This window comes from Neoarius graeffei, chromosome 28 (assembly GCF_027579695.1).
Source record: "Neoarius graeffei isolate fNeoGra1 chromosome 28, fNeoGra1.pri, whole genome shotgun sequence".
NCBI classification, from domain to species: Eukaryota; Metazoa; Chordata; class Actinopteri; order Siluriformes; family Ariidae; genus Neoarius; species Neoarius graeffei.
In genome coordinates, this window is record NC_083596.1 from 9,476,959 (window position 1) to 9,759,035 (window position 282,077).

Consider the following 282,077-nt stretch of genomic DNA (forward strand, 5'->3'; position numbering starts at 1 on the left):
GTAAAAGCAAAACAGTAAGCAATAGAAAATAAAATTACATAAAATAAATGGGGAAGAAAAATAATAAGAATTAAACAATAGTAGAAATAAAATAATAAAATGAAATGAAAGTTCAATTTAAAAAAAACAAAAAAAACAGCAGAATAAAATAGAATAAAAGTTAAGTAAAATTTTAAAACATGCAGAGACTGTAAAAATAAAGAGTTTAAAACATGTAGAGATGACAATATTAATAATTTAGCAGAAAGCATCTGAGAACAGCTTGGTCTTTAACCTAGATTTGAAGCTGCCAACAGCAGGAGCATTTTTGATGTCCTCTGGCAGTTGGTTCCATAGCTGTACTGCATAGTAGCTAAAAGCTGCTTCACCACACTTTGTTTTAACAACAGGTTTTAACAGTAAATTTTTCTGTTTTGATCTGGTAGATCTGATTGGGTTAGGCCGCTGCAACATATCAGAGAGGTAATTGGGCCCTGTACCATTTAGAGATTTGTACACCAGCAGCAATGCTTTAAAGTCAATTCTGTAGCTTACTGGAAGCCAGTGAAGGGACCTTAGAATTGGAGTAATGTGCTCTGTTCTTTTTGTTCGTGTGAGAACCCTAGCTGCTGCATTTTGAACCAGCTGAAGTCGTTTGATGGTCTTTTTTGGCAGGCCTGTGAAAAGGCCATTGCAGTAATCAACCCTACTAGAGATGAAGGCATGTATAAGTTTTTCCAGATCATTTTTTGACATAAGTCCTCTTAGTTTGGAAATGTTTTTTAGGTGATGAAATGCTGTTTTAGTGATTGCTTTTCATGTGACTGTCAAAGTTTAGCTCGCTGTCAATGAAAACACCAAGATTTTTAACCATTTCTTTTGTTTTAATCCCCTTTGTGTCAAGAATAGTGGTAATCCTGAGTCTTTCATCTTTTTTTCCAAATAGAATTACTTCTGTTTTATCTGTATCCAGCTGAAGAAAATTTTGTGACATTCAGTTGTTGATTTGATCAATACACTGGTAGAGACATTCAAGGGGGGCATAATCATTAGGTGATAGAGCAAAATAAATTTGGGTGTCATCTGCATAGCAGTGATACAAAATTGAATTGTTCTTGATAATTTGCCCAAGTGGGAGCATATAAAGGTTGAATAGTAATGGTCCAAGAATCGACCCCTGGGGGACACCACAGGTCAAGGACATTGATGTTGAGGAACAATTTCCCATGGTAACAAAGAAGCTTCTATCTTTTAAGTATGATTTTAACCAATTGATAACTTTACCAGTCAACCCAACCCAGAGTTCAAGTCGATATAGCAGTATGTTGTGATCAACAGTATCAAAAGCTGCACTGAGGTCCAGTAATACCAGGACCGATGTTTTGCCTGCATCAGTATTAAGACGTATATCATTTATAACTTTAATCAGCGCTGTTTCAGTGCTATGATTGGCACGAAATCCTGACTGAAAGTTATCAAAACAGCTGTTTGATATCAAGAAGGCAGTTAATTGATTGAAGACAATTTTTTCAAGGATTTTCCCGATGAATGGTAGATTTGATATTGGCCTGTAGTTATTTAATACTGAAGCATCCAGATTATTCTTTTTAAGTAGGGGCTTTACAACGGCTTTTTTCAGGGACACAGGAACAATGCCAGTCTCTAGGGATGTATTTATGATTTGAAGCACATCTGTAATTATAAGATGAAGAACAGACTTAAAAAAGTTGGTGGGCAGAATGTCCAATTCAGATGTTGAGGAACTGAGATTTTGTACAGTTTTTTCAAGAGTCTCATAATCAATTAAACAAAATTCTGACATTGTGTTGAAGTTATCTGTCTGTGTCACTGGTGATTGCAGTTTTTCAATTATTTGCAACTGAGATATATTATGAACAATATTCTGCCGTATTTTATCAATTTTACCTTTGAAGAAGGATGCAAACTCATTGCATTTATTAACTGAGAGAAGTTCAGGTGCTAATTGTGGTGGGGGATTAGTTAGCTTCTCTACTGTTGAAAATAGCACACGGGCATTGTTCGTATTCCTGTTGATGATGTTGAAGAAGAAAGACTGTCTTGCTTTACGAATTTCATAATTATATTTACAAAGCATCTCTTTATGGATTTGATAATGGATGTGAAGTTTAGATTTGCGCCATTTTCTTTCAGTCTTTCTACATTCTCTCTTTAGCAGTTTAACAGCTGGGTATTGCTTCCATGGTGCTTTCTGCTTATCATTGACTCTTTTAATTTTGGATGGAACAATATCATCCATAATTTGGGTCATATTTAAATTAAAAATTTCCAGTAAATCATCTACAGAGTCTGACATTTTGGTTGAGATCCGAGAGAGAGCTTGCTCAAAAAGATCACGTGTTGTCGTTTATGACTCTCCTACCCATAGTCGTTGAGCTGTTCTGAATGTGAGGAGACATAGGTGGGGTTTACATTAGACCGTATCAGTGGATCATCAGATTAACGTTTTTAAAACGATTAGTGTGCACACAGCAACGCCAATACATGGATACGCTCGGCTCCGCAGGCATCCTGCGCTCCAAATCACTCCGCCCTGAACAGCGAGTGCCCTCTGGAGGGTGCGCACTCCGGCCCTGCGCAGCTCACAGAGCACGCGAGTATAGTGCACGAGCAGTGATTTGGGACTGAGCCGCTGTGTGTCTGATCTCAGTGCATGTCGGTCATGCGCGTCACTTACCACTTGCAAGTGGAAGGATGGCAAGCCTAAAGACAATCATAACTACACAATGGGCAGTATTTGCATCAGTATTTGCAGTATTTTCATACTTTTATACTCTTTAATGAAAGGTGATACAAGGCGGAAGTCCGCGCCGTTTTTCAGCAGTTGCGTCACATGACCAACGCCAGCGAATCAGGAAGGTGGATGTCACAGTGACGTTGTCCAATGACGACGCCAGCTAGAGCTCAGCACAGCGTATCCGCGTATTCTCAATGTTTACACAGCACCGGACCAGACACGATCTAGATTGAATACGTGGACCCTGGCGGATTCCCGTTTCCCGGTGTTTCCAGGTGTTTTAATGTAAACGGACAGTGCATCCGCGAAGAAAACGAGACAGATACGGTCTAATGTAAACTTGGCCATAGAAACATCAGAGAAAACACAAAAATGATCAGATAAGGCCAGGTCAACAACAGTAGTAGAAACAGTAAGACCCTTTGTGATGACGAGGTCAAGGGTATGACCACGAGAGTGGGTCGGCCCCTGTACATGTTGTACTAGGTTATAAAGCGGCTAGAGATAATGATGAGATGAGATCTGTGTTTTTGACATTAATTTTGTATCCTGAGTAGAATCCATAGTTCTCTAATAGTCTCATAATTTTTGGAAAACCTTCATTAGGTTGTTTTAGGAAGATTAATATATCATCCGCGAACAACCCTATCTTGTGTTCCTCCTGTAACCCCTTTAATTTCTTCCTCCTGCCTAATCATCTGAGCTAATGGTTCAACAAACAGCGTGAAGAGACTTGGTGAGAGGCAACAACCCTGCCTCGTTCCCCTTTCCAGACTGAATCGATTCGTCAAATTACCATTTATTTTGATCCTTGCCATTGGTTCCTGATATATTGACCTAATACAGTTCACAGAATCCTCATTAAATCTGAATTTTTCCAATACCTTATACAGAAATGCCCAATTCACGCTATCGAAAGCCTTTTCCGCATCTATACTTACCAGAATTACATTTTCTCCCTTCTTTTGTACCTTTTCAATGACATGTAGACTCCTTCTTATGTTATCTTGCGTTTGCCTTTATTTAATAAATCCGGTCTGATCCTCATTGAGCAAATCCTGCATAAATGTCTCTAACCTCTTAGCTATAACGGAGGTGTAGAGTTTATAATCCACATTTAAAATTGATATTGGTCTGTAATTACAACAATATTCTTTATCTTTGCCTTCTTTTGGAATGACGGAAATAATAGCCTCTTTCCATGAGGGAGGGGTCCTGCCTTTCTTGAGACTATAGTTAAATGAGTCACATAATAGTGGGGTTAACTCCCCTTTAAATGTTTTATGAAAGGAGGCACCTAATCCATCAGCTCCTGGTGATTTCCCTGATTTAGCCCGACTAATTGCCTTTTCTATCTCTTCCACTGTTATTTTTGAAGTCAACATCGCATTCTGTTTTGTACCAATTGCTGGCAAATCTAATTGGTCTAAAAATTCCCTTAAGTCCTCCTCACCCACTGAGGTAGGCTGTGTATACAATTTACTGTAATATTCCTCAAATATTTTTTCTATTTCTTCTGGTTCATATAGGATTTTATTAGTTGTAGGGTCTCTTATTTTATGTATATTATTTAATGCTTGCTGTTTCTTTATACGTCTAGCAATACTTTTAGTGGCTTTAGATCCCCCCCCATAGTAAGTTTGTTTCAAAAACCTAGCCTTCCTTTCCACCTCTTCCAACAGGGTATCATCTACTTTTTTCCTAACTTCTTTAACCTGGTTAAGTATTACCGGATCTTTTGTCTGTTTATGCTGGTGTTCCAGTTCTTTTAATTCTTCAATTTGTTTTTGATACGTTTCTAACGTAGCTTTTTTAGCAAAAGCTGTGTACGAAATCAGCTTCCCCCTTATTACAGCTTTTAGGGCATCCCATAAGATTGTTGGGTCTACTTCCCCATTATCATTTTCTTCCCTGTATCTAATTATTTCCCCTTTTAATTCCTCAACTAATCCCTTATTTTTCAGTATACCTTTGTTAAGTCTCCATACTGTATTTTTCCTCTTATTGTTCAGATTAATTTCTAGGTAAATTGCACTGTGATCTGATATATCAGTTACCCCTATCCTGCACTCCTTCACTTTGTATATATCTGTAAGAATTTATTCTTAATTGTAAGGATTTATTCTTAATTGTAAGGATTTATTCTTGACAAGACTGACATGTGCAAATATTTTGTGTTTAATCTTATGTGGAACATTCCATTGCCCTGTGCTATCTTAAGAACAGGCTGTACATCAGAACATTCTGCTCATTATTGATAAGAAATGGCCTTTGATATCTGTCTGAACATTCTATCAGAACATTCTGCTTATTATTGACGTCCCCACTTAGGGCCAAGGTTTCACTCACACATACAGAAGGTTCTGAAATATCAGTTAAGTGACCGTAGCAATATGATCACTACAGCCTCTCTCTCTCTCCAGCATGCATTCTTTTCTCAGTCAACATTGAGCAGAACTGCTGATAAGTGCTCACAGACTGACCCAGTTACAGATATCAACACACACACACCCTCACTAACACACACACACACACACACACACCACACATGCATATAAATTCTGCTGTAGTCTTTGTCTTTTCAGTGAAGCTGTGAATAAAGACGGTGAAACTAATTTCTGGGTTCTTGTCTTGTTTCACGATTTGCCCCAGAGCTCTGGGTGACACGAAGGGACCGATCTGCGAGAGGGTAATCGCTCCGGTTGGGGCAAGAGGAAGAGACTGTGAATCTCTGACCTAACAATATCTCCCTTATTCATTAGAAAATAATCAGTTCTGGAGTGCACTACATGAGGGACTGAGTAGTGGGTATAATCCCGATCAACTGGGTGGAGTTCTCTCCATACGTCTATTATATCCATTTCTGACATTACCGTCTTCATATATCTATTAACTTGTTCTTTGCTTCTCTTCATACTTGTTGTGTCTAACCTGTAGTTTAATACCACGTTGAAGTCCCCACCACATATCAATGTTCCTTCCGATTCCAAATTTATAAGATCAAATATTTTCCAAAAAAATGTTTTCCCACTTTGTGGAACGGCATACACATTGAATAGTGTCACCAGTTGTTTTTCTAATTTACCTTTAATCATAATATATCTTCCCTCTTTATCAGCAACTTCCTTAATCAATTCAAACTTCATCGTGTTAGCAATCAGTATTGCCACACCCCTCTTATGATTTTGTCCAAAGGAACTGGAAAATGAATTCCTGTACTTTTTAAACTTTTCATGCTCCTCTCGCGATAAGTGTTTTGCAAAGCTCAAAACAACATGACAGTTCCATGGAAGTGAGTAGAGGGTTCCTACAAAAAACGAAGTGTCCCTGGCTCTGCAAGTGCACTGACAGTGTGTGTAGAAGAGTAAATATAAAGCCTTGCCTGTAGTTGGTCTTCAGAGGAAGACCTTACCTGTAGTTGGTCTTCAGAGGAAGACCTTACCTGTAGTTGGTCTTCAGAGGAAGACCTTACCTGTAGTTGGTCTTCCTCTGTCCCCAGAAGATGGCGTCTGAAGAAGACCAACTACAGGTAAGGTCACTGGCTTTATATTTACTCTTCTACTACACACACTGTCAGTGCACTTACAGAGTCAGGGACACTTCGTTTTGTTTGTAGGAACCCTCTACTCACTCCCACAGAACTGTCATGTTGTTTTGAGCTTCGCAATGGTTTTAAAACTAGCATTTTGTATTGGCAAAAAGTCATGCCCTGGCCACTGCCGTGCTAGCGCTTTTCGGTTGAAATCACAAAAAACGAATTTTCTCAAAGCACAACCGATTGATGTGATTGTGGTAGCAACTCAACGTATGTATGCCCAATAATGCGAAAATAGACCTAAAAAGCATTTCACTCCGGAGTATTCCTTTAAACTGAACTCCCAAGCAAATAAGGACCTTATTCCCCATAGGTCCTGTCTCCCTGTTGGTGGGAGTAAGGTATGACCTTTTGTGTGCAAAGGCCCCCCCCCCCAGTGATTTGGGGTAAACCTGAAATAGGTCTTCCCATCCTACTAGATAAGTCCAACAATCACTAGTGTTATAATTCTCCTTGTCGATTCTTATGTAAACATGAGAGAAGTCTTGTGCTTCTGGGGGGAGAGGGATGATTTTAAAATTCCCCATTTTAAGTCTGTTTCAGTGGAGCCCTTTCTGGCATACTATTAAAAAAAACCCAGTCTAGTACAGAAATAAAATAAAAATCACATCACAAAAGTTAACTATAAATCAGATAGCCCCCCTGTAAATAACTTCAGTAATATCAAAATAAACTGGTTATCTGACCCGTTTTAGTGTCTCTGTTTACTCACCCAGCCGCTGTAAAAGTTAACTTAAAAACAAGAGACATTTAGTTCTTCTGGGTTCACTGTGGATTTTCCCCCTTATACCCCCTTCTCGGTATACTTTATCTTTCTATCTCATTTTTCAAAAGTTTTTTTCTTTTTCATCTTTTAAACTCTTGTAGCCTTTCCCTCGCCCGACTCCCTGCTTCTCGCCGTTCCTCCTGGGCGGTGGTCGTCCCGTTTATCCCTGTCTTCTCTCCAACGCGTTGCCATGTAGAGGCTCTCAGGATGCGCTCCTCCAGTGGGGGGCCGTTGGTGTGCCTCTCCGGTACCTCCAGCCCTCTGTTCCTCATCTCTCGCGCTGCTTCTTCAGCGTTGTTATAGATCTTGGGTCCATCCAGCCAGTGGATCCTTATCCTACTCATCGGTGTTTGAAAGCGGATCTTTTTGCTTTTCAGAGTCTTTTTAATCTCAGAGTAGGATTTACGCCTCTTCATCACCTCCGTTGGATAATCGTGGTCGAAAAATATCTGTCTCCCCTCGATTTGTATTTTCTCCTTCCAGGCTTTAGACAGAATATTTTCTTTGGTTTTGTATTTCAAAAAGTTGACCACTATGGACCTTGGGGTTGCTCCCAGTGGCGGTTTCTTCCCGGGGCTTCTGTGTGCCCGCTGTATATGCCAGGGATCCCAGCAGTAATTGAAAAAAATAGAGGAATGTAAGAAACTATCAGCAGGGGTCAAGGGGGCTGCAAGCCCCTTGCAAAGCCCCCTGAAGCTGTTGATATTTTAACATTTAAAGATGCTATAGAACACATTTTTTACATAGATTTAACATAGAAAAGCAACAGAATTTAACAATAATGTGTATCTATTTGATGCCATATTTTGTAATCAGTGATATAAGTGGCAAAAAAAATTATTTATAAAAATTAGACGAAAATGTAGCTTTGAAGAATATACTTGCCTAAATATTCCACTGATTTTGTTACAACAATAGTATCCATAGTTCATCTCATTTGTTTTTTTTTTGTTTTGAGTTAATGTCCATACTAGTCTAATATAAGCCACATTCATTTTTCAAAAATCATGAATATGAGCAGAAATCAGTGATTCAGTAATATTATATGTACAGCAAATATTGGAGATATTTGATTTAAACCTTTCTCTTTTTGAAAGGTTTCACTGCAGAGGAATTTAATGCTCTTTTCTGGGGTGCATTCTGTGATCTTTCCTCCAGTTTTCTCTGCTTTTGTTTCTCTGATCTTTCCTTCTGCTTTTTCTGATGTTCCTGCAGTGCTCTGAATTAAGTTCAACGCATTAGAAACAAAAGCACGAATGGAGTTAAAACACATTTTCTAGCAAATGGGCGCAGCCATATTGTTTTCTTGTTCTATCGCGTACAGTCTCGCGGTATTTACATCAATTTAACTTCCAAGTGTTCCGGAATGTCAACGAGAACATCGCTAAACCAAATCAGAACGTATTCTGCTGGTCACTTTACTTAAACAAACATATTTTTAACGGATATACAAGAGATTTAAAAAAAACCCAACACTTTGGCTAGAAAAATAGCGGAATTCCGCTAAATAGCGGACGTCTGGGATCCCCGATATGCAATTCAGTTCCCTCCAATATCCCGAGCTCCCGGCGTAGGAGCCTGTCCACTAGCTCTGGCACAGATTCGTTGTCCTGTCAGCCATGTTATAAATTCTCAGATTGCAGCATCTTCCATGTCCTTCCACTTCGGTCAACTTCTCTTGCAATTTCGTTTGCTGTTTTAATAGGGTAACAATTCACATCCATGTTCCACTCTTCCAGCTCTGAAATCCGTTCCTGTGCCTCAGTAATATCATGAAACCTTTATTTGTCACATGCACACTTCAAGCACAGTGAAATTCATCCTCTGCATTTAACCCATCTGAAGCAGTGAACACACACACACACTCAGAGCAGTGGGCAGCCACACCAGAGCACCCAGGGAGCAGTCAGGGGTCAGGTACCTTGCTCAAGGGGACCTTAGCCCAAGGCTGCCCCACGTTAACCTAACTGCATGTCTTTGGATTGTGGGGGAAGCCGGAGCACCCGGAGGAAACCCACACAGACACGGGGAGAACATGCAAACTCCACACAGAAAGGCCCTCGCCGGCTGCTGGGTTCGAACCCGGAACCTTCTTGCTGTGAAGCAACCGTGCTAACCACTACACCACCGTGCCGCCTACACCGTGCTAACCACTACACCATCTTTTCGCTGCTGTTGTATTTCCGCGATGTTTTCTGCCATTCTGCATGTCGTTTCCTCTGTGAAGCCGGCAAACTCCTTTCTCACCTCTTCTTTAAATTCATCTTTGAATGTTGAGAGGTCCTCTTTCATTTCCCTCGAGGTCTCGTATTTCCTTCGTGATACTCGAGAGGCCCTCTAGTACCGAGCGGAGTTGTTTAGGGTCAGGGTCACCATTTTCATCGTCGGCTAACTCCTCTTCAAACTCGTCTTCTTGGTCTTTAGATGTCATTTTTTCCCCTTGAACTTCTCTGTTTTCATCCCACACTCATTTTGTGTCAATTTAGAAATTGTATTTTCAGTCCATTCATAGTTTTTTGGGGGGATTATTGTTTAATCGACTCAGGAGCTCTGCTCTACGCTGCCATCTTGTTCTGTGCCGCCATGATTGAGACAATATTTGTAGATTTATTTAAATCTTAGCAGCTTACACTTTATTTTTCACATCACAGATGAGGTCCGGCATTAAGCAAATAAAACAATTTTACAGTCATTCAATTCAAAGCAGGAAGATGTGACATTTTACTTTTTCACAAAGCACAAAAATCAAAGGCAGCATAAATAATTACCAAAGCTGAGATTTGCTGACGATTTTACATTAGACAGTGTAGGTCTGCTATCCAATTCCCTCAAGGGTTCTTTGGATTTTAATCTTTCTTAACTTCCTAAACTGCTTCTACTTCTACCAGGTCACTCTGAAAGACACCATCTGGTGTCGGGTTTTACATAAAACCCTACAAAGGAACATACCAAAGAACCCTTAAGGATTTGAGCAGAACATGGTGCGTGAAGAAGAAAAGAATCTCCAAGTTGTGAATTGTGTTGATAGTAACATAAAGCTTGTCTAGTCCTCCAGTCCTTGGCGAGAGAAGTAGTCCTCCAGTTCACTAAGTTTCTGGATTAGCATGATGTTCAGGTCTGCGTCTTTATTTTTGGCTCTACGGGATCGCTTTAATTGAAGAGAACCCAGGCTGGCCTTGGCTTTGCGTTTCCGTGGGAGGGTAAAATCTCGGAAATCTAAAACTCGCTTTCGTTTTTGATTGCCAATGTAAACCAGCGTACCGTTCTTCTCCTTTGGCTCCTCGAAGATCGTCTCCAAGCTTCTGGGAGAATGGGAAAGACCCATTAGATTACAACCATGCAAACAACAGGAAATAAAATTGAATTACAACGAGCAAGAAAGAGCAAGCAGTCCAGACCCGTTTGGCGTTGGAGGTTTGTAATTCTTGTTGGTGTAAATCTCCTCCAGACTAAACTTCTTCTTCTTTAATCTGAAGAATTATTGAGGACAGTTTTCAGATCTCATGCAATAAACTGTAGCAGGGACTCAAAGGAAAAATGCACTCAAACGCCTTGAATATTTAACATTTATTCCACAAAATTGAGTCGTGCATGAGCCGATAGCTGATGAGGTGCGTAGTGCCGAGCCATGTACAACGAGATTGAGTGAATAACTGTTTTATTCTATCCACATTCATTGGATTTTGAGAAACCGTGCATTTTTATTTTTTGCAAATTCGATGAATAAAAACTTTATACAAAACGTTCGACAAAACGATTTCCGCTTAGAATCGAAACAAACCGGTGAAATGACAGAAGCAATTTGTGAAAAATACTACAGTAATAATTCTCGGGGGAAAAAAGATACGTTCTCACCATCAAATACTTTTATTCTATATTTAGTTGCTTTTTTGTAGTTTTTGGGGTTTTGCTTTTGAGTAAAGTTTTTATTTCGTCCTTGGTTGGTTCAGCAACACACTCCGCCATTTTGTTTTTTCTCCTCTCGGTATATGAGCTGATAGCCTAGTAGTAGAGTAGCCACTCAAAGCACACTGTTGGGACTGGGACTGTTTTGGCCTCTAGAGGCTGCTGTTATTTCCATCTTGTCATGTTTGTTTTGGCCTCTAGAGGCCACCACTGTGTTTTTGTGTTTGTCTTCACTGCCTGTTTCCTGCCCTGCCCTGTTCCTTAATTAGTGTGTGTATAAATACCCCTCTGTTTGTTCCCTTGTCATGGAGTCTTTTTCCTATGCTATGCTGTTAGTGCTAGTTCCCTCTGTCCCATGTACCTTGCCTGTGTCTTTGTATTCTTGGTTTTTGCTTCTTTCTTTTGGACTTTGTGGATTTTGTTTTGACCTTTTGATCTTCTGAGCATTTGAGTTTTTGCCTCTTTTTTCTTAGTTGGATATTGGACTTTGACCCTTTGGATATTTTTGTTTTTTGTACATCTTCTGAGCTTTTGGATTATCCTTTTGTTTTTTCCTTTGGACTGTATATAGTGTAAATAAACTGCTTTTGATACTCTACTTTCGCCTCACGCCTCTGCACTTAAGTCATCCCCCTGGTGGCCTAGTGGGGGTTTGCTGGATTATCACGCCAGTGACCCGGGTTCGAATCCCAGCAAAACCCCAACAGAAAGACTCTGTCATGACCGACTCAGCAGAGGCTGCTTCAACTGTCTACCCGGCCAACCTTCAGTTCAATTATGGCAGCTTTGACATGCTTTGGAGCGACCATGGATGCTCATGAATGAATGCTTACAAGCCAACGTGAGGCCCTTGCTTGCCACGAGGTACTGCTTCAGCAAATTGGGAAAACCCTGGCACAGTTGACACCTCTGCCTGCATCTCCTCATCCTGATCCAGTGCCTCCTGCCACACTGTCTCCTTCACCTCGTGAACCCAGTCTTCCTGCACCACAGAGGTATGACGGCAAGCACGGTGAGTGCCGGGAGTTCCTTACCCAGTGCCAACTCACCTTTGAGCTCCAGCCTACTACCTACACTACGGATCGCCGCAAGGTCGCCTTTGTGATAACCTTGTTAGCTGGTAAGGCTTGGGCAACAGCTATCTGGCAGAGACGGGGACCCGAGTGCTCTGATTTTGAACTGTTTACTGAAGAGATGCTGCGGGTCTTCGACCAGGCAGACATCAGTACCGACGCAGCCAGTAAGCTCATGTCCATCCGACAAGGAGGAAGCGTCGCAGACTACGCCATATCGTTCCGGACGCTCGCAGCAGTCAGCGGATGGAATGAGGCTGCCCTGGTTTCAGCCTTTCACCATGGTTTGTCTGACCCCATCAAAGACGGCCTAGCCTCTATTGGATGCCCAAGTGACCTCGAAACTCTGATCTCACATGCTATTCATCTGGACAACAGGATTAGAGAACGCTGCCAAGTCCTGAGTCTCCCCGGCCTCACTGCCTCTACATGGAGCCCGTCTACCTCTTCCAGTGACTGTCCAGAGCCCATGCAAATTGGCCGTACTCGTCTCTCCGTAGCCGAGAGGGAGCGCAGAAGGAGGGACAAGTGCTGCATCTACTGTGGCAAGCCTGGTCACTTCCGAGCATCATGTCCTGAACTCTTGGGAAAAGGACCGCCCCATCTAGCCGAGGGAGGGTTGTGACGGGGCCTACCCTCTCTCCCGGACTCCCTGGCCAAGGAATCTACATCCCGGTCTCCATCTCCTGGGGTGAGTCTGTCCACTCTTGTCAAGCCTTGTTAGACTCAGAGGCGGCTGGAAACTTTATGGATATCCACTTCGCCCAAAGCATCAATGTCCCGACTGCGCCTCTTGAAGTCCCACTGTCTGTGTCTGCCCTCGATGGCCATGCATTAGGTGATGGAAGAGTCACCCAAGTTACTTCTCCAGGCTTCCTCCAGTCTCAAGGTCACAAGGAAGAAATATCCCTGCACCTGATTCCTTCACCAGAGTTCCCAGTGATTCTAGGCCTTCCTTGGCTTACCCACCACAACCCTTGCATAGACTGGGTAACAAGCCAGGTTGTGGAATGGGGCCCTGCGTGCCATGCCTCTTGTCTGCTCTCTAGCTCTCCTGTGTCTCCTGCCAAGCCCCCTGATCTCACCAAGCTATCTCAAGTTCCCACAGAGTACTGGGATTTGAAGGAGGTATTCAGCAAAAGCAGGGCCGCCGTTCTTCCTCCGCACCGGGCCTACGACTGTGCCATCGACTTGCTCCCTGGGACTACCCCTCCTCGTGGCAGACTGTTTTCCCTCTCTCAGCCAGAACGCAAGGCCATGGAGGAATACCTCAAAGACGCCCTGGTCTCTGGGTTCATTCGACCCTCCACCTCACCTGCTGGTGCCGGTTTCTTCTTTGTCAGCAAGAAGGATGGGGGGCTCCGACCATGTATTGACTACAGGGGCCTGAACAAGATCACTGTGCGCAACCGATATCCCCTTCCGCTGATGTCCACAGCATTCGACCTGCTCCAAGGCGCCACCGTCTTCACCAAGTTGGACCTACGGAACGCATACCACCTCATCCGTATCCGACAGGGAGACGAGTGGAAGACTGCCTTTAACACCCCGTCTGGGCACTACGAATACCAGGTGATGCCCTTCGGACTCACCAATGCACCAGCTGTTTTTCAGGCCCTAATCAACGATGTCTTGAGGGACATGATTAACCTGTACGTTTTTGTCTACCTCGACGACATCCTTATCTTTTCCAAGACCATGCAGGAGCACCGCCACCATGTCTGCCAGGTTCTCCAGAGGCTGCTACAGAACAATCTGTTCACCAAGGCCCAGAAATGCGAATTTCATGTTCCCAAGGTCTCCTTTCTGGGTTTTATTGTACGGACAGGCCAACTCCAAATGGACCCAGCCAAGACCCTGGCCGTCCGGGACTGGCCCACTCCCAAGTCTGTCAAAGAGGTTCAGCGGTTCTTAGGATTTGCTAACTTCTACCGCAAGTTTATCAGGAACTTTAGTTCTGTAGCAGCACCCATGTCGGACCTTACCAAAGGGACAGGTGGATAGTATGTATGGTCTCTTCAGGCGGAAAAGGCGTTCAAAGACCTCAAGCACCGCTTCTGCATGGCACCCATTCTGGTCCTCCCGGACACCTCCCAACCATTCATCGTGGAGGTGGACGCCTCGGACAGTGGTGTCGGCGCGGTGCTCTCTCAACGTTCGGAAGGAAAGCTGCACCCCTGCGCTTACTTCTCCCACCGCCTGAGTCCTGCGGAGTCCCGGTACGATGTGGGGGATCGAGAACTGCTAGCGGTCAAACTGGCCCTTGAGGAGTGGAGGCACTGGCTGGAGGGAGCGCAACATCCATTCCTGGTTTGGACGGACCACAAGAACCTGGAGTACCTCCAGCAAGCCAAGAGACTGAACCCACAACAGGCTAGGTGGGCCCTGTTTTTCAGTCGGTTTAACTTCACCCTCTTGTACTGCCCCGGCTCCAAGAACACCAAACCTGACACACTGTCCAGGCTGTTCTCTGCCACTAACAGGGAGAGTGAAGTCGGGCCTATTATCCCTGTGTCCCGGATTGTGGCCCCTGTCCGCTGGGGTATTGAGGAGGCTGTCCGACGAGCCCAACGCCAGGACCCCGGTCCTGGGACGGGGCCACCGGGCCTCTTGTACGTCCCACATCAAGCCCGGGCCAAGGATCTCCAGTGGGGTCACTCTTCCCCTCTCACCGCCCACCCGGGAGCTCGGAGGACCCTGGACTTCCTGAAAAGATGCTTCTGGTGGCCTAACATGGAGAAGGAAGTAAGGTCATTTGTCCTGTCCTGTGAGGTCTGCACCAGAACCAAGAACCCGCGACAGCGTCCCCAGGGTCTCCTGCATCCTCTGACCATTCCTCAGCGTCCCTGGTCCCACGTGGCAGTCGACTTCATCACGGGTCTCCCTGAGTCACAAGGTAACACTGTCATATTGGTCATAGTTGACAGATTCTCCAAGGCCTGCCGCTTTTTACCACTGTGCAGCTCCCCTCTGCTCTTGAAACTGCTAAACTATTATTCACTCATGTCTTCCGAGTCTTTGGTCTCCCACAGGACATCGTCTCAGACCGAGGGCCCCAGTTCTCCTCCCGAGTGTGGCACAGGTTCTGCAAGGTCATCGGAACCACTGCCAGCCTCTCCTCTGGGTTTCACCCACAGTCCAATGGTCAGACGGAGAGGCTCAACCAGGACCTGGAAACCACCCTGCGAGGCCTGGCTATGGATAACCCGACATCGTGGAGCACCTGGCTGCCATGGGCAGAGTACGCCCACAACACCCTGCAGTCATCGGCCACCAAGCTGTCGCCATTCCAGTGCCAATTCGGGTTCCAGCCACCTCTGTTCCCGGACCAGGAGGAGGACGCTGGGGTGCCCTTGGTCAACCAATATGTGAGACGGTGTCGCAAGACCTGGAGCAAGGTCAGGAAGACCCTCATCCAGACCTCCAGAACCAACCAGACTCAGGCCAACCGCCATAGAAGACCTGCCCACGCTTTCCGCCCTGGGCAGCGGGTTTGGCTGTTCACTAAGGACCTTCCGCTGCGGGTGGAGAACCGCAAGCTTGCTCCTCACTACATTGGCCCCTTCAAGGTGTTGCGCAGGGTGAACCCTGTCACCTACTGGCTCCAGTTGCCCCGGACTCTGAGGATCAACCCCACATTCCATGTTTCCCTGTTGCAGCCCGTACTGACGTCCACGTATGCCCCTGCCCCTAGGAACCCCCCACCCCCCGCATCTTCCAGGGTCAGACTGTGTTCACCGTGCATTGTCTGCTTGACTCCCGCCGGGTCTGCGGCGGGCTTCAATATCTAGTAGATTGGGAGGGCTATGGCCCTGAGGAACGCTGTTGGGTCCCCGCCCGGGACATTCTAGATAAAGGACTATGCCAGGACTTCCATTCGGCCCATCTGGATCGCCCTGGGAACGTCAGGAGACGCTCCTGGGGGGGGGGGGGGGGGGTCCTGTTAGGACTGGGACTGTTTTGGCCTCTAGAAGCCGCTGTTATTTCCATCTTGTCATGTTTATTTTGGCCTCTAGAGGCCGCCACTGTGTTTTTGTGTTTGTCTTCATTGCCTGTTTCCTGCCCCGCCCTGTTCCTTAATTAGTGTGTGTATAAATACCCCTCTGTTTGTTCCCTTGTCACGGAGTCTTTTTCCTATGCTATGCTGTTAGTGCTAGTTCCCTCTGTCCCATGTACCTTGCCTGTGTCTTTGTATTCTTGGTTTTTGCTTCTTTCTTTTGGACTTTGTGGATTTTGTTTTGACCTTTTGATCTTCTGTTTGAGTTTTTGCCTCTTTTTTTCTTAGTTGGATTTTGGACTTTGACCCTTTGGATATTTTTGTTTTTTGTACATCATCTGAGCTTTTGGATTATCCTTTTGTTTTTTCCTTTGGACTGTATATAGTGTAAATAAACTGTTTTTGATACTCTACTTTCGCCTCACGCCTTTGCACTTGAATCATCCCCCTGGTGGCCTAGTGGGGGTTTGTGGGATTATCATGCCAGTGACCTGGGTTTGAATCCCAGCAAAACCCCAACACACACAACTGCCAATATCCAGTGAATGTGGATAGAATAATAATCCTTATTAATAATCTATTAATTAACATGTGATCTTCAGTGGTGTCCAAGATTTATCTTGTAATGTTGACTTTTTAAAAAACTTTTCATTGACCTGTGGGTTTATTTTCAATTTGGATTTGGCTAACAGTTTCCTAAATTTCCCACAATTCTATTCAAGTACGTGCTGTGAGATATCTTTAAAAAAAAGGCAAAAAAAAGGCAATGCAGCAACACTTTAGTCCTTTAGTGTGGCCGATGATCTCTGTACACTCTGCTCAAACAGAACTTCCAAAGCTTCAGTTTTCATGTTAATGCCTTATTACTCAACACCGTCATACTCATCATCTCAATGACCACTAACTAGCCAAGCTGTAACTCAACACTGCTGCCCTGCATTCTGGAACTTTGATTGGATTTGGATGGGGAAGTTGTGGCCTAATGGTTAGAGAAGTAGCTTTAGGACCAAAAGGTCACTGGTTCAATTCCCTGGACTAGCAGGAATGGCTGAAGTGTCCTTGAGCAAGGCACTGAATCCCCAGGCTGTTCCGGGTATGCTGTATGTCACTGGGGATAAGAGGGTCTGCTAAAAGCCTCTAATGTAATGTAGATTTCTCATTAATATGTAATTCAATATCACTGGAAAATGGTGAGTGAGAAAAGAAGCTCTTGCCCTGTTGTTTCTAGGACCTAATAACAAAACTGTCTCATTCATGTTTGGGATCATTCAATTGTTTTCTATTAAACACCACTGTAACTATACTAGGAATAACAATGGGCCTCGCTGATCGATCTTTGACTACTTTTTACATTACATGAAATTTAGCAGATGCTCTTATCCAGAGCGATGTACAATGAGTGCAAACGTTAGGGACACGAAGTGCTGAACTTCTAGACAAGAAAGTTCTAGTGACAACTGAACAAGTGACAGAATAATACTTACTGTAATATTCTGTTGAAGTACCAATACTCAAACAGCCAGGGAAACAAGCCAACCATATAAAGTACAACTAAATAGAGAACTCAAAATGGCTAACCCCAGGCTAGACTGTACACAGCCTGGTTGGTCTAGACCGAAACGCAGTGACACAGTGGGCAGGAAAGAATGGGAGAGGTGCAGCTTGAAGAGGTGAGTCTACAGTCTGTGCTTGAAGGTGGTCAGGGAGTCGGCAGTTCTAACCTCAATGGGAATAGAATAGAATGCCTTTATTGTCACTGAACAAATGTGTTTAGTTCATCATACAGTTAGGTCCATATATATTTGGACACTGACACAAATTTTGTTTTTTTACCTGTTTACTGAAACATATTCAAGTTATAGTTATGTAATGGACATGGACATAAAGTCCAGACTTTCAGCTTTCATTTGAGGGTATCCACATTAAAATTGGATGAAGGGTTTAGGAGTTTCAGCTCCTTAACATGTGCCACCCTGTTTTTAAAGGGACCAAAAGTAATTGGACAATTGACTCAAAGGCTATTTCATGGGCAGGTGTGGGCAATTCCTTCGTTATGTCATTCTCAATTAAGCAGATAAAAGGCCTGGAGTTGATTTGAGGTGTGGTGCTTGCATTTGGAAGATTTTGCTGTGAAGAAAACATGCAGTCAAAGGAGCTCTCCATGCAGGTGAAACAAGCCATCCTTAAGCTGCGAAAACAGAAAAAAACCATCTGAGAAATTGCTACAATATTAGGAGTGGCAAAATCTACAGTTTGGTACATCCTGAGAAAGAAAGAAAGAAAGAAAGAAAGAAAGAAAGAAAGAAAGAAAGAAAGAAAGAAAGAAAGAAAGCACTGGTGAACTCATCAATGCAAAAAGACCTGGACGCCCACAGAAGACAACAGTGGTGGATGATCGCAGAATAATTTCCACGGTGAAGAGAAACCCCTTCACAACAGCCAACCAAGTGAACAACACTCTCCAGGAGGTAGGCATATCAATATCCAAATCTACCATAAAGAGAAGACTGCATGAAAGTAAATACAGAGGGTTCACTGCACGGTGCAAGCCTCAAGAATAAAAAGGCTAGATTGGACTTTGCTAAAAAACATCTAAAAAAGCCGGCACAGTTCTGGAAGAACATTCTTTGGACAGATGAAACCAAGATCAACCTCTACCAGAATGATGGAAAGAAAAAAGTATGGCGAAGGCGTGGTACAGCTCATGATCCAAAGCATACCACATCATCTGTAAAACACGGTGGAGGCAGTGTGATGGCTTGGGCATGCATGGCTGCCAGTGGCACTGGGTCACTAGTGTTTATTGATGATGTGACACAGGACAGAAGCAGCCGGATGAATTCTGAGGTATTCAGAGACATACTGTGTGCTCAAATCCAGCCAAACTGATTGGTCAGCGTTTCATAATACAGATGGACAATGACCCAAAACATAAAGCCAAAGCAACCCAGGAGTTTATTAAAGCAAAGAAGTGGAATATTCTTGAATGGCCAAGTCAGTCACCTGATCTCAACCCAATTGAGCATGCATTTCACTTGTTAAAGACTAAACTTCAGACAGAAAGGCCCACAAACAAACAGCAACTGAAAACCGCTGCAGTAAAGGCCTGGCAGAGCATTAAAAAGGAGGAACCACAGCGTCTGGTGTCCATGAGTTCAAGACTTCAGGCAGTCATTGCCAACAAAGGGTTTTCAACCAAGTATTAGAAATAAACATTTTATTTACAATTGTTTAATTTGTCCAGTTACTTTAGAGCCCCTGAAATGAAGGGATTGTGTTTAAAAAATGCTTTACTTCCTCACATTTTTATGCAATCATTTTGTTCAACCCACTGAATTAAAGCTGAAAGTCTGAACTTCAACTGCATCTGAATTGTTTTGTTCAAAATTCATTGTGGTAATGTACAGAACCAAAATTAGAAAAATGTTGTCTCTGTCCAAATATTTATGGACCTAACTGTAGGAGAACAAAGCCGCTGCGTATGAGCACGCCGCTACTCTTGGGCACTTCAGCCCAAGGCCTTCCCATGTTAACCTAACTGCATGTCCTTGGACTGTGGGAGAAACCGGAGCACCCGGAGGAAACCCACACAGATGGGGGAGAACATGCAAACTCCACACAGAAAGGCCCCCATCGGCCACTGGGCTCAAACCCAGAATCTTTTTGCTGTGAGGCGACAGTGCTAACCACTTACACCACCGTGCTGCCTTTCGGAAGGTCATTCCACCAATGAGGAACCAAGACAGACAGCAGTCTTGAGTGGGCTGGGCAGGAGCAGAGAGGAGGACGGGCCAGGCAACCAGTAGTAGCAGAGCATAGGGATCTGGCTGGCATGTAGGGGTAGATCAGACTCTGGAGGTATGCTGGCCATAACCTCTCGAGGGTCTGGTAAGCTAGCACCAATGTCTTAAATTCGATGAAAGCTCCAAACACACAATTTTTGTGTAACTGTTTGCGTAAACTAAAATTTACCAAACTAAAATGTATGCCAGATGTTCAACAATTCTATAAACACTCATTTCTTTCACATTTGCGTGTCTCCGTTGATAAATGGCAATCACTTGTAAATTACCAGTTTAGGGTTAGGTTATGTACGTCACAGCTGATTTGCACTTGGAGACATCCACAAAACTCCACGAAATGCCACATTCACACAGAGGAAAACACATAATGTCCAAACCAAGAATTTAGCAGAGTCCCAAAGGTCAAAATATGGAGAGAAATTACAGAGGTGAATTTGGTGTTGTCAATATAATCGCCAAACACAAAACCACAAATATTTCACTATAAACATATTTAATGTGTTTCAGGGTGGAGTTTTACTTTAAAGACAAACCACATAAAAATGAGTCAGATCCTGGCTCACCTCTTTGGTTTGGGCAGCCCCATTGGGGTGAGGTTCTTGTCTGGTTTGGGTACAGTCTTCCGGATGCGAATTTGAGAAACCCTTTTAGACCTTTGGGACGGTTGCAATGAGGAGCTGGATTCAAAAAGCTCCACCTAGAGGAAATCCATACCATCGATATAAGAAATCTATAACATCACATAACACTTAAATATTGACTCAAATCCTGTTGTTAAAGTGATGAAGACCTGCTTGTCCTCTCTAGAAGATTCCTGGTTGTTCAGTTCAGGGTTCTTAATAATTGTACCAGTAATAGAAAAAATGGATGCAGTTTCAGTGGGAGACACCGCCAACTTTACAACCTTGACACTCGGGCTACAACATGAAGTAATATCGGCGCTCTTCTCTGGGCTGAGAGAAGGAGCCTTTATGAGCCAATGTTGGGATGGAGATGATCCAGATTTCCTGTATAGATAAAAACAACCAATAAACTGATCAAAATGATCTAGCAAAGGCTACTACATCATATTTATTGTACTTCAGCCAAGAATTTAGCCCTTCAATCACAGTTTAACATGCATTAGTCATTTGAGGTGAGTAGAGAAATCAAATCAAGTCAACCCCCCAAGGACTGCAATGAATGATTTAGAGTAATCATGGATTTCTGTGATCAGGGTTCCACTCCAGTGTCAAGTTCCCTGACTTTTACTGACCAAAAAGCTGAATTTCCATGACCTATAATGAACAGAAAAACAGGTCACCTTTATGCTGAGCAGACAAAAAAAAAAAAAAAAGCCTCAATGAGGCTGTAGCTCATACCAGCCACTGCTGTTGTGTGTGGGTTTGAAAGCCGATCACTCCTGTAGGAGGAGTAGCGATTTTTGTGAAATTGCATATGACCCCTGTGTAGCCTGATCCATAGCAGGTGACACCACCTGGTGAACAAATTTTGTTGGAATATGTCTTTAGAGTCTTCTGGGTGAGTTTCAGTGAAAATGTCCCATCAGTTTACAAAGAGTAACCTTTAATGTAACAAGTCGCCCAAAAATTTCAGACGCCCATAAAAGCATAAATATGACTGGTGGCACCACCATCTTAATTTTTATGCACACTCACTTGGGGAACACTGCATGTGAGTTTGATCAAAATCTGATCAATCCTGTAGGAGGAGTAGCGATTTTTGTAAATTGTGGACGGACAATGATGACAGACAAGGACAACGATGACAGACGAGGACAACGGACAACAATGGATGGATGACGCGTGATCACATAAGCTCATCTGGCCTGGACTACAACCGAATGAGGTAACCAGCCACACTATTTTAAACCCATCAGTTTTCGAGCTTTATTTACTAATTCACAGATGACTCTCTATTTGCTCTACAGTTTTCTGATACTTATCCACATTTTTGGCTTGTAAAAACATTATGTGACTATTTTCATAATTCATGTGCAAACTATTATTGGAATAGTTCAAAGAGAGGGGCACGGTGGTGTAGTGGTTAGCACTGTCACCTCACAGCAAGAAGGTCCTGGGTTCGAGCCCAGCAGCTGATGAGGGCCTTTCTGTGTGGAGTTTGCATGTTGTCTACGTGGGTTTCCTCCGGGTGCTCCGGTTTCGTGTGAATAGTTGTCTATGTGTCAGCCCTGTGATGACCTGGCGACTTGTCCAGGGTGTACCTCGCCTTTCGCCTGTAGTCAGCTGTGATAGGCTCCAGCTTGCCTGCAACCCTGTAGAACAGGATAAAGCGGCTAGAGATGATGAGATGAGATAAATATCTTATGTCATGTTACAAAAAAATGAAGAAAAAATCAGTCCTTGTCTCCAATTTATGAGTCTAAATGCAGTTAATGCAAGAGTCCGAGTCCAAGTCTGAGTCATCAGTGCTCAAGTCCAAGTCAAGTCATGAGTCCTTAAAATTAGGGCACAAGTCGGACTTGAGTACTACAAGCCTGCCTCAAGGTAACTAATTGTACTTTTTTAGGGCCAAAAAGGTGCATATGTTCCCAAGCAGTACATAAAGGGTGCAAATAAGTACCTTAGAAGATACTGTACTGCCCCAGCGGTAAGCCATTGTACCCCTAAAGGTATAATAAAGTACTTTGAGTGTATGTAGAAAAAAGGTACAGTGTGAAGACTGTAAATGATCCTCTATGCAATTTATGCAAGTTTAAGTCTAGTAGTACCAGATAAACTTTTCTGTGTAAAGCTAAATTGCACTCAGCCGAGGTATAGAGTTACACTAGAACAGGAAATGTGTTCGTACCTGAGCTCTTTGAAGAGATGTCCATGGAGTATATCAATTCATAAACCCAATACTAAACCTTGTCTTTTACTGAATCACCTTTCAAGGGTTTCAGTTTATTAAAAGTACATCAAGCACTTAGTATAATCTTTGCATATAAAATTAATCTGAAACAATATTTTTAAAAAAATAAAAACTGCTACAGTGAGTAATTCTACCAACAGTAAGCCCATGATAAACTAAGCATCATATCTGAGAGCAACTAAAAGATTGACAGACTGTCAAAACGGTCAGCAAAAAGGCTTATATAATATAATATAATATAATATAATATAATATAATATAATATAATATAATATAATATAATATAATATAATATAATATAGGGCGGCACGGTGGTGTAGTGGTTAGCGCTGTCGCCTCACAGCAAGAAGGTCCGGGTTCGAGCCCCGTGGCCGGCGAGGGCCTTTCTGTGCGGAGTTTGCATGTTCTCCCCGTGTCCGCGTGGGTTTCCTCCGGGTGCTCCGGTTTCCCCCACAGTCCAAAGACATGCAGGTTAGGTTAACTGGTGACTCTAAATTGACCGTAGGTGTGAATGTGAGTGTGAATGGTTGTCTGTGTCTATGTGTCAGCCCTGTGATGACCTGGCGACTTGTCCAGGGTGTACCCCGCCTTTCGCCCGTAGTCAGCTGGGATAGGCTCCAGCTTGCCTGCGACCCTGTAGAACAGGATAAAGCGGCTAGAGATAATGAGATGAGATGAATGATATATATATATATATATATATATATTTTGTATATGATTAGATGAACATTAGCATCAAACTACAATCGCCACTTTTATCTCGTAAATGAAATGCCAGTCAGTGTGTGAGCTATTTCATATCAGAGTAATGGAAAAGTTTTTTCATCCCCTTCTACATCACAATGAGTCCAGAAGGAAGAACTGATCAGGTGTGCCGTCTCTTCTCCAGCTTCATACAAAACTCTGCTGTACCTTTCAACCTGTGCATGATCTCCTCATCCGCCAGTTTTTTCTTTAATTCAATAACAACTCTTGAAAATTTGTAATGATTAATATTTGTAGATTTATTTGAATCATAGCAGCTTACACTTTATTTTTCACATCACAGATGAGGTCCGGCATTAAGCAAATAAAACAATTTTACAGTCATTCAATTCAAAGCAGGAAGAGGTGACATTTTACTTTTTATAAAGCACAAAAATCAAAGGCAGCATAAATAATTACCAAAGCTGAGATTTGCTGATGATTTTACATTAGACAGTGTAGGTCTGCTATCCAATTCCCTCAAGGGTTCTTTGGATTTTAATGTTTCTTAGCTTCCTAAACTGCTTCTACTTCTACCAGGTCACTCTGAAAGACACCATCTGGTGTCGGGTTTTACATAAAACCCTACAAAGGAACATACCAAAGAACCCTTAAGGATTTGAGCAGAACAGGGTGAATGAAGAAGAAAAGAATCTCCAAGTTGTGAATTGTGTTGATAGTAACGTAAAGCTTGTCTAGTCCTCCAGTCCTTGGCGAGAGAAGTAGTCCTCCAGTTCACTAAGTTTCTGGGTTACCATGACGTTCAGGTCTGCATCTTTATTTTTGGCTCTATAGGATTCCATTAATCGAAGATAACCCAGGCTGGCCTTGGCTTTGCGTTTCCATGGGAGGGTAAAATCTGGGAAATCTAAAACTCGCTTTCGTCTTTGATTGCCAATGCAAACCAGCGTACCGTTCTTCTCCTTTGGCTCCTCGAAGATCGTCTCCAAGCTTCTGGGGGAATGGGAAAGACCCATTAGATTACAACCATGCAAACAATAGGAAATAAAATTGGATTACAACGAGCAAGAAAGAGCAAGCAGTCCAGACCCGTTTGGCGTTGGAGGTTTGTAATTCTTGTTGGTGTAAATCTCCTCCAGACTAAACTCCTTCTTCTTTAATCTGAAGAATTATTGAGGACAGTTTTCAGATAACATGCAATAAACTGTAGCAGGGACTCAAAGACAAAATGCACTTGAACGCCTTGAATATTTAACATTTATTCCACAAAATCGAGTCGTGCATGAGCCGATAGCTGATGAGGTGCGTAGTGCCGAGCCATGTACGACGCGATTGAGTGAATAAATGTTTTATTCTATCCACATTCACTGGATTTTGAGAAACCGTGCATTTTTATTTTTTGCAAATTCGATAAATAAAAACTTTATAAAACATCCGACAAAATCATTTCTGCTTAGAATTGAAACAAACCGGCGAAATGACAGGAGCAATTTGTGAAAAATGCTGTAATAATCTCATCTCATTATCTCTAGCCGCTTTATCCTGTTCTACAGGGTCGCAGGCAAGCTGGAGCCTATCCCAGCTGACTACGGGCGAAAGGTGGGGTACACCCTGGACAAGTTGCCAGGTCATCACAGGGCTGACACATAGACACAGACAACCATTCACACTCACAGTCAATTTAGAGTCACCAGTTAACCTAACCTGCATGTCTTTGGACTGTGGGGGAAACCGGAGCATGCGGAGGAAACCCACGCGGACAACATGTAAACTCCGCACAGAAAGGCCCTCGCCGGCCACAGGGCTCGAACCCAGACCTTCTTGCTGTGAGGCGACAGCGCTAACCACTACACCACCGTGTCGCCCCTGCTGTAATAATAATTCTTGACAAAAAAAAAAAGATACGTTCTTACCATCAAATACTTTTATTCCATATTTTGTTGCTTTTTTTGTAGTTTTTGGGGTTTGCCATTTTGTTTTTTTCTCCTCTTGGTATATGAGCTGATTGGCTACTCTACTCCTAGGCTATCAGAGTGCGCAATTGCTCATATCTAGTTAATGTGGATAGAATAATAATCCTTATTATTAATCTATTAATTAACATGTGATCTTCAGTGGTGTCCAAAATTTATTTTGTAATGTTGAGTTTTTCTCTTTTTTTTACTTTTCATTGACATGACTTATTTTCAATTTGGATTTGGCTAACAGTTTCCTAAATTTCCCACAATTCTATTCGACTATGTGCTGCGAGATACCTTTTTTTTAAAAAAAAAAAAAGAAGCAATGCAGCAATGCTTTAGTCCTTTAGTGTGTCCAATGATCTCTGTACACTCTGCTCAAACAGAACTTCCAAAGCTTCAGTTTTCATGTTAATGCCTTATCACTCAACACCGTCATACTCGTCATCTCAGTGACCACTAACTAGCCAAGCTGTAACTCAAGGGCGTAGAATTGGCATGGACGAAAGTGACGTGTCCCCACCAATATCCAGCGATTATTGAATTGTCCCCACCAATAATTTCCCTCAAAAAAAAAAAAGATCTGTCAACGTCTAATTCACCTAGACGTGCAGAAAGGGTTAAATCAGAGAGGGTTGGTTAAATCACGTTCTCTACTGGAGTCTTACTTCGGTTACACATTATAGTTAGTGTGATTGGCTGTGCCTTTCCCGAGCTGTCATGTGAGATTCTGTAGCCACGTTTGGTTGTTAGCAGCGCCAAAACTGGAAGGTAGACCACCAGCGGGATTTACTGTGTAAGACTCAGGTGCAACGTGACATGGGTGTCATAAGCGAGTAAGGATGGCAGCGAAAAAGAAGAAAGTGGACATAAGGACCTACTTCTCAAAGAAACCTGCGAGTTACTTAAAGTCATGTTCGCTAATGAAATGAGTCTAATAACGTGGCAAGGCTTTGTCGCACAGCATAACATTACATACAGCAGGCTAAAATCGTCAGTAACGTCAGCTATGATGAATAACATGGTTTGGAAACCAACTACACAACAAATTGCCAACTGTCAGTTCTGTTAAAGTCTCACAGAGTAGCATGTCTAACTTCGGTTGAAACTCTACGTCAGAGAAAACTGCAGCCTTGTGCAAGGATATTAGGCTAGCCTACAGGGCCTGTTGAAATGACATGTCTATCTGGTGACACACAATAACTTAGTTGTATTAGTAGCCTACTACTGACCTAACGTGTTCTCATCTCATCTCATTATTTGTAGCCGCTTTATCCTGTTCTACAGGGTCGCAGGCAAGCTGGAGCCTATCCCAGCTGACTACGGGCGAAAGGCGGGGTACACCCTGGACAAGTCGCCAGGTCATCACAGGGCTGACACATAGACACCAGTTAACCTAACCTGCATGTCTTTGGACTGTGCGGGAAACCGGAGCACCCGGAGGAAACCCACGCGGACACGGGGAGAACATGCAAACTCCGCACAGAAAGGCCCTCGCCGGCCACGGGGCTCGAACCCAGACCTTCTTGCTGTGAGGCGACAGCGCTAACCACTACACCACCGTGCCGCCCGACCTGACGTGTTCTTTGGGTTAATTTTTTGAGACAGTGATTCATTAGTGTACATTTGACAAAGAATGTACACTAATGAAGAATGCTCTGGAAAGATTTGAACGGCATAAAAATTCTCAATCCCATCACCATGCAGTCACTTTTTGTATGGCATGTATCAATATGTTATTTTATCAGGTGACAATCCTGACAGGTACTAGTGCAGTCAGAGGGGAAGAGTCAGGGCCAACGGTGAGACCCATTAAGCACATAATCATGGTGTTAATGTGGAGATAAACTATGTAATCGATATAAAATGAGTGGCGATCTCATGAAGTCACATATGTATTATCACATAGTCAGCGTTACAGTATGGCTAATTGTATAATGTGGTCTGTCTCTAAGGAAACTGGTACACCTGTAGTGAGCAACAGGGAGAGCAGCAGTGAGAGTGACAACAATGAAGAACAGTGTAGAAGTGGAGATATTCTGGACATTGAAAACCAGCCAAACCAGCTTAATCCCAAATGCATCCCAGTTCAAACATTGTCCAGTAGAGTCCTTCATTTTCAGGATAGGTGGTACAAAGAGTATCCATGGCTCCATTATAGCCCAGCAGTGAAGGGGATTCTCTGTTTTTACTGTATGAAAACATATACTGTACAGAAAAGTACTATGTCAAAAAAGGCAGACCCTGCATTCTCCTCAAAGGGGTTTATTAACTGGAAGAATGCTCTGGAAAGATTTGAACGGCATAAAAATTCTCAATTCCATCACCATGCAGTCACAGCTAGTGCTCAAGAAGCAGCCCCAATAGATTTGCAACTCTCAAGTGCCTGGTCAAAACAATAGGAAACTGCCAGACACTGTTTACAGAGCATTTTGGGCTCAATACAGTTCCTTACCAGGCAGGGTTTGGCACTGCGGGGTCATGGCAAGGAAGATGGTAACCTGTTTCAACATTTAAAATATAAAGCCAAAGATGACGCCTGTCTTTCTGACTGGCTGTCCCGTTGTCATGACTATACCTCTCCACCAGTCTCATCTCATCTCATTATCTCTAGCCGCTTTATCCTTCTACAGGGTCGCAGGCAAGCTGGAGCCTATCCCAGCTGACTACGGGCGAAAGGCAGGGTACACCCTGGACAAGTCGCCAGGTCATCACAGGGCTGACACATAGACAACCATTCACACTCACACCTATGGTCAATTTAGAGTCACCAGTTAACCTAACCTGCATGTCTTTGGGGGAAACCGGAGCACCCGGAGGAAACCCACGCGGACAACATGCAAACTCCACACAGAAAGGCCCTCGCCGGCCGTGGGGCTCAAACCCAGGACCTTCTTGCTGTGAGGCGACAGCGCTAACCACTACACCACCGTGCCGCCCCTCTCCACCAGTGCAAAATGAAATTTTGCAGTTGTTAGGAAACTGCATTGTCAGAAATATTGCACAAACTATCAAGTCCCTATCTGTCCTGCAGTACTCCATCATTATAGATGGTACTCAAGCTATCTCAGGTAGACAGCAAGAGTCCATATGTTTTAGATATGTGGATGAGGACCTGGTTCCACATGAGGTTTTTATTGGCTTTTGTGAGGTCTCAGGAACTACTGGAGTGGAGATAGCTAGAGTAGCTGTGGATGTGCTTTTGAGGCTGAATATTCCGATGGCATGTTTAAGAGGTCAGACCTATGATGGCACTCCGAACATGGCAGGAGCTTATTCAGGTGCTCAGGCAGAAGTGAAAAAACGACAGCCATTGGCATTGTACGTGCACTGCGGGCCTCACTGCCTGAACTTAATTACACAGGCTGCATGTCAGGCTAGCCCTTTAATGTGTGATGTTTTAGAGTGGGTACATGATCTGGGGTCATTAAGCAAACAATCTGGAAAATTCAAAGCTATGTTTTCAGCGATAGCAGCAGAATCAAAGGGACCATCAGCATCACTCAGACCACTCTGCCCAACCAGGTGGACAGTATGGGGAAATGCTATCAAAGCAGTGCTGTCTCAGTATGACAGTGTTTTGACTAGCTTAGAGGAGATGGCAGCAACTGGATCTAGCACAAGTGCAAGGGCAAATGGATTGCATGAGAGGTTTGAAAAGGGCAAAACAGTGCTTGGGCTTTTTTTGGCCTTGGAAGTCATTGAGGAGGTAGAATGTCTGAACAAGTCCCTGCAGAAACGGACTGCAACTATTGCAGGAATGAGAAGCCCAATAGAGTGTGTCCGATCCACTCTGCAGTTGAAAAGAAATGAAGAAAGATTTCATTAGATTTTTGATAAAGCAGTGGAAATGGTGGACTCCCTTGGCATTTAGCCCATTCAGGTTCCTCACCAGAGACGGCCACCAAAACGATACACTGGCGGGGCTAGCCAGCACACTCCCAAGTCACCTGAGGAGCATTACAGAGCAGAGTTTTACAAAGTGCTGAATAGTGTTGATGTTCAGTTTCAGGAGAGGTTCAACCAACCAGATCTAGGTGTCTTGCAGAAGCTGGAAGAAATTCTGCTCACTGGAGAGGTAGAGGGAATTGTTGATCAGTACCCAGAAATTAACAGGGAGAGCCTAAAAGTTCAGCTAGCCATCTCATCTCATCATCTCTAGCCGCTTTATCCTGTTCTACAGGGTTGCAGGCAAGCTGGAGCCTATCCCAGCTGACTACGGGCAAAAGGCGGGGTACACCCTGGACAAGTCGCCAGGTCATCACAGGGCTGACACATAGACACAGACAACCATTCACACCTATGGTCAATTTAGAGTCACCAGTTAACCTAACCTGCATGTCTTTGGACTGTGGGGGAAACCGGAGCACCCAGAGGAAACCCACGTGGACATAGGGAGAACATGCAAACTCCGCACAGAAAGGCCCTCGCCGGCCACGGGGCTCGAACCCGGACCTTCTTGCTGTGAGGCAACAGCGCTAACCACTACACCACCGTGCCGCCCTCAGCTAGCCATGTTCAGATCTAAATATACCTTTACATCTAGTACAGAAGTGGCTACTATCTTGAGGGGAATGCCAGTGGAGGTGAGGAGTCTATTTGATCAAGCTGAAAGCCTTGTCAGGCTGCTTTTAATCATCCCTGTATCATCGGCTGAGGCTGAAAGAAACTTCAGCGCTCTCAGGAGACTAAAAACATGGCTAAGGTCAACAATGACCCAAGTGAGATTAAACGATGCTGCTGTATGCCATGTCACTGACTCCCAAACCAGCATCAGATGCCCCAAAGCTGCATCCATCCTCTCTCCTCTACTCTTCTCCCTGTACACCACCACCTTCATTGGACTCATCTCTGATGAGGAGGAGTCTGTCTACAGGTGGGCGACTGACCATCTGGTGCAGGCAGAACAACTTGGAGCTCAGTGCTCTTAAGACAGTAGAGATGATTGTAGACTTCAGGAGGCGCTCTTTCACACCCTCCTCCATTACCCTGTTTGACTCCCCAGTGACCTCTGTGGAGTATTTCTGCTTCCTGGGCACCACCATTACAAAGGACCCCAAGTGGGACATGAACATCAGCTCTCTTCCCAAGAAAGCACAGAAGAGGATGCACTTCCTACAGCAGTTGAAGTTCAATCTGCCAAAGATAATGATGGTGCACTTTTACACCCCCATCACTGAGTCCATCCTCACCTCCTCCATCACCATCTGGTATGTTGCTGCCACTGCCAGGGACAAGGGCAGACTGCAGTGCATCATCCACTCTGCTGAGAGGACGACTGGCTGCAACCTTCCATCTCTTCAGGACCTGTACGAGTCCAGGACCCTGAGGAGAGCAGAAAGGATTGTGGCCAACCCCCGTCACCCTGGACACAAACTTTTTGAACCACTCCCCTCTGGTAGGAGGGTGCGGTCCATTAGAACCAAAACCTCACGCCATAAGGCCAGCTTTTTCCCCATTGCAGCTGGCCTCATCGATAAGGTCATAGACCCCCACTGACTCTCACCTCACACTTCCAATCTGTAACATTAATGCACTTGGTCTCTGAACTGCGATTTTGCACATTTCATGATCATGCCATACACCTTCATTCTGTGAACATTTATTGCACAATCCGGCACACGCTGTACAACTTGGCTATTTATTTACCCCATTGCACATATTCTCTTCCTCTCACACATTCATAACTTGTCTCCATCTTCATCATGTGACCTATTTTTGCACATTCCGGGACATACTGTACAGCTTGGACTTCAACAACTCATGCACGTACCCCTTAAATATGTCCTTTTCAAATTTGCATATTTCAGATTCTTCTTTTTTTTAATTCTATGTATATAGCTACTTTTGTCTTTGCTAAATTCTTCTATTTTAACTGTTCAAGCACCAATCACCAAAGCAAATTCCTTGGCAATAAACTTGATTCTGAAGTGATGGTCAGGTGTCCACAAATATTTGGCCATATACTGTAGTTTTTAGGATTTTTTTTTTGTGGCCTTCAACAATGAGATCCCGCTGATGCTTTGTAAGCTCTCTGCGAACCCTGGCTTTTCCTGGAGGATGCAACTGAGTAAATGTCTGAACATTATTTGGGGTTAATCAGTCATTTTAACTGATGGCAGGTGTGAACCCAAAAAGACTGAATTCTGTAATTGAATCAAAATGTGCTTCAACAAAGTATTAGTTTAAGGGTGTGCACACTTATGCAACCAGCTTATTGTACGTTTTTTTAATCCCCCCAACAGATTTGTTTGTTTTTCAATTGAATTGTACAGGTTATAGGTCACATTAAAGGTGGAAAAATTTTGAAATTATTTATCATGGTCTCATTTTTTTTAACATCAGAAAAACCTATCATTTTAACAGGGTGTGTACACTATTTCATTATTATGAAAGACAAAGTCATAATTATGAGATTGGATCTCAGTACGAGACTAAAAATCAGAATGAGAATCTCATAAAAATGAGATTCTTATGATGTCATAATGACTTACTATTTCATAATAATGAGACATTTTGACCAAATTCTGACTTAATATCTCATTGAGATACTAAGTCATAACTATGAGAAACTAACTCATGAGATAACATTTCATTATTGAGATAAAGACTTTATGAGATAGGATCTCAGTACGAGACTGAAAATCACAATGAGATGACGCCATAAAAATGAGATCCTAAGTTATTTTTGATAACTCACGTCATAAATAAGATACTAAGTCATGAATTAGGATGCAGATAGACAAAACTATGAGAAATCTTCTCATCTACGGAAACGGGCTTCCATATAATCCACCACAAGCAACATAAACATTAGATTTTCTTTTTAAACCTCGACTCTGGATCATACCCTAAATAACAGATTCCTCAACTCAAACGAAATATACTCTACTAAAGAGCAGCCATATAATTTGTCCTGACAATAATCTCATCTCATCTCATTACCTCTAGCCGCTTTATCCTTCTACAGGGTCGCAGGCAAGCTGGAGCCTATCCCAGCTGACTACGGGCGAAAGGCGGGGTACACCCTGGACAAGTCGCCAGGTCATCACAGGGCTGACACATAGACACAGACAACCATTCACACTCACATTCACACCTACGGTCAATTTAGAGTCACCAGTTAACCTAACCTGCATGTCTTTGGACTGTGGGGGAAACCAGAGCACCCAGAGGAAAGCCACGCAGACACGGGGAGAACATGCAAACACCGCACAGAAAGGCCCTCGCCGGCCCCGGGGCTCGAACCCAGGACCTTCTTGCTGTGAGGCGACAGCGCTAACCACTACACCACCATGCTGCCCCTGACAATAATATCCCATTCAATTTTTCTTGCTGTTTTTGGCACACTAGGGAAACACACCTTCCACATGGACGCTGCCATTTTTCTAGAACCCATGAAGAAGTCTAGGAAGTCTGCACAGAATCTTATCTCATCTCATTATCTCTAGCCGCTTTATCCTGTTCTACAGGGTAGCAGGCAAGCTGGAGCCTATCCCAGCTGATTACGGGCGAAAGGCGGGGTACACCCTGGACAAGTCGCCAGGTCATCACAGGGCTGACACATAGACACAGACAACCATTCACACCTACGGTCAATTTAGAGTCACCAGTTAACCTAACCTGCATGTCTTTGGACTGTGGAGGAAACCGGAGCACCCGGAGGAAACCCACGCGGACACGGGGAGAACATGCAAACTCCGCACAGAAAGGCCCTCGCCGGCCATGGGGCTCGAACCCGGACCTTCTTGCTGTGGGGCGACAGCGCTAACCACTACACCACCGTACCGCCCCGCCCCTGCACAGAATCACTGATCTTTATTTAAAAGTTTCCAGAAAGTGTTCTGCCATTATAACTTGTACATCACTCCCCCTTCATGGCCTGCTCTTAAGAATGAATTGTCCTTGTTACAAAAATGTCTGAAATATATAAACAATCCCCATGCAAATATACTGTACACATTCATAGCAGAAGTTAACCTTTCATAAACCCCTTGTTTTTTTTGTTTTTCCCCTTTTTTGTTTTTCCCCATCTTACATATATATATATATATATATATATATATATATATATATATATATATATATATATATGTATTTGATAAGTTTTCTCTTCAGATTATATTTTCAGAGGAGGTGTGATTTTATGTTGTAATATAAAATAATTGTTTATGTTTTAATTTAATTAAAAAAAAAAAAAACTTGTACATCAGTTCATGTGCCTCTGCGCGCCCCGAACAAACTCGACATAATGTTACAAAGGCACTTGCGCCATCTGCTGTCTGGGAGAATAGCCATTTCTCACATAGCTCCACCTAGTGTTGAATATTAGGTATGTCATTATGTACATTATAGAGACACCTGATCCAACTGCTCAAGGGCTTCCCAGGCAGCTTTACAGAAAATTAAAGATTTTAAACATGAGCTAATGTTATCCCTAATACATTTATTTCTCCCTAATGAGCAAGCCTAAGGCGACAGTGGTGAGGAAAAACTGCCTCAGACGACATGAGGAAGAAACCTCCAGAGGAACCAGACTCAAAATGGAACCCATCCTCATAATGCTTCTATAACTGTGTCCTATATACAGTAGTCACAAAGTGTAAGCAAGAAATTAATTATAGTTTCAACACGGAATCTATTTTGCTGTTGAAGTTGTCAACTGTTCATTGATGGAGACGTGAGTGCAAAACTGTTCATGACAACTGCAGCCCTAAAGTTATCATGGTGATTGTAGTCCTCAGCCATCATCGCAAAACTGTAAGTGTCCAGAGCCATCTTTCACGTGCAATTTTCGACTGTACATATAGAGCCATATGTTTTTTATGAGGACAGGAATCCACTGAAAACAATGTTGAACAAGTATTGCCAAGCAAAAAAAAAAAAAAAACCCTCACCCGGTAGCACTTATGATGAATATGAATATGAAAAAAAAAATAGGTACCTTATGGGTACATGTGGCTACTGCTTATAAATAAATAAAAAATTCTGATACCATGTCCATACAGTAAATATAGCATATATATTTACTCTATGAGGCAGTAGCCACAAAAATTAAGCGTAATCCAAAAATGAACAATTTAAAAATCACAGAAGTAAAATATACTAAGTGTCTGTAATTTATATTATTCTGCTCTTACCCTTTACAGTTTTCGAGACTGCAACCTCCAGACTGAGGCTGACATAGACATGCTGTCGTCATGACTGAAACTCTTATTTCACGGAAATGGCCCGGTGCTGGAGCTCAGTGGAACGCACGTTCTCTCTGTAATAAGCATAAACATGTCTGAAAGCAATTTCTTTAGTCTAGTGAATTGTCTTAGAAGCATTATTTAATACTATCCATTCATTATCAGGGTTCTGCAGGCAAGCTGGAGCCCATCCCCATAATCAGCGAAAGGCGGGGTACATCCTGGACAAGTCACCAGGTCATCACAGGGCTGACACAGAGACTCAAACAACCATTCACACTTACGGTCAATTTAGAGTCACCAGTTAACCTAACCTGCATGTCTTTGGACTGTGGGGGAAACCGGAGCACCCGGAGGAAACCCATGCGGACACGGGGAGAACATGCAAACTCCGCACAGAAAGGCCCTCTGGGCTCGAACCCAGGACCTTGGTGCTGTGAGGTGACAGTGCCACCCACTATTTAATACTAATGAGAACATTTTGTTTTACAAGTGTAGTATTTGCCAAAAAGCTTTAAACCTTAAAACTTTTTATTTGACTTTTCAGAAGGACTAAACAAAAGCTACGATAATCAAAAGGTAAATGTTCTTAAAATAAGAACATTTACCTTTTGATTATCACAGCTTTTGTTTAGTGCTTCTGAAAAGTATAATACTTTTATACTTATAGGTATAAAAGTATAAAAGTTTTATACTTATACAACTTATATACATAAAATACATGTATATATATATATATATATATATATATATATATATATATATATATATATGAATATGAAAGTTTTATACTTATAGTTTTTGTTTATAAGATCTTACTTGATATCGAATCAGTAGCCTTGGGGAACCACAAGGTGAATTTCGTTTATCTTTTTATCTGCTGATTATCTTCTGATACTACAAAGTTATAATGAGGTTTCTCTCATTTCGTTTCCAGTTCTGATTCGTTCCGAAGTTTATCAAGAAGCAGAACAGGTTAATCGAACTTGATCAAAATAAGTGCTGATTGATTACAAACGCTGTATCCTAAATCACTCACTCGTTCACTGCGCCCTACTCACTGGAAAAGAAATTACTATTATTAGAGGATTATACGTCTAGTCTATATTCTAAGTATATTATTTTATAATATTTATAATATTCTTTTGCTATTTTTTGTTTTATTATTATTATTATTATTATTATTATTATTATTATTATTATTATATACAAACTTTTTCACCTGTAATCATGATTGCCACGTGACCAATAGGACCACACTGGAAATAAGCAATTTTTGTTTTCATCTGTTATCCTGGTTTTTAATTGTCATAGTGTTTGTATGATTATTATTTACTGAATAAACAAATCAAGTCAAAAATATATAGTGAGCTCATTGATTAAATAATAATTCTTCTTTGCTGGGCACAGTGCAGGGTGTAATAATGCTCACTGTACATTCGGACAGCACTGCAAAAAGTCGACCTGAAGGAGTGATTTGGGACACAGGGGAACTTTCGCTATTCTTACACCCGTTCTTGTTCTTGTGTACGCTTGTGCGCACGCGCAGTGTGCTATTCTTACCCTCATTCTTACAACACGATGATATCGCGAGATCACGAGTCACCTTTCTGGCGCAGTTGTTACATTCACGTTCTTACAATGACACTGTATATGAGTTAGTAAGGCAAGGCAAGTTTATTTATATAGCACATTTCATACACAATGGCAGTTCAATGTGCTTTACAGAAGTAAAAACAAAAACAGTAAACAATAGAGAAATAAAATTACATAAAATAATTTTATTTTTATTCTAAAACAATTAATTAAAAGAATTAAAAGAAAATAATAAGAAGTAAACAATAGTAGAAATAAAATAATAAAATGAAGTCGAAGTTCAAATAGGAGGAGAAAAAAAAGAAACCAGCAGAATAGAATAAAGAATCTCATCTCATTATCTCTAGCCGCTTTATCCTTCTACAGGGTCGCAGGCAAGCTGGAGCCTATCCCAGCTGACTACGGGCGAAAGGCGGGGTACACCCTGGACAAGTCGCCAGGTCATCGCAGGGCTGACACATAGACACAGACAACCATTCACACTCACATTCACACCTACGGTCAATTTAGAGTCACCAGTTAACCTAACCTGCATGTCTTTGGACTGTGGGGGAAACCGGAGCACCCGGAGGAAACCCACGCGGACACGGGGAGAACATGCAAACTCCACACAGAAAGGCCCTCGCTGGCCGCTGGGCTCGAACCCAGAACCTTCTTGCTGTGAGGCGACAGCGCTAACCACTACACCACCGGGCCGCCCATTATTAGTTTTTGTATTACTTTATTATTATTATTATTATTTATAGTTTGGGTATCTACTGTACTTACTGTAGTATAGTAACCATGGCTGTCTGTAATAAGTCTCTGGGACCACAATGGAAACAAGTGTTCACACTTTTTTGTGTAATCACGGTTTTTATGCCGGCAGCACGGTGATGTAGTGGTTAGCACTGTCGCCTCACAGCAAGAAGGTCCTGGGTTCGAGCCCAGTGGCTGACGAAAGCCTTTCTGTGTGTAGTTTGCATGTTCTCCTCGTGTCTGCATGGGTTTCCTCCGGTTTCCCCTACAATCCAAAGACACGCAGGTTAGGCTAATTGGTGGCTCTGAATTGACCGTAGGTGTGAATGTGAGTGTTGTCTCTGTTTCAGCCCTGCGATGACCTGGTGACTCGTCCAGGGCGTACCCTGCCTCTCGCCCATAGTCAACTGGGATAGATTTTTTCCAGCTTGCCTGCGACCCTGTCAGACAGGATAAAGCAGCTAGAGATAATGGATGGATCACACATCACATCACATTATCTCATCTCATCTCATCTCATTATCTCTAGCCGCTTTATCCTTCTACAGGGTCGCAGGCAAGCTGGAGCCTATCCCAGCTGACTACGGGCGAAAGGCGGGGTACACCCTGGACAAGTCGCCAGGTTGTCACGTAGGCACAGGGCTGACACGTAGACACAGACAACCATTCACACTCACACCTACGGTCAATTTAGAGTCACCAGTTAACCTAACCTGCATGTCTTTGGACTGTGGGGGAAACCGGAGCACCCGGAGGAAACCCACGTGGACACGGGGAGAACATGCAAACTCCACACAGAAAGGCCCTCGCCGGCCCCGGGGCTCAAACCCAGGACCTTCTTGCTGTGAGGCGACAGCGCTAACCACTACACCACCGTGCCGCCAGAATAAAGAATAAAATAGAATAAAGTTAAAATTAAAGTAAATTTAAAACATGCAGAGAAAGTAAAGATTATAAAAAATGTAAAGAAGACAATATTAATTATTTAACAGAAAGCATCTGAAAACAGCTTGGTCTTTAACCTAGATTTAAAACTGCCAACAGCAGGAGCATTTTTAATGTCCTCTGGCAGTTGGTTCCATAGCTGCACTGCATAGTAGCTAAAAGCTGCTTCACCATACTTCGTTTTAACAACTGGTTTTAATAGTAAATTTTTCTGTTTTGATCTGGTAGATCTGATTGGGTTAGGCCGCTGCAACATATCAGAGAGGTAATTGGGCCCTGTACCATTTAGAGATTTGTACACCAGCAGCAATGCTTTAAAGTCAATTCTGTAGCTTACTGGAAGCCAGTGAAGGGACCTTAGAATTGGAGTAATGTGCTCTGTTCTTTTTGTTCGTGTGAGAACCCTAGCCGCTGCATTTTGAACCAGCTGAAGTCGTTTGATGGTCTTTTTTCCACAAAAAATGGAGGTTCTATTTGAGACCAATGCCCATCTATCCTGAAAGTTTCACGAAGACTGGTCCAGCCATGGGTGGCACGGTGGTGTAGTGGTTAGCACTGTTGCCTCATGGCAAGAAGGTCCTGGGCACGAGCTCTCCCCGTGTCTGCGTGGGTTTCCTCCGGGTGCTCCGGTTTCCCCCACAGTCCAAAGACATGCAGGTTAGGTTAACTGGTGACTCTAAATTGACCGTAGGTGTGAATGTGAGTGTGAATGGTTGTCTGTGTCTATGTATCAGCCCTGTGATGACCTGGTGACTTGTCCAGGGTGTACCCCGCCTTTCGCCCGTAGTAGGCTGGGATAGGCTCCAGCTTGCCTGCGACCCTGTAGGACAGGATAAGCAGCTACAGATAATGGATGGATGGTCCAGCCGTTATCTCATCTCATCTCATTATCTCTAGCCGCTTTATCCTTCTACAGGGTTGCAGGCAAGCTGGAGCCTATCCCAGCTGACTACGGGCGAAAGGCGGGGTACACCCTGGACAAGTCGCCAGGTCATCACAGGGCTGATACATAGACACAGACAACCCTTCACACTCACATTCACACCTACGGTCAATTTAGAGTCACCAGTTAACCTAACCTGCATGTCTTTGGACTGTGGGGGAAACCGGAGCACCCGGAGGAAACCCACGCGGACACGGGGAGAACATGCAAACTCCACACAGAAAGGCCCTCGCCGGCCACGGGGCTCAAACCCGGACCTTCTTGCTGTGAGGCGACAGCGCTAACCACTACACCACCGCCAGCCGTTATATCGTAAAAAAAGAAACCCAACCGAAAACAATATCTGGTATAGGTAATAACTCTGCAGATGGGATCCACATTTACACGCAGTTATACATTTTTTTTCTACATGCCATTAATCAGTAATATATAGTAGATTTCCAGAAATAGGGGTACAGGAGGAGTCTATTTCTGTCCCCCAAGGTACAATCTACACTAACGTATCCCCCAGGGCTCATTATTGGACCTCAAGGCAGTGTTGTAATCAAGTCACTAAATTTCGAGTCCGAGTCCAGTCTCGAGTCCCCAATGTTCAAGTCCCAGTCATTAAAGAAAATTTTGAGTCGAGTCTGAGAACTGGACGACCGTCAAAATGTTGGAGGTTCTATTTGAGACCAATGCCCATCTATCCTGAAAGTTTCATGAAGACTGGTCCAGCCATGGGTGGCACGGTGGTGTTGTGGTTAGCACTGTTGCCTCATAGCAAGAAGGTCCTGGGCACGAGCTCTCTCTGTGTCTGCGGGGGTTTCCTCCAGGTGCTCCAGTTTCCCCCACAGTCCAAAGACATGCAGGTTAGGTTAACTGGTGGCTCTAAATTGACCGTAGGTGTGAATGTGAGTGTGCATGGTTGTTTGTCTCCGTGTCAGCCCTGCGATGACCTGGCGACTTGTCCAGGGTGTACCCTGCCTCTCGCCCATAGTCAGTTGGGATAGGCTCCAGCTTGCCTGCAACCCTGTAGAACAGGATAAGCAGCTACAGATAATGGATGGATGGTCCAGCCATTATATCGTAAACAAAGAAACCCAACCGAAAACAATATCTGGTATAGGTAATAACTCTGCAGATGGGATCCACATTTACACGCAGTTATACATTTTTTTTCTACATGCCATTAATCAGTAATATATAGTAGATTTCCAGAAATAGGGGTACAGGTGGAGTCTATTTCTGTCCACCAAGGTACAATCTACACTATTGTATCCCCCAGGGCTCATTATTGGACCTCAAGGCAGTGTTGTAGTCAAGTCACTAAATTTCAAGTCCGAGTCCAGTCTCGAGTCACCAATGTTCAAGTCCGAGTCAAGTCCAAGTCATTAAAGAAAATTTTGAGTCGAGTCCGAGAACAAGACTCCATCCACACCATTTGATGGTGGCTGTTGCTGCCTTTATGTGAAACCGTCTCTGCTACTGTGTTGGACTAACATTATTGCTCGACTACCCCATTTTAGTTAACAGACGACAGATAAAAAGCTTGTTCATCGCTCAACAAGCCCCGCCCACTATCAACAGGGCAAATAACATGAGAGAGGGTTAACACAAGCTAGTTCATCAGTCAGCAAGCAAACCCCGCTATCAACAGAGCAATGAACATAGTGTCATTTCCTTCTCTGGGTGGAGTCTTGCCAAATGATGACTGAAGTTCAAGGTTGTCCCCGTCATCTCCTCGATAGTTCTTCTGCATATGGAACACATAGCAGTGCATTTTTTTACCACTGCACGAGAAGTCTGTATAAGCAAAGTGGACAATCCTAGGGGCTTTTCTCCAGGCATTTTAGCACCATTAACATTAGTTTGTTCCTGAACATGACACATGAATGTGCATTCTCTTGCATGAAATTAGTATAAAAATTAATGTAGATATATCTTAGGGCAGCATGGTGGTGTAGTGGTTTGTGCTGTTGCCTCACAGCAAGAAGGTCCTGGGTTCAAGCCCCGTGGCCGGCGAGGGCCTTTCTGTGCGGAGTTTGCATGTTCTCCCCGTGTCCGTGTGGGTTTCCTCCAGGTGCTCCGGTTTCCCCCACAGTCCAAAGACATGCAGGTTAGGTTAACTGGTGACTCTAAATTGACCGTAGGTGTGAATGTGAGTGTGAATGGTTGTCTGTGTGTCAGCCCTGTGATGACCTGGCGACTTGTCCAGGGTGTACCCCGCCTTTCGCCCGTAGTCAGCTGGGATAGGCTCCAGCTTGCCTGCGACCCTGTAGAACAGGATAAAGCAGCTAGAGATAATGAGATGAGATAATCCCTCAGTTTGTTTACACAGACAAGATATATTCTGTTTTCTAATCAGCAGAACACTGTGTTCTAGATCCCAGAACATGCAGGTTATGTGTTACGCCATAATAAGTAAATCATGTGAATGTGATCACGTGCAAAACCATGAAAAAAAAAACAAAAATCCTCACCTGACCAAAAAAGTTAGAGAAAAAAAAAACATTTAAAAAAATAAAATGAAATAAAATAAAAATATCCACATTTGGGGAAAAAAAGAAGCATGAAACATGTGAAGTGCCTAAAAAGCACATGTGCAAATTTGAAATGTGAATCATGTGATTATTCAGATGTTGTTTTATCTCATCTCATCTCATTATCTCTAGCCGTTTTATCCTGTTCTACAGGGTCGCAGGCAAGCTGGAGCCTATCCCAGCTGACTATGGGCGAAAGGCGGGGTACACCCTGGATAAGTCGCCAGGTCATCACAGGGCTGACACATAGACACAGACAACCATTCACACTCACATTCACACCTACGCTCAATTTAGAGTCACCAGTTAACCTAACCTGCATGTCTTTGGACTGTGGGGGAAACCGGAGCACCCGGAGGAAACCCACGCGGACACGGGGAGAACATGCAAACTCCGCACAGAAAGGCCCTCGCCGGCCACGGGGCTCGAACCCGGACCTTCTTGCTGTGAGGCGACAGCGCTAACCACTACACCACCGTGCCGCCCATGTTTTATATATATATATATATATATTTTTTTTTTTTTGTATATGATTAGATGAACATTAGCATCAAACTACAATCGCCACTTTTATCTCGTAAATGAAATGCCAGTCAGTGTGTGAGCTATTTCATATCAGAGTAATGGAAAAAGTTTTTTCATCCCCTTCTACATCACAATGAGTCCAGAAGGAAGAACTGATCAGGTGTGCCGTCTCTTCTCCAGCTTCATACACAACTCTGCTGTACCTTTCGATCCGTGCATGATCTCCTCATCCGCCAGTTTTTTCTTTAATTCAATAACAACTCTTGAAAATTTGTAATGATTAATATTTGTAGATTTATTTGAATCATAGCAGCTTACACTTTATTTTTCACATCACAGATGAGGTCCGGCATTAAGCAAATAAAACAATTTTACAGTCATTCAATTCAAAGCAGGAAGAGGTGACATTTTACTTTTTCATAAAGCACAAAAATCAAAGGCAGCATAAATAATTACCAAAGCTGAGATTTGCTGACGATTTTACATTAGACAGTGTAGGTCTGCTATCCAGTTCCCTCAAGGGTTCTTTGGATTTTAATGTTTCTTAGCTTCCTAAACTGCTTCTACTTCTACCAGGTCACTCTGAAAGACACCATCTGGTGTCGGGTTTTACATAAAACCCTACAAAGGAACATACCAAAGAACCCTTAAGGATTTGAGCAGAACAGGGTGAATGAAGAAGAAAAGAATCTCCAAGTTGTGAATTGTGTTGATAGTAAAGTAAACCTTGTCTAGTCCTCCAGTCCTTGGCGAGAGAAGTAGTCCTCCAGTTCACTAAGTCTCTGGATTAGCATGACGTTCAGGTCTGCATCTTTATTTTTGGCTCTACGGGATCCCTTTAATCGAAGAGAACCCAGGCTGGCCTTGGCTTTGCGTTTCCGTGGGAGGGTAAAATCTGGGAAATCTAAAACTCGCTTTCGTTTTTGATTGCCAATGCAAACCAGCGTACCGTTCTTCTCCTTTGGCTCCTCGAAGATCGTCTCCAAGCTTCTGGGAGAATGGGAAAGACCCAGTAGATTACAACCATGCAAACAACAGGACATAAAATTGGATTACAACGAGCAAGAAAGAGCAAGCAGTCCAGACCTGTTTGGCGTTGGAGATTTGTAATTCTTGTTAGTGTAAATCTCCTCCAGACTAAACTCCTTCTTCTTTAATCTGAAGAATTATTGAGGACAGTTTTCAGATAACATGCAATAAACCGTAGCAGGGACTCAAAGACAAAATGCACTCGAACGCCTTGAATATTTAACATTTATTCCACAAAATCGAGTCGTGCATGAGCCGATAGCTGACGAGGTGCGTAGTGCCGAGCCATGTACGACGAGATTGAGTGAATAACTGTTTTATTCTATCCACATTCACTGGATTTTGAGAAACCGTGCATTTTTATTTTTTGCAAATTCGATAAATAAAAACTTTATAAAACATCCGACAAAATCATTTCCGCTTAGAACATAAACAAACCGGCGAAATGACAGTAGCAATTTGTGAAAAATGCTATAATAATAATTCTTGGAGCAAAAAAGATCATCAAATACTTTTATTCCATATTTTGTTGCTTTTTTTTGTAGTTTTTGGGGTTTTGTTTTCGAGTATTTATTTCGTCTTCGGTTGGTTCAGCAACACACGTCGCCATTTTGTTTTTCTCCTCTCGGTATATGGCTACTCTACTACTAGGCTATCAGCTCAATCAGAGCACGCAATTGCTCATATCCAGTTAATGTGGATAGAATAATAATCCTTATCTATTAATTAACATGTCATCTTCAGTGGTGTCAAAGATTTATTTTGTAATGTTGACTTTTTTTTTTACTTTTCATTGACATGTTGATTTATTTTCAATTTGGATTTGGCTAACAGTTTCCTAAATTTCCCACAATTCTATTCAACTCCGTGCTGCGAGATACCTAAAAAAAAAAAAAGCAATGCACCTTTAGCGTGTCCAGTGATCTCTGTACACTCTGCTCAAACAGAACTTCGAAAGCTTCAGTTTTCACGTTGATACCTTATCACTCAACACCGTCATACTCGTCATCTCAATGACTATTGACTAGCCAAGCTGTAACTCAACACTGCCGCCCTGCATTCTGGAACTTTGATTGGATTTGGATCGGGAAGTCTGCTAGAGAAGCAGCTTTGGGACCAAAAGGTCACCGTTTCAATTCCCTGGACTAGCAGGAACGGCTGACGTGTCCTTGAATTAGGCACCGAATCCCCAACTGCTCCCCAGGCTGTTCTTGGTATGCTGAATGTCACTGGGGATAAGAGGCTCTGTTAAAAGCCTGTAATGTAATGTAGATTTCTCATTAATATGTAATTCAACATCACTGGAAAATGGTGAGTGAGAAAAGAAGCTCTTGCTCTTTTGTTTCTAGGACCTAATAACAAAACTGTCTCATTCATGTTTGGGATCATTCAATTGTTTTCTCCTATTAAACACCACTGTAACTATACTAGGAATAACAATGGGCCTCACTGATCGATCTTTGACTAATTTTTACATTACATGACATTTAACAGACGCTCTTATCCAGAGCGACGTACAACGAGTGCAAAAGTCAGGGACACAAAGTGCTGAATTTCTAGACAAGAAAGTTCTAGTGACAACTGAACAAGTGACAGAATAATACTTACTGTAATATTCTGTTGAAGTACCAATACTCAAACAGCCAGGGAAACAAACCAGTGATATAAAGTACAACTAAATAGAGAACTCAAAACCTCAATCCCAGGCTAGACTGTACACAGCCTGGTTGGCCTAGACCGAAACGCAGTGACACAGTGGGCAGGAAAGAAGGGGAGAGGTGTAGCTTGAAGAGGGGAGTCTACAGTCTGTGCTTGAAGGTGGTCGGCAGTTCTGACCTCAATGGGAAGGTCATTCCACCAACGGGGAACCAGGACAGACAGCCGTCTTGAGCGGGCTGGGCAGGAGCAGAGAGGAGGACGGGCCAGGCAACCAGTAGTAGCGGAGCATAGGGATCTGGCTGGCATGTAGGGGCGGATCAGACTCTGGAGGTATGCTGGCCATAACCCCTCGAGGGTCTGGTAAGCTAGCACCAATGTCTTAAGTTTGATGAAAGCTCCAAACACAAAATTGTGTAAATGTTGGCGTAAGCTAAAATTTACCAAACTAAAATGTATGCCAAATGTTCAACAATTCCATAAACAAACACTCATTTCTTTCATATTTGCATGTCTATGTTGATAAATGGCAATCACCTGTAAATTACCAGGTTAGGGTTAGGTTATGTACGTCACAGCTGATTTGCACTTGGAGACATCCACAAAAGGCCACATTCACACAGAGGAAAACAGAAAATGTGCAAACCAAGAATTTAGCAGAGTCCCAAAGGTCAAAATATGGAGAGAAATTACAGAGGTGAATTTGGTGTTGTCAATATAATCGCCAAACACAAAACCACAAATATTTCACTATAAACATATTTAATGTGTTTCAGGGTGGAGTTTTACTTTAAATAAAGACAAAACACATAAAAACAAGAGTCAGATCCTGGCTCACCTCTTTGGTTTGGGCAGCCCCATTGGGGTGAGGTTCTTGTCTGGTTTGGGTACAGTCTTCCGGATGCGAATCTGAGAAACCCTTTTAGACCTTTGGGACGGTTGCAATGAGGAGCTGGATTCAAAAAGCTCCACCTAGAGGAAATCCATACCATCGATATAAGAAATCTATAACATCACATAACACTTAAATATTGACTCAAATCCTGTTGTTAAAGTGATGAAGACCTGCTTGTCCTCTCTAGAAGATTCCTGGTTGTTCAGTTCAGGGTTCTTAATAATTGTACCAGTAATGGAAAAAGCGGATGCACTTTCAGTGGGAGACACCGCCAACCTCACAACCTTGACACTCGGGCTACATCGTGAAGTAATATCGGCGCTCTTCTCTGGGCTGAGAGGAGGAGCCTTTATGAGCCAATGTTGGGATGGAGATGATCCAGATTTCCTGTATAGATAAAAACAACCAATAAACTGGTCAAAATGATCTAGCAAAGGCTACTACATCATATTTATTGTACTTCAGCCAAGAATTTAGCCCTTCAATCACAGTTTAACATGCATTAGTCATTTGAGGTGAGTAGAGAAATCAAATCAAGTCAACCCCCCAAGGACTGCAATGAATGATTTAGAGTAATCATGGATTTCTGTGATCAGGGTTCCCACTCCAACTCAAATGTCAAGTTCCCTGACCAAAAAGCTGAATTTCCATGACCTACAATGAACAGAAAAACAGGTCACCTTTATGTTGAGCAGACAAAAAAAATAGCCTCAATGAGGCTGTAGCTCATACCAGCCACTGCTGTCATCTGTAGGTTTGAAAGCCGATCACTCCTGTAGGAGGAGTAGTGATTTTTTTGAAATTGCATATGACCCCTGTGTAGCCTCATCCATAGCAGGTGGTACCACCTGGTGAACAACTCTTGTTGGAATATGTCTTTAGAGTCTTCTGGGTGAGTTTCAGTGAAAACATCCCAGCAGTTTACGAACAGTAGTGTTTTGGTGTGATGAGTCACCCAAAAATTTCAGATGCCCATTAAATGTTAAAGGTGGCGCCACCATCTTCACAACTTCTCATCTCATCATCTCTAGCCGCTTTATCCTTCTACAGGGTCGCAGGCAAGCTGGAGCCTATCCCAGCTGACTACGGGCGAAAGGCGGGGTACACCCTGGACAAGTCGCCAGGTCATCACAGGGCTGACACATAGACACAGACAACCATTCACACTCACACCTACGGTCAATTTAGAGTCACCAGTTAACCTAACCTGCATGTCTTTGGACTGTGGGGGAAACCGGAGCACCCGGAGGAAACCCACGTGGACACGGGGAGAACATGCAAACTCCACACAGAAAGGCCCTCACCGGCCCCGGGGCTCGAACCCAGGACCTTCTTGCTGTGAGGCGACAGCGCTAACCACTACACCACCGTGCCGCCCTCTTCACAACTTTTACATTCCATATGAGTTTGATCAAAATCTGATCACTCCTGTAGGAGAAGTAATGATTTTCAATGAAATTGCACATGACCACAGTGTAGCCTCATCCATGGTAGGTGGCGTCGCCTGGTGAACAACTCTTGTTGGCATATGCCTTTAGAATCTTCTGGATGAGTTTCAGTGAAAATGTCCCAGCAGTTTACAAAAAGAGTAGCTTTTAATGTGACCCAAAAATTTCGGACACCCATAAAATCATAAATATGACAGGTGGCACCACCATCTTGGCAAGTTTTATGCACACCCACCTGGGGAACATTGTATGCGAGTTTGATTGAAATCTGATTAATCCTGTAGGAGGAGTAGCGATTTTTGTAAATTGTGGACGGACAACGACAACGGATAGATGACACATGATTGCATAAGCTCATCCGGACCGGCCAACAGCCGAATGAGGTAACCAGCCACATTATTTTAAACTCATCAGTTTTCGAGCTTTATTTAATAATTCACAGATGACTCTCTATTTGCTCTACAGTTTTCTGACACTTGTCCACATTTTTGGCTTGTAAAAACATTATGTAACCATTTTCATAATTTATGTGCAAATTAGGACGGCACGGTAGTGTAGTGGTTAGCGCTGTCGCCTCACAGCAAGAAGGTCCGGGTTCGAGCCCCGTGGCCGGCGAGGGCCTTTCTGTGTGGAGTCTGCACGTTCTCTCCGTGTCCGCGTGGGTTTCCTCCGGGTGCTCCGGTTTCCCCCACAGTCCAAAGACATGCAGGTTAGGTTAACTGGTGACTCTAAATTGACCGTAGGTGTGAATGTGAGTGTGAATGGTTGTCTGTGTCTATGTGTCAGCCCTGTGATGACCTGGCGACTTGTCCAGGGTGTACCCCGCCTTTCGCCCGTAGTCAGCTGGGATAGGCTCCGGCTTGCCTGCGACCCTGTAGAACAGGATAAAGCGGCTACAGATAATAAGATGAGATGTGCAAATTATTATTGGAATAGTTCAAAGAGATAAAATAAACAATACTAAAATTGTCAGTTCATTTGTTGTACTTTAATGCAGATGAAAGTGCAAGAATCTGCAGAATTTAATGGTATAAAATTTGGACATTCCTGACACAGAAGAACAGTTTAAAAAAAAAAAAAACTATAAAAGCAAGAAAACCTTTGTGTAAATACTTTTTTCCCGACATCAGCTTTTGGGGACAGAGCGCTGCAAAAGCTAAAGCATTCACTCTCAAAGGACTCGAACCTAAACTATGGGCTAGATGGTATTACTGCCCTCCATGTCTCAAGAACCCCAAGGACATCTAGTTACACAGCTCTTTGCACTCTATTATTTATGCAGTGATGCTTTTTATTGTTAAAACAATATCTGAAGTGTTATTTGTAAAATAATATCTTGCTCTAGGCTTTCGAACAGGGTTGTAAGATTTTATTTTAATTTTATCTAACAGTGGATGGAACAATAATTACAAATGCTAACAGAAGCCGCACATTCCAGTTGTAGCTATAGTCATATAGTAACTATAAATCACCCTTGTAATAATAATAATTATTATTTTTTCAATAAACGGTTCATGTTCAGCACGGTGGTGTAGTGGTTAGCACTGTTGCCTCACAGCAAGAAGGTCCGGGTTCGAGCCCCGTTGCCGGCGAGGGCCTTTCTGTGCGGAGTTTGCATGTTCTCCCCGTGTCCGTTTCCTCCGGGTGCTCCGGTTTCCCCCACAGTCCAAAGACATGCAGGTTAGGTTAACTGGTGACTCTAAATTGACCGTAGGTGTGAATGTGAGTGTGAATGGTTGTCTGTGTCTATGTGTCAGCCCTGTGATGACCTGGCGACTTGTCCAGGGTGTACCCCGCCTTTCGCCCGTAGTCAGCTGGGATAGGCTCCAGCTTGCCTGCGACCCTGTAGAACAGGATAAGCAGCTAGAGATAACGGATGGACGGATGAACGGGTTCATGTTCAGTTCCTTTTTCATTTATTCTCGATTCATGAGTCACACAGGTTGATCAGTGTGTAACAGACAATAACAATAACAATTTTATCCAAAAGTAGTTTTTCCTGTCTTAGTCGATTTTATTTCCATTTCACATGTGTGAAACTGTTGTAAAGTTAAGTCTGTTTTGTGTAGAACTCTCTCGAACTGCTACACTCTGACTCCATAGTGATATTTTGCACAGGACTGGGTTCCTCTGATAGCAGAAACAAAGCTCCAGCTCTCTCTGCTCTTAATCTGCTCTGTTCTTTCAGGCTATGTCGCTCCTTGTTGGATTTTTTACTGAGTTATATCCCATTAAGGAGGGAATGAAGTACCTCTTACCACAACCCACTCAAACTCTGGACAGCTAACTACCCCACCCCACCCCACACATCTGCATGTGCAATACAGCTGGATTTTCTAACTTCTATTTCGACCTCCTCAACCAAAATGTGCAACACTCACTTGATTTGTGTAATACCCAATATGTGTCAGTACCACTTCAGATAGATATTTATTACTTTTTTATACATTTATTCCTATACAGTTGCACTCAGTTTAATGACAGCCTTACATAGCTCTGTCTAGTACCCTCACTGTTTTGGTTATAATTGTGTATTATAGTGTTTTTAAATTTGAGAATGTATGTTGTTTCGTGGGCGGCACGGTGGTGTAGTGGTTAGCGCTGTCGCCTCACAGCAAGAAGGTCCTGGGTTCGAGCCCCGGGGCCGGCGAGGGCCCTTCTGTGTGGAGTTTGCATGTTCTCCCCGTGTCCGCGTGGGTTTCCTCCGGGTGCTCCGGTTTCCCCCACAGTCCAAAGACATGCAGGTTAGGTTAACTGGTGACTCTAAATTGACCGTAGGTGTGAATGTGAGTGTGAATGGTTGTCTGTGTCTATGTGTCAGCCCTGTGATGACCTGGCGACTTGTCCAGGGTGTACCCCGCCTTTCGCCCGTAATCAGCTGGGATAGGCTCCAGCTTGCCTGCGACCCTGTAGAAGGATAAAGCGGCTAGAGAGAATGAGATGTTTCGTATTTTGTAACCCCCCCTTTTTTTTTCCTTTAAATAATGTCTGTGAAGCTGACTCGTGGAAAACACTCAAGAATTCCAATGTACCTGTACTGCAGTGTATTTGTACAAATGGCAATAAACTCTAAACTAAAGCTGTTTGAAACTAATCTGGGTTTTCCTTGTCGAATAAGGAAGCTGCTTCACCTGTAAAAAAAAGCAAACACTTTCATGAAGGAGCTAACTCAAATGCGAGCCGAAAAAATAAATAAAACGAGATTCTTAAGCAGGGCGGCATGGTGGTATAAGCCTCGGTCACAACCGGCCGTACATGCTCCTACGGCCGATCCACGTGCAAAAAACGCAAGAAACGGACGGAGGGCGCGCGTGACATGCTGATTTTCGAGCCGTAGACTGGCCGCAGAGGTTCTTTGTCATGTCAAACAAACTCTACGGGCGCTTACGTTTTTTTCAGGTTGCAAGACAAACTTACGGCCAGCGTGCGTCTTTCTCCATGAACAAAAAAAACACAGCGATTTGGGAAACGCCAAAAATCGCACAGCCAAAAAAATCGTACGTCTGCTTGTGACCTAGGCTTAAAGTGGTTAGCGCTGTTGCCTCACAGCAAGAAGGTCCGGGTTCGAGCCCCGTGGCCGGCGAGGGCCTTTCTGTGCGGAGTTCGCACGTTCTCCCCGTGTCCATGTGGGTTTCCTCCGGGTGCTCCGGTTTCCCCCACAGTCCAAAGACATGCAGGTTAGGTTAACTGGTGACTCTAAATTGACCGTAGGTGTGAATGTGAGTGTGAATGGTTGTCTGTGTCTATGTGTCAGCCCTGTGATGACCTGGCGACTTGTCCAGGGTGTACCCCGCCTTTCGCCCGTAGGCAGCTGGGATAGGCTCCAGCTTGCCTGCGACCCTGTAGAAGGATAAAGCAGCTAGAGATAATGAGATGAGATTTTAAATACGAATGCTAATTTCTCCAGAGTTTTCAGGCTTAGCTCCTTGCGCTGGTCTTTCAATATGGCGGTGCAAACATAAATCATGTGACCTCTGACGTCAGCGGCAGCAGTCTATAGGCTGCCCCGCAGCCATTTTTACGCCAGCTTTGAATGGAAGTGTTTTGTCGTTCTCACCCTTACGTTAAAACACACTGACTCACAAGAATTTTCCGTTATATTCTGTTATTAGAAATAGAAGTCAAAACATGCAGAATCCATGAAAAAAAGGTTACTGAATATGTATTACTGCAGGAGCATGACTAAACAAATGGGGATTCCTGAGGATTTCCTTGAAATATGGTGGTGTCACCCCCCGACTCAACAGTAGTGCGTTCGTCCCGTGATCGGGAGGTTGCGGGTTCGAGCCCCGGCCACGATACACCAAAGTCCTAAAAATTGGTACTGGTACAGCTCCCTCGCTTAATGCTCAGCATATGAGGGTAGTTCCAGGACTAGTTGGCCCAGTGTCAGGATAATGCGAGTGGGTGTGGTATCATCTCAAGTATCTACAGAGCAATTCTGCAATAGCTACTAAATAAATTCTCTCTTATTGCTGTTTCTGTGAAATTGAAGGATCAGTTAAAACAAATAAATAGATTTTAATTCCAGATTTTTATGCTTATTTTTTAAAACTACATGTCCTGCTATAAGCAAATAGATAGTCATATGTTTTCAGTACTACAAAAAAAAAAAAGCTTCCACTACTTAATTGTAGTGAAATACGGCATGGAAAATATTGCCATTTTGCCAAAAAAAAAAAAAAAGGCAACTAAAAGTTAAAACATCCTACAAACAAAATTCCCTGATATTCCAAGACTTGCTCCAAAATATGATCAAATCCCCTGACTTTCCATGTCTGGAATAAACTTCATGACCTGTGGGAACCCTGTATTACAGTTGTGTTCAAAATAATAGCAGTGTGTTTAAAAACGTGAGTAAAGCTCAAAATCCTTATAATAGTTTTTATTTCCATGCATTGGGAACACTGCACATTATATTCTACATCAAAACATGAAGAAAAATGTATGAATATTTTAATTACTTTACAGAAAATGAAGAAAAATGAACATTGGGCTGTTCAAAAAAAATAGCAGTGTCTGCATTTTTCATTACAAACTCCAAATATTTACTGTATAAACTGAAAAAATCTTAAGGATTTAGTATTCCTGTGAATCACTAAACTAATATTTAGTTGTATAACCACGGTTTCTGAGAACTTCCGGCACCTGTGAACAGGTATTCCAGCCCAGGATGATTTGACAACATTCCACAATTCCTCTGCATTTCTTGGTTTTGCCTCAGAAACAGCATTTTTGATGTCACCCCACAAGTTTTCTATCGGATTAAGGTCTGGGGATTGGGCTGGCCACTCCATAACTTTCATTTTGTTGGTCTTGAACCCTGATGCTGCTCGCTTACTGGTGTGTTTGGGGTCGTTGTCTTGTTGAAACACCCATTTCAAGGGCATTTCCTCTTCAGCATAAGGCAACATGACCTCCTCAAGTATTTTGATATATGCAAACTGATCCATGATCCCTGGTATGCGATAAATGGGCCCGACACCACAGTAAGAGAAACATCCCCATATCATGATGCTTGCACCACCATGCTTCACTGTCTTCAGAGTGTACTGTGGCTTGAATTCAGTGTTTGGGGGTCGTCTGAAAAACTGCCTGCGGCTCTTGGACCCAAAAAGAACAATTTTACTTTCATCAGTCCACAAAATGTTTTTCCATTTCTCTTTAGGCCAGTCGATGTGTTCTTTGGCAAATTGTATCCTCTTCAGCACGTCTTTTTTTTTTTTTAACAGTGGAACTTTGCGGGGGCTTCTTGCCGATAGATTAGCTTCACACAGGCATCTTCTAATTGTCACAGTACTCACAGGTAACTTCAGACCGTCTTTGATCACCCTGGAGCTGATCATTGGCTGAGTCTTTGCCATTCTGGCTATTCTTCGATCCATTCGAATGGTTGTCTTCTGTTTTCTTCCACGTCTCTCTGGCTTTGCTGTCCATTTTAAAGCACTGGAGATCATTTTAGCCCAGCAGCCCATCATTTTCTGCACTTCTTTACAGTATACGTTTTACCTCTCCAATCAACGTTTTAATCAAAGCACGCTGTTCTTCTGAACAATGTCTGGAACGACCCATGTTTCTCAGGTTTTCAGAGAGAAATGGATGTACAACATGTGCTGGCTTCATCCTTAAATTAGGGCCACCTGACGGACATCTGTTTTTTCACAGAATGAATGACCTCACTAATTAAACTCCACACTGCTATTATTTTGAACACGTCCCTTTCACTTAATTATTCGATTACACAGACTCAGGAGCATGCATATCATGAATGTTGGGTCTGTTGGTTTTCTATGACTCTACTACACCTACTGGTAAATTATTTGCCATGTAGTAATATAATTTCCACCAAAAATAGTGACTGATCTGGTTAGTCGTGTTGGACTGCTATTATTTTGAACACAAGTGTACATCTTAATCTTTATTGTACCAACACCATTTCCTAAAAACGTAATGGTTAAAGTGAAATAATCCCAAGAAGAAGAGTGTTATTCAATTATTCACTGTGCCTCAAGAGCAAAACATTAGCCTGGAATATGGAAAAAGCATATGGGAGCAGATATTTATTTATTTGCATGAAACCCACCGCACTGAACCAGTTTTCTTCCCAGGAGGAGACTCTTGACTGAATCGTACAGCATAGCTATCAGCGCAAAAGAGAAGAGAATCAGGACAGGGCAGATTTCTCAAATTTCAAAGCAGCATGCAAGCTCAAGCGTATGATAATCACAGAAGCTAACGCGTGCAATCAGGACATATTAGGGGACTGATTTAGCCACATGCATCCCTTCAGTGGTAGAGCTTTCATAAGAAATCTGATCAATAATGTGCGATGTACAGAAGTTGATTTTGTTCAACTTGAACAGCACACAGAATGAGACAGCGGGAAATATGACCATCGTAGGTTTCCTGGCCACTGATTTGAATTATGATTTGATCCTGGTGGTTCACAGAGCACAAAGTGAGAATCTTTCAGAATACAAAATTTACTATTAATGGACATTAAAGGTTTTTTTTTTCCCCTCTCCTCCTCACTCCTATCCTTTGTGTGTGTGTGTGTGTGTGGGGGGGGGGGGGGGGGGGGGGGGGAATCCAATAAACATGCTGGACAGGTTATGAAATTCCATACGCATACTTGTCTCACACATCAGGGTTTTATCGTCCCCTTTTAAAAGCACAAACTAAATTCAAAAGGCTTGCACTTATTATTAAATTTTATTTATTTATACATACAGTGCTCAGTGTAAATGAGTGCACCCCCTTTGAAAAGTAACATTTTAAACAATATCTCAATGAACACAAACAATTTCCAAAATGTTGAAAAGACAAAGTTTAATATAACATCGTTTAACTTATAACGTGAAAGTAAGGTTAATAATATAACTTAGATTACACATTTTTCAGTTTTACTCAAATTAGGGTGGTGCAAAAATGAGTACACCCCACAACAAACACTACTACATCTAGTACTTTGTATGGCCTCCATGATTTTTTATGACAGCACCAAGTCTTCTAGGCATGGAATGAACAAGTTGGCGACATTTTGCAACATCAATCTTTTTCCATTCTTCAACAATGATCTCTTTTAGTGACTGGATGCTGGATGGAGAGCGATGCTCAACTTGTCTCTTCAGAATTCCCCATAGGTGTTCGATTGGGTTCAGATCAGGAGACATACTTGGCCACTGAATCACTTTCACCCTGCTCTTCTTCAGAAATCCAACAGTGGCCTTAGATGTGTGTTTAGGATCATCGTCATGTTGGAAAAGTGCACGATGACCAAGGGCATGGAATGATGGTAGCATCTTCTCTTTCAGTATAGAGCAATACATCTGTGAATTCATGCCGCCAATCAATGAAACGCAGCTCCCCGACACCAGCCCCACATAAGGACACTGCCACCACCATGTTTCACTGTCGGCACCAGGCATTTTTCTTTGTATTCCTCACCTTTGCGACGCCATACAGTTTTGAAGCCATCAGTTCCAAAAACATTTATCTTGGTCTCATCACTCCAGAGTATAGAGTCCCAGTAGTCTTCATCTTTGTCAGCATGGGCCCTGGCAAACTCTAGGCGGGCTTTTTTGTGCCTGGGCTTTAGAAGAGGCTTCTTTCGTGGACGGCATCCATGCATGCCATTCCTCTGCAGTGTACGCCGTATTGTGTCATAGGAAATAGTCACCCCAGTTTAGCTTTCTACTTCTTTAGATAACTGCAGTGAACTCGCATGCCGATTTTCTTCAACCCTTCTCATCAGAAGACGCTCCTGTCGAGGTGTTAACTTCCGTGGACGACCTGGAAGTCTCTGTGAGATGGTTGCAGTTCCATCTTTAAATTTTTGTACCACTTTTGCTACGGTATTTTGACTGATAAGTAAAGCTTTGCTCATCTTGTAGCCTTCACCTTTGTAGTGTAAAGAAATTATTTTCTTTGGGGAATTCTGAAGAGACAAGTTGAGCATCGTTCTCCATCCAGCATCCAGTCACTAAAAGAGGTCGTTGTTGAAGAATGGAAAAAGATTGATGTTGCAAAATGTCGCCAACTTGTTCATTCCATGCCTAGAAGACGGTGCTGTCATTAAAAATCATGGAGGCCATACAAAGTACTAGATGTAGTAGTTTTTGTTGTGGGGTGTACTCATTTTTGCACCACCCTGATTTGAGTAAAACTGAAAAATGTGTAATCCAAGTTATATTAACCTTACTTTCATGTTATAAGTTAAACAGATGTTATATTAAACTTTGCCTTTTCAACATTTTGGAAATTGTGTTCATTGAGATATTGTTTAAAATGTTACTTTTCAAAGGGGGTGTACTCATTTACGCTGAGCACTGTACATCCTATTCCTAGATCATTCCCCACTTACACCAAAGTGCTGTCAAATTCTTGAATCTGTTTTTGCCAGAAAGTCTTGATTAATTTTCTATAAAAGGAGCTGACAGTCCTGGGGAGGTGTTCCAGGCATGCCCCCCCGGGAGGAGGCCCCGGGGAAGACCCAGGACATGCTGGAGGGACTATGTCTCTCGGCTGGCCTGGGAACGCCTCGGTGTTCTTCCCGAGGAGCTGGCCGAGGTGTCTGGGGAAAGGGAAGTTTGGGCTTCCCTGCTTAGGCTGCTGCCTCCGCGACCCGGTCCCGGATAAAGCGGAAGAAGACGAGACGGGAGCTGACAGTAGTGGAGGCAATTCACAGGGACTTGTACAGTGGACACATCACATAAACGAGACCGTCAATGACTGCATAGCTCACTCCGGACCCGTGAGAAATCAAATCTGGGTAGAAGTTACATGCACCCTAGGTACCCCTACCTTCATGCCAGAAAGAATCAAAATCGGTGAAGAATTGAGGGAGAAGCGATTCTCGTGAAATGTGGACAACACCAGACGGACAACACACGACAGCATAAGCTCATCGCCTGTCAGCCGAATGAGCTAATAAACATTTTTTTAAAAAGTTATTATTGTAGATGTTAACAAATTTAGCCTTACCATTCATGGAAGGAGCCTCCAAAATCAGTGTTTCTAATATATATTAGACAGATCTAAGGGTATTTTTCACCCATGAGAAAGTTGAAGGATGGAAGATGCTACATTTTAAAGCATCTCTATAACAAGCTGCATATTTTATTGTCTCGTTTAACTTCAAAGGAAAGTGAGGGGAACAGAATTAAAAAAAAAAAAAAGTCTTTTTTGGCAAATTTCTGTGGTATAAGAGGAATAAAATGCATTGAGACATGCAATTATAGGAAAATAAACAACTTCAGGCTAGTAACAATATCAGCATATTTTCCTAGACAAATGTGTGGAAAAACAGTGAGTGCACTGTCAAATAGGGGTACAGTAGGAGTCCATTTCTGTTCCCCAAGGTACAATCGACATGAATGTACCCCCAGGGCTCATTATTGGATTTCAGGGTAACTGTGTGTACCTTTTTAGGGTCAAAAAGGTACATGTGTGTTCCCAAGCAGTACCTAAAGGGTACAAATAAGTGCCTTAGAAGATACTGCCCCAGTGGCAAGCCATTGTACCCCTAAAGGTACAATGATGTACTTTGTTTTCTGAGAGTGTGTGGTGTGCTTGGTTACATCTTAAAAAGAAGGAAAAATAAATAAATAAATAAATAAAAACCACCAGTATTAACTTGGTTGCTCACCTGTGATCATTATCCAGACCTGGTGGGCCGGTGTGATCAGCCAACAACCGAAGAGGAGAACCCTTGGTCTGAGCTATAACCTGCTTCTTCGCAGTACTGACCAAAGATGACGACCTGGTGGGCAAGGAAAAGGAGGGGTGGATGTGGCGCAACCGTAGTCTGAAAGAGGCCAGAGAGGGCATGGCCAACACTGTGCTCAGGCCTGTCCCCGCAAAGCTTCCTTCTCTCACAGTAGACATGGGGACATTTCTGGGAGTCTGAAAAGGTTGTGTCATAGGTTGTGGTGGGGTATGGGGGGCCAAGTCTCCACTTTGCTTTGAATAAAGTGGGAGAACACTGTTTTCATGTCTCACAACAGGCCCCCAAGTGTCCGTTTTTAGTTTTGGAAGGGGCAGATGGAACACTTGACTGGTGTTCAGTTGAGGCCATTGAGAGAAGGAACTGCCTTTATGATTGTGGTGTTTGAGTTTAGGCACAATTCTGTGGTATCTCACGAGAGGTAGGGCATTTTTGATGGACGGTCTATTAGGAATCAAGCGGCAGGCAATGGCTTCCAGGTGATTTAGAAGATTGCTCATACTATGGCGAGACTGTATTCCTGTATGAAGCAGTTTTGACAGCCCATTCTTGGAACTTGACACTTTTGAGTCAGTCCCGGGCAAAAGGAATCCCATAGCTGAAAGGCAAGCCTTGTAAGTGTCCAAAGGTAGCACCACTGAGGTGACTAATGGGCGATGGGAATATGGGTAAGATTTTATCCTTACACAGGCCAATGCTCCATTCCTTGAGTAAGACTGAGAACCTATAACCTTTAACCATTTCCCCTTACCACATTGATTTGTCCCCTCATCATCAACTGGACCGGAAGCATCTCCTAAAGGTAAAGCCTTGCATGAACCTGGCATGATCTTTGAGAGGAATGAGACCTTGACCAAGGTAGGAACAGACACAACTTCAGAAAATGGCTGCTCATCTTTTTTGGTTATTGTTCCAAGATCCTTTGTGGACAGAGTCATGATCAAGGGAGCACTACAAGCTTCAGGTTTGTCGGCAGTACTAGACCAGCCGACCAAGTGGGACATACCTGCCATCAAGTCTGGTAGGGGATGTCTCAACAGGACCGACATTGCTTCCGATTTGCAATTTTTTACATCTGAACTTACACTACTAGGACCATTCACTAGATTCTTGCATAAGCTTCTCTCCACTAAACTTTTAAGAACTTCACTACTGAAAGAAGGCACCATAAGTTGTGCTGATTCATGTAAACACTGATCAGTAGAGTGACACTGAATGCCTGCATCCAAGCTCTCAGAAGACTGGCGCTTCGGATAACAAGTTGGCTCATTTTGGCTGTCGTTTTGGTCCAATTTACTGAGCAACACGTCCGGCTCCATGTTGAAGTCTTCAAAAGCCAAAACCTGTAAGTCGTTACCAGCTCCAAGAGCTGTTTTCACCTGTCCAGATGAGCCTCCATTAAGCGCAGGTGGGTCCAAGACCTCAATGTCATGATTACAATCAGAGTTATGTGCAGACAAATCAATTGCAGTCCCTGAATCAATCCATGGTTGGCACACAGCGTTTCCATGACTAACTGATCCCTGAGAGGATATCTTGGATACATCATCTTCCTTTTCCTCAACGGAGTGCTTATCTGGAAGAATGCAACAATGACATATCAACTGATATACACCATGAAATTTCAATACTCTCAAAGTTTGATTTTTATATCTTATTTGATCAGAACTGTTTCTGTTCATGAATATTCAGATTATATTGTGACAAAATATCAGCCAGATGAAACATTTCTCAGGATAATGGTTATCATAAAGGGATAGACATTTATATTTGAATATCTGGTATCTTTCTATTCAGATATCTTAAACAATCTTGCATTTGATCAGTGGTTTACCAACATTATGAAAAAGGCAAGACCGCTCAAGGCTTTACGATGTTTATTTTGGCTATTTGCTATATTACAGACACTACACCAAGTTGTGTTTTGAGCAATTCCAGCGTTATGGACGTGACACTTGAACTCAAAATGGCAACAAATGACCCAGTGCATGTTTTATTGTCTCCCAGTATTTAAACAGGTGTTGCATATTTTAAGGCTGTACCATACTGGAGAAGTGATAGAACAAGAACAATTCCCATAGTACATCTAGGGCATGCCAGAAATTGCCAATAAAAGATGCGTTATGGATGTGACAGAAAAAGTATCACTTTTCTTGGGTGACTGTACATTTTTATCAAACTCTGTGAAATCGTAAACCTAATGTCGAAATGGAGATATCCATTTGATAGAGGGGTCCAAGGTGAATATTAAAAAATCTTTGTTTAAAATATTTTGTATTTCATGCAGAGTTTCGGAAGGAAAAGTCAGCGTTATGGATGTGACGAAATTCCGTTATGGATGTGACGCGTCTGAAATAGACATGGCATATGTTTAGAAAATCAGCAATTTAACCACCATAACCCTTTGAAAAACTCTCTAAATATCAGCTAAAACTATCAAAGTTCTGAAATAATATTTAGGATGGCTATTGTTTTGCTGTTTTGTGGATTTTAGCATACATTTCTGTGGCTTGTGGCAATAATATAGAATTGTACATGATCAAAGTTGATTTTAGCTTGGGGTTTACATTATAAGAAAGAAAGACTGACATATTAAGGCGAAGGGAACAATTCTTGTGACAAATTGGTTCAACTTATTCACATCTGTAAAATACAGGCTTAGGTGATATCTCTGGGAGTGGTTTTGATATTACATGTTGCTTTATTTTTGCATGGTGAGGTTGACATTTACATGGAATTGCCCTTTTGGCTACATGCCATTTGTATGTAGTATAGACATCTTTGGTGGAATTTTCCTGACAGACTCTTAAAGGCACAGGACACATCCTGGTCAGTTTAGCCTAGGTCACAACCGGACGTATGATTTTTTTTGGCCGTGCGATTTTTAGCGTTTCCCAAATCGCTGCGGTTTTTTTTGTTCATGGAGAAAGACGCACGTTGGCCGTAAGTTTGTCTTGCAACCTGAAAAAAAACGTAAGCGCCCGTAGAGTTTGTTTGACATGACAAAGAACCTCTGCGGCCGGTCTGCGGCCAGTCTATGGCTCGAAAATCAGCACGTCACACGCGCACCCTCTGTGCGTTTCACGTGTGCCCTCCGTGCGTTTCCTTCGTTTTTTGCACGTAGACCGGCCGTAGGAGCACGTACGGCCGGTTGTGACAGAGGCTTTTGAAAACAGCTTTTTTTTTTCCTTTCTTTTTTTTGGGGACCAGGCGCCGAAGGAAATGCCGTACTTTAAATACCGGCATCTTAAAATGTACCACATGTGGTTATTTTTTATTACGACGCATTATGTAAACTGTGGGTGGTAGAAATGGGCAACTGGACTTGCTTGAAGATTCTTGAAAACGTTTCACCTCTCGTTCAAAAGGCTTCCTCAGTTCTGTCTGACTAATAGGGAGTATCAGATATTTATCCTCTCCTGGATCAGAATCAGAATTCTGATGACCAGCTCATCTAAGGTGTCAGTCACTACGTTTACATGCACGTCCAAATCGAGCTGCTGTTGGTAATCGAGCAAAGGGTCCCAGCAGGGGTGCCAGAGAAATCCAATCCTACATGCACAAGTGAAATCGGGCTATTGTGCAAGGTGCACTGTGCACCCGAGCCACACGTGGCGCTACACGCCCCATCGTGTTGGTACACTTCCGGTTGTCATCATGAAGAAGAGCTATAGTGTTGCCAGATACTGCTGACGTTTTCCAGCCCAAAACATGTTCAAATCCGCTAAAATGCACTTAAAACCCCATTTCTCTGATTTCTCTGGCACCCCTGCTGGGACCCTTTGCTCGATTACCAACAGCAGCTCGATTTGGACGTGCATGTAAACGTAGTGACTGACACCTTAGATGAGCTGGTCATCAGAATTCTGATTCTGATCCAGGAGAGGATAAATATCTGATACTCCCTATTAGTCAGACAGAACTGAGGAAGCCTTTCGGACGAGAGGTGAAACGTTTTCAAGAATCTTCAAGCAAGTCCAGTTGCCCATTTCTACCACCCACAGTTTACTATGACCTGGATGATTGAGAATCTTCACAGACATGACGCATTATGTAATGGTTAAATTTGATGGATAGGGCTTGGAAGGGGCAAACCCTTGGAGTACTGGCCTTGTTTTGGGCTGCTTTTTAAAATCAGGCATGGCAACCTGATAAGTCAGGAAAGTAAGTGGCATACATGTGGTGCTATTCCATAATCACAAACAAGCCATCATAGTAAATCTCATTTCATTATCTCTAGCCGCTTTATCCTGTTCTACAGAGTCGCAGGCAAGCTGGAGCCTATCCCAGCTGACTACGGGTGAAAGGCGGGGTACGGTACACCCTGGACAAGTCGCCAGGTCATCACAGGGCTGACACATAGACACAGACAACCATTCACACTCACATTCACACCTACGCTCAATTTAGAGTCACCAGTTAACCTAACCTGCATGTCTTTGGACTGTGGGGGAAACCGGAGCACCCAGAGGAAACCCACGCGGACACAGGGAGAACATGCAAACTCCACACAGAAAGGCCCTCGCCGGCCCCGGGGCTCGAACCCAGGACCTTCTTGCTGTGAGGTGACAGCGCTAACCACTACACCACCGTGCCGCCCACCTCATCATTTCTATTAATTCATTTTTTTTACACGTTTTCTCTCTTTCAGCTTGTTGTTTTTCTTGCAAAAGATTTCTTAACCTTTCTCTAGCTCTTTCACGTCTTCTTTCCTTTTCTTCCTCTGTTAAAACTCGCTCTCTTCCCGGTTTTGACTTCTTTCTTTCCTTGGTTAACTTGTTCTGACATCTTTTTAAAGTTTGTATTAAAGTTTGTAAAAATTATTTTGTTGCGCTGTTTGAGTTGTTCACGGTGGAAAAACCCGATAAATAGGAAATTATCTGTAGACAAAAATAAGTTATGTAGGCGCGCTCGCGCTTCTAGTTCCCGCCAAAATCAAACAGCCAATCAGAATCGCGAGGGGCACAGACGGACGGACGTACATGGCTGGGATCCCTGTATGTCCATGAAAAATCAACTCGATGGGTTACCATATTTTCTTAAGTATGGAGGCCCGTGCGAAAGCTCCGCTACAAAGAGCCTAAACGTAAATCAAACTGTTGGTCCATTGTATGTGATATTTGGACTCATCACAGACAGGGGGAGGTTTTAGAACAAATGATTATGCCACAGTTTACAAACTGACATCCAGGGAAGTCATGGCCTAAAGGTTTGAGAAGCAGCTTTGGTTGCCAAATTACCAAAAGGTTGCCAGTTCGATTCCCTGGACCAGCAAGAAGTGCCCTTCAGCAAGTCTCCTAACCTCCAACTGCTCCCCAGGCTACTTTGGGTATGTTGTATGCTGCGCTTGATAAGAGCATCTGCTAAATGCTTGTAATGCAATCAAATAAATTGCTATTCAAAAGAGCTCTTTTATGCTGAAATGTCTTTTTACATTTTAAGTACATCACCAGCTTTGCATCGTCATTACGTAATGATTTTCGGTGGCACGGTGGCGTAGTGGTTAGCACGGTCGCTTCACAGCAAGAAGGTTCTGGGTTCGAGCCCCGTGGCCGGCGAGGGCCTTTCTGTGTGGAGTTTGCATGTTCTCCCCGTGTCTGCGTGGGTTTCCCCCACAATCCAAAGACATGCAGTTAGGTTAACGTGGGGTGGCCTTGAGCAAGGTACTTAACCCCTGACTGCTCCCCGGGCGCTCTAATGTGGCTGCCCACTGCTCTAGGTGTGCGTGCGCTCGTGTGTGTTCACTGCTTCAGATGGGTTAAATGCAGAGGATGAATTTCACCGTGCTTGAAGGTTTTTTCCTCTCCTAATTGCGTCTAATAATAAAATAAAACCTTGTCATTTTTTATTTTTATTCATAAGACTAAAGTATTCTCTTGCTGATATTTGAGCAAAATTAAAAGATGCAAATGTTAAAATAGCAAAAGTGCTTAAAATGCCCATCCTTAATTTTAACTAGTGATCGTTTCACCTATCAAAAGCCATCTTTTCATAAAATATTTTTACCATAAGTGTTGGAAGGGGGAATACTCGGAGCAGCCAACGTGCTTGAACAGGCAGCAGTCATGTTTCGTCCCAGGAGGCTCACTTCACTGTGAAGCAGGGCGAGACTTTTTCCATGTGCAGTGCCCTGGACATGCAGTTGCTCAATCCTTTGCTCGACTGCCTCAAGCCGCTGGCTCAGGACACCAAGTGTGCCTGTCAGTAAGCGCTTCATTTCAGTTTGATGGGCCACAAGAAAGCGCTCCAGAGAACCCAGTTGCTCTCCTTTTGGATGTTCAGGAGGCAAAGCGGACGTGGTCAGCGGCGGTTTCCATTCTGTGGCTTGGAACCTGTCCCCTAAAACAATAAATGAGAAATAAACAGTGGATTTCCACCAAATTATAACCGCCACTGTTTTTCATCATGTTGTTTAAAGGGCTTTCACACACCACAGCGGAGACTGCTTAACACTCCACTGTGGTAACCATAGTAACAGTAATGCTAATCACAGAAAGTACTTATCTGACACGAACTGCGTGGTTATTTTAAACTCATAAGCTAAATATCAGCAAGCTCAAACATTAAAACAGGCGTGTAGGCATATGTACATGTCTTGCACAGTTTTTCAGGGTTAGGCTTGCTCGTTTGCCAGTATGGCTTTGCTTGCCCCCTTGCCTCTCAGTAAATGAATGAAGAATGATTATCACCTTCCTTATGGTAAGCATATAATAATAAAGTTTTTTAAATTATTATCAGGGACCATCAAGTTGAAAGCTGAGCTACCGAGTCTGTAGAAAAAAATACTATGTTCTGCAACTGCTCTAACACTTCCTTAAAAAAAAAAAAAAATCCATTACCTTCATCTGTGCCAGCTTTAAAATTAGTGTTGCTTCCCAAATCACCATTCAGCTCTGAAGAAGTCTGGTTCAGCTGTTTATCAGTGTCCAGCAAAACAAAACTTGATGTCTGAGGTTCCTGAACTGAACACATCATTTTATCTTCCTTCCCAATCTCTTCTTTTGTGGTTCCTCTGTAGGCCATCACCAACAGGTCTTGGTAGAGTGCAGACTGTGGGCAGGGGCCGGTTGAAGCAACCTGCCGTGTTTCACTAGGGTCGGCCAGAGGGTTGGATAACATCTTCAAAGACTGATGGACCAAGAACACAGACGTGAGTAAAATATTATATTCATATACATCATAGCACTGTCACACTGTGTCAATGATTTTATCCAAAGCAACCAACAGCTGAGACAGGATACAACTGAGCAGGGTCTCACTCAGAAAACAAGCTTGGCCATGCTTATAAACTTTGGATCAATAGCCTTGAGCCTTAACCACTGAACCACCACATTGCCCCACCAACCTGCACCAACCCCCCCCCCCATTTCAGTCCCCAATACTGACATCCTGGCAGTAACCTCTGTGCTCTACAAACCTGTCTTGCCAAATTTTGTGAGTACCAGAGGCATGATGGTGGCATTTTTAAGAGAAATTGTGTTCCGCGTTCTCAACCATAACACATGTTGCAGCAGTCGCCATTACAAGCATTCATAAAATACATCAGATGATTGACTCGCCCAATATGAAATCTGAATGTAATGTTTATGCATTTCTGTATCAGCCCAATACTGATATTCACATTGGTTTATCCTTACAAAATCCCTGCAAAGCCAGAAAAAAAAACGTATCAGAAGCTATTTCTGACTGGCATGGTGGTGTAACAGGTAACATTGCTGCCTCCCAGCTCCAGGGTTCAAACCTGTGCTTGGTTAATTGTCTGTCTGGAGTTTCCCCCATGCGGGTTTCCTTCGGGTTCTCCAGTTTCCTCCCCCCACCCCAAAAAAAACAAACAAACATGCCCTTACCCTAAGATGAATATTTTTGTCTTTCATGATGGTCACCATGTCACATTCGGCAATCACAGTGCCATAAATTCTTACTGTGTCTTGGTTGGAAGACTGGCAATACTGCAAGTTTGTAGTCTGGCTAACGCGACTTCAAAGCTCTGCGAGCATCTGGTCTGGCAAAGATATTAAGCCCAACCATTTCCCAAAGTGCGTGGTTGACCCACCTCCCTGAAATGCCTCAGTTTGCTACTGGTTGAAGCCAGAAAAGGCTGTGATGAAGCTTAAACCAATCACATCACTCTTTCCTCTGACGTATGTGACGCGACGGGGCTAACTGGTAGATTAAACTCTTACCGAAGCCGGTCGGGAGCAAGGTGAAAACGTCCTTCCTTTCAATAAATACCTCCAGGGCTGCTCTTTGCTCCGTTTTCAATGAGAACTTGCTCCATGTTCGTAATGTTTCTAGTGAATGAAGCGCTTCCGGCATAGATTCTGTAAACAATCTATGGCTTCCGGTTGCAGTTCTACTACGTCACTGCCTTGAACACACCTCTACCCAGGGCCACTGGAGATGCTCAAAGTTGATTGGCTCCCGATTTTTCGGGAGCTTGGAAGAGCTGTAGATAGCTTGCCTGGCCAGACTAAGGTGGGGTTTACATTAGACCGTATCAGCGGATCATCAGATTAACGTTTTTAAAATGATTAGTGTGCACACAGCAACACCAATACACGATTCGCGTGCACACAGCAACACCAATACACGGATACGCTCGGCTCCGCAGGCATCCTGCGCTCCAAATCACTCCGCCCTGAACAGCGAGTGCCCTCTGGAGGGTGCGCACTCCGGCCCTGCGCAGCTCACAGAGCGCGCGAGTGGAGTGCACAAGCAGTGATTCGGGACTGAGCCGCTGTGTGTGTGATCCCAGCGCATATCACTTACCACTTGCAAGTGGAAGGATGGCAAGCCTAAAGACAATCATAACTACACAATGGGCAGTATTTGCATCAGTATTTGTAGTATTTTCATACTTTTATACTCTTTAATGAAAGGTGATACAAGGCGGAAGTCCGCGCCGTTTTTCAGCAGTCGCGTCACATGACCAACGCCAGCGAATCAGGAAGGTGGATGTCACAGTGACGTTGTCCAATGACGACGCCAGCTAGAGCTCAGCACAGCGTATCCTCAATGTTTACACAGCACCGGACCAGACACGATCTGGATTGAATACGTGGACCCTGGCGGATTCCCGTTTCCCGGCGTTTTAATGTAAACGGACAGTGCATCCGCGAAGAAAACGAGACAGATACGGTCTAATGTAAACTTGGCCTAAGCTCGCAACAGGCCCTCGTGTTGTGTCACGCTTAGGATGGGCGGGCCCAGGCTAGCAAGTTTGACCCTGACCAATCATTGTTCATGTCCTTGCAGGGGAGGAAGGTCAAGAAATTGTCAATCGTTCCCACACGATAGTAACTTGAGTGCACAATCATAAGACTTTTCATAGGGACACTGTGCGGTGTCCCACACACCATACTGCCGTTTATCACACTATAAAGCCAGTTTGTCATTCTCGACATTCATATTCGGGCCTGACGCTGGAAATTTGTCAGCCACAACAAAACAGGGATGAATTTGTGCATTCTGATTGTGTGCACTGCAATACACTGTGGCTCCCATCCAAAAGTCTCACACCCAGTTCCACCCTGACCCTAACCAGGAAAAAAAGTGCTTACTGAAGATGAAAGAATAACTAAAACTATTTCTAACAGTCCATACATTCCTCTTTAAAATCACATCTCAAACATCTGATTTTTTTTTTTTATTATTCAGTGCAAATAAACCAAAATAACATACAAGTCTTTTGCTAAACAATGCATGTTTGGCCTTCCAGTGAGAGTTCTTCTGTCAATTCTGTAATCTCCAAAATGTCAGCATTTCTATTCAGTCATGGCTTAAGAGCTTAGATGTCCTAATTTTTGCAAGATATAAAAGCTTTTTTCAACAGTAGGTTGGAATAGAAAAACTAAATACTGTACTGTACTGTACTATGAGATTGCACAGGATGACTTGGCTTCACAAATGAAAGTCAGCAGTAGACTAAACAGGAGAGGTTTTATTTACAAAAATAACTCCAGCATACCTTAATTAACAGCCAATCATCGAGTCTCAGTCCTTCAGTGCAAACTCTAATAACGAGATGTTTTCTTTAAACGCGTTGATTACTTCTTGATCCATATCTGCGTCCTACTGGATGTAAATGGCAACAACTGTTTCCGGCGGCGTCACACGGTCAGGGGCCGGTTTTCGATAAAATGGCGATTAAAAAGCCTTATTTCTTCATCAGAACTTGTATAATTTCACGTCTTATTTCACATATGCACTTGAAAAGCACTTTAAATAACACGTAATGTTATCAGACCATTGATTGCACGAATACGAAATGGGAGTCCCGAATTACAAACGCTCCTTCCGGTTTTCTTGTAGCTCGTTTCCTATTGGTTGGTTTCGGATAGAAGTCGCAGCTGATTGGTTGTTCAGTGTTTCTAGTTCTATGAAACCACCTTACAATGTTCAGTGTCCACGTTTGTAGGTTTAGGTTTAATTTAATTAAAAAAAAAAAAGTCATAAGTGCTAAGAACTTAATCTGGACTTGGATTTCTTGGTACAGTGGACTGACAAAGAAATCTAAGTCCAGATTACAAGTGGTTCAAAATAAGGTCATCAGGTTCATGTTGAATCTCCCTCCTAGGTCTTATATTGGGGTGGAAGAGTTTAGAAATGTAGGATTGTTACCGGTGGATATGCGTGTAAATCAGTTAAAGTTAGGACATGTGTATAATATTTTTCATAATAATGCTCCTGTGGGCGGCACGGTGGTGTAGTGGTTAGCGCTGTCGCCTCACAGCAAGAAGGTCCGGGTTCGAGCCCCGTGGCCGGCGAGGGCCTTTCTGTGTGGAGTTTGCATGTTCTCCCCGTGTCCGCGTGGGTTTCCTCCGGGTGCTCCGGTTTCCCCCACAGTCCAAAGACATGCAGGTTAGGTTAACTGGTGACTCTAAATTGACCGTAGGTGTGAATGTGAGTGTGAATGGTTGTCTGTGTCTATGTGTCAGCCCTGTGATGACCTGGCGACTTGTCCAGGGTGTACCCCGCCTTTCGCCCGTAGTCAGCTGGGATAGGCTCCAGCTTGCCTGCGACCCTGTAGAAGGATAAAGCAGCTACAGATAATGAGATGAGATGAGATGAATGCTCCTGTGTATTTTAAAGAAAATTTCCAACATAGTACAAATTCACGCACCAGAAATAGTATTCATACTTTTAATATTACCCATGTTGGGCCTTTTAGTAAAAATAGTTTTTATTTCACTGGTGCTTCACTGTGGAATGATCTACCTCTGTCTGCCTGATCTGCTCAAAATAAATGTATTTTTAAGAAAATGGTTAAAGATAAGGGGCGGCACGGTGGTGTAGTGGTTAGCGCTGTCGCCTCACAGCAAGAAAGTCCTGGGTTCGAGCCCCGGGGCCGGCGAGGGCCTTTGTGTGCGGAGTTTGCATGTTCTCCCCGTGTCCGCGTGGGTTTCCTCTGGGTGCTCCGGTTTCCCCCACAGTCCAAAGACATGCAGGTTAGGTTAACTGGTGACTCTAAATTGACCGTAGGTGTGAGTGTGAATGGTTGTCTGTGTCTATGTGTCAGCCCTGTGATGACCTGGCGACTTGTCCAGGGTGTACCCCGCCTTTCGCCCATAGTCAGCTGGGATAGGCTCCAGCTTGCCTGCGACCCTGTAGAAGGATAAAGTGGCTAGAGATGATGAGATGAGATGAGGTTAAAGATAATTTTATGTCACAACTTCTAGTCAGGGGCGGCACGGTGGTGTAGTGGTTAGCGCTGTCGCCTCACAGCAAGAAGGTCCGGGTTCGAGCCCCGTGGCCAGCGAGGGCCTTTCTGTATGGAGTTTGCATGTTCTCCCCGTGTCTGCGTGGGTTTCCTCCGGGTGCTCCGGTTTCCCACACAGTCCAAAGACATGCAGGTTAGGTTAACTGGTGACTCTAAGGCCAAGTTTACATTAGACCGTATCTGTCTCGTTTTCTTCGCGGATGCACTGTCCGTTTACATTAAAACGCCTGGAAACGCCGGGAAACGGGAATCCGCCAGGGTCCACGTATTCAATCCAGATCGTGTCTGGTCTGGTGCTGTGTAAACATTGTGAATACGCGGATACGCTGTGCTGAGCTCTAGCTGGCGTCGTCATTGGACAACGTCACTGTGACATCCACCTTCCTGATTCGCTGGCGTTGGTCATGTGACGCGACTGCTGAAAAACGGCGCGGACTTCCGCCTTGTATCACCTTTCATTAAAGAGTATAAAAGTATGAAAATACTGCAAATACTGATGCAAATACTGCCCATTGTGTAGTTATGATTGTCTTTAGGCTTGCCATCCTTCCACTTGCAAGTGGTAAGTGACGCGCATGCCCGACATGCACTGAGATCACACACACAGCGGCTCAGTCCCAAATCACTGCTTGTGCGCTCCACTCACGCGCTGTGTGAGCTGCGCAGGGCCGGAGTGCGCACCCTCCAGAGGGCACTCGCTGTTCAGGGCGGAGTGATTTGGAGCGCAGGATGCCTGTGGAGCCGAGCGTATCCGTGTATTGGCGTTGCTGTGTGCACGCGAATCGTGTATTGGCGTTGCTGTGTGCACGCTAATCGTTTTAAAAACGTTAATCTGATGATCTGCTGATACGGTCTAATGTAAACCCCACCTAAATTGACCGTAGGTGTGAGTGTGAGTGTGAATGGTTGCCTGTGTCTATGTGTCAGCCCTGTGATGACCTGGCGACTTGTCCAGGGTGTACCCCGCCTTTCGCCCGTAGTCAGCTGGGATAGGCTCCAGCTTGCCTGCGACCCTGTAAAACAGGATAAAGCGACTACAGATAATGAGATGAGATGAGAACTTCTAGTCAACAGTCAGTCTGCTTTTATATATTACTGATGTTAAAATTGTGTAATATATTGAAATTTTCAGTATTATTATTTTTCTCTTTTTGGATATATTACTCTTATTTTATTTATTCAGTTTATTGTGATTTATTATTAGTATTATTATTGTATTTTATGTTTTTTGGTGCTATTTTGTTTACCTATTTAAGGACCACAATGGAAATAAGTATTTTTACTTTTTGTGTTATCCTCCGCAATATTTATATTTATATTATATGTTCACATGTTATGTATATGTTTCTATTGCGAAATAAAGCAATCAAAAAAAAAGAAAAACTTGTACACAGTCAAATCTAAAGCTGTAATAGACTACACACACGCAAAAAAAAATTACCAAACACATTCATAATTAGTCAATTATCTATTATAAACACCAGGATTTTGTTTTGTTTTTGAAAGAAAGAAAGCACAACTTTATTCATCACACACTTGTGAAATTTCCTCTCTGCATTTAACCCATCTGAAGCAGTGAACACACATACGCTACCATTCAAAAGTTTGGGGTCACCCAGACAATTTTGTGTTTTCCATGAAAAGTCACACTTTTATTTACCACCATAAGTTGTAAAATGAATAGAAAATATAGTCGAGACATTTTTCTGGCCATTTTGAGCATTTAATCGACCCCACAAATGTGATGCTCCAGAAACTCAATCTGCTCAAAGGAAGGTCAGTTTTATAGCTTCTCTAAAGAGCTCAACTGTTTTCAGCTGTGCTAACATGATTGTACAAGGGTTTTCTAATCATCCATTAGCCTTCTGAGGCAATGAGCAAACACATTGTACCATTAGAACACTGGAGTGAGAGTTGCTGGAAATGGGCCTCTATACACCTATGGAGATATTGCACCAAAAACCAGACATTTGCAGCTAGAATAGTCATTTAGCACATTAGCAATGTATAGAGTGGATTTCTGATTAGTTTAAAGTGATCTTCATTGAAAAGAACAGTGCTTTTCTTTCAAAAATAAGGACATTTCAAAGTGACCCCAAACTTTTGAACGGTAGTGTACGTGAGCAATGAGCGCACACACACATACCCAGAGCCGTGGGCAGCCATGCTAACAGCGCCCAGGGAGCAGTTTGGAGTTCGGTGCCTCGCTCGACAGCACCTCAGCCCAAGGCCGTCCCATATTAACCTAACCGCATGTCTTTGGACTGTAGGGGAAACTGGAGCACCTGGAGGAAACCCACACAGACACGAGGAGAACATGCAAACTCCACACAGAAAGGCCTCCACCGGCTGCTGGGCTCGAACCCAGAACCTTCTTGCTGTGAGGCGACCGTGCTAACCACTTACACCACCGTTTTTGTTTCAAACAACATACAGTCCTGAATAAAGATGCCTTCACAAATAACGAAATTAAATGTTTATAATTTTTTTTTTAAATGCTATAAGTCTCTGATGTAATATGCTGCTTTCTTTATTGATAATCAAACATTTTTTGTCACATTTAATTTTGTGGCGGCACGGTGGTCTAGTGGTTAGCGCTGTCGCCTCACAGCAAGAAGGTCCTGGGTTCGAGCCCCGGGGCCGGCGAGGGCCTTTCTGTGTGGAGTTTGCATGTTCTCCCCGTGTCCGCGTGGATTTCCTCCGGGTGCTCCGGTTTCCCCCACAGTCCAAAGACATGCAGGTTAGGTTAACTGGTGACTCTAAATTGACCGTGAGTGTGAATGGTTGTCTGTGTGTCAGCCCTGTGATGACCTGGTGACTTGTCCAGGGTGTACCCCGCCTTTCGCCCGTAGTCAGCTGGGATAGGCTCCAGCTTGCCTGCGACCCTGTAGAAGGATAAAGCAGCTAGAGATAATGAGATGAGATTTAATTTTGTGCTGTTTGGAAATTTTAAAAATCCACCTTTTGGTGAAATCACTTCATCTCACACTGAAAAAATGCGGAAAAATCTCATCTCATTCTCTCTAGCCGCTTTATCCTTCTACAGGGTCGCAGGCAAGCTGGAGCCTATCCCAGCTGACTACGGGCAAAAGGCGGGGTACACCCTGGACAAGTCGCCAGGTCATCACAGGGCTGACACATAGACACAGACAACCATTCACACTCACATTCACACCTACGCTCAATTTAGAGTCACCAGTTAACCTAACCTGCATGTCTTTGGACTGTGGGAGAAACCGGAGCACCCGGAGGAAACCCACGCGGACACGGGGAGAACATGCAAACTCCACACAGAAAGGCCCTCGCCGGCCACGGGGCTCGAACCCAGGACCTTCTTGCTGTGAGGCGACAGCGCTAACCACTACACCACCGTGCCGCCCTGCGGAAAAATCGAATCTTTAATTGAAATAAGTTTATTCAGGAAAAAAACCCACAAACCTATCATAAAGAAATAATTATTCTCAAGACAAAAACACATGTCTCACTCTTATTGGCACCCCTGCGTTTAATACTTTGTACAACCTCACTTTTGCTTGGTTCACACATTGGCGTTTCAGCCTTATGTATGTACGGCGTATCAGGATATGTGGCAGTAAGAAAGGAACATCACAGCATCGCCAGTTTATATAGCTAATACTCTAGGATGCGTAATACGATTTCCTTGTACGGTAAGCCAGGGTGCAGCATATTTTTAAGTCCGCACTTAAAAATTCGTTGGACATACATAGCAGCTTTGATATATCATACATACGTCATGTAAAAACGAAAGGTACGCAGCAGTGACGCAGCAGGAACGTTGCTCGAACACCTATTCCACCATGCGAACGCTTTAGTTGACATGTGTCTGATGAAGGTGGCTCCAGGGCTGGCTGGGTGGATGCAGCTGATGTCTTCCCTTTTCCCTTGCCCTTCTTGGGTCCTGACTTCTTCACTGGCATGATGCTTTCTTGTGAACCTGTGAACGCCGCAGATACGCTGCAGGTACGCAGCAGCAACGTCACACATAAGAATGAAACGCCATGCTAACGAAAGCAATGAAACGGTTATGCCACAGCAACGCATCATATGCCATGCATACGCCTCAATATGCCATAACTTTATGTCCCTTGAACCCCATACAAACCCCAGATACGCCACAGGAAACGCCACAGAAACGTCACAAATACGCGGTGTACATCACACGACTTTAATTTTAGACAAAATACGTCTCATTTCTTGGCGTTTGACCCACACGCCACTTACGTGGCAAGATACAAGACAGTGTGGCAGTAGCCTTTGGCAGTAAAACAGCACTGAGTCTCTCCTATAATATTTTATATATAAGGTTGGAGATACAGAGCAGGGCATCTGAGACCATTCCTCTTTACATAATCTCTCCAGGTCATCCAGGGTCCTCGGCCCTCTCTTGTGCTCTCTCCTCTTCAGCTCAGCCTACAGGTTTTCATTGGGGTTCAGGTCAGGGGACTGAGATGGCCATGGCAGAAGCTTGATTCTGTGCTCACTAACCATTTCTGTGTTGATTTGGACATATGCTTTGGATCATTGTCCTGCTGGAAGATCCAATGACGACCCAGTTTTAGTTTCCTGGCAGAGGCGGCCGGATTTTTATTTAAAATGTCCTGGTATTTCATGAAGTCCATGATGCCATGTACCCTAACAAGGTTTCCATGGCCTTTGGAGGAAAAACAGCCCCAAAGCGTCACAGACCTTCCACCATATTTTACAGTTGGGATTGATTTCCTTTCATTATAGCCATCCTTCTTTTTATACCAAATCCATCTTAAGTGTTTCTTGCCAAAAAGCTCCATTTTTGTTCCATCAGACCAAAGAACACAGTTCCAGTTAAAGTTGTAGTAATGTTTCACAAACTTCAGATGCTTACGTTTGTGATTAACTAACAGAAAAGGCTTTTTTTCTGGCATACCTTCCAAATAACCTGTTGGCATGGAGGTGGAGTCTGATGGTGGTTTTGGAGATTTGGAAACCCCAATATTTTACTTTTTCTTGTAATTCACCAACAGTGATCCTTGGGGATTTTTTTGTCTCTCTTACCCTCCTCCTCACTGCATGGGGGCAAAATAAACTTGGGTCCTCTTCCAGGCAAGTTAGTAACAGTTCCAGTTGGTGTCCATTTTATTATTATTATGGCGGCACGGTGGTGTAGTGGTTAGCGCTGTCGCCTCACAGCAAGAAGGTCCGGGTTCGAGCCCCGTAGCCGGCGAGGGCCTTTCTGTGTGGAGTTTGCATGTTCTCCCCGTGCCCGCGTGGGTTTCCTCCGGGTGCTCCGGTTTCCCCCACAGTCCAAAGACATGCAAGTTAGGTTAACTGGTGACTCTAAATTGACCGTAGGTGTGAATGTGAATGGTTGTCTGTGTCTATGTGTCAGCCCTGTGATGACCTGGCAACTTGTCCAGGGTGTACCCCGCCTTTCGCCCGTAGTCAGCTGGGATAGGCTCCAGCTTGCCTGCGACCCTGTAGAACAGGATAAAGCGGTTAGAGATAATGAGATGAGATGTAGTTATGACATTATCTATCTATCTATCTTCTGTTCAACACTGCCACTCTTGCACGGTTTTTATCTTCATTTATCACAATTCTTGCTTTTAGCACTATTAATGCATATTCACATGTACAAAGCACATTTTTTTTTTAAAGATATTTTTTGGGCTTTTTTTCACTTTTATTGGATAGGACAGTGTAGAGACAGGACAGGAAATGAGTGGGAGAGAGAGACGGGGAGGGATGGGGAAATGACCTCGGGTCGGAATCGAACCCGGGTCCCCGGATTTATGGTATGGCACCTTAGCCACCTGAGCCACGACGCCCCGACAAAGCACATTTTTAAAAATTTGTTTATTCAATATTAAAATGTTAGTGCAAATAACATAATAATATATGGATGACACAAGAAAGTACATGTACTTATTTCCATTGTGGTCCATGATAAAAAAAAAATACACGTAACATAGTTCACTAGCACCAATAAAAAATAGTGATCAATAGGTAAGTAGAGAGATATATTAAAAGTGGAAAATTACGTTTAATAAAATACAAAATGACTGGATTCTTGACTGTTAACTAGAAATTTGAACTGAGATTTACTCCTAGCACCTTTGACATTTGATGATATATAGATTTTTTTATTGTTACATTTTTATCTGTAGGGTGGCACAGTGGTGTAGTGGTTAGCACTGTCACCTCACAGCAAGAAGGTCCTGGGTTCGAGCCCCGGGGCCGGCGAGGGCCTTTCTGTGCGGAGTTTGCATGTTGTCCGCGTGGGTTTCCTCCGGGTGCTCCGGTTTCCCCCACAGTCCAAAGACATGCAGGTTAGGTTAACTGGTGACTCTAAATTGACCGTAGGTGTGAATGGTTGTCTGTGTCTATGTGTCAGCCCTGTGATGACCTGGTGACTTGTCCAGGGTGTACCCCGCCTTTTGCCCGTAGTCAGCTGGGATAGGCTCCAGCTTGCCTGCGACCCTGTAGAACAGGATAAAGCGACTAGAGATAATGAGATGAGATGAGATGAGATGCGATTGAAATCTTATAACTATATTCTGGAGGTCTTGTATTTTTATGTTCTAAAGAGTGGGCCCCAAACTCCATGGTCTTCCAGAGAGATTAAAGTGCCATTCCACCATTGGATGTATTCTTTGGCATAAAATACAATATATTTTATGACAACATGACTAGACAGAGAAATCTTTTAGCTTCAAAATGATATATCAAACATAATTTTTGACAACGACAAGTATACTAATTTTGCGACCAAAGCCACCTACCCTTTTAATTTCCGCACGGTAGTGAAACGTGATGTCATCGGCAGGTTCCCCTTCTTGTGTACCACGTCACGTATGACGTGGCACAGATTATCAGCAATGACGAATAGAACGCGATTTCCACTTGTCGATTGCTCTGCCGATATTCACCATCGACCGTCTCCTTTGGGCATCACTTGCTATTTTCCTTCGCTTCTTTTCCGAAGCTGACGATCACGTTCTATCCGCTATTGCTGATAATCTGTGCCACGTCACACGTGACGTGGTACACAAGAAGGGGAACCTGCCGATGACATCACGTTTCACTACCGTGCGGAAATTAAAAGGGTAGGTGACTTTGGTCGCAAAATTAATATACTTGTCGTTGTCAAAAAATTATGTTTGATATAGGGGAGAGTGGGGAGGAGTGAGCCATGGGGAGAAGTGAACCACTTAAAATTTTTCTAAATTTAGCCAGGGTTTATCCCAGTTAACTTGTCATATGAAGTCACCAGGGAATTCCCCTGACTTCAACCCACAGTGGATGGAAGCCTGGCACCCTGCTCACAATAGGAGAACAAAAGTCTAAAATTCAAGGTAGTAAGTAAATATTTCACTTAACATGTTTTTTCATCCTATTGTCTAATAAACCAAGATAACAATCACATTGTTGTTGTTGTTTATTAGGCATGTACTATGGTATTGTGTGATGACATAACCTGGGCCACATCCTTCCGTTCAAATGTAGGTCGACATCAGAAGCAATGGCGGGTCGTTTTGGGAGGAGTGAGCCACACAGTGCATGGGAGGAGTGAGCCTAGGCTCACTCCTCCCTTCAGTGGCCCACTCCTCCCTTAACTAATCTTGTGTCATGGTGATACATTACCGTACTAATACTCATCTCATCTCATTATCTCTAGCCGCTTTATCCTTCTGCAGGGTCGCAGGCAAGCTGGAGCCTATCCCAGCTGACTACGGGCGAAAGGCGGGGTACACCCTGGACAAGTCGCCAGGTCATCACAGGGCTGACACAGACACAGACAACCATTCACACTCACATTCACACCTACGGTCAATTTAGAGTCACCAGTTAACCTAACCTGCATGTCTTTGGACTGTGGGGGAAACCGGAGCACCCAGAGGAAACCCACGCGGACATGGGGAGAACATGCAAACTCCACACAGAAAGGCCCTCGCCGGCCCTGGGGCTCGAACCCAGGACCTTCTTGCTGTGAGGCGACAGCGCTAACCACTACACCACCGTGCCGCCCCCGTACTAATACTCATCTCATCTCATCTCATTATCTCTAGCCGCTTTATCCTTCTACAGGGTCGCAGGCAAGCTGGAGCCTATCCCAGCTGACTACGGGCGAAAGGCGGGGTACACCCTGGACAAGTCGCCAGGTCATCACAGGGCTGACACATAGACACAGACAACCATTCACACTCACATTCACACCTACGGTCAATTTAGAGTCACCAGTTAACCTAACCTGCATGTCTTTGGACTGTGGGGGAAACCGGAGCACCCGGAGGAAACCCACGCGGACACGGGGAGAACATGCAAACTCCACACAGAAAGGCCCTCGCCGGCCCCGGGGCTCGAACCCAGGACCTTCTTGCTGTGAGGTGACAGCGCTAACCACTACACCACCGTGCCGCCCCGTACTAATACTTTTATATGTAATTAAGGTATGGGGCTATAATCAACAGATTACCAATAATCCTACCAACCAGTCGTTGGCATCAAACGTACTTTAGACCAGTTCATGTTTGATGTGGTCTTTTAACACATTCATTTTTGTATGCTGGGATGGCATACGAGGTACCTATACTTCTGTTGTAGGCTTTAAGAAGCCTTGAGTTCCAATTTCAGGTTAGTTGGTTATTTGGCTAAGCGTGCCCATTACTAGTATCTCATTTCAGATTATTTTGGTGTTTCGGCTAAAGACAGGCCTCAGGTTTAATTATGTTTTATAGACTGTAATGCTGCTGTGCAAACACGTGTTCCTACAAAAAAAACCTTATAATAGCTGGACTTTTTTTGTTAAGATTTTAGATTTTTTTGATATCTTTACTGTTTTACAAGTTTTACAGTCTGATTTGTTTTTTTTTAATACGTTTCATTTGTTACAGTTCAAATAAAAGTTTGTATTTCATGACAAATGTCATTTGTTCATGATTTCAAGCCAGTGGTCCAGTCAGGGGCGTGTTTAGCCTATTATTGGGGGTGCTCAAGCACCCCCAAAAACGAGCTCAGCACCCCCTAGCTCAGCACCCTCAAAAACACTGCTTTTGGACGTAATTTTCAGAAATAAGTGCCCTTGCGCACTGCGCAATGAATGTGTGTGCGGGCGTGTGTGTGTTCTTGAATTCACCTGTTACGTGATAGTTCTATGAGCAGTAAAATCCCTCTCCTCCTTGCGTCCCCTCTGATTGGGTTGCCTGTCCGTGCGAGTGCTTGCTACGACATGGTGTTTTTTTTAACTGGATTCCACACCGATGAGGAACTCGAAGTAGCACCTGAGTATTACTGGCATAGCGAGATGTGAAGGTACGGACTGGAGTTACAATTGTTAAACACAGCACAATAATATGCATAATGCAATATCGATGTTCCCTGGTCTATGAACAGAATGATAAAAACGACATTTATCATCCATATCGAGATACTTTTGTGCAGAGCTGTACAAGTGCTACGGTGCTAGACCACCGTGTGTTAGTCAATTTTATTTAATGTAACATAGCATTTACTAATGTAAACTAATGTAAAATCATAATAATACACACTATTATTACACAATACACAATAACACATTAATTAACAATTACCACTGTTCAAAATGAATAGCTCCAACATTACAAATGCAGTAGTAGGTCTTGCTTAGTTAAAAATATAACGTAAATATTTGTGTCAGTGGTTGTAAATGTGTAGATATCATAGTTTATTGGGTCAGCTTCTGTTAAAACATTGCATAAGTCTAGTCTTGTCTAGTCTAGTCTAGTCAAGTCTAGTCTAAATGCGGAATAAACGTGGAAACACTGTCGTTCAAGCCAGGTGCGTCTGTCAGCTCTGGGAGCTAAGCACCCCCAAAGATCAGATGCTAGAACCGCCCCTGGGTCCAGTCCTCCCCATGGGGTGGTTCACACCTCCCTTAGATCGGGAGGAGTGAGCCATAAAATTAACAGGCTTTTTCTCCCATCTGTAGAACTGATGGTTGCACGATTAGTTGTACAACTTGGTTCGTGTTGCAACTACTCTGAATACCTTTCATTTGCATAGGATCATTTTAACTTCAGCCCTTTTATTTTGGCTAGGGGTCCAAAAATAAAAAAAGCGGCTCACTCCTCCCCACTCTCCCCTATCATTTTGAAGCTAAAAGATTTCTCTGTCTAGTCATGTTGTCATAAAACATATTGTATTTTATGCCAAAAAAATACATCCAATGGTGGAATGGCACTTTAAAGTGGGAAGGAAAAGTGGATTATTATAGTCGTGTTTGTTTGTAGTGTAAACGCGGTGTATTTATGCTCCGTCTCCCTCTGGTGGAGAAACAGCAACAAGGAAGCGCAGCACAGGACACGGACTTTGTGCCTTCTCTTTCACTTCACTTCTTCTTCTTCACGCCTTCACTGACTCCAGCCGATCAGCAAGAAGTCTCCAGGATGGTAAGTGTTTATTTCCGGCATCTGTGTACTTCTTGGTTTGTTATTTGTCGGATTTCTCGTTCACACGCTGGAAAGGCTCGGTGACTTGGAGGTCGTGTTCTCACTCAGCTGGACAACAACAGGGACATAAAGCCAGCCTGCACATCATGAACTGTCACAGTGCACACTTTTTCTTTTCTTTTCTTCTCTCTTTTTCTTTTATAAATCTGATCAGGACATCAGGGGAAAGTCAGAAACCTTGCTCTGAGAGATGTGTAAACGTACTTGGCTTCCTACTTACACTAAAATGCCAGTAATAATCATTTAAAGTTGTTATTCTCTCCTATAGTTTATCACAGTGTTATCACAGTTTGCTTCTCGCGCATCCTCTGTTATGATTTGCTGCACACTCTGGGTTATGACGTCATTAATATTGCATCATCACATCAGAGAATAAAAAGGTACTAAACAGGAAGTTTTGGATGGGGGAGGGCAAATCTAGGGGGAGCTGGGGCATTTTTGATTTGATTTATTAGGTGAAAATGTGGCGGCACGGTGGTGTAGTGGTTAGCGCTGTCGCCTCACAGCAAGAAGGTCCTGGGTTCGAGCCCCGGGGCCGGCGAGGGCCTTTCTGTGTGGAGTTTGCATGTTCTCCCCGTGTCTGTGTGGGTTTCCTCTGGGTGCTCCGGTTTCCCCCACAGTCCAAAGACATGCAGGTTAGGTTAACTGGTGACTCTAAATTGAGCGTAGGTGTGAATGTGAGTGTGAATGGTTGTCTGTGTCTATGTGTCAGCCCTGTGATGACCTGGCGACTTGTTCAGGGTGTACCCCGCCTTTCGCCTGTAGTCAGCTGGGATAGGCTCCAGCTTGCCTGCGATCCTGTAGAAGGATAAAGCGGCTAGAGATGATGTGATGTGAGGTGAAAATGCAGTACATATAAAATACAGTATGAACATGGAATAAAAACCATCCATCCATCCATTATCTCTAGCCGCTTTATCCTGTCTGACAGGGTCGCAGGCAAGCTGGAAAAAATCTATCCCAGTTGACTATGGGCGAGAGGCAGGGTACGCCCTGGACGAGTCGCCAGGTCATCGCAGGGCTGACACAGAGACAACACTCACATTCACACCTATGGTCAATTCAGAGCCACCAATTAGCCTAACCTGCGTGTCTTTGGATTGTAGGGGAAAACCGGAGGAAACCCATGCAGACACGGGGAGAACATGCAAACTACACACAGAAAGGCTTTCGTCAGCCACTGGGCTCGAACCCAGGACCTTCTTGCTGTGAGGCGACAGTGCTAACCACTACATCACCGTGCTGCCGGCATAAAAACCGTGATTACACAAAAAAGTGTGAACACTTGTTTCCATTGTGGTCCCAGAGACTTATTACAGACAGCCATGGTTACTATACTACAGTAAGTACAGTAGATACACAAACTATAAATAATAATAATAATAATAAAGTAATACAAAAACTAATAATGGGCGGCCCGGTGGTGTAGTGGTTAGCGCTGTCGCCTCACAGCAAGAAGGTTCTGGGTTCGAGCCCAGCGGCCAGCGAGGGCCTTTCTGTGTGGAGTTTGCATGTTCTCCCCGTGTCCACGTGGGTTTCCTCCGGGTGCTCCGGTTTCCCCCACAGTCCAAAGACATGCAGGTTAGGTTAACTGGTGACTCTAAATTGACCGTAGGTGTGAATGTGAGTGTGAATGGTTGTCTGTGTCTATGTGTCAGCCCTGTGATGACCTGGCGACTTGTCCAGGGTGTACCCCGCCTTTCGCCCGTAGTCAGCTGGGATAGGCTCCAGCTTGCCTGCGACCCTGTAGAACAGGATAAAGCGGCTACAGATAATGAGATGAGATGAGATAATAATAAATAATAATAATACTGTTATGGTAACAAAAAGGGCATAGCACCAGAGTAAAAAAAAGCTAGAATAAATTTACAGGAAGAAAAACGTGACTAGTGAACATGAACACAGACCACAATGGAAACTAATAGTAAACAAAAGTGTTTCTCTCCTGGCGTGATATCTGATTAAAATAATGATTTTTTTACAGCTTTCTTAAAATTAGACAGATCTTGTACAGTATGTATTGTAACTCTGAAGGAAGACTGTTCCATGCCTGAATACCAGTGTAAAGGAAACTAGATTTACCAAAAGACTTGACCCTAGGCATCTGCAAGGATGATGCACTAGATCTTGCATTGATTGAACGGAGTTCCTTTGTATAGTTGAAGCCTTGGGGCAAAAAATTTGGGGCAGAGCCATTTAGAATTTTGAAAACAAGATTAAGCTTCAACTGGGCAACGTGTATACTCACTGGTAACGTATTACCCTGCTTGAATTCCTCAGCACCAATATGACTTCTGGCTGGTGCATTCAAAATATACAGAATTAATTTCTTCTGGGATACCTGTAGTCTATTTTGGAACTTTTTCGATAACCCAGAATACCATGAAGTACTGGTGTAGTCATAGTGACTTTGAATAAGGGCCGATACGAGCAATTTCTTTGTTTCTCGGGTCACATGATTTACTTGCCGATAGAGGAACCTTTAGTTTAACATTTGATTTTGAAGAAGAAGAAGAAACCTTTATTCGTCACATGCACACTTCAAGCACAGTGAAATTCATCCTCTGCATTTGACCCATCTGAAGCAGTGAACACACGCACACACTGATACCACTTTTCCACCAAATCAGTTCCAGGGCTGGTTCGGGACCAGTGCTGGTGCTGGTTCACAACTCGTTCAACTTGCGAGCCAGCTGAGAACCAGTTTGCTTTTCCATAGCTCGCGGTGCTAAGGGAAGCCATGTCATTACGTCGCAGTATACGTCAGTTACGTTGTTGTATACGTCAGTTACATCGCTACGTTTGCATAAACCTTGGCGCGAATATCGAAGCAAAAACAACACGGAAGAAGCAGCAGCAGCAACAACAACAATAATAATAATGGATGACTTCGCGTTTGTACAGCTGCTGCTTCTCGTCGCTTAAAAATGGCGATCTTTTGCGGTCTTGTTATTGTTGTTGGTCTTAACAACTCCGCCCCCTCCCCGCTGACGTAAGTGGTTCTTTCCTCTGGCCCACCAGAGAGTTGGTGCTAGCCTGGAACCAGTTTTTCTGGCCCCAGAGCCAGTTCTTTGTCAGTGGAAACAGAAAACCCGATTTCAAACTAAGCACTGGCCCCGAACCCCGAACAAAGCAATCTGATTCGGATTCTATGATGATCCATGAGAGGATAAATACTGGATACTCCCTATTAGTCAGACAGAACTGAGGAAGCCTTTAGGATGAGAGGCGAAACGTTTTCAAGAATCTTCAAGCAAGTCCAGTTGCTCTCTTCAACCAACCACAGACTAATAGATTTATATACCTGCTCAGCTACGTGGTACAAAGCAAGAACACGTATAACTGTCTTTTCGTTAGTCTTCAGTGCGAGAAAACAGTCATTCATTTCTTGGTTTGTGAAATTTGACTTGGGATGTTAAAAGAATTTATACTGAAAACTTACCTCGTTATCATCAAGCAACTTAGGTGCCTTTGTCGAGCCCAAAAAGTTTGCAATGGATATTTGTCTGAAACTCCTCTTCATACTGATTTTCAGTGAGTGGTCAGGGCAGCAAGCAAATTCATGTAGATCTAGAGCAGCATCAAGTTTTTGGGCACCCAAAACTGCTTGTACGCCTCGTGAACGCTATCTAGCCATCCGGACAGGACATGAGTTATCAGTCAAATACAAATATAGCGACACTGTTATAGCCTTGCTGTCACAGGGTCCCCGCTTTGGCACGAGTACCCAAGGAGACCAGACATGTCTAGACAGTTGCCACAGCAACGGGTTAATTAGTCCACAGAATATTTATAAATCAGCTTGTCTACTAAAAGTGATTGGTTTTGCAGTTCTGCATAAGCCAAATGAGGAAAATCCTGGAAACCAGAGGAAATCAGTGACGTCAGGGCCAGGCTAATTTGCATCAGTTTTGGTGCGAATGGGTGCTACCAACCTACAGTACAATGGGATGCTGCCAGGGCGCCGGGATGAAGGGATTCAGCGGGATTTAATAAGGGAAAACAAAGGCGCGCAGCAGGCTGTTTATTCACACTTCTCTCTCCTTTTCTTCCTTGTAAATAGTCAAAGGACTCCCATCGTAACTTGGGGGGGCTTTGGGGGGCGATCCCCCCCCCCCCGTTGCTTGGTTAATACCCTTATACCTTTTGTTTCGTTTACCTGAAAATGGACCTGTTGATATTCATGTACTAACATAATAACTAACACTGATACTGTATTATGTCACAGTGGTGCAGTGGTTATTACTGTTGCCTCACAGCAAGAAGGTTCTGGGTTTGAACTGAAGAAAACCTAAAAGCAAAGCTGGAGGGATCCAATATCTGACCAATCCTAAATTCATGTTATGTTAAGTTTTGCAATCACTGGGTTTCCTTAATTGGTGCTCTGTGCTGAGTTTTGATAATGTTTGTACAGTGGTTGTTTTTACTGTCGCTTCACAGCAAGAAGGTTCTGGGTTCTAGTCACCTGGGGTCTTTCTGTGCAGAGTTTGAATGTTCTCCTCATGCTTGTGTGGATTTCCTCCTCCAGTCCAAAAACATGTCAACTGGCCACTCTAAACTGGCCATAGGTGTGAATGTGAGTGTGAAAGGCTGTTTGTTTTTGTGTGTTAGCTCCGTGATAGATTGGTGACCTGTCCAGGTTGTGCCCCACTTCTCCCCTGATGTCAGCTGGGATTGGCTCCAGCCAGGGGTGGAGCTAAGAGGTGGTCAGGAGGGGCCGTGGCCACCCCAGGGCACGCCTTGGCCCCGCCCTGGCCACCCCAGGGCCGGACAATAAAATTTATAAAACCGATACGTCCCACGAAATGTTAGTTCCGCCTATTTGGTTTCTGCGGGGATGCATATTACCGTAGCACATAAACATTTCGCGCGTTCAAGCAGCAGGTGGTATCAGATAGTCATGCTCTAGTCCGACAACACAACAACCTACGAACTGCGTGAACGTGCGATTAATTTGGGATGTAAGTTATTCATCTCTTATACTCTCTTCAAGTTTTCTCACTTTGTAGACATACAGTTACAATTCTGTCCTCAGACAATTCAGAGTTTCCAGAAATCTCCCGAGTTTCCAGAAATCTCCACTTTGCCCGGGGTTTTCGAAAGTATCCGTTTTCAGTGACTGAAACCTTCGTTTACATGTACATGCAACCGTATAGATAAATATGCATCTTTATAGATATCCGTCTCCAGTGGGATTTGTGCTGTGTGCACACATAGATAGATACTAGATAGATAGAAAGCAAAACGTTGGTGGTTTTTGATTGTACGACTCAAAAGAGAAAATTACGTCGGCAAGTTAGCTGCCTGTGAATCACTTTGCTCACTCTAACCGCAGAATACAACTTTTAAAGTTAATGTTTGTCTGTTACATGAAAATATAGAGATGTTGTGTGTTACTGGTGGGAGTACACATACACAACACTCATGCATTCTCTCAACACACACTCTCCCCCTACCCCTCTCTCTCAACACACACTCTCCCCCTACCCCTCTCTCTCAACACACACTCTCCCCCTACCCCTCTCTCAACACACACTCTCCCCCTACCCCTCTCTCTCAACACACACACTCTGCCCCTACCCCTCTCTCAACACACACACTCTCCCCCTACCCCTCTCTCTCACACACACTCTCCCCCTACCCCTCTCTCTCAACACACACTCTCCCCCTACCCCTCTCTCTCAACACACACTCTCCCCCTACCCCTCTCTCTCACACACACTCTCCCCCTACCCCTCTCTCTCACACACACTCTCCCCTACCCCTCTCTCTCACACACACTCTCCCCCTACCCCTCTCTCTCACACACACTCTCCCCCTACCCCTCTCTCTCAACACACACACTCTCCCCCTACCCCTCTCTCAACACACACACTCTCCCCCTACCCCTCTCTCAACACACACTCTCCCCCTACCCCTCTCTCTCACACACACTCTCCCCCTACCCCTCTCTCTCAACACACACTCTCCCCCTACCCCTCTCTCTCAACACACACTCTCCCCCTACCCCTCTCTCTCACACACACTCTCCCCCTACCCCTCTCTCTCACACACACTCTCCCCCTACCCCTCTCTCTCAACACACACTCTCCCCCTACCCCTCTCTCTCAACACACACTCTCCCCCTACCCCTCTCTCTCAACACACACTCTCCCCCTACCCCTCTCTCAACACACACTCTCCCCCTACCCCTCTCTCTCAACACACACACTCTCCCCCTACCCCTCTCTCAACACACACACCTCCCCCTACCCCTCTCTCAACACACACTCTCCCCCTACCCCTCTCTCTCACACACACTCTCCCCCTACCCCTCTCTCTCACACACACTCTCCCCCCTACCCCTCTCTCTCAACACACACACTCACCCCCTACCCCTCTCTCTCAACACACACTCTCCCCCTACCCCTCTCTCTCACACACACTCTCCCCCTACCCCTCTCTCTCACACACACTCTCCCCCTACCCCTCTCTCACACACACTCTCCCCCTACCCCTCTCTCTCACACACACTCTCCCCCTACCCCTCTCTCTCACACACACTCTCCCCCTACCCCTCTCTCTCACACACACACTCTCCCCCTACCCCTCTCTCTCAACACACACTCTCCCCCTACCCCTCTCTCTCACACACACTCTCCCCCCTACCCCTCTCTCTCACACACACTCTCCCCTACCCCTCTCTCTCACACACACTCTCCCCCTACCCCTCTCTCTCACACACACTCTCCCCCTACCCCTCTCTCACAACACACACACTCTCCCCCTACCCCTCTCTCTCACACACACTCTCCCCCTACCCCTCTCTCTCACACACACTCTCCCCCTAACCCCTCTCTCTCACACACACTCTCCCCCTACCCCCTCTCTCACAACACACACTCTCCCCCTACCCCTCTCTCTCAACACACACTCTCCCCCTACCCCTCTCTCTCAACACACACACTCTCCCCCTACCCCTCTCTCACACACACACTCTCCCCCTACCCCTCTCTCAACACACACACTCTCCCCCTACCCCTCTCTCAACACACACACTCTCCCCCTACCCCTCTCTCAACACACACTCTCCCCCTACCCCTCTCTCTCAACACACACTCTCCCCCTACCCCTCTCTCAACACACACTCTCCCCCCTACCCCTCTCTCTCAACACACACACTCTCCCCTACCCCTCTCTCTCAACACACACTCTCCCCCTACCCCTCTCTCTCACACACACCTCTCCCCCTACCCCTCTCTCTCAACACACACTCTCCCCCTACCCCTCTCTCAACACACACTCTCCCCTACCCCTCTCTCTCAACACACACTCTCCCCCTACCCCTCTCTCTCACACACACTCTCCCCCTACCCCTCTCTCAACACACACTCTCCCCCTACCCCTCTCTCTCAACACACACACTCTCCCCCTACCCCTCTCTCTCACACACACTCTCCCCCTACCCCTCTCTCTCACACACACTCTCCCCCTACCCCTCTCTCTCACACACACTCTCCCCCTACCCCTCTCTCTCAACACACTCTCCCCCTACCCCTCTCTCTCAACACACACTCTCCCCCTACCCCTCTCTCTCACACACACTCTCCCCCTACCCCTCTCTCTCACACACACTCTCCCCCTACCCCTCTCTCTCACACACACTCTCCTCCTACCCCTCTCTCTCAACACACACTCTCCCCTACCCCTCTCTCAACACACACACTCTCCCCCTACCCCTCTCTCAACACACACACTCCCCCTACCCCTCTCTCAACACACACACTCTCCCCCTACCCCTCTCTCAACACACACTCTCCCCCTACCCCTCTCTCTCAACACACACTCTCCCCCTACCCCTCTCTCAACACACACTCTCCCCCTACCCCTCTCTCTCACACACACACTCTCCCCCTACCCCTCTCTCTCAACACACACTCTCCCCCTACCCCTCTCTCTCACACACACTCTCCCCCTACCCCTCTCTCTCACACACACTCTCCCCCTACCCCTCTCTCTCAACACACACTCTCCCCCTACCCCTCTCTCTCAACACACACACTCCCCTTACCCCTCTCTCTCAACACACACTCTCCCCCTACCCCTTTCTCTCAACACACACTCTCCCCCTACCCCTCTCTCAACACACACTCTCCCCCTACCCCTCTCTCTCAACACACACTCTCCCCCTACCCCTCTCTCTCAACACACACTCTCCCCCTACCCCTCTCTCTCAACACACACTCTCCCCCTACCCCCTCTCTCAACACACACTCTCCCCCTACCCCTCTCTCTCAACACACACTCTCCCCCTACCCCTCTCTCTCAACACACACTCTCCCCCTACCCCTCTCTCTCACACACACTCTCCCCCTACCCCTCTCTCTCACACACACTCTCCCCTACCCCTCTCTCTCACACACACTCTCCCCCTACCCCTCTCTCTCACACACACTCTCCCCCTACCCCTCTCTCTCAACACACACACTCTCCCCCTACCCCTCTCTCTCACACACACTCTCCCCCTACCCCTCTCTCTCACACACACTCTCCCCCTACCCCTCTCTCTCACACACACTCTCCCCCTACCCCTCTCTCTCAACACACACTCTCCCCCTACCCCTCTCTCTCAACACACACACTCCCCTTACCCCTCTCTCTCAACACACACTCTCCCCCTACCCCTTTCTCTCAACACACACTCTCCCCCTACCCCTCTCTCAACACACACTCTCCCCCTACCCCTCTCTCTCAACACACACTCTCCCCCTACCCCTCTCTCTCAACACACACTCTCCCCCTACCCCTCTCATGCACCACATTTCTATATTTACATGTAACACACTCACTCATACGCAACACTTATGCACTCTCTTAACACACTATCTCACTCTCACACACACACGCACACAATTTGTGCATGACATTTCTATATTTACATGTAACATTCATACACTCTCAACACAGACACACAACTCATGCACTAAATTTTTATATTTAAATGTAACACTCATGCACTGTCTTAACACGCTCTCTCTCTCTCTCTCTCTCTCTCTCTCTCTCACTCATATATGAACACATACTTCACTCTCTTAACACACACTATGCCTTTCTCTCACTCACTATAAGATACAACCCCGATTCCAAAAAAGTTGGGACAAAGTACAAATTGTACATAAAAACGGAATGCAATAATTTACAAATCTCAAAAACTGATATTGTATTCACAATAGAACATAGACAACATATCAAATGTCGAAAGTGAGACATTTTGAAATTTCATGCCAAATATTGGCTCATTTGAAATTTCATGACAGCAACACATCTCAAAAAAGTTGGGACGGGGCAATAAGAGGCTGGAAAAGTTAAAGATACAAAAAAGGAACAGCTGGAGGACCAAATTGCAACTCATTAGGTCAATTGGCAATAGGTCATTAACATGACTGGGTATAAAAAGAGCATCTTGGAGTGGCAGCGGCTCTCAGAAGTAAAGATGGGAAGAGGATCACCAATCCCCCTAATTCTGCGCCGACAAATAGTGGAGCAATATCAGAAAGGAGTTCGACAGTGTAAAATTGCAAAGAGTTTGAACATATCATCATCTACAGTGCATAATATCATCAAAAGATTCAGAGAATCTGGAAGAATCTCTGTGCGTAAGGGTCAAGGCCGGAAAACCATACTGGGTGCCCGTGATCTTCGGGCCCTTAGACGGCACTGCATCACATACAGGCATGCTTCTGTATTGGAAATCACAAAATGGGCTCAGGAATATTTCCAGAGAACATTATCTGTGAACACAATTCACCGTGCCATCCGCCGTTGCCAGCTAAAACTCTATAGTTCAAAGAAGAAGCCGTATCTAAACACGATCCAGAAGCGCAGACGTCTTCTCTGGGTAAAGGCTCATTTAAAATGGACTGTGGCAAAGTGGAAAACTGTTCTGTAGTCAGACGAATCAAAATTTGAAGTTCTTTATGGAAATCAGGGACGCCGTGTCATTCGGACTAAAGAGGAGAAGGACGACCCAAGTTGTTATCAGCGCTCAGTTCAGAAGCCTGCATCTCTGATGGTATGGGGTTGCATTAGTGCGTGTGGCATGGGCAGCTGACACATCTGGAAAGACACCATCAATGCTGAAAGGTATATCCAGGTTCTAGAGCAACATATGCTCCCATCCAGACGACGTCTCTTTCAGGGAAGACCTTGCATTTTCCAACATGACAACGCCAAACCACGTACTGCATCAATTACAGCATCATGGCTGCGTAGAAGAAGGGTCCGGGTACTGAACTGGCCAGCCTGCAGTCCAGATCTTTCACCCATAGAAAACATTTGGCGCATCATAAAACGGAAGATACAACAAAAAAGACCTAAGACAGTTGAGCAACTAGAATCCTACATTAGACAAGAATGGGTTAACATTCCTATCCCTAAACTTGAGCAACTTGTCTCCTCAGTCCCCAGACGTTTACAGACTGTTGTAAAGAGAAAAGGGGATGTCTCACAGTGGTAAACATGGCCTTGTCCCAACTTTGAGATATGTTGTTGTCATGAAATTTAAAATCACCTAATTTTTCTCTTTAAATGATACATTTTCTCAGTTTAAACATTTGATATACCATCTATGTTCTATTCTGAATAAAATATGGAATTTTGAAACTTCCACATCATTGCATTCTGTTTTTATTTAAAATTTGTACTTTGTCCCAACTTTTTTGGAATCGGGGTTGTACAACTCATGCACTGTCAACACACACCCTCTCTTACACACACCACTCATGCATGATGCAGTACATTTCTATATTTACATGTAACACACTCACTGGTATACACAACACTCGTGCACTCTCAACACACACACCACCCACACACTACATTTCTATATTCACATATAACACACACAACACTCATGCACTCTGAACATACACTCTCTCTCACACACACACACACACACAACTTATGCACTTCATTTTTGTATTTACATGTAACATATCTTCTCTCTCACACACACACACACACACACACACACACACACACACACACACACACACACACACACACATACACAAAATTCGTATACTACAGCTCATCTGTATCTACATGCAGTGCACATACTTGCCCCTCTCTCTCTGTCTCACACACACACACACACACACACACACACACACACACACACACACACACACACACACACACCACTCATGCACTACACCTCATCTATGTCATGTGTTACATCAGTGTAACACTTTCACTCACTCGCACACACACTCACTCACACACACACACACACACACACACACACACACACACACACACACACACACATTTTGTAATTCAACACATTTAGTTTGTACAGTACTTACAATGGACAATATCACAACATGTTGTAAGTGTTTACATATGTTGTATGTATGAGTTAAGTATACAAGTGTTTTCCTTTTCCTGAGCAAAGCACTCTTTATTCAAGCCTGACTAATATCCTTACTACTTCCCAGGTGCCTGATCTTTTAGTTTTTACTTTTGCATTTTAGTAGTGATCGTTAAAATCCTGATGCTTAACTAGAGTAAACAAGTTGGATGGTTTCTTTGTTTTGCAGATGCTTTATGTTACATAAATAAATTAATACATTAATTTCTGACCTCTTGGCTCACATGGGTTTTGTTCATGAGTTAGGCACTAGATATGCCACCAGATACATCAGAATACAGGAAATCAAATCTAGCTAATTCAAAATTTCCCGGGGGAGGACCCCCGGAAACCCCCCCCCCCTTATTTAGTCACAGCATGGCCACCCTTTGTATATCCTTGGCCCCCCTTTGGCCACCCCATGTAAAAAATCCTGGCTACGCCACTGGCTCCAGTTCACCTGTGACCCTGAGCGGATAAGCAGGATGGATGGTTTATTAATAATAATAATAATAATAATAATAATAATAATAATTAGTTCAATTTATATAGCACCTTTCACAAACCCAAGGACGCTTTACACAGGAATTACAAAAAAAAAAACTAGGAAGAGAGGAAGAGTAGTGTGAGGTAAAGAGGAACGTTTTCAAGTTGGCTTTGAAGGAAGACAGAGTGGAACAGTCATGAAGTGATTGTGGTAGTGAATTCCAGAGTTTAGAAGCAGCAACACTGAATGATCTGCCACCCATAGATGGATGATATTATCTATTAACATCTTTTACCATTTAGCTTTTACTGTTAAATTTTTATTTTGTATCTTTCTTATCTATCTATCTATCTATCTATCTATCTATCTATCTATCTATCTATCTATCTATCTATGAAAACTTGAAAGTTAGTTTGTTTATTTACTTTCTATACTTATATGCATTGTTTCTTGTTTCAGTCTTTTAATGTTTTAATCGTTTATGTAAAGCATGCTGAAATTTTGACTAGTTAAGTAACATTTCATCCATCTTTCTACTCAACTTTTAGTTTTATCTTTATGTAATTTTTAATCGTTTATGTAAAGCATGTCAAAATCTCAACCCTAAATGGAATGTATAAATACTACTACTAAAATAATAATAATAATAATAATGTAATAATAATATTTTTAATATTACTCATCTCATCTCCTCTAGCCGCTTTATCCTTCTACAGGGTCACAGGCAAGCTGGAGCCTATCCCAGCTGACTACAGGCGAAAGGCGGGGTACACCCTGGACAAGTCGCCAGGTCATCACAGGGCTGACACATAGACACAGACAACCATTCACACTCACATTCACACCTACGCTCAATTTAGAGTCACCAGTTAACCTAACCTGCATGTCTTTGGACTGTGGGGGAAACCGGAGCACCCAGAGGAAACCCACGCGGACACGGGGAGAACATGCAAACTCCGCACAGAAAGGCCCTCGCCGGCCACGGGGCTCGAACCCGGACCTTCTTGCTGCGAGGCGACAGCGCTAACCACTACACCACCGTGCCGCCCCTTTAATATTACTATTTATATAATATTAATTGTATATATTATATAAATATTTCTAATTTGAATATATTTTAATAATCTTTTAATAACTTGTATATTATAAAATATTATTTATAATATAGTTAATGTACGGTGGTGTAGTGGTTAGCACTGTCGCCTCACAGAAAGAAGATCCGGGTTTGAGCCCAGCATCTGATGAAGGCCTTTCTGTGTGGAGTTTGCATGTTCTCCCTGTGCCCGCGTGGGTTTCCTCCGGGTGCTCCGGTTTCCCCCACAGTCCAAAGACATGCAGGTTAGGTTAACTGGTGACTCTAAATTGACCGTAGGTGTGAATGTGAGTGTGAATGGTTGTCTGTGTCTATGTGTCAGCCCTGTGATGACCTGGCGACTTGTCCAGAGTGTACCCCGCCTTTCACCCGTAGTCAGCTGGGATAGGCTCCAGCTTGCCTGCGACCCTGTAGAAGGATAAAGCGGCTAGAGATAATGAGATGAGATAATATTATAATATATACAATTAATAAAACTTATTAAGATATTAAAATATATTCTAAATAATACATATTTTATATAATATATGCATTCCAATAATAATAATAATTATAATAATTATTATTATTATTTAGTGTCTTTTAAAAATAAATTTAAGATACATATTTGGACTGTGTTTACCTTTATCTTAGTGGAAAGGTTTTCAGGTTTCACTACAAGGTACAAAATTTGCACCCTTGAAAGTATTGCCCCAGTGACAAAGAATGATACAGTTTGGTCCCTTTTTCTGAGAAAGATTTGACTTGAGACAATATAATGCTCTTATGAAATGCACTTTCAGTTTCCAATTTGCAAAGCGAAATTAAAATCATTTTGAAATGTCATAACATTAGCTGTAACTTTCACGTCAGACAATAAACCCTCGTTTGCTTGCATGTGTCATTATGACTAGGGCAAATTAGAAGAGACTCAGCGAGAAGTTGAAGAGGTGAAGGACATCATGCTGGACAACCTGAATAAAGAAGAGGAAAGAAAAGAAAAACTGGAGAATCTGGACCAGCGGGCTGCTGAGTTATTGAATAAAGTGAGCAATGTGTGTTTTTTATATTTTCAATAAAATTATCCAGAAAAGTTGACCAAAATACAAGTATAATTTCCCTATATACGTAAGTTTGTTTTATTTGCAGAACCAAATATAATAAAACGTGCAGGCATTTTAAAATATTCTGTCATTTATTTTTGAATGGTTGTTATTATCAATACATAAACAGACAAATCATTAAACCCAGCAATAATACTATATTAAATATGGAATAAAACTTGCTGTGGGGCATGTTGTTTCCATCCAAAAGATGATTATTTTCCTCTAGCAGCAGACCCCGGAGTGTTTCAGTCCTCCTACACAGTGTAGCACTGACACTCACACTGGAGACTCCTTCCATAAATGTTAAATAAACTACAGAAGCTGTTCATTAGTAGGTTTTGATTCTGTGAATGGCCTGTTAGCTGTGAATATGACTTGATTAAAAAGTAATGGCACCCTTTTATTCAAAGCATGCCTATTTTGATTTTAGTCGCAGTCCTTCCGTAAGAAGTCGAAGAAGGTGAAACAGAAGAAGAGGAAGGAGTATCTGAAGAGTAAAGCAGTACTGATAGCAGTTGTGGTGCTTTTGGCATTGGTGATCATCGTCATAATCGCCATCATGTTCAGCAGCGAACGCTCCAATGACACAAGTGTGCAGAGAGCTGCTGTTACCCCAAACCCAAACATAACAGAACCGCTGTAAAACTCTGCTAAAGGAACACGGCGAGGACGGAAAACAACCACTGCGGCCCTTTAAAATAAATAAAGACACTCTGTATGTAAGGTGGGACATTATTTAAAACAAATGTATTTTATTCCTACATATTAAGACTTCCTGAAACGTTCTTGAATTCAAAATGATCTTACGTTCCTAAATGTGAAGGTGCCAGAAGATGGTTCTTTCAGGCTGTTTTGATTGCCTGAGGCACATTTCCAGCCATGACTCATTCACTGTTGCCACAATATATAGAACAATCATTTTCCATGACAAAACTGTTTCTACGTAAATATAACATTTATGCTATGGATAATTTTTCTGTTCTTTGTCACACCAAGAGTCACAGTGTACTTTAGGAAAGCAAAATTTGACTAATTTTTCCAGAGTGTAATGACAAGACACATGTCTGCACCTAGTATGGTAATCTTAGAAAACACAGTACTTTCAGGTATTTATTTAGATTGTAAAAGAATTCTTTGCTAATCCTAATCACCTTCTCTATTGGGGAAACACTCTGTTGTACACTTAAGGGTTCTGAGCTTGCTAAAAAGTTCTGCAGTTATTTGAAGCTAATTCTGGGCAGCACAGGGGTAGCAACATGGTGGTGGTAGCACTGACACCTCACATTTCCTGGGTTCGAATCTGAGCTTGGGTCACTGTCTCATTTTCTCCGGGTTCTCCAGTTTCCTTCTACTGTCCAAAAATACGTGAGTGAATTGTTGACTCTAGGTATGAACGAGTGTGTGAATGTGTATGTGTGCGCGCGCACTGATTGGTGTTTCATCCAGGGTGTATTCTCACCTCCTCAACACTGTTCCCAGGATAGGCTCCGGATCCAACATGACCCTGACCAGGATAAAGTGCTTACTGAAGATGAATGAATTAATATTTATATTAATAACCAGCAAGCAGGGCGGCACAGTGGTGTAGTGGTTAGCGCTGTCGCCTCACAGCAAGAAGGTCCGGGTTCGAGCCCCGTGGCCGGCGAGGGCCTTTCTGTGCGGAGTTTGCATGTTCTCCCCGTGTCCGCGTGGGTTTCCTCCGGGTGCTCCGGTTTCCCCCACAGTCCAAAGACATGCAGGTTAGGTTAACTGGTGACTCTAAATTGACCGTGAGTGTGAATGGTTGTCTGTGTCTATGTGTCAGCCCTGTGATGACCTGGCGACTTGTCCAGGGTGTACCCCGGCTTTCGCCTGTAGTCAGCTGGGATAGGCTCCAGCTCGCCTGCGACCCTGTAGAACAGGATAAAGCGGCTAGAGATAATGAGATGAGACCAGCAAGCATATAGTATATTCATATTTATTTCCAGTAAAATCATATACTACTTCATGGTGGTTGTTTTTTTTGCCAGTTTTATAAAAAAAAAAATCAGAGTAAATAATTTCTGTAAAACTACTTTGTGACAAAGTCTACTGTTAAAAACACTACACAAATAAAATGTTATTAAAGTGTGACTTTTTTGTTCTTGTTTTTGACCAGTGTGGATCATAAAAAAAAATAGAAAAGAAATGGGTGGGCAAAATGACAAAAATATTATTAAAAAAACAATACATTTCTACAAAACACTGTAATATATGCATACACGCTGGCCACTTTATTAGGAACACCCAGACATCTGCTGTTTCACTGTATGCAGTTCTCTAATCGGCCAATCCCTTGACAGCAGCACAGTGCATAAAGTCATGTAGATACAAATCAAGAGATTCGGTTAATGTTCACTTCAAACATCAGAACAGGAAAAATTGTAATCTCAAAGTGTGACTTTCACAGTGGCATGGGTGTTGGTTTGAGTCAAATGGACTGGTTTGAGTATTTCAGAAACTGCCGAACTCCTGGGGTTTTCACACACAGCAACAGTCTCTAGAGTTTACACAGAATGGTGCGAAAAACAAAAAACATCGTGCGAGGGAGGGACAGTTCTGTGGGTGGAAACAAACGTCTTGTTGATAAGAGAGGTCGGAGGAAAATGGACAGATCTGAGGTGGTTTGAGCTGCCAGGAAGGATATAGTAACTCATATAATCACTCTTTGCAACTGTGGTGAGCAGAAAAGCATCTCAGCATGCGACAGCTGAAGACCACATTGGGTTCCGCTCCTGTGAAGAACAGGGATCTTAGAATCAAGAACAAGTTCCTATTAAAGTGGCCGGTGAGTGCATTATGTACTTGGAAAAGATGTCACGATATCTGCAATATCTCAGTAAAGTGTATTGTTACATATCATCATTATGTGCAAGTATTAGAAATGTTTTGTAGTTGTGCTGTTATTCAGTAAAGACTCTGCTCTCACTGCGGTGATCCATTTCATCATTCATTTTGCCTTCATACTTCCAAACAGCAGAAAGTAAATCAGGACAAAGTGGTTATTCGATGAGCTTTACTCAGATCAGAAGTAATAAAGACATATTACTGATCAAAATCTGAAATTTAACTAAACACTTCAGGATTAGCATCATCAGCCTTCCCCTTTGCATTACTGTATTATTCTTAATTTCCCTGAGGGAACCCTCCCAAAGGGATCAATAAAGTTTTATCTTATCTAATCTAATCTAATCTATCTATTTGAGCCAAGTGTGAACCCAAAGTGTTAACCACATATAGTAGGTTCTCACAACATAGTTATTCTCACAAGAGTAGATTTCATTCCAGTCTGTTGAATTTGGCCCATTATAGAAAAAAGTTAAGGATCATCAACTTTCAGTCATTTAACAGCGATTCTTACAGAGGTATGTTGGCACTAGGGGTGGGCGATATAGCAAATATATCATCGATATACCGTACACATCATATTAATACCACAGTGCTGCTGAATTCTCGGTTCTGTGTTGAGCTTCCCAAAAGCCTCTTAACGCTAAAAGTGTCTTAGCTAGGAGAGAGAGTGTTCATTTTGTTGCTCGCTCGACCATTTAACGACGATCGTTGTGCTGCGATGCTTTTGGGAAACCCACCCGACTGGTCAGAAGGTTTTGAGTCATTTTCTGTAACAGCAGCTCTGAGGCCATTATTAAAAAATGTTCTGTTTCCGGTCCACCGGCTGGGTGAGTGCCGTTTGTGCGGTTGAAAAAATTTTTTTTTAACGCCGGTTTTTCGACATTTTTTTTGGGTTCGTAAATCTAAAATCGAACTTGACATTTACACATTCCCAGGGCTTTCCACTAAGGCTCATACTAGCCAGCCATGACAAATAAGTAGCCAGCCGGGGGGGTATTTTTGTAAACACAAAATAAACTCCTGTGCATGCAGTTCCCAGGATTAAATGTATTTTCCACAGACCATTTATTTATTCACTTTACTCAAATACAAAGTAAAATGGCAGTAAATCTTCTTTCTTTTCTTGCGTATTGCATCATGAGGCGTTCCTGGCTTGTAAATCTCTTATTTTCGGTGCATGACACATTCACGCAACTGAGCATGCTATGAATTAACAACGACAACGGTCTGCAGTGGGGCTACACAATTAAACACTCAGCGAACATTTCTCCATTTGTGTATGAAAATACACTCCAACCACTCAGTTTGGTTTCATTTACAACCAACGGTGTCTTTTGATGCCAGCACGTAATTGAACGAGAGAAGACTGGTTTACCGGAGACAAAATAAGCGTCATCTCTGCTTCTGTCCCCTCCGACACACTACTGCCTCCGCCGAGTGCGCGCGCACTCTGAACTGAATCAGCTCTGCGCATGCGCCGTGCGGCACAAAAAAATGGCAGCCACCATGAAGGAAGGAGATCCAGAGTTTTCAAACATTTGCTTAAGTGTGAAATCGCAAAACGGTATTCTAGCGAACAACAAAATAGTAAAGATTCAGAAAAACAAATCATTCAGTGATCATTTTAATAGTGTAATTTCATCCGAACTAGGCCTAACGCTCGATTTAGAACTACAAAAAGTCCGTGTGTCGGACATTTTAAGTACCTTTGTAAAAGTTTTGCAAATGTTGCAGTCAGCATTTAAAATGCTCACTTAAAGTTTTTGTACAAGTTTCAGTTGATTAAACTGTCATATTTTATTAAATGTATCTGCTTTTGTAATAAAAAAGTACTGAAAGAAAAAGCAAACACAGCATTGCGATTTCTTATTCATCCATATATTAAAAAAAAAAATCCCTCCCTCCCTACTGAAAATTGTTTTGCTCACCTGGTGGACAGGAAACGGATTTTTTTTTAAGGACGGCCTGACAGTTGTGCTGTTATTTGTGTATTTCAAATCACAGGTTTACTATATAATACTGTTTATTCTGTCCACATTCACTGGATATGAGCAATTGCGTGCTCTGATTGGCTACTCTACTACTAGGATATCAGCTCATATACTGTGAGTAGAGAAAAACAAAATGGCGGAGCGTGTTACTGAACCAACTGAGGACAAAATAAAAACTCTACTCGAAAACAAAACCCCAAAAATTGTTATCAAGTATTTAAAAGAGACAGAAATAGCTAAAAGAATATCGTTCCCTCCCCACAATATCGCCTGTTCAACACTCCAGCCCAGTCGGTGGCAGTAATGCACCTTTAAGTTGGTTTGCCAACCACCAAAAAAAAAAAACCTAAAGAAGAAGACAAAAACCCCAAAAAATACCAAAAAAAGCGCAACAAAATACGGAATAAAAGTATTTGATGGTAGGAATGTATTTTATTTTATTTTTCAAGAATTATTATCGCATTTTTCACAAATTGCTCCTGTCATTTCGCCGATTTCTTTAAGCGGAAATTATTTTGTCGGATGTTTTGTATCAAGTTTTTATTCATCAAATTTGCAAAAAATAAAAATGCTCCATTTCTCAAAATCCAGTGAATGTGGATAGAATAAAACAGTTATTCCACTCAATCTCGTTGTACATGGCTTATAGACAACTCGGTGCTACGTACCTCGTTGGCTATGAGCTCATCTATGACTCGATTTCATGGAATAACTGTAAAGTACAGGGTGTTTCAAAAAATTTGACATTTCACAATCTAATAACTTTGCCAATTCTCGTTCATTTGACCTCAAATTTTAACAGCATGTGTGGAAACAGGTCAAAATTTTTTTGTTTAATGTTTTTTGGTTTTATCTTTTTAGGTATAGAAATGCCATTCACTGGAAAAGAAAAGGCGTTTTGCATGTTAGAGTCCGCTCGAACACAGTCGAACAAGAATGTGCAGCATGCATTTATGACAGAATTCTCTAAAAATGCACTGTTACCAGAAAAGACTGTTACCAAAGACATGCTGCAGCATGTTTGGCAGGAGCTGGACTACCGACTTGACGTGTGCCGCGTCTCAGGCGGTGCGGATATTGAAAATTTATGAAATCATTCATGGACTCCACATACCGAATTTCTCATTCAAATTTTGAGGAATAAATCTTATATCGCTCTACATTAAGACTGTTCAGTTTCATTTGCCTAGATTATGCAGTTTTTGGGATATTTACATCTGAAATAATATAATTTTTTTTGGAACACCCTGTATTAACGCGCTCGTACTAATACAGGGACTTGTATGGTGGACACTACATAATTCAAGCCTAATAATTAAATTAAATGTTTTTAAATGGTGTTACTTAACAAAGAAAATTATCTCACTGAAGTTTTCTGTAAGGAGAGGTTTATATACATTTCTGGAAGGAGTCTCCAGTGTCAGTATCAGTGTCTAACATGGGAGAGTTTTCAGGACAAAAGATGTTGTGCTTTCTGGTTTTTAGGCAACACACGACTTTTTTTTTTTTTGAAGTCTTATTAACTTCAAAGAGAAGAAAAAAATAGATGCTGGTGAAGGACTGACTGTTTATACAGTAGCTGCTATATCGTAAATGTTAAACAGAACTAACTTGTCTCATGGACGTTCCACAACATTAGATAAATGGTTAAAAAGTACGTTTAATTCAGTAACATAAATTCGAACCGGCAAATTGTCGTTTGCAAATTGCTGTCGTATAAGTAGAATTAAACAGTGTGACATTCTGTTATAGGAAAATAATAACTAAAGTGCGGCGAGTTGTTTATTTTCCTATAACAGTACATGCATGTTAAAGTGTTTTATTCCATATACATTTATATAATTGTAGACATCTTTATGATATGGTTTGTAATTTTGCTGAGGTTTTGCTAACAAAGAACCAACAAGTGCACAGTAATTCCAGAGATTTTCGTCCAACATTATATCACGATATCGAATCGTCATATCGCCCAGCCCTAGTTTGGCACAGTTCAATATTGCATTATTGCAGTGTCAGAAATGGAAAATAAATGACTCATAAATACAACATACGACAGTACTGTACATTGGCATCATCAATATCATCATCGCTTCCTTCACTGACTAAATACCAAAATACTGTCTAGACTCAGGACATGTTTGAGCTTCACATTAGCAGGTCTATTATTTCTGAAACTATAAAATATTCTGAAGCATGTAGTGTCACTTATGTCATCAATAATATTCTTCTGAACAAGAAACAGCTGCACTTAATGTAATCAGAAGGTTCATGAGGAAGATATGAAACAGAAAGTGGAAAAAATATTGGATTAAATAAAAGCATTCGTTTACAAGTGCTAAACAGTTTTTCTACCAAAATACAATAACTAACTATATGACGAGAAACTCTGTGCGGACCATCTCGAATGACTGCCTCTACCTCATCTTAGCACCAGGTAGTAAAATAATGTTTATTGCTAACAATAAATAAGTATCTTATGAGCTGAATTGGTGAACATAAAAATAGTCAAGAGAAACGTCTTTAAATTAGTACTAATACTGCTTTGTGGTGCAAAAGCAATCAGATTATAGCAGCATGTAAAGTGGACACGTAAATGATTGGCTCATGGTTCAGAAACGGGCATCTTAAAAATAAAATAATTTTGATCTTCTGTAACAGGAAGCTTTAGTTCGGAAAAATCCCCCAGGTGGTGTTTATCATGTACATAGTGTTTGTTTTTGCTTCTTGAAGACAACAGTCTACTGCATACAGCGTCATATGTGCTGGAAAATGGCACAGGAGGTATGCTGTACAAGCAAGACTGAGACTGTCGTTTTTACAACTCTTTTTATCCAGAAATATTCAGTGTGCTGTTTTGATGATAGAAAATAACAACAATAATAATAACTAGAAAATGCATTGTCTGAAGAGAGCACAAGATGTATAGCACAAGATGCAGCAGAGCTTTAACAGTGTGTGTGTGTGTGTGTGTGTGTGTGTGTGTGTGTGTGTGTGTGTGTGTGTGTGTGATGTGATGTGATGGGTGAGTTGGCCTGAGGTGCCAAATGAAGTTTAGTGGATGTATGGTGAAGTGTTACTGAGCAGAACTCCATTCATTTGAACGGGGCCAAAAATGAATGGAAGTGAATGGGGAAAAAAGGGATCAGCAAAAAGAAAGGAAAAGATGAGTGCAGATCATAACCAATTGCATGTATGTGTCAGGGGAGTTGGCCTGAGGTATCACATGACGTTTGGTGCGTCTCTGATGAAGCATGTCCGAGCAGGATGATTCGATTCAGGAGCCCCATTCAGTTTCTAAGGGAAAAAACAACAGAAAAACAACAAGAACGAGAGAACAGGTGCGTCTATCCAAAACCTGTATACAAGCACACCATTCCTGATCAGACCACACGGTTTAAAGTTGGTTTGGGGTCTCTATCTCGAAAACTGCAGGAGGAGATATGGTCCAAATATCTGGCAGATGAATAATAATAAGAAAGAATAACAATCCTACAACCCCGATTCCAAAAAAGTTGGGACAAAGTACAAATTGTAAATAAAAACGGAATGCAATAATTTACAAAGCTCAAAAACTGATATTGTATTCACAATAGAACATAGACAACATATCAAATGTCGAAAGTGAGACATTTTGAAATTTCATGCCAAATATTGGCTCATTTGAAATTTCATGACAGCAACACATCTCAAAAAGTTGGGACGGGGCAATAAGAGGCTGGAAAAGTTAAAGGTACAAAGAAGGAACAGCTGGAGGACCAAATTGCAACTCATTAGGTCAATTGGCAATAGGTCATTAACATGACTGGGTATAAAAAGAGCATCTTGGAGTGGCAGCGGCTCTCAGAAGTAAAGATGGGAAGAGGATCACCAATCCCCCTAATTCTGCACCGACAAATAGTGGAGCAATATCAGAAAGGAGTTCGACAGTGTAAAATTGCAAAGAGTTTGAACATATCATCATCTACAGTGCATAATATCATCAAAAGATTCAGAGAATCTGGAAGAATCTCTGTGCGTAAGGGTCGAGGCCAGAAAACCATACTGGGTGCTCGTGATCTTCGGGCCCTTAGACGGCACTGCATCACATACAGGCATGCTTCTGTATTGGAAATCACAAAATGGGCTCAGGAATATTTCCAGAGAACATTATCTGTGAACACAATTCACCGTGCCATCCGCCGTTGCCAGCTAAAACTCTATAGTTCAAAGAAGAAGCCGTATCTAAACATGATCCAGAAGCGCAGACGTCTTCTCTGGGCCAAGGCTCATTTAAAATGGACTGTGGCAAAGTGGAAAACTGTTCTGTGGTCAGACGAATCAAAATTTGAAGTTCTTTATGGAAATCAGGGACGCCGTGTCATTCGGACTAAAGAGGAGAAGGACGACCCGAGTTGTTATCAACGCTCAGTTCAGAAGCCTGCATCTCTGATGGTATGGGGTTGCATTAGTGCGTGTGGCATGGGCAGCTTACACATCTGGAAAGACACCATCAATACTGAAAGGTATATCCAGGTTCTAGAGCAACATATGCTCCCATCCAGACGACGTCTCTTTCAGGGAAGACCTTGCATTTTCCAACATGACAATGCCAAACCACGTACTGCATCAATTACAGCATCATGGCTGCGTAGAAGAAGGGTCCGGGTACTGAACTGGCCAGGCTGCAGTCCAGATCTTTCACCCATAGAAAACATTTGGCGCGTCATAAAACGGAAGATATGACAAAAAAGACCTAAGACAGTTGAGCAACTAGAATCCTACATTAGACAAGAATGGGTTAACATTCCTATCCCTAAACTTGAGCAACTTGTCTCCTCAGTCCCCAGACGTTTACAGACTGTTGTAAAGAGAAAAGGGGATGTCTCACAGTGGGAAACATGGCCTTGTCCCAACTTTTTTGAGACGTGTTGTTGTCATGAAATTTAAAATCACCTAATTTTTCTCTTTAAATGATACATTTTTCTCAGTTTAAACATTTGATATGTCATCTATGTTCTATTCTGAATAAAATATGGAATTTTGAAACTTCCACATCATTGCATTCCGTTTTTATTTACAATTTGTACTTTGTCCCAACTTTTTTGGAATCGGGGTTGTAATAACGATCCCCGTGGATGAACATACATCATTGAGTAGTGTACTGCCGTGTATTGCGTTGGAGTAACGTACGTCTGGGCTGCACTAGAGGATAACAGGATTAATTTTGAGGCAGATTTGCCCCTTCTAACATTCGCAAATGATCGATGTTTATAAGCTAGTTTTAGACTATTATGCATGTTCTCGGCTCATACTCAGAACCAACCCCCCCCGTCACACTACTCACTGCCCGAGTACGGCTCAGGGCTGCAATTATACAGTGCCTGCATTTCAGTGTAACTCTCCTGCAACCCAATGATTAAAACACAGTGCAACACGGAATTACATGCATTTCATTCTTAGATCAAACAACAAAATCGATAAACAATGTGACATAAGAATCATTAAAGGAAGGTTTTGCTTTTCAGTGCAACACATCTTTGTGATGATGATGAAAAGGTGTGATTGATTTATCTATCTGCTATGCTGCCATTTTCTCCAGACAGATGTAAATTCTTATGTTGAATACAGGTGCTGGTCATATAATTAGGATATCATGAAAACGTTGATTTATTTCAGTAATTCCATTCAAAAAGTGAAACTTGTATATTATATTCATTTATTACACACAGACTGATATATTTCAAATGTTTATTTCTTTTAATTTTGATGATTATAACTGACAACGAATGAAAACCCCAAATTCAGTATCTCAGAAAATTAGAATATTGTGAAAAGGTTCAATATTGAAGACACCTGGTGCCGCACTCTAATCAGCTAATTAACTCAAAACATTTGCAAAGGCCTTTAAATGGTCTCTCAGTCTCGTTCTGTAGGCGACACAATCATGGGGAAGACTGCTGACTTGACAGTTGTCCAAAAGACGACCATTGACACCTTGCACAAGGAGGGCAAGACACAAAAGGTCACTGCTAAAGAGGCTGGCTGTTCACAGAGCTCTGTGTCCAAGCACATTAATAGAGAGGCGAAGGGAAGGAAAAGATGTGGTAGAAAAAAAAGTATACAAGCAATAGGGATAACCGCACCCTGGAGAGGATTGCGAAACAAAACCCATTCAAGAATGTAGGGGAGATTCACAAAGAGTGGACTGCAGCTGGAGTCAGTGCTTCAAGAACCACCACGCACAGACGTATGCAAGACATGGGTTTCACCTGTCGCATTCCTTGTGTCAAGCCACTCTTGAACAAGAGACAGCGTCAGAAGCGTCTCGCCTGGGCTAAAGACAAAAAGGACTGGACTGCTGCTGAGTGGTCCAAAGTTATGTTCTCTGATGAAAGTAAATTTTGCATTTCCTTTGGAAATCAAGGTCCCAGAGTCTGGAGGAAGAGAGGAGAGGCACAGAATCCACGTTGCTTGAGGTCCAGTGTAAAGTTTCCACAGTCAGTGATGGTTTGGGGTGCCATGTCGTCTGCTGGTGTTGGTCCACTGTGTTTTCTGAGGTCCAAGGTCAACGCAGCCGTCTGCCAGGAAGTTTTAGAGCACTTCATGCTTCCTGCTGCTGACCAGCTTTATGGAGATGCAGATTTCATTTTCCAACAGGACTTGGCACCTGCACACAGTGCCAAAGCTACCAGTACCTGGTTTAAGGACCATGGTATCCCTGTTCTTAATTGGCCAGCAAACTCGCCTGACCTTAACCCCATAGAAAATCTATGGGGTATTGTGAAGAGGAAGATGCGATACGCCAGACCCAACAATGCAGAAGAGCTGAAGACCACTATCAGAGCAACCTGGGCTCTCATAACACCTGAGCAGTGCCACAGACTGATCGACTCCATGCCACGCCGCATTGCTGCAGTAATTCAGGCAAAAGGAGCCCCAACTAAGTATTGAGTGCTGTACATGCTCATACTTTTCATGTTCATACTTTTCAGTTGGCCAACATTTCTAAAATTCCTTTTTTTGTCTTGGTCTTAAGTAATATTCTAATTTTCTGAGATACTGAATTTGGGATTTTCATTAGTTGTCAGTTATAATCATCAAAATTAAAAGAAATAAACATTTGAAATATATCAGTCTGTGTGTAATGAATGAATATAACATACAAGTTTCACTTTTTGAATGGAATTACTGAAATAAATCAACTTTTTCATGATATTCTAATTATATGACCAGCATCTGTACTTATAACTGTCATCCATCAGCTTGGTTTTAATCTGAAGTTATGTTTGGTCAGGAGAAATTCTGTGAACTGCCGAGTCCTGAAAAACTCTACGACGTGCTGAATGGCTCAGACACCAATTAGTTTTGCTGGATGGTTTCACTGTCTGCGATTGATGAATTTTCAGGTAGAGCATTACAAGATCCATTTGTGTTGTATTCATTTCTAAAAGAAGACTAGATAGAACTCAACGCCAACGGCGTCGATGGGGATGCCTCCGGCCGGTAGACTACACGCCTTATTAAGTTGTGATTTGGGGATGGACATTTGACCTCACAGTAATCTTGACCTGGTGAAATTACTTGCATTAGCCTTGGAGATATTGTGTTCACAAGGTTTTCAGACAGACATTTGACCTCACAGTGACCTTGACCTTAGACCTTTTGATCTCAAAATCTAATCAATTCATGTTTGTCCCAAAGCACACAAATGGTGAAAGTTTGGTGAAATTCCTTTCATTAGCCTTTGAAATATCGCGTTCACAAGGTTTCGGGAGGGACGGATGCACGCACGGACGGACGGATGCACGGACAACCCAAAAACATAATGCCTCCTGCACCTTACGGTGGTGGAGGCATAAAAAAAACAGGTCTTCAGAAATGACAATCGGATCTGAATGTTCAACTAACGCATCTTGACGCTGCGCAACTTCAGCTGACTCGTCAAACTGCATGAGAGCCAAATAAAATCTTGTCTGAATTCTATAACAACTTGTGTGATAATGTTCTCCATGAACTTAAGTTAATAATGACATGAATTTTTTTCTCTCATTAAGATACAGTACTGTGCAAGTCTTAAGCACCCTTTTTTTCATACAAACTTTGTTATAGATTTCTATTTTATGACTTCTACATTATCAAGTCAGTGCAGAAACATTTTAGAGTTCCAAACGTTCGTTTTCCATTACAAAATTGAATGGTACAGAAAAAAAAAAGTTTGTATCTGAGCAGCATATTCCATAAGAGACTGCTTTTCAGATTAAAAAGAAAACATAATGAAGGCTGCTGGGTTTTGGTGCAAAAATAAGAAGCAAGTATGACAGTCAAATGCCGCTTTTCCACTACAAACGCGGCTGAGCCGTGCCGTGCTGAGTCGAGCTGAGTCGGGCTGAGCGGGGCTGTTGGAGTTGCATTTCGACTACAACCGCGCTGAACCGTGCTGGCTGGAAGTGGGTGGACACATTGGGTGGAGTTAGCGAAAGTGGGTGGATGTCACGTGATGTCGTTAAGCAGCGCAAACAGTGACATCAGTGACAGTGGCGGAACAAGTCAGAGCCGGGCCGGGGGCGGGGCAAATGACCGGGCCCTTTATTAAAGCTTATCATAACATCATTTTAGGCTACAAAATGTCCGCAACTGCGGTGTTTACCAATTTCAACACTACCGGGTGCAACTATGTTATTTAGTACATCAAGTCCTTCAAACGAACATGTAACTCAGAAACAAAAAACATTAGGATACTGTACATGGCTCATAATAAAACATCAATAGCCTATACTGCGCACATTATTTGAAGGGCATACGAATGAGCGCTCAGAGGTTGCAACGGTGACAGGAAGAGTCAGAAATAAAAGGAGGGTGGTGCAAACCTCACTGAATGCACTGTGTTTACCAATTTCAACACTACAGGGTGCAACTATGTTATTTTGTACATTAAGTCCTTCAAACGAACATGTAACTCAGAAACAAAAAAACATTCGGCGACATAATGTACATGGCTCATAATAAAACATCAATAGCCTACTGCGCGCATTATTTGAAGGGCATACGGCGAGCCTTGCGCTCCGCGAACTCGTCCACGATGCTCTGTATGTCACTGATTCAGTGAGCTTTTAAGCGGTAGTCTCACGACCCGAATACTAAACAATAAACATGGAGGACATGGAGTCGTTAGTGTTGCTGGTCTTGGTGCTGTGGCTTGTTGTCACCGACAACGCCAACAGATACTGGCAAGAGCGTATAGATGAGGCGAGGCGCATAAGGCTTCAGAAATTCTCGTAATTCATAATTATTCTTCTTCCGGGTTTGCGGTGTTTACAGATCCCAGCGCGCTCGCAGGGCGTGTGTGGGCATGTGAGGACACGCCTCCTCACCAATCAGTGCACAGGGGAGTGTCTGCTCACGCCCCCAACCTCACTCGGCACGGTTTGGCTCGCTTCAGCCCCACTCCAAAACGGTGCGAGTTTTAGGGGCTAAGCAGGGCTGAAACGAGCTGAGTCGTGCTGGTTTTTGGTAGTCGAAACGCGAGCCGTGTCGGGCTGAAGTGAGCTGAAGCGAGCTGAAGTGAGCTGAAAAAGGGTAGTGGAAAAGGGCCAAAAGTGTCCAGAAGAACTGGGGCTGGTTCTGGAAGATGCTCAGTAAAACCTACAGCTCATTTTCTTATAAAACCGCACTCATTGTACCCGAGACTACTTTTTTTTTTTAAAGCAAAGGGTCGTCTCACACCAAATATTGACTTTGTTTCATTTATTACAGCTTACTGCTAACTGTTTATAGTATTTTTTTAACGTTGGAACTTTTCATTTCATTATTTTTAAGCCATTTTTTGGTCTCCAGCATTTCTTTAAATGTGCCTAAGACTTTTGCAGAGTACTGTATTTCATTGACATTTCATCATCATCATCATCATCTACTACCATGTTTGTTAGATGAACATGGCAGCTCTACTCATATTGAGGTTTTACTTAGAAATATTTCCGTCACTGATTTGCCAGAAATGGAACTAAATCAGCTGCCGGTGAGGAAATTCTCAACTCGTAGCCAAAAAAAAAAATTCGTTTATGATTTTAGTTTTACAAAATTGGGTGGAAAATTGTCCAACGTAAAGCCGCCTTAGAAGACCTGGATTAAAACATCGACTCATTAGGAACGACACAACACTTCAAAGTGTGTGGGCTTTTTTTCTGAGCAAATACTGCAGTATGAGGAATTTCAGTGACTGAAGGATCTGTGAAATCTGTGATTATAATTGGGGTTGCTTACTTTCTTACCATGTATAAATCTTAAAGTTTGGCCGAGGCATTATGAATGCAGATAAATTTAAAAAAAAAAAAGGACGAACTATATGGTTAAATTCATAAACTGTTGCCTCTTCAGCTTCTTATAACTCTATTACACAGCTAATGTTGACTAGAAAGGACCTTAAGGTTTCTCTTTCAGTATCTTGGCATTATTTCCAGTTTTAATACATATTTAGGGTTAGAAAACTGCTTTTGAGGAAAGTACATTATCAGTAAATATTATACATCACTTTATCAGCACATTTCACTTGTCTGAACTCTACACTTGATCTGTTGCTCTCTTCCAGCACCTCACGGATCAGTAAGAGTTATATCCGTGATTTACCTGAGCCCTAACCTCTCCTCCGTTAGTCATCCACTATAACATGGCGACGCTCTCCGGGGTGCAGTTGAGGTGTGTGGAGGTGCTGCTTCCTCCAGGCGACTTCATGCTGCGAGCACCACAGCCCATGGGCACGCTTTTCCCCATGCCTCCCATGATGACTCCCGGGCCTGAGCTGTCATGCGGCCTACCGTTGACGAGGGCAGCCATCAGGGTGTCGCGGCTGACGCTGCCAAACTCGTAGGTGAAGGTTCCATAGTAGACCAGGACAAGGACGGTGAAGATCCATTCGCAGATGGCGGCAGCATGCTGCAACACGAAGCTCTCGTGAATGAAGAAGATGCCGCCTGGGTTAGGACAGGGAGTTAAAGAGGAACAACTGGAAAACATAAAAAGTCTTTAATTGTAGATTCAAGTTTTTCCTAATCTATGTTTTAGATTTTTTGTAATCTCATCTCATTATCTCTAGCCGCTTTATCCTGTTCTACAGGGTCGCAGGCAAGCTGGAGCCTATCCCAGCTGACTACGGGCGAAAGGCGGGGTACACCCTGGACAAGTCGCCAGGTCATCACAGGGCTGACACATAGACACAGACAACCATTCACACTCACATTCACACCTACGCTCAATTTAGAGTCACCAGTTAACCTAACCTGCATGTCTTTGGACTGTGGGGGAAACCGGAGCACCCGGAGGAAACCCATGCGGACACGGGGAGAACATGCAAACTCTGCACAGAAAGACCCTCGCCGGCCCCGGGGCTCGAACCCGGACCTTCTTGCTGTGAGGCAACAGCGCTAACCACTACACCACCGTGCCGCCCTTTTGTAATCTATGAGGCAGAATATATAATAAACTAGCAAATATGCTTTTATGTATTTTTCATACAAGTTCTATGTCTAGAGTTGAGTGTAAAAGTTTGGACACCCCAAGCAGTGCAAGTCAGGTTTTACAATTTTAATTAACAGTGGACAAATAACTTATGTTAAGATTTTAATCGTGAAACAATCTAAAAATTTTCAGCAGTTTGGTTTGATTTTTTCCCCCTTTCTTTGACTATGTCCTTTTATTCTATCCACATTCACTGGATATGAGCAATCGCACGCTCTGATTGGCTACTCTACTACTAGGCTATCAGCTCATATACCATAAGTAGAGAAAAACAAAATGGCGGAGCGCGTTGCTGAACCAACCAAGGATGAAATAAAAACTCTACTCAAAAACAAAACCCCAAAAATTATCAAGTATTTAAAATAAACAGAAATAGCGAAGAGAATATAGTTTTATTCCCCTCCCAATATTTCCTGTTCCACACTCCAGCCCAGTCAGTGGTGGTAATGCACCTTTAAGTTGGTTTACTAATCGCCAAAAAACCCTAAAGAAGAAGAAAACTAGTCTGGCTAACGCGACTTCAAAGCTCTCCGAGCATTTGGTCTGGCCAAGCTATTAAGCCAAACCGTTTCCCAGAGCCCGTGGTTGACCCGCCTCCCTGAAATGCCTCAGTTTGCTACTGGTCGAAGCCAGAAAAGGCTGTGACGAAGCTTAAACCAATCACATCACTCTTTCCTCTGACGTATGTGACGCGACGGGGCTAACTGGTAGATTAAACTCTTACCGAAGCCGGTCGGGAGCAAGGCGAAAACGTCCTTCCTTTCAATAAATACCTCCAGGGCTGCTCTTTGCTCCGTTTTCAATGAGAACTTCCCGTTGAATGCTTTCAATACAGCATCTACCGCTGTGTTAAAGGCTTGCCGCTACTCCATGTTCGTGATGTGAATGAAGCGCTTCCGGCATAGATTCTGTAAACAATCTATGGCTTCCGGTCGCAGTTCTACTACGTCACTGCCTTGAACACACCTCTACCCAGGGCTGTTGGAGATGCTCAAAGTTGATTGGTTCCCGATTTTTCGGGAGCTTGGAAATGCTGTAGATAGCCTGCCTGGCCAGACTAAGCTCGGAACAGGCCCTCGTGTTGCGTCACGCTTAGGATGGGCGGGCCCAGGCTAGAAGAAAACTCCAAAAAATACAAAAAAAGCAACAAGAATAAAAGTATTTGATGGTAAGAACGTATCTTTTTTTATTTTTTAAGAATTATTATTGCATTTTTCACAAATTGCTCCCGTCATTTTGCCGGTTTGTTTACATTCTAAGCGGAAATGATTTTGTCGGATGTTTTGTACAAAGTTTTTATTTATTGAATTTGCAAAAAATAAAAATGCTCTTTTTTTCTCAAAATCCAGTGAATGTGGATAGAATAAAACAATTATTCCACTCAATCTCGTTGTACATGGCTTATAGCCAACTCGGTGCTACGTGCTTCGTCAGCTATCAGCTCATGTCCGACTCGATTTCGTGGAATAACTTAATTATATACAAAGTTCTGTGTGAAAGTCTTAGGCACATGTAAAAAAATGCTGGAGACCAAAAATGGCTTAAAAATAATTAAATGAAATGTTTCGACATTAAAAAAATACTATAAACAGTTAGCAGTAAGCCTTAATAAATGAAACAAAGTCAGTATTTGGTGTGAGACAACCCTTTGCTTTAAAAAAAATAGTAGTCTGAGGTCCAGTGAGTGCAGTTTTATAAGGAAATGAGCTGTAAGTTTTACTGAGCATCTTCCAGAACCAGCCCCAGTTCTTCTGGACACTTTGTCACACTCGCTTCTTCATTTTTGCACCAAAACCCAGCAGCCTTCATTATGTTTTCTTTTTAATCTGAAAAGTGCGCTCTTGTGGAATACGCTGCTCAGATACAAACTTTTTTTTTCTGTAACATTTAATTTTGTGCTGGAAAAAAAACCCCTGAACATTTGGAACTCTAAAATGTTTTTGTGATATTCTGACTTGATAATGTACAACCCCGATTCCAAAAAAGTTGGGACAAAGTACAAATTGTAAATAAAAACGGAATGCAGTGATGTGGAAGTTTCAAAATTCCATATTTTATTCAGAATAGAGCATAGATGACATATCAAATGTTTAAACTGAGAAAATGTATCATTTAAAGAGAAAAATTAGGTGATTTTAAAATTTCATGACAACAACACATCTCAAAAAAGTTGGGACAAGGCCATGTTTACCACTGTGAGACATCCCCTTTTCTCTTTACAACAGTCTGTAAACGTCTGGGGACTGAGGAGACAAGTTGCTCAAGTTTAGGGATAGGAATGTTAACCCATTCTTGTCTAATGTAGGATTCTAGTTGCTCAACTGTCTTAGGTCTCTTTTGTCGTATCTTCCGTTTTATGATGCGCCAAATGTTTTCTATGGGTGAAAGATCTGGACTGCAGGCTGGCCAGTTCAGTACCCGGACCCTTCTTCTACGCAGCCATGATGCTGTAATTGATGCAGTATGTGGTTTGGCATCGTCATGTTGGAAAATGCAAGGTCTTCCCTGAAAGAGACGTCGTCTGGATGGGAGCATATGTTGCTCTAGAACCTGGATATACCTTTCAGCATTGATGGTGTCTTTCCAGATGTGTAAGCTGCCCATGCCACACGCACTAATGCAACCCCATACCATCAGAGATGCAGGCTTCTGAACTGAGCGCTGATAACAACTCGGGTCGTCCTTCTCCTCTTTAGTCCGAATGACACGGCGTCCCCGATTTCCATAAAGAACTTCAAATTTTGATTCGTCTGACCACAGAACAGTTTTCCACTTTGCCACAGTCCATTTTAAATGAGCCTTGGCCCAGAGAAGACGTCTGCGCTTCTGGATCATGTTTAGATACGGCTTCTTCTTTGAACTATAGAGTTTTAGCTGGCAATGGCGGATGGCACGGTGAATTGTGTTCACAGATAATGTTCTCTGGAAATATTCCTGAGCCCATTTTGTGATTTCCAATACAGAAGCATGCCTGTATGTGATGCAGTGCTGTCTAAGGGCCCGAAGATCACAGGCACCCAGTATGGTTTTCCGGCCTTGACCCTTACGCACAGAGATTCTTCCAGATTCTCTGAATCTTTTGATGATATTATGCACTGTAGATGATGATATGTTCAAACTCTTTGCAATTTTACACTGTCGAACTCCTTTCTGATATTGCTCCACTATTTGTCGGCGCAGAATTAGGGGGATTGGTGATCCTCTTCCCATCTTTACTTCTGAGAGCCGCTGCCACTCCAAGATGCTCTTTTTATACCCAGTCATGTTAATGACCTATTGCCAATTGACCTAATGAGTTGCAATTTGGTCCTCCAGCTGTTCCTTTTTTGTACCTTTAACTTTTCCAGCCTCTTATTGCTCCGTCCCAACTTTTTTGAGATGTGTTGCTGTCATGAAATTTCAAATGAGCCAATATTTGGCATGAAATTTCAAAATGTCTCACTTTCGACATTTGATATGTTGTCTATGTTCTATTGTGAATACAATATCAGTTTTTGAGATTTGTAAATTATTGCATTCTGTTTTTATTTACAATTTGTACTTTGTCCCAACTTTTTTGGAATCGGGGTTGTAGAAGTCATAAAATAGAAATCTATAACAAAGTTTGTATGTAAAAGTAGGGGGTCGAAGACTTTTGCACAGTACTGTATGTTTCTTCTTATTTCTGACAGACTTTAGCTTTGCATAAGGTCAACAGATATTGGCTTTTTTTTTTTAAGGTCTTTAGCTGTTTTGTTTTGTTTTCCAAATGCTTGAGCAAACTGGTTCAGAGTTTGAGTCTGTTTTACCTCATTATGCGTAAAATAAGAATTAAAGAAAACACGTTGACCATTTTGAGTCAGCACACGCAGTAATGAGGTGCATTTAATGAATTAAACTTGAGCATGGCAATGGGTATGCAAAGTTCTGGGCAGGGTAATAAACAGAACTCACTTGGAACCAACTGTTATGTCACTAAAATACCAAATAGTTTGGATTGCCCTCTTTCGTATCATTAATATGAAATGAACGTAATAAATTATGTAAACTTGACAACTTCATTACTTCCACCAAGGAGGTATGGTTGTTTTCAGTGCAGTTTGGTGAAAGGGTGCAGCACAGGCCAAGGAAAAAGTGATTAAATACTTCAGCGGCTCCGACTCACAGGGTGGATCCATGAATTTAGTTTCACTAGTGTTGTGAGAGACGACATTTTGCCTTTGTGGAGGTCTGCATGCAACAATGGCATATGTCTTAAAATCCAGTAGATGGCAGTAAAGTTCAATAGTCGTTGGAAAAACATAACCAATGTAGAAATATGATGACTCTGTCCCTGTGTCCGAAATCGCTCACTACTCCCTACACCCTATATAGGGAATTACTATATAGAGGACTATATAGTGAGCTGATTGGTAAAATGAAAAAACGCTTTCGGACACTAGTCCGTCGCGCTGGTATTTACATCATTACTGTCGCACAATTAAAACGTGCCAGATCAGTCGGCTGGTGGGTTTTCAAAATAATAAATACATGCATGTATTTTTGTGATAAATCCATGTTATACTGAGCGCATTTCCAACATTAATCAATACAAAGTACCTGCATCTTTCAGTTTTTTTAAATCGAGGTTGAATACTTTCTTCTTTGCTGCTGCCTTTTATTAAATTAAATTTGAGACTTTTAATTTGATTTCTTTCAGCGCGACTGCAATGCATGATGGGATATACTGCTTTGGTTAGTGACCATTGTTGTACACTACTTTTCGTGATGCATTGTAGGATACTTTTGGCCCTTTTCCACTACCCTTTTTCAGCTCACTTCAGCTCGCTTCAGCTCACTTCAGCCCGACACAGCTCGCGTTTCGACTACCTCAGAGCAGCACGACTCAGCTCGCTTCAGCCCTGCTTAGCACCCAAAACTTGCACGGTTTTGGAGTGGGGCTGAAGCGAGCTAAACCGAGCCGAGTGGGGCTAGGGGCGTGAGGAGACACTCCCCTGTGCACTGATTGGTGAGGAGGAGTGTCCTCACATGCCCACACACGCCCCGCGAGCACGCTGGGATCTGTAAACACCGTAAACCCGGAAGAAGAAGAATTACGAATTACAAGAATTTCTGAAGCCTTATGCGCCTCGCCTCATCTATACGCTCTTGCCAGTATCTGTTTGCGTTGTCGGTGACAACAAGCCACAGCACCAAGACCAGCAACACTAACGACTCCATGTCCTCCATGTTTATTGTTTACTATCCGGGTCGTGAGACTACCGCTTAAAAGATCACTGATGTCACTGTTTGCGCCGCCTAACGACATCACGTGACGTCCACCCACTTTCGCTAACTCCACCCAATGTGTCCACCCACTTCCAGCCAGCATGGTTCAGCGCGGTTGTAGTCGAAATGCAACTCCAACAGCCCCACTCAGCTCGACTCAGCACCGCACGGCTCAGCCCAACTCAGCCGCGTTGGTAGTGGAAAAATGGCATTTGAGTGCACTATATAGGGTGTAAATAATCCTCACTAAGGTTTCGGACAAGACTACAAAATGGTGTCCCCACTATATAGTGAGTAGGGAGCGATTTCGGACACAGGGTACATCACAATCCACATTCATGGGTACCAGTAATCCTCTGGGATACACAGGTAGGCGCATAGTTCTAATAATTTTGGAAATATACAAGATCCTTTGTTTGCCAAAAATGTCCTCTCTGGAAAACACTGACCATATGTTGAGGTTGTAAATTATTATTTTTTAAAGCTAGACGGCATTTCAATTTCATAAAATTAGTGAAATTTAGTTCCCTCTGAAATGTGGTCATTGTGATATATGTTTATTTCTGTAATATCTCACAATATATCAGGCCATTCTGTGGCTGGGAAGTTATTTAATTTGAGGGGATTAAAGCAAATAATGTGCATGAAATCGCTCGCTTCGTGCAGTCAAGCACAGAGGAAGTCTGTGTGTGTGTGCGCATGCGCAGGTTTACCTTCTTCTTTTGGGTTTTACGGCAGCTGGCATCCACAGTGTTGCATTACTGCCATCTACAGGTTTACCTTTGAGCGTGCACTGACAGTTCCATCATTCTGTCACTAAACAAACAGCTGATCACACCGAGGTGCTCGCTAACCGCCGATATTTATTAGTTTGGTCCTGCGCTTCCTTTCCTTCGTATATAACATAACGTCTTTTCTTCTCGCTTTCCGTTACTGTAGGCCGGTCTTTCACCTTTCATTCGCACACTCATGCCCTCCATTTTTCTTTCCTGTTTCAAATTTGCATGCCACAATGCCTTGCGCGAACGGGGAAAGCCCTCCACGTCATGCATAATGTAGTATCTTGAATTGGGTCATGGTGAAGCAGGAAAAAATAGTAGCGAATTTAGGGCCACATGGCCTTAAATTCATTAACTGTTCTCATCTCATTATCTCTAGCCGCTTTAACCTGTTCTACAGGGTTGCAGGCAAGCTGGAGCCTATCCCAGCTGACTACGGGCGAAAGGTGGGGTACACCCTGGACAAGTCGCCAGGTCATCACAGGGCTGACACATAGACACAGACAACCATTCACACTCACATTCACACCTACGGTCAATTTAGAGTCACCAGTTAACCTAACCTGCATGTCTTTGGACTGTGGGGGAAACCGGAGCACCCGGAGGAAACCCACGCGGACACGGGGAGAACATGCAAACTCCGCAAAGAAAGGCCCTCGCCCCCCGGACCTTCTTGCTGTGAGGCGACGGCGCTAACCACTACACCACCGTGCCGCCCCATTAACTGTTCTACTTAGAAAAATTAATAAAATTGGAAGTCTGTGATTCGAATTCAGTCACTTTCGGTTCACTAAACAAAAATAAATGGGGGTGTCAGGGAAAATTCTTTTTATGACCTACACTTGAAAAATCTGAAAGATGGTCTAGATTTAAGAAAATATTTGATTCTTTTGAAGCAGAATACTCTGTTGTTGCACAGTAAAACAAAAAACAGGACTTGAAACAGATGTGAGATACATTTGCAGCGGAGTTTCATATGTGGTTGAAATGTGAATCTGTCAAAAAGTGTTCTCTCCAGAAAACCACAAGGATCATCATGACTTCAGTTGTTATTACAGTCACCACCGTGTACAAACATCGCTGCACAGGACTTGAAAATTTGTGCTTAACACACGTCACATATATTTCAACAGTGTTTCACTTTGTATCCCTCACTCTTGTGGACGATAAGAAAGGTGGCCAGTTTTAGAAATACACCCCTGTATATGCGTCTTCTCACCATAACTAACACGCCCAGTTTATGACCTGTAGCGCTGAAATTCGGCGCAGTTCATTTCCATCTCATTCTCATCTCATCTCATTATCTCTAGCCGCTTTATCCTGTTCTACAGGGTCGCAGGCAAGCTGGAGCCTATCCCAGCTGACTACGGGCGAAAGGCGGGGTACACCCTGGACAAGTCACCAGGTCATCACAGGGCTGACACATAGACACAGACAACCATTCACACTCACATTCACACCTACGCTCAATTTAGAGTCACCAGTTAACCTAACCTGCATGTCTTTGGACTGTGGGGGAAACTGGAGCACCCGGAGGAAACCCACGCGGACACGGGGAGAACATGCAAACTCCGCACAGAAAGGCCCTCGCCGGCCCCGGGGCTCGAACCCAGGACCTTCTTGCTGTGAGGCGACAGCGCTAACCACTACACCACCGTGCCGCCCTCATTTCCATCTCAAAAGGTCATTTCTGGCAGCAGAGAGACACAAAAATTGTGAACCTGAAAAGTATACCCTGATTGTGAAATACAGTAGACCCCCGCCTATTCACGGTTCAGTATTTGCGAATTCACATATTCGCGGGATTTTATATAGAACATATCTCCTATACATTCGCGGAAATCTCAGCGATTCGCGGTCATTTGCGGCGAACATATCGAACGTTTACGCACTGCTACATTCTCGGAGCCGAATGCTCGCTCGCTATTGGCTGAAGTTTGAATGGCGGGCTGCTGCTCATTGGCTGATACGAATGAGCGCATTGTACAGTACAGTCTCGCCGTTCCCGTAGTTCAGACTTGTTCACGTGTTGTGCGTTCTTGGTATTTTTGAATAATTTTTACGCCCTACAATGGCTCCTAAACGCTCTGCATCTTCTAAGGCTCCTGCCAAGGAACCTAAGCGCCAGAAGAAGGTAATGACGCTGCAGGAGAAGGTAGGACTTCTCGATACGGCATCAACGAGAGTACCGTGCGCTACATAAAGAGCAGTTTTATGGGGGGGGGTTACAAGTATTCGCGATTTTGGCTTATTCGCGGCCATGTTCGGTCCCTAACCCCCGTGAATCCTGAGGGCTTACTGTAGCCCTTATATGATTTGATGTTATGTTTCTTTCAAACAAACACCCTCTTGTAGACAATTTGCAGGTAAATTTCTTGGTACCCAGCTTGATAAATGAGTAAGGATACTGAGGATGAGCGAGATCAGCACTCCAGCTGACAGAGCCACGCGCACATGGGCCATCCAGAAGTCTAGCGCAGTCTCGGCGATGCGGTACGTGAGCACACACTGCAGACACACGAATAACAGGCCTGCAGGAAATGCCACACCGGCCCCCACATAGTGCAAAGTCTTCGCATGGTCGACCTGAAAGAGGAAACAATTATGAATTTGATTACAAAGTCACCCCAGGGTGGATATTGTTATTCATTTCTTTCTCAGCTCACCTGGAAGTTGCCCACCATGACGAGTCCCAGAGCATTAACACAACCCGACACCAGCGCACTTGTGTTGACCCAGCAATGGTGGCTGTGCTCAATCACATGAGCGTAACGCAACATGCAAATCATCACCACTGCAAAGACACAGAGAGGCAAATATCTGTAAACAACATAATATGGTTATGTTGGTTATCAAAAAAGAAATAGGATCACTACCGTAAATATTACATGAGCGGCCTAATGAGTGAATCTGAATCAGAGTGAAATTGATACTTTGGGTTCACTTGGTATTTGGTTTGAGAGTCAGGACCAAAATACATGACATGTTTGATTCACTTCCAGGAGTCGAGTCGAGATGATTCAGAGTCGATTCACTTTCTCACTGCCAATGAACCTTAAAGCTCAGGTGATTTGGTTATCTCTATATTAGGGTGCATCAGTTGCCCTCACTTTCATAAAATCTGATGCGTTTTTGTTTGGGTGTTCCTTTTCACCAATAAAGACATCCTGTAAAATTTTTTGACCATATTCAAAAGTCTAATGGTGGCACCATGAGGTTCATTTTTTGCCAAAAAAACGCTTATTTTATGTTTTCGCGTAAGGTTTGGATCACAATGTTGGACTCCATTTATTGATTTCTTGTGGCCCAGAGATCATGTTAAGAACCTTTGCAAGGGATTGAGAAGCATTAATGTGATTCATAATACATTTGTATTGTTTAAAAGTAGTTGAACAATGATTCAATGAACAGCTAAAACTCAAACTGTGCTTGAGAATATATTTAGAATATGTACTAAAAATGTGTATCTAAGATATTTGGTATACTCTATAAGGTGCCATAATGTTTCATGAAAAGTGATGGAAATTTTGTCATAAAAGTCATAAAATAGCAGCTTTTTCCATAACTTTGAGCTCCTGGTGCAACCATTAAACTTTTGAATTTTGTCAAAATATTTCACCCAGTGTGTTTTCTTACCAAAAGGAACATAAAAACAAAAATGCATCATGATCGGAGGAACTTTTCATTTTTAAGGGGCAACTGATGCACCCTACTCTATACGTCCTTTTTTTTTTTTTACTTTGTTTAACTTTTCCTTTCAAATAAAAGAATAATTGTGTTTTCAAAAAGCCCTACAAAAGTGCAAAGGTTTTTTTTTTTTTTTGCTTGTTGCAAAAGAGCCCAGAGCATATCGCAGACAAACCAAAAGTACTGGATCAATTTACCTCGATTATTTTTTTTTAAATGATATTTTAACAGGATGCCTCTTCACCAAAGTGATTTTCAAGAAGGTCCTGTAAAAACTAATTGCATGTTACAAGATTCTCATTCTCATTATCTCTAGCCGCTTTATCCTTCTACAGGGTCGCAGGCAAGCTGGAGCCTATCCCAGCTGACTACGGGCGAAAGGCGGGGTACACCCTGGACAAGTCGCCAGGTCATCACAGGGCTGACACATAGACACAGACAACCATTCACACTCACATTCACACCTACGGTCAATTTAGAGTCACCAGTTAACCTAACCTGCATGTCTTTGGACTGTGGGGGAAACCGGAGCACCCGGAGGAAACCCACGCGGACACGGGGAGAACATGCAAACTCTGCACAGAAAGGCCCTCGTCGGCCACGGGGCTCGAACCCGGACCTTCTTGCTGTGAGGCGACAGCGCTAACCACTACACCACCGTGCTGCCAAAAAAAAAAAAACTAAGTATTTAAACTAATTGAAACAAGTTGATTAAAAAAAATAGCATTATAACAGAGTAAGAATATAAAAATTTGACTTATATGCATTCAAGGACTTTAAAAGAATTTCGATTTAAACTGGGAAATCTTAGAACACTGCTTAATATCGTCACTTTAGGCCCGGTCCCACAATACCTATAACTATAAATAAATCAATCCCCTACAGTTTATGTGGTTGGTGCTCACACCAGACTGATAACAATACCTATAGCCCAGGCCTGGGTTTATCCGTATCGGTGAGATTGCTTCTGGAGCCATTTTTCCAGGCCTGGACCTGATCCGATAAAGCATCTGACCAATCAGGTAATTGTTTACATGTGACGTTGTCTGAGCACGTGCTATTTTCCCCGGGCAAAAAATATAATACAAAGCACGGATCTTTTATTCACGGATATGTGATCTTTTCAATGAAATATCAATAATAAATGAATAAACTAAACATATAAATGCAGGTAAGATATTTTAATTATGAACTTCGGCAGTCCAAACATTGAATTGTTTTAGACTTCTTAATTTTTTATCCGTGATGCATCGTCCGTATGAAATCGGTAACCAGTCTGTAATATACTGAAACGTCCGTGACCGATCCGTAAATTATTAGCATCCGTATTAAAATCCGTAACCGCTCTGTATTTTGTAGAGTTTTTTTTTAAATTATATTTCCATAATACGTGACCTATCTGTATTATATCAACCACCGGAGTATGTACATGGGTTGTTTTGAAGTCCAAGCTGTACATTACGACCCGGAATAATGTGCTACTACTTGGAAAAAACTTCCATGACTATTCCTAAGTTGCATGTATTTATTTCCCTAAGTGTCAGGACCAAGCGATATTATAGTCGGGGTTATAGTTGTGGTGTGACTGCTCCAGACTGGAACTACATTCAGGCAGAGGTATAATCATAGCTGTAGTTATAGGTATAGTTATCGGTGTTGTAGGACCGGGCCCTTAGATTGTTCCATTCTTTGATGGCTTGATACGATATTCTTTGTTTTCCCTGATTCGTTTTTACAGCTGGTAGATGAAACTCGCTTCCATGTCTTGTGTCATAACCATGTTTATTCAGCTTAGTCAACTTTAGGTTTGACGATAACAAATTGTTCCGACATTTGAAGATGTACAGACATCGGTGATAGAGTGAGACTGCGTTGATTCAGATTTGGCAAAAAGACTCATCTCATCTCATCTCATTATCTCTAGCCGCTTTATCCTTCTACAGGGTCGCAGGCAAGCTGGAGCCTATCCCAGCTGACTACGGGCGAAAGGCGGGGTACACCCTGGACAAGTCGCCAGGTCATCACAGGGCTGACACATAGACACAGACAACCATTCACACTCACATTCACACCTACGGTCAATTTAGAGTCACCAGTTAACCTAACCTGCATGTCTTTGGACTGTGGAGGAAACCGGAGCACCCGGAGGAAACCCACGCGGACACGGGGAGAACATGCAAACTCCGCACAGAAAGGCCCTCGCCGGCCACGGGGCTCGAACCCAGGACCTTCTTGCTGTGAGGCGACAGCGCTAACCACTACACCACCGTGCTGCCCCGCAAAAAGACTCACTGGTGTTAAAACTCTCTGATGCCCCTTTTCCACCAAAGCAGTTCCAGGGCTGGTTCGGGGCCAGTCCTTAGTTTGGAACCGGGTTTTCTGTTTCCACTGACAAAGAACTGGCTCTGGGGCCAGAAAAACCGGTTCCAGGCTAGCACCAACTCTCTGCTGGGCCAGAGGAAAGAACCGCTTACGTCCGGGGGGGGGGGGGGGGGGGGGGGGGGGGGCGGAGTTGTTAAGACCAACAACAATAACAAGACCGCAAAAGATCGCCATTTTTAAGCGACGAGAAGCAGCAGCTGTACAAACGTGAAGTCATCCATTATTATTGTTGCTGCTGCTGCTTCCTCCGTGTTGTTTTTGCGTCGATATTTGCGCCAAGGTTTATGCAAACGTAGCGACGTAACTGACGTATACAGCGACGTAATGATGTGTCTCCACTTAGCACTGCGAGCTATGGAAAAGCAAACTGGTTCTCAGCTGGCTCGCAAGTTGAACAAGTTGTGAACCAGCACCGGCCCCGAACCAGCCCTGGTTTCCACCTGATTTGGTGGAAAAGGGGTATGAGAGGTGAAAGTGAGGAGGTTCCAGCTTCCACTGCAGTGAGGCAGTTGATTCAGATTTGACTCTGAATCGACTCAACTGCTTGAAATGAATCAATCAAGACCGCTTGGTATGACGTGCAGCATTTTTGTCGACGTGAGCTGCTAAAGTGATCCATGAGGCACAAAGTGAACTAAAGGACAAAGCTGACAGAGATATGCTGCAGAAATGCCACGTGGTCTGGAGATATGGACCAACAAATAAAAAAGATAATGCTTTAAGCTAGTTATTTATCTAATTATGTAATCATTTACTTAGCACTGGGATGGCTATATGTTCTATGTGCTTTGGTGATTTTTGTGAATTCTTTCCATCACCTTATTTCAAGGACGTTTTAAGTGCTATATGTTTATCAGCCAAAGATTTTTTTTTTTATTTAATTAATTAGGGTCAGTGTGGCTTTTTGATTCAAACCAAAAATATCAACTTCCCTTTGCTTCAGATGTCAAGTCTGACTCAAGTGGAAAAGCATCACGAAAGTGTCATCTGAAGTTTATATTCAAATGCAAAACCACAGTGTTGTCCATTATCAGTGTTTCCAGCCTGTCAAATTCACACATATACAGTAAAGCACTCACAAGCAAGTCTGAGATGATTATTTACCCATAAAGGCCCCGACGTTGCCTATGAGACTGAAGAGACAGCTCTCAGGTGGGTAGCAGCCGCATTTACTGCAAAAGGAAATCACACACGACGCTATCAGAAATGGAAGATTTGATCATGCGTCATGTAGAAAATTTGAGTACAAGAATCCAGCTGTAGGAAGAGAAGAAACCTGATGAGAGGGATGTCCTGTAGAGTACAACAGGTCTTGGGGAAGCCCCTCTTGGCTGTTTCCTCATTACAAGTCACATTATATGTCCTGTGAATTATGTAATAGTGTGTTAGATGGTGAGATAGAACAGGAGCTGATGTTCCACAGACTGCGTCTGTGCGGCGGCCTGGAAAAACCCATCATGTCACTGTGGATAAATACTATCCAACAGCCAATAAAGAGGAAAATTTGTTGGGGTTTTTTGACCAACACTGGCCATTTGCCAAAAACATATACCGACACCTCAAGTTTGTGCAACTGTTTTTATTTAGAGTACTACTCAAAAGTTTGTACACCCTGACTCTACTCATTCATAGGTTTTCTGTATTTTGTATTTTCTACATTGCAGAACAATACTGAAGACATCAAAACTATGAAATAACATCTGGAACATATATATATATATATATATATATATATATATATATATATAATTATGTGGTAAACAAAAGCATTTACCCCCCCCCCCCCCCAAAATGTTTGACATTTTAGATTCTTCAAAGTAGCCAGCGTTTATCTTGATGACGCTTTGCAGACTATTGGCATTATCTTAACCAGTTTCATGAGGTAGTCACCTGGAATGCTTTTCAGTTAACAGCTGTGCCTCATCAAAAGTTAATTAGTGGACGAGTTTCGTGCCTAGTTAATGCATTTGAGATCAATCAATAAATAGTAATCAAGACCGTCAATGACGGCATAGCTCACTCCGGCCCTGTCTAGTCCAGAAGGAACGATCTAAAATGGGCCACCTTGCACAATAAATGTTGCAAGCTATATACACTACATACAAGCTATATATAGAAGCGATATACACCCTAGGAATACCGACCTATTTGCCAGAAAGAATCCAAAAGAGCGAGGAATTGACTGAGAAGAAGCGATTTTTGTTGAACCGTTTATTAAGGCTTAATTAGTCCATAACTTCATTAATAATTGTAATTAAGCAAATGTGGGTATAAGTTATATGCACCGTAGGTACCCCTACCTTCATGCCAGAAAGAATCAAAATCGGTGAAGACTTGAGGGAGAAGAAGCGATTTGTGTGGAAACTGCTCGCTAGGGCTTATTTACTCCATATCTTCATTATTAATTGCAATTATGCAAATTTGGGTAGAAGCTATATGCACCCCAGGCAGACCTACCTTCCTGCCAAAAAGAATAAAAATTGGTGAAGGACTGAGAGAGAAGAAGCGATTTTTGTGAAATGTGGACGACACTGGACGGACAACAGACAACACATGATGGTATAAACTCATCTCCTGTCAGCCAGAGAAGCTAATAATAAAAATACAAATAATAAAATGGCCCTATTCCACCCACAACTGTAGTAATCCATATTTTATCAAGAACCGCTCAACTAAGTAAAGAAAAACGACATCCATCATTACTTTAGGACATGAAGTGACCTTTAATTATTCAAAAAACATAGAATTAGAAGCTGTGTCCAAACTTTTGACTGGAACTATGCATTTTTGTATCTTTCCTTGAGTCATTATGTTGGGTTAGAAGATGTCTAAATCCTTGCTAGCTAAGTGTGATTTCCTCACATGCTAAACGTAACGCTTTGCTCTAGCTGTTGGATAGATGTGCCACAGTGAACAAGACATAAGCTTACGCAATTCAGTGTGTTTGTTTTGATACGAGCTGTTAAAATGTCTATGACGTTCCCTCATGCGATGCAGTCAGAGCAAAAAAAAAATCTTTATAAGGGATTTTCTCCATTTTCACTTTTGGGTAAGTCAGATTTTGGTACAACTTCAGAGTGCTAGAAAAGCACTTTCATTTTCATATACAGTGGGGCAAAAAAGTATTTAGTCAGCCACCAATTGTGCAAGTTCTCCCACTTAAAAAGATGAGAGAGGCCTGTAATTTTCATCATAGGTACACTTCAACTATGAGAGACAGAATGGGGGGAAAGAATCCAGGAAATCACATTGTAGGATTTTTAATGAATTAATTGGTAAATTCCTCGGTAAAATAAGTATTTGGTCACCTACAAACAAGCAAGATTTCTGGCTCTCACAGACCTGTAACTTCTTCTATAAGAGGCTCCTCTGTCCTCCACTCGTTACCTGTATTAATGGCACCTGTTTGAACTTGTTATCAGTATAAAAGACACCTGTCCACAACCTCAAACAGTCACACTCCAAACTCCACTATGGCCAAGACCAAAGAGCTGTCAAAGGACACCAGAAACAAAATTGTAGACCTGCACCAGGCTGGGAAGACTGAATCTGCAATAGGTTAGCAGCTTGGTGTGAGAAATCAACTGTGGGAGCAATTATTAGAAAATGGAAGACATACAAGACCACTGATAATCTCCCTCGATCTGGGGCTCCACGCAAGATCTCACCCCGTGGGGTCAAAATGATCACAAGAACGGTGAGCAAAAATCCCAGAACCACACGGGGGGACCTAGTGAATGACCTGCAGAGAGCTGGGACCAAAGTAACAAAGGCTACCATCAGTAACACACTACGCTGCCAGGGTCTCAAATCCTGCAGTGCCAGACGTGTCCCCCTGCTTAAGCCAGTACATGTCCAGGCCCGTCTGAAGTTTGCTAGAGAGCATTCGGATGATCCAGAAGAGGATTGGGAGAATGTCATATGGTCAGATGAAACCAAAATAGAACTTTTTGGTAAAAACTCAACTTGTCGTGTTTGGAGGAGAAAGAATGCTGAGTTGCACCCAAAGAACACCATACCTACTGTGAAGCATGGGGGTGGAAACATCATGCTTTGGGGCTGTTTTTCTGCAAAGGGACTGGGACGACTGATCCGTGTAAAGGAAAGAATGAATGGGGCCATGTATCGTGAGATTTTGAGTGAAACCTCCTTCCATCAGCAAGGGCATTGAAGATGAAACGTGGCTGGGTCTTTCAGCATGACAATGATCTCAAACACACCGCCCGGGCAACGAAGGAGTGGCTTCGTAAGAAGCATTTCAAGGTCCTGGAGTGGCCTAGCCAGTCAACCCCATAGAAAATCTTTGGAGGGAGTTGAAAGTCCGTGTTGCCCAGCGACAGCCCCAAAACATCACTGCTCTAGAGGAGATCTGCATGGAGGAATGGGCCAAAATACCAGCAACAGTGTGTGAAAACCTTGTGAAGACTTACAGAAAACGTTTGACTTCTGTCATTGCCAACAAAGGGTATATAACAAAGTATTGAGATGAACTTTTGTTATTGACCAAATACTTATTTTCCACCATAATTTGCAAATAAATTCTTTAAAAATCAGACAATGTGATTTTCTGGGGTTTTTTTTTCTCATTCTGTCTCTCATAGTTGAAGTGTACCTATGATGAAAATTACAGGCCTCTCATCTTTTTAAGTGGGAGAACTTGCACAATTGGTGACTGACTAAATACTTTTTTGCCCTACTGTGTGTGTGTGTGTGTGTGTATATATATATATATATATATATATATATATATATATATATATATATATATATATATACACACACACACACATACAGTACTGTGTAATGGTCTTGCAAAAAAATGCTGTAGAACAAAGACGCCTTCAAAAATAATGAAATTAAATCTTTCTATCTGTAAAAAAATACCATGAAGAACAGTAAACAGTAATAAATGAAACAAAGTCAATATTTGGTGTGAGACGACCCTTTGATTTAAAAAAAAAAAGTAGTCTCGGGTACAATGAGTGCAGTTTGATAAGGAAATGATCTGTAGGTTTTACTGAGCATCTTCCAGAACCAGCCCCAGTTCTTCTGGACACTTTGACTGTCACACTCGCTTCTTCATTTTGCCCCAAAACCCAGTAGCCTTCATTATGTTTCCTTTTTTAATCTGAAAAGCAGTCTCTTATGTAATATGCTACTTTCTTTACGAACATAAAAATGTTTTTGTACTGACTCGATAATGTAGAAGTCATAAAATAAAAATCTATAACAATGTTTGTACCATTTGAAGGGCTTTTCCAGGCTGCCACAAATATAATAATGATGATCTATGCTATTTGAAGGCTTATGGAAATTGCTAACTTACCAGTTTTCGACTGGACACACATGATGGTTCATCACTGCCATGGCATACCTGGGAAACATCAGGTATGGTTCAGTGGTATTGTCAAATATTGAATCATTTCCTTATGAATAAATATGCCGTACTGTATCAGCTTCTGTGGTGTCATTAAATGTCAAATTACTGCATTAATAATCAAAATGATATTTTCAGGAAGCCTGTGGTTTACACCCTGAGTAAAAAAAATGCTGCTGTATAATCATAAAAATTAGATTACGATGCTCCAACTGTCACCTCTCATAACACTTGCTCATTAAAGATCTAATCTATATCAGGATTTCTGTAAAGCTGCTTCAGTTAGTCCCATCATGTATTGTTAAAAGTGAAACTTTTGAACTCAAGTTGTTTGGCCTTTTTCGCGATTATTTGTTTCAATTTGTATTCACGTACACGATTAAACTCTTCTTCATTTAGTCCTAAAGTATGTGCTCACATTTACACTCAACTGTATACGTCAAGGCACATCGTGATCCCGTTTTGATCCGTAATCATACAAGCTGTATACGACAGGCGTTTATGTTTCCGGAGAACATCACACACACTCACACTATCCATATCCCTGTGATGGAGAACGCCGACAGGCTGACTGGCAGAACGATCCAGGCAGTCATGAGGCAGTCTGTGAGCAGCCCTCGTCCAAAGCATGAGGGGCTGCCGGATGAGGGCTACGGTATCGAGAGGAGAGATGTGTTCAGATGAAGCCATGCAGTGCAAGGAGGATGAGAGGAGTGTTGTGGCAGAACCACAGGACAGGCCCTTCAACTACATCTGGCACCCTTGAGATGGCAAGCTGTTAAAAAACAGACGTTTAGTAAGATTCTGGGAGTACAAAGCATGAGGCAGGAATATGTTCTGGATTATCACAGAGTGCCGTGTGCTCACATACACATACAGTACTGTGCAAACGTCTTAGGCACCCACTTTGTTATAGATTTCTATTTTATGAGTTCTACATTACCAAGTCAGTACAAAAACATTTTAGAGTTCCAAACGTTCGTTCATTTTCCAGCGCAAAATTAAATGTTACAGAAAAAAAAAGTTTGTATCTGAGCAGCGTATTCCATAAGAGACCACTTTTTAGATTAAAAAAGAAAACATAATGAAGGCTGCTGGGTTTTGGTGAAAAATTAAGAAGCAAGTGTGATAAAGTGTCCAGAAGAACTGGGGCTGGTTCTGTAAGACGCTCAGTAAAACCTACAGCTCATTTCCTTATAAAACTGCACTCACTGGACCTCAGACTACTATTTTTTTAAAAGCAAAGGGTCGTCTCGCACCAAATATTGACTTTGTCATATTGATTTATTATGGCTTATAGTATTTTTTAATATTGAAACATTTCATTTCATTATATTTAATCCTTTTTTGCTCTCCAGCATTTCTAAGACTTTTGTACAGTACTGTATATACACTCATTCATATTCACGCCTCGAGGCAATTTAGAGACACCAATTCACCTACTGACTACCATAATTAGAAAATCTGATTTTCTCTCTACGCCTCATGAACCGCTATAGGTACCCCCAGACCCCATGGTTCTCCATCTGTGTCATTTTCTGACTTTGCACTTCTGCCAGCTACATAGATTTGGTTTGTGATTTATTTATTTTGTATAAATAAATAAGGCGGCACGGTGGTGTAGTGGTTAGCGCTGTCGCCTCACAGCAAGAAAGTCCGGGTTCGAGCCCCGTGGCCGGCGAGGGCCTTTCTGTGCGGAGTTTGCATGTTCTCCCCGTGTCCGCGTGGGTTTCCTCCGGGTGCTCCGGTTTCCCCCACAGTCCAAAGACATGCAGGTTAGGTTAACTGGTGACTCTAAATTGACCGTAGGTGTGAATGTGAGTGTGAATGGTTGTCTGTGTCTATGTGTCAGCCCTGTGATGACCTGGCGACTTGTCCAGGGTGTACCCCAGGGTGTACCCCGCCTTTCGCCCGTAGTCAGCTGGGATAGGCTCCAGCTTGCCTGCGACCCTGTAGGACAGGATAAAGTGAGATGAGATAGATAAATAAATAAAGCCATGGAGGCAGCCATGGCCTGAAGGTTAGAGAAGCAGCCTTGGATACAAAGGGTCACTGGTTCAATTCCCAGGCCTGGCAGGAAAAATGTGAAGGGAGTTGAGTGAGTGAATGAACAGCATTTTCCCCTTCGTCTGTATCATAACTGAAGTGCCCTTGAGCAACGGATCTAACCCTCAACTGCTCCCCGGGCGCTGTAGCATAGCTGCCTACTGCTCTGGGTATGTGTGTGTGCTCACTGGGTTAAATCCAGAAGAGGAATTTCACTGTGCTTGAGTACATGTGATAAATAAAGGCTTCTTCTTATATAAATATTGAAGTGTTTCAAATCTCAGTATCCCTACTGCTGTATCTGATACAGATCCAGTCATATCAGCACAATGTATGTCTGCTGTGCTGAGAAAAGACCAGCACCCAGATAACATCTGGCCAGTGGTGGTCACTATGCATTGATGGATAGGCTAGAGGGGTGATGAAACATCTGCATACTACAGATGTGCTCCAGTCTGCAGTTCATGCAATAAAGTGGAATTTGTATGCATTTGGTGCAACTGTATAGCAAACTAATAAAAAGATGCCAATCTCTGTAAATGATCCCCAAAAAAGCACAGTATGCACACTACTGTTAGGCGTCAGCTAGCTATCTTGAATGCTAATCTTCTTTCCCTTACCATTTTAAACAACCTGCAACCCGTCAACACAAATAATGAAACCACATTTACACTTAACGCTCGGTTTTTTTCAGGTCAGTTACATCATTTATGTTACTCCTGATAAAAATCAGTGAAACGCTTTTGCTTACCCGCAGCCTTTCCAACTAATCAATGAATGAATGTTGTTGCAGGGTTGAAGCTCTCACGGTTGCCAGGTCTGTATGAAACACCCGAAATACGATGTAACTGAAATGAGAACAAGAACAGCGGTTTTATGACACACAATTGTCATAACTAACGTGATTATTTAACAGATGCATTAATACACATGACGTTAACAAACAAACAAAAGCAAAAAATGAGCGAACTTCCAAGGATGATGATATAAAACCGAGCACCTGGCAACACAGGCACTAGCGTCTGACTGCCATTAGAGGGCGGAGCTACCTGAGCAGCATAATATTATTTATACAGGAACTGATTATAATTTTTTTTTTTTTTTGTATTTCGGTCAATTATGTTAAATTATATTAAATGTAAAGTGTATTACAGAGGAAGTGTTGATGTCAGATTATTTACAATTTAAAAAAAAAGCTTTATGTTTAATTTCTGCCACAATATGAGGACGGGTTGCCAGGTTTACATCCATAAATTATCCCTAAACTGTCTGTGGTGTATGATATGTGCATTTGAATGGGTTTTGTGGGTGGTGTAGTGGTTAGCACTATCGCCTCACAGCAAGAAGGTCCTGGGTTCGAGCCCAGTGGTCGACGAGGGCCTTTCTGCGTGGAGTTTGCATGTTCTCCCCGTGTCTGCATGGGTTTCCTCTGGGTGCTCTGGTTTCCTCCACAGTCCAAAGACATGTGGTTAGGTTAACTGGTGGCTCTGAATTGACCGTAGGTGCGAATGGTTGTTTGTCCCAACCTGGCGACTTGTCCAGGGTGTACCCTGCCTCTTGCCCATAGTCAGCTGGGATAGGCTCCAGCTTGCCCATGACCCTGTAGAACAGGATAAACGGCGACAGATAATGGATGGATGGAATGGGTTTTGTCATATTTTTGCAATGAAGAAAGAATAACTCTGTCACTCTGAAGTTATTTTCCTATAACAGCACACCCAAAAGTTATTTTTCTAATACCATAGCCATCTTCCAACAGTTTCATTCATTCCTTTTCTATTCCGGTTGTCCATTGTGGGTAGCGGGTGAGCTAGAGCCAAACCAGTTGACATTGGACGAGAGACAGAATACACCCTGGATAAATCACCAGTCTATCTTGAAGCTAACACTGACAGACAGAAAGACAGCCCTTCACACTTACATCTATGGACAATTTAGAGTATCCATTTGAACTAATCTGCATGTCTTTGGACTGTTGGAGGAAACCAGAACACCCGGAGGAAACCCACACAGGCATGCAGAGAACATGCAAACTCCACACAGAAAGACCCTGGGTGACCAGCAAGTTCAAACCCAGAACAGGATTTCCTGAGGATTTCATCTGTTTGCTAGTGTATTACTAAGTTATTTCTATGTTATCCCAGGTGGTTACTGTAGTATTTCATATGGTTGCTAGCTTGTTGTTAACTGGTCACGATGCTGTTGTTATGGTATCCCAGCTCTTCCTAGTGACTTCTATCAGATAGGACTGAGGTGGAACAAGAGCCCCAAACATACAATCACTTCCGTATTCAACTTTTGGAAGGGGAAGGAGGAACTGATCCCTCTTTATGCAGACCAGAGCAACTCAGTTCAAGTCCATTCAAGTCAATCAAGAGGTTCATTTCTGACATAAGATGACACCCACTAATGAGACCAGAAGTGTTCCACTTTTGCTCTCTTAGAGATAAATTATGTTGCTCTATTTTGATATATTCTCAGATCTTTGATTTCTATAGTATTCCTGATGATTTCTTTCGCGTTTTTAGGTGGTTGCTGTGGTATACCAACTGGTTAGTGGGTTGTTTCTATGCTGTGGTGTATACATTAACATATAATCAGATTTTGATGATTTATTTATGTAAAAATGAAACAGAATTTTTCCTGTATTATTATTATTTGCTGAACATGTGGACTGTAGTATGGTATAATGGAGATGTACAGTACTGTGCAAAAGTCTCAGGCACGTGTAAAGAAATGCTGGAGACCAAAAATGGCTTAAAAATAATGAAATGAAATGTTTCAACATTTAAAAAAACTGCTATAAACAGTCAGCAGTAAGCTTTAATAAATGAAACAAAGTCAATATTTGGTGTGAGACGACCCTTTGCGCTAAAAAAAAAAAGTAGTCTCAAGTAGTTTTATAAGAGTGCAGTTTTATAAGAAAATTCAAGATTCAAAGATTTTTATTGTCAATTCACTATATATCCAGGACATATAGGAGAATCGAAATGCCATTTCTCTCTCACCTTACTTGTAAAATCAGATAAAAATATTTATATTAAAGGAAAAAAAAAAAAAAAAAAAATATATATATATATATATATATATATATATATATATATATATAGAGAGAGAGAGAGAGAGAGAGAGAGATATGAGTAAAATACACTCAAATCAAACAATGTACAAAATAGCAGTAGTGCAAATACAGTACAATAACTGTAACGGAGAAGGTGCTTAGAAGAGTAGTTTATAAGGTGTATATGAACAGTAGTGCAAGTGATCAATAGCAGCAGATACAACAGTAATGCAGCGGCACGGTGGTGTAGTGGTTAGCACTGTCGCCTCACAGCAAGAAGGTCCTGGGTTCGAGCCCAGCGGCCGACAAGGGCCTTTCTGTGTGGAGTTTGCATGTTCTCCCCATATCCGCGTGGGTTTCCTCCAAAGGCATGCAGGTTAGGCTAATTGGTGGCTCTAAATTGACTGTAGGTGTGAATGGTTGTCTGTGTCTATGTGTCAGCCCTGTGATGACCTGGCGACTTGTCCAGGGTGTACCCCGCCTTTCGCCCGTAGTCAGCTGGGATAGGCTCCAGCTTGCCCGTGACCCTGTTGGAGAGGATAAGCGGCTACAGATAATGGATGGATGGACAACAGTAATGCAAATGATTGTAGTGTGATGTGCAAATGGATGAGATATAGTTTCTTGTGTAAATGAATGTGTTACAGACCAGGGCTAGGGGGTAGGTAGTGGACAGAGTTCAGCAACCTGACAGCCTGGTAGATGAAGCTGTTCAGCAGTCTTGTGGAGTGGGCCCGGAGGCTCTTTTCCCTGAGGGCAGGAGGCTGAAGAGTGAGTGTGAAGGGTGGGAGGTGAGACGGGAGTGCTAGATGTCCATAAAGGAGGGCTGAGGGGAGGGGTACCAATGATCTTGTTGGCTGTGTTCATCACATCAGAATGAGTGAAATGAGCTGTAGGTTTTACTGAGCATCTTACAGAACCAGCCCCAGTTCTTCTGGACACTTTGACTTCTTAATTTTTCACTAAAACCCAGTAGCCTTCATTATGTTTTCTTTTTTAATCATAATGTAACATGCAGGGCGGCGTAGTGGTTAGCGCTGTCGCCTCACACAGCAAGAAGGTCCGGGTTCGAGCAACGTGGCCGGCGAGGGCCTTTTTGTGCAGAGTTTGCATGCTGTCCGCGTGGGTTTCCTCCGGGTGCTCACAGTCCAACGACATGCAGGTTAGGTTAACTGGTGGCGCTAAATTGAGCGTAGGTGTGAATGTGAGTGTGAATGGTTGTCTGTGTCTATGTGTCAGCCCTGTGATGACCTGGCGACTTGTCCAGGGTGTACCCCGCCTTTCGCCCGTAGTCAGCTGGGATAGGCTGACTGGAGCTCTAAAATGTTTTTGTACTGAATTGACAATGTAGAAGTCATAAAATAGAAATCTATAAGAAAGTCTGTATGATATGATATGATATAATATGATATGGGAAGGGAAGGAACCAGGTGCCAAAGACTTTTGATAAAAACCGATCTGGCAACACTAGGATGACATATCCCAGAAAGCCAGAGCGGAACCGGAAGTGACGCAGGAGTCAAAGGTTGCAGTTCAGCTAGCTAGCTAGCTAAATCCTGAGCTCCAGTTGTTTTGACAGAGAAGCTCTGTTGTTATCTGGGGAAGAGCGGCAGACGACTTGCACTTTCGAAATGTGTCGTTTGCAGATTTGTTAAACTTTTTTCTTTATTTCCGGTCACACTTTACACCGTTCCCACATAAACATGACTTCCCGACGGCCAGACAGCTTCGACGGGTTGGGTTACAGGGGCAGGGAGGAGCCGTCATACGGCGGAGGCTATTCGGGAAGGTCGTTTAACAGTTCATCCAGCACTGACATGCAGCACTGGGTCACCACGCCTCCGGACATTCCCGGCAGCAGAAACCTGCACTTTGGTGACAGCACGCCGCAGTTTGAAGCGCCTCCTGCAGCCCCCGGGGCCGGAGACGAGTCTCAGTCAGCCGTTCCATCATCCGGTACGTCAGGATGAAGCGCAGGAGTGAAACACTGAGCACTCCGCTGTGGTGTTCGCGATAGATCCGGTCTGAGGCTGTAGGGACACACACACGTCCATCTTACAGCTCTTTTCAGGGCTAATACACACTCATGAAGTCACGAGCTAATTTACATATTCATTCAGGCGTCATGGTCATTTGCATATTACAAAAAGTGGGGCTGTTATGACGTCAGAATAAGGAAATTAACAGACTATAATTTCTTGGGGGCAGCACGGTGGTGTAGTGGTTAGCGCTATCGCCTCACAGCAAGAAGTACCGGGTTCGAGCCCAGCGGCCGGCGACAGCCTTTCTGTGCGGAGTCTGCATGTTCTCCCCGTGTCCGCGTGGGTTTCCTCCGGGTGCTCTGGTTTCCCCCACAGTCCAAAGACATGCAGGTTAGGTTAACTGGTGACTCTAAGGCTACGTTCACACTGCAGGCTGAAGTGACTCAAATCCGATCTTTTCGCCCATATGTGACCTGTATCCGATCTTTTATTGACAATATGAACAACACAGATCCGATTTTTTCAAATCCGACCCAGGCCGTTTGGATATGTGGTCCTAATTCCGATTCCTATCCGCTCTTTTCATATGCCACTAAAGTCTGAACCGCCAGGTCGCATTCATCCGACTTACACGTCATCAACAAGCCACAAACATCACTATTCTGCGCTGAAGTAGGCGGCGGGTCTCTCAAAAAAAGTTACAACAACATGGCGCATATGACATCAATGCGAGGGACGCTTCGGGCTGTGAAGGTTCTGAATCTTCTCAATGGAAGGACGCAGAGGTTAGGGAGCTGATTTCCATTTGGGGGGATGCAGCTATTCAAGCTAGATTGGATGGGTCATACCGCAACCGGGCGGTTTTACTTCCGTAAACACTGGCCATGCTCACTGCGTGTGATGTCGTCGTATCCTGCAATGCGCATGCGGAACACTTTTAGGTCGCTTTTCGTTCATACTGAGGATCACATACAAGTCGCATATATTTGTTAATGTGAACGACCTCACAAAAAAATCGGATTTCACAAAAAAATCGGAATTGAGCCTTAAGCCTTGCAGTGTGAACGTAGCGTAAATTGACCGTGAGTGTGAATGGTTGTCTGTGTCTATGTGTCAGCCCTGTGATGACCTGGTGACTTGTCCAGGGTGTTCCCCGCCTTTCGTCCGTAGTCAGCTGGGATAGGCTCCAGCTCGCCTGCGACCCTGTAGAACAGGATAAAGCGGCTTGAGATGATATGAGAGAAAATACTATAATTTGTATGATGTAGTGATATAGTTTCCATGAAGGAAAATGGATTTTAGAAAGACTTCATTCAGTCATCTTCAGTAAGTGCTTTATCCTGGTCAGGGTGGATCTGGAGCCTGTCCCAGGATCACTGGTCTCAAGGTGGGAGAATTCAGCTTGAATGGGACCCCAGTACAGCACTCGGCACCATTGACAAACACATTCATTCATAGTTTAGAGTACTGGTCGAATTATACTGCGGTCCCACCGAAACTCATTTGTATTACTTCTAATTACAGCAGAGAAGTTTAAAACAGGGGGCGGCACGGTGGCGTAGTGGTTAGCGCTGTCGCCTCACAGCAAGAAGGTCCGGGTTCGAGCCCCGTGGCCGACGAGGGCCTTTCTGTGTGGAGTTTGCATGTTCTCCCCATGTCCGCGTGGGTTTCCTCCGGGTGCTCCGGTTTCCCCCACAGTCCAAAGACATGCAGGTTAGGTTAACTGGTGACTCTAAATTGAGCGTAGGTGTGAATGTGAGTGTGAATGGTTGTGTCTATGTGTCAGCCCTGTGATGACCTGGCGACTTGTCCAGGGTGTACCCCGCCTTTCGCCCGTAGTCAGCTGGGATAGGCTCCAGCTTGCCTGCGACCCTGTAGAACAGGATGAAGCGGCTAGAGGTAATGAGATGAAGTTTAAAACAAAGATCACTGATGTAGTGCTTAGTCATCGGAAACACTGGTGATCAGTGATTGGCTACTGGGATCAGTGGTGATTAGTGATCGGTGAGAGCAGTGGTGGTTGGTTATCAATGGTGATTAGTGATTGATGGGAGCTGTTGCGATCAGTGATCGGTCATTGGTGCACTGGCAATTAGTGATTGACAAAAGCAATAGTGAGTAGTAACTGATCAAAACAATTGTGATTAGTACTTGATATGATTAACTATGATTAGCGAAATCGAAAGTGATTGGTCGCTGGAAGCAATCGTGATTAGTGATTGATGGAGCTACCTGTGATTAGTAATCAATAAGTGCATTTGTGATTAGTTAGTAACACAGTCTGCAATTGTCCATTTGGGAGTAGTGGTGATTAGTGTTTAACCAATATTGGTGATTAGTACCTGATGAGAACAACCTGGTCCATGGTGAGGTTCATTCTATCCAGTAAGGTGCTGTCTTGAAGGAGTCGTTTTCTAACAGATTCGACTGCTTGGATTCGACCAGGTGTTTCCCACCACAAGCTTCCACAGAAGCATTCGAATCTGTTAGAAAATGACTCCTTCAAAACAGCACCTTACTGGATAGAACGAACCTCACCACGGATCAGATTTGCACTCTGCCTGACCACCACTTATTTCCAGTTTAATGAAAGTTTCTACAGACAGAAGCATGGATGCTCCATGGGCTCACCGGTGTCCCCTATTGTGGCCAATCTATACATGGAGGAAGTGGAACATAAAGCTTTGACCACTTTTTCAGGAGTTGCTGCCAGCCACTGGTTCAGATATGTAGATGACACCTGGGTTAAAATCAGAACCCATGAGGTGGAAGCCTTCTCTAAGCACATCAGTACAGTGGATATCAACATCAATTTCACTCAGGAGGACGTCAGCGGGAATAATCCAGCCTTCTTGGATTGTGATGTACACATTAGACAAGACAGAAGCCTTAGCATCGAGGTCTACCGGAACCCCCCCCCCCCACAGACCAGTACCTACTCTTCGACTCTCACCACTCACTGGAACACAAATTGGGGGTCATTAGGACCTTGCAACACAGGGCTCAGAACAGCACCTACAACGGTAGAGGGAAAAGAGAAGGAGCAGAATCACATCAAGAAAGCACTTCAGAACTGCGGGTATCCCAACTGGGCTTTTTTGAAGAGCAGAAAAAGGAACATAACGGGCAAGGAGGATAACAGGAAGAAACGCAAGAACATTGTCATTCCCTACATTTCTGGTCTATCTGAGAAACTCAGGAGGATCTTCTACAAACACAACATTCCGGTACATTTCAGACCCAGTAACACTCTGAAGCAGAAACTGGTCCACCCTAAGGACAGACATAAACAGGACAACGTAGTGTATGCAATTCAGTGCAGTGAGGAATGCACGGACTCATATATTGGGGAAACAAAACAACCGCTTCGGCTTCACAGGTGCATGGCTCAACACAGGAGAGCCAGTTCCTCAGACCAGGACTCTGTCTATCTTCATCTTAACAACAAAGGACACTCATTTCAGGATTGCAATGTACGCATTTTAGCCAGACAGGATCGTTGGTATGAGCGAGGAGTTAAAGAAGCCATTTTTGTCAACCTGGAACGGCCATCACCGAACAGAGGTGGGGGTCTAAGACATCATTTATCAGCCACCTACAATGCAGTCCTTGTCATACAAGGTGTCCACGAATTTATGATACCGGATAAAGTGAGTAGAACTTTTTTATGTACACAACATATATAAACCATACGTTTCTGGAAACTAGAGAAGTTAAGAAATCTAATACTGAAAACTACAAGTCTCTAGCTCTACTGGCTACAAAGTAATCGTCATTTAGATAGTATGCTCCAGATGGGATCCATTCTGCTGGAGGCACACTTGGATTCTCCAAGCAAAATGATTCATGACCCTGCAGCACTCCTCCTTTTGATATAGCTTGGGTTTCTCTGGTGATTGCTTCCTTGAGATCTGGAATGGTCCTGGGGTTGTCCTTGTATACCCTGTCCTTCAGATATCCCCACAAGTAAAAATCTGGGGGGTTCAGATCAGGGGAATGAGGCGCCCATTCTGGATTACGCCTACGGCTGATGAGACGACCAGGGAACTTGCTGTCCAGCCAGTCCAGAGTGACAGTGGCTGTATGAGGGGTGGCCTCATCCTGCTGGAACCACTGTATATTCCTCTTCACCCTGTTTGCACCTCTTCTCCTATTTCTGACACCTAATTCTTCCCAAAACTTGTGGAGGACCTCCAGGTAGCGTTCCTTGGTTATCGTGACAGCATTCTCCTGTGCATCCTCGAAAAAGAATGGGCCAATTATGCCATGTTTTGATAAGGCTACCCATGCCATACACTTCTTAGAGTGAAGAGGTCTTTGGAGTACTTCATTGGGAGGCTCTGAGCCCCAGAACACATTGGTCTTACTGTTCACATGGCCTTCCAGGGTGAAATGGGCCTCGTCCGAGGTCCAGAGGTCGTCCAGGAAGTCCGGCTCCTCTTCTATTTTCTCAGAGAACCATTGGCACATGACAACTCTCTTTTCTTTATCAGCAGGAGTCAGCTTTTGTTTGATTTGTATCCTATAAGGGTAAAGATGGAGGTCTTTGATCAGAATCTTCTGTACTGATGATTTTTTTAGGCGGAGTTCCTGGGCCCTTTTACGGAGAGATTTCTTGGGACTACGTCCCACTGACTCCTGTACTCTAGCAATGTTTTCTGGAGATCTTACAGTGAGTTTTCTGCCAACTCTGCTACGAGACTTCTCCCTCATATCATTTATTGTCCCTGCAGTCTCAAACTTCTTTACCCAGCGATAGATCTGGATTTTTGTGGGGTATTTATGATCATATTTTTGGCGAAACTGAGCGATTGCATATTTGAAGGAGTTTTTCTCAGTTTTTTTTAACCACGCAGAAAATTGTCTGTTCTTTGGTGAATGGCATTCTTGATGGGTGGCTGGGTTTCTTATCTTCTCAGCTCCTTAAATCTGAAACAGAAAGTCAAAATGTTAAAAGACAAAAAAGTTAGAAACATTTTAGTCGGTATCATAAATTCGTGGACACCCGGTAGTTCCCAGACAATTGAATGTACACCAAAACCCAGCTGTTTTCAGTGACTCACAGGAGGACAGAGAGAACCAGGAACCATTGATCACCCCAATGACTCTCGAGGCCGTTCACACGCAGCCCCCAGTGACCCACGCCAACAGGATGACTCAACGACACCTTAGGATTGCTTTTCATCCATGAGAGGATAAATACCTGATACTCCCTATTAGTCAGACAGAACTGAAGAAGCTTTTCGGATGAGGGGTGAAACGTCTTCAAGCAAGTCCAGTTTCTCTTTTTACCACCCACAGTTTACTATGACCTGGATGACTGAGGCCAAGTTTATATTAGACCGTATCTGTCTCGTTTTCTTCACGGATGCACTGTCCGTTTATATTAAAATGCCTGGAAACGCCGGGAAACGGGAATCCGCCAGGGTCCACGTATTCAATCCAGATCGTGTCTGGTCCGGTGCTGTGTAAACATTGAGGATACGCGGATACGCTGTGCTGAGCTCTAGCTGGCGTCGTCATTGGACAACGTCACTGTGACATCCACCTTCCTGATTTGCTGGCGTTGGTCATGTGACGCGACTGCTGAAAAACGGCGCGGACTTCTGCCTTGTATCACCTTTCATTAAAGAGTATAAAAGTATGAAAATACTGCAAATACTGATGCAAATACTGCCCATTGTGTAGTTATGATTGTCTTTAGGCTTGCCATCCTTCCACTTGCAAGTAGTAAGTGATATGCGCTGGGATCACACACACAGCGGCTCAGTCCCGAATCACTGCTTGTGCACTTCACTCGCGTGCTCTGTGAGCCGCGCAGGGCCGGAGTGCGCCCCCTCCAGAGGGCACTCGCTGTTCAGGGCGGAGTGATTTGGAGCGCAGGATGCCTGTGGAGCCGAGCGTATCCGTGTATTGGCGTTGCTATGTGCACGGAAATCGTGTATTGGTGTTGCTGCGTGCACACTAATCGTTTTAAAAACGTTAATCTGATGATCCGCTGATACGGTCTAATGTAAACCCCACCTGAGAATCTTCACAGACGTGAGAGCAATGATTATTGGCGATTTGATATGATCTATTGTGATCAGTGATTTATGGAATCGGTGGTGATTAGTGATTGATGGGAGCAATTATGATCAGTGATTTGGTCGTTGGGAACAATGGTGATCAGTGATGGGAGCAATGATGATCATTGATTGTTGGGGCAGTGGTGGTTAGTGATTGACAGACGCAGTTATGAAGAGTGATCGGTCATTGGGAGCAATGGTGATCAGTGATGGGAGCAACGGGGATTAGTGATTGACGGGAGCAGTGGTGATTAGTGATTGGTCAATAAGCACATCGGCTTGCACAAACACAATTCCGTCAGACTTTATGCACTGTTGGTGCAAACGTGTACAGTGGTGCTTGAAAGTTTGTGAACCCTTTAGGATTTTCTATATTTCTGCATAAATATGACCTAAGACATCATCAGATTTTCACACAAGTCCTAAAAATAGACAAAGAGAACCCAGTTAAACAAATGAGACAAAAATATTATACTCGGTCATTTATTTATTCAGGAAAATGATTCAATGTTACATATCTATGAGTGGCAAAAGTATGTGAACCTCAAGGATTAGCAGTTCATTTGAAGGTGAAATTAGAGTCAGGTGTTTACAATCAATGGGATGACAATCAGGTGTGAGTGGGCACCCTGTTTTATTTAAAGAACAGGGATCTATCAAAGTCTGATCTTCACAACACGTTTGTGGAAGTGTATCATGGCACGAACAAAGGAGATTTCTGAGGACCTCAGAAAAAGCATTGTTGATGCTCATCAAGCTGGAGAAGGTTACAAAACCATCTCTAAAGAGTTTGGACTCCACCAATCCACAGTCAGACAGATTGTGTACAAATATAGGAAATTCAAGACTATTGTTACCCTCCCCAGGAGTGGTCGGCCAACAAAGATCACTCCAAGAGCAAGGCGTGTAATAGCCGGCGAGGTCACAAAGGACCCCAGTGTAACTTCTAAGCAACTGAAGGCCTCTCTCACATTGGCTAATGTTAATGTTGATGAGTCCACCATCAGGAGAACACTGAACAACAATGGTGTGCATGGCAGGGCTGCAAGGAGAAAGCCACTGCTCTCCAAAAAGAAAATTGCTGCTTGTCTGCGGTTTGGTAAAGATCACGTGGACAAGCCAGAAGGCTATTGGAAAAATGTTTTGTGGATGGATGAGACCAAAATAGAACTATTTGGTTTAAATGAGAAGTGTTATGTTTGGAGAAAGGAAAACATTGCATTCCAGCATAAGAACCTTATCCCATCTGTGAAACATGGTGGTGGTAGTATCATGGTTTGGGTCTGTTTTGCTGCATCTGGGCCAGGACAGCTTGCCATCATTGATGGAACAATGAATTCTGAACTATACAAACAAATTCTAAAGGAAAATGTCAGGACATCTGTCCATGAACTGAATCTCAAAAGAAGGTGGGTCATGCAACAAGACAACAACCCTAAGCACACAAGTAATTCTACCAAAGAATGGTTAAAGAAGAATAAAGTTAATGTGTTGGAATGGCCAAGTCAAAGTCCTGACCTTAATCCAATGGAAATGTTGTGGAAGGACCTGAAGCGAGCAGTTCATGTGAGGAAACCCACCAACATCCCAGAGTTGAAGCTGTTCTGTACGGAGGAACGGGCTAAAATTCCTCCAAGCCGGTGTGCAGGACTGATCAACAGTTACCAGAAATGTTTAGTTGCAGTTATTGCTGCACAAGGGGATCACACCAGATACTGAAAGCAAAGGTTCACATACTTTTGCCACTCAGAGATATGTAATATTGGATCATTTTCCTCAATAAATAAATCTCATCTCATCATCTCTAGCCGCTTTATCCTTCTACAGGGTCGCAGGCAAGCTGGAGCCTATCCCAGCTGACTACGGGCGAAAGGCGGGGTACACCCTGGACAAGTCGCCAGGTCATCACAGGGCTGACACATAGACACAGACAACCATTCACACTCACATTCACACCTACGGTCAATTTAGAGTCACCAGTTAACCTAACCTGCATGTCTTTGGACTGTGGGGGAAACCGGAGCACCCGGAGGAAACCCACGCGGACACGGGGAGAACATGCAAACTCTGCACAGAAAGGCCCTCGCCGGCCACGGGGCTCGAACCCGGACCTTCTTGCTGCGAGGCGACAGCGCTAACCACTACACCACCGTGCCGCCCCTCAATAAATAAATGACCAAGTATAATATTTTTGTCTCATTTGTTTAACTGGGTTCTCTTTATCTACTTTTAGGACTTGTGTGAAAATCTGATGATGTTTTAGTTCATATTTATGCAGGAATATAGAAAATTCTAAAGGGTTCACAAACTTTCAAGCACCACTGTATGTGCATGGTGTGCCTGAAAGGAACATCTGTGAAACACAAGAAAGGGTGTCTTTTTATTAAAAAGTCCAATCAGTTACTAGTTCCTGTAATTAAGAAGGCCATTATTAAAAAATGTTCTGTTTCCGGTCCACTGGCCGGGTGAGTGCCATTTGTGCGGTTGAATTTTTTTTAACGCCGGTTTTTCGACATTTTTTTAGGGTTCGTAAATCTAAAATCGAACTTGACATTTACGCATTCCCAGGGCTTTCCACTAAGGCTCATACTAGCCAGCCATGACAAATAAGTAGCCAGCCGGGGGGAGTAAACACAAAATAAACTCCTGTGCACGCAGTTCCCAGGATTAAGTGTATTTTCCACAGACCATTTATTTATTCACTTTACTCAAATACAAAGTAAAATGGCAGTAAATCTTCTTTCTTTTCTTGCGTATTGCATCATGAGGCGTTCCTGGCTTGTAAATCTCTTATTTTCGGTGCATGACACATTCACGCAGCTGAGCATGCTATGAATTAACAACGACAACGGTCTGCAGTGGGGCTACACAATTACACACTCAGCCAACATTTCTCCATTTGTGTATGAAAATACACTCCAGCGACTCAGTTTGGTTTCATTTACAACCAACGGTGTCTTTTGATGCCAGCACGTAATTGAACGAGAGAAGACTGGTTTACCGGAGACAAAATAAGCGTCATCTCTGCTTCTGTTCCCTCCGACACACTACTGCCTCCGCCGAGTGCGCGCGCACTCTGAACTGAATCAGCTCTGCGCATGCGCCGTGCGGCACAAAAAAATGGCAGCCACCATGAAGGAATTCACACGGAGTTTTCAAACATTTGCTTAAAGGAGTACGCCACCCCCAAGTGAAATTGAGTCAGTCCCTGCAGTCCCTAGAGTTGGATGAGTGAGCCAAAGCGTTTTGTAGCCGACCCAGCCATTGTCCTGATCTGGAAACGTCCCGCTTAGCTTTAGCTTAGCGTAGTCGCTGTAATCCGGCGTGTCCAGATAGCATTGTCGTTGCAAAAGTGAATCAAATAACTCAAGATTTTTTATAATTATTTCTCATGACCTGTACATTCACATCGAGTACACATATCAGTGCAAATTAACACGAAGGGATTTACTAGACCAATTTATATCTGGAACTATTTTCGGCCACAGCACAGGCAAAGCACCGCTGCAGGCGCAAAGACACCACGCGGCACCTGAAAACCCTGTTTTCCCTGGTAACACTGGTGTATTGACGGAAGTTGTGGTGCTGCGTGGCGTCTTTGCGCCTGCAGCGGTGCTTTGCCTGTGCTGTGGCCGAAAATAGTTCCAGATATAAATCGGTCTAGTAAATCCCTTCGTGTTAATTTGCATTGATGTGTACTCGATGTGAATGTACAGGTCATGAGAAATAATTATAAAAAATCTTGAGTTATTTGATTCACTTTTGCAACGACAATGCTATCTGGACACGCCGGATTACAGCGACTACGCTAAGCTAAAGCTAACCGGGACGTTTCCAGATCAGGACAATGGCTGGGTCGGCTACAAAACGCTTTGGCTCACTCATCCAACTCTAGGGACTGCAGGGACTGATTCAATTTCACTTGGGGGTGGCGTACTCCTTTAAGTGTGAAATCGCAAAATGGTATTCTAGCGAACAACAAAATAGTAAAGATTCAGAAAAACAAATCATTCAGTGATCATTTTAATAGTGTAATTTCATCCGAACTAGGCCTAACGCTCGATTTAGAACTACAAAAAGTCCGTGTGTCGGACGTTTTAAGTACCTTTTGTAAAAGTTTTGCAAATGTTGCAGTCAGCATTTAAAATGCTAACTTAAAGTTTTTGTACAAGTTTCAGTTGATTAAACCGTCATATTTTATTAAATGTGTCTGCTTTTGTAATAAAAAAGTACTGAAAGAAAAAGCAAACACAGCATTGCGATTTCTTATCCATCCATTAAAAAAAAATCCCTCCCTCCCTCCCTACTGAAAATTTTTTGCTCACCCAGTGGACAGGAAACGGATTTTTTTTAAAGGATGGCCTAATGGAGACAGGATTCTAAAACTACTGAATAAATAATGCTACGTTCACACTGCAAGGCTTAATGCTCAATTCCGATTTTTTTGTGAAATCCGATTTTTTTGTGAGGTCGTTCGCATTAACAAATATATGCGACTTGTATGTGATCCTCAGTATGAACGAAAAGCGACCTAAAAGTGTTCCGCATGCGCATTGCAGGATACAACGACGTCACACGCAGTGAGCATGACCAGCGTTTACGGAAGTAAAACCGCCCGGTTGCGGTATGACCCATCCAATCTAGCTTGAATAGCTGCATCCCCCCAAATGGAAATCAGCTCCCTAACCTCTGCGTCCTTCCATTGAGAAGATTCAGAACCTTCACAGCCCGAAGCGTCCCTCGCATTGATGTCATGCGCAGATACGTTTTTTGAACTGGGGGGGACAAAAAACTGGGGGGGGACAAAGCTGCCAGCAAACCAACCCCAACCCCGATATGTCTGTCAAACTTGTTGTGGGTTACCATAGCAACCAAGCTCGAGCTTGCAACCTGTGCAGTCTGCGCAGCTCAACCAACCGAATATCAGTCTTTGTTTTATGTGAGTTGTTGCAACTATGTATACACTGCTGTGCACCTCAATAAACCGAATGGTAATTAGTCTTTTGATTTTTCTGTGAGGTTTGCCTTATGCAAAGAAAGACGGCATAGACGTTTTTTCCTCCCTATAAGTGGGGGGACCGAGCGAGGTGAATTTAAATCTGGGTGGGACAAATCCCACCCGTCCCACCCTCTAACTGCGCCCGTGATTATGCGCCATGTTGTTGTAACTTTTTTTGAGAGACCCGCCGCCTACTTCAGCGCAGAATAGTGACGTTTGTGGCTTGTTGATGACGTGTAAGTCGGATGAATGCGACCTGGCGGTTCAGACTGAAGTCGCATATGAAAAGAGCGGATAGGAATCGGAATTAGGACCACATATCCAAACGGCCTGGGTCGGATTTGAAAAAATCAGATCTGCGTCGTTCATATTGTCAATAAAAGATCGGATACAGGTCACATATGGGCGAAAAGATCGGATTTGAGTCACTTCAGCCTGCAGTGTGAACGTAGCCTTAGATACCTGCTCTATACCAGAAAAGCGCGTCGTGACACAATTCTCATCATGAATTATTTATTATAGTTTTATAACACAACAGTTCAACTCTCCAATCTGATTGGTCAGAAGGTGTTGATTTAATAAAGGAAAACCTTTTCTTGTTGATGTGGTGAATGTTTCGGTTAGGTGTTTAACATTTATTAAAGGTGTCTTCAGTGTCAGCGCTTTATAACTTTCAGGAGGTTTTCCATCACAGCAAAGTCTTCAGGACAGAGGAGAAGATATTGCTGCACTTCTTGATTTCTCAGGAACATGACAAGCTGCGTTTTTCTTTTTCTTTAAAACTCCAAGGCAGAGATAGACGACAGGCTGGTAATGGAATGCACTTCTTTGTAGCTGCTCTAACACAAATGATGACAGGAACTTGTTTTGTGGACATTTCATAATATTAAATGGAACTATAAATGGCTATAAAGCACAACATGTTGTACATTAATGAATTAAAAATTGTAATTTGTTGGCAAATTGCTTCAGTATAAGAGGAAAGAAAGATATTGGGAGAAGCTGTTATTGGAAAATGTTTGATTTCACGATGGTAACAGTCATTCTGTTTCACATTGTGCTGTATCACACCACACCATCATTGATTATTTCCTTATAATAGCACACCACTAAGTGTTTTATTCCTTACGTAATGCCTGTCAAAGCACTATAACTAAATTTTACAAAATAAGTCTTTTTGAATCATAGTATAATTTTATTAGAAAATCTGAAAGGTCATGTTGCATAATTTGGATCGACAATTAAGCATAATTACTGGTTTAGGGTTTGTGAGTGGAAAGTTTGGCAAATAAAAGCTCCAAATGGATAAGTATGAAAGGACATATTTATCTAATAATTAGAAACATCATGAAACTCAGGATGTGCTGTGATAAGGGAGTCTGAGAACCTTTATTAAACTGATTAGGGTTTCTCCCGTGTTTTTTAAACATGAACACTTCTCTACATATAGCGTTGGGTAAAATCTGATAACAAAATAAGACAACCGAATAGAATAGAATGGTGACTCTAAATTGACCGTAGGTGTGAATGTGAGTGTGAATGGTTGTCTGTGTCTATGTGTCAGCCCTGTGATGACCTGGCGACTTGTCCAGGGTGTACCCCGCCTTTCGCCCGTAGTCAGCTGGGATAGGCTCCAGCTTGCCTGCGACCCTGTAGAAGGATAAAGCGGCTAGAGATAATGAGATGAGATGAGATGAAGTATTGCAAGGTAAGGTAAGGTGCACAGTCCTGAGGTGCATGTGTTGCGTTTCACATTATGGAGTGTGGTATTGCACATTATAAAAGTACTGCATAGAGAGTCACCTTATAAAGTACTGCACATTATAAATTAGTAAAATAAATAGACTATAAAGTCAGAGCATATCCGAGTTCAGGGCGGTTATGGCTTTTGGAAAGAAGCTGTTTTTTAATCGATTTGTCTTTGTCCTGATGCACCTGTAAGCGCCTCCCTGAGGGCAACAGGTCGAACAGATCAAAGCCAGGGTGGGAGCTGTCCTTGATAATATTCTTAGCTCTGCTAAGGCAGCGGGAGGTGTAAATGTCCATCAGGGAGGGGAGAGGGCAGCCAATGATGATCTGTGCTGCCTTAACTACCCTCTGGAGCCTCTCCCTGTCTACAACAGTGCAGCTGCCGTACCATACTGTAATACAGTACGTCAGCATGCTCTCGATGGATGACCTGTAGAAGGTCAGCAGCAGGTTGGAGCTTAAGTTGTACTTCCTGAGGACTCTCAGGAAGTGTAGCCGCTGCTGAGCCTTCTTAATGACTGCTGTAATGTTTGCTGACCAGGAGATGTCAGCGGAGATGAGGACACTGAGAAACCGGAAGGTGTGGACCCTCTCCACATACACGTTGTTGATGTAGAGGGGGGCTAGGTCGGTGCTGTGCTTCCTGAAGTCAACAATGAGCTCTGGTTTTCTTGGTGTTCAGAGCGAGGTTATTTTCTGAACACCAGGCTGCCAACTTCAGGAACTCCTCTCTGTAGGCTGCCTCGTCTCCCTTTGAGATGAGTCCGACCACTGTGGTGTCGTCAGCAAACTTGACGATAAGGTTGTTGTGGGTCGGACTACAGTCGTGGGTGTAGAGGCAGTACAGGAGGGGGCTCAGCACACAGCCCTGTGGAGAGCCGGTGCTCAGCGTCCGGGTGGAGGAGAAGTGGGGGCCAAGTCTCACAGTCTGGGGCCGGTTAGTAAGAAAATCCTTTAACTAGGCACATGTGAGAGGGGGGAGGCCGAGAGTGTCCAGTTTTCTAATAAGGATGTCCTGGATTATTGTATTAAAAGCTGAACTGTAATCCACAAAGAGTATGCGGACGTAGCTCTGCTGCTGCTCTAGGTGATTTAGCGCAGAGTGGAGAGCTACGGCAATGGCGTCCTCTGTGGATCTGTTTGTGTGATATGCGAACTGGTAGGGGTCACAGTCTGGGGGTAGGTGGTCCTTGATGTGCTGAAGAACTAGTCTCTCGAAGCACTTCATGATTACCGGGGTGAGGGCCACAGGATGGTAATCATTCAGGCTGGTGACGGGAGACTTCTTCGGCACTGGGATTATTGTTGCAGATTTTAGGCAGGGCGGGATGACTGCCTGAGCCAGGGAGAGGTTAAAGATCCTGGTGAAGGTAGGGGCAAGCTGGTGGGCGCACGCTCTGAGCACCTTACCAGGTACACCATCTGGGCCGGCAGCTTTCTTGGGGTTCACTGCCAGGAGCACCTGTCTGACATCGTGCTCCTGTACAGTGAAAGGAGTGGTGTAGGAACTGTGTGGTGGTGGGGGCAGGGCAGGAGCAGATGAGTGCTGCTGAGATGTTTCAAAACGAGCAAAGAAGCGATTTAGCTCCTCTGCTAGTGGCGCACTCCAGTCTCCTGTTGGCACATCAGTCTCTGAAGTTTGTGATGTCCTAAATACCCTGCCACACCTCCCGTGTGTTGTTGCTGGACAGGTGGGACTCTATGCGCAGCCTGTGGTCCGCCTTGGTTTTATTTATTCCTCTTTTCAGATCAGCTCGAGCAGCTCTGTACACAGCTCTATCACCTGACCTGAAGGCAGCATCACGAGCCCTGAGGAGTGAGCGGACCTGGCTGGTCATCCAGGGTTTCTGGTTTGGGAAGACCTGGATGTTTTTATCCACCGTCACGTTCCCGATGCAGATATAGTCCAGCACCGTTCCTGTGAATGTCTCCAGCTCCTGGTGTTCAAATAAGTCCCAATCTGTCCATTTAAAGCCGTCCTGTAGTTTGGAGAGTGCGTTGTCAGGCCAGGTTGTGATAGTCCTTGTGGTGGGCCTGGCTCTGCATCTGAGGGGGGTATAGGCTGGGGAGAGCAGGAGGGAAAGATGGTCTGACTGGCCGAGGTGGGGGAGGGGTATGGCTCTGTACGCATGCTTGATGTTGGAGTAAACATGATCCAGAGTGTTCTCCCCTCGCCATCCCGAACATGGCGATTTCCAGCGAGTTGTAATTCCAGATCATCCGTTTTATGCACCAGGGATCTGGCATTGGAGAGATATAGGCTCGGTAGAGGTGGCTTGTGTGGTTGTTTTCTTAGCCTTAGCATAGCACCGGACCTGCAGCCCCGCTTCTGCTTCTTCTCCCTCCTCCGTCTGTGTCGCCTCCTAGACCCGACAACAATCCACGGAGAGCCCGGCGGTCTCGCTACGTCATCTAGGATGTTATGCGTGAAGAGAAAGTCGCTCGAAACAGATACCTGATGTTGGTCACCGATAGCTAAAAGTGTCTGGCGGGTGTACTGGATGTTTGCAGAACCGATGTTGCACAAACAAGCAAGAAAGAAATACAAAAACAAACAACAAAAAGAGCACTGAAAAGGAGAGCCGTAAGCCGCTGCAACCACACATGCCGCCATCTTGGAAAAATGGCAGCTGAGAGATGTAATCTCTCCAGCATATCCTGGGTCTGCCCTGGGGTCTCCTCCCGGTGGGGCATGCCCAGAGAGCCTCCCGTGGGAGACGTCCAGGGGGCATCCTAAAATATAAAGAATGAATAATAAATGACCTTTCTGGACTGTAGGAAACTTGGGAATTTAGTTGAATTTATCCATCCATCCATCCATTTTCTGCTGCTTATCCAGGTCTGGGTCGCGGGGTAGCAGCTTAAGCAGAACTTCCCAGACCTCCCTCTCCCCAGCCACCTCCACCAGTTCTTCCTGGGGAATACCGAGGTGTTCCCAGGCCAGCTGAGAGATGTAATCTCTCCAGCATGTCCTGGGTCTGCCCTGGGGTCTCCTCCCGGTGGGGCATGCCCAGAGAGCCTCCCGTGGGAGACATCCAGGGGGCATCCTAAAATATAAAGAATGAATAATAAATGACCTTTCTGGACTGTAGGAAACTTGGGAATTTAGTTGAATTTATCCATCCATTTTCTGCTGCTTATCCAGGTCTGGGTCGCGGGGGTAGCAGCTTAAGCAGAACTTCCCAGACCTCCCTCTCCCCAGCCACCTCCACCAGCTCTTCCTGGGGAATACCGAGGTGTTCCCAGGCCAGCTGAGAGATGTAATCTCTCCAGCATGTCCTGGGTCTGCCCTGGGGTCTCCTCCCGGTGGGGTATGCCCAGAGGGCCTCCCGTGGGACGACGTCCAGGGTGCATCCTAACAAGGTGCCTGAACCATCTCAGCTGACTCCATTCGATGTGGAGGAGCAGTGGTTCTACTCTCAGCCTCTCCCAAATGACTGAGCTTCTCACCCGATCTCTAAGGGAGAGCCCAGCCACCCTGTGGAGAAAACTTATTTTGACCGCTTGTATCCGTGATCTCGTTATTTTGGTCGCTAGCTGAATTTAATCAAACTTAAATGTGATTATTTCCCAAGGTTTGACTCATCCAAATGAAAATACCAGTATGAGTCCAGCTGTGTTGATATAAACAGATGTTGGACAGGATATCTTGTACATTCAGAGACGCTTAAATGTTTGCACAAGTGTTCCCAAAAACATTCGTCAGAAGTTATACAGGATTTATACAGTAATAAAAGAACTTAGATCATCAGTGAATATATCAGTGAATATATCTGTTTCAAACTGATGATGAATTCAGATGCGTAAACAAAGATGCTGTATATTTAAATTTGAAACTGACGAAGGATAGTATTCAGACACCAAAAATTAACTACGTTAGTTGGTGGTTGCAATTTCTGTGGAAAAATTCCTGTTCCTCTTTTTATTCTTCAATTACTCAAGGTTGTGATGGTCCTTTTGATAAAATCAGTCAGAAGATTGGCTAGACCATACAAGCACCTTCCTCTTCATTTTTACAAACCACTGTGAAGTTAATTTGGCTGTATATTTGTTGTCCAGCTTAAATTTCTCAGTCGATGAGATTTTATTCTTTCTACATTCACTGGATATGAGCAATCGCACGCTCTGATTGGCTACTCTACTACTAGAATATCAGCTCATATACTGTGAGTAGAGAAAAACAAAATGGCAGAGCGTGTTGCTGAACCAACCGAGGCCGAGATAAAAACTCTACTCGAAAACAAAACCTCAAAAAATACAAAAAAAAGCAACAAAATATAGAATAAAAGTATTTGATGGTAAGAATGTATCATTTTTTTTTCAGGGATTACTATTATCCCATTTTTCACAAATTGCTACTGTTGTTTCACCGGTTTGTTTACATTCTTAGCAGAAATGATTTTGTTGGACGTTTTGTATAAAGTTTTTATTTATCGAATTTGGAAAAAACTAAAAATAAAAGTGCTCTGTTTTCTCAAATCCAGTGAATGTGGATGGAATAAAACAGTTATTCCATTCAATTTCGTCGTACATGGCTTATAGGCAGCTCGGTGCTATGCGTCTCATCGGCTATCAGCTCATGTACGACTTGATTTCGTGGAATAACTGTTAAATAGATTGTGTTTTCCAGCACATCGCTCCACTGATGTTTTCACTGATGACTTTTAATGCCTTAGTACTGTTTGGAGAGAAGCAGCACCTGTAGGCTTCTGTACTTCACTGTGCAGCGGTCTCAAAAGTAGCTGGTCACCGGCGGCAAATCGCCGGCTATGGCTTGTTATGCCGCCGGCTATTGTCAGTCGAGTCACAAAATTTAATATTAGATATTTCTGACAGCAAAAAAAGTTGTGAACGTAAATTACATCCACTATGTCATGTATGTCCGTTGCCGCGTCAACTGTGTTTACATCCTCGACACGAGTGCAGCCATTACTGCCGCCTGTGTTGCCAGATTGTGTTTACATCCTCGACATGAGTGCAGCCATTACTTCCACCTGTGTTGCCAGATTGGGCGGTTTTAAGTGCATTTTGGCGGGTTTTGAACATATTTTGGGCTGTAAAACGTCAGCAGTATCTGGCAACATATTTTTTTACTTAGTACAAGAAATTAATGGATGCCAACGTTTTTGCCAAAATGGTATTTTATTTTCCATTGTTTAGGCAGCTTCAGCATCATACTGTGAGATTCTGTTCAAATTGTTTTTTTTTCTTCTATGAAGCCTGAGCCATTTATTTTATTAGTTTATAATTATTGTTTAATTTAGTCTTCAGGAGAGACTGCCTGCACACAGTACTAGTATTAATAGTTTTTTTTTTTCTTACATGAAAGCTGAGGCATTTATATTATATTTTAAGGTAACTTCATGTTGTGCTGTGAGGTTCTATGCACTTTAACTTTTGAACCAACAGGTGCATTTGGATAAGTAAAGCCTATTTTTCTGCATTTTTGTAGTCCTGGTAATCTTTTATATTGGAAAGTTGTTTATAGGACCATTTCTCAGTGTCTGTTTTTTTTAATCAATAGTTTTTCAGTAATAACTTAATATTTAACATATCACTCAATTTTAAACAACCCCCACGCCTCCCCCATGGCTTGCCCCCATAGTCTCCAAAATTTCTGTGGGAAACACTGGCGTGCGTAACAACGCTAATCAAGCTTAAGCTAGACGACCCGCCTCAAATGCCTGTCCCGGGTAAATGTTATCCCAATTTTAGATCAAATCAAATCAAGTTTATTTGTACAGCGCTTTTAACAATAAACATTGTCGCAAAGCAGCTTTACAGAATTTGAACGACTTAAAACATGAGCTAATTTTATCTCTAATCTATCCCCAATGAGCAAGCCTGTTTACAATTTTAGATGGCCTGTTCCAAACCATCCCGCCCCATGAAAAATTCGTACTTGCATATCTCCATCCACCCACCCACCCACGCTTTGCGTGCATTATGTCTGCCGCTGGCAGACATTTTACCATTTTGCACCCTGCTGTAAATTATTTGTACCCTGCTATTCTCCCAAACTTTGAAGCCCCTGACTGTGTGTATGGTGGGTGTTCTTGGGATTATACGCACAAGCCTTCTTTCCCCATACTTTAGTTTCATCTTTTGTTCCATGGCTTATTTGAAGCATGCATCTCTGTGCCTCTTTTGGAGCAGAGGAGTTTCGCATGAGGTGAAGAAACGGAGATGACTGCAGTGCAATTCATTGCTCTCTGTTGTTCCTGCTGCTTTCAGGCCGTCCTGCAACTCTCTTCTAGTGACTACTGCTTCCCTCTTTCCTTCCCGATCATTAGTCTGAGAGCAGTGGTGTGAAATTTTACATAATGCAGCAGTCTAGGAACTGTTCACTTGCTATTATCGAACTAGGGATGTTTAATGTTCTTTGCTGAGGCTCTGTAGTCTTGCCTCCCCATTTGTTGTTTAATAATGTTCATGAGAACTTTTGGAAGCTCCTTCACATTACTATGATTGCTACTTTCTGTGTGAAATCTTTCCAACTAGTGGCAACAAAACAAGTTGTGCAATTTCTTTTTTTTTTTCTTCCCCTGTTTACAGATCAGTTGAACAGATTTGCTGGATTTGGGATTGGTCTTGCAAGGTAGTGTATACCTCATACGCACAGTGTAAGTCATGAAGTTAGTCTAAAGTATTTGCATTTTTAACAAAGTTTTGTTGTTTTTGTTCAGCCTCTTTACAGAAAACGTTCTAGCCCACCCATGTATCGTGTTTCGGCGGCAGTGCCAGGTAAACATGAAATGAAAAGAAAGATGGAAAATAGTACACAATTATTTATCAAATAATGTCAGTAATGGAAATATATACAGGGTTAGTCAAAATTATGTAAACACTAACGGATTATTTTTCTCCTGAATGCGTGGTGCGCCGTGACCGCTGCTGGCGTAATTGGGCCCTACTTTTTTGACGCCCCAACAGTGACGTCAGACGTCTACTTACAGATGGTGCAGCAGTACGCCATTGATGAACTTCCACTACAGATCCGATTGGTTTCTACCATTTAAGTTTTAACATAATTCTGACTAACCCTGTGTGTGTGTGTGTGTGTGTGTATGTATGTGTGTGTATATATATATATATATATATATATATGAGTGATTCCACGCTTATGGGTACTGAAATGGGGACATGAACTTATTTTTAAAAATTCACCTAAAACCATTTCTTTTTTATGATGAATGATATGAATGATATGTTAAAAGATAACTTTAATTTTCTGAGATGTAATAAAAACATATTTATATGCCAAAGTCAGAACGTAACAGAAGTGTTGTGGACATATATATTCTCAATTTTAGCAATGTAGAATTACTTTTTGAAACATAGGAAGGTGATGTTTTAGCAAATATAATTAATAAACATGTGTAGTAGAATAAACATACACATTCTTTCAATAAGATTAACATGGTATATAGCTAGATTGTAATTAATTTGTAACAGACGCGAGATGGACAATCGTAACAGAAGTAATGTAACAGACATCATTTTGGAACTCATAGGCTTGACTTTGGCATATAAATATGTTTTTATTACATCTCAGAAAATTAAAGTTATCTTTTAACATATCATTCATTCAAGATTACATGTTTTGTGACCTGATGGTAAAAAAAGAAATGGTTTTAGGTGAATAAGTTCATGTCCCCATTTCAGTACCCATAAGCGTGGAATCACTCATATAATTTATTTGACCTTTATTTTACCAGGGTGAGTCCCATTGAGACATTCAGCCTCTTTTACAAGGGAGCCCTGACATATAGACATTGCACAAAGTATGACGAAACATAGAAACGGAACACATAAAAACAAGTTCAACAAAACATATACAACACTGGAGAGATTAAAATACAAAAACAAGTAAGCAAATCAAGACAAGTACCGCACAACACAGAAATAACTGAATGGTTAGTTAGTGAAAGCATTTGGGCAATTCCATGTAAATGTCAACCTCACCATGCAAAAATAAAGCAACATGTAATACATCAAAACCACTCCCAGAGATATCACCTAGGCCTGTATTTTACAGATGTGAATAAGTTGAACCAATTTGTAACCAACCTAATATGTCACTGTCAGTCTTTCTTTCTTATAATGTAAAACCCAAGCTAAAATCAACTTTGATCATGTACAATTCTATATTATTGCCACAAGCCACAGAAATGTATGCTAAAATCCACAAAACAGCAAAACAATAGCCATCCTAAATATTATTTAAGAACTTTGATAGTTTTAGCTGATATTTAGAGAGTTTTTCAAAGGGTTATGGTGGTTAAATTGCTGATTTTCTAAACATATGCCATGTCTATTTCAGACGCGTCACATCCATGACGGAATTTCGTCACATCCATAACGCTGACTTTTCCTTCCGAAACTCTGCATGAAATACAAAATATTTTAAACAAAGATTTTTTAATATTCACCTTGGACCCCTCTATCAAACGGATATCTCCATTTCGACATTAGGTTTACAATTTCACAGAGTTTGATAAAAATGTACAGTCACCCAAGAAAAGTGATACTTTTTCTGTCACATCCATAACGCATCTTTTATTGGCATTTTCTGGCATGCCCTAGATGTACTATGGGAATTGTTCTTGTTCTATCACTTCTCCAGTATGGTACAGCCTTAAAATATGCAACACCTGTTTAAATACTGGGAGACAATAAAACATGCACTGGGTCATTTGTTGCCATTTTGAGTTCAAGTGTCATGTCCATAATGCTGGAATTGCTCATTTACAACTGTCAGATCTAAGATGTTTGAGTAGCTTTTTAAAATGGTGGAGAGGAATAGCAACAGATAACTTAAGATCTTTTTGAAGGAGATTCCAGCACCAGGGAGCTGTGAAGTTAAAAGCTGTCTTACCTAACTCTGTCTGTGTTCGTGATGTGTCCTAAGAGTATAATGTTATTTGAACGCAAACTATAAGATGAGTGCATTTGAGACAGTAGATTAGAAAGATATGAAGGCAATTTGCCAATAATACCTTTATAGATAAAAATATGCCAATGGATCCATCTGCGCAGTGAGAGAGAGCTAAAACCAGTCAACTCATAGAGAGTGCAATGATGAGTGCGTGGTTTGGCATTCACGATAAGACGTAGTGCACCATGGTAAACTGTATCGAGGACGTGAAGGGTGGTAGAGGCAGCATTCATGTATAAGATGTCGCAATAATCCAGTACAGGAAGAAAGGTGGCATTTATCAGTTTCTTTCTAGCTTGAAGAGTAAAACATGCTTTGTTTCTAAAATAGAATCCAAGCTTAATTTTCAGTTTCTGGGCCAGTTTCTCTATGTGAACTTTAAAAGTAATCTTATCATCAATCCACAAACCTAAGTATTTGTATACTGAGACTTTCTCTATACATTGGCCATCTAGGGTGGTTATTATTAGGGGAGTGGGAGCTAATCGTGATTTAGTGAACTGCATGACCTTAGTCTAGTCTGGTTAACACCAGACCATATCACAAGTGAAATATGGTCTGGAATCCGCCTATTGAATTTCTCGTAGGGGAGGTGTGGTTTACGATTGTCAACGGCCGTTTATTGGACGTTGCGAATGTCTATCATTTGGCGTATACGTAGCCTATGGCCAATCATGGCAGTTGTACCCGGTGACATAGTTAGAGCGACAAAGAGGCGAAGAAGAGAAGGAAAGAGAAAGAGAAGGCAAAACAAAAATAGGAAAACAATGGCACCGAACGATTACTGCTCTAAACTATTCAGAACAGTGTCTAAAGCTTGATCGAAAGTTTGGTTCGTATCGCTGGCCGCCATGTTAAATGTGATCCGTAAACAGTCCCAAATAAACTACAAGCTTCCGTTTGTCAAGTAGTACGCGTCACCGTCTTTCCACCCCTCCCCACTCTCTGATTGGCTCCCTAACTCAGGCGAGCCTTTAGACCATAGTTTCCATGCTGTCTTTTCAGATCGGAACGATTGTGCAAAGCAGCATGGGATTTCCCAGGCTAACCTTAGTCTTTTTGGCATTTAAAATCAATCTTAGGTCAGCAAAAGTACTCTGTAATGAATTAAAGGACTGCTGTAACAATTGGTTCGCTTGAAACAGGGTAGGGGCATCACAATATAAAATTGTATCATCTGCATACAGATGGATCTTAGCATTTCCAACAACAGAGGCAATGGTGTTGATGTATATGGTGAAAAGGACTGGACCCAATATTGAGCCTTGGGGGACCCCATTCATGACCTCCATGGGCAGAGAACTGACGCCGTCAGCAACAACAGTTTGAGTTCTGTTGGATAGATAGTCCTTAAACCAGCCAACAGCCTTTGAGCTCATGCCAATGTTAAGCAGCCTATTTAGCAGGATAGTGTGATTGACTGTGTCAAAGGCCTTGGACAGGTCAATGAACAAGGCAGCACAGCTCATCTTCCTGTCCAGTGCCTTTATAATGTCATTTAAAACCTGTGATGCTGCAGTGATGGTACTATGCTGGGTCCTGAAACCCGACCGTGCCGGACTAAGGATCTCGTGCTGTAACATAAATTTCTTAACCTGGGTGTTTACTAGGGACTCCAGGATCTTAGCAAGAACAGACAATTTTGAAATTGGACGGTAATTATCTAAATTAGCAGGGTCCCCCCCCCCCCCCCCCCCCCCCCCCCCCCCTTTTAAGAGGGGCAACATGTAGGCTGATTTCCAAACGTCTGGTATGATGTTGGAGGAGAGAGATAAATTGAAAATATGTGTGAGAGGTTCTGCGATTATGTCCGCTGCCAACCTTAATAAGGCAGGGTCAAGACCATCAGGACCTACCGATTTGTTGGTGTCAAGTTGTTTGAGGGCCTTGAGTACTGCAGCTGTGGGGATAGCTTCAAAATTAAACCCATCCTGAAAGACATAAGTATCAGGAAGGGGGGTAGCAGATAACGGGGTAAGGTCAGCAGTACAAGACTGTTCAAACAGTTTCCCTGATTTTATGAAATGTTTATTGAAAAGATTCACAGTACTCCCTTTATTGGAAACCTGTTTGGCATCTACAACTATGTGGTGTGGCAGAGCTGTGTCTCGCAAAGGCTGGGCTAATAACTTTATGGTTTTCCAAAATTTTGAGGGGTTAATTAAATTATCAGAAACTGACTTAAGAAAAAAATCAGATTTACATTTTCTTATTAAAGTGCCATTCCACCATTGGATGTATTCTTTGGCATAAAATACAATATATTTTGACAACATATATAAATGGTATCACTAGATAGAGAAGTCTTTTAGCTTCAAAATGATATATCAAACATAATTTTTTGACAACGACAAGTATATTAATTTTGCGACCAAAGTCACCTACCCTTTTAATTTCCGCGCGTGATGTCATCGGCAGGTTCCCCTTCTTGTGTACCACGTGACGTGGCACATATTATCAGCAATGGCGGATAGAACGCGATAAAAATAATACCAATAAATCTAGCTAATACCAATAAATCTAGCTAACTGAAAGATTAACTCAAAATTTTTCGCAATTTTTTTGGCCCCCATATACGAGGAGAAATGACTCTCTCACTTTGGGGGTTTCCTGGTCTAAAAATAGACCGACACGTGGTACACAAGAAGGGGAACCTGCCGATGACATCACGTTTCACTACCGCGCGGAAATTAAAAGGGTAGGTGACTTTGGTCGCAAAGTTAATATACTTGTCGTTGTCAAAAAATTATGTTTGATATATCATTTTGAAGCTAAAAGATTTCTCTGTCTAGTCATATATTGTATTTTATGCCAAAGAATACATCCAATGGTGGAATGGCACTTTAAGTATGTGCATTTGTTCCTCAGATATCTGAAATTAGTCCAGTCAGACTGTGAGTCTGTGGCTCTTGCTAAAGCCCAAGCAGAATTTCTACTATGAATCAGTGACACCAGCTCTGGGGAGAACCAAGGGTTATGGGAGCATGTTTGTTAGTGACAAATAGGAAAAGCGTGTGGAAATAATTCCATGCAACATTGATGTCAGGAATGAGGCCGATTCTTGAGAAATCACAGTTAATTACATCATATAAAAAAGCTTGTTCTACAAATCTTTTAAAATTTCTCTTTATTAGTATACGAGGTTTAGTTTTGGGAAGCCTAGTGTCCCTGATGCAAGATATCGTGCAGTGATCACTGATATACTGATATCATTTGAAAACACTCCTGTTGCTGAATATATATATATATATATATATATATATATATATATATATATATATATATATATATATATATATTTTTTTTTTATTTTATAGTGGATATAAAAAGTATACACACCCCGTTAAAATAATAGGTTTTTCTGATGTAAAAAAAAAAAAGAGACCACGATAAATAATTTCAAAACTTTTCCCACCTATAATGTGACCTATAACTTGTACAATTCAATTGAGAAACAAACAAATCTGTTAGGGGGAAAAAATAAAAAACATACAATAAGCTGGTTGCGTAAGTGTGCACACCCTTAAACTAATACTTTGTTGAAGCACCTTTTGATTTAATTACAGCATTCAGTCTTTTTGGGTTCACACTTGCCATCAATTAAAATGACTCTGATTAACCCCAAATAAAGTTCAGACATTTACTCAGTTGCATCCTCCAGCAAAAGCCAGCGTTCACAGAGAGCTTACAAAGCATCAAAGGGATCTCCTTGTTGAAAGGTATCAGTCAGGAGAAGGGTGCAAAAACATTTCCACGGCATTAGATATACCATGGAGCACAGTGAAGACAGTCATCAAGAAGTGGAGAAAATATGGGACAACAGTGACATTACCGAGAACTGGACATCCCTCCAAAATTGATGAAAAGTCAAGACGAAAACTGGTCAGGGAGGCTGCCAAGAGGCCTACAGCAACACTGAAGGAGCTGCAGGAATTTCTGGAAAGTACCAGTTGTGTACTATATGTGACAACAATCTCCCGTATTTTCCATATGTCTGGACTATGCGGTAGGGTCAAAGAAAAACATCCAGGCCCGGCTAAATTTTGCAGAAAAATACATCAACTCTCCCAAAAGCATGTGGGAAGATGTGTTATGGTCTGATGAAACCAACGTTGAACTTTTTGGCCACAATTCCAAAAGGTATGTTTGGCGCAAAAACAACACTGCGCATCACCAAAAGAACGCCATACCCACGGTGAAGCATGGTGGTGGCAGCATCGTGTTTTGGGCTTGTTTTTCTTCAGCTGGAACAGGGGCGTTAGTCAAGGTGGCAGGAATTATGAACAGTTCTAAATGCCAGTAAATTTTGGCCCAAAACCTTCAGGTGTCTACTAGAAAGATGAAGAGGAATTTCATCTTTCAGCACAACAGTGACCCCAAGCATACATCAAAATCAACAAAAGAATGACTCAGCCAGAGCCCAGACCTAAATCCAATTGAAAATCTATGGGGTGACCTTGAAGAGGGCTGTGCACAAGAGATGCCCTCGCAGTCTGACAGATTTGGAGCGCTTTTGCAAGGAAGAGTGGGCAAATATTGCCAAGTCTAGATGTGGCAGGCCGATAGACTCCGACCCAAAAAGACTGAATGCTGTAATTAAATCAAAAGGTGCTTCAACAAAGTATTAGTTTAAGGGCGTGCACACTTATGCAACCAGCTTATTGTACGTTTTTTATGTTTTCCCCCCTAACAGATTTGTTTTTCAGTTGAATTGTACAGGTTATAGGTCACATTAAAGGTGGGAAAAGTTTTGAAATTATTTATCGTGGTCTCTTTTTTTTTTTTTACATCAGAAAAACTGATCATTTTAACAGGGTGTGGACACTTTTTATATCCACTCTGTGTGTGTGTGTGTGTGTGTGTGTGTGTGTGTGTGTGTGTACACGGTTGTGTGAAAGTATGAAGTTTATCTTCAAGTGGTGAATGTATATATCCAGACATCCCAACCTGCAGAAACTCATTTCCGGGAGGTGTCATGACCCCTCCGCTGATGGGAAAAAAAGTCATGCTGCATGACTTTTTTCCCATCAGCGGCGGTGGGGGGGGTTGGGTTGAGTTTCTGCAGGTTGGGATGTCTGTAAACCAATCAGGATGCTCTTTGTCTAGCATGCGCTACATGAACAGGCACACATGCAGTCTCTCTCACTCTCCCTCGTGCACTCCATCATATGTGCGATGCAGGCATTAATGTTTCGCGTGCACGCTCTTGCTCGCTTGCTCTCGATTCCGGGAGATATTATCCAATTAGCGGGCATCAGGGAGCCACTATCAATATGCAGGAGACTCCCGGAACTTCCGGGAGACTTGGGATGTCTGTATATCATGAGTGAGCAGAGTGAACCAGAAGATAAACTTCATATCTTCGTGCCACTGTGTAATGTTCTTTATATTATATGGACACATCCACAAAAAATATGCAAATCAATCAAAAGAATTTTAATTTTGAACCGGTTCACCATTTTGACAACGTGCATCTAGTTGGTGGGAAAACACTGGGAGTGACGTCATCAGAGTGAAATATCGGGACTTATTAGACATGCAGGACACTTTTTCGATGGAATAAAAACATGTTCTATTCCCTTCTAGCGGGTTTCATTCATTTGCTTCAACAGCATGCAATATTGTTAGCATATCGCTTATCCTACGTGTATTACATCACTCTACCCAATGGAGGATGAGTGTTGAATATGGTTTACGATATTGCATGATTGTCAAGACAACATGACATCCTTCGTTGGAGACATAAAACTTCCGCACAAGCGAGCAACTGTGACAATTTGTAAACAAACATGGCCGCCATGTTTGCTTCGTTAAATACGGAAGATTTTAAGAGAATTTTGAAAGAGAATGATGCGTTGAACACCTGAAAGGAACGTGTATGTATAATAATAATAATAATAATATTGGCTGGCTTTTTTTCATGGTATATCAGATATATTCCATTCAGCTAGCATGATATTAAACTAGTCGAAGACTCAGATCCGCAATGTATTTCGTATGAAAAATGCGAGTTTTTCAATACGAGAAGATAAACTTCATATCTTCAGGCCAACATGTGATTTTTTTTTTTTTTTATTATATCGATACATTCACAAACAAAGTACCCAAATTTAACAAAACAATTCATCAATTTCCTCACGTGTGACATATTGAGAGTTATGTCATGGTTTTGGTTCTCCATGTTCTGGATGGAGCTCGTATGAAAAATACGAGTGGTGTACAACCCCGATTCCAAAAAAGTTGGGACAAAGTACAAATTGTAAATAAAACCGGAATGCAATAATTTACAAATCTCAAAAACTGATATTGTATTCACAATAGAACATAGACAACATATCAAATGTCGAAAGTGAGACATTTTGAAATTTCATGCCAAATATTGGCTCATTTGAAATTTCATGACAGCAACACATCTCAAAAAAGTTGGGACGGGGCAATAAGAAGCTGGAAAAGTTAAAGGTACAAAAAAGGAACAGCTGGAGGACCAAATTGCAACTCATTAGGTCAATTGGCAATAGGTCATTAACATGACTGGGTATAAAAAGAGCATCTTGGAGTGGCAGCGGCTCTCAGAAGTAAAGATGGGAAGAGGATCACCAATCCCCCTAATTCTGTGCCGACAAATAGTGGAGCAATATCAGAAAGGAGTTTGACAGTGTAAAATTGCAAAGAGTTTGAACATATCATCATCTACAATCATCAAAAGATTCAGAGAATCTGGAAGAATCTCTGTGCGTAAGGGTCAAGGCCGGAAAACCATACTGGGTGCCCGTGATCTTCGGGCCCTTAGACGGCACTGCATCACATACAGGCATGCTTCTGTATTGGAAATCACTAAATGGGCTCAGGAATATTTCCAGAGAACATTATCTGTGAACACAATTCACCGTGCCATCCGCCGTTGCCAGCTAAAACTCTATAGTTCAAAGAAGAAGCCGTATCTAAACATGATCCAGAAGCGCAGACGTCTTCTCTGGGCCAAGGCTCATTTAAAATGGACTGTGGCAAAGTGGAAAACTGTTCTGTGGTCAGACGAATCAAAATGTGAAGTTCTTTATGGAAATCAGGGACGCCGTGTCACTCGGACTAAAGAGGAGAAGGACGACCCAAGTTGTTATCAGTGCTCAGTTCAGAAGCCTGCATCTCTGATGGTATGGGGTTGCATTAGTGCGTGTGGCATGGGCAGCTTACACATCTGGAAAGACACCATCAATGCTGAAAGGTATATCCAGGTTCTAGAGCAGGGGTGTCAAACCTGATCCATAAAGGGCCGTGTGGCTGCAGGTTTTCATTCCAGCCATGCAGCAGCACCCTGATTTGGCTTATTCAATCAACTGACACACCCACCCTTTAATCAAGGGTGGGTGTGGCTGCAAGTATTTGACTGTGTGAAGACAGTTCAGTTGATTGAATGAGCCAAGTCAGGTGTGCTGCTGCATGGCTGGAATGAAAACCTGCAGCCACAAGGCCCTTTATGGATCAGGTTTGACACCCCTGTTCTAGAGCAACATATGCTCCCATCCAGACGACGTATCTTTCAGGGAAGACCTTGCATTTTCCAACATGACAATGCCAAACCACATACTGCATCAATTACAGCATCATGGCTGCGTAGAAGAAGGGTCCGGGTACTGAACTGGCCAGCCTGCAGTCCAGATCTTTCACCCATAGAAAACATTTGGTGCATCATAAAACGCAAGATACGACAAAAAAGACCTAAGACAGTTGAGCAACTAGAATCCTACATTAGACAAGAATGGGTCAACATTCCTATCCCTAAACTTGAGCAACTTGTCTCCTCAGTCCCCAGACGTTTACAGACTGTTGTAAAGAGAAAAGGGGATGTCTCACAGTGGTAAACATGGCCTTGTCCCAACTTTTTTGAGATGTGTTGTTGTCATGAAATTTAAAATCACCTAATTTTTCTCTTTAAATGATACATTTTCTCAGTTTAAACATTTGATATGTCATCTATGTTCTATTCTGAATAAAATATGGAATTTTGAAACTTCTACATCATTGCATTCCGTTTTTATTTACAATTTGTACTTTGTCCCAACTTTTTTGGAATCCGGGTTGTATTTCCCAGTAAAACACTTGCATCCATCCATATATACACATAAAATTATTGCATATTTGCACTAATGAAATACTTGTGTTCAGGATCACTGCTCAGTTGAGTGCAAAACTTTGCATGTCCTTTGTTTTGTTCTACAGCTTAGGCCACACCAATTTAATTAGTTGGTTCTCGGATTTTTTCAGGAAAAATATGAAGTGAGCGGGCGAAATAAAAAAAAAATGCTCTGATGGTAAAATTAGCGGTGGAAATAGACCAAACAATACAGGCAAACCTGTAAACAGAATTTCAACATGCCTGTCAAAGATTTTACGCTTCTGTTCGCTGAATATCCTAACAATCACAAACACAGGCTTTGTAGGATTCCCCTCCACAGGCATGTTTGCAGTGTTTGGGGCAGACCATTACGAAAAGAGAAAACTACCACAAATGGAAGAAACACCTACACAAAAACATGACATCAAAAGGGAAAGAAATATAACTGGGGAAAAAACCCCCAGAGGGATTCACGGATACATGAATAGCAGGAAACCTGAAAAAGACATTTGAAAATATAAATATCTTGAATTGAGTTGAATTTATCAAGTATTTCCTCTTATATGATCACACTAAACCAAGTACATTAAATCTATTTCTAGACATTTCCTGTTGTACTGACTGATAGTTTTGCTAATTATAAGCATTTATTTCTAGAAAGTTGTAAATTTACAGTCTAGAAATAGACATTAGTAGCACAGTAATCTTATATGGTTTATTGTAATCATATTATAGGAAATACTGGATAAATTTGACGAAATTCGAGATAATTTTATTTGCTAAGATGGCTTTTTTTTTTTGTAGTGTAAAGTCTTTAAGCTTATACCGCTGTGATTTAATGTTTCACCATCTGGAAGTAAGGGTGTGCAAACTTTTGCTTTAAAGTGTCATTTAATTGCTAGTTTATATCTGACTTAAGTTGAGGTTGTCTGGTTGTTTAAATAGATATATAGACAAAAACTAAGGTCAGAGAGAGAAATATTTAACAATTATTCCACAAAATCAAGTCGTACATGAGCTGATGGCATTCACTGGATTTTGAGAAACAGCATTTTTATTTGTATTTTTTGCAAATTCGATAAATAAAAACTTTATCCAAAACGTCCGACAAAATCATTTCTGCTTACAATGTAAACAAACTGGTGAAATTACAGTAGCAATTTTTTTAACATGTATATCTTTATTGGGTTGCCAATATACAATCCATGTTCAATCAGGATACATTTCACCCATTTTTTCCCCCTTTTAGAACACCAACAACCCCCTGCCCCTATCTAGAGAGTCACATTTACATAACTTAATCAAATAACAATGAGTAATAATGCTGATAAGCAAACACAACTCTCTCCCCACCCAAAAGAAAAAAAACCCAGGAGGGGTGAACAGTAGCTAAACCAACCAAAAACAAAATAAAATAAAAAGGAACATTTAGAGGAGTCCAAAATGCTTGAAAAAAAACCCCCATTTAGTTAACTTAAACAACATGTACACTACCGTTCAAAAGTTTGGGGTCACCCAGACAATTTTGTGTTTTCCATGAAAAGTCACACTTTTATTTACCACCATAAGTTGTAAAATGAATAGAAAATATAGTCGAGACATTTTTCTGGCCATTTTGAGCATTTAATCGACCCCACAAATGTGATGCTCCAGAAACTCAATCTGCTCCAAGGAAGGTCAGTTTTATAGCTTCTCTAAAGAGCTCAACTGTTTTCAGCTGTGCTAACATGATTGTACAAGGGTTTTCTAATCATCCATTAGCCTTCTGAGGCAATGAGCAAACACATTGTACCATTAGAACACTGGAGTGAGAGTTGCTGGAAATGGGCCTCTATACACCTATGGAGATATTGCACCAAAAACCAGACATTTGCAGCTAGAATAGTCATTTACCACATTAGCAATGTATAGAGTGGATTTCTGATTAGTTTAAAGTGATCTTCATTGAAAAGAACAGTGCTTTTCTTTCAAAAATAAGGACATTTCAAAGTGACCCCAAACTTTTGAACGGTAGTGTATATGTTATGCCTGGAGCTCGACCACCATTACATCGAATCAAAGACAATCACTGGCTTCTTTCAGAATCCTGACAGGTTATATACATATATATGCACATACACACACACATACCATCTTAATTAGCACCATCCATCATAATCATTAATCATCTAAAGAGGGCGTGGAATCGATTAAGGAAAGAATGGGATTCCAAGTTTTATAAAATTTGTCGGAGCACCCCCTAATACTGTACTTGATTTTTTTCTAAGTATGGGAATGACATTAGATCCTTTAGCCAAGAGTTAGGGGAGGGAGGATTCTTATCCTTCCAATGAAGTAAAATACGTCTGTGGGCTACCAAAGATGCGAAAGCGATAGAATTGTTTTCCCTGTTGGTGAAGTGTGTGAAATCTTCAAGCACACCAAAGATGGAGGTTAAAGGGCTCGAAAGCACCGGTTTGTTTAGAGCTTGTGAAAAAGTATTGTAAAAAGAGGACCAAAATGAGCTTAATGTTGGACAGGAAAAAAAAACGTGTGTGTTTGACTGGCTGGTGACAGAGAGCATCTGTCACATGTATCACTTGTATTAAAAAGTTTTTTAACTGTGGCTTTGGAGAAATGTATCCTGTGTAGAACCTTAAACTGATTTAATGTCAGACTGGCACAAGAAGAGGTGGAGTTAACCCTGTCAAGGGCCCTTTGCCACCATTCGTCTGACAAGGTATCACCTAGCTCCTTTTCCCACGAATTCCTAATTGCTAGAGGGGATGATAGTGATGACAAAATTAATTTTACCACATTTGAAATGAACCGACAGACTGCAGGAAGAGACAGAATTGCATCAATGAGAGTACGAGGTGGTTTGTGGGGGAAGTTAGGAAAATTACAACGAGCAAAATCTCTGGTTTGAAAATATCTAAATAAATGAGCTTGTGAAAGGGCAAATTTAGTTCGTAAATCATCAAAGGAAATAAAAATGTCCTTATCAAAAAGCTGATCAAACTTCACCAGCCCTTTCTCTTTCCACAGAGTGTAAGTTGAGTCAAGTGCCAGGGGTGTAAATGAATGGTTTTCACAGATGGGCATTAATGTAGAAAGGGAGGTGATTTTTGAAGTGCTGTTTAAACTGTTTCAGGATTTTAATACTAGACAAAACAATTGGGTTGGAGGTGACTTTAGAAGGTTGTGCATTTAGAGGAGCACATATTAAGGCTGATAAAGAAATGGAGTTGCATGAGTAGGCTTCCATCTGACACCAATCTGTACTGGGGGAGTTATACCAGGTATAGATTTTTTGCAAATTGGCTGCCCAATAGTATGCCCTGAAATCCGGCAGAGCAAGGCCACCCTCATCCTTGGTTCTTTGCAAAATTGAGTATTTTGCCCTTGGATTCTTCCCCGCCCAAATGAAATGTGAAATAATCTTATCCAATTCCTTGAAAAATGCTTTGGGCAGGTATATAGGTAAACACTGAAAAAGAAATAAAAAATTTTGGTAGGACATTCATTTGAACAGAATTGATTCTACCTATAAGCGACAATGGGAGGACATTCCAGCGTAGTAGATCTGATTTTAACCAGTTCCACAATGTTATGTTCATACAACCCCGATTCCAAAAAAGTTGGGACAAAGTACAAATTGTAAATAAAACCGGAATGCAATAATTTACAAATCTCAAAAACTGATATTGTATTCACAATAGAACATAGACAACATATCAAATGTCGAAAGTGAGACATTTTGAAATTTCATGCCAAATATTGGCTCATTTAAAATTTCATGACAGCAACACATCTCAAAAAAGTTGGGACAGGGGCAATAAGAGGCTGGAAAAGTTAAAGGTACAAAAAAGGAACAGCTGGAGGACCAAATTGCAACTCATTAGGTCAATTGGCAATAGGTCATTAACATGACTGGGTATAAAAAGAGCATCTTGGAGTGGCAGCGGCTCTCAGAAGTAAAGATGGGAAGAGGATCACCAATCCCCCTAATTCTGCGCCGACAAATAGTGGAGCAATATCAGAAAGGAGTTCGACAGTGTAAAATTGCAAAGAGTTTGAACATATCATCATCTACAGTGCATAATATCATCAAAAGATTCAGAGAATCTGGAAGAATCTCTGTGCGTAAGGGTCAAGGCCGGAAAACCATACTGGGTGCCCGTGATCTTCGGGCCCTTAGACGGCACTGCATCACATACAGGCATGCTTCTGTATTGGAAATCACAAAATGGGCTCAGGAATATTTCCAGAGAGCATCATCTGTGAACACAATTCACCGTGCCATCCGCCGTTGCCAGCTAAAACTCTATAGTTCAAAGAAGAAGCCGTATCTAAACATGATCCAGAAGCGCAGACGTCTTCTCTGGGCCAAGGCTCATTTAAAATGGACTGTGGCAAAGTGGAAAACTGTTCTGTGGTCAGACGAATCAAAATTTGAAGTTCTTTATGGAAATCAGGGACGCCGTGTCATTCGGACTAAAGAGGAGAAGGACGACCCAAGTTGTTATCAGCGCTCAGTTCAGAAGCCTGCATCTCTGATGGTATGGGGTTGCATTAGTGCGTGTGGCATGGGCAGCTTACACATCTGGAAAGACACCATCAATGCTGAAAGGTATATCCAGGTTCTAGAGCAACATATGCTCCCATCCAGACGACGCCTCTTTCAGGGAAGACCTTGCATTTTCCAACATGACAATGCCAAACCACATACTTCATCAATTACAGCATCATGGCTGCGTAGAAGAAGGGTCCGGGTACTGAACTGGTCAGCCTGCAGTCCAGATCTTTCACCCATAGAAAACATTTGGTGCATCATAAAACGCAAGAGACGACAAAAAAGACCTAAGACAGTTGAGCAACTAGAATCCTACATTAGACAAGAATGGGTTAACATTCCTATCCCTCAACTTGAGCAACTTGTCTCCTCAGTCCCCAGACGTTTACAGACTGTTGTAAAGAGAAAAGGGGATGTCTCACAGTGGTAAACATGGCCTTGTCCCAACTTTTTTGAGATGTGGTGTTGTCATGAAATTTAAAATCACCTAATTTTTCTCTTTAAATGATACATTTTCTCAGTTTAAACATTTAATATGTCATCTATGTTCTATTCTGAATAAAATATGGAATTTTGAAACTTCCACATCATTGCATTCCGTTTTTATTTACAATTTGTACTTTGTCCCAACTTTTTTGGAATCGGGGTTGCACAGCAAAGGGAGACTATTCAAGATCTCATCTCATCTCATTATCTCTAGCCGCTTTATCCTGTTCTACAGGGTCGCAGGCAAGCTGGAGCCTATCCCAGCTGACTACGGGCGAAAGGCGGGGTACACCCTGGACAAGTCGCCAGGTCAAGATATTAATGCCTAAATATTGAAAACTAGAAGAGGCTAAGCGGAATGGTAGTGCTTGAGCTGGGATCCGTTTTGCTGCATTATTAAGAGGGAAGCATTTACTTTTATTAATGTTCAATTTATAACCGGAAAAGGAACCAAATGTGTGTAAAATGTCCAGAATTTTGTTGGTGCAGACAGTGGGACTTGAGACATAGAATAAGAGGTCATCAGCATAAAGTGATACTCTGTGCTCAGTCCCATTCCTATAGACACCGGTAAAAAGCGGTGAACTCCTAAGGGCAATGGAAAGTGGTTCAATCGCAATGGCGAACAGCAATGGTGATAGCGGACATCCTTGGTGGCAGCCGTGTGTTAAAGGAAAGAAGTCGGACTGTGTTGAATTAGTTCTTAACACTAGCAATTAGGGCGCTGTATAGCAGTTTAATCCACAAGATAAAATTTTGACCGAAACCGAACCTATATAAAACTGAAAATAAATAATTCCACTCCACCCTATCAAAAGCTTTTTCCGCATCCATAGAAATGACCATTTCAGGGTCTTGCGATTCAGGTTTCGACAGTATTATATTGAGCAGACGGCGTATATTTGAGGATAGCTGCCTGCCCCTTATAAAACCAGTCTGGTCTTTTGAGATGATGCTTAGTAGGCAGGAGTCAAGGCGGCTGGCAAGGGTCTTAGCCAGCAGCTTAATGTCACTGTTGAGCAAACTGACAGGAAGCCAGCTGCTGCAATCTTCAAGGTCCTTATTTTTCTTTGGGATAAGTGATATTGACGCTTGAGTCAAGGACAGAGAGAGGGTGCCGAGTTCAAAGGAGTCATTAAACATATCCAATAACAGGGGAGCGAGATGATCAGAAAATTTCTGGTAAAATTCGGATGGGGGGGGGCGCCGTGGCTCAGGTGGATAAGGCGCCATACCATAAATCCGGGGACCCGGGTTCGATTCCGACCCGAGGTCATTTCCCGATCCCTCCCCATCTCTCTCTCCCGCTCATTTCCTGTCCCTACATTGTCCTATCCAATAAAGGTGAAAAAAGCCCAAAAAAAATCTTTAAAAAAAAAAAATTCGGATGGGAAGCCGTCTGGGCCTGGTGCCTTGCCGCTTTGCATTAATTTAAGACTGGCTTTCACCTCTTCCAAGCGAAGAGGAGCATCTAGAGTATTTTTGGAATTAGTATCAACTGAAGGGAAAACTAAGTTATCTAAGAATTTGTTCATTGAGGTAGTGTCTGATGAGGATTCTTATTTATATAAATCAGAATAATATGAAGCGAAAATATTATTTATCTCAGTTGGGTCTGTAACTAAAGTTTGGGGGTTTTTACGAATTTGTGTGATGAATTGGGAGGAGGATTGATGTTTTAGTTGCCGTGCTAGTAACCGACTAGCCTTGTTTCCATATTCATAGTAAGTGCCTTTTGTACGCCTTAAAAGAAACTCCGCTTTGTTTGTGGAAATGAGGTCAAATTCAGTCTGTAATTTAAGTCTCTCCATCTGGAGAGTGGGATTGGCTGAAGTGGAGTGTTGTCTGTCAATTTGAAGAATTGCCTCCATCAGTTCAAGTTGTCTTTGTTTTTCCCCCTTTCGTATCCTGGCGCTATATGAGATAATCTCTCCACGTATTACTACCTTGAGGGTTTCCCACAGGAGAGAAGGTGATGTAGAGACAGATTTGTTAATTTCGAGAAAGAGTGAAATCTTGTCAGAGATAAATTCACAAAATTTGTCGGATGATAATAGCCCAATATTTAATCTCCAGGTTGAGTGGCTTTTAGTTTTAGGGACTAGTTCCAAGTCTAATAAGAGGGGGGCATGATCTGAAATAACTATTGATGAGTATTCATATTTGTAGTAAGTTGAGCGGGTGGGTGGAGCACAGAAGTACGGCAGGCCAGAACTGAGTTTCACAAAACTCTTTATTTGCAGCTTTTTAACAAACTCCCAGTCACACAGACATGCACGCGCGCACACACATCAGTCGTCTGGTTGGGGAGAGAGCTCTCTTCCTCTGCTCTCTCTCTCTCCTTATATAGGGCGCGGTCACTGGGGACGACACACAAACACAGATTAACCAACATCAGGTGCAGTGATTCTGCCACTTACCTTCCCTGACTCCGCCCTCTGGTCACAGACCGCCGCTTGACCACTCCCCCGCTGCCACAACATTGTTTCACTGAGGGTAATAAAATCTTATCAAGGAAAAAGTAATCAATTCGAGAGTATGTTTGATGAACCTGGGAATAAAATGAAAACTCTTTTGCTGTCGGGTGGTAAAAATGCCACACATCCACACTGCCAATTTGATCTGTGAATGCAGACAAACATTTAGCTGCTTTGGATTGAGTTAATTTTCTTGAGCACGATCTGTCGAGTATGGGATTGACAGATAAGTTAAGATCCCCCCCAAAGATGGTGATGTGTATCTAGGCACGGAATGGATGAGAATAGGGAAGTCATAAAATTAGGACGGTCCCAGTTGGGGGCATGAACACAAACCATAATAACAGGAGTTTGGAACAGCACACCAACAACAATAATATAGCGGCCATTGGGATCAGATATGACCTGTTCTGATGAGAACTGTACTCGCTTGTGCAATAAAATAGCTGTGCCTCTTGAGCGACTGTTGAAGTTGGAATGAAAAACTTGTCCAACCCAGGGTTTTCGTAGTCTGGTGTGGTCGCATAAACGAAGGTGGGTTTCTTGGAGAAACGCAATGTCTGTTTTCAAACTTTTAAGGTGTGAAAGTACTTTTGTCCTTTTAATAAGACCACCAAGTCCCCTGACGTTCCAACTTGTGAGTCTGATGGTTCGTAGCATGTCCCTCTGGCTTAAGTCAGCCGTAGAATCAGTGAAAAAAAACATCAATCCTCTAATTGCTCTGATGAGGTGGTGCCTTAGCTGAGTTAGCTTAGTAACAGAATACAAGGTAGCAACAACATATACAGTGCCATCATGAGAGTCCAAGGGAAAAAAGAACACTCCTCTTCCAAAAATAAGTGAAAAAAAAGAAAAAGTCCCAAACACAACAAATGCAGATGTCCTTAAAGGAACAGTCCACCGTAATTCCATAATGAAATATGCTCTTATCTGAATTGAGACGAGCTGCTCCGTACCTCTCCGAGCTTTGCGCGACCTCCCAGTCAGTCAGACGCAGTCAGACGCGCTGTCACTCCTGTTAGCAATGTAGCTAGGCTCAGTATGGCCAATGGTATTTTTTGGGGCTGTAGTTAGATGTGCTTCGGCAGCGCATTGATACGGAGCTCAGATATCAATGCGCTGCCGAAGCGCGCAGAAGGTGTTAGTACGCCTGTCATTATAGTGCGGACTTTCCATAGCATAGAAAATCGCTACGTTTCAATTTGTGTAACTGAACTTGTTTCGTATCACTGCTCATATAAACCTATGTAAACAGGAAAAACGCGGAAGAGTTTGGTCGCATCTAACTACAGCCCCAAAAAATACCATTGGCCATGCTGAGCCTAGCTATATTGCTAACAGGAGTGACAGCGCGTCTGACTGACTGGGAGGTCGCGCAAAGCTCGGACAGGTACGGAGCAGCTCGTCTCAATTCAGATAAGAGCATATTTCATTATGGAAGTACGGTGGACTGTTCCTTTAATGACACCTTCAGGTTCAAAACTTGCTTACACACTAAATTACAGTAGCAATTTGTGAAAAATGCTATAATAATAATAATAATAATTCTTGAAAAATAAAAAAAGATACGTTCTTACCATCATGCTTTTCATTCCATATTTTGTTGCTTTTTTTTTTTTTTTGTATTTTTGGGGTTTTGTTTTCAAGTAGAGTTTTTATTTCGTCCTCAGTTTGTTCAGCAACACGCTCCGCCATTTTGCTTTTCTCTACTCACTATATATAAGCTGATAGCCTAGTAGTAGAGTAGCTAATCAGAGCACGCGATTGGTCATATCCAGTGAATGTGGAAAGAATAAACTATTTATACTTGATGTCTGTAGTATTTATAAGTTCAATAGGTATAGAATTTAAAAGTTTAAATTTTCTTTTGCTTTGCTGATGGTGTGTGTCAGGTGAATTACCATGCCAGATGTTACCACCTGTCACCTTTAACAGCTCTTACCGTGATGTACAACATCTCCAAAACCCAGGTAACAAAGGCTTCATGGCTTTCCGTATATCCAGAATGCATCTCTGTCTGTACTATGATTATACTGTAGTGTGGATCCTGACTTTCTTTGAGCTGGAATAAGAACCTATGGAACCTGATGTTCATTGCTTATCAGGAATGTGAAGCTCAGATACATGTCAATCCTTCTGTGTGTGTGTGTGTAAGGGTCCAAAGGCTTTATGGAAGGGGATGGGGAGCACATTTGTGGTCCAGGGAGTGACGCTCGGGACAGAGGGCATCATCAGCGAGTGCACACCGCTACCAAGGCAAGTAATATCTGAGAGTTTTTCTGCATTGTTGCAGTGATCCATGAGTCACCTCAGGAATCCCCCCCTTGTTTGAAGGTAAACAGCGGCTTGTGATTATCTGATGCTGAGTCAAATGGAGGCATGCGAGTCAGACAGAGAGCTTCAGACATGAGCCCTGAATTCTACAGGTTCCTCATTAGAGGCCTGGACCACAGTTTCTGAGGAATCACTTTCATCTGGTTGTGTTTGGTAGAAGCACTTGATTTTGTGTGCGTGTGTGCGCGCTCTACATGTTCACTCTTGCATACAATACATTTTCTCTTTTTTTTTTTTTGTGGAGTTTATTCAACATATAACCCATTGGTTCCTAAATTTCGGACATGAATACAAATACAGATATGAATAGCAGGTGTGGACTTATTTTTAATAATTTTTTTAGAATGATTGTTTGAAAAGTTTCTAGGGCATCTGGTTGAGTCTAGAGGACTGAGACCCCCCCAAAAAAAGTGTCACACTTTCAAGAGCGTGCATGATACATTTACGACATCCTTAGTAACTGCCTGGTCAAGGGTGCAGCGGTCAAAAAATTAGTCTATTAGTTTGCTTATTGGAGCGGCACGGTGGTGTAGTGGTTAGCGCTGTTGCCTCACAGCAAGAAGGTCCTGGGTTCGAGCCCCGGGGCCGGCGAGGGCCTTTCTGTGCGGAGTTTGCATGTTCTCCCCGTGTCCGCGTGGGTTTCCTCCGGGTGCTCCGGTTTCCCCCACAGTCCAAAGACATGCAGGTTAGGTTAACTGGCGACTCTAAATTGACCGTAGGTGTGAATGTGAGTGTGAATGGTTGTCTGTGTCTATGTGTCAGCCCTGTGATGACCTGGCGACTTGTCCAGGGTGTACCCCGCCTTTCGCCCGTAGTCAGCTGGGATAGGCTCCAGCTTGCCTGCGACCCTGTAGAACAGGATAAAGCGGCTAGAGATAATGAGATGAGATGAGATGAGTTTGCTGATTGTAACAACTTTTGAACTTTGGGAAACAGAGGAACAGGAAGCAGGCTTCAGAACAGGTGAGTTCTTTTACATATTTTAATCCACTTTGCAGTCTAAACACACATGCACAACTGAGGTGTCACAACTCTCTCTCTCTCTCTCTCTCTCTCTCTCTCTCTCTTTCTCATATATTCCTGACTGCCTGAAAGACGCACAGAGAGACAGGTTAATAGACAGCCAGTAATTTGACACAGGTGCACCTCATCACATGTAACCCGCTGGTTCAACCTGCCTCTTCGCCGTTCACAGCCGACGCTCGACCACGCCCCCGCTGCCACACTTATATTTTGGAGAATTCACTCAATTTTCTGACAAAATTGTTTTGTCTTATGGACAAAATACCAGGGCTTTGAACCAGAATTTTTTTCCTATTGGTTCGTTCCGAACAGAAACGGAATTTTAACGTTTCCGGTTTTGGGTTCCACCATTAAATAGACGTTCCCGAACCAGTTAGAACAAAAAAATTTCGTTCCCGGAACGGTTAATTACGTTCCCTGTCAGCTGTTTAACAAATGGCTATAAAATTATGTCTCTGTCTCATCCAGCTTAAGCCAAATGTAGGCTAATTCTATTACAACCGTCATTAAATAAGACAAGAAATAATTCAAAACAATTATTATTTCAAATGTTGGTGATTTGGATTCTCAGTATGTCTTCCCATCTACACAAACAGAAAAAGTGCCAAAAATGAAAGATAATTCGTTTAGTGTGTTACCAAAGGCTAGTCAGGCCCTATGCATTGATAGTCTAACAGAGGTTAACGTCATTTAATGTTCGCGAGCCTCTCATTAACGTGGACAAATATACTGATATCGTGTTTGAAATTGACGTTTTTGAATAACGATAGACTGCAATATTTACCTCTTATTTAAGATGTGGAGACGTGATAGTAGTCCACCCTCCCGCTCTCTCCATTCAGTCAGCGAACGTCACACAGGAAGTGAACCCCAGCGGGTCATAGAAACTTGCACAGGAAAAGAATGACTTTTTTATTTGTAGGCTACGGAAACTTTGAGGAACGAAATAAAAACCGGTATTAACCGGTTACCATTATTTTTAATAAGCGTTTCTGTTCCGGAACATAAAAAATAATAAAGTTTCTGGTTTTGTTTCTGTTCCATGTGAAATAGAAAAAGTTCCCGGTTTTCGTTTTCGTTCCTTGAACCGGTTCAAAGCCCTGCAAAATACTGAACATTATGGACGATGCCAGTCACCCTCTGCACACCGTCATCAGCAACCAGAGGAGCCTGTTCAGTGACAGAATTCTCCTTCCCAAGTGCAAGACTAACAGACTTAAAAACTCCTTTGTCCCTCACGCCATCAGACTGTACAGCTCCTCTCTGGGGAGGGGTGACAGGAGGACAGAGGACGGGACGGAGCAGTAGCCTAGCCTGACAATAAACAATACTGGACAATGTGCAATACCTCTTCTGTTGGCCCTTCCCCCCCCACCTTCCCCATATCTTATTCTTTTTTTATATTTGTATATGCAAATACCTAATTTAATTTAATTTATCGAGATGTTTTTTTCTCAATTTCTATTCTCTGTTTATCATGTAATGATGCTACTGGAATTTTAATTTCCCTCAGGGAACCCGCCCAAAGGGATCAATAAAGTTCTATCTAATCTAATCTAATCTACCGTACAACTAAATTTGTTAGAAAATATCTAAAGCTATGCTGACAGTGATGGAATTTTGAACTCATTCCCCCCGCCAAGTTGTCATCCAGTGTTTCTACTGGCATAGTGGTATGATTTCATATTTAAATTAATTTAAAGAAAACGCACTAGATGTGCTTTATTGGACGTCCAGCATTGTTGGGATTCAAACTCAATCTCCAGTCAAATCTAATTCAGTCTGGTGAATTTCTGATCTTGAATATCGTCCATGTTCTAGGGACTCCCTAAAGTGAATGACGCGTGAAATGGAATGACGAATGACAGCTAGTGATTTGAACAATAAATGGTCCTTTGTCATTCAGATTCTTATAAATGGAATAACGATTGAAATGTAGGTGGAATGACATGCTTTCAGCTCATGAAATGGAATGACATTGTTTCTAAGTGGAATGACATACTTTTAGGTTATGTTATCAGTGATATCCCCTTTTACAAATGGAATGACAGCGTTTCCAGGTGGAATGACATACTTTAAGCTAATGTTATCAGTGATATCCCCTTTTACAAATGGAATGACAGTGTTTTTAGGTGGAATGACATACTTTGAGGCAATGTTATCAGTGATATCACCTATAACCTAACCCTAACCCTAGAAACAATGTCATTCCATTTGTTAATTTGATATCACTGATAACATTGCCTCAAAGTATGTCATTCCACCTAGAAACCTTATCATTCCATTTGTAAAAGGTGATATCACTGACAACATTAGCTCAAAGTAAGTCAATACATATAGAAACCCTGTCATTCCATTTGTAAAAGCTGATATCCCACCAAGCACCCACTTATCTTATCCTAGGGAGGTCTAAAACTAAAGATTTCAATCGTTATTCCATTTGTAAGAATCTGAATGACAAGGGACCATTTATTGTTCAAATTTACTACCTGTCATTCGTCATTCCATTTCATGCGTCATTCACTTTAGGGAGTCCTCATGTTCTACACATTTAAACACCTGAAAACATGAACCGATCAGAAGTACAGTGGATAAAAAAAGTCTACACACCCCTGTTATAAGTGTTATGTGAAAAATAAAACCAAGATAAAATATATCAGATCTTTTTCCACCTTTAATGTATTTTAGTCAAGTTAGCACGTTTCATACGACAAGCTTAGACTCTGTGTGCTTCGAGTTACAAAGTAAATGTATACGGCAAATACATAACATGACAAAACATGTAAAATAAGATAAAAACAGAGACTTCCAAACAGTGGGACCATAATGACTGCAGGCACCATAGGCTGATTTAACGTATATTCTAAGTACAGTGAGGAAACCTTTACTTTATGATCGAAGAGATCTGGCCTGAGTTTCCCAAAAGCATCGCAGCACAAAGATGATCGTTAAATGGTAGAGCGAGCAGTTCAATGAATACTCTCTCTCCTAGTTAAGATGCTCTTAGGGTTAAGAGGCTTTTGGAAAACCCACCCCTGACTGGTGTGTATTCAGTGAGCATGTCAGGCTTTCGTAGATTTAAAAACAACACGGAGAAGTATTTTAAAAATCAATTGTTTGTTTAACTGGGAGCCAATGAAGTTAAGATAGGAGTGATTCTTTTAGTTTTAGTTGATCTTCTGGATAAGCTAGAGTTTATTTAACACTTGATTTGCCACTCCAGCAAAACGCGTATTACAGTGATTTAGAAATAAAAGCATGAACTAGCTTTTCTTGCAGAAACAAGAAACACCTAACCTTAGATAGCGTTCTAAGGTGATAAAAGGCAGTCTTGGAGATCTTGGATAAGTGCTTCTGGAGGCTAAGATCAGCATCTAAAATCAAACCTTGTGCGTTTGTGGCATGTTCAAAAGGTTTTACTGACGGGGAGTTAATAATGTGTGAAGCATTGGGACCCGTTAAAACAATCTCTGTTTCGTTCTCGTCTGAAAGAAATCTTTGGTCAACCAAATTTTGATAACACAAATGCATTGAGTGAGGTCATCTGCTGGGCTCAGGCTGTTGGTCAGTGTCAAACTCCGTGTCATCAGCATGTGATGTGAGTGATATGAAGTGTTTGTAGTGCTGAACGATCGACCCAAGTGAGAGCATATACAAATTAAACAGTGGACCAAGAATTGACCTCTGAGGGATTCCATACGGAATGTCAACTTTATCAGATTTAAAGTTGCCAATAAAAACGGAGAAAGATCTTCCAGTATGATGAAAAGAGCCAGTTAAGAACCGAACCTCTATAACACAGTTCTAGCAAGTGGAAGAAGATCTGAAAATGATCTTGGTTTAATCATAAAAACCTGCAATTTTAACATGGTACATATTATTGTGTATTGTAGGAATGTCTTTGAGAATCGTGATTTTGATATTTTGATCATATCGCCCACCCATTACTACATGTTACCAAAATGTCTGGGTTAACTGTAAGGGCCCGGTCCCACAACAACAATAACTAGAACTATACCTGTAACTACAGCTCTGACTATCCCTCTGCCTGAATGTAGTTCCAGTCTGGAGCAGTCACACCACAACTACAACCCCGATTCCAAAAAAGTTGGGACAAAGTACAAATTGTAAATAAAAACGGAATGCAATAATTTACAAATCTCAAAAACTGATATTGTATTCACGATAGAACATAGACAACATATCAAATGTCGAAAGTGAGACATTTTGAAATTTCATGCCAAATATTGGCTCATTTGAAATTTCATGACAGCAACACATCTCAAAAAAGTTGGGACAGGGGCAATAAGAGGCTGGAAAAGTTAAAGGTACCAAAAAGGAACAGCTGGAGGACCAAATTGCAACTCATTAGGTCAACTGGCAATAGGTCATTAACATGACTGGGTATAAAAAGAGCATCTTGGAGTGGCAGCGGCTCTCAGAAGTAAAGATGGGGAGAGGATCACCAATCCCCCTAATTCTGCGCTGACAAATAGTGGAGCAATATCAGAAAGGAGTTCGACAGTGTAAAATTGCAAAGAGTTTGAACATATCATCATCTACAGTGCATAATATCATCAAAAGATTCAGAGAATCTGGAAGAATCTCTGTGCGTAAGGGTCAAGGCCGGAAAACCATACTGGGTGCCCGTGAGCTTCGGGCCCTTAGATGGCACTGCATCACATACAGGCATGCTTCTGTATTGGAAATCACAAAATGGGCTCAGGAATATTTCCAGAGAACATTATCTGTGAACACAATTCACCGTGCCATCCGCCGTTGCCAGCTAAAACTCTATAGTTCAAAGAAGAAGCCATATCTAAACATGATCCAGAAGCGCAGACGTCTTCTCTGGGCCAAGGCTCATTTAAAATGTACTGTGGCAAAGTGGAAAACTGTTCTGTGGTCAGACGAATCAAAATTTGAAGTTCTTTATGGAAATCAGGGACGCCGTGTCATTCGGACTAAAGAGGAGAAGGACGACCCAAGTTGTTATCAGCGCTCAGTTCAGAAGCCTGCATCTCTGATGGTATGGGGTTGCATTAGTGCATGTGACATGGGCAACTTACACATCTGGAAAGACAGCATCAATGCTGAAAGGTATATCCAGGTTCTAGAGCAACATATGCTCCCATCCAGACGACGTCTCTTTCAGGGAAGACCTTGCATTTTCCAACATGACAATGCCAAACCACGTACTGCATCAATTACAGCATCATGGCTGCATAGAAGAAGGGTCCGGGTACTGAACTGGCCAGCCTGCAGTCCAGATCTTTCACCCATAGAAAACATTTGGCGCATCATAAAACAGAAGATACGACAAAAAAGACCTAAGACAGTTGAGCAACTAGAATCCTACATTAGACAAGAATGGGTTAACATTCCTGTCCCTAAACTTGAGCAACTTGTCTCCTCAGTCCCCAGACGTTTACAGACTGTTGTAAAGAGAAAAGGGGATGTCTCACAGTGGTAAACATGGCCTTGTCCCAACTTTTTTGAGATGTGTTGTTGTCATGAAATTTAAAATCACCTAATTTTTCTCTTTAAATGATACATTTTCTCAGTTTAAACATTTGATATGTCATCTATGTTCTATTCTGAATAAAATATGGAATTTTGAAACTTCCACATCATTGCATTCCGTTTTTATTTACAATTTGTACTTTGTCCCAACTTTTTTGGAATCGGGGTTGTATAATCCCGACTATAATATCGCTTGGTCCTGACACTCAGGGAAATAAATACATGCAACTTAGGAATAGTCATGGAAGTTTTTTCCATGTGGTAGCACATTATTCCGGGTTGTACTGTACAGCTTGAACGTCAAAACAACTCATGCGCATAGTCTGGTGGTTGATAAAATACGGATAGGTCACGGATTACGGAAATATAATAAAAAAGGATACAAAATACAGAGTAGATATGGATTTTAATATGAATGCATCACAGATGCTAATAATTTACGGATCGGTCACGTACATTTCAGTATATTACAGATTGGTTACTGATTTCATTTATGGATCATACGGATGATGCATCACGGATAAAAAATTAAGAAGTCTGAAATAATTAAATGTTTGGACTGCCGAAGTTCATAATTAAAATATCTTACCTGCATTTATATGTTTACTTTATTAATTTATTGGAAAATCACATATTCATGAATAAAAGATCTGTGCTTTGTATTATTTTTTTTTATTTTCCGTGAATCCATATTCCGTGACTTCATGATGCAACAAGGATGTACAAAGATGCCCGGGGAAAATAGCACGTGCTCAGACGACGTCACATGTAAACAATTACCTGATTGGTCAGATGTTTTATCAGATCAGGTCCAGGCCTGGAAAAATCGCTCCAGAGGCAATCTCACCGATACGGATAAACCCAGGCCTGGGCTATAGACCCTTCCCACTGACGTCACCGGAAACCGGAAGTAAACAGACCCTGCGCCATATTGGAAGACCAACAAACTCGTGATCAGGGGGAAATAACGGCAGCGCGCGGAATTTAAACCCACGAGGCACTTGATTCATCATAAACCTACAATGGTAAACTTTTGTGTTGTGTTAGGGTGTTCCAACAAAGCTGATGGGAAAGGTGAAAAGAAGTCGTTCTTCAGAATACCAGCTGTGATTGAGACACAAGGGGAGCAAACTAAGGAGCTTTCTGCCAGGAGACAGAGAATAAGTGCATTACTGAGTGTCTGTGAGCAAAGGAGAGCCTGAACGTTGCAACCTCCCTATTGGCTTATTGGCTGTTTGTAAAAATGTATCAATTGTTGCCCTTCATCGCGGACTTGAGAGACGAGACCTGACGAGTTAGTTCGTTGGTAGCAGAACAAAATGTCTGGACACAAATCGGGTTTTCAGAAAAGGAAAGAAAATAAACGCAGGGTCGAAAATACAAAAAAGGAGGCAGAAAATGCAAAACGAGTTACGGTAGGACAAATGGTTACGTTTCTGAGGCAGCCCGCCGTGGCTGCAGGCTTTCAGTTGTGTCATTGAATGGTTACTTTTCTGAGGCAGCCCGGCGTGGCTGCCTGCAGGCTTATTTATTATAGCCCATTTAGTTAAAATAGTTTATCTAAAATGTTTATAGTTATAGTTATGTGATGGTTGTCCTCAGTGTTCGAACTATGCCGATATTTTCGGGGGGTCCCTTTTTTTCCCTGGGGGGGGGGTGCTTGCGCTTGTCTTGGAGCGCGGATCTCCAAACACATGAGAAGCCTATCTTACGCACATATCACACGGACTCCACACGTCTACACACGCATCGCATCTGAAGTCATAACTCATCAGGGGAAATCGTGTCCGCATTGGCATGTTCAAAAAACAACCTCGCGTCAACAGTGATACCACACGCAAGAAAAAAAAACAGTCAGGCTACTCAACAACCAACCTGGCAGCAGCAGTCGTTGTCATATCGGTTTATTTTATCTTTGATGTAAACACAACACTTCGGATATGCAAATGCTTCCCGTTACACACGATTGCTATGTCAATAAACATCATTTTGCCAATATTTTAGAGACCCCCCAACATTTCCCAAATCATGTTTTCAAGGGATCTCATGTCTGTTTCAGGGGATCTCGGATCCCCCGAGTACCCCTGTAGTTCGAACACTGGTTGTCCTGATTTAGACTGGTGTGGTTTTTTTTTTTGGGGGGGGGGGTTGCGCGATGTTGCACCCGGGTCCAGATGAGGGCAGAACCGGCCCTGGCTACATTTCAGGTGTAGTTTGTTTTATGTATGTATGTACTTGCATAGATGTGTACTTGGTCTTCCAATATGGCGACTACCGAAATCTCGCAGCGCGGTGACGTCATGCAGGATCCCTCTATAGGGATCGTTATCAGTCTGGTGTGACTACCAACCACATAAACTGTAGGGGATCAATTTATTTATAGTTATAGATATTGTGGGACCGGGCCTAAAGGGTTACCTGTATGCAAAAAAAAAAAGTACCGTATTTTCTGGACTATAAGCCGCTACTTTTTTCCTAGGTTTTGAACCATGCGGCTTATACAAAGGTGCGGCTATTCTGTGGATTTTTCTTCCACCGCTAGGGGCGCTCTAACCGGAAGTAGAATCAAAAATAAGATAGACGAAAAATCAATGCAAAGAAGAATTAGCAGAGCTTTAGCAGATAGAACACGCACGACAAATTACTAACTGGTAATTATTTTCAAATCCAGCGAAGATGATTAAAGTGACTTGTGGTTTCAAACACAGGAGAAATGAAGGTAAATAAATACCGGTTATTTTCTCTTGGTTCTGTTCCGTTTTAATCAGCAAAGTTGCTGCCGTGTTAAAAGGCACTGTTCGGAAAGAATCTGTTCAGGTACATACATGTACATTTACAGTACAAAATCGTTCTGTACATGCAGTAAATATCAACATAGATATCTGCGGCTTATAGCCCGGTGCGGCTTGTATATCTTTTTTTAATTTTTTAAAAAAAAATAGAGCGGATGCGGCTTATATACAGGTGCGCTCTATAGTCCAGAAAATACGGTATATGAAACATTAAAAATGTGTACTATTTTATGATTTTCTTGTTGACACCTCTGAGTTAGTATTCAAACCGTATACTCAACATGCCTAATGAGAGACATGGCATTCTATGGGCGGCACTTTTATTTCATTTTATTTTATTTCATTTCATTTCATATCATTTCTATATGAAAGAAATCTGAATTCAATAATGACACCGTTGTCACAGATTAATGTTAAGTTTATCCAATATGGAGACACTGAAGTTTTGGGTTTTTTTGTTTTTTTTTTCTCCACAGGGAGCTGTCACACAGGTGGAATCCCAAACAAATCGCAGCCCACTTTATCCTGAAAGGGTAAGGTATTTAATTGATCACTTATAACATTTGGATATGATCTGTGAGAACAGTAATGCGTTATGATTGACTCCGTATACAGGGTTATTAAAATGTATATATTCAAATGAGGTGTATGTAGGATGTATGAAATCTGTAGTCCGTCTGGAAAAAAAGTTTTACCTTTGTAATAAATATTCCTTTAATTTTCACCACTGGGGGAAAAAAAAGTGATGCTGTGCAATTGTGGTTGCTGGACTCGGTTATGATACAGTACGGCTCTCCATGCGTAACCCTCCTAGCTGTACGTTGTGACTTGTTTTTCGAGCACCTGTGACCTTTCATCCTTCAAGCCTTTGTCTCTTCTGGACTTGTCCTTATCGTTAACCCTCGAGTGCTTCTGTTTTAGTGTTTTCTGTTGTAAACTGGCTTAGATGAAAGCAGTGATGTGACTAATACATGCACAGAGTTCCAGTTAGTGTGACGATGCACTCGAGCATCAAATACCATAAATAGCTTAGGTTATATCACAAGTGTAATATTAAAAACTCCCCATGATAACAGATCTCGTATCATAAAAATTTAGCCATTTAACCCGCTTCATGTCAGTGACTTTAAATTTTGATCTTATCTGCTTTTTTTTTTGTCACTGATTTTTCGTCTGCTTATCCACTTTTACATCTGTGAAATTCTAAAGAAAACACACTTGCTCAGACTTGTTTGGGATTTAGTCAAGTGTTGATTTTGTGGAGAGGGAATTTCTACTACTTGACCTCTTATCTCGCTCTGTTTAATGGTTTTGAATAAGTGTTTTTTTTTCTTTTTTCTTCTTTTTTCCAGTTTAACACATGTGGTTGCATTGCCATTTTACTCAGCAAGCCTCATTGAAACTGTCCAGGTCAGTGCCAGCTTTTAATCTAAATTTATTAAATTACAAGCTTGAACACACATGCATGAGAGTTACCAATGACTTAGAAGAAATGTTTTAATTTGAATAAATAAGGATGAGTTAAATTTTTATAATATACACTGCTCAGCCAAAAAAAAAAAGCTGCATACACTAATATTTCATTGGACTGCATTTAGCTTTGATTGCGGTGTGCGTTCGCCCTGGCATTGTTTCGACAACCTTATGCAACATCACGACATTTTATGTTGCAGCATTTTTCACTGAGATCTTGTACTGACAATATCATGATTCCTCATGCTCCCTGAACCACTCTTTCACAATCCAACCCCTAATTTTATTTCCGTGACATCAGGGAAGAAAAACTCCATTGATGTGATGGTAACCTGGTCATTCAGTACATTCAGGTCATCAGCTGACTTCATTTTATTGCCACATAATGTTGCTGAGTCTCGACCTGACCAACTGAATCAACCCCAGATCATCACACTGCCTCCAGAGGCTTGTACAGTGGACACTATGCATGATGGCTGCATCACTTCATGCACTTCCCTTCGTATCCTGACACGCCCATCTCTCAGGAATAGGGTCAATCTGGACTCATCAGACCACATGATCTTTTTCCGTTGCTCCAGAGTCCAATCTTGATGCTCCATAACAAATTGAAGCCTTTTCTCCTGATTAGTCTCACTAACAAGTGGTTTTCTTATGGACACACAGCTGTTTAGTCCCAATCCTCTGAGTTCTCGTCACATTGTGTGTGTGGAAATGATCTGACTTTCACTATTAAACATAACCAGTGAATTCTATTGTCAGGTTTTTTTTTTAAACATGATTTGACTTCACCAAGCCTTTAAGTGATCTCTGATCATGGTCAGTCAGTTTTTTCTGACCACGTTTCTTCCGTAGTTGACTGTTCCTCACCATCCTTCTGGGTTTTAATAATATGTTGTAGTTTTTAACTCAATCATAGTCGAGGCATTTAAGAAATATCTTTTAATTGTTTTCTTTGCTTGATGCAGGCCAATAATTTGACCCTTTTGAAACACAGTAACATCTTTTTCATGACCATGGGATATGTCTTCTGACATGGTTACTTAAGAAATGGGAATCTACTCACTGCGTCAGGATTGTTGCCGCTGAAACACCGTTCATCATTTCAGTAATTATCCAATCAAAGGCTCTTAAGTATTTGCTGATTTAAAACTAAATGGCTACTTTTTCTTGGCCAGGCAGTGTGGTTTGTTTTGGTATTTGAAACACTTAATTACTATGCAGGTGTTTTTCTTTGTATTTGGTCCTGTATAAGTCTGGATAGTTCTAATCTAACAACTACAGAGGGAAATGAATCATTTTTCCACTTTTTAATTTGCAAAAAATGTCTGTTTTATCTTCTAGATTGTAATAATAAAAATATTAAAATGTTTATTTACAACATAATATGATAATGTCAATTTCATCCATCCGTCCATTTTCTACCGCTTATCCGGATCTGGGTCGTGGGGGTAGCAGCCTAAGCAGAGCAGCCCAGACTTCCCTCTCCCCAGCCACTTCCACCAGCTCTTCTGGGGGAATACCAAGGCATTCCCAGGCCAGCTGAGAGATGTAATCTCTCCAACATGTCCTGGGTCTGTCCCGGGGTCTCCTCCCGGTGGGGCATGCCCAGAGAACCTCCCTTCGGAGGCATCCGGGGGCATCCTAACAAAGTGCCCAAACCACCTCAACTGACTCCTTTCGATGTAGAGGAGCAGCGGTTCTACTCTGAGTCTCTCCTGAATGACCAAGCTTCTCACCCTGTGTCTAAGGGAGAGCCTAGCCACCCTGCAAAGAAAACTAATTTCTACCGCTTGTATCTGCGATCTCGTTTTTTCAGTCACTGCCCACAGCTCGTGACCATAGGTGAGAGTGGGAACGTGGATGGACCAGTAAATTGAGAGCTTTGCCTTTTGGCTCAGCTCTATCTTTACCACAACAGACTGGTTTCTGTATCACCCCGACCTCCGCATCACTGCTGATGCTGCCCCGATCCGTCTGTCCAATTCCTGCTCCCTCTTACCCTCACTCATGAACAAAACCCCGAGATACTTACACTCCTCCACTTTAGGTAGCAACTCCCCCCTGACCTGAAGTAGGCACTCCACCCCTTTCCGGCTGAGCGCCATGGACTTAGAGGTGCTGATCCTCATCCCAGCTGCTTCACACTCGGCTGCAAACTGTCCCAGCACATGCTGTAAGTTACAGATTGATGAAGCCAACAGGACCACATCATCCACAAAAAGCAGAGACGTGATCCTGATGCCACCAAACCAGACACCCTCCGCCCCTTGGCTGCGCCTAGAAATTCTGTCCATAAAAGTTATGAACAGAACTGGTGACAAAGGGCAGCCCTGACGGAGTCCCACATGCACCGAGAACGAGTCTGACTTACTGCCGGCAGATGCAAACCAAACTCCTGCTCCGGTCATACAGGGTCCGAATGGCCCGCAGTAGTAGGCCCTGAACCCCATATTCCCGAAGTACCCCCCCACAGGGCACCATGAGGGACACGGTCGTAAGCCTTCTCCAGGTCCGCAAAACACATGTAGACCGGTTTGGCAAACTCCCATGCACCCTCCAGTACCCTTGCAAGGGTAAAGAGCTGGTCCAGTGTTCCACAACCAAGACAAAAACCACATTGTTCCTCCTGAATCTGAGGGTCAACTATTGACCAGATTCTCCTCTCCATTACCCCAGCATAGGCTTTCCCAGGGAGGCTGAGAAGTGTGATCCTCTATAGTTGGAACACACTCTCCACCACCCCAGTCTGCCAATCCTGAGTCACTGTCCCTGACCTCCACGCAGTGTTGAAGAGGTGTGTCAGCCAAGACAGCCCAACAACATCCAATGCCTTCAGAAACTCGGGACGAATCTTATCCACCCCCGGAGCCCAGCCACCGAGGAGCTTTTTAACCACCTTGGCAACCTCAGCCCCTGTGATGGGCAAGTCCTCCCAAGTGCCCTCAAACTCTGCGTCCTCCTCAGACAACATGAAGGTGGGATTGAGGAGATCCTTGAAGTATTCCTTCCACCGCCGGAAGATGTCCCCAGTTGAGGTCAACAGCACTCCATCCTCACTGTAAACAGTAGGGACAGACCACTGCTTCCCCTTTCTGAGCCACTTGACAGTTTGCCACAATTTCTTTGAGGCTGACTGAAAGTCACTTTCTATGGCCTCACCGAACTCCTCCCACACCCGAGTTTTTGCTTCAGTGACTGCCAGAGCTGCGTTCTGCTTGGCCCGTCGGTATCTGTCAGCTGCCTCTGGAGACCTACAGGCTAACCAAGCCCAATAGGACTCCTTCAGCTTGACGGCTCCCCTCACTGCAGGTGTCCATCACCAGGTTCAGGGATTACCACCACAACAGGCCCCAACAGCCTTGCAGCCGCAGCTCTGCATGGCCGCCTCAGCAATGGAGGTGTGGAACATGGTCCACTCGGACTCAATGTCCCCATCCTCCCCCGGTATGCAGTTGAAGCTCTGCCAGAGGTGGCAGTTGAAGATCCGACAGACGGGAGCCACTGCCAGATGTTCCCAGCATACCCTCACTACACATTTGGGCCTACCAGGTCTGTCTGGCCTCCTCCCCCGCCATCTGATCCAGCTTGCCACCAGTTAGTGATCAGTTGACAGCTCTGCTCCTCTCTTCACCCATGTGTCCAAGACATACGGTCGTAGATCAGATGAAGCAACTACAAAGTCAATCATCAATCTACAGCCTAGGGTGTCCTCGTGTCATGTGCACTTGTGGACACCCTTATGCTCGAGCATGGTGTTTGTTATGGCCAAACCTTGCATGGCACAGAAGTCCAACAACAGAACACCACTTGGGTTCAGATCGGGCAGGCTGTTCCTCCCAATCACACCCCTCCAGGTCTCATCATCATTGCCCTCGTGAGCGTTGAGGTCCTCCAGTAAAACAATGGAGTCCCCTCATGGTGCACTCTCTAGCACCCCACTCAAGGACTCTAAGAAGGCCAGGTACTCTGAACTACCGTTTGGCACATAAGCGCAAATGACAGTCAGAGACCGTTCCCCGACCTGAAGGCACAGGGAAACGACCCTCTCATTTGCTGGGGAGAGCTCCGATGTTAGCACTCTGAACTGGGGGGCTACCAACAGCCCCACTCCTGCCTGGCACAGCTCACCCTTGGCAACTCCAGGATAGAAGAGTCTCCAACCCCTCTCCAGGAAATTGGTTCCAGAGCCCAAGCTCTATGCGTTGAGGTGAGCCCAATTATATCTAGTCGGTACTGCTCAACCTCACGCACAATCTCAGGCTCCTTTCCCACCAGGGAGGTGACATTCCATGTCTCAAGAGCCAGTTTTGTCAGCCAGGGATCAGTACGCCAGGGCCTCTGCCTTTGGCTGCCACCCAATCCACAGTGCACCGGACCCTTACAGCACCTCCTGCGGGTGGTGGGTCCACAGGAGAGTGGTTCCGTGGTACTCGTTTGGGCTGGGCCCCACAGACATAGGCCCGGCCACCAGGCGCTCGCCGATGAGCCCCTCCCCCAGGCCTGACTCCAGGGTGGGGCCCCGATATCCCTGGTCCTGGTGAGGTCACTCAGATACCTGCTTTTCCTCTCATAAGGGTCATTCTGAACCGCTCTTTGTCTGATCTCTCATCTAGGACCTGTCTGCCTTGGGAGACCCTACCGGGGCAAATGCCCCCGACAACATGGCTCCTAGAATCCCTGAGGCACTCAAACCCCTCCACCATGTTAAGGTGGCGGTTCAAGGAGGGGATGTCAGTTTCATATCAATAATTAAAAAAAAAAAGTCACTGTATTACCTTAAACTTAGGAACTTTGAAGAAACTTTAAACTCCGCCCACTTGTCACAATCATGTGATGTCACATTTGAATAATGTTTCCTGGTGTGTGTGTGTCATAAAGTGCCTTCCAAAAGTATTCATCCCCCTTGGTGTTTGTCCTGTTTCGTTGCATTACAAGCTGGAATTAAAATGGATTTTTGGGGGGTTAGCACCATTCTGATTTACACAACATGCCTACCACTTAAAATGCGCACATTGTTTTTTATTGTGACACAAACAATAATTAAAATGGAAAAAAAACAGAAATCTGGAGTGTGCATAAGTATTCCCCCCCCCAAAAAAGTCAGTACTTTATAGAGCCACCTTTTGCTACAATTGCAGCTGCAAGTCTCTTGGGGTATGTCTCTATTAGCTTAGCACATCTAGCCACTGGGATTTTTGCCCATTCCTCAAGGCAAAACTGCTCCAACTCCTTCAAGTTAGATGGGTTGCGTTGGTGTACAGCAATCTTCAAGTTATGCCACAGATTCAAAATTGGATTGAGGTCTGGGCTTTGACTAGGCCATTCTAAGAAATTTAAATGTTTCCCTTTAAATCACTCCAGTGTAGCTTTAGCAAAAACAGGTTTTCTTCCAGAATTGCCCTGTATTGCCATCCATCTTTCCTTCAGTCCTGATCAGCTTTCCTGTCCCTGCAGATGAAAAACATCCCCACAGTATGATGCTGCCACCACCATGCTTCATTCTAGGGATGGTGTTTTCAGGGTGTTGGGTTTGCGCCACACATGGCATTTCCCATGATGGCCAAAAAGTTCAATTTTAGTCTCATCTGATCAGATAATCTTCTTCCATGTGTTTGGGGAGTCTGCCACATGCTGTTGGGCAAACTTCAAATGTGATTTTTTTTTTTTTTAAGCAATGACTTTTTTCCTGGCCACTGTTCCATCAAGCCCCACTCTGTGGAGCGTATGGCTTAAAGTGGTCCTATGGACAGATACTCCCATCTCCACTGTGGACCTTTGCAGCTCGCTCAGCGTTATCGTTGGTGTCTTTGTTGCATCTCTGATTAATGCCCTCCTTGCCCAGTCTGTGAGTTTTGGTGGGTGGCCTTCTCTTGTCAGGTTTGTAGTGGTGCCATATTCTTTCCATTTTGCTATAATGGATTTAATGGTGCTCCCTGGGATATTCAACGTTTAGGATATTTTTTTATGACCCAACCCTGATCTATACTTCTCCACAACTTTGTCTCTGACCTGTTTGGAGGCTCCTTGGTTTTCATGTTGCTTGCTTAGTCGTGTAGCAGAGTCAGAGTGCTTCCAGAGCAGGTTGATTTATACAGACATCATGTAACAGATCATGTGACACTTTGATTGCACACAGGTGGATCTTAATCAACTAATTATGTGACTGATGAAGTGAATTGGTTGGACCAGCTCTTATTTAGGGGTTTCATACGAAAGGGGGTGAATACTTATGTACACTCCAGATTTCTGTTTTTTCATCTTAATTATTGTTTGTCACAGTAAAAAAAAAAAGTGCACCTTTTAAGTGGTAGGCATGTTGTGTAAACCAAATGGTGCTAACCCTCCAAAAATCCATTTTAATTCCAGCTTGTAATGCAACAAAACAGGACAAACACCAAGGGGGATGAATACATTTGGAAGGCACTGTATATACGTGCGCGCGCACACATATATGTATAAATACTCAGTGAGCACTTTATTAGGAACACCTGTACACCTACTCATTCATGCAATTATCTAATCAGCCAATCATGGTAGCAGTGCAAAGCATAAAATAATGCAAATGCAGGTCAAGAGCTTCACGTCGTCAGCTGTCCATTGCTAGCGATGATGACTGCTTCATTAGGATGTGCAGAAACGCAGATGGGCCACGAGGCCCACACCAGAGCGCACCAGACTTGGTCTCCTCTCCTAATGAAGCACCTTGCACAGTAAGGTAAGACAAACGATGTCGTGCCCCCATCGTGTTGTCTCTCTGGACCTCCAGACCTGATGCCAAGTGGTGCACAAAAGTGCCACAGACCTGATGGGTATGGAAGTTGCCCCGCACTGACAACTGACTTGCCGAGTGATGCCATCCGTTGGCCATTTGAGTGGCTCTTCTGCATGCCATCTAGTGGTGTGCCATTGACCCTGTTGGGTTCATCCGCCACATTGCACCGAAAAACACCCTGTTGCCAGCGCTTCATTGGTGATGTACTATTTAACTCATAGCTGGAACCCAGGCAGGTGCTACCACTCCGGGTCAGAGCGGACCTGGGAGCAATGGTGATTAAGGGGTAACTCCACTTTCCCCAATACTCAAGTCCTCCCGGACTTGAGACTCACCACCAGTTGCAGTTTAAAGTCAGACCCAGGACTTACCAGAGCTTCAGGTAATGTTCACATCAACCATCAGAATGAAGGAAAAAGATTATGTCGGTGATTTTGACAGTGGCGTGATTGTTGTTGACGGACAGGTTGGTTTGAGTCTCCTGGAATTTTCATGCACAATATTCCATCGAGCTTAATCAGAATGGTGCAATAAATTCCGCAGACAGAAATGCCTTGTTAATGAGAGAGGGTCAATGGAGAATGGCCAGACTGGTTGGAGCTGACAGAAAGGCTACAGTACCTCAGATAACTACTCTGTACAATTGTGGCGAGCAGAAAAGCATCTCGGAATGCACAACACGTCAGAACTTCAGGTGGATGGGCTTAGAAGCAGAAGACCATATCAGAAGGCTGAGGCTGCAGCAGGCACACGTTCACCAAAACTGGAAAAGAAAACTGTAGCCTCATCTGATGAATCTCGTCTGATTTCTGCTGAGGCACACAGATGGTAGGGAAAGAATTTGGCACCGACAGCATGAACCCATGCACTTGACCTGCCTTGTGTCAGCAGTCCAGACTGGTGGGGGTGGTGTAATGCTGTGGGGAATGTTTTCCTGGTACATTTTTACCCATCATCACTTGAATACCACAAACTGTTTGTTTGTGCATCCTTTCATGGCTACAATTTACCATCTTCTAATGACTACTTCCAGCATAATACAAAGTAAAAGTCACCTCAGGCTGGATTCATGAACACGACGATGAGTTCAGTGTTCTTCAGTGGCCGCCTCAGTTACCAGATCTGAATCCAGTAGAACTCTTTGGGATGTGGTATAACAGGAGATTCACATCTGCAGGAATTGCTTGATGGAATTATGACCACATGAACCAGAATCCCAAAGGAATGTTTCCAACATTACATTACATTAATGGCATTTTTAGCAGATACTCTTAAACAGAGCGACGTACAACATGCCCAGAGCTGCCTGGGGAGCAGTTGGGGTTAGGTGCCTTGCTCAAGGGCCCTTCAGCCATTCCTGCTGGTCCAGGGAACCAAACTAGTGAACTTTTGGTCCCGAAGCCACTTCTCTAATCCAACATCTTGTGGAATACATTCCATGAAGAACTGAGACTCTTTTGAGAAAAGTCTACCCAGTATTAGTATAGTGTTCCTAATAAGGTACTCTGAGTGTGCATTAATTTATCTGTCATTATGATGACACCAAAGATTTCCTTTATGAACCTTCTAAACCACACATACTAGAGTGGAAACCACATCTTAAAACTGTTTCCTCAAATTAATTTTAATTAATGAATTTCAGTTTCTGTTTGACAGGCATTCATGCAAATGTTATTCCTATCCATATTAGGAAGGACCTTACAGAGGAATTACCTAAAATGCTGATAAGTGTTGGATTGATGTTAGATTTTATACCGAAACTTGGCATAATTAGCATAATGCATGGTATAATTTTGATCATACATTAAGGATTTTCCAACAAGCTTTACTGTGCAAGTCTTTCTTTTCTGATAGTCTATACATGTATGGTAAAATACATATGCCAGTTCTAAAAATATTAAAAGACAATTTTTTTTTTACTTATTATACACACTACCGTTCAAAAGTTTGGGGTCACCCAGACAATTTTGTGTTTTCCATGAAAAGTCACACTTTTATTCACCACCATAAGTTGTAAAATGAATAGAAAATATAGTCAAGACATTTTTCTGGCCATTTTGAGCATTTAATCGACCCCACAAATGTGATGCTCCAGAAACTCAATCTGCTCAAAGGAAGGTCAGTTTTATAGCTTCTCTAAAGAGCTCAACTGTTTTCAGCTGTGCTAACATGATTGTACAAGGGTTTTCTAATCATCCATTAGCCTTCTGAGGCAATGAGCAAACACATTGTACCATTAGAACACTGGAGTGAGAGTTGCTGGAAATGGGCCTCTATACACCTATGGAGATATTGCACCAAAAACCAGACATTTGCAGCTAGAATAGTCATTTAGCACATTAGCAATGTATAGAGTGCATTTCTGATTAGTTTAAAGTGATCTTCATTGAAAAGAACAGTGCTTTTCTTTCAAAAATAAGGACATTTCAAAGTGACCCCAAACTTTTGAACGGTAGTGTATACAATTTGACACGCATTTAATTAATAATTGTAAAAAATATATCATCGTCAGATGCACAAATCAAAACTATATATTGCCATGATATTATGCACTTTGAGTGTCTTGCCTTAAAGCTGCAAAATGTTTGAAGAACCCCTGCTTGACCATGAAAATAAAATCTAATTTGTGTGTGAAAAACTCTTCTCAGCATTGTGTCCTTTCGATGTTATTCTTAATGAAAGGGTTTATGTTGTGTTTTTCGCCTCCCTATAGAGTGAGATCATTCGGGACAACCCGGGCATCCTGGACTGCATCAAGGAAGGTGTGGGGCGTGTCTTGGGTCTGGGTGTGCCCCACAGTAAACGCCTCCTTCCCCTCTGGGCGCTGGTGTTCCCTACTGTCCTCCACGGCATCCTACATTATATCGTAAGCTCGAGTGTTCAGAAGCTGGTGCTGTACGTGCTGCGTCGCCGTGGCAACACCATCACGTCACCCAAACGCACCGACTTCGGCAATGAGCCGGTCCAGAACATGCTGGAAGCTTATTTCCCAGAGCTGATCGCTAGCTTCGTGGCCAACCTGTGTGCTGATGTGCTGGTATTTCCTCTGGAGACGGTGCTGCACCGGTTGCACGTTCAGGGAACTCGCACCATCATTGATAACACTGACCTGGGCTTCGAAGTGCTTCCCATTAACACTCAGTACGAGGGGATGAGGGACTGCATCAACGCAATCCGACGCGACGAGGGTCCGCTGGGCTTCTACAAGGGCTTCGGGTCCATCGTGATCCAGTACTCGCTACACGCAACAGTGCTGCAGATCACCAAGATGATTTATTCAACTTTACTGCAAAATGCCTGAGGGGAAAATCTAAAACCGGTCGTTCACGGGTCCTTTCTTCTCACCGCGTTATTACTTCAGGAAGAACTTGCATGCAAGTTTGATGCATCACCACTTGTAATGTTGTAATAAGGCTGCTTTCACACTTCTTTTTTCGACAGAAAGACTGCCTGTCGCGTCCGTTTGTGCTGAAATAAACCGTTCAAGTGATGCACATGCTGTAACCTGAACAACACACACACAGATCAGCCAGCTTATCGATATAGACTGTCGTAAAGATAAAATGTGATGAAGTTGTAAATCATAAGCCTCCTTACATTCTCTCACGAACCCTACGTTCACGCTAGCAATGACGAAGTGACGGGCGGCTGTCACACCGTGCTGCGAATTCATTGACAGCTGCAGTTTAAGTGACCTTTAAACGGAGATTTTCTCATTTCTATGCAAATTACTTGGTTTGATGCACAAAAATGAAAAATAAGCATGGTTTTGAAGAAAATTAAAGCTTAGTAGAGATCATTCTTGCCTCTTGCGAGTCTAGATATGCAAATAATTACACTACAGTTTTGCTAATCTGTCAATGAACCTACAAAGTACAAAGTCACATAACATGTAAACCAAACCACAGATTATAGTGCTTTATTTATTTTGTGTTTTATCAAATTCGAGGCTATGCAGCAGCTAACAATCTCATCAGAACTCAACAAGCGCCAGCACACACCCACAAAAGACAAACTCCACCCAAAACATGTCTCTTGCTAGTGTGAACGTAACGTAAGAACGTTATCATCGCTCACCCTCCCCTCGCCCCATGAGCTGCATCCTGATTGGTTTGTGCGTCCACTATGATGGAGGGGGGAAAAAAACCTAAGAGGCAGCAGTGCTTTTTAATCCTCCTCTTCTGTTTACGTCAAAATTACCCTGAAGCACAATTGGATGACTAAATGAACCACTTTTCCAACCTGAAACCTGACGTGATTGATTGATTGATTGATTGATTGGTAGATAGTAGTAAGAGTAAGACGTTCAGTCTAATAGACAATACAAAAAGTTTCCAAGATGTTTCTGACACAAGTCCGACAACAGAGATTAGAGATTCTGATCAAGTCATTTTGCTCTCAGGGTAAAAAGTGGAAAAATGCGTGGATAAGATGGTAAATGTTGCTACTAAGGGAGAGCCCCAAATGTGTGATTGCCTGTTTCCATCAATGCCATTGTTTCCATCAGACTGTTAATAAAAACGAACTTAAAGTGCCATTCCACCATTGGATGTATTTTTTGGCATAAAATACAATATATTTTATGACAACATGACGAGACAGAGAAATCTTTTAGCTTCAAAATGATATATCAAACATCATTTTTTGACAACGACAAGTATATTAATTTTGCGACCGAAGTCACCTACCCTTTTAATTTCCGCACGGTAGTGAAACGTGATGTCATCGGCAGGTTCCCCTTCTTGTGTACCACGTCACGTGTGACGTGGCACAGATTATCAGCAATGGCGGACAGAACGCGATTTCCACTTGTCGATTGCTGTGCCGATATTCACCATCGACCGTCTCCTTTGGGCATCACTTGCTATTTTCCTTCGCTTCTTTTCCGAAGCTGACAATCGCGTTCTATCCGCCATTGCTGATAATCTGTGCCACATCACACGTGACGTGGTACACAAGAAGGGGAACCTGCCGATGACATCACGTTTCACTACCGCGCGGAAATTAAAAGGGTAGGTGACTTTGGTCGCAAAATTAATATACTTGTCGTTGTCAAAAAATTATGTTTGATATATCATTTTGAAGCTAAAAGATTTCTCTGTCTAGTCATGTTGTCATAAAATATATTGTATTTTATGCCAAAAAAATACATCCAATGGTGGAATGGCACTTTAAAACAAAACAACAAATGAATTTGGTCACCAAAACCATGATTCCAGACTAGAGCCCTTGTACAAACCTACAAAGGGTTAAATATGAATCATCCTTTTTTTAAAGAGTGTAGTGAACGCAAGTATTCTACGGAAGCCGCGAGAGGCCCTTCATATAATCTTTTTTTTATTCACCTTGTTATCCTGAGATAACGACATAATTAATTCAGGATCTCGAGAAAACAACACAACTAATTCGAGATCTCGAGAAAACAAAACCGTTATTTCGAGATCTCGAGAAAACAAAGCAATTATTTCATGATCTCAGCTGGATCCCTGTATCTCCGTCGGTAGAGACGAAGCCAGGCCAGTCTTCTGCGGAAGTGCCGCGGACTAATTTTGAAATTATCCCTTATTAAAAGACTTAATGCAATCTCTCCCTGTGTCAACCCCTGATCAAAATATTGCCTTATTAGGTGATCGATTATTCCAGACATTCTAATGACCAAAGTTGCGTCTATACAGAATGAGAAATAGCCCCAAAGTCAGCATATCACAAGTCTCTTGGCGCACTTGAATGAACCATTTCTCAGCTGTTTACTCGAGATCATGTAATAATTGTTTTGTTTTCTCGAGATCTCGGAATAACGGTTTTGTTTTCTCGAGATCTCGAATTAGTTGTGTTGTTTTCTCGAGATCCTGAATTAATTATGTCGTTATCTCGGGATAACAAGGTGAATAAAAAAAAAAAGGGCCTCTCTCAGCTTCCGTAGTATTTTTGTAAGATTACGTACGAATGCGAAAAGTTGAGCGAAAACGACAAACGACGCAGAGTGTGAAAGCAGCCTTCAGATTGCCGATTCGCTGTTCAATAAACGGATAAACGCCATTTGTTCTACGAGATCAGCACAGCCATGTGTGTGTAGCTTTCTACTATCGATTTGTCCTCTTTTACAGATGTAAATGTTCTCTTGTTGAACGCAGTTTCTCTCACTATTTTGTGCTTGCAGCGTTTTCTGTTCAAGCTCTGATTTCAAACATGATGTTTTGCGGATTAGTTGATTTGATTCGATGTGTTAAACGAAGTCAGATCCTAAACTCTTCAGGACCAGTGTCTAGACATTCATTGTACATGAACAATATACAAAACGTAAAGTGTTTAGTCGTTTGCACCCTGGTGAATATTTGTAACGATGTGTAAATTAGTGAAAATGTTTTCCATCTGCTTTCTGCCACATCGCTGCAAAGGTTAGCGCTGTCAAATTTTGACAGCAGCACTTCCTTTGGAAGCAAATGTAACATTTTAGCTGCACTAAAGAGAAAAATATATATACAATATTGGGTACTGTGACTGAAAATAAATGTATGGAATCAGGTTTGTGTAGAGTTTGTTTATTTATTTATTTATTTATTTATTTTCACTGAAAACGAGTCAGCCAATCACGTGGCAGCATCACAATGCACACGGAGGTCAAGAGCTTCAGTTAATACGAGGATAAGTCAAAAAGTTCTAAGACAGATGTTATAATTTCAAAAGAATTCAAAGAAGGAATTCTTCAATGGAAACGTCACTTGCAGAAGTGTTTAGACTTAAATGGAGGATATGTAGAGAAATAGCTTCGTTATTTTCATAAATAAAGACTTTTTTCAATTTGTCTTAGAACTTTTTGACTTACCCTCGTATTTTAGTATTTAATATTTGAGTATTTTGGAAACTGCTGATCACCTGGGATTTCACACGCAACAGTGACCCAGACTGGTGCGACAAACAGACTTCTGTGGCTGGAAGCTACACCTTGTTGATGAGAAAGGTAGGAGTAATAAAATGTTTTGTTCTGACCAGACAGAAAGGCTACGGTAACTCAGATAATCATGCTTTGCAACCGTGATGAGCTGAAAAGCATCTCAGAATGCAGAATATACTCAACAAAAATAAAAACTTTACACTCGTTTCAAAGTCAATAATTTGAACATTTTGGAAAATAGGTTTGAAATAATGATTGTATTCAATTATCTTGTCATTAAAGATGCTATAGCATACAGATCATGTTTGTCATGGAATCGGTTCCACCGGAAATGCGACCACAATGTCCATGATCAAAAACTGTGAGTCACAACTTAATGAAATCATGTCAATATCGGGTTTGTCCTCCATGGGCGTTCACAACTGCGATACAACGTCTCCTCATGGATTGGATGATGCGTCTGAACACAGCTTGGGGAATGTGCCGCCATATTTGTACCAACATGGCACCAAGCCCCTGCAAGTTCTGTGGAGGGTTCCTTACGGTCGGCTGTGGTGCCAGTTTGATGGAGACGTGTCTGGAGATTATGGATGGTCTGTCGACTGCATCCCATAACCCTTGCAACATCAGTGACGGATGTTCCCGTATTCAGCATGCCAATGGCACGTTCACGCTGAATGTTTGACAGTCGTGGCATTGCAAATTAACCATAAAACCTTGTTTTTCTGAGATGACACTCTACTCTGCTACCGTGAGATCAATTGCACGTGTATCAATAGGTCACGTCACTTGTGTCACGTGGAAACGCGATTTTAGCGTGCAGTGCTCTCGCACGTGCTACGTAGGCCCGACCAGTAGAATGAATGTGTGACGTAATGCCCTTGACAATGCATTTAACCATAATCACAACAAGAACTCATCTCATCTCATTATCTCTAGCCGCTTTATCCTGTTCTACAGGGTCGCAGGCAAGCTGGAGCCTATCCCAGCTGACTACAGGCGAAAGGCGGGGTACACCCTGGACAAGTCGCCAGGTCATCACAGGGCTGACACATAGACACAGACAACCATTCACACTCACATTCACACCTACGGTCAATTTAGAGTCACCAGTTAACCTAACCTGCATGTCTTTGGACTGTGGGGGAAACCGGAGCACCCGGAGGAAACCCATGCGGACACGGGGAGAACATGCAAACTCCACACAGAAAGGCCCTCGCCGGCCCTGGGGCTCGAACCCAGGACCTTCTTGCTGTGAGGCGACAGCGCTAACCACTACACCACCGTGCCGCCCCACAACAAGAACTCTTTCAAGAAAAGTTTCTAAACACTATTTGAAAAATAATGAGTGTCAAGTTTTTATTTTTGCTGAGTATATGTCAAACGTTAAGGTGAACATGCTACAACAGCAGATGATCACACCAGACTCCACTCCTGACAAACAAGAACTGTGGCTACAGTTTATCAAAACAAGCACAGAGCTGAAGAGTGAAGATTGGCTAAAGTCCGGGTCTTGTTTTGGCCCAGTTTCAGTGATCCTGCACCCAATGTAGGAGCAGATTCCTGCTCTTGGTTGGCAGGAATGGAACCTACACTACCGTTCAAAAGTTTGGGGTCACTTTGAAATGTCCTTATTTTTGAAAGAAAAGCACTGTTCTTTTCAATGAAGATCACTTTAAACTAATCAGAAATCCACTCTATACATTGCTAATGTGGTAAATGACTATTCTAGCTGCAAATGTCTGGTTTTTGGTGCAATATCTCCATAGGTGTATAGAGGCCCATTTCCAGCAACTCTCACTCCAGTGTTCTAATGGTACAATGTGTTTGCTCATTGCCTCAGAAGGCTAATGGATGATTAGAAAACCCTTGTACAATCATGTTAGCACAGCTGAAAACAGTTGAGCTCTTTAGAGAAGCTATAAAACTGACCTTCCTTTGAGCAGATTGAGTTTCTGGAGCATCACATTTGTGGGGTCGATTAAATGCTCAAAATGGCCAGAAAAATGTCTCGACTATATTTTCTATTCATTTTACAACTTATGGTGGTAAATAAAAGTGTGACTTTTCATGGAAAACACAAAATTGTCTGGGTGACCCCAAACTTTTGAACGGTAGTGTAAAGCGAAGTGGTGGTGGTGGACGTCTTCTGTTGTAGCCCACCCACCTCAAGGTTTGACATTTCAGAGATGCTTTTCTGCTCACTACGGTTGTAAAGAGTGGTTATTTGGGTTCCTGTAGCCTTTGTGCCGGTTAAACCCAGTCTCCTTCTTCATTCTTTCATCAGTATGTGTGATCTGTATGGTTTTATGCTTTGTGCTGCTGTGACATGATTGGATCATTGCATGAATGAGTAGGGGTTTCTGATCAAGTTGTCGGTGAATGTATATTTCATTCATTGTTAATAATTAGGACAATTTGCCCTGTGCTGTTCTGAGACACGAAACCACAATTGGCAAATAAGTAGCACAGGCAAAATATGAATGGCAATCATTTAATATCGTCACTGTCAGCTCAAAACCTGCTATGTGACATTTTTCCTTTTTTACAGGAGACATAAAAAACTGAATAAAACTCTGAAATAACAAGCTGAGAAGCCAGTAAAAGTTTACTTGTTCTATTATTACAGTAGCGTTTCTAATTAGCATAAATGGAAGCGCGAGGTCAAAACTGACCAATCAGCGTAGAGAACCCAATTTGACCTAAATTGTCACATAGCAGGTTTTGAACTGACGGCGACGATATGTGGAGTCGTGTATTTTTTTTATGTACAGTATATCAACATTAAAGCATGTAATACTGTATCGCTTAAAACTGATTACAAAGTATTTTGTGGTATACATTACAGGCAGGTGGCACGGTGGTGTAGTGGTTAGCGCTGTCGCCTCACAGCAAGAAGGTCCGGGTTCGAGCCCCGTGGCCGGCGAGGGCCTTTCTGTGTGGAGTTTGCATGTTCTCCCCGTGTCCACGTGGGTTTCCTCCGGGTGCTCCGGTTTCCCCCACAGTCCAAAGACATGCAGGTTAGGTTAACTGGTGACTCTAAATTGACCGTAGGTGTGAATGTGAGTGTGAATGGTTGTCTGTGTCTATGTGTCAGCCCTGTGATGACCTGGCGACTTGTCCAGGGTGTACCCCGCCTTTCGCCCGTAGTCAGCTGGGATAGACTCCAGCTTGCCTGCGACCGTGTAGAACAGGATAAAGCGGCTACAGATAATGAGATGAGATGAGACATTACAGGCATTTAGCAGATATTCTTATCCAGAGTGATGTACAACAAAGGGGTACATGACACAGTGTTCCTGGAGCAGGGAGGGTTAAGGGTCTTGCTCAAGAGTCCAACAGTGCCAGCTTGTCAGTGCTGGGACTTGAACCCATGACCTTTAGATCAGTAACCCAGAGCCTTCACCACTAAGCACTGTATTTTGTCCAGATCAGGTTAACCTGCACGCTGAAAAGGAGACAGAAAAGGTTTATTCCCCCTTTATTTGTTTCTTTAAGGAAACCTTGGCAAGTTCCATGAGGAACTCGAAAACAGGAGAGCTTCATTTCAGAAAAGGCTTAATATGTATAGCCGTCGTTCTCAAATCAGGATCCCGCAGGGTCTGAGAAGCATAGCCAAGGTTTCTGTGATTATTTAAAATGTAACAACTTATCAAATCATTTATTCACCTATTTGACTGGTCCCTTAAATTCAATGGCTTGAAGTCACACCTAACTACAACAACACTCACCGGCCACTTTAATAGGAAACGTGTTCATGATTCTAGTTCTTGGCTGCAGGACTGGAACCCAATATGGTCTTCTACTGTTACATATACTGAGATGCTTTTCTGCTCACCACGGTTGTAAAGAGTTGCTATGAATTGCTACGGTATATCCTTCCTGACAAAAAAAAAAAAGCTTGAAACAATCTGTCCAATTTCTTCTAACCTACCTTATTAACAAAGGTTGGGGAGGGGAGATATGGCCTAATGGTTAGCGAAGCAGCTTTGGGACCACACGGTGGCTGGTTTGATTCCCTAGACCACTAGGAAAAGCTGAAGTGCCCTTGAGCAAGGCACCTAACCCCCAACTGCTCCCCAGGCTGCTCTGTGTACGGTATGTTGTTCTGGATAAGAGCGTCTGCGAAATGCCATTAATATAATGTAACAAGGCATTTGTTTCCACCCACAGAACTCACTCGATGTTTTTTGTACCACTCTGTGTAAACTCTAGAGAGTATTGTTTGTGAAAACCCCAGGAGATTAGCAGTTCCTGAAATACTCAAACCAACACAGTGAAAGTCACACTTTGAGATCACAATTTTTCTCATTCTGATGTTTGAAACTAACATGAATTAACTGAAGCTCTTGATTTGAATCTGCATGATTCAAAACATTGTGCTGCTGTCAAGGGATTGAATAGAGAATGGCATAAAACCGTTGCAGGTGGATGGGTGTTCCGAATAAAGTGGCCGGTGATCCTATGTCAATAATGTAGACTCGGATCTAACATGTTCTGTCAGTGGGAAGGAATAAAAAGCTCCATGGTGCAAATTAATTGACAGGATATCAGTGTCGTATCTCTGAAAAAATAAATCTCCTGAGGTCGTCAGTGGAGTTCATTTTGTAGTGAAATGGTTCCCGTTTGAGAATCCTGCTTTAGAAAGATCGAAAGGAACCAGTTTGAGGAAAGTGGTGTAGTAAGTAAATTTGTCATCAAGGGAACCATTGATTGTGTAATAGCTTTTCCAAATGAATATAAACACTTAGAACTTTGAATTGAAGTTAACACAGTAATAGTCCTCAATTGGTCATACAGAATTGCACACTTATCTGTGACTGAGTTTCTCAGTGAGGGAAAAGAACAGAATCTGGTACATTATCATCATCTAACACGCTGACATTTATATACAGTATTATTTTCCCATAACACACATAATGAAGTGTTTCATTTCCTATTTATTTATTTATTTATTTCCAAAGCAATTTTTCAGCATAACCTGTTTTTATTCCTTACAGGACATCACTTTTTTTTTTTTTTAAATCCGTATCCCAGTTCCATTTCCATGAAAAAACTTGCTTCCTCTTATCAGTTATAAATACTGTACTCGTTTGCTCACCAGCCTTTTTTTCCCCTCTGTTCCTCTGGTTTTTTTTATTTATTTATAGGATTTTTTAAAATATACAGCTTGTCATGTTGGGATCAAATCACAGTCCTCCATCTTGAAAACCCTTAAAGTTCAAGCTTAGCCTCTGACTGTTACAAAGCGCTGATCCTGGAGACTCCTTCCATGTAGGGTCCATAAACGTCTTCTCACAGAAAACTTCACCATATATCATATGCAGGGTAGGGTACATCAGTTTCCCCCAAAAATGAAAAGTTCCTCCGATCATGATGCATTTTTGTTTTTATGTTCCTTTTGGTAAGAAAACACACTGGGTGAAATATTTTGACAAAATGCAAAAGTTTAATGGTGGCACCAGGAGCTCAAAGTTATGGAAAAAGCTGCTATTTTATGACTTTTATGACAAAATTTCGATCACTTTTCATGAAACATTATGGCACCTTATAGAGTATACCAAATATCTTAGATACACATTTTTACTACATGTTCGAAATATATTATCAAGCACAGTTTGAGTTTTAGCTGTTCATTGAATCATTGTTCAACTACTTTTAAACAATACAAAGGTATTATGAATCACATTAATGCTTCTCAATCCCTTGCAAAGGTTCTTAACATGATCTCTGGATCACAAGAAATCAATAAATGGAGTCCAACATTGTGATTCAAACCTTACGCGAAAACATAAAATAAGTTTTTTGGCAAAAAATGAACCTCATGGTGCCACCATTAGACTTTTGAATATGGTCAAAAAATTTTACAGGATGTCTTTATTGGTGAAAAGGAACACCCAAACAAAAATGCATCAGATTTTATGAAAGTGAGGGCAACTGATGCACCCTAGTACAGGGTTAGTCAAAATTATGTTAACACTAACGGATTATTTTTCTCCTGAAGGCGTGGTGCGCCGTGACCGCTGCTGGCGTAATTGGGCCCTACTTTTTTGACACCCCAACAGTGACGTCAGACGTCTACTTACAGATGGTGCAGCAGTACGCCATTGATGACCTTCCACTACCGATTGGTTTCTACCATTTAAGTTTTAACATAATTTTGACTAACCATATATATATATTCCTTGTCCTTGTGTTAGCTGTTATTGTATTAGCTGTATTAGAATGAATGAATTAATATCAACTTTACAGCCTGAACTGCTGCTGTCAGAGATACAGGTAATAATTCAGTTAAATGAATCAACACACACACTGACAGTCAGATCGTTCAGATTGACCAAAAAAAACAACCTATGGTCATTTTTGTGACATTTTTGTGCAAGAATATGCTGAAGAGAGATTAGAACAAATCTCTTTGATGTGGTCAAACCTAGAGTAAATGATCCATCAGATAATTTTTATAAATCACATCTGCTATTTTTACACCTACAATAAAAATTTGGAGTCCACTTCTATTCGAATAATTCTGCGAATATGCGATGAAACACTTATAGTCAACTGCACAGATCATTTGGGGTTTTCAGGTTTTGACTCATCAAATATAGTGAGTCTGTTATGTGTAAGCACTTCTTTGGCACCACACACACACACACACACACCAAAAAAAGATAAACCAGGTTGATAATCTGGAACACTTAATTCGAACTGGGTTCGGTATAAAAGAACCTCCAGTGGTGGCTTCGAGTCAGGATGAAGAGATGCTCAAGATGCAGAACAACAGCAGGTTTGTTGGTAAGAGATGAACTCTTGTTGAGAAGGAAAAGTTTTGTGTTTTGGTGCTTTGCTTGGAACTGAACTGAACTGAACTTGTGAATATGTGGTTTTTATTTACTTACAGGGTTTTGCCTCATTTGTGTACTACTGGCAATCCAGCTAGGTGCCAGCAGTCACAATTCGTCCTGTTGGAAAGAGCTGCACGAGAAAGCGTATTTTATAATCAGACCTCATGTGAATGTGAGTTCTTAACACTTTTCAGAAATATTTATATTCTATATTTCTATTTGTGCAAAACTATGGATGAGATTGTTATGTGGAAATACTATCTTCACTGCCAGTCAAACATTTCAGATTCAAAAATTAGTTCAAGTTAGATACTAGAATTTGAGAGGGGATGATGAAGAAATCCTGAAATACAAACATTTGATGGAACATTTTTTTTTTGACTGGCACTGAATGTATTGCTATTACAGTATTATATATGTATACTATTAATCAATTGGTATTATTTTTAAATTTCTTTTAGAAGCTCCCAAAGAATTGTCATGACTTACGTGTCAGTGAGGTAGGCCTCATTTAGGTATTTTAAAATATTCTATTTTAACATTGAATTTTAAATCATTTTGTTAACATTATTATTGATGTTTATATATAAGTCTCTGTGATTGTGTACTCAGTTTGTTTTTCCTTTCTTTCTAAGACTCAATTTTTGCATAACCCTACATGCATTTTCGACTGGGCGAAAAAGAAATCTGGTGACGTAACACAACTAAAAAAGATATTAACCTACCTAAAGAACAGTATAGTAAGGCTATATCAATTTATATCAATTCATTATTTTGTGATTTAATAGAGTTGGTGGTTTAATGACAAACACTAAACTAGTTTTCATTGCAGCTTGGGACCGAATGTCAAAACATGACCACGCTACCTGCAGCAAGCTCTCTCTGCCCAGCAGGAAACTGTGTGGTCGAGTTCCTGAAATGTTGGTGTGTATTTATAGAATCCTCACCGAAGTAACTTATGATATATATGATATGCCTGGTTTTTACTGCAAATTATTTGGACTGATGTTCTACTCACCCTGCTCTTTAAAACCTGATTCAGCTCATAAAGGGTCATTAGTTGTTGGTTGAGTTGTCGCGTGTTAATGCAGTGAAAACACTAAACTGTGTAGGACTGGAGGCTACTGTAGATTAGGGACTTTTAATTAAAGCTTTTATTTATTCCTTATTTTATACTTTGTGATATAAACATGAATTTTAACACACACACACACACACACACACACACACACACACACACACACACAGGCCTATTGGCTTCTTTTGACTAATATCTGTAAAACTTCCCTTGTTTTGTTTTACACATTCCTTTCATTGTTTATTTTATTGTATTTTTATTTTATTTTATTTGAGAGACTGTGTTGATTTTGTTATTTTATTTTTAAGAAATAAACTTACATTTTAATAAAAATGTGTACACAGTTATTCCCAGCACTTCTCCCCACATAAAATACTTTAATAATAATAATAATAATAATACAACTTAAAACACATTTTTAGCAAGTATCTTTACGAAATATGCCACTGATGCTAGTCAGTAGGAACTGACTTTGTGGAACTGAAGCGCAACCCGGACCTTTTTTAGTGTAACTCTCCGTATCAATACCGTTCGTTAAGGTAGTGAGAGCGTTAGAGGAGCTGTGTGATGTTTTAAAAATATGTTTTAACTAAATGCGTTGGAGGTACTGAAGTGAAAGCGAGGGTTAGAGGTAGATATACAGAATGTCCGTGGTAGGGAAAAAGGGAAGCGGGATATTCTCTGGATTTAGAGCACTTGGGCTTTACTCCAGCCATCTTCCGCACGTGGTCCGTTTCCACAAGAAACACCGGGAGTTTTATGTGGTGACAGCTGTTGGCCAGTGTTTCCACACTTATAATGTAAGTCAACGAAACAACAATAATAATAATAACAACAACAAAAAAATTAAACCATTAGTACTGAAATATTGCTTATATTCTAAATATCTAAACTCTATTTAACGTTGCAGTGGACTCCTGACAGGCTTTATCCGTTAATTTCAACACGAAGCTTTGAATTATATTCAGAAATATCTTAACATATAACATCTAGGCCTGTGCATTTGATTGCCTTTTGTTTTGCAAACACTATCGTTTCTGTTTTGTTCACGTGACGTGTTGCACACGGAATGTTTAAGCAGTGCGCACCGGTGCGCGTGCCCGCGCATCACTCTGTCCAAACAGCACACACTGAATAGAACTAGCTGCTAGCTTTCTTTTTGCTAATAAGCTTATTTGGTAATAAATCATATATTTGAATCGTGTATCCTGGTCATGTAGGAACTCATCCTGAACTAGTCAGTCCTTCAGATAAAATGGTGTATTTAAAAAAAAAAAAGTATGAAAATCCTGAAACATGAAGGAGACTCAAATACTGAAAGGAACTGCCAAATATTTCAATGTGGAACCACAATAAACCTCAGATAAGATTGGGTGTACCTTGTACAGGATGTACACTACCGTTCAAAAGTTTTGCGGTCACCCAGACAATTTTCAAATCAAATCAAATCAAGTTTATTTGTATCGCGCTTTTAACAATAAACATTGTCGCAAAGCAGCTTTACAGAATTCGAACGACTTAAAACATGAGCTGATTTTATCCCTAATCTATCCCCGATGAGCAAGCCTGTGGCGACGGTGGCGAGGAAAAACTCCCTCAGACGACATGAGGAAGAAACCTCGAGAGGAACCAGACTCAAAAGGGAACCCATCCTCATTTGGGCAACAACAGACAGCCTGACTATAATATTAACAGTTTTAACAGGTATAACCCTCAACTGTCCTCATGGGGCCGTCCTTCACAGGAGCGGTGCGATAAAACTCCGACCAGACACAGGGCACCAGGATGGATCAAGCAGGTCTGAGGGGCAGAAAAGGCCAGCATCTCAATCCCAGGATCAACATGTAACTCAGAGGGACAGATTGGGGGGGGGGAGAGAAAGAAAACACAGGTTGTTTGGTATGGCCTAAAAATGACAAGTATTAAATCTGTGTGGTAGGCTCGCAGAGACGAGAGTCTTTACATCAGGCATAACACACAACAATGGCATGTTCTCATCTCATCTCATTATCTCTAGCCGCTTTATCCTGTTCTACAGGGTCACAGGCAAGCTGGAGCCTATCCCAGCTGACTACGGGCGAAAGGCGGGGTACACCCTGGACAAGTCGCCGGGTCATCACAGGGCTGACACATAGACACAGACAACCATTCACACTCACGTTCACACCTACGGTCAATTTAGAGTCGCCAGTTAACCTAACCTGCATGTCTTTGGACTGTGGGGGAAACCGGAGCACCCGGAGGAAACCCACGCGGACACGGGGAGAACATGCAAACTCCACACAGAAAGGCCCTCGCTGGCCCCGGGGCTCGAACCCAGGACCTTCTTGCTGTGAGGCGACAGCGCTAACCACTACACCACCGTGCCGCCAACAATGGCATGTTAATATGGTAAAATATATCATGACCTGCTCTGGCTGGATGCTTGATTGGGTGATGGGAGCACACTCCTCAGCAATGATGAGATGCAGATGGGACCCTTAGGGTCCCATTTGCAACAGTTTTGTGTTTTCCATGAAAAGTCACACTTTTATTTCCCACCATAAGTTGTAAAATGAATAGAAAATATAGTCAAGACATTTTTCTGGCCATTTTCACTACGTTCACACTGCAGGCTGAAGTGACTCAAATCCGATTTTTTCGCCCATATGTGACCTGTATCCGATCTTTTATTGACAATATGAACGAGACAGATCCGATTTTTTCAAATCCGACCCAGGCCGTTTGGATATGTGGTCCTAATTCCGATTCCTATCCGATCTTTTCATATGTGACTTCAGTCTGAACCGCCAGGTCGCATTCATCCGACTTACACGTCATCAACAAGCCACAAACGTCACTATTCTGCGCTGAAGTAGGCGGCGGGTCTCTCAAAAAAAGTTACAAAAACATGGCGCATGACACGTTCCTTTGAACGGAGGTTGCAGTCACTACCCCGCAGAACGCCTGAGCCAAAACCCTTGCCCTCTTCCTTCTCAACCTCCTCCTTAACATCAGGCTATTGTGTATGTTCTGGCTCCGTCGCAACAACAACTGCATCATCGCCAGGTACTCCACGCTGGCTACTGTCATACACAGGAAACTTTAGGTTACTTCCGTAAACACTGGCCATGCTCACTGCGTGTGACGTCGTCGTATCCTGCAATGTGCATGCGGAACACTTTTAGGTCGCTTTTCGTTCATACTGAGGATCACATACAAGTCGCATATATTTGTTAATGTGAACGACCTCACAAAAAAATCGGATTCACAAAAAATCGAAATTGAGCATTAAGCCTTGCAGTGTGAACGTAGTGTTTGAGCATTTAATCGACCCCACAAATGTGATGCTCCAGAAACTCAATCTGCTCAAAGGAAGGTCAGTTTTATAGCTTCTCTAAAGAGCTAAACTGTTTTCAGCTGTGCTAACATGATTGTACAAGGGTTTTCTAATCATCCATTAGCCTTCTGAGGCAATGAGCAAACACATTGTACCATTAGAACACTGGAGTGAGAGTTGCTGGAAATGGGCCTCTATACACCTATGGAGATATTGCACCAAAAACCAGACATTTGCAGCTAGAATAGTCATTTACCACATTAGCAATGTATAGAGTGCATTTCTGATTAGTTTAAAGTGATCTTCATTGAAAAGAACAGTGCTTTTCTTTCAAAAATAAGGACATTTCAAAGTGACCCCAAACTTTTGAACGGTAGTGTATCTTTAAATAAAATTTGGATAGGATGAGATGGGATATGGTCAGCATCTTCTCCACATGATGGTGTTAGCTTGCAGATTTTTTTTTTCCCCTCACTGTGGAGATTTCTCAAGAACTCTCCAGTAAAGATCAGCAATATGTCTTTTTGTTGTTGTCTCTTTTTTTTTTTAATGGAAGATGTTCATTATACCTCCAATACTACGCTCATGTTTTACCAAGATTATATTGGGAAATGAAATAGAATGTGTGAAGTAGACAGACTGGGAGATTAGATGCTGATTCGTCTCAGAATTGTCGCACTAGTTAGATAACATCCCAGCTATTAAACATCCTTTTTCACACAATATATCAAAGATTAAGCTTAAACATGAGCGAAGGTGCTGTTTTGAGCCGTGAAGTGATGTATAAGGAGTTGGAAAGACATTACACGATGTCTGTGTTCCAACCATCTCATCTCATCATCTCTAGCCGCTTTATCCTTCTACAGGGTCGCAGGCAAGCTGGAGCCTATCCCAGCTGACTACGGGCGAAAGGCGGGGTACACCCTGGACAAGTCGCCAGGTCATCACAGGGCTGACACATAGACACAGACAACCATTCACACTCACATTCACACCTACGGTCAATTTATGGCCCTTTTCCACTACCCTTTTTCAGCTCGCTTCAGCTCACTTCAGCCCGACACGGCTCGCGTTTCGACTACCAAAGAACAGCACGACTCGACTCGCTTCAGCCCTGCTTAGCCCCTAAAACTCGCACGGTTTTGGAGTGGGGCTGAAGCGAGCCAAACCGAGCTGAGTGAGGCTGGGGGCGTGAGCAGACACTCCCCTGTGCACTGATTGGTGAGGAGGAGTGTCCTCACACGCCCACACACGCCCCGCGAGCACGCTGGGATCTGTAAACACCGTAAACCCGGAAGAAGGAGAATTACGAATTACGAGAATTTCTGAAGCCTTATGCGTCTCGCCTCATCTATACGCTCTTGCCAGTATCTGTTGGCGTTGTCGGTGACAACAAGCCACAGCACCAAGACCAGCAACACTAACGACTCCATGTTTATTGTTTACTATCCGGGTCGTGAGACTACCGCTTAAAAGCTCACTGATGTCACTGTTTGCGCTGCTTAACGACATCACGTGACGTCCACCCACTTTCGCTAACTCCACCCAATGTGTCCACCCACTTCCAGCCAGCACGGTTCAGCGCGGTTGTAGTCGAAATGCAACTTCAATAGCCCCGCTCAGCTCGACTCAGCCCAACTCAGCACGGCACGGCTCAGCCCAACTCAGCCGCGTTTGTAGTGGAAAAGCGGCATTAGAGTCACCAGTTAACCTAACCTGCATGTCTTTGGACTGTGGGGGAAACCGGAGCACCCGGAGGAAACCCACGCGGACAACATGCAAACTCTGCAGAGAAAGTCCCTTGCCGGCCACGGGGCTCGAACCCGGACCTTCTTGCTGTGAGGCGACAGCGCTAACCACTACACCACCGTGCCGCCCTGTGTTCCAACCAAGACAAGGCAAATTGATTTTGTAGCACAATTCGTACACTGAGGCAACTCAAAGTGCTTCGTGTTGACAAAGCGATAAGAGAAGATATAATAGACTCAAACAAAAGTAAAATGTAATAAGAATAATCAAGTAAACTAGATCTAAATCATAAGATACTAAAAGTATCAGCAACGAAATACAACCTAGCACACTGCTAACCAAGAGTGCTTATTCAAAGACACAAGAGAACAGAAAGGATTTTAGTCTTGACTTGAGGCCAATTTATGCTGACAACCCAGTCCTTGCAGATGGCGTCTGCGTAGCCCCCCCACCTTCGCAGACGCTCTGCGCGCACCTCCCAAAAATTGTGACCACCGCAGAAGCCTCGCAGACAAGAGGGCTCTGATTGGTCCACTCTACATCCGCTGTACACGCACTTCCGCTTCCCTACTTTCCCGGTTTGTTTTGTTTTCACGACCGGCATTTTTAAAAACACGAGCGAAGATGGAGCAGCACGAAGAGCGGTTGATCGAGGAAGTACGTACATCTATACGACTCCAGTTCTAGTCATTATAAGTAACCGGAGGATAAACACTCCACTAACCACACCCACCAACTACTCCTAGCGACTTCGCGCCCCCTTGCGTTGTGCCGGTGAATAACATCGCGCACGCCTATTACTCCCCGCTCAACGATAAATTACAACTGTCTGCGAAAAGCTATCTGCGAAAGCCTTGTCGCAAGAGCATGCAGAGGCCCTTAACCTTAGCTAATAAAAAAAAAATAGTCTGGGATGGAGGATTCCAGTGATAGCTTTAAAAGTGAAGCTTCTTCCTGTTTTTGTCCTTACCTTAGACATCATTAGTAGCCCTTTTTCCACAGGACAAAATTTTCATGCGTTCAACATTCCGTATGTGCAAAAGTCTTGGGTACATGTGAAGAAATGCTGTAGACCAAAAATGGCTTAAAAATAATTAAATGAAATGTTTCAACGTTTTAAAAAAAAAAATACTGTAAACAGCAGTAAGCCATAATAAATCAATATAACAAAGTCAGTGTTTGGTGTGAGACGACCCGTTGCTATAAAAAAAAAAAGTCGTCTCAGGTACAGTGAGTGCAGTTTTATAAGGAAATAAGCTGTAGGTTTTATGGAGCATCTTATAGAACCAGCCCCAGTTCTTTTGGACTCTTTGACAGTCATACTCACTTGTTAATTTTGCACTAAAACCCAGTAGCCTTCATTATGTTTTCTTTTTTAATCTGAAAAGTGCTCTCTTATGTAATATGCTGCTCAGATGCAAACTTTTTTTTTTCCTGTAACACTTAATTTTGTGCTGGAAAACGAACGTTTGGAACTCTAAGATGTTTTTATACTGACTTGATAATGTAGAAGTCATAAAATAGAAATGTATAACAAAGTTTGTTTGGGAGAAAAAAAACAAGGTGCCTGAAGGCCAATTTATGCTGACAACCCAGTCCTTGCAGATGGTGTCGCAGATGGCGTCTGCGAAGCCCCCCCCCCTTGCAGACGCTCTGCGCGCACCTCCCAAAAATTGTGACCAACGCACACAGCGTCGCAGACAAGAGGGCTCTGATTGGTCCACTCTACATCCGCTGTACACGCACTTCCGCTTCCCTACTTTCCCGGTTTCTTTTGTTTTCACGACCGCCATTTTTAAAAACACGAGCGAAGATGGCGCAGCACGAAGAGCGGTTGATCGAGGAAGTGAGGAAGTACGGACATCTATACGACTCCAGTTCTAGTCATTATAAGTAACTGGAGGATAAACACTCCACTAACCACACCCACCAACTACTCCTAGCGATTTTGCGACTTCACGCCCCCTTGCGTTGTGGCGGTGAATAACATCGCGCACGCCTATTACTCCCCGCTCAACGATAAATTACAACTGTCTGCGAAAAGCTATCTGCGAAAGCCTTGTCGCAAGAACATGCAGAGGGGCTGAGACTTTTGTACAGTGGTCCTAGGTTACCGAGTCACCAGATTTGTCATTTTTATTTATTTTTTTAAACCAGCTCAGTGGTTCTCAAACTGGTGTCTCAGGATTCCCAGGGGTCCATTAAGCGTAGCCCCAGGGTCCAGGACTTTTTAGCGGTGGAACTCACAACTCACTGTTATCAAAGTTATTACATCTTACTAAGTTCTTATTGTTATTAGCCGGTTTAATTCAACTGCCTACTGGAGGTCATCCACCAAAGTGATCGGGTAAAAAGGGGGGAAAAATACATTTTATGATTTTTATTTGTAAATAGATTTGACAGTTTTCCACACTTCTATTAGCCTAGTAAACTAGACCCACCCGCCTAGCGGCCAAAAATATTTTTGCCTAGCGAGTGGGTCTAGCCTCGCACCATATCAACAAAAACACCCCGGGCATCAAATCGTGCCCTCCAATCACAACGCAAGGTTTTTGTTTGGATTCTTTGGGCGGACTTTTGCAGGAGTGACGACAAAGCTGCGCGACGCTGGAGAAAGCACAACAGGAAAGATGGCTACGGCTAGTGAACAGCGCGCGTTTGACTCCGCTTTGGAATCAGTTTTAGAAGAATTAGACTTGGAGTTTTCGTTGAAACATGAGCAGGAAGAGGCTCTCCGCTCATTCCTTTTCAAGAAGGACGTTTTCGCTGTTTTGCCAACCGGCTATGGCAAAAGTCTGATCTACCAGCTGGCTCCGCTCGTAGCCAAAAGGATGGGGCTAGTTTGTGCAGTACGAAGAATTAATAAACAGCTTTGAAACATTACTTTTTGATTGTTTCTTATTTTCCCGTTATTTTAAATTTAAGGGAAATTATTTCACCAAACACCACTAAATAAAAACTCTCAAAAACAGTTTAAGCAAACCCTTGAAAAACACTTGAAAAAAATGAGTGTATGTTATGTATGTGGTACAGACTCCAAACTTGTGGTCATTATCTCCGAACTTCTTAATATCTAGAACCTGTTTATTAATTAATACGCATTTTGAAAAATTATTTATTTCAAGGTCTCCCCCACTGCTTTCTGTCGCTCTGACTACGTCACAGTCACCGTTGCGCTGATTGGTCAGAGCGTTGGCCTATAGAGATCTTGCAGTCACGTGACCGGAAAGTACACAGCCGCCATCTTGTCGGTAAAAAACACCACTGAATACTGCTGCACTCATGTACAGAATGGATCAGTTTCAACCGACGGACTACACGGCTCATTTTTCTAATGAACAGATAACTAGATATATGTCTAAAATAAACGATCTACAGATTAGTGACCCTTATGGCTTACCGGACGGAGTTTTCACGACCGGATTTTGAACTGCCAGCGGAATACCCAGACGTGTATAATTACCTCATTAACTTTCCCTCGCTGTTCAGTGGTGAAGCACTGCGTGCTTATAAATCTCTGGACAGTTATCTTTACAGAAATTCAGGATTTGTCAGTGACTCAGATGTGGCATCTTGTAAACAAGAATCCTCATTGGACGGGTAAGTCACTTAAGTATCTAGTATAGCACTGACCACCCGATAATAGAATAGAATAAGGTAATTCCAGCTGTAATTCCAAATCGTCCGTGTTGTTTACTATGGATCTGGCGTTGGAGAGGTAGAGGCTTGGCAGTGGAGATTTGAGTGGCTGTTTTCTGAGCTTAGTCAACAGGCCGGCTCTGCAGCCTCGCTTTTGCTTCCGCTCCCGGCGCCGCCTCCTTCGCTTTGCTTCCGATAACAATCCACGGAGACCCCGCTGGTCTCGCTATCTCGTCCGGAATGTTGTGCATGCGATGGAAATCGCTACAAACCGTCATTTTCTGCTGGAAACCCATATCCAGTAAGTCCATACAGTTGTAGTGGATATTGAAGTCCGATACAGACGAACAACACGCAAAAATACACACAAAAAACGTGCACAGGTAGGGAGAGCTTGTAGCCGCAGCCATTGTAGTAGAATTGTATATAGTAGGGTTTTCCAGAAGAAAAGGTAGAAGTAAAACCAGAAGTAGAAGGCGGAAATATGGCGTTTGACCGACAAGATGGCGTCTGTCACAATCTGGATCGGCTGTGACGTCACATGCAAGTGCTCCATACACACAGAGACAGTTTGAAAGACAGCGGGTTGTCCCTACCCACCCCCGTCAGAAATGTCTACGGATCGAGGCCAGACTAAATATTCACATTTAGTCTGGCTTGCCAGGCTACACTTCTACACTATGGGTTACTTTGTGTCTCGTGATGATGCATAAATTTTCAATGATTTTCCTTTTCAGTTCCAAGTCAAAGAATGACCAAATGAGGACAAATTCAAGGGTGTGAATACTTTTGCAAGGCATGATATTGATACGCATATGAAGACACAAGGGTCTAAATGAGATGAAAATGTTGCAAATTATGCTTCGGGAATGTTCTTAACGTTCAGATTTCTTGCATTGTTTCCCAAGTAAACTCCTTAGAATGCAAAAGTTAAATCTATCAAGTTTGTTTTTTTTACGTGCACCTGGTTATGTTTGGAATCCGAGTTCTGCATTAGACCAAATCTCATGCTGTTCTTAACACTTTTCTGCAGGTAAAGAAACTGGGGATTGTCGCTGTCAGTAAGTAATGCAGAAATATTTTAGTACCAGTATTACATGAAGTAGTTCTGTCGAGTCTGTATTTAAACAAGAACATCTTTTTGTTTTGTCCAGGTAATGCCCTTCCTGAAGACATCGCCTATCTGGCTGCTGACCGTCTGCTCGTCTACGCTGCACATGGCAGAGTCATTTCAGCTTTTGCAAAGAACACTGAGGTAAGAGTCATACTGCACAGAGACCACTCACTCACTCACTCAGCAGCCACTTTAATAAGAACACACGTTCATCTGCAATTATCCAATCAACCAATCCTGTATCAGTAATGCAATGCAGACACCATGGCAGGACAAGCACTTCAATTAATGTTCACATCAGAATGAGGGGAAAAATGATCTCAGTGAACATTGGGAGTTTCACATTCGAACAGTCTCTAGAGCAGGGGTCTTCAATTAAAAGTCACTGAGGTCCAGTTATTAAATTTTGTCCAAGTAGAAGGTCCGAACCGAAGTCCAGCTTGTGTCTTATAGCCTTCCACTATGTCCACATTTTCATATCTCATCTCATTATCTCTAGCTGCTTTATCCTGTTCTACAGGGTCGCAGGCAAGCTGGAGCCTATCCCAGCTGACTACGGGCGAAAGGCGGGGTACACCCTGGACAAGTCGCCAGGTCACATTTTCATATGGTTTCAACAATATTTATTGTTAATTTCCAATGCAGGAAATGAACTGAGTGCACAACTATGGTGGTGTTTACATTAGACCGTATCCGTATCGTTTTCGTCGCGGATGCACTGTCTGTGCACATTAAAACGCCGGGAAACGACTCCACAGGCGGAACAGTTTGAATCCGCCAGGGCCCACGTATTCAACCCAATACGTATCTGATCCAGTGCTGTGTAAACATTGAGGAACGAGGATACGCTGTGCTGAGCTCTAGCTGACGTCATTGGACAACGTCACTGTGACATCCACCTTCCTGATTCGCTGACGTTGGTCATGCCACGTTGGTCATGTGACGCGACTGCTGAAAAACGGCGCGAACTTCACTTCCTGCTATTTGGCCCGAATCACTGCTCGCGCGCTCTGTGAGCCGCGCAGGGCCGGAGTGCACACCCTCCAGAGGGCACTCGCTGTTCAGGGCGGAGTGATTTGGAGCGCAGGATGCCTGTGGAGCCGAGCGTATCCGTGTATTGGCGTTGCTGTGTGCACGCGAATCGTTTTAAAAACGTTAATCTGATGATCCGCTGATACGGTCTAATGTAAACGCCACCTATCTCTTTTACCATAAATAAAAGTAGTCCCAGGAAAATAAATTCAAGGCCTTTATTTCAGATTAAAGAAAACAGAAACCTCAGAATAAAATAAATAAAAAAGTGCAAACAGAGTGGAATAACTCCTTTTTCTCTTAAATTAAAGCGGTCCCAACCTGAAGAATTGAAGGCCTACGGTTCAAGTAAAAAAAAAGTCAACTCAGAAAGCATTAACTAAAAAGTGCAAACAGAGCATTGACTTCACATTTTCTCTTCTTTGTTCTTAAAAATAAGGAGGTCCCAGCCTAAAAAAATGAGGGCCTACTTTTCAAGAAAAAAAAGTCCACATCTTCAGAAAACAAGTGGCTTTTTAGGGGGGGAAATGCAAACAAAACATTTTTCTTTGAACTTTTCTCTTTTAATTCTTCTTTTACTCTTCTTAATGAGAAAAATGGGCATGTGGCTGACCTGCCAGTAATTTAAATCTTGGTTGGAATGGAGTTAGTGCCATTCTCATGCAGATATGTAGGTGTTCATTGTTGAGCCTAGAATGGTACTTGGTTTTGACAATCACTACGTTTACATGCACATAGAGAGAATCGAATTTCTGCCGTTGCTCGACTGAAATCGAAGTTCAAAATGCCATGTATACACCTTAATTCGGCTGAACTTGAACCGAAATTGAACCGAACTCGGAATCGAGCTACACGACCTAGTTTATGCGATTTCTGCCGAGCTACTTTGTGCATGTATACCCTATCGAGCTAGTTGTCGAGCTACGAGACCACAAGCGGGAAACACAACAGCCTCGGTCGGCATGACAACAGTAGTAGCGAGCAGCAGAAGAGGTCAGGAGGAACAAACGAAGAAGAGAAAATGGCGATGTAGAGCTCTCTGAAGTGTGGGTGGAGCACAGAGGACGGCAGGACAAAGCTTCTGGTACTAATAGGCTTTTTATTGTCAGACTTTTCAGTTTAACAGCCTACTTTTATTCTTGAGAGAAAAAAACACACGCGCGCGCTGTGTTCTAGTCCCGGGATGAGCTCTCCCCCTCTGCTCTCCCTCTGCCTCCTTAAATAGGGCGCGGTTACTGGGAAGACACACAAACACAGGTTAATTACCGTCAGGTGTAGTGATTCTGCCACTCACCTTCCCTGGCTCCGCCCTCCTGTCACAGACCGGGGCTTGACCACGCCCCCACTGCCACAGGCAAGCAGAAACGTGCACTTATGGAGCAATGAGGAGACAGAGTTCATGCTCATTCAGCTTAAGGAGTTGAATATATTAAAATTCATGGACGGGAGAAAAACGCGCAATGGAGAACACGGAACTGATAACTTTGTTTACACTCTTGAATAGCTCTTCTTCATGACGACAACCGGAAGTGTACCAACACGATGGGGCGTGTTGCGCCACCTGTGGCTCGGGTGCACAGTGCACCTCACACAATAGCCCGATTTCATTGTGTGCATGTAGGATTGGATTTCTCTGGCACCCTGCTGGGACCTTCAGCTCGATTACCGACAGCAGCTCGATTTGGATGTGCATGTAAACGTAGTCATTGTTCATAGTGGAAAAAGCTGGCTCACAGCTGTAAGTCGATCCAAACATAGTCAAGGTGTGCAGTGCTACTTTGATTAGACCAGGGAACACACTCCAATGTGTTTATGTTGCCCCAAAATCCACGATACTTTTAAGGAACATTTGTTTGCACGTTTCTGGGCTGTAAATGTATGCGAGATGCAGTGGTTGCGTTAGACTTTTTCATTGTCCGTCATTTTGACGGACAGGGTCGTAAAAATCCCGTCATTGTCCATTATGATCTGTCATTTTATTTTAACTTTTAAATGACAATGTATATAGGCTATAAATGCTATATATTTAATAACTTGTGTTTTCATGGACTCATTTTCATTTAAAAATTAATTCACAGAACAAGCTTGTATTATTTAATCATTTATTTATGTATTTATGATGCAAAAAGATGAACAGAGATTCTGACGTTCGGTCACTTGTGAACCCATTTTCCCTCCGCTAAAAACATCGCGGCTGTTGTGCCTTAACGGGCATATGAACAATGTTATTTTACAACGTAACGACAATTGCAGTTAAAATATGAACAGTCCACTACAATGATTTAAGTGACAATCTAATTTGACCTGTTTGCGTGAGCTCAAACCTTCCTTCTGGCCCGCATGGGTTTAAATTGGGAGCTCGCTTGTGCGTAATCAAAGTCGTCAATGGAGACTGCTGCCGAGGCAATTGTCATTAAATTTTGCGTCTTTGCCTCGGACAGACGACTTCTCATTGACGTTTTAATTTTATTCTGAAGGCTGAACCCGCGCTCTGCTGCGACACTGGAGGCTGGAATAACCAGCGCTACTTCAGCCAAAGTTCTGAAGTCGGGAAACATTTCTCCCAGGGAAGTGATCAGAAGCCAGCAAGAGCCTCTGAAAGTTGGATTTCCCGACCCTGCTAGTACTCTCTTCATAGGGAGGAAATCCTGCAGCATGCGGTCTTTCTGCACCCCGCGGAGCCTGGAACCTGACACGGAAGGTCTTAAATAAAACGAAGTTATGTTTAAATGTTAGTTTGTCTACCCGTGCGCTCATTAAAATGATAGTTTAGCAGATATTCGAGCAGTGATGTTCCTAAGCTTGCTGGGGAAGAATACAATAAATCGACATTTGTTTCATTTTAAAAACAAGAAAACAGCTAGCCTAAATGAGCGCTATTGCATTAAGACGTACAGGCAGGGAAACGACACAAACAACCCAATGCATCTCTTTTTTTTAATAGCAAAAATGACGTGTCTTCTGCAGAGAAGGGAAACATTAATCCATCTCACTGTGCTAGTGGTTAGAAAAGTGAGAGCGCGGTGAGGAGCGCGATGGGGGGGGAACAGCCTTGCGCAGTGGCTACAGTGTATACATGAGTAGTCTATGCACTGAACATCAAGACTCGCCGCAACGTCGGCTCAGATTGAAAGTGACGGCAGTGAAGACTATGTATACTGTATGTAAGAAAACTCTGCCACAACTTGCCAATCATTTCAATTGTGTGTTTCATTATGTTTTATTATTGTTATTATTAGGCTATTATTGTTATTGGTAATGGTAACGGTAAACATCCGTCAAAATGACCGACGGCCTTCAGGTTTTTCCATCATAGCTAAAAAAAATCCGTCAATGACGGACAATTGTCGGTTAACGTGACCTACGCTGCTATTATAGATGTATTATGAGCAGCTGACCTTGCTTCTGCTTATATCTGTTCCTGGACTTTTGCCTGTGGAGGTTATTCTGATCTATGAGTGGCCTTTTGGAATATGAAAACCTGTTTGGAACCTGTGTTTTGATTTTTTGAGGACTGGAAATATTTCAGTGAGTGACTTTGAACCTGAAAACCAGTTTGGAGTTTTTTTGCTTTCTTGAGCTGTTTTGTTTGATTTTGTGGGCTGGATGGATCCAGTGCCAAACCACTGAACTGCAAACATGTTGGCATGGTGTGGTACCCAAACTGTTGAACTGCAAACATGTTGGCATGGTGTGGTACCCAAACTGTTGAACTGCAAACATGTTGGCATGGTGTGGTACCCAAACTGTTGAACTGCAAACATGTTGGCATGGGGTGGTACCCAAACTGTTGAACTGCAAACATGTTGGCATGGGGTGGTACCCAAACTGTTGAACTGCAAACATTTTGGAATGATGTGGTACCCAAACTGTTGAACTGCAAACATTTTGGAATGATGTGGTACCTCTCCTACTAATGGTGGTTGGTTGTACTGGCAGGCTGGAAGTGGATGGTTAAAAAAAAAAAACACTCGGGTGTAAATCTACGAGTTCAGTGAAATGTACAAAAATGATATGTACTGATATGTAATTTAGTTCAATTTAATGATATGTAATTTAGTTGTATGTATAAAATGATACAAATACACTGGCATCCTACTCATCCTGGAAGCTCAAAGATGTAATTTAAGAATTAAGTGTGCTACTTTTCTTACTGTCACGTGTGTGTGTGTGTGTGTGTGTGTGTATTACTTTTCTGGATGGATCCAGTGCCAATCTATTGAACTGCAAGCATTTTTCTGCTCTGCCTTTGTTGACTGAGAACTAAAATAAATGTCAATCTGATCTGCATTTGGGTCTCTGTCAGTGAAGGCCTTACAATAACACTAAAGCTTTTCCGGTTTATGTTCGATATGTATGAATTTGGTGTTGGCCCGGCCCGGCCCGCCTGGCAAATTTCAAAAGTCAATGTGGCCCCTGAGCCAAAAAGTTTGCCCACCCCTGCTGTAGAATATACAATATACAGGATGTATAAATATATTGCAGTGTAACAAAAATTGAAATGTATATTGCGCTGTAATTAGGAGTTGAAGATATCGTACCATTTTTTTTTTCTTTTTATTTTCAGATAGTGTTTAGATGCTTTTCTGTCATTCTTTTCCAGATCATGTCATTATATTTAGTTTTAATGCTCTAAGTAAGAAATAAAACTTATAATAATAATAATGGATTCTTCTGTATGCATACACATGCATTAATGTATCATAACTTTTGTTTTGTTTTTTTTTCTCCCTCATCATCTCATTTATTCTGCTCTTCACAACCCCAGTACCAGTCTATACTTACCTGCGTTTCAGATTGTTCACACTTACGAAGGCCATCAAGCCGATGTCCATCTGCTGCTTCCATTTGGAGACCACTTGATCTCCGTGGACAAGGAAAATGCCGTCATTATCTGGGATGTAGAATCAGAAGGTCTTTATGGATTATTTCTTGATTATATCACTTTCGGGAAATTTAAAATTTGCAGTAATTCCACTGAGCCACTAATGTCACTTCTTTTTTTTTTAATTATAAACCTTCGACTATGGTGTTTTTCTTTTTCAGATGTATACTTGCAGATTTCATTTGACAAATCCACTTTTGAAGTTCGGGCCGTTATGCACCCGAGCACCTACTTGAATAAAATCCTGCTTGGAAGCAGTCAGGGGAGTCTTCAGTTATGGAATGTCAAATCAAAGTATGAAGGTTTTTAAAAAAGAATTTATTTATAATATATAAAATAGCAAATACCTCATTTAACCCCTTAAACTTTCACTGTATTCATCTTGAAGCATTTTCCGTCTGAAGTCGCTACGTAAGGAATTAAACACAATGGGGTGTGCTGTTGTAGGAAAATAATCATTGGCAAGACGTAAAGCTGAATTGCTTTCAACACCTCAAAGGTGACGACACCCACCCCCCCACCCCCACCTCCAATAATTGCACATCCCAAAGTGTTTTATGTTTCTTGTACTACAGAAGTTTGCCAATGATTTCACTTCTTTATTTAATAGAGGACAAAAGTTGTATTTTTTTCATCCATTTTTAGCTATATTTGATGTTGAGGATTGTCCCTGAAACAAGTTCCTGTTATTAGTTCAAGTTCAAGTCAACTTTATTGTCAGTAATGCCATATGTGCAGGACATACAGAGAATTGAAATTGCGTTTCCCTCTTATCCGCAGTGCAAACAGTAATAAACATGAAATATAAAATATAGGTACAAGGTATAAACTATAAAAAGGAAAAAAGAAAAAAGGGGGGAGGGGGAAAAAACCCACAAGCTACACACACAAGCTAAAGCTATCTAAGAAAAGACAAGACAGTGGCAATCCAGAAAGTATAAATGTGGCAGTGTGAACAGAATGAATGGTATAAATTTAAATGTGACGAATGACAATATAAACAGAATGTAAATGGGAAACAGCAAGAAGGTCCGGGTTCGAGCCCCGTGGCCGACGAGGGCCTTTCTGTGCGGAGTTTGCATGTTCTCTCCGTGTCCGCGTGGGTTTCCTCCGGGTGCTCCGGTTTCCCCCACAGTCCAAAGACATGCAGGTTAGGTTAACTGGTGACTCTAAATTGAGCGTAGGTGTGAATGTGAGCGTGAATGGTCGTCTGTGTCTATGTGTCAGCCCTGTGATGACCTGGCGACTTGTCCAGGGTGTACCCCACCTTTCGCCCGTAGTCAGCTGGGATAGGCTCCAGCTTGCCTGCGACCCTGTAGAACAGGATAAAGCGGCTATAGATGATGAGATGAGATAAATAAATGGCAGTATGAGCAGAATTTTCAGTGCAAGTATAAATATGGCAGATATGACGGTATAAACAGTGTAGCAGTGAAGTCTATTAAAGATGTATAAAGTGTAAACAGTTTGTATATAGTGCAATTAACAAAAAAAAAAACCCCGTGTAGACAGTATTGTAAACAGTTTTAACATGGTGCAATTGAATTCCGTTGCAGTTCGTTGAAGTGGCTGGTGACATTTGGTTTGTGTATTAAGGGAAGGGGGTACTGGCCTGGGAGGGAGTTCAGCATCTCAGGCCAGTACCCCTTTCCCTTAATACACAAACCAAATGTTTATACTGTCATATAAACAGTATATATAACAGTCATATAACAGTATAAACAGCTACACTGTTTATACTGTCTCATCTGCCATATTTATACTTGCACTGAAAATTCTGCTCATACTGCCATTTATTTATTTGTTTTTATATTTATACCAGTATTTCTCAAACTTTTTCAGGCCAAGGACCACTTTGTCCCAAGAAAAAATTTCAGGGACCACCTGTCAACACCCCCCGCCCCACACAACACACACACACACACACACACACACACACACACACACACACACAGACCATACAGAGATGTGTACTATTAGGTGTTTTTAATTGAAAAAATTATGGTTAACTAAATACATTAAAGGAACAGTCCACCGTACTTCCATAATGAAATATGTTCTTATCTGAATTGAGACGAGCTGCTCCGTACCTCTCCGAGCTTTGCGCGACCTCCCAGTCAGTCAGACGCGCTGTCAGTCCTGTTAGCAATGTAGCTAGGCTCAGTATGGCCAGTGGTATTTTTTGGGGCTGTAGTTAGATGCGACCAAACTCTTCCGCGTTTTTCCTGTTTACATAGGTTTATATGACCAGTGATGTGAAACAAGTTCAGTTACACAAATTGAAACGTGGCGATTTTTTTTTTTTTTTAAAGATATTTTTTGGGCTTTTTTTCACCTTTATTGGATAGGACAGTGTAGAGACAGGACAGGAAATGAGTGGGAGAGAGAGACGGGGAGGGATCGGGAAATGACCTCGGGTCGGAATCGAACCCGGGTCCCCGGATTTATGGTATGGCGCCTTAGTCACCTGAGCCACGACGCCCCCAAAACGTGGCGATTTTCTATGCTATGGAAAGTCCGCACTATAATGACAGGCGTACTAACACCTTCTGCGCGCTTCGGCAGCGCATTGATACGGAGCTCAGATATCAATGCGCTGTCGAAGCGCGCAGAAGGTGTTAGTACGCCTGTCATTATAGCGCGGACTTTCCATAGCATAGAAAATTGTCACGTTTCAATTTGTGTAACTGAACTTGTTTCATATCACTGGTCATATAAACCTATGTAAACAGGAAAAACGCGGAAGAGTTTGGTCGCATCTAACTACAGCCCCAAAAAATACCATTGGCCATGCTGAGCCTAGCTACATTGCTAACAGGAGTGACAGCGCGTCTGACTGACTGGGACGTCGCACAAAGCTCGGATAGGTACGGAGCAGCTCATCTCAATTCAGATAAGAGCATATTTCATTATGGAAGTACGGTGGACTGTTCCTTTAAAGGCCTATCCATTCCATATCCTCCGTGGTTTTTAAAGACAAAAGTGTCAAAAGTAGTGTCGGGTTTTTTCCTCTGAACTGAACCTGTCAGCCACTTCTCCATCCTTGTTGTTTCACTTTCAGTAAATTAAAAAATCGCCACGAACACGAGCTAGTTAGGATTAGCCTATTATATGTTCAGAATTTTCGTTTGCTTGTTTTCAGGTCTGTTTGCCTGTGAGGCAGAGATTTGTGAGGTGACTGTTGCCTAGAGACGAGAGGCGGAATAAGAGCACGTGCACACTACAAGTTTTATGTGGTGCAACTTCAGATGCAGAACGCTTTTTAAATAATAATAATGAAGAAATTACAGGCCCGTTTGATTGCCGTTAAAAACAAGATTGGATAAATTTAACTTTCTAATAATGTTACAAAGCATACGCTAGCTTATCTTGAAAACGCTGACTACATTTGTAGATCACCTCGCGGACCACTTGAGGTCTCTCGCGGACCACCAGTGGTCCGCGGACCACACTTTGCGAAACAACATTGATTTATACTGATAATTACTATAATGTCAGACTGCTGTTCCCGTTTACATTGCTCATTCTGTTTATATCGTCATTACTTGTATTAAGCAGCTATAAAGAGTCGTTCGGTCATCAACCTCTATTTGTCTCTCTTTTGAAGCATAAAACGTCTTCTGTCGTAAAGACTTTACTGTGGTGGAAAACATACCGACGTTCAAAGCACAGGCATTGGAGACTTTTTTAATTAAAAATGAAAAACGTTAATAACAAATAGGCCTTTTCTTAATAAATGTTTATGGACGTTTGTTCTACCTGCATTTGCTTCTCAGTTCTTTAGCTTTCAGCAGTCTATAAAAAGAGCACTCTGATTTCTTTATACAAACACATTTACCATCAGTCATACAACAACTGTCCCATTTTAGATCTGTGGGTTTTTTGTTTTATTTTTTTTTTCCCCCCATTTGAGCTGTGTTACTTCCATCTAGGGTGAAGCCATAGGGTGTGCATTCCTGTGATTGTACATTATTGTGTCCTCTGCTGCCTAAACAGTGTTATTACAGCTAGGAAGAACTTCGAGATTGCCATTAATACAAACCCAGGGGTGATAGCGTTCCGGCGCCGCGCCGGATTTCCGGCGTACCGTGGCTGGGGAAAAAAAAAATCTAGTTCGCCCATTGTCCTGTGTCATTCTGAGATGCGCAGATAGACAGTAAAGGGAATTCCGAATTCCCTTTACTGTCTATCTGCGCATCTCAGAATGACACAGGACAATGGGCGAACTAGATTTTTTTTTTTTTTTTTTTTTTCCCCAGCCACGGTATGCCGGAAATCCGGCGCGGCGCCGGAACGCTATCACCCCTGCAAACCTTGTGGAGGTAAACTGTCATCAGAGCTGCTCTTATAGAAAATAAATCAACAATCTAACCAATCAGTTTGAGAATTGGTATCGAGCTGTGGCATGTTTAAATATTGGCCGGCTTTTTTTTTCATTGTATATCCGATATATTCCATTCAACTAGCATGATATTGAGCAAGTCGAAGACCAGTTATAGCTGAATGGAATATATCTGATTATACCACGAAAAAAGCCTTTCGGGTGTTCAACACGTCTTTTTCAAAATTTTCTCAAAATCTTCCGTATTTAACAAAGCAAACCTGGCGGTCATGTTTGTTTACAAATTGTCACAGTTCCTCGCTAGCGCGGGAGTTTTATATCTCCGACGTGTGACGTCATGTGGTCTTGACAACCATGCAATATCATAAACCATATTCAACGCTCATTCTCCACTGGGTAGAGTGATGTAATACACGTAGGATAAGCGATATGCTAACAATATTACATGCTATCAAACCAAATGAATGAAACCCGCTAGAAGGGAATAGAACACATATTTTTATTCCATCGAAAAAGTGTCCTGTGTGTAAGATAATATAATATAAATTATTCAGTAACCGCAGGTTCTAGGTGTTTAAGGGGTTAAAAGAAACGATGCAGATGATGATAGTTGATCGTATTAAGAGTGTAAGATTATTTTATACAGACATTGCATGTGTAAGTTTAACACAACAGCATGTTTTCCCTCAGCAAACTGTTGTTCATGTTTCCTGGTTGGGGATCGGCAGTGACCGTTCTTCAGCAGGTCGGTGTTTGTTTCTCTAAATTAAAATGTCTTCATTTTGACCTTTTTGTTGATTTTTATTGTTTAATCCAGTTTTACTGATGGTTTTATTACCAGACTCCAGCAGTGGATGTGGTTGGTGTGGGCTTGGCTTCAGGACAGATCGTCATCCACAACATCAAATTTAACGAAACCCTGATGAAGTTTCAGCAGGACTGGGGTCCAATCACAGCCTTATCCTTTAGAACAGGTCATTTTACTATTGTATAATCTCATAAGTTTCATAAGTAAGGAATAAAACCAGGGTCTGGGCATGCCGCTATAGGAAAATAATCAACAACTTTACAATGAATCATGAAGTTTGCTATTTTTTTTTTGAAACAGCATATCCCAAAGATATTTTTATTCCTCTTATACAACAGTGACAAACAATTACAGAGATGCCTACTAGTACGGATTGGCCGTATTTTGTACGGAAAAGTTACGTAAATACGATGTTACGGCAAACAGTGTTATTCTGTACGGAATTATTATAAAGTCTTAAAAAATTCCAGTGAGTTGTTTTTAAATGTCCAAGCGACTTTTTCAATCCATGCGCGATTCACGGCCATTTATTTTTATGACAACCACAGCAGTGGCGGCTGGTAGTCTTTCAGACAGGGGAGGCTGGTCGGTTATGATATTTCCAGATTCTAAAAGAAAAAACACATCAATTTTGCCCATACTCTTGCCTCTGATCTGGCTGATTGTTGGCAGCGTCACAAACTGTGAAATAACAGGTTCTTTTGGCCCATTAGCCTACTGTCCAATATACATGATGGTGGTGTTTGGGGGGGAGGAATGTTTTAACATTTTTATATTTTAAAATTGTGGCATGTTGTTTAAAAATTGACCTCGGCTGTGTTTTTGTTTAAAAATGTTTTCCAAATTGTAGCGGTGTTTAATTCATATCCAGAAAAATCTATATTCCAATATAATATACTCAGCATAAACATTTTAAATAGATTCTATATTTTTGGTCCATCCATGACGTATTACTAAAGTAGCCTATTTACTGTTGTTGATGTGGGTCACTTGCTGTTAGCCAATTCACTTTCTCGTACCAGGAGAGCTGAAAGGAACGAGTATTATTCCCTACCTTTTTCACCAAGTCAATTTGAGGCGTTGGTCTACCCTGCTCTTTAATTTGAATTTTTTCCTCGAAAGGAAGACTGGCAAATGGCTTCGCCAAAATTAAATCAGCAATGCTTGGCATCCGTGCACAGCTTTCTTGCTAGCTGACTAGCCTCCTCAAGTTCAAGTTCAGTCACTCAAATAAACGACATTTCTGGAACTAAGATAGCAAACTTGACAACACTATATTTACAATGAAAATATATACAAACTAAAAAAGCTGGTAGAAACCGTATGTAATGAATGAAATCGAAATGTAAGCCGATCTCTTACAATACACCACAGCACTTGCGAATCGGCATGGGACTGCACTGATGTTGCCAGATACTGCTGACGTTATCCAGCCCAAAATATGTTCAAAACCCGCCAAAATGCACTTAAAACCGCCCATTTGGGCGGGAAATCGCCCAATCTGGCAACACTGTCCGCTGCCTGTCTATAGTTGAAACGAGCTGTCAATCAAAGAAAATATCCGGCCGCTTTCACCAATCACCAGTCTCCTCGCGGAAACTGCCATGTCCCTCTCATGTGAGGCTCGGAGTCGGTGGGCGGGCATTTTCACAGTATTTGTCCAATAACCATCTTGCATTTTGAGACTGAAAAGCGCATCGCTCCCAAATGCCATTGAAGTCCACTGAGGCTGGGAGTCCGTGGGACTCCGTGGGCGGGCATTTTCGCAGTATTTGTCCAATAATCGTCTTGCATTTTGAGATTGACAAGCACATAGCTCCCAATCCACTGAGGCTGGGCTGTATCGCGCTGTCACGAGGGGGAGAAACTCACGCACACATTAGGCGAACTGGGGAAAGTTATAACGGAATGATTTCACACTGTAGTGGGTTGAGCACATATATTTCTATGATTCTGGATCTGAAATAGCAATGTTATAAGGTCGGCTATAACATAAGCCTAGCGCAATTCATCCTACACGATGTTCGTCATTTTTAGAGGAGGCTGAGCCTCCCTCGCTGTCTTGGAGCAATCGCCCGTGAACCACACATGCTGTGTGTGATATGCGCAGATTCCGCACATTTGTTCGCGCTATTTTCGCTCGGCATCACACGCATGGTGCTGCTTCTCAATAGTGGAAATGAAATGCTCAGTATCAGGACAAGTGAAGCACGGGTCTCAGGCGTTCCTCCCACGATATACGGTAGAATGGCCGTGCATTACACCCAGTCAAAAGGGCAATGGATACGCGCACTGCAAACTGTGTAGAACTGACATTAACATGGTGGTCGCGATGACTGCACGCGACATGCCAACTACAAAAAACGTGGAGTATGCTGAAATGGCGAGTCAGGCGGAAAGTAAATCTGGGGGTATCCAGCAGTTTTTTACGAAATCTGTGGATGAAAAGACACGGAACGTGACCCGTGCTGAAGCGGTGATGGTTGACCTGTGCTTGGAGTTGAACTTACCAATTAGTGCCATGAAATGTGAGTTAAACTTATTCAGTTTCTTTTTACGTCTGATTTTTATTCACTGAAATATCAAACACTGGCTGGACTTCTTTAATTCAAAGTCTTTTCAGTGTTGCAAGTGCAAATGTACATGTAGTATGATCAAAAACAGAATTTTATGATTGATGTTGTTGGGATTGTGGCAAAAAATGGATCATTCCACTGTTTTAAATACAATTATAAATGTCATTTTATTCAATGTCTCTTCTGAAGCATTATGCTGAAGTATTTGTATATTGGGACATTAAGATAACAATGTCGGACTCTCTTTGGCATGAAATAAGAAATTTTTTTTAATTTTATTAGAATCTGTTAACAGGTAGAACATTTTGCCAGGCAATATAATATAATACTTTTGAGGAGTTACATTCAATACCAGTGATTGGTAGTCAACCGTAATGTCTGCAAACAGGGAACACTATTGTATTTATAAAAATGTGATGTATGCTCTAGAAATTTGTTGAGTGGAAATTCAATTGAGATGGCTGCTCGTGTTTTGTTTATTCAATTCACACAAAACAGTACTTTTTAATAATTTAAATGTTAAACATATTGGTATATACTGTATACCTCTTTATAATGGAAATGCGCATAAATTAATATTACTGAAAGTCATTCCAAAATACTGAAAAATGTTTTCAAGAATGCTGAAATTCAAAATTTGGGGTAGGCATCTCTGCAATTAATATTTTTGTGTTAAAGGATGAAACTTTAAACATTTTTTTTCCTGTTTATAGTTACATTTAATGTTGAAGAATGTCTACAAAACAAGTTAGTACCCGTTATTACTGCCATTATATCAGCTACACCACCAGCCTCCTCCAGCTTGTCATATTCCCAGAAACCTGTGAGAAATTTCTCATATCAGAAAAATTACAGCAGCACATCTGGCTGTTACAAAGGGCCCACACTGGAGACTCCTTCCTTAAATAAATGTTAAATCGACATCACCATATTAATGATTGTACACTTAAAAAAAAAAGTTTATGTGGAGCGTCTGGCGTAGAAGGTCCATATCAATTAGCTGTTGCTATAGAAACAAGGATGTATTAGAACAAATGCATTTGTCTTGAAGCCTGACCAATCAGAACAGAGAATTCAAGACACTGTGGTGTTTACATTAGACCGTATCAGCAGATCATCAGATTAACGTTTTTAAAACGATTAGCGTGCACACAGCAACGCCAATACACGGATACGCTCGGCTCCGCAGGCATCCTGCGCTCCAAATCACTCCGCCCTGAACGGCGAGTGCCCTCTGGAGGGTGCGCACTCCGGCCCTGCGCAGCTCACACAGCGCGCGAGTGAAGCGCACGAGCAGTGATTCGGGACAAATAACAGGAAGTGAAGTTCGCGCCGTTTTTCAGCAGTCGCGTCACATGACCAACGTGGCATGACCAATGCCAGCGAATCAGGAACGTGGATGTCACAGTGACGTTGTCCAATGACGACGTCAGCTAGAGCTCAGCACAGCGTATCCTCGTTCCTCAATGTTTACACAGCACCGGATCAGATACGTACTGGATTGAATACGTGGGCCCTGGCGGATTCAAACTGTTCCGCCTGTGGAGTCGTTTCCCGGCGTTTTAATGTGAACGGACAGTGCATCTGCGACGAAAACGATACGGATACGGTCTAATGTAAACACCACCTGTGCTATGGGTTGTTTTACAATCAGGGTACAAAGTTTGTGTCACAGGGGTCCAAAATTCAAATTGATTCAAACTGGTTCTTGTACCAGTTTTTAAGTGAAGGACAAGTTAAAGGACAGATTTCAGGTAATTTTTTGACGTGTGTGTATGGTAGTTTTGTGTAATCTGCTATAAGATAAAGAAGATTAAGTGGAGCTTTAAGCAGGGCTGGGAGAAACAAATGAAGTGATTCTCGGAGAGGACTTTTTTTTCTGACAATTCAGAATCCACTACTTCCATAGCGCTTTTAAATATAAGGCTGTAAGCTTTGTGTTAGTTGTCTCTAATATTTATGTCCCAATATCTTGACCACATTTTAGGATGAAAATCATCATTTTAGATATGTTATTTTATATTGAAAAATTAGCTGTCTCGGAGAGGACATTTTTTTTTGACACGATTACATACTAATTTGATCAAAATAGTCTGAAAACTTACTGGCATTCAACATTAAAACTTAACTACTGTATGTTTCCAATGATATGGAACCAAATGTGTGTTTTATGGTATAAAGAATGATGTAAGTGCATCCCTTTTGGAGCTATCTGTGGTCAAAAAAGCACTTTTTCTAAATGACACGAGTAATTTTGCTAAATATGACACACATTGCCATACATTCACCAAAAATAACATTATCACCAATTTTTTTTTTTTTTGCATGGTAAATAGAGCTATCACAGGGCTACAATAAACAACCAAGTTTATTTAGTCAAGCCTTTTGATATTGAAGATAATAAGTGTTAAATGTGATTTTTAGCTTGCGTACCCTGATTGTAAAACAACCCTTATAGAATGATAATAATTATCTACATTCACTGGATATGAGTAATCGTGCGCTCCAATTGGCTACTCTACTACTAGGATATCAGCTCATATACTGTGAGTAAAGAAAAACAAAACGGTGGAGTGTTTTGCTGAACCAACCGAGGACAAAATAAAAACTACTCGAAAACAAAACCCCCAAAATACAAAACAAACCCAACAAAATATGGGATGAAAGTTTTTGATGCTAAGAATTTTTTTTTTCAATTATTATTATTATTGCGTTTTTCACAAATTGCTCCTGTCATTTCGCCGGTTTGTTTGCATTCTAAGCGGAAATGATTTCGTCAGACGTTTTTGTAGAAAGTTTTTATCTATCATATTTGCAAAAAATAAAAATGCGCTGTTTCTCAAAATCCAGTGAATGTGGATAGAATAAAACAATTATTCCATTCAATCTCGTCGTACACGGCTTAAAGTGCATATTCTGGACCAATTTCATGTTTGTTTGTTTTTTTATATATATGACAGCATGTCCCTTTACACACTCATCCAGAAGGGTAATTTTGCACAAGGCCATCTGTCTACAGCAGAAAAAAAATAAAATAACAAAACGCGTCTGGAAGAATCCCGAGGGAGTCTGGAGCCAGATTCGTGACGTTATCTGCGGAAGCGCGAGCAGGCTGTGCGAGCTTTGCACGGTTTCAGTGCACAGCCTGTGTAGACCAAGCGCTCCCATTTCTCTCTCATTCTTCGGTCTTTTGGAAAACGACGAGTACTAATCCCATCAAGATTGGTGTTGCTACACCCTCCTACGATACATCCGTTCACCATTTTAATAATTACGCGATAACGTTGAAGAAATTTGCAGAAAATAACGAACCAGCGCCGACGTAAGATTCAGAGGGAGGCGTCCCGCAGATGACGTCACGAAAATCAATGTTTCCCGGGAAATCCAAATGCCAAGTTTTTTCAGAGGCGGACCAATTCGCCTCAAATGGCTTGACTTCAACTGAATTTTTCTGGTATTGCGCAAGGTAAAAAAAAATTGCAGAGAATGCAGAATGTTACAGATATTTGACCAAAGTTTAATATAAAATAGAAGAATTACATTGATCTTGCTCCCGAATTTACCCGTGATATGCACTTTAAAGCCACCATGGTGCTACGCGCCTCATCTGTGATCAGCTCGTGTACGACTTGGTTTCGTGGAATAACTGTTAATTATTTATTTTTCTAATATGGTGCAATGATGATAATCCACATTTATTTTGTCCGTGTAGATGGCCATTCAGTGATGGCTGCTGGGAGCCCTGTTGGACACATAGGATTATGGGATTTGGAAGACAAGAAGCTGATTGGCCAGATGAGAGACGCACACACCACGGCGATAGCGGGCCTCACCTTCCTGCATGGTGAACCCCTGCTCCTCACAAACGGAGCTGATAATGCCATCCGGGTTTGTCCTGATCATGTTTTCTCAGTCTCGTCTGCTCATTCCTGATGACCAAGAATTGTATTGTATTGTTTTGTGGTCGTTTTATTTACCATACCTTTAACAATCGCATAATTAAAAAAAAAACAACTCAAAGTTCTTGTTAATTCAAATCAATCTTCTTAACGATGAGTGAAATCTAGTTAGTCCCAGTTGATACAGTGGTCCCTGGTATCACTGTTGTTTCGCAGGTTTGGATTTTCGACGTCGCCGGAGGTGAAGGACGTCTGCTGAGGTTTCGGATGGGTCACAGTGCCCCGCCCACCAAGATCAAACACTATGACCAGAGTGGACAACACATCCTCAGTGCCAGTACGGCCTTTTTTGGCACTTATTTGCTGTTCTAACGTGTACAGTCCAAGAAAATCTAACTAACTTTTTATGACATAATGACATGATATGGATGTATTGTTTTTTGCAGGCCAAGATGGTTCACTGCAGTCTTTTTCTACTGTTCATGAAAGATTCAACAAGAGTCTGGGACATGGTAAGACTTTTATTTTGTTGCTGAATGATTGAACAGAATTAAAAAAAAAAAAAATTCAGACTCCTTCAGTCATAAGGGCAAAATATATTTATTTCTTTTCATCCTAGTTCAATGGAACATTAGTTAAATGTGTATATTAACCTGTTAAAGGTTTAAAAGGTTATTCTTGGGTAAATACTATAAATTAATTTGAGTCACAATAGTGAAACTAGATCTAATTCAGGATCCAATAAGAGGCCCTGCGAGTTAAAAGGGAAATTGTGGTGTAAAGCTAGTTAACAGTCATTCCACAAAATCGAGTCGTACAGAAGCTGATAGCAAAAATCCATGGACAACGAGATTTGAGTGGAATAACTATTTTATTCTATCCACATTCACTGGATTTTGAGAAACGGAGCGTTTTTATTTTGACGTTTTTGCAAATTCGATAAATAACTTTATACAAAACATCCGACAAAATCATTTCCGCTCAGGCGGACTTCTGAAAAACCGATCAATGGCTGCACGAATTGACTTTCTCATCTCATTATCTCTAGCCGCTTTATCCTGTTCTACAGGGTCGCAGGCAAGCTGGAGCCTATCCCAGCTGACTACGGGCGAAAGGCGGGGTACACCCTGGACAAGTCGCCAGGTCATCACAGGGCTGACACATAGACACAGACAACCATTCACACTCACATTCACACCTACGCTCAATTTAGAGTCACCAGTTAACCTAACCTGCATGTCTTTGGACTGTGGGGGAAACCGGAGCACCCGGAGGAAACCCACGCGGACACGGGGAGAACATGCAAACTCCGCACAGAAAGGCCCTCGCCGGCCACGGGGCTCGAACCCGGACCTTCTTGCTGTGAGGCGACAGCGCTAACCACTACACCACCGTGCCGCCCCGAATTGACTTTATTTATTTATTTATTTATTTATTTATTTATTTATAGAAAGTGCCGTCTTGCTGCCGTGCCGAGGTATAGAATAGCTTTAGACATTCATTGAATTCTTTCTTGGACATTTCAGTTCTGTAATTTTCAAATTTCTTTGAGCTTTTGAACCAGTCTAAAAAAAAAAGAAAATTCAACAAATTGTAATACTTAAAGGAACAGTCCACCGTACTTCCATAATGAAATATGCTCTTATCTGAATTGAGACGAGCTGCTCCGTACCTGTCCGAGCTTTGTGCGACCTCCCAGTCAGTCAGACGCGCTGTCACTCCTGTTAGCAATGTAGCTAGGCTCAGCATGGCCAATGGTATTTTTTGGGGCTGTAGTTAGATGCGACCAAACTCTTCCGCGTTTTTCCTGTTTACATAGGTTTATATGAGCAGTGATATGAAACAAGTTCAGTTACACAAATTGAAACGTAGCGATTTTCTATGCTATGGAAAGTGCGCACTATAATGACAGGCGTACTAACACCTTCTGCGCGCTTCATCAGCGCATTGATATCTGAGCTCCGTATCAGTGCGCTGCGGAAGCGTGCAGAAGGTGTTAGTACGCCTGTCATTATAGTGCGGACTTTCCATAGCATAGAAAATCGCTACGTTTCAATTTGTGTAACTGAACTTGTTTCATATCACTGCTCATATAAACCTATGTAAACAGGAAAAACGCGGAAGAGTTTGGTCGCATCTAACTACAGCCCCAAAAAATACCATTGGCCATGCTGAGCCTAGCTACATTGCTAACAGGAGTGACCGCGCGTCTGACTGACTGGGAGGTCGCGCAAAGCTCGGAGAGGTACGGAGCAGCTCGTCTCAATTCAGATAAGAGCATATTTCATTATGGAAGTACGGTGGACTGTTCCTTTAAAGACGGAGAATCTAAACAAACCGGCGAAATGACAGGAGCAATTTGTGAAAAATGCTAGAATAATAATAATTCTTGAAAAATGAAAAAAGATACGTTACCACCATTAAATACTTTCATTCCATATTTTGGAGAGTTTTTATTTCGTCCTCGGTTGGATCAGCAACACACTCCACCATTTTGTTTTCCCTACTCACGGTATATCAGCCGATACCCTAGTAGTAGAGTAGCCAATCAGAGCATGCGATTGCTCATATCCAGTGAACAGAATAAAATTTAATGCTATTTGTTTTTGTATGTAGTATTCTGTTGTGCAGGCCTGTATCGCTTCCTGGCTATTTGAAAGTTTTACTGTAGCTACCTGTCTTTTAGTGCTAATCCGTAATAATAAATGGATGACGTGTGAGCTAATGTCAGTCTGATTCCTAAAACTTCTCAATAGATACCTTGGTCAGATTATAACCAGGAAAACGAATTGAGGAGGTAGGACAGCTAGTTAATTTCCACTAACAAATGCTCCTCTTTTACACACACAACTACTAGTAAGGTCGCTAATACAAATGTCATCATGTAACGTTGCTAGCTAATATTTAAAGTAGCAACTTGTAGTGATGTTCAGTTCAGTTATTTGGCTCAGTGTGATTTTGAAAGACCTACACTTTCAACGCTCTCTGCTTGCTTCCTGTCGCTTTTGTCAATGGTCCAGTCCTCCTCCTGTTTGTTCTTGATATTCTCGTGTCTCGAGCAAGTAAGTTTGGATGTCGCTGTTTAACAGTATCTCGAAAAAATCTGTGTGCGTCGAGTCATTTCTGTGGCTTGAGTAATCCATTCGCTCCGTTGCAATCATTTTCCAAGAAAGCGAAGTGACCGGTAGCTGGCTGCTGCTAACAAGCAATCTCGCTTCCCTGAATATGCCATTATCTATTGAGCACCGCCCCCTACTCCCTTCTCCCAACCCCTTTATTCCCACACCCACCCCACCCAAACAAACATCCACCTTAATGGTTATAGTTTTTTCAAATTTTGTGTCCACCTCCAAATAATCAGGACGGGTTTTCCCCAGGAAAGCCCGCTAGACGTTATTACTGTACGACTGCGAGCAGGCAGGTTTACAACAGCTGTATCCATGGTTGCATTTTAGATTTTGGCCCAAGTGTCCCTTTAATCTGTTAAATACTGCATATTCAGGGTTCTATTAATCACAGGCCATTTATAGTTCTGTTTAGTTTTGTGGAATTCTGCAAAACAAGTTAATTCCTGTTCTTGTTTATGGCGTAGCAGATATAAACAGGTCCCTCGCCAACCTCCTTTTTTTTTTTTTTCTTTTTTTTCCCCCTCTCATGAAAGTTAATAAGGGCCCGTTTACACAAGGACGCTGTCGGGTAAAAACGACTAAATATTTTATCGGAAGTGCCTTTCGTCTACACGGGGACGGCGTTTCCGAGGCTGAAAAATGGAAAAAATTGAAAACGCCTTCCAGAGTGGATAAGTTAAAAACAGCCCCCGTTGCATATCCGTCTAAACTACACAATACGCGAAACTCTGCTCGGATCTGCTCACGTCGGGTACGCGTTTATGTCATACATATGTCATATACTGTACATGCCAGCCCGGGAAGTTAAAAAGTAAGAGCATGTCTGATTACATCGATCCAACGGACCTTCAAGCTGCTCTGGCAGCTTTAATAAACGTCCAGGAGTCCTTCGAACATCTATACCGAATCTGCACATATACCGTTAATGAACAGAGGCGGGTATAGCATGCTCTTACTTTCTTACCGTAGCCAGAGTAGTCAAAGTTTTCGCGGCGCAGATGTGCAGATCAGACAAGACGGAAGACGTTGCGAATGCGTGCAAACATAGCGGAGGTCTTTCACAGCACCACTTAGCCGCCTGGCATGCACATCCAATTGAATTCCACACGTTTATGCGTCACCGTATAGACGCAGATTTCCTCCTTGAAAACGGTCGTGTAGACGCGGAAAAAAGTGAGGACGAAAACGGACTTTTGCGTTTTTGTTTCAGACCGTCCCCGTGTAAAGTGGGCCTAAGACAGCTCATCTTTTCACTGAAAAGTTAAAACATGCACACTCCTGTCCTCAAGACTTTCCCATGGCAGAAACCTTCTTCATATGAATAATTTATATCGGGGTGGGCAATTATTTTTTCCATGGGGCCACATGAGAAACAGAAAATTTTGTGGAGGGCCGGACCAAAAGGTTGAACTAAATTCTGCATAATATTAATTGTATTTCTTGATATAAAGCAATAAATAACATTTTTTTTACAAGCTGGTAAGAGTATGGAAGAAACGAGGTTGCCTTACAAAAAATGTCATTTATTCAATCAAATTTCCCAAAACAATGGTTAACAAAATGTGAACATTTGTACCTTTTTTTTTTTTTTTTTTTCAGTCACATTCACCCCAAAACACAATAATGACATCACAATATTGTCTTTCTACTCCAAATATCAAGCAAGATACATCATATTATAATAATGATGCCCACATTTGTAGTTTAATCACCTCATTTGGTGCTTTTCGCCGGAGATCGGCTCGGGCTCCGACGCCTGCTGGTGACGTCACACTATGCGATTGGCTGGACCGTTTGAAGGATGACGTACAAGTTTGTGGTTGGTCTGGACAAATTACAGAAGTAGTTATCGCGGGAATAGGTTTCGTGGGATTTCATGTCATGTTCATGTCGCGCGCATTGCGTTTTTGTTGAACACAACTTCAAAATAAAAGCAATGCACATTCAGAAAAGGAAAAAAAGAAGAAACCGGTTGTATGAATCGCTATTCAGTCCATGCATGAGGTACAGTGGTGCTTGAAAGTTTGTGAACCCTTTAGAATTTTCTATATTTCTGCATAAATATGACCTAAAACATCATCAGATTTTCACACAAGTCCTAAAAGTAGATAAAGAGAACCCAGTTAAACAAATGAGACAAAAATATTATACTTGGTCATTTATTTATTGAGGAAAATTATCCAATATTACATATCTGTGAGTGGCAAAAGTATGTGAACCTCTAGGATTAGCAGTTAATTTGAAGGTGAAATTAGAGTCAGGTGTTTTCAATCAATGGGATGACAATCAGGTGTGAGTGGGCACCCTGTTTTATTTAAAGAACAGGGATCTATCAAAGTCTGATCTTCACAACACATGTTTGTGGAAGTGTATCATGGCACGAACAAAGGAGATTTCTGAGGACCTCAGAAAAAGTGTTGTTGATGCTCATCAGGCTGGAAAAGGTTACAAAACCATCTCTAAAGAGTTTGGACTCCACCAATCCACAGTCAGACAGATTGTGCACAAATGGAGGAAATTCAAGACCATTGTTACCCTCCCCAGGAGTGGTCGATCAACAAAGATAACTCCAAGAGCAAGGCGTGTAATAGTTGGCAAGGTCACAAAGGACCCCAGGGTAACTTCTAAGCAACTGAAGGCCTCTCTCACATTGGCTAATGTTCATGAGTCCACCATCAGGAGAACACTGAACAACAATGGTGTGCATGGCAGGGTTGCAAGGATAAAGCCACTGCTCTCCAAAAAGAACATTGCTGCTTGTCTGCAGTTTGCTAAAGATCACGTGGACAAGCCAGAAGGCTATTGGAAAAATGTTTTGTGGACGGATGAGACCAAAATAGAACTTTTTGGTTTAAATGAGAAGCATTATATTTGGAGAAAGGAAAACACTGCATTCCAGCATAAGAACCTTATCTCATCTGTGAAACGTGGTGGTGGCAGTATCATGGTTTGGGCCTGTTTTGCTGCATCTGGGCCAGGACGGCTTGCCATCATTGATGGAACAATGAATTCTGAATTATACCAGCAAATTCTAAAGGAAAATGTCAGGACATCTGTCCATGAACTGAATTTCAAGAGAAGGTGGGTCATGCAGAAAGACAATGACCCTAAGCACACAAGTCGTTCTACCAAAGAATGGTTAAAGAAGAATAAAGTTAATGTTTTGGAATGGCCAAGTCAAAGTCCTGACCTTAATCCAATGGAAATGTTGTGGAAGGACCTGAAGCGAGCAGTTCATGTGAGGAAACCCACCAACATCCCAGAGTTGAAGCTGTTCTGTATGGAGGAACGGGCTAAAATTCCTCCAAGCCGGTGTGCAGGACTGATCAACAGTTACCGGAAACGTTTAGTTGCAGTTATTGCTGCACAAGGGGGTCACACCAGATACTGAAAGCAAAGGTTCACATACTTTTGCCACTCACAGATATGTAATATTGGATCATTTTCCTCAATAAATAAATGACCAAGTATAATATTTTTGTCTCATTTGTTTAACTGGGTTCTCTTTATCTACTTTTAGGACTTGTGTGAAAATCTGATGATGTTTTAGGTCATATTTATGCAGAAATATAGAAAATTCTAAAGGGTTCACAAAATTTCAAGCACCACTGTAAAATTAGAAAATACGTTTATTTTGTAATTTCTAATTAACCTTATGCGGGCCGGTCAGAATGAACCAAAGGGCCGGATGCAGCCCGCGGGCCGTAAAATGCCCAGGTCTGATTTATATGCTGCCCGGCTTAAAAAAAAAAAAAAAGTTGCACACTCGTATTTGGTTGGACCGCCTTTAGGTTTAATTACAGCGTGCATTCACCATGGCATTGTTTCGACAACCTTTTGCCATGGCAGTGCAACTGATGCTTGTGGCGGCCTCTCAGTGAAAATTAATAATTTAACTTTGTAATTGATAAATTATCCATTAAAAACTAAATTATTTTTTAAAATTTAACTTTAACTTGATAAATTAACATTTTAATTGCACTCCATTATGCTGACGAGAAACAGACTTTTGTTTCTTTCTGTGTATGTAAATACTCAGGGAAGTGACAAAGTGAATCTGAATGCAACGTCACTACATTTTTATGTTGCAGATTTGCGTTCATTTTTCGCTGAGATCTTGTCTTGACAACAGCAGAGTCGAACCACTCCATAAAGTCTTCTCCGGCATCCCAAAGACTTTCAATAGGGTTAAGGTCAGGACTCTGTGGTGGTTAATTCACGTGTGAAAATGATTCGTCATGCTCCCTGAACCTCTTTCACAATCCGAGCCCTAATTTTATTCCCGTGCCATCAGGGAAGGAAAAATCCATTGATGTGATGATAACCTGGTCATTCAGTACATTCAGGCCGTCAGCTGACTTCATTTTATCGCCACATAATGTTGCTGAGTCTCGACCTGACCAACTGAATCAACCCCAGATCATCACACTGCCTCCAGAGGCTTGTACAGTGGGCACTATGCATGATGAGCACATCACTTTATGTGCTTCCCTTCGTACCCTGACACGCCCATCACTCAGGAATAGGGTCGATCTGGACTCCTCGGACCACATGATCTTTTTCCATTGCTCCAGAGTCCAATCTTTACACTTCTTAGCAAACTGAAGCCTTTTTTTTCCTGATGAGTCTCACTAACAAGTGGTTTTCTAATGGACACACAGCTGTTTAGTCCCAGTCACATTGTGTGTGTGGAAATTCTGACTTTCACTATTAAATACAGCTGTGAATTCTACTGTTGAAATAATATATATTTTTTCATGATTCGATTTCAAGTGTTGTCAGTCAAGATTTTTTTTTTTCCCGACCACGTTTCTTCCACGAAGTTGACGGTTCTTCACTATCCTTCCAAGTTTTAATAATGTGCTGGGCAGTTCATAACCCAGTTCCAGTCATTTCAGGAATCTCCTTAGCTGCTTGCTTTCTTTGATTCAGGCCAATAATTTGACCTTTCTGAAACACCGTCACATTTTTTTTTTCCACAACCACAGGATATGTCTTCTGTTAAGAAATGAGAAGCTACTCACTGCATCAATTCGGGTTAAAAGAATTGCTGCAGCTGAAACATATTAATCACTGCAGTAATTATCCAGTCAAAGGTTCTTAAGCATTTACTTATTAAATCCAAATGGTAACTTTTTTTTTTTGGTTAGTTTATGTGGAGTATCCAGCATACAAGTCCTTTTATCAGCCATTACTAAAGAAAACAAGTATATGAATGCAAACCTGTGATTCGCCTTGTAGCTGGAACTAATGTCATAGCTGCTGTTATAGAAAATGAATCAATACCTTCTGTCCAATCGTATTTGAGAAACAACCTCATCTCATCTCATTATCTCTAGCCGCTTTATCCTGTTCTACAGGGTCGCAGGCGAGCTGGAGCCTATCCCAGCTGACTACGGGCGAAAGGCGGGGTACACCCTGGACAAGTCGCCAGGTCATCACAGGGCTGACACATAGACACAGACAACCATTCACACTCACATTCACACCTACGGTCAATTTAGAGTCACCAGTTAACCTAACCTGCATGTCTTTGGACTGTGGGGGAAACTGGAGCACCTGGAGGAAACCCACGCGGACACGGGGAGAACATGCAAACTCCGCACAGAAAGGCCATCGCCGGCCCCGGGGCTCGAACCTGGACCTTCTTGCTGTGAGGCGACAGCGCTAACCACTACACCACCGTGCCGCCCAAGAAACAACCTGTGGTATAAAATAGATTTATCCAACACTGGAAAAATACAATACAGTATCGAGTCATTCCTGTTATATCTGTTTTCCAAAATAATTGGTTGCTGCTCTGTTAGGTCTACACGATTATAACAACCACACCCATGTTTGTTCCTGTCTAAAAAACAAATAAATAGTTCAAGTTCTGAAAGAATGAACTAAACAGAGGTACAGCTCGATTTACAAACTCTGTTTAGCCAATGAATTCATGAAAGTATTCAACAAAATCACGTTTCACAGAAATGTAGTTTTTGAGGAAATGGGGTTTCAGTTACTTGTGTGTGGGTACTGTACACTGAAATGAGGAGAAATGTTCGTCTGGAGTAATCTCGCATATGCTACAGGTAAAGTGATAAACTGCTAGATATTTCCTGCATTTATTATTTTTTTTAAATATATTTTTTCCTCATCCAGGGTCTTTTACCAAGAAGAAAGCCAAAAAGAAGGGGGCGTTATACGACACGGCGAAACTCCCACCCATCACCACTTTTGCATCAGGTGTGCATTTTGTTTGTTTTTTTTTTTTTTCTTTGAGTATATGTAACTAGTATTTCTTTAGTGCATTTTCCCCCTCATATCACACACACGAGCATAGCATGAATTCTTTACACACAAAAAGAAGGATGTGAGAAAAATTCTCACTTATCATTGTGGTTAGATTGCTGAAGATTACTGTGTTACTGTAAGTGCATAAAGTTGTTATATAAAGGGGAGTTTTATGAAGTGTTTTGGGAAATGCACGAACTGTGACTTCTTCAGAAAGGACGAAGGAATTGCATGGGAGTGAAAGTCGCCAAAAATGTACTTGAGTACAAGGTAATAAATGTGCTACTTTTAAATGTACTCAAGTAATAAGATGTAAAATCTAAATGTTTTAACTGCTGAAATGCAACTCTTACTTATCTTACTGTTACAAGATGATTTTTGTTTTAAAACATTTACACCATTTTGCTTGAAAACACAATTTATTCCCTGTCATTTTTCAATATTTACCTTTAGCCAGAAGTTGACTTGCTGCCTTGTCAATTAAGTTAGCAACTGGAATCAAGTCTAGTCTGTCTCTAACTTGGCATTACTAAAGGAAAGAGGTTAACTTGGTTAATATAGCTAGTTAATGTTAGCAAATCAGTAATATTTACCTCAACATGTGTGGTAGGGTGCATCAGTTGCCCTCGCTTTCATAAAATCTGATGCGTTTTTGTTTGGGTGTTCCTTTTCACCAATAAAGACATCCTGTAAAATTTTTTGACCATATTCAAAAGTCTAATGGTGGCACCATGAGGTTCATTTTTTGCCAAAAAACGCTTATTTTATGTTTTCGCGTAAGGTTTGGATCACAATGTTGGACTCCGTTTATGGATTTCTTGTGACCCAGAGATCATGTTAAGAACCTTTGCAAGGGATTGAGAAGCATTAATGTGTTTCATAATACATTTGTATTGTTTAAAAGTAGTTGAACAATGATTCAATGAACAGCTAAAACTCAAACTGTGCTTGAGAATATATTTAGAACGTGCTAAAAATGTGTATCTAAGATATTTGGTATACTCTATAAGGTGCCATAATGTTTCATGAAAAGTGATCGAAATTTTGTCATAGCAGCTTTTTCCATAACTTTGAGCTCCTGGTGCCACCATTAAACTTTTGAATTTTGTCAAAAATATTTCACCCAGTGTGTTTTCTTACCAAAAGGAACATAAAAACAAAAATGCATCATGATCGGAGGAACTTTTCATTTTTAGAGGGCAACTGATGCACCCTAATGTGTGGGGTTCCCCCCCAAATTATATGGCGTTGAAGCCTCATTTTCTAAGAGTTGTGTGAGAGAAGAAACCTTTATTTGTACTTTTGAAGCTGTAATTAAAAAAAGTTTTCTTTTCTCTTTTTTGGAAATGTAATTAAGTACGAGTAGAAACTTTTAATGTTGCTCAAGCAAAGTATAAATATGCCTAAATAATACACAAATATAGTAATGAAGCCATGGCCTGATGGTTAGAGAAGCAGCTTTGGGACCAAAAGGTCGCGTATTCGATTCCCTGGACCAGCAGGAATGGCTGAAGTGCCCTTGAGCACGGCACCTAACCCCAACTGCTCCCTAGGCTACTCTGCGAATGTTGTACATCTCTCTGGATAAAGGCCAATTTATGCTGACAACCCAGTCATGTTCATGGCGCATGTTTTACACATCTCTGCGCAACGAACACCGTTCGGCTTTCAGCAGATCATGCCAAAGTATACCTCAGGTGTTGTTCTTGGGCTGAGATCTGGCGACTGTGAAGGCCATAGCGTACAGTTTAGCTCGTTTTTCATCATCAAACAATTCAATGAGCCTGTGGATGGGGCGGAGCCATCCTGGAAGAGACCGCGCCCATCATTTAGCAGGTGCTCTTAAGGCCAATTTATGCTGACAACCCAGTCCTCGCAGACGGCATCGCAGATAGCGTCTGCGTAGCCCCCCCACCTTCGCAGACGCTCTGCGCGCACCTCCCAAAAATTGTGACCACCGCAGAAGCCTCGCAGACAGCGTCGCAGACAAGAGGGGTCTGATTGGTCCACTCTACATCCGCTGTACACGCACTTCCGCTTTCCTACTTTCCCGGTTTGTTTTGTTTTCACGACCGCCATTTTTAAAAACACAAGTGAAGATGGAGCAGCACGAAGAGCGGTTGATCGAGGAAGTGAGAAAGTACGTACATCTATACGACTCCAGTTCTAGTCATTATAAGTAACCGGAGGATAAACACTCCACTAACCACACCCACCAACTACTCCTAGCGATTTCGCGACTTCGCGCCCCCTTGCGTTGTAGCGGTGAATAACATCGCGCACGCCTATTACTCTCCGCTCAACGATAAATTACAACTGTCTGCGAAAAGCTATCTGCGAAAGCCTTGTCGCAAGAGCATGCAGAGGCCTTAAGAGCATCTGCTAAATGCCGTTGATGTAATGCAATGTAACGAAGTATGGTTACTCAAATATTGTCCACCCCTGGCAACAGTGGAATTATAAAAGCAGTAATGATCGTACCTTAGGATGTTCAATACTCGGTGATGGCTGCACCTCTCCCCTGCTTCCCTGCCCGCTGTGTAATCCCATAATGGTCTGGACCAACCCAGGATGTGTACCGTCTAGCTGATAGGTTCATAGTAGAAGGCCAGTAGTAGGTCATTTACCACTTTAACCATCGCTGTAACAGTATTGTGATGAATCCTAATGAATAGTGATAGAATGGATACGTCATAGAATGTCTCAAAGCTTGAAAAACTTATAATAGCCATTGGCGTTTTGTCTTTATTTATTTGTACTTTGTCAGCTCATTTGCATGGTTGGCTTGTTTTCTTTGGCTGTTTGTTACTTCATTAGACTATTACACTGTTATTCTGTCACTTGTTCAGTTGGCACTAGAACTTTCTTGTCTAGAAGTTCAGGACTTCTTGTACCTGACTTTTGCACTTGTTGTACGTCGCTCTAGATAAGAGCATCTGTTAAATGCCTGTAATGTATGTTCATGTACTCAAACTAATCAATTTTGCATTTGTAACAGTCTTATTAAGTACTAAGTATATCTGTATACCTGTAAGTCAGTCAAATGAATAGCATGAACTCGTTTTTCTGCGTCTTGTAGTGGCATTATTTTTCTTAAATTAGCAATAGGTTACACTAATATCTACATGAGCGTCAACCAATATCAAAGTCTTTCACTACTGCTCATGATGATAACTGAAAGGCAACCCAGAGTTGCTACGTAATCACAAAGCTTACCTCCAGCTGTGTGTGGTCCTAGTTTGTATTTCTGTCTTGTCAGAATTAAGTAGGAGGAAGTTACTCAGCATCCAGTGTCTAATGCTAATTTCACATTTCTCAACTTTGTTAACCTGGTGTCTGTCATCTGGCTTTGCTGAAACATAGCTGTATCTCATCACCATAGCAGTGGAAGCTTCCACTAATACCATGTTTACAAATAATTGTACCCAGAAGTAGCATACTGTATATAGAGAAAAGACTAAGAGGCCTAAAATAGAGCCTTGTGGAACGCCAAACTTTAGTATGTATAGCCAAGTCACTCTTTATAGCTACAAACTGATAATGATCACTCAGTAAGACCGGAACCAGGACAGAGTTGTTCCCTTAATGCCAACCTTTTCTAGTCTATCCAGGAGAATATTATCAATCATATCAAAAGCTGCACTTATTGTCAAGCAACACAAGCAAGGACACCCAACCCTGATCAGAGGCCAGTAGTAGGTCATTTACCACTTTAACCAGTGCTGTATCAGTACTGTGATGAGTCCTAATGAATAGTGGAATAGATATTTCATAGAATGTCTTAAAGGTTGAAAAACTTATTATCTGCAAGAAAAAATAAAAATTTTTTTAATTGTAACAGTCAGTAGTCAACCCATGAGGATATTTTCTCTTGTGTAAAAACAGTAATACTACATAGTATGACTCTAAAACGGGCCTTTCATAAATCCTTCAGCTAGGACTTTATGCAGTGCTTATGAATGTTTTGGTACCTTTCTTTGAAATACTGAATGTAGTATTTAGTTACGTCCAGGATATTTTATCACATATTGGTTGTGTGTGTACAGAAACAGCACGTCAGAGCGACTGGGACGGCATTGTGGCTTGCCACCAGGGTTTTGTCCTGACCACAACTTGGAATTATCGGAAAGGCTCTATGGGGACTCACAGGCTGGAACCGGAGCATTTCGGCAAGAACCGCGCTCTCAATGTTCATGCCACGGTCTGTCTGTGCGAGTGCATGCGGGGTTCAATGTTCAATATAAAGTACAATTTAGTTTCTTAGTTTCAAAATCTTGCCTCCACAGGCTGTAGATATCACTTCTTGTGGGAACTTTGCTGTGATCGCGCTGTCTTCGGGACACATAGATGTCTATAACATGCAGTCAGGACTCCACAGAGGACAGTATGGACAAGACCGAGGTCAGCTCACGTGTAATATCGCATCCTGCCACACTGGATTACGCTTACTCTTACAGACAACTCATGTTACGTGTGATGTGTTTGAAGCACATTCAGGGCCGGTTAGAGGCGTCTCGGTCGACGCGCTGAACCAGCTGATGGTCAGCGCCGGAGCCGATCGTCTGCTGAAGGTGTGGAAGTTCAAATCGAAAGAACTGTTGAACACGCACAGCTTGCAAGCAGCGCCGGCTTCCACACACTTGCACAGAGACAGGTGAGAATGGGCAACTTAAGGCCATCAGGGTAGAAGTCTGAATGTAAACAGGCGTACACTATTTTAACCGTGATCATTTCTAGGTCCACCAGTTATTCATTCAAATTTGTTTTGTCCCAAAAGCAGGAAAAGCTGTTTTGGATTAGAAGCAGGTCATTCTGTATCACCCACATGTTTCTCTCATGTATTAATGTCAATTTTCTTCAGTGGGATGCTGGCCGTTGCGCTCGACGACTTCACGATAAGCATCTTCGACCTGGAGATGAAGCGGGTTGTGCGTCGCTTCTCTGGCCAGCGTGGGCAGATTAATGATATGGTGAAGGGTTTTTCTCTTTCAAAAGGTCACGACATTCCTGCACACATTGAGGTTCTATATGCATGTTTGTCCTGATCATAAAAACTTTCCACATTTTTCCTTCTTTTTTTGCATTACCTGTATAGACTTTCAGCCCGGATGGACGATGGTTGATAACAGCCTCCATGGACTGTACCATCAGGACATGGGACCTTCCATCTGGAAGGTAAGACTTTCAGCAGCATTTTCTCAGGCTTGGTCCTGGCAGACCATGATGTCGTGTCTTGAGCGCACTCCTCTGTAGGAGGGGAAGACCAGACTTTTACTTGGTTTCACTTTCTGAATGATTTACTCTGCCTGATTTTGCACGATGACCTTTTTGTCAAGTCATCCAGCTCACTTCTTAATGAACAGAGCCGAGGGAAATCGTCTCTAGATCTTGTTTAGCTTCAAACAGCGATGCTTTAGGCGTGATGGTTTATCTTGGTGCCTGTGGCCTTGTGGTTAGCGCATTTTCCCCTCTTGTCTCACTCTCACTCTGTTTCACTGATGCAGTTTGGTCGACTGTTTCCTGGTAGACACAGCAGCTGTGAGCGTCAGCTTCTCTCCGACGGGGAACGTCCTCGCCTCTGCCCATGTGGACAGTCTGGGTATTTACCTGTGGTAAGAAATCTTAGTTTGGATCTTTAGTGTAGATGAGTACAGAATTTTGTAAGGGTCCAAGCAGAGCTGCTTCTTCTTTATTTTCTTTTCCTTTTCCTTCTCCTTCCTCCTCTTCTTCCTCTTCTTTCCTCCTCCTTCTTCGTTGCCGTCGTCTTCTCTTTCCTTCTCTTTTCTTCTTCTCTTTCCTCCTCCTTCTTTGTCTTATTCTTCTTTCCTCTTCTTCGTCTGCTTTTTCCTCCTCTTTCTTCTTTGTCTTTTTCCCCCTCTTCTTCTCTTTCCTCCTCCTCTTCTACATTTCCTTTGTCTGTCATATTCAGGGTCTCCGCGGATCCTTAAAAAGTCTTATTTTTAATATGTGTTTTTTAAGGTCTTAAAAAGCATTATATTTCGCTATTTTTTGAGCTATGGTATTAAATTTCACATGGGAGGTATTAAATTTCATCCGGGTAGCCTACGGTAAATGAAAAAAAAAAAAACATATGTCTGGATTTTTTTTCCCGCGCTAACGTTATTTATTCAACCAGCGTCGTTTGTTATCAAGATGCTGAACAAGTAGCACAAGAGCCGTTGTGTGTCTAGCACTAGTTCTAATAGCGCAGGAACCATGCCACTGGGGGCAGTGTGTTCTTTTATCCATGTAGTAGACAGTGATGGGAATAACGGCGTTAGAAATTAACGGCGTTACTTTTTTTTAGTAACGAGTAATCTAACTAATTACTTTTTACATCGTTATAACGCCGTTCCCGTTACTTACAATAAAATACTATGCGTTACTTTATTAAAGCTGTTTTAATCTGGCACGCTGCTCGTTCAGCCTTTCTTTACTCTGCTTTCGTGTGGGGCGGGGAGACACGAGACAACGGCACAGTAAGCCAATCAGAGTAGATTTGGACAACATACGTAGGTAGGCCACGCCTACTGCACTACCGCGCGCTCTTTCAATCGGAAGACCCAGCGATGGCGAGCGGTCAGCCCAGCACTGCGCTTTCACATTGGAAATACAGCCAGGACTTTTCATTACTTGAAATAAAAGGCAAGAGTGTTTACGTGCAATGCACATTGTCGAGGAACAAAGCGTTTGTCCTCGTCAGTGGCCAGTAATTAGTAACAATTTTAATAACTACAGAAATATATTACATTTGATAGATGTCTTATCTCACATTGTCCCACAAAAATATTAATATAGTGTAGATAACATTACTAATTGGTTCTGTTAAGTGTCCATTTCAGTCATTAAACACATTAAACATTCACTTTTATTATGATTACACTAATTGAATTTGATTTTTTTTTGAGGGGGAACAAAATGTAACGGAATAATTACTTTCTCTGGTAATTAGTTACTTTTATGACAAAGTAACTCCGTTACTAACTCAGTTACTTTTTGGGAAAAGTAACTAGTAACTATAACTAATTACTTTTTGAAAGTAACGTGCCCAACACTGGTAGTAGAACCATTGAGAGTAGAGCAGACGAGGAAGAAGTGGTTGAACTTGAACATGAACGGAGATGGGGAAGTGTAAGTTTAGTAACAAGTGGCTTGAGGAGCCAAAATACAAAAGTTGGCTAACAACAGCGACTTCAGAATATGAAGCGAGATGTAAGGTATGTCGGAAAGACATCAAGTTAACAACAATGGGCTGTAAAGCCCTTGACGCTCACTCGAAAGGGGAAAAGCATATGCGCTATGCTGCTAGTCGGGCAACAACAGTCCCCAGAGGCAGTTCGATCAGTAGTCAAACTTCCTTGTTTCCTCACTGTTTATGTTCATGGCAGTACCCTACTATTAAAATATTGAGAAAGCAGTTAATGTTCTGTTTTGTTAACTGAAGATCAATTTGTTTCCTCACTGTTTGTTTACAGCAGTACCCTACTATTAAAATATCGAGAAGGCAGCTAATGTTCTGTTTTGTAAACTGAAGATGCACATTTTTTATAAAAAAAAATGCTTTGAACTTAACCTAGAGTGTGCTTTTTTTTTTTTTTTACTGTACGTATTTGTTCCGCGGTAGTGGTCTTATTTTTTATACTCAGTGGTCTTAAAATGGTCTTAAAAAGTATTATTTTTGCTGGTCAGAAATGTGCAGAGACCCTGATATTAAATTCACATCATGCATCTCTGGGACTTAGGAAAACTTTTTGCGACTGAATTTTCAAATTCCCCCCCCAGAGTGTTTGAAAATCCCCTTTTTCTAACCAAGTTGAGTGTTTTTCTTTTTCCCTGTGATTATCTCTATTTTGGTTTTAACATTATCAGTACATCCCTGCCAAGAAATAATCCTACATTCCTACACATGACAACAACATGCAGTATAATCAGTGTAGGCTGGGTTTGTCTGACTCAATAGGATAAAACCTGTGTCATGGTTTGTCTAATTATGACTAAGTGATAAATCTGTTTACATGATTTCACTCTGCTTTGAATCGGTCTCTAACAATAGAATGCTCTAATACAGGGGTGTCAAACTCAAATACACAGTGGGCCAAAATTTAAAACTTGAACAAAGTCGCGGGCCAACATTGAACAAATGAACCTTTTAATATGGACCCAAACAAGTTTTGCTTTAACAGTGAATATGCATGGTAGCCGCGGGGTCTTAAAAGTCTTTAAAAAAAAGTCTTAAATTTAATATTCCAAAATTAAGGCCTTAAACTCTTAAATTGCTTTGCCCAAGTCTTAATTTTTTAAACAAAGGTCTTAAATTTACTCATACTATTCTACAGTGCGAAAATGTGGGTTTTGCGTAACATCGGTGAATTTCTTGGAGCATGCGCAAAGAAGGAAACAATATTGATACATTTTTGCGCCGGCGCAATCGTCGGAGTCCGTGGTGGAGAGGAGACTCCGCGAATCGCAGCATGGGGAAGTGTCGTTTCAATCAGCAGTGGCTTTCAGATGAAAGATATCGTGATTGGGTGAGGGAGGTTCCTGGAAATGACATTGAAGCAAGATGCTGTGTTTGTCGAAAGACCTTCAAGTTGTCCACTATAGAGGGTTCCCGCATGACGTCACCGCGCCGCGAGATTTCGGTAGTCGCCATATTGGAAGACCAAGTACACATCTATGCAAGTACATACATACATAAAACAAACTACACCTGAAATGTAGCCAGGGCCGGTTCTGCCCTAATCTGGACCCGGGTGCAACATCACGCAACCCCCCCCCCAAAAAAAAACAACACACCAGTCAAAATCAGGACAACCAGTGTTCGAACTACGGGGGTACTAGGGGGATCCGAGATCCCCTGAAACAGACATGAGATCCCTTGAAAACATGATTTGGGAAATGTTGGGGGGTCTCTAAAATATTGGCAAAATGATGTTTATTGACATAGCAATCGTGTGTAACGGGAAGCATTTGCATATCCGAAGTGTTGTGTTTACATCAAAGATAAACCGATATGACAACGACTGCTGCTGCCAGGTTGGTTGTTGAGTAGCCTGACTGTTTTTTTTTCTTGCGTGTGGTATCATTGTTGACGCGAGGTTGTTTTTTGAACATGCCAATGCGGACACGATTTCCCCTGATGAGTTATGACTTCAGATGCGATGCGTGTGTGGAGGTGTGGAGTCCGCGTGATATGTACGTAAGATAGGCTTCTCGTGTTTGGAGATCCGCGCTCCGAGACAAGCGCAAGCGCACACACCCCCAAGGGAAAAAAAGGGACCCCCCGAAAATATCGGCATAGTTCGAACACTGAGGACAACCATCACATAACTATAACTATAAACATTTTATATCAACTATTTTAACTAAATGGGCTATAATAAATAAGCCTGCAGGCAGCCACGGCGGGCCGCCTCAGAAAAGTAACCATTTGTTCTACCTTAACTCGTTTTGCATTTTCTGCCTCCTTTTTTGTATTTTCGACCCTCCGTTTATTTTCTTTCCTTTTCTGAAAACCCAATTTGTGTCCAGACATTTTGTTCTGCTACCAACGAACTAACTCGTCAGGTCTCGTCTCTCGAGTCCGCGATGAAGGGCAACAATTGATACATTTTTACAAACAACCAATAAACAGCCAATAGGGAGGTTGCAACGTTCAGGCTCTCCTTTGCTCAGAGACACTCAGTAATGCACTTATTCTCTGTCTCCTGGCAGAAAGCTCCTTGGTTTGCTCCCCTTGTGTCTCAATCACAGCTGGTATTCTGTAGAACGACTTCTTTTCACCTTTCCCATCAGCTTTGTTGGAACACCCTAACACAGCACAAAAATTTACCATTGTAGGTTTATGATGAATCAAGTGCCTCGTGGGTTTAAATTCCGTGCGCTGCCGTTATTTCCCCCTGATCACGAGTTTGTTGGTCTTCCAATATGGCGCAGGGTCTGTTTACTTCCGGTTTCCGGTGACGTCAGTGGGAAGGGTCTATAGGTCATTTCGCTTTAGAGTCTCACATGAAGAGCTCAGAACACATTGCATCTGCCCTCCACCGCCACCAGCCCATCGCTCAGTTCTGCACGGTTCAATCTCCGAATGCACCTGGAGTTGGCACTAGCACCACTGTCGAACGTCAGCAGCATCAGCCAAGCCAGACATCATCGGCAAGGCTAGCAACAACACAAGGGCCGAGCAGTGGCATGATGGGTGTCGGTGGAACCCCGACACTTCGGGCAGAGGTGCTCTGGATTTTAAAAACAATTATGGAACACCACTCGTACAGCTCGAATGAGGGCATAAGCGAACTCTTTAAGGCTGTGTTCCCAGACTCGGAAGTCGCTACAACATTCTCCTGTGGAAAAAACAAAACGTCTTGCATAACAAAATTCGGTCTTGCTTGTCTTGAATGTGATGATTCGACAAGTAATGCACATAATGACTTAAGTATATAACTTTTATAATAAAAGTATTTTTACTTGAAACATTTGTCATTATTGGGAATTTGATCTGGTGTTCTACGACCGCATAATGGGTGCGATGTAGGTCTTAATTCTCATTTAAGTGGTCTTAAAAAGGTCTTAAAGTCTTAAATTTATGGTGGTCAAACCTGGGGAAACCCTGATATGGAACAAGCAACGCTTATTACTATACAATATATAACAATAGTGCAGACATGCTAAATCGAATTTCAAATAAAAAAAAACACATCAATGGCAGGGGCGGCACGGTGGTGTAGTGATTAGTGCTGTCGCCTCACAGCAAGAAGGTCTTGGGTTCGAGCCCCGGGGCCGGCGAGGGCCTTTCTGTGTGGAGTTTGCATGTTCTCCCCGTGTCCGCGTGGGTTTCCTCCGGGTGCTCCGGTTTCCCCCACAGTCCAAAGACATGCAGGTTAGGTTAACTGGTGACTCTAAATTGAGCGTAGGTGTGAATGTGAGTGTGAATGGTTGTCTGTGTCTATGTGTCAGCCCTGTGATGACCTGGCGACTTGTCCAGGGTGTACCCCGCCTTTCGCCCGTAGTCAGCTGGGATAGGCTCCAGCTTGCCTGCGACCCTGTAGAACAGGATAAAGCGGCTAGAGATAATGAGATGAGATGAGACATCAATGGCATTAATTTATTAAATGAAATTTAAATAAAAATCGTATGCCTCTTTTCTATTTGCAGCCTTCTGATTTAAATATCAAAATAAACTTTTTCCACAGGCTAATAATTTTAAAAATAAAACAATAATAAATCAATCAACCATTCAAGCCCATGCCTTGGAGTAGCAAGAAAAAGTGCATAAAGAAAAGGTTAATTATTGCTCAGTTTGCTACACACTGATCTAATCTGATGTGCCCAAGCCAGATACCTGGCATCTCTTCTTGGATGCTAGTTCATCAATGTCGGCACGTCTGCGTATTCCGAACCACACTCCTCCAGAAAAGACTTAAACTGGCGGTGATTCAGACCTTTGGCTCTTATAAAGTTAACTACTTGTGTTACTGTGGTCATAACATGTTCCATCTTTAGGGCTTTGCCACACAGTGATTCCTGATGTATGATGCAGTGATAAACGGTTAGCTCACCTGCACAGTTCTCCTCCCACATCTTCTCCCGAACCCTGCCCACCAGTCCACTCTTTTTACCGCACATCGCTGGCGCACCATCTGTCGTTTATCCCACGGCAGCTTTATTTCAGTTACACATTTGGAAACCTCCTCAAAGATTTTCTTTCCTGTGGTTGTGCCGTTCATTGATTTTAATCCCAATAGAGATCTTGTATGTGACGTCACAGCCGATCCAGATTGTAACAGACGCCATCTTGTCAGTCAAACGCCATATTTCCGCCTTCTACTTCTACCTTTTCTTCTGGAAAACCCTACTATATACAATTCTACTACAACGGCTGCGGCTACAAGCTCTCCCTACCTGTGCACGTTTATGTTTTTTGTGTGTATTTTTGCGTGTTGTTCATCTGTACCGGACTTCAATATCCACTACAACCGTATGGACTTACTGAACATTGGTTTCCAGCAGAAAATGACGGTTTGTAGCGATTTCCATCGCATCTGCAACATTCCGGACGAGATAGCGAGACCAGCGGGGTCTCCGTGGATTGTTATCGGGTCTGGCAGGCGAAGGAGGCGGCGTCGGGAGAGGAAGCAAAAGCGAGGCTGCAGAGCCGGCCTGTTGACTAAGCTCAGAAAACAGCCACTCAAACCTCCACTGCCAAGCCTCTACCTCTCCAACGCCAGATCCATGGTAAACAAGACGGACGATTTGGAATTACAGCTGGAATTACCTTATTCTATTCTATAATCGGCTGGTCAGTGCTATACTAGATACTACTGATATATCTATAAGCATGCACCGATACCGATACTGGCATCGGCATCGGCCCCGATACTCCACTAATATACTCATACTCGTACTTGTCAAACAGTTGCCGATACCATGAACCGATACCAGTGCCGATCCCATGCGCCGATACCAATGTTCCCCGCAGCGCTTTTTGTTCCATTCGAGAGAGAAAAAAAAACAAGCATTGTTGAGCTCAGGCTTGAGCATAATATGATAGGCTATACCATGCGCCGATAGTGTTCCGTGAAGCGCCTTTTGCCAGCGTCCGTTCGAGGGGGAAAAAAGCCTCTCCCAGGAAAAAAATTGTAAATCTCAAGCATTGAGCGTAGGCTAATTTCGTCAGAAGACAAAAAAAATTGTTCGACAACAACCCATTTTTCCATGACGGAGATGTGTTTGCGTAGTCATGAAACAGTGCCGTCACAACATCTTTCCCCAACACTGTCATTTTAAACATCTCTCCACACTCCACTCCCTTTCGCTGCCATACGCAGATAGGCCTACGCTAAGATCCCCAACGTTGTCCTTTTTTAATGTTGGCTATTCGCCTAGGTAAGGGTTTTGTAGGACAGGCTACTCACTAACAAACAAATGAAAATCGGATTTTTGTATAGGTGAATCCAACCGGCAGAGTTTTTAAGTATGAGTCCAACCGGGAGAGTTGAAGAGAGAGAGAGAGAGCTTTAAGAAATGGCTGATTGAGTTTTCCAACTTGTTTCAGTTGAGGGCAACGCTAAGACCAAGGAAATTGACGTCCCATCTACAGGTATGGAGCTCCACGAGCACGGGACGCGATGTTGCGAATGGACAGCAACAGCGTCTGCCTAACAAGTTCTGCGACTGAACAAGAGCGTGCTCGAGGCATTCAACTCTCCTGCAGCACACAGCAGGATGTGCGCACATGCACATGAGAGGAGGGGGGGCATATTTTAGTCTGCATTACTGGCGATGGAAATTAAATAATACATCGTCGCCGGCCGCCACTGTTATCTTGTGCGCTCTCTGTGATGTTGCGATGGTCACTGCTCCTCCCTTTCACGCCCTTGTCTTGTTGCTAAATGTAATTGGAGTAGTTTAAGCGCACCACCAGAACAACCCTTAAGTCAACCAAGACCGCAATGTTGCGGAAGGCCGATGATAGAGGGGGTAAGTGACCAGCGGAGTGAAATGATCACGCTGCATGTGGTAACTCACTGCTCTCTCCTCCCTTCATCAACAATCGGTCTTACATGTTGCAAGAGTGCAAGTGTTTCTTGACTTCGAAAGTTGGACATTGTAATCTAATCCAAATAAATAGCAGCCTTTTTCAGAAATTGCAGCAGCTAAATATTTAATTCTTTGTGTAGGCTATTTGCAATGAGTGTAGTTTTCTGGGAGTGAATGTTGCGCGACAGTCGAGAGAGGTTGCACACGGAAGCGCAGATAGCCTTGTAGTCCACGTTACACTGCCAGCAGACAGCGCCTCTTCATTTCACGGTAGCGCTTCTTTTGCAACATTGTTATGTAGGCCTAGTAGGCCTAGCGCAGCAGCGCTTAGGTTTTGCAACATTATTGTAACAATGTTGCAAAAGATAAGCGCTACCGTGAAGAGGCGCCGTCTGGCTGTGTGACGTGGACTCAAGGCTACTCTGCGCTTCTGGAGCAGCGGAGATTGTCAATGTGAACCCGTGTGCATGATCACTCCAGTTAGAAAACAACATTCACGGGAAATAGATAAAGTAGGCCTATTAAATATTCAAATGCTGCAATTTTTGAAAAATTATATTTTAATAACATCAACAGTATCGGTATCGGTAGTACTCGGTATCGGCAAGTACTGAAATGATAGTACTCATACTCGTATCGGTTTTCACAAATGTGGTATCGGTGCATCTCTGTATATCTAGTATCGGTACTAGTAATACTTAAGTGACTTACCCGTCCAATGAGGATTGTTATTTTCTTGTTTACAAGATGCCACATCTGAGGGGGGGCTGACAAATCCTGAATTTCTGTAAAGATAACTGTCCAGAGATTTATAAGCACGCAGTGCTTCACCACTGAACAGCGAGGGAAAGTTAATGAGGTAATTATACACGTCTGGGTATTCCACCTCTGGCAGTTCAATATCCACTGACATGGTCGTGAAAACTACGTCCGGTAAGCGATAAAGGTCATTAATCTGTAGGTCGTTTATTTTAGACATATATCTAGTTATCTGTTCATTAGAAAAATGAGCCGTGTAGTCCGTCGGTTGAAATTGATCCATTCTGTACACGAGTGCAGCAGTATTCAGCGGTGTTTTTTACCGACAAGATGGCGGCTGTGTACTTTCCGGTCACGTGACTGCAAGATCTCTATAGCTCCTCTGTAACACACAGATTTGCACCAAAACAACAGCAGAGCATTATGGGATTTGTAGTATTTGTGGTGAATGTGCTGTATACACAAATCCGACGAGTAGTCATTTGGGATTGCCTTGCAGGCCAAATATAATTACACTGCGGGCCAAATTTGGCCCGCGGGCCAGAGTTTCACACCCATACTCTAATAAATGAAACTACTTAGCAGTCAATTGTCCATTTACTTTTGAGCCTGTGACAATGGAAGGACTGGGTAAAAAAAAAAAAAATCTGCAATTCCTAATTGGTCGGTGTGATTTTTTTTTTTTGTTAAATGCCTTAAAGTTAAAATTCTACACTAAAATCACATCTTGATGGCTTCATTTCAGATTCTTTGTGGTGTAAAGAGGCAAAATGAACATGCGTTGTTAATTTCTGAATATTTATGGACCTGATTGTATATAAAATATGTTCACCAACCACTTTAATGAGCGTGCCTGTACCCCTGGCAAACTCAAATCATCACTCTTTACAACCATGGTGAGCAGAAAAGCATGGCTGTGTTTCAGGTCCAACACTACATTGTGTAGTTTGGTGTCACTGCGCCCTTTGCCTGCAGACTACGAACCTACGGTGGTCATGCTGCCCGGCACCTGCCCAAGCAAAGGTGAGCGATTTCGCTGAGAGAAAATTCCATATTATCTTTGCACACACTGAGATCAAACTTGTGGCTTGAATGAACAGATGACGAAGAAGAGGAGGTCCTTGAACCTGAGAGCTCGGAAATGAATGAGTACGTGTCCCCTGCGCAGCTGGATGAACAGCTGGTCACCCTCTCTTTGCTTCCGGATTCACGCTGGAAGAATCTTCTCCATCTGGACATTATTAAGGTGCGTGCACTGTAAAATTCTTCCCTTGATTATTTTAATTATTTTTTGTCGCAATTTTTTGACACAATTTTGTTGTTTACAGAAAAGAAACAAGCCAAAAGAACCCCCTAAAGTGCCCAAAGCAGCCCCCTTTTTCATCCCCACCGTTCCTGGACTCGTACCTCAGTTCGCCCTTCCTGATACATCGTCAGAAGAACAGGTGACTGCACGACTCTCACAATGCTCGGCTCTTCACTTTCCTTCACAGGGATTTGTACATGGGATACGCAACATAACCTAAGACTAATAATAAACTTCCTAAGCTTTCAGGAGATGTTTATTTAACATTTATGAAAAAAGTCTCCAGTGCTAGGACTTTAACAGTCAGTAGGTTTTCCACCATAGGAAAGTTTTCAGAGCAGAGGACTTTGTATATTCCAGTTTCTTGGTAACGACAAGCCGTCCCCCCCCCTTTGTCTTAGTAACCTTGAGAGAGAAAACGATGAGGCTGATTAGGGAAAGTGTGTTTATATCTGGTATAATATTAATTATTTTATCCACATTCACGGGATATGAGCAATCACATGCTCCGATTGGCTACTCTACTACTAGGATATCGACTCGTATACCATGAGTCATCGGCATCGCAGTCTCGGAAGACCGTGGATTTCTTTTGCCTGGAGTTAGGTTTTCATGCAGCGTCTGCTGTGGCTGAGAAGACCAATCCGTGAGAGGCAGACTTGGCCGCAGATGTCACATCGGTTCCGTTGATGTTGGTGGTGTCCTGTTGTTGCTTCTTTCTTGCCCTCTTTGCTTCCTGGTGACGAGCCAGGGTGGTTTCATATTCTAGCAGCCCGCTGCGGAGTGCCTGCTGCCACTGAAGGCGGTCCTGAGCTGCATTTTCCCAAGTGACAGGGCTGATGTTGAAGCACTTGAGGTCTTGCTTACAGACGTCCTTGTAGCGAAGCTGGGAGCGACCAGTTTGTCTCTTGTCAGATGACAGTTCCGCATAGAGGATGTCCTTCGGGATTCGTCCATCCGCCAGACCTGGCCCAGCCAGTGGAGACGTCGCTGCCTCAGAAGAGAGTACATTCTGGGAAGCTGCGCTCTCTCCAGGACTGCTGTGTTGGTGATCCTATCCCTCCAGATGATACCTAGTATACGCCTCAGGCAGCGAAGGTGGAAGCTGTAGTCACGAAAGTGTTCCGGATTTTCCCGGAATTCCGGATTTTTAGATTTTCATGAAAATTCCTCCGGATTTTTTCCGCCAATGACGAAATACCCGGAAATCCAGATATTTGACAGAACTCTTGAAAATCTCCGGTTTTCCGAATGGAGAAATTTATTTTCTGGATTTTTCGCGTTCCTAGACGCGGCGTAATATTTCGCATCGTCCTTGCATGGGCGCGGTCTTTAAATAGCCCAAACATAGTTCATTGATTAAAGACAGGTGTTCTTTGTTAACGGCGCGCGTGCTGAAGCTCGTTAGGCGCGCGCGCCCAAGGCGTGCCTTCAGATGCACGTGCTAAGGCGCGCAGGACTGACACCGTTCTGCACAAGCGCAACACAATTGCACTAGAAAGCATGTTCAAGCTGCCAGTGTAGCTGCAGTCTTTTTAGTTGCGAATTACGAGTATTTTCTCTTGTGTTAATAATTCGCCATGTCAAAACAAGCAAAACTTTCCTCCTTCTTTCGACATGAAGAGAGGTAAGCAATTTATTTTATATATATTCCCCATCAAAGCTGCGTTTTGTGGTTTCGAAGCTAAGTTTTAGTGCCGTTTCTAGAACACAACATCAAGAAAACGTGGAAGAAACAGCAATAATGGAAGAGCCGGTTTCTAAGCTGCCTAAAACTAGCAATGGTAATTATTTTTTGTTACATAATGCACTCAGGCTGCCAGTCAGTGTGTGACACACACACACTATGCCCCTGATTTACATGAGAAATTTGGTATTCATTGGTGTGTTTAAATTTACAGACAATACGAACTAATGTAAACAATTGGCTTCAACTCGCATGAATATGAATTGGAAATGTTTAGTTCACTTTAGCGTCTGCAAACGTACAACTCTACTAAAAGATTGATAAACGAGGCTCAGTGTCCCCAACGTTGAAACCTGAAAGCTTTAGAAACTCTAACAGACCTTTACTTTTTAACAGTACTGTTTTTTGGGATTTTGCTGAGTTTATGTAATGAACTGTGTAGCCAGGAAAATCACCGCGTTTTCTAAATGCAGTCCTGAAAATTACTCATTAACTAGGGGAATTAAATTTTGATATTTTTGACATGTTAATCATTAATGTACATGAAAGAAAAAGGCTTAAAAGTTATAACTTGTTTTAGTGAAAATAAGTACTAGAATGCACTAGAATGCAGGGTTTTGCGTGTTATTAAAATATTTTCGGGGGACATTAACCCCCCATCTTAGTTTGACTTTCAAAAGTTCAGGTTTTTTTTCTTTGCTTTACTTTCATCTCTAAAGCTGTTTAGCTGCCGCTCTTGGTATGAGTATGGTGTCCAGGTTTCACTACTGTACAGGAATGTGCTGATGACACAGGCTCTGTACACCTGTACTTTTGTATGGACAGTGAGTTTCCTGTTGTCAAGTCAACTTTATTGTCAAATATGCTATACATGCTCGACCTACAGCACAGATGAAATTTAAGTCCTCTCTGACCCACGGTGCAAACAGGCAATGCAATAAATAAAAATAGAATAATTGAAATAAACAGTATAAACACTCTAGATAAGAACTAGACATAGACTAAACACTCATATATATATATATATATATATATATATATATATATATATATATATACACAGACACACACACACACACACACACATACATATATATATACACAAATTGGAGCAAATAAACAGTCAAGGGCACTTGAGGTATAGCAGGTAAACATGAAATAAGCAGTATAAACAATAATCTAATAGCTGTTAAGGTGAGGTAGTGCGGAATAGTGCAAATGAGCGAGGTAAAGGGAAATGTGCAGTCCCTGAGTTCAGTGTGTTCATGAACGTTGTGTGTGTGTTGGGAGGGTGAGACTGTGAGGGTGACATGATGTCAGATGCTGAAGGGGGGGCAGGGGGGTGTGCGGGCAGAATCTGTGGCAGGGGGCAGAGAGGGGAGGAGGGGCAGAACAGGGAGGGAGTTGAGCCTCCTGACCGCCTGGTGAAAGAAACTGTCCTTAAGCCTGCTGGCTTTGGCCCGGAGACTCTGCAGTCTCCTCCCTGACAGCAGCAGACTGAAGAGGCTGTGAGATGAGTGGGTGGGGTCACCTGCAATCCTGATGGCTTTGCGGGTGAGGCGGGAGTTATAGATATCCATTAGAGAAGGGAGAGAAACACCAATGATCCTCTCAGCTGCTCTCACGATGCACTGCAGAGTCTTGCAGCAGGACACGGTGCAGGCGCCGTACCAGATGGTGATGCAGCTGGTCAGGATGTTCTCGATGGTGCCTCTGTAGAATGTGTGCGTGATGGGGGCCGGGACTCTTGCTCTCCTCAGTTTGTGAAGGAAGTACAGACGCTGTTGGGCTTTTTTGGCCAGTGATGCGGTGTTGTTGCTCCAGGACAGGTCTTCAGAGATGTGCACACCCAGAAACTTGGTGCTGCTCACCCACTCCACTGCAGCACCATTGATAGATAGTGGAGCATGCTGGGTGTGCGCTCTCCTGAAGTCCACAACAATCTCCTTCATCTTCTCCACATTCAGGCGGAGATTGTTGTCCTTGCACCACAAGGCCAAGCAGCTCACCTCACTCCTGTAGGTTGTCTCATCGCCATTGTTGATGAGACCCACCACAGTTGTGTCATCCACAAACTTAATGAAGAGATTAGAGCTGGATGTTGGTGTGCAGTCGTGGGTCAGCAGAGTGAAGTGGAGGGGGCTCAGCACACATCCTTGGGGGGCCCCCGTGTTCAATGTGATGGTGCTGGAGGAGTTGCTGCCGACCCGTACAGCCTGTGGTCTCCCCGTCAGGAAGTCCAGCAGCCAGTTGCACAGGCAGGTGTTGAGTCCCAGCTGGTCCAGTTTATGAATGAGCTGCTGAGGAATGATTAATGCTGAACTAAAGTCTATGAACAGCATTCTGACATACGAGTCTTTTGTCTCCAGGTGGGTGAGGGCTGAGTGGAGGGCAGTGGAGATGGCGTCATCGGACGAACGATTGGACTGATATGCAAACTGGAAAGGGTCCAGGGCGGGGGGGAGGGCAGACTTGATATGCCGCATGACTAGCCGCTCGAAGCACTTCATGAGGATGGGAGTGAATGCGACAGGGCAGTAGTCATTGAAGCAGGAGGGAGACAGCTTCTTCGGGAACAGGATGATGATGGTGGCTTTGAGGCACGTGGGGACAACAGCCTGCCTCAACGAGATGTTGAAGATGTCTGCAGGCCTAGACATTAAGCATTTACCACTGGTGGCCCATTGGGCCAGTGGAATTGAAAAGTTACTGACCCAAATGGAAAATGTGGTGGCCTGAATGCACGCGGTACCCGCATTCAGGCCACCACATTTCATACAGTTCATAATACACTACGATCATTGATTTTTGGCTAGAAAAGTAGACTTTAGGGGTATATGTTGTTGCCGAGCACAGCGAGGCTGAAAATTTTTGCAGCATATCCCCAAGCCACATCATTGTAGGAGGCAATAATCTCCTCATCTCCATACAAAGTAGGGTCACATTTTCATGACCCCCTCCCCATCAAGTAGTGTCACTTTTTCATGACCCCCCCCCCCCCCCATAAATTCATAGCCCCCCCCCCCATAAATAATGACTGCCCCCTAAAATTAAAAACAGTCTTCTCAAGATTCACAACTTGTATTTTGATTTTGTACCTGAAAACAATACTAACAAAAGACAGTAACTCAGTCCAAATTACCAGCAATGGACTCAAAAACTGTCAAATCAAATTGAAATAAATATATAAAATGTTTTTGCTTTTGAAAGTTTGCACTGCACTGAAATAGCAATAAAGTCAATTTAAGGTTTATAGTTTAGTGCAATAGCTTTCCTCTTCCACACTCTCATCTAAGATGTGTGCACATCCTGCTGCCATGGTGTCACAAAGTGTGTCTTGATGGTCATCTGAGACTTTGGTAAACTCAGCATATTTTTGAATTTCACCGTTCTAATGGTTTCCTTGCCGCAACCCTCTTCGTCTACAAGATGCTATTTTCCCGCTAAAATGATGCTTCCGAACAGCGCTTCTGAACAGCGCCGAACATCTCCGAAGATGCACAAAGACGACACACTCCTGCCGCGGAGCGGAGTGTGACGAAAACAAAGATGACGGACCTCGTATTGAAAAGGTGCATTTTACGAGCAATTTCTTCACAATTCTGGGTAAAATAGGAGTAATAAAATTTGTTAATTTATGTCGAAAACGTACTGGCCCACCCGGGCCACTGTTTGGTCAAATTTAGTGGCCCGAACTGGCCCGAAAGACGTAAAAAACACCGCCGGGCCATCGGGCAAGTGCTAATATTGAGCCCTGGTCTGTAAAGACATCTGTGAGCTCCTCGGCACAGTCTCTCAGGACACGGCCAGGAATGTTATCAGGACCCGGGGCTTTCCGTGCATTTGTTGTCCTGAGAGCTCTCCTCATGCTGTCTGGGGACAGCGTCAACACCTGGTCGCCGGGAGGTGGTGGGGTCTTCTGTGCCGTGGTGCTGTTGTCTGCCTCAGAGCGAGCAAAGAAGTCGTTCAACTGATTCAGCAGAGACGTGGAGTTGTCACAGGTCTGCGGCGAGGGCTTGTAGTCTGTGATGGTCTGAATCCCCCGCCACAGGTTCCTGGTGTCTCTGCTGTCGTCCCGTACTCTCTGTGAGCTTCCCAAAGGTAGAGGCAGCTCTTCCGATGCGGCCACTGAGTTCAGGTTGTCGGTAATGGTGGACCCGAGGTAGGTGATGGTGTTCTCTGCTTCCCGAGAGTGTAGATTTGATGGTGATAAAGGGAGGTTTTTACAGTGCCTTGTCCCATTGTCTTTGTTTTAGTCAGGCTGATGGTCAGGCTGAAGTCCTTACAGGCTTGGGTGAACCGGTCCATGGGAGTTTGCAAGTGCTCCTGGGAGTGTGCTACCACTGCTGCATCATCAGCAAACAGCATGTTCCGGATGACGAGTGGCCTAACCTTTGTTTTGGCTTTCAGATGGGCAGGGTTGAATAGGTTACCATTTGGTCTTGCGTGGAGGTAGACTCCCTCAGTTGATGATCCAAAAGCTTGCCGCAGGAGGAGGGGAAAAGATGATCCCAAACAAGGTGGGTGCCAACACGCATCCCTGCTTGACACCACAGCAGATTTTGAAGGGGTCTGAGATGGACTTGTCGAACTGTATGGTACCTTGCATGCCAGTGTGAAAGGACTGGAGGATGCGGAGGAGTTTTGGGGGGCAGCCTATCCGTTCAACCAGCTGGAAGAGGCCACTTCTGCTCACTAGGTCGAAAGCCTTAGTCAGGTCAATGAACGCCATGTAGAGTGGTTTTCTCTGCTCTCTACACTTCTCCTGCAGCTGTCTCAGAGAGAAGATCATGTCAGTGGTAGATCTTCCTGCTCTGAACCCTGCCTGCGATTCTGGGTAGATCATCTCCGCGAGAACCAGGAGTCTGTTCAGCAAAACTCTTGCAAAGAGCTTACCGGTGGTGCTGAGTAAAGAGACACCATGGTAGTTGTTACAGTCACTCCTGTCTCCCTTATTCTTATACGGGGTGACGATGGTGGCATCCCGCATGACCTGTGGTACAGCACCTTCACTCCAGCACAGACCAGAAGAGCTTGTGGAGTTTGTCGAGTAGAGCAGACTTCCCACATTTTATGACTTCAGCTGTTATCCCATCACTGCCTGGTACTTCACTGCAGGTTAGGCTGTCGATTGCTTTGCTTAGTTCCTCAGTTGTTGGCTCCATATCAAGCTCTTCCATTACAGGTTGGCGCTCTACATGACAGAGGGCAGCATCAGAAACAGTGTTGTCACTGGCATAGAGCTCAGAGTAATACTCTACCCAGCGGTCCAGTTGTTTAGAGTTGATTTCTCCCGAGGCTGATTTCAGAGGAGCGATTGCATAACGTGAGGCTCCAAGCGCCTTTTTGATGCCGTTGTACATGCCTTTGACGTTACCGGAGTCAGCAGCTGATTGGACGTTGCTGCAAAGCTGTAGCCAATAGCTGTTGGCGCAGTGTCGTGAGGTTTGCTGGAGTTTCCTCCTAGCTGTCCTGAGGGCATGCAGGGTCTTATCAGTTGGCGTGCATTTATAGTTGGTATGAGCAATACGCTTTTCTTCCAGGATCGGTGCCAAAACAGATCCATTGGCTTCGAAGCCAGTCACTGGACCTTCTCAACCTTTTGCCAAAGACCATCAAGGCCGTGCTGTGGATGGTGTCCCTTAAGCCATCCCAGTACTGCTGGGCAGAGCAGTGTTTGGGTAGGTGGGGGAGGGATTCCTCTAGAGCACAGAAGAAGGCAGCAGCTTTGGTTGGAACAGCTGTTTTGCTGCTGTCAACACGAGAAGGTTCTTTTGGTTTGGCTCTGTAGATGCTTTTCATCTGCAGTTTAACTCTACAGCAGACAAGGGAGTGGTCTGAGTCGCAGTCTGCACTGTGGAAACTACGGGTTTGGAGGACGCTTCTGAGGTCAGTGCGTCATGTTATGATCAGGTCCAGCTGGTGCCAGTGACCAGATCGTGGGTGTCCTCCAAGAGACTTTGTACCGGGGTATAGACTGAAAGTAGGAGTTGGTAATGCAAAGACTGTAGCATGTGCAGAGCTCGAGGAGACGCTGCCCATTCTCATTCATTTTCCCAATGCCATGGTAACCCAAGCAAGATGGCCAGGAGTCATGGTCTGTGCCAACTCTGGCATTGAAGTCACCAAGCAGGTACAGCTGTTCCTTCTTGGGGATCTTTTTTATAGCTGCCTCAAGCTCATCATAGAACTTGTCCTTTATTTCTTGGGAGGAGCTGAGTGTTGGTGCGTACACACTCACCAAGTGGACAGGTCCCCTGGTTGTGTTCAGGCAGAGGGTTAAGATTCTCTCTGAGCCACCTGTGGGTGGTACTATTGCTCCCAGTACAGTGTTCTTGACTGCAAAGCCAACTCCATATTCCCTGGGTTCACCAGGGGGCTTCCCCTGTCAGAAAAAGGTGTAGTCTCTTTCTCTCAGTGAGCCTGATGAGAGGAGTCGGGTTTCCTGAAGTGTCGAGATGTCTATTTGACGCTTCAGGAGTTCGTTGTTGATGACTGACTGCAGTCTTGCAGGCATAATTTATGTCTAGCAGGTTGTCAGTTAGTCTGGGTGTCATGGTCCTGATGTTCCAGCATCCCAGACGTAATGCTGGAGTCTTTTTTTTTTTTTAGTACATGGTTTTACAGTCCACTTGTCAGGATGAATCCCTTAGCTTCATGCACCCAATGAAGCAGGTAGGCTGTGGCGGGACAGCACCTAATTGGCTGGGGGCTGCCCAGCTTGAAGCAGGTGGTAGCTGTCCAGTGAGATGAATCATCTCTCCCACTGTCGGAGGCAGCCCCTGGCGCCCATCTCTACGCCAAACGAGAACGGGCTTAAAACCGGTAACTGCTGCCATGTTGTGCCTTCACTGCACAGTGAAGCTGGAGTTTCCTCTCCAGGGCACAAGAAGTCTGGGTCAGATTTATGGAAACCCTGTGTTGCCCAGGCAACACAGGGATCCCCTCTCTGCCTCGCTGGCGTGATCCAAAGGAATGGTGAACCAATACATTGGGAGTCAGTTCGGCTGCAGGAGTTGCCAGGACAGTGCTTCACACACTGAGCTGCCTAACGGAGTCCAAGCCGGGTTTTCTATCGGGGTTTACTCCCTTAGCCTTATTCCATTCCAGAGGATACCCAGAAGGCAGCGGGGTTACTATTTAACCCATAGGTGGGGCAGTGGTTGGCGGACACCAGAGCGTGTCCACACACCAGTGGGCCTGCACGTCGCGCCTCTGGGGCCCACTGCTGCTCCGAGATCCCCTACATTTTAGCTTGAGTCCGTGAGGTCTCAGTAACCGTGTGTAGCCACGAGGAGGCACTGCAGGAGTCTTAGTGGCGGAGAGGCTGTGTACCAGCAGGAGGAGACTTACACACTCTGCTCCTCCTTTCACCCCCCAAAGGAGGCTAGCTGATGGCACTAGCTGAAAGCAGAGAGAAGCAAGCAGGAGCAGCATGTGACATGCAACATGTACTACCTACAAGCACTTCTACCACAATACTGACGCATCACACACACCCTAAGTGCAAGCGCGCGCGCACACTGTGAGTAGAGGAAAAACAAAATGGCATGAGCGTGTTGCTGAACCAACCGAGGATGAAATAAAAAAATCTACTCGGGGGGAACCCCAAAAAGTGTAGTTAAAAAAAAAAAATGCAATGAAAGTATTTGATGGTAAGAAACCAAACCCCCCCCCCCAATAAATAAATAGAAATATTATTGCATTTTTCACAAATTGCCACGGTCATTTTGCCAGAGTTTTTTTTTTTTTAAAGACTGGTTCAAAAGCTCAAAGAAGTTTGAAAATTACAGAACTGAAATGTCCAAGGAAGAATTAAATAAATGTCTAAAGCTGTTCTATACCTCGGCACAACAGCAAGGTGGCACTTTTCTACAAAAAAAACCCCACTAAAGTCAACTCATGCAGCCATCGATAGGTTTGTAAGAAGTCCGTTTAAGCAGAAATGATTTTGTCGGACGTTTTTTAAAAGTTTTTATTTATCCCATTTGCAAAAAATAAAAATGCTCAGTTTCTCAAAATCCAGTGAATGTGGATAGAATAAAACAGTTATTCCACTCAATCTCGTCGTACATGGCTTATAGCCGACTCAATGCTACGCGCCTCATTGACTATCAGCTCATGTACGACTCGATTTCGTGGAATAACTTAAATGTAACTGAAAATGGATAAAATAAGACCTGTTTCATTAATTTAAAAAGTGTAACCGTTGGCAAATTATACTGGTCTAATAGGAATAAAACACTTTGGGACATGCTGTTTTAGGAATATACCGTATTTTCCGGACTATACATTGCTCTGGAGTTTAAGTCGCATCAGCCAAAAAATGCATTATGAAGACGAAAAAAACATATATACGTCGCACCGGACTATAAGTCGCACTTTTTTGAAGGGTTATTCTATCCATAGAATCTGTGATTGTATCTGATAAGCGGCGCGTGGTTACTGCGAGACTGCATTGTTTATTTAATAAACGAACAGCTGAGCAGTGATAACGCGCCCTTTGCCCTGTAAGTAGCCTAGTCTGATTATTTTAAATATCTACTACTATCTTTAATACTATCACTATCGTTATTACTAATAGCCTTTATTATTATTATTATTATTATTATAACTAATATTAGTAGCCTATTACTGATGCATTAATCAGTTTGCTTTTAGATTATTTTTACCGGTAGGGCTTATCGCCCCATGGCTCTTTCATCTTTGTTATTAAAGCTGTAGTCATCATCGAGGAGAGTCATTCTTCATTTTTGTCGAATTTTATTTCATTAAATCAGAGGTCAAGTAGGCTATAGGTATATCATCTCCAAAGACAACCGTCTAGTGAAAAAAAAAAAAAACAACCGCTTTTAAATACCCTACTTAAATCCTTAAAAAGAGTAATTTAACTCATGTCTTGTGTGATCTGATCTCCAATGGTGAAATAAACCGGTTGTGATATGAGTAGTCTGTTATTTTAGAAGATAAATTTAATATATAGTTTAATATATAGCCTAATAAAAATATTTTATAACATATCACGACATATTACTGTCTGTAACTGTTCGTCACTAAAGCGTTTTCTAAGATCATAATGTCTGATATTATTTTTTTTTACACACACAATAAGCGCGTGTGCGTAAAGTTATAGTAAACCACCCCCCACCTTTTTTTTTTTTTTGAGTCGCCGGACCCACCCACCTCCTGCGTTCCGGGACCTCCCACTTCACAAATTAAGCACTGCCTAAAATCATTACATAACTTATTTAAATAACTATAGCCCTATCATTAATAATAAAACACAGGTCAATCAAGTTTATCAAGCTGGCGATTTCACTCCAAATCAGCAAATCCATTGAATTCCTCATCCTCGGTGTCACTTCTGAACAACTCTGCCAACTCCAGCGGCAGACGAAGCGCCGTTTCCTTTTCTTCTGCGTGGCTGTCGTCAGACTCAGCATCAGCTCCAGTTATTCCGCGGTGAAAAAAAAAACCATATATACGTTGCACCGGAGTATAAGTCGCATGGCTAGCCGAACCATGAAAAAAAGTGCGACTTATAGTCCGAAAAATACGGTAATCAACTCCCCAGCACATCCTGCTGTTGATTTATTTTCCTGTAACAGCATGACCCCAAATGTTTTATTCTTTACTCATCACTTATCACCTGCTCACTAATCATCTTTCTCCTTCATAGTCAAAGGTGTTCAACATTGGAGTTTTGGCCCAAAAGTCTCATTTCTACCTCCAGCTTGAAGAAGCACTAGACAGCAATCTCTGTAAGGACAATTACTTCCTTATGATTCTGCCTTAATACTGCACACACACAACCAACTAAATTATGTTTAGAAAGTTTTGCTACATCTTGGTCATGGCATTTTTATCTTGTTTCAGATGAGGCAGCGGTGAGGCGCCTGAAGGAGTTGGGACCTTCTGCTATTGACACGGAGCTGCGAAGCTTGGCACCAGATATGGGTGGAAACGTGAGCGTCATGCAGAGCTTCCTCAGGATGATCAGCAGCATGCTGAGGCTGAAGCAAGACTTTGACCTGGCACAGGCTTATCTAGCCCTCTTTCTGAAGGTGGGTGGGTTTGTTTTGTTTTTAGTTTATTTATTTATTTTTAAAGCTACTACACTGTGGATCACAGAGCATACAGGGCATCCCTTATCCTTTTTCTTCCAAATAAACCTGATTAAATCCCCCGACTATGTATAATAAGACCTGCTATTAGTCATGTAGTGATCCTACACCTTCCATTTTTCAGACAAGACCAATATCAGTTACGGATGAGTTTTTGTCAGTGACCAGCAGGTGGGAGCAGAGTTTAGTTAAGCATATTCTTTTTTTAAATTTTTATTTTTTACTGCTACGTTCTTTTTTATATTTTCTACAATTGTATAATTAATAGCTAAATAATCAAACCTGTCAAACCATTTTTAATTACAATTTTTTTTTTTAAGCTACTTATTAACTGAGCATGAGGTCTTTATGGGAAAATATCAGACCGAGGTCTTGACAGTACGAGGTCTGATATTTTCCTGTAAAGATCGAGCAAGTGAGGTTAATAAGGAGTTTATTATATGGCTTTTTTTTATTTCTAAGATTAAAATAGACGGTTGTTATAATGAGACGTGATGCTGCTTTCAGTAACGTCATAGTTGTAATGTAGTTGAGTCACGCATACAAAATAAATGGCTAGCAGTTTCAAAACTGAATTTCTGTTAACGGTTTCTGAAGGCTGTTCGTTGCTTATTTCTTGAATAACTTGGTGACTCTTGTTTGTCTTTTGTGTTTCGGCTGTTTTTGATTCCGCTTTGATTTCTGTAGTAAACCCCGGTGTGGGTGGAGCACAGAAGCACGGCAGGCGAGAGTTTGTGTTTATACACACGCACTTTATTCGGCTTTTCAGCTTTTTCTTTCTTACTCACTCACTCACTCACACATACACAAGTGTTGTGGTCGGGGAGAGCCTCTTCTCTCCTCTCCCCCTCTCTTTATACTCCATCCCTGCAACAAAACACACACACACAAATTGACATGAGGTGTAATGACCTAGCCACTTACCTTCCTTGACCCCGCCCTCCATTCACAGACTGCTGCTTGGCCACACCCCCACTGCCACATACCCCCACCGCCCGACTCAGGCCGGGGAGCCGTCCGGCCTGAAGCTGACCCCCCCCCATGGGACAGGAAGTCCCCCACCACCATCTACGCCCCCGGCCTGTGGATCACCTCGAACTTAAATGGCTGGAGTGCGAGATACCAACGGGTGATCCGCGCATTGGCATCCTTCATGCGGTGGAGCCACTGGAGGGGCGCGTGGTCCGAACAGAGAGTGAAAGGGCGCCCCAGCAGGTAGTATCGGAGGGCGAGGACCGCCCACTTAGTGTGAGACACTCCTTTTCAATTGTGCTGTACTTGCTCTTGCACATCAACAGCTTCCGGCTGATGTACAGCACCGGGCGCTCCTCACCCTCCACCTCCTGGGACAAAACGGCCCCCAGCCCCCTGTCCGATGCATCAGTCTGCAAAATAAAGGGGAGGGAGAAGTCAGGGGAGTGTAAAAGTGGCCCCCCACACAGTGCAGCTTTTACCTCCGAGAAGGCCTGTTGGCATTGCTCCGTCCACTGGACCGGATCTGGAGCCCCTTTTTAGTGAGGTCGGTTAGCGGGCTGGTGACGTCCGAATAGTTGGGTATAAACCTACGATAATAGCCAGCCAGCCCCAAGAACCGCCTCACCTCCTTTTTGGTCTTGGGCCTCGGGCAGGCCGCAATCGCTGCAGTCTTGTTAATTTGGGGACGCACCTGCCCATGACCCAAGTGGAACCCCAGATACCGTACTTCCACCCGCCCAATCACACACTTTTTCGGGTTAGCTGTGAGGCCCGCTCGCCTCAGCGACTTTAGAACAGCCCTCAGGTGTTCCAAGTGCCGCGGCCAATCATGACTGTAGATTATGTCGTCTAGATAGGCGGCCGCGTAGGCAGCATGAGGGCGGAGGACCCTGTCCATAAGCCACTGGAACGTAGCGGGCGCCCCAAACAACCCAAATGGGGTCTCGATTAGAGGAAGAGGGCGCAACGGCGCTTTTGGAGTGGCCGCGGGATTTACTAATTGGCATTCACGGCATGCCGCACACCACCGACGGACATCCCCGCGAATCCCAGGCCAATAAGAACCGGGCCATTATTCGGGCTAGTGTTTTGTCTTGCCCCAAGTGTCCAGCCATGGGATTAAAATGAGCCGCATGGAATACGAGTTCCCTATGGCTCTTTGGGATTAACAACTGGGTTACTCATTCCTTGGTTTGAGTGTCCTGCGTCACTCGGTACAATCTATCTTTAATAATGGCAAAATAGGGGAAGGTTGGTGCCGCGCTTGGCTGAAGAGTTTGACCGTCAATTACTCTCACTTGGTCAAACGCATGCCGCAGAGTCTCGTCTCGCGACTGCTTTAACGGGAAATCCCCAAGAGAATCCCCGAGAGAGGGAGGAGGAGTGGAGTGCTCCTCACTCTGATGCGGTGGTGACGCAGACAGCTCTGTGACAGCATCTCCAGCCAATGCCACACCAGGATCTTCCCATGACCTACTAGGGCAGGACCCACTGCGTGTTAAATACTCCATTAATTCTTTAAATCCCAGCCAATCAGTACCCAAGATCAACGAGTGGGTAAGGCGAGGATTAACCGCCGCCTTCATTTTATGCGTTTGGCCCCGGAATAGAATATGGACAGACACTAGAGGGTAATGGTGAACATCCCCGTGCGCGCACACAACACTTTCACCGCTTGTGCGCCCCCCAATGCCTCACCTTGCACCAGGCGTTGGTGAATTGAGGTCTGATTGCAACCGGAATCCACCAAAGCGTGATATGTACCCCCTTGAATACTCACCGGTACGCGATACGTTCCGGCCCGATCGGGAGCGGTTTCCGGTGCGTCGGGGATCCGGATGACAGCCCCCACCTCCCTTGCAGGACTCTGATTCGGGAGACGCTCCGATTCCCCGCCACGCCAGCACACCGGCCCAGGCTTTCCCTCTGCACTGGTGTTATGGGTATCACTCACCTGAGGGGGAGACAACACAGACACAGAAGAGGAAGATAGGAGGGCACCACGGGTGTGACGGGCCGGCTGGGGAGGAGCCAGCCGCCACCTTCGTGGCTGGGGAGGGGGACAAGAGACAGGAGAGAGAGAGGGGGAAGAGAAGCGAGGGGAGGCGCTTCGTCTGCCTGCCGTCAGAGCCGCCTCCAGATGGTCCTCCGCCAGCTCGATGGCTCGTTCCAGCGACGCCGGGCGGTAACACTGGACCCATTCCGCCGTTCCTTCCAGAAGTTGAGAGATGAACTGCTCCAGTGCCACCAGATCGATGATCTCCTCGGCGTCGCGGTCTTCCGCCCTCAGCCACCGGCAGGCGTCCCGGAGTTGCTGGCCGAATGCAAACGGCCGGCCGACCTCCTCCAGTGTCAGCGTCCGGAAGTGCTGACGGTGTTGCCCCGGGGAGCGGTCGAGCTGCTGCAGGATGGCTTTCCTCAGGTCTGCAAAGACCAGCCGGCTGTCAGCAGGGAGCTGCTGCGCTGCGAGCTGCGCCTCGCCAGTTAAGAGCGGGAGGAGGCACGCCGCGCGCTGCTCCAGTGGCCACCCCCATGCCTCGGCTGTTTGCTCAAAGAGAGCGAGGAACACTTCCGGATCGTCCTGCGGTCCCATCTTCGTGAGGGTGGCGGTGGCCGGCGGCCCTGCTGACGTGAGCCAGTGCCAGAACGCCTGGCGATCTTCCTGCTGGGCCAGCATCAAGGCTGCGAAGCGCTGCTGCTGCTCCTTCCGGAGGGTGATCAGCTCTTGATGCTGGTTCTGTTGGGCGGTAGCGAGGGCAAGGATGAGCTCGTTGAACGGGGAGGACTCCATGGGGCGGTTCCCTTCTGTGCGACCCGGGTTTCGGCACCACTGTAGTAAACCCCGCTGTGGGTGGAGCACAGAAGTACGGCAGGCGAGAGTTTGTGTTTATACACACGCACTTTATTCGGCTTTTCAGCTTTTTCTTTTTTTCTTTCCTACTCACTCACACATACACAAGTGTTGTGGTCGGGGAGAGCCTCTTCTCTCCTCTCCCCCTCCCTTTATACTCCATCCCTGCAACAACACACACACACACACACACACACACGCACGCACACAAATTGACATCAGGTGTAATGGCCTAGCCACTTACCTTCCCTGACCCTGCCCTCCATTCACAGACTGCGGCTTGGCCACGCCCCCGCTGCCATAATTTCCAATTAATCTTGTTTGTTTTTTTGCAACACTGAAAGCTGGCACCTTGGAAAGAAAGCCCATAATTGCCCACAGGCATTACGGAAAAATACTGCCCACCAGGGGACCAATCAGAACATATGATTTTACTGAAAGTAGCTTGTGCCATATAACTCTCTTTAATAGCCATTCCATAAAAATGTTAGAACTACATTAGCCTCAGCGTCCGATACTCCACTCGCTGTCCACGTTGCATCTGATATCTTTTGTACGCTTTTCTGGCTACAAGCTTCAGAATCTTGAAGATTGCAGTCCAATTGGCTTTGTCTAAAACTGTGATTTCCAAAGAGAAAGCAAACTTTGGAACATTTTATTTCCTGAACCGTTTACAGAAATTGTATAAATACAGTCTTCTCTTGTGGTGACTTATTCCTGTCTTTGCTTTATTTCCTTTTAGCTTCACCTGCGGGTGATTGCAGAGCAGCCTGTCCTCATGCAGGAGACGGAGGAAGTGCTTGACCTGTTAGAGGAAACGTGGACCTCCGTACAGACGCTCCTCAACCAGAGCCTGTGTCTCCTGTCGTACATCAAGAGTGCGCTGCTATAGAGACCCGCTTCCTTTGAGTAGATTGATAGATTTTTTTAAAGTGCTAATAATAATATTTACTTGCAATTGTTGTATTATATTTGCCTTGTATGACTACAACTGCTAAAATACATTGTATAAAAAAAGTGTGTTGGTGGTTTGAAGCTGTTTTTTAATGAACTCTGATGAGACTGATGTGGAGAAAATTCATTGGCACATCCTTATCTAGTGAGCTAGTCAGCTACAACACTTAAATTAGCTAATGCTACATCTTCAGCTGTAGCTCTCTGGCTTTAATTACTTCACTCCCAAGCTAAATATTAAGTTACTATATTACCAAGGATATTAGAAAGCTAATAGATATACAGTTAACTTATGTTGGGTAATCCTGTAGCCAGTGATGCTAACTATCGACATTGTATAAACCAGTAGACAATGACACTAGCACGCTAACAAACATTAGGTTAACTTGTATTGCATAAACCAGTAGCCAATTATGCTTACAAGCTAACGTTATGCTACACAAACTAGTAGCCAATCACCGACATCTGCAAGCTAACATGAGGCTAATATCTAGTGTGTAAACTTGTAGCAAACGGCACTAGCAAGCTAAATATTAAGTTACTATATTACCAAGGATACTAGAAAGCTAACAGACGTACAGTTAACTTTATGTTGTGTAATCCTGTAGCCAGTTATGCTAACTATCTACATTGTTTAAACCAGTAGACAATGACACTAGCACGCTAACATGAGGCTAATATCGAGTGTGTAAAGTTGTAGCAAACGGCACTAGCAAGCTAAATATTAAGTTACTATATTACCAAATATACTAGAAAGCTAACAGATGTACAGTTAACTTATGTTGTTTAATCTTGTAGCTAGTGATGCTATCTACATTGTATAAACCAGTAGACAATGACACTAGCATGCGAACAAACATAAACCAGTAGCCAATTATGCTTGCAAGCTAACATGTTATGCTAGCATGCTACACAAACTAGTAGCCAATCAACAACATCTGCAAGCTAGCATCTAGTGTGTAAACTTGTAGCAAACGGCACTAGCAAGCTAACTTGTACTGTGTAAACTTGTAGCCGAAGTTGCTAGCAATTTAGCAAACATTAATCTCTTCTATGATGTAAACCAGTACAGTGGTGCTTGTAAGTTTGTGAACCCTTTAGAATTTTCTATATTTCTGCATAAATATGACCTAAAACATCATCAGATTTTCACACAAGTCCTAAAAGTAGATAAAGAGAACCCAGTTAAACAAATGAGGCAAAAATATTATACTTGGTCATTTTTTTATGAAGGAAAATGATCCAATATTACATATCTGTGAGTGGCAAAAGTATGTGAACCTTTGCTTTCAGTATCTGGTGTGACCCCCTTGTGCAGCAATAACTGCAACTGAACATTTCTGGTAATTGCTGATCAGTCCTGCACACCGGCTTGGAGGAATTTTAGCCCGTTCCTCCGTACAGAACAGCTTCAACTCTGGGATGTTGGTGGGTTTCCTCACATGAACTGCTTGCTTCAGGTCCTTCCACAACATTTCGATTGGATTAAGGTCAGGACTTTGACTTGGCCATTCCAAAACATTCACTTTATTCTTCTTTAACCATTCTTTGGTAGAATGACTTGTGTGCTTAGGGTCGTTGTCTTGCTGCATGACCCACCTTCTCTTGAGATTCAGTTCATGGACAGATGTCCTGACATTTTCCTTTAGAATTCGCTGGTATAATTCAGAATTCATTGTTCCATCAATGATGGCAAGCCGTCCTGGCCCAGATGCAGCAAAACAGGCCCAAACCATGATACTACCACCACCATGTTTCACAGATGGGATAAGGTTCTTTTGCTGGAATGCAGTGTTTTCCTTTCTCCAAACATAACGCTTCTCATTTAAACCAAAAAGTTCTATTTTGGTCTCATCCATCCACAAAACATTTTTCCAGTAGCCTTCTGGCTTTTCCGCATGATCTTTAGCAAACTGCAGACGAGCAGCAATGTTCTTTTTGGAGAGCAGTGGCTTTCTCCTTGCAACCCTGCCATGCACACCATTGTTGTTCAGTGTTCTCCTGATGGTGGACTCATGAACATTAGCATTGGCCAATGTAAGAGAGGTCTTCAGTTCCTTAGAAGTTACCCTGGGGTCCTTTGTAACCTCGCCGACTATTGCATGCCTTGCTCTTGGAGTAATCTTTGTTGGTTGACCACTCCTGGGGAGGGTAACAATGGTCTTGAATTTCCTCCATTTGTACACAGTCTGTCTGACTGTGGATTGGTGGAGTCCAAACTCTTTAGAGATGGTTTTGTAACCTTTTCCAGCCTGATGAGCATCAACAACGCTTTTTCTGAGGTCCTCAGAAATCTCCTTTGTTCGTGCCATGATACACTTCCACAAGCGTGTTGTGAAGATCAGACTTTGATAGATCCCTGTTCTTTAAATAAAACAGGGTGCCCACTCACACCTGATTGTCATCCCATTGATTGAAAACACCTGACTCTAATTTCACCTTCAAATTAACTGCTAATCCTAGAGGTTCACATACTTTTGCCACTCACAGATATGTAATATTGGATCATTTTCCTCAATAAGTATAATATTTTTGTCTCATTTGTTTAACTGGGTTCTCTTTATCTACGTTTAGGACTTGTGTGAAAATCTGATGATGTTTTAGGTCATATTTATGCAGAAATATAGAAAATTCCAAAGGGTTCACAAACTTTCAAGCACCACTGTAACCATTTTCATGAGTGTACTGATTATTTAATTGTGCAGCCCAGTTTGCATGTTTACTAAGAGTGTTTTAGTTCTCAAGACCACTTTTTGAAGGTCTCAAACATAGGGAACTTGGGATTCCGGTCAAGGCCATACCTGTGGGGATTTCACTAAATTGCCTAATTTATTTATTCACAATGTTCCTATGATTGGATGTAAAATTTCCTGCTTCAAATGCCATCAGTAACGTGAATCATTGCTAATTTGAAACTTTTCTTCCTGTTCATGGTGGTCACCGCTCTCCCCTTCACACACACACACAGGTCTGGTCTTGACTTGATCTCAACCCCTCAAAGTCTCAGTTTAGGTGGTCTTGGCTACAACATTACTGAACAGTCTATAGAAATCGTCCAAATCCTGTCTTCCTGTGTGGTTATTCGTGCCTGTCTTTGCTCAGTTCCCTTTATCTTTATCTGTAGAGCAGCCAGTCTTCATGCACAGGATGGAGAAAGTGCTTGAGAGGGGACAGAACCATGTGTCTTGTCTTGTACATTAAGATATACACTACCGTTCAAAAGTTTGGGGTCACTTTGAAATGTCCTTATTTTTGAAAGAAAAGCACTGTTCTTTTCAATGAAGATCACTTTAAACTAATCAGAAATCCACTCTATACATTGCTAATGTGGTAAATGACTATTCTAGCTGCAAATGTCTGTTTTTTGGTGCAATATCTACATACAGTTGTGTTCAAAATAATAGCAGTGTGTTTAAAAACGTGAGTAAAGCTCAAAATCCTGATAATAGTTTTTATTTCCATGCATTGGGAACACTGCACATTATATTCTACATCAAAACATGAAGAAAAATGTGTCAATATTTTAATTACTTTACAGAAAATGAAGAAAAATGAACATTGGGCTGTTCAAAAAAATAGCAGTGTCTGCATTTTTCATTACAAACTCCAAATATTTACTGTATAAACTGAAAAAATCTTAAGGATTTAGTATTCCTGTGAATCACTAAACTAATATTTAGTTGTATAACCATGGTTTCTGAGAACTTCTGGCACCTGTGAACAGGTATTCCAGCCCAGGATGATTTGTCAACATTCCACAATTCCTCTGCATTTCTTGGTTTTGCCTCAGAAACAGCATTTTTGATGTCACCCCACAAGTTTTCTATCGGATTAAGGTCCGGGGATTGGGCTGGCCACTCCATAACTTTCATTTTGTTGGTCTTGAACCCTGATGCTGCTCGCTTACTGGTGTGTTTGGGGTCGTTGTCTTGTTGAAACACCCATTTCAAGGGCATTTCCTCTTCAGCATAAGGCAACATGACCTCGTCAAGTATTTTGATATATGCAAACTGATCCATGATCCCTGGTATGCGATAAATGGGCCCAACACCACAGTAAGAGAAACATCCCCATATCATGATGCTTGCACCACCATGCTTCACTGTCTTCAGAGTGTACTGTGGCTTGAATTCAGTGTTTGGGGGTCGTCTGAAAAACTGTCTGCGGCTCTTGGACCCAAAAAGAACAATTTTACTTTCCTCAGTCCACAAAATGTTTTTCCATTTCTCTTTAGGCCAGTCGATGTGTTCTTTGGCAAATTGTATCCTCTTCAGCACGTCTTTTTTTTTTTTTTTTAACAGTGGAACTTTGCGGGGGCTTCTTGCCGATAGATTAGCTTCACACAGGCATCTTCTAATTGTCACAGTACTCACAGGTAACTTCAGACCGTCTTTGATCACCCTGGAGCTGATCATTGGCTGAGTCTTTGCCATTCTGGCTATTCTTCGATCCATTCGAATGGTAGTCTTCTGTTTTCTTCCACGTCTCTCTGGCTTTGCTGTCCATTTTAAAGCACTGGAGATCATTTTAGCCCAGCAGCCCATCATTTTCTGCACTTCTTTACAGTATATGTTTTACCTCTCCAATCAACGTTTTAATCAAAGCACTCTGTTCTTCTGAACAATGTCTGGAACGACCCATGTTTCTCAGGTTTTCAGAGAGAAATGGATGTACAGTGGTGCTTGAAAGTTTGTGAACCCTTTATAATTTCCTATATTTCTGCATAAATATGACCTAAAACATCATCAGATTTTCACACATCCTAAAAGTAGAGAAAGAGAACCCGGTTAAACAAATGAGACAAAAATATTATGCTTGGTCATTTATTCATTGAGGAAAATGATCCAATATTACATATCTGTGAGTGGCAAAAGTATGTGAACCTCTAGGATGAACCAGTGATTTCAAGGTGAAAATAGAGTCAGGTGTTTTCAATCAATGGGATGACAATCAGGTGCGAGTGGGCACCCTATTTTATTTAAAGAACAGGGATCTATCAAAGTCTGATCTTCACAAGTGTTTGTGGAAGTGTATCATGGGACGAACAAAGGAGATTTCTGAGGACCTCAGAAAAAGTGTTGTTGATGCTCATCAGGCTGGAAAAGATGACAAAACCATCTCTAAAGAGTTTGGACTCCACCAATCCACAGTCAGACAGATTGTGTACAAATGGAGGAAATTCAAGACCATTGTTACCCTCCCCAGGAGTGGTCGACGAACAAAGATCACTCCGAGAGCAAGGCATGTAATGGTCAGTGAGCTCATAAAGGACCCCAGGGCAACTTCCAAGCAACTGAAGGCCTCTCTCACATTGGCTAATGTTAATGTTCATGAGTCCACCATCAGGAGAACACTGAACAACAATGGTGTGCATGGCAGGGTTGCAAGGAGAAAACCACTGCTCTCCAAAAAGAACATTGCTGCTTGTCTGCAGTTTGCTAAAGATCACGTGGACAAGCCAGAAGGCTATTGGAAAAATGTTTTGTGGACGGATGAGACCAAAATAGAACTTTTTGGTTTAAATGAGAAGCGTTATGTTTGCAGAAAGGAAAACACCACATTCCAGCATAAGAACCTTATCCCATTTGTGAAACATGGTGGTGGTAGTATCATGGTTTGGGCCTGTTTTGTTGCATCTGGGCCAGGACGGCTTGCCATCATTGATGGAACAATGAATTCTGAAATATACCAGCGAATTTGAAAGGAAAATGTCAGGACATCTGTCCATGAACTGAATCTCAAGAGAAGGTGGGTCATGCAGCAAGACAACGACCCTAAGCACACAAGTCATTCTACCAAAGAATGGTTAAAGAAGAATAAAGTGAATGTTTTGGAATGGCCAAGTCAAAGTCCTGACCTTAATCCAATCGAAATGTTGTGGAAGGACCTGAAGCGAGCAGTTCATGTGAGGAAACCCACCAACATCCCAGAGTTGAAGCTGTTCTGTATGGAGGAACGGGCTAAAATTCCTCCAAGCCGGTGTGCAGGACTGATCAACAGTTACCGGAAACGTTTAATTGCAGTTATTGCTGCGCAAGCGGGTCACACCAGATACTGAAAGCAAAGGTTCACATACTTTTGCCACTCACAGATATGTAATATTGGATCATTTTCCTCAATAAATAAATGACCAAGTATAATATTTTTGTCTCATTTGTTTAACTGGGTTCTCTTTATCTACTTGTAGGACTTCTGTGAAAATCTGATGATGTTTTAGGTCATATTTATGCAGAAATTTAGAAAATTCTAAAGGGTTCACAAACTTTCAAGCACCACTGTACAACATGTGCTGGCTTCATCCTTAAATTAGGGCCAACTGATTGACACCTGTTTTTTCACAGAATGAATGATCTCACTAATTAAACTCCACACTGCTATTATTTTGAACACGTCCCTTTCACTTAATTATTCAATTACACAGACTCGGGAGCATGCATATCATGAATGTTGGGTCTCTTGGTTTTCTATGACTCTACTACACCTACTGGTAAATTATTTGCCATCTAGTAATATAATTTCCACCAAAAACAGTGATTGATCTGGTTAGTCGTGTTGGACTGCTATTATTTTGAACACAAGTGTAGGTGTACAGAGGCCCATTTCCAGCAACTCTCACTCCAGTGTTCTAATGGTGCAATGTGTTTGCTCATTGCCTCAGAAGGCTAATGGATGATTAGAAAACC

The 282,077-nt window shown here is 42.8% G+C and overlaps 5 protein-coding genes across 11 annotated transcripts; 3 read left to right on the forward strand and 2 right to left on the reverse strand.

Annotated features, from left to right (window-relative positions):
- Positions 1–42,172: 42,172 nt before the first annotated feature.
- On the reverse strand, positions 42,173–67,402 carry wu:fi75a02 (uncharacterized). 3 transcript variants are annotated; one of them, XM_060913452.1, is made up of 9 exons: positions 67,113–67,402; positions 63,985–64,273; positions 63,152–63,484; positions 57,068–58,721; positions 53,504–53,560; positions 45,643–45,859; positions 45,416–45,549; positions 42,979–43,050; positions 42,173–42,879 (listed from the first exon to the last, which is right to left on the reverse strand). In XM_060913452.1, exons 2-9 carry the CDS (start codon positions 64,262–64,264, stop codon positions 42,624–42,626), a joined length of 3,003 nt encoding a protein of 1,000 aa, XP_060769435.1. In that variant the 5' UTR covers positions 64,265–64,273; positions 67,113–67,402; the 3' UTR covers positions 42,173–42,623. The 3 variants fall into 3 exon arrangements, with proteins under 3 accessions (XP_060769435.1, XP_060769434.1, XP_060769436.1); XM_060913451.1 differs by having other exon boundaries at positions 42,173–42,882; XM_060913453.1 differs by lacking the exon at positions 53,504–53,560 and having other exon boundaries at positions 42,173–42,882.
- An 11,772-nt stretch (positions 67,403–79,174) lies between these two features.
- On the forward strand, positions 79,175–96,348 carry LOC132875986 (synaptobrevin-A-like). The gene is made up of 3 exons (XM_060913172.1): positions 79,175–79,288; positions 93,211–93,342; positions 93,833–96,348. The coding sequence occupies exons 1-3, from the start codon at positions 79,286–79,288 to the stop codon at positions 94,043–94,045; spliced, it is 348 nt and encodes a 115-aa protein (XP_060769155.1). The 5' UTR covers positions 79,175–79,285; the 3' UTR covers positions 94,046–96,348.
- Positions 96,349–101,073: 4,725 nt separating this feature from the next.
- Positions 101,074–130,102, reverse strand: tmem150ab (transmembrane protein 150Ab). 4 transcript variants are annotated; one of them, XM_060913171.1, is made up of 9 exons: positions 130,021–130,102; positions 127,755–127,998; positions 127,173–127,220; positions 123,123–123,209; positions 122,951–123,018; positions 118,444–118,571; positions 118,186–118,363; positions 109,052–109,207; positions 101,074–101,555 (listed from the first exon to the last, which is right to left on the reverse strand). In XM_060913171.1, exons 2-9 carry the CDS (start codon positions 127,817–127,819, stop codon positions 101,536–101,538), a joined length of 750 nt encoding a protein of 249 aa, XP_060769154.1. In that variant the 5' UTR covers positions 127,820–127,998; positions 130,021–130,102; the 3' UTR covers positions 101,074–101,535. The 4 variants fall into 4 exon arrangements, with proteins under 4 accessions (XP_060769154.1, XP_060769151.1, XP_060769152.1 ...); XM_060913168.1 differs by having other exon boundaries at positions 108,864–109,207; XM_060913169.1 differs by lacking the exons at positions 127,755–127,998; positions 130,021–130,102 and adding an exon at positions 127,642–127,710 and having other exon boundaries at positions 108,864–109,207.
- A 3,746-nt stretch (positions 130,103–133,848) lies between these two features.
- slc25a46 (solute carrier family 25 member 46) lies at positions 133,849–196,223 on the forward strand. 2 transcript variants are annotated; one of them, XM_060913161.1, is made up of 8 exons: positions 133,849–134,286; positions 153,684–153,726; positions 153,815–153,872; positions 173,590–173,667; positions 173,853–173,957; positions 183,850–183,902; positions 184,722–184,779; positions 194,331–196,223. In XM_060913161.1, exons 1-8 carry the CDS (start codon positions 134,034–134,036, stop codon positions 194,916–194,918), a joined length of 1,236 nt encoding a protein of 411 aa, XP_060769144.1. In that variant the 5' UTR covers positions 133,849–134,033; the 3' UTR covers positions 194,919–196,223. The 2 variants fall into 2 exon arrangements, with proteins under 2 accessions (XP_060769144.1, XP_060769143.1); XM_060913160.1 differs by lacking the exons at positions 133,849–134,286; positions 173,590–173,667; positions 173,853–173,957; ... (1 more) ...; positions 184,722–184,779; positions 194,331–196,223 and adding an exon at positions 136,840–137,962 and having other exon boundaries at positions 153,815–153,855.
- A 10,722-nt stretch (positions 196,224–206,945) lies between these two features.
- On the forward strand, positions 206,946–275,451 carry wdr36 (WD repeat domain 36). The gene is made up of 23 exons (XM_060912110.1): positions 206,946–207,232; positions 216,173–216,200; positions 216,294–216,394; positions 222,082–222,199; positions 222,332–222,464; positions 227,203–227,257; positions 227,354–227,486; positions 233,609–233,784; positions 234,012–234,132; positions 234,242–234,307; positions 243,068–243,151; positions 247,246–247,400; positions 247,486–247,600; positions 247,688–247,853; positions 248,061–248,169; positions 248,295–248,374; positions 248,704–248,811; positions 258,423–258,520; positions 258,598–258,743; positions 258,826–258,942; positions 270,170–270,251; positions 270,367–270,554; positions 275,183–275,451. The coding sequence occupies exons 1-23, from the start codon at positions 207,077–207,079 to the stop codon at positions 275,330–275,332; spliced, it is 2,685 nt and encodes an 894-aa protein (XP_060768093.1). The 5' UTR covers positions 206,946–207,076; the 3' UTR covers positions 275,333–275,451.
- Positions 275,452–282,077: the final 6,626 nt, after the last annotated feature.

Excerpts from the sequence above, each read along its gene's own strand:
- wu:fi75a02 (XM_060913451.1), bottom strand. The coding sequence starts at position 64,264 with ATGTTATCCAACCCTCTGGCCGACCCTAGTGAAACACGGCAGGTTGCT. Across the intron at positions 53,561-57,067 it reads GGTCTGGATAATGATCACAG|CTATGCTGTACGATTCAGTC; the intron begins GTGAGCAACCAA and ends TTGCGCTGATAG. Across the intron at positions 45,550-45,642 it reads CTTCTAGAGAGGACAAGCAG|GTGGAGCTTTTTGAATCCAG; the intron begins GTCTTCATCACT and ends GATTTCCTCTAG.
- LOC132875986 (XM_060913172.1), top strand. Across the intron at positions 93,343-93,832 it reads CTGCTGAGTTATTGAATAAA|TCGCAGTCCTTCCGTAAGAA; the intron begins GTGAGCAATGTG and ends TTTTGATTTTAG.
- tmem150ab (XM_060913168.1), bottom strand. The coding sequence starts at position 127,819 with ATGACTGCCTGGATCGTTCTGCCAGTCAGCCTGTCGGCGTTCTCCATC. Across the intron at positions 127,221-127,754 it reads ATCACAGGGATATGGATAGT|GTATGCCATGGCAGTGATGA; the intron begins GTGAGTGTGTGT and ends GATGTTTCCCAG. Across the intron at positions 118,572-122,950 it reads CAACGTCGGGGCCTTTATGG|TGGTGATGATTTGCATGTTG; the intron begins GTAAATAATCAT and ends GTGTCTTTGCAG.
- slc25a46 (XM_060913161.1), top strand. The coding sequence starts at position 134,034 with ATGACTTCCCGACGGCCAGACAGCTTCGACGGGTTGGGTTACAGGGGC. Across the intron at positions 134,287-153,683 it reads GTCAGCCGTTCCATCATCCG|ATCAGTTGAACAGATTTGCT; the intron begins GTACGTCAGGAT and ends CCCTGTTTACAG. Across the intron at positions 153,727-153,814 it reads TTTGGGATTGGTCTTGCAAG|CCTCTTTACAGAAAACGTTC; the intron begins GTAGTGTATACC and ends GTTTTTGTTCAG.
- wdr36 (XM_060912110.1), top strand. The coding sequence starts at position 207,077 with ATGTCCGTGGTAGGGAAAAAGGGAAGCGGGATATTCTCTGGATTTAGA. Across the intron at positions 258,744-258,825 it reads TCCATCTGGACATTATTAAG|AAAAGAAACAAGCCAAAAGA; the intron begins GTGCGTGCACTG and ends TGTTGTTTACAG. Across the intron at positions 270,252-270,366 it reads AGCACTAGACAGCAATCTCT|ATGAGGCAGCGGTGAGGCGC; the intron begins GTAAGGACAATT and ends ATCTTGTTTCAG.